Source organism: Diplotaxodon limnothrissa, linkage group LG7 (genome assembly GCF_057381915.1).
Source record: "Diplotaxodon limnothrissa isolate DT_005_m linkage group LG7, D_limnothrissa_male_GT1.1, whole genome shotgun sequence".
Classification (NCBI taxonomy): domain Eukaryota; kingdom Metazoa; phylum Chordata; class Actinopteri; order Cichliformes; family Cichlidae; genus Diplotaxodon; species Diplotaxodon limnothrissa.
This window is the reverse complement of record NC_140602.1, coordinates 59535088-59823445: the sequence shown is the minus strand read 5'-3', so window position 1 is coordinate 59823445 and position 288358 is coordinate 59535088. Positions and strand designations below refer to the sequence as shown.

Below are 288358 nucleotides of genomic sequence, written 5' to 3'. Positions count from 1 at the left end.
AATAAGAAATCAGTGGCTAATTACCCGGCCTAGCTTTCACAGATTTCAGTCTTTCAAAAAAGACCACAAAATGGCTTAATGGCCCAAATTCACTAAAACAGAAAACCAAACCAAAGACTTTTCACCGGTAACCCTCCCACAAACAATAAAAAAATAACTTAAATACAAAGTAAATTCTGTTACTGAAATTTAAAATGTGGTTTTACACCAAAAATAAAATTCAATTTACAACAAATAAAACTTACCAAGAATTGCACAAGGGCAGGGTTTTTCAAAAATAATCTCTTGTGATGTTTGTTATAGTGGTCTAAAATGATGTCCTCGAATCCTCAGAATGTTAAAATCCAAAGCTCTCCTCTTCTCGTTTGCTAAAAGCAAAGTGGCTTACAAACCAGTGGCACAGGTATTTATTGAAATCATGAGGGACATTCAAAAAACTTCAAATGATCCAATCACAGAAGCCAACAGGGGAGGGACTGTCACAAAGTAACCAGTGAAGTTACAATGCAATAAACAGTACTCAACACCTTTTTTCCCTTGAGTAGTTAAAACCTTTATTCAGCAGTACACTAATTTCCATAGCTGTTGTCCACACCCTTGGCCTTGCCAAAAGACACAATCCAATCTTTTGTCTCAGACTCAGTCTCACCTTCGTTTCACAGCCTTACAACTTATTCATTTCAACAGTGTGACCTCAAGTTTGCCCCCCGCTTCCCCTTCACACATGAAAACAAAAGACAGCCATTGATAGTCTCTACCACTAACTGTCTCACCACACCTATTTCTGAATTAAAAATTACCCAAAGTGACCTAAAACATGCCACTTTGGGTCAAATGTGAAAAAATATATTAATCTAAGAAAACTTAGCATTATTATAAAACATCTGTCACAAGTCTTCGTCTGTCTGAGTGGTGGCCTCTGTCACATCTGAACAAAACAAAAACAAAGGGGGAAAGGTGAGGGGTTATACTTTTCTACATCACTGGTTGTTTGTTGTTGGCTTTAAACAAAATAACCAATAATTATTACAACAATTAAGCAGCATTACTCAATTTCTTCCTATTATATAAAAATGAAGCCAATATCTGGATGAGCTCTAATTACATGAATTAGCCGTGATATATGCCAATATGTCAATATGTATGAGAAATACAATATGTCAACATAATTTAAAAAACACAATCAATGAAGATTATTCCAGAGTCTCGGGCATGCCAGGGCATGTCAGGGTAAACTTCATTCAACTACAGAGGATACTTGCAGTCAAACTAAAAGAAGCTGTCAAAATGGACAGCAAAGTTGCTTTCATGTTTTAATTAAAAACAGTCTGGAAACACAACAAACAGTAGTCAAGACCTTTTTTCCCCTTTAGTAGTTAAAAGCTTTAATCGGCAGGGCACTAATTTCCACATCTGTAGTCCACATCTTGACCTTCTCAATAGACAGTTTTAACAGCTTCTCCCCCCCCCCCGCTTCCCCTTCACACATGAAAACAAAAGACAGCCATTGATAGTCTCTACCACTAACTGTCTCACCACACCTATTTCTGAATTAAAAATTACCCAAAGTGACCTAAAACATGCCACTTTGGGTCAAATGTGAAAAAATATATTAATCTAAGAAAACTTAGCATTATTATAAAACATCTGTCACAAGTCTTCGTCTGTCTGAGTGGTGGCCTCTGTCACATCTGAACAAAACAAAAACAAATAATATTTTTTGACAGTTAGTATTTATAAACAACTTTAACAAATATACATGGGTAAAACAGACATTTGCCTATATCTAATCCTTATAAAATCACAAATGAAGAAAACAAAACATGATACTAATCATGGATTTAATATTTTCTCCAAATGATTTATCATAAACTAAAATAAATAATTCGCATTCATGTTTATTTGTATGTAGACAGTCGTTCAATAGTAATTCATAGAGTATTTTTTCTAAGTCCCATTTCTTAAAATAAGACACTGAAGCCAACATTCACTGTTTATACCATCCAAACAATACATTAAGACTTACCATCACGTGCGAATGTAATCGAAGCTTGCAATGCATCCAGCTCCTGGGCAGTGTTATTCAGCATTTCTTTTTCAGCATCCAGCTGTTCTTTTAAAACAGAAATCTTTCTTTCGGCTGCACGCCTGAGCCGCACCTGCCGAACCAAGAGGTCCATTGCCTTGGCATGAAGTTGCAAGCACCTTGTATATAGATCCTCTCTGCTGACCCCTGGGTCCAAGCAGGCATACTGAAATTACAAAATATTTTGGATCATAACAAAATTAGAAAACAGTTATTCGCTTCAATCTATGCTGCCGCTACAATGTAATGTTTGTAGTGCCAGATCACAACAACAGCTGTATAAAAGTCTCAGCTTAACCTTGTGCCATCCTTTAAAAAACTTACGTTGATCACCCTGGGGACCCAAAAAGGCCCCAGTATGGCACAAGGGTTAACAGTGACTTATATGAAAGAGCGAGCAAACAAACAAACAAACACAAGAAACACTAAACACAGCATCCTGCCCAGCTCTGTAACAGGTAATGTAGCGTAAAAACAAATTTTTCTACACTATAAATAAAATTTAAGAAATATTTGTTACTTACAGTTGATAGTTGAAATTCTTGACGCAATGATTCAACTTCAGGATCATTAATCCCAGCAAACTTCGTTGGGGAAGCATATGCCATTCTCTATTTATGATAAAGTATGAGGTTAATTAGTTACATTTTACACAACATTCAAACAATATACAAACATGAGAGCATCAAAGAGACTTTACTTACACATAAACATGTAGTTAGTTCACAATAATGATCAGTAATGCAATTACATTCATTCAAAAAACACAAAACATATATATAAATGGTAAATGGCCTGTATTTGTATAGCGCTTTACTAGTCCCTAAGGACCCCAAAGCGCTTTACACATCCAGAATGAAGGTGTAAATTAGTCAATGTATGACATTAAGATAATGCTCACCAACTCTTGCTGTCTGCTGCTCAAATTTGCTTAAAGAAAAGGATTGAACGCACAACAAATCACAGCTATGTGAAAAATTACAATTATCCTCTTACGCTCTATAGCCACCAGTACTGTGGCTCAAGAGGTATTTATTGAAATCATGAGGGACATTCAAAAAACTTCAAATGATCCAATCACAGAAGCCAACAGGGGAGGGACTGTCACAAAGTAACCAGTGAAGTTACAATGCAATAAACAGTACTCAACACCTTTTTTCCCTTGAGTAGTTAAAACCTTTATTCAGCAGTACACTAATTTCCATAGCTGTTGTCCACACCCTTGGCTTTGCCAAAAGACACAATTCAATCTTTTGTCTCAAACTCAGTCTCACCTTCGTTTCACAGCCTTACAACTTATTCATTTCAACAGTGTGACCTCAAGTTTGCCCCCCGCTTCCCCTTCACACATGAAAACAAAAGACAGCCATTGATAGTCTCTACCACTAACTGTCTCACCACACCTATTTCTGAATTAAAAATTACCCAAAGTGACCTAAAACATGCCACTTTGGGTCAAATGTGAAAAAATATATTAATCTAAGAAAACTTAGCATTATTATAAAACATCTGTCACAAGTCTTCGTCTGTCTGAGTGGTGGCCTCTGTCACATCTGAACAACACAAAAACAAAGGGGGAAAGGTGAGGGGTTATACTTTTCTACATCACTGGTTGTTTGTTGTTGGCTTTAAACAAAATAACCAATAATTATTACAACAATTAAGCAGCATTACTCAATTTCTTCCTATTATATAAAAATGAAGCCAATATCTGGATGAGCTCTAATTACATGAATTAGCCGTGATATATGCCAATATGTCAATATGTATGAGAAATACAATATGTCAACATAATTTAAAAAACACAATCAATGAAGATTATTCCAGAGTCTCGGGCATGCCAGGGCATGTCAGGGTAAACTTCATTCAACTACAGAGGATACTTGCAGTCAAACTAAAAGAAGCTGTCAAAATGGACAGCAAAGTTGCTTTCATGTTTTAATTAAAAACAGTCTGGAAACACAACAAACAGTAGTCAAGACCTTTTTTCCCCTTTAGTAGTTAAAAGCTTTAATCGGCAGGGCACTAATTTCCACATCTGTAGTCCACATCTTGACCTTCTCAATAGACAGTTTTAACAGCTTCTCCCCCCCCCCCCCCCGCTTCCCCTTCACACATGAAAACAAAAGACAGCCATTGATAGTCTCTACCACTAACTGTCTCACCACACCTATTTCTGAATTAAAAATTACCCAAAGTGACCTAAAACATGCCACTTTGGGTCAAATGTGAAAAAATATATTAATCTAAGAAAACTTAGCATTATTATAAAACATCTGTCACAAGTCTTCGTCTGTCTGAGTGGTGGCCTCTGTCACATCTGAACAAAACAAAAACAAATAATATTTTTTGACAGTTAGTATTTATAAACAACTTTAACAAATATACATGGGTAAAACAGACATTTGCATATATCTAATCCTTATAAAATCACAAATGAAGAAAACAAAACATGATACTAATCATGGATTTAATATTTTCTCCAAATGATTTATCATAAACTAAAATAAATAATTCGCATTTATGTTTATTTGTATGTAGACAGTCGTTCAATAGTAATTCATAGAGTATTTTTTCTAAGTCCCATTTCTTAAAATAAGACACTGAAGCCAACATTCACTGTTTATACCATCCAAACAATACATTAAGACTTACCATCACGTGCGAATGTAATCGAAGCTTGCAATGCATCCAGCTCCTGGGCAGTGTTATTCAGCATTTCTTTTTCAGCATCCAGCTGTTCTTTTAAAACAGAAATCTTTCTTTCGGCTGCACGCCTGAGCCGCACCTGCCGAACCAAGAGGTCCATTGCCTTGGCATGAAGTTGCAAGCACCTTGTATATAGATCCTCTCTGCTGACCCCTGGGTCCAAGCAGGCATACTGAAATTACAAAATATTTTGGATCATAACAAAATTAGAAAACAGTTATTCGCTTCAATCTATGCTGCCGCTACAATGTAATGTTTGTAGTGCCAGATCACAACAACAGCTGTATAAAAGTCTCAGCTTAACCTTGTGCCATCCTTTAAAAAACTTACGTTGATCACCCTGGGGACCCAAAAAGGCCCCAGTATGGCACAAGGGTTAACAGTGACTTATATGAAAGAGCAAACAAACAAACAAACAAACACAAGAAACACTAAACACAGCATCCTGCCCAGCTCTGTAACAGGTAATGTAGCGTAAAAACAAATTTTTCTACACTATAAATAAAATTTAAGAAATATTTGTTACTTACAGTTGATAGTTGAAATTCTTGACGCAATGATTCAACTTCAGGATCATTAATCCCAGCAAACTTCGTTAGGGAAGCATATGCCATTCTCTATTTATGATAAAGTATGAGGTTAATTAGTTACATTTTACACAACATTCAAACAATATACAAACATGAGAGCATCAAAGAGACTTTACTTACACATAAACATGTAGTTAGTTCACAATAATGATCAGTAATGCAATTACATTCATTCAAAAAACACAAAACATATATATAAATGGTAAATGGCCTGTATTTCTATATCGCTTTACTAGTCCCTAAGGACCCCAAAGCGCTTTACACATCCAGAATGAAGGTGTAAATTAGTCAATGTATGACATTAAGATAATGCTCACCAACTCTTGCTGTCTGCTGCTCAAATTTGCTTAAAGAAAAGGATTGAACGCACAACAAATCACAGCTATGTGAAAAATTACAATTATCCTCTTACGCTCTATAGCCACCAGTACTGTGGCTCAAGAGTTATGCAAAAACCTCCATGCAAATATCACGTAGTATCCACAGAAGCCTTATAATTTTAGCTAAATGGTCATATAAACCATTTCTAAAACTACCAAAGACAGCAGAAACAAGCATGATTGAAATAGCAGTTACTAAACTGCTTAAAATCTGCTAAACACACATAAACCAGCCAAAAATGTTCCACACTTCATGTATTTCATTATATTCATGTTGTGCTTTACTTGTAATAAGAAATCAGTGGCTAATTACCCGGCCTAGCTTTCACAGATTTCAGTCTTTCAAAAAAGACCACAAAATGGCTTAATGGCCCAAATTCACTAAAACAGAAAACCAAACCAAAGACTTTTCACCGGTACCCCTCCCACAAACAATAAAAAAATAACTTAAATACAAAGTAAATTCTGTTACTGAAATTTAAAATGTGGTTTTACACCAAAAATAAAATTCAATTTACAACAAATAAAACTTACCAAGAATTGCACAAGGGCAGGGTTTTTCAAAAATAATCTCTTGTGATGTTTGTTATAGTGGTCTAAAATAATGTCCTCGAATCCTCAGAATGTTAAAATCCAAAGCTCTCCTCTTCTCGTTTGCTAAAAGCAAAGTGGCTTAAAAACCAGTGGCACAGGTATTTATTGAAATCATGAGGGACATTCAAAAAACTTCAAATGATCTTTTGTCTCAGTCTAACCTTTTCAACAGTGTCACTTGCCCCCCCTTGCTTGCCCTTCACACATGAAAACAAAAGACAGCCATTGATAGTCTCTGCCACCAACTGTCTCACCACACCTAATTCTGAATTAACAATTACCCAAAGTGACCTAAAACATGCCACTTTTGGGTCACTTTAGGTCACAGTCCCAGTGGGTGACAGCATATAAAAGTAAGAAAGCTTAGCAAGTACCTGATGCTGTCAAATCATAAGAAATTAGCAGAAATATCGTAAAACCAAAACAGTCAAATGAAAAAGCAGCATAAGCCAAAGTTCCTTCAGAAGTACAGTATCAGAGAATGGTGAAAGACTGTTGGAATAATTGGCAGTGGATTTTATCGTGTGGTCTCTGTGTTTTTCTGTCAGTTAATCAGGCTGAATCTGCCAAACTGCGAGATCATTGAAAGGCCCACAACGAATAGACACAACGAAGGTTAAATCAATTTGGTAGCAAAAGACTGTTATTTAGCATCTTCATTGATGTCAATGACAAACAAAGAAGAATAGTTCATTCTGGTGAAAAACCAGCACGAGTTATCTACACAAATCTTCCATAGCTCTAAGGATTAACGGCAAGTCTTGTTCCTTACTGTTCATATTGAGCTTCTGTTTAATACATTGGCAGTGCAATAGCATAGTGTTTAGGTTTATATCAACAAAATACAGGAATCTTAATAGAACAACTAGAGAATGAGAAGAATACATAAATATGAAAAAATATATTTCAGCTTCTCCTCTCTGTTGTGTTGCAACATAGCCATTCGACATGGAAAATGAAGTAGCTTTCAAGAAAGAGAAAGCTTGAAAAACTTACAAACACTGACAATCAACTAGTGTACAGCTTTCAAGTGTAATTTATACATTTTAATAGTAATGTCTTTAAAACTATCAGTGACATTGAAAGGAGTTATTAGTTATTATCAAAACATCAAATTGTTCATAAAACATAAGTTCGCTTTTTTTTATTTTAAAGCCAAAATGACACCAGTGACACCACTAGTGTTTTATAAATCTTGATTCATAAACAATTATGTTAGAAACTTATTTCCTATTCACAATACTTGTTATTATTAAACATTTAATGTGAAAAAGTTTCATCCTCCTCTTAGTCTTCATACATCTCTTTTTTTAAACTTGTAGAGTTGTAGAATTTAAACTAATAACACATATACCATAAGGATGAATAAACAGTCAAAGAAAACCAAAATTTAAAACAGGAACATTTATTATAAAATATTTACACATCTGTCACAACTCTTTGTCTGTCTGACTGGAGTCCTCTGTCACATATGTACAAAACAAACCAAAACAATATTTTTCACAGTTGAGTATTCACAGTATTTATAAAGCAATTGTAAAAAAATTGAGTAGTTAAAATCTTTATTCAGCAGTACACTAATTTCCATAGCTGTTGTCACCTTGGTTTCACAGCCTTACAACTTATTCATTTCAACAGTGTGACCTCAAGTTTGCCCCCCGCTTCCCCTTCACACATGAAAACAAAAGACAGCCATTGATAGTCTCTACCACTAACTGTCTCACCACACCTATTTCTGAATTAAAAATTACCCAAAGTGACCTAAAACATGCCACTTTGGGTCAAATGTGAAAAAATATATTAATCTAAGAAAACTTAGCATTATTATAAAACATCTGTCACAAGTCTTCGTCTGTCTGAGTGGTGGCCTCTGTCACATCTGAACAAAACAAAAACAAATAATATTTTTTGACAGTTAGTATTTATAAACAACTTTAACAAATATACATGGGTAAAACAGACATTTGCCTATATCTAATCCTTATAAAATCACAAATGAAGAAAACAAAACATGATACTAATCATGGATTTAATATTTTCTCCAAATGATTTATCATAAACTAAAATAAATAATTCGCATTTATGTTTATTTGTATGTAGACAGTCGTTCAATAGTAATTCATAGAGTATTTTTTCTAAGTCCCATTTCTTAAAATAAGACACTGAAGCCAACATTCACTGTTTATACCATCCAAACAATACATTAAGACTTACCATCACGTGCGAATGTAATCGAAGCTTGCAATGCATCCAGCTCCTGGGCAGTGTTATTCAGCATTTCTTTTTCAGCATCCAGCTGTTCTTTTAAAACAGAAATCTTTCTTTCGGCTGCACGCCTGAGCCGCACCTGCCGAACCAAGAGGTCCATTGCCTTGGCATGAAGTTGCAAGCACCTTGTATATAGATCCTCTCTGCTGACCCCTGGGTCCAAGCAGGCATACTGAAATTACAAAATATTTTGGATCATAACAAAATTAGAAAACAGTTATTCGCTTCAATCTATGCTGCCGCTACAATGTAATGTTTGTAGTGCCAGATCACAACAACAGCTGTATAAAAGTCTCAGCTTAACCTTGTGCCATCCTTTAAAAAACTTACGTTGATCACCCTGGGGACCCAAAAAGGCCCCAGTATGGCACAAGGGTTAACAGTGACTTATATGAAAGAGCAAACAAACAAACAAACAAACACAAGAAACACTAAACACAGCATCCTGCCCAGCTCTGTAACAGGTAATGTAGCGTAAAAACAAATTTTTCTACACTATAAATAAAATTTAAGAAATATTTGTTACTTACAGTTGATAGTTGAAATTCTTGACGCAATGATTCAACTTCAGGATCATTAATCCCAGCAAACTTCGTTGGGGAAGCATATGCCATTCTCTATTTATGATAAAGTATGAGGTTAATTAGTTACATTTTACACAACATTCAAACAATATACAAACATGAGAGCATCAAAGAGACTTTACTTACACATAAACATGTAGTTAGTTCACAATAATGATCAGTAATGCAATTACATTCATTCAAAAAACACAAAACATATATATAAATGGTAAATGGCCTGTATTTCTATATCGCTTTACTAGTCCCTAAGGACCCCAAAGCGCTTTACACATCCAGAATGAAGGTGTAAATTAGTCAATGTATGACATTAAGATAATGCTCACCAACTCTTGCTGTCTGCTGCTCAAATTTGCTTAAAGAAAAGGATTGAACGCACAACAAATCACAGCTATGTGAAAAATTACAATTATCCTCTTACGCTCTATAGCCACCAGTACTGTGGCTCAAGAGTTATGCAAAAACCTCCATGCAAATATCACGTAGTATCCACAGAAGCCTTATAATTTTAGCTAAATGGTCATATAAACCATTTCTAAAACTACCAAAGACAGCAGAAACAAGCATGATTGAAATAGCAGTTACTAAACTGCTTAAAATCTGCTAAACACACATAAACCAGCCAAAAATGTTCCACACTTCATGTATTTCATTATATTCATGTTGTGCTTTACTTGTAATAAGAAATCAGTGGCTAATTACCCGGCCTAGCTTTCACAGATTTCAGTCTTTCAAAAAAGACCACAAAATGGCTTAATGGCCCAAATTCACTAAAACAGAAAACCAAACCAAAGACTTTTCACCGGTACCCCTCCCACAAACAATAAAAAAAATAACTTAAATACAAAGTAAATTCTGTTACTGAAATTTAAAATGTGGTTTTACACCAAAAATAAAATTCAATTTACAACAAATAAAACTTACCAAGAATTGCACAAGGGCAGGGTTTTTCAAAAATAATCTCTTGTGATGTTTGTTATAGTGGTCTAAAATAATGTCCTCGAATCCTCAGAATGTTAAAATCCAAAGCTCTCCTCTTCTCGTTTGCTAAAAGCAAAGTGGCTTACAAACCAGTGGCACAGGTATTTATTGAAATCATGAGGGACATTCAAAAAACTTCAAATGATCTTTTGTCTCAGTCTAACCTTTTCAACAGTGTCACTTGCCCCCCCCGTTCAGGGAAACGGGGTTGTCATGGTGGCACGTGGAGTTTCAATCACTCGCCAAAAAGCAGTAATCTGCTGTCACTCAAAATCAAAATGTCCAATATGTCCCAAAGGTCGCAGGCGTGATGAGACTCGAGCTCGGAAATGTTTGTTATGCCATTTGTCAGTAATGGTTAGAGTGCCACCTAGTGGAACGACTATAATCATGATTGAATGAGATGAAATGTTAGCTGGTGGTTGAATGCATGAATTCCATCAATGTGACATGAGATCGGAGGTGCTGGTTGTAGGTGTTGGGCGTAGCTCGACGCGATGGGGTGCGAGGGCCCTCATAACGCTGCTTGCAGCTTTAATTATTATTATTATTCACCCCAAACAAGGGCCTTTTTGAGGGCCTAAACATGCTCAAAAACTCATGAAATTTTGCACACATGCCAGGTCTGGTGAAAAATTTTGTATTTTAATGGTTTTACATATGAGCACTGGGAAATGGCTCTACAGCGCCACCTATGCCTTGTAAAATGCAGCCCTACGACCACATCGTTTGGGCTACATGTATGAAATTTGGCACACATGTGTATCATGCCAAGACGAACAAAAAAGTCAGTGGGCCCATTGACGCAAACCCAACAGGAAGTCCGCCATTTGGACGTGAAGGTGACATTTTGGCTCTAATTTTGTGGTTTCCATGCCTCGAACTTTTTCGAACTCCTCCTTGGGATTTGGTCGTATAAGCTTCATCTTTGGTCAGTGTCAACTACACACTTGTGCCATGTTAAATTGCGGAGCTTTTGAGTTTTCACAATACCATGAGGCCGTGGCGCCACGGCGAATTTCGATGACTCGCCATGAAAATCTTATTGCCTCTCATTTTGTCATACATTTTCTGACCTTGACCAAAGTGAACACATATGATAAGGCTCCACCCCTGAACATATTTCAACTGCCATATTTGACACCAGGGACAGCGCCACCTAGTGGGAACAGGAAATGTCATGTTTTACACTTTGGGGTACAGTATTGTGATGGGTGACATCTGCAGCCTCAAATTTCTCCAGGAAAGCCTTAAGGAGTTGGTCTTGGGTTACAGTGAAAACTGTGACTTTTCGCGAAAGGGTGTGACCCCAGCAGCATGGCGAACTTTGATGTCACGCCATGAAGAAACAAATTAGTATAACTCAATGAAATCCAGTCTGATCAGTACCAGACTTTACAGGCATGATGTCAGACCCGCCCTGAACAGATTGATGTGCCCATTGTCGGAAATACGCACAGCGCCACCTACTGGCAACAGGAAATGTCATGGCTTTAATTTTGTTGTACTGATTTTTACAGGTTCATCGTGGCCACCTCAAAAGCGGTGAATATCACCATCAGTCCCTCGTGATGCTTCAGTGCAAAAATTGTGAGTTTAAACTGAACGGCGCACCCTGGTGGCAACGCGGTCCACCATGAAAGATGAAGTGGCTTTTGAGGGGCTTGGAAAGTTTATAGAGGCTTGAAAGTTGGCACACACCTCCAAATGTATGAAGGCTTTGTTGTTATGTGATCATTTTCATTGAATAGCGCAAAATGGCTCCACAGCGCCCCCTACAAAATTTCAAAACATCAGCCCCAGCTCTGTGTTTTATGTATGAGTCTTAAACCTGGTAAGCTTATAGGAGATATCAAGATGTACAAAAAAGTCTCTTGGAGCAATATCCCAAATCCAACAGGAAGTCAGCCATTTTAAAATTAATGTGCAATTTTGGCAACATTTTCCCCTCTTTTCAGGCACCGTGCTTTGACGTACTCCTCCAAGGGATTTCATCATATTGAACCAATCTTCTGTGTGTGGAATCTAAAGACCTTTGTGATGTTAAATTGCGAAGGTTTTTACGTTCAGGGAAACGGGGTGGTCATGGCGGCACGTGGCGTTTCAATCACTCGCCAAAAAGCAGTAATCTGCTGTCACTCAAAATCAAAATGTCCAATCTCTCCCAAAAGTCGCAGGCGTGATGAGACTCGAGCTCGGAAATGTTTGTTATGCCATTTGTACATAATGGTTAGAGCGCCACCTAGTGGGACGACTATAATCATGATTGAATGAGATGAAATGTTAGCTGGTGGTTGAATGCATGAATTTCATCAATGTGACATCAGATCGGAGGTGTTGGTTTTAGGTGTTGGCCGTGGCTCGACGCGCCGGGGGTGCGAGGGCCCTCATAACGCTGCTTGCAGCTTTAATTAGGGCCCGAGCACTGAGAGTGCGAAGGCCCTATTGTATCTGCTCCGTTTCTTATTATTATTAGGGCCCGAGCACCGAGAGTGCGAAGGCCCTATTGTATCTGCTCCGTTTCTTATTATTATTATTATTATTATTATTATTATTATTATTATTATTATTATTATTATTATTATTATTATTATTATTCACCCCAAACAAGGGCCTTTTTGAGGGCCTAAACATGCTCAAAAACTCATGAAATTTTGCACACATGCCAGGTCTGGTGAAAAATTTTGTATTTTAATGGTTTTACTTATGAGCACTGGGAAATGGCTCTAGAGCGCCACCTATGCCTTGTTAAATGCAGCCCTACGACCACATGGTTTGAGCTACATGTATGAAATTTGGCACACATGTGTATCATTCCAAGACGAACAAAAAAGTCTGTGGGCCCATTGACGCAAACCCAACAGGAAGTCCGCCATTTGGAAGAGAAGGTGACATTTTGGCTCTAATTTTGCCATTTCCATGCCTCGAACTTTAACGAACTCCTCCTTGGGATTTGGTCCTATAAACTTCAAATTTGGACAGTGTCAACTACACCCTTGTGCCATGTTAAATTGCGGAGCTTTTGAGTTTTCACAATACCATGAGGCCGTGGCACCATGGCGAATTTCGATGACTCGCCAAGAAAATCTTATTGCCTCTCATTTTGTCATACATTTTCTGACCTTGACCAAAGAGCACACATATGATAAGGCTCCACCCCTGAACATATTTCAAGTGCCATATTTGACATAAGGGCCAGCGCCACCTAGTGGGAACAGGAAATGTCATGTTTTACACTTTGGGGTACAGTATTGTGATGGGTGACAACTGCAGCCTCATATTTCTCCAGGAAAGCCTTAAGGAGTTGGTCTTGGGGTACAGTGAAAACTGTGAGTTTTCGCGAAAGGGTGTGACCCCAGCAGCATGGCGAACTTTGATGTCTCGCCATGAAGAAACAAATTAGTATAACTCAATGAAATCCAGTCTGATCAGTACCAGACTTTACAGGCATGATGTCAGACCCACCCTGAACAGATTGATGTGCCCATTGTCGGAAATACGGACAGCGCCACCTAGTGGCAACAGGACATGTCATGTCTTACACTTTGTTGTACTGATTTTCACAGGTTCATCGTGGCCACCTCAAAAGCGGTGAATATCACCATCAGTCCCTCGTGATGCTTCAGTGCAAAAATTGTGACTTTAAACTGAACGGCGCACCCTGGTGGCAACGCGGTCCACCATGAAAGATGAAGTGGCTTTTGAGGGGCTTGGAAAGTCTATAGAGGCTTGAAATTTGGCCCACACCTCCAATGTGCTTAAGGCTTTGTTGTTATGTGATCATTTTCATTGAATATCCCAAAATGGCTCCACAGCGCCCCCTACAATATTTCAAAACATCAGCCCTTGCTCTGTGTTTTATCTATGAGTCTGAAACCTGGTAAGCTTATGGAAGACCTTAAGATGTACAAAAAAGTCTCTTGGAGCAATATCCCAAATCCAACAGGAAGTCAGCCATTTTAAAGTTAATGTGTAATTTTGGCGACATTTTCCCATCTTTTCAGGCACCGTACTTTGACGAACTCCTCCAAGGGATTTCATCAGATTGGACCGATCTGCAGTTTGTGGAATCTAAAGACCTTTGTGATGTTAAATTGCGAAGCTTTTTACGTCCAGGGAAACGGGGTGGTTATGGCGGCACTTAGAGTTTGAATCACTCGCCAAAAAGCAGTAATCTGCTGTCACTCAAAAACACAATGTCCAATCTCTCCCAAACGTCTCAGGTGTGATGAGTCTCGAGCTTGGAAGTGTTTGTTATGCCATTTGTACATAATGGTTAGAGCGCCACCTAGTGGAACGACTAACTAATCATGAATGAATGAGTTGAAATGTTAGCTGGTGGTTAAATGCATGAATTCCATCAATGTGACATCAGATCGGACGTGCTGGTTTTAGGTGTTGGGCGTGGCTCGACGCGCCGGGGGTGCGAGGGCCCTCATAACGCTGCTTGCAGCTTTAATTATTATTATTATTCACCCCAAACAAGGGCCTTTTTGAGGGCCTAAACATGCTCAAAAACTCATGAAATTTTGCACACATGCCAGGTCTGGTGAAAAATTTTGTATTTTAATGGTTTTACATATGAGCACTGGGAAATGGCTCTACAGCGCCACCTATGCCTTGTTAAATGCAGCCCTACGACCACATCGTTTGAGCTACATGTATGAAATTTGGCACACATGTGTATCATGCCAAGACGAACAAAAAAGTCTGTGGGCCCATTGACGCAAACCCAACAGGAAGTCCGCCATTTGGAAGAGAAGGTGACATTTTGGCTCTAATTTTGCCATTTCCATGCCTCGAACTTTTGCGAACTCCTCCTTGGGGTTTCATTTCATAACCTTCATATTTGGTCAGTGTCAACTACACCCTTGTGCCATGTTAAATTGCGGAGCTTTTGAGTTTTCACAATACTATGAGGCCGTGGCGCCATGGCGAATTTCGATGACTCGCCATGAAAATCTTATTGCCTCTCATTTTGTCATACATTTTCTGACCTTGACCAAAGTGAAGACATATGATAAGGCTCCACCCCTGAACATATTTCAACTGCCATATTTGACATCAAGGACAGCGCCACCTAGTGGGAACAGGAAATGTCATGTTTTACACTTTGGGGTACAGTATAGTGATGGGTGACATCTGCAGCCTCAAATTTCTCCAGAAAAGCCTTAAGGAGTTGGTCTTGGGTTACAGTGAAAACTGTGACTTTTCGCAAAAGGGTGTGACCCCAGCAGCATGGCGAACTTTGATGTCACGCCATGAAGAAACAAATTAGTATAACTCAATGAAATCCAGTCTGATCAGTACCAGACTTTACAGGCATGATGTCAGACCCGCCCTGAACAGATTGATGTGCCCATTGTCGGAAATACGGACAGCGCCACCTAGTGGCAACAGGAAATGTCATGGCTTTAACTTTGTTGTACTGATTTTCACAGGTTGATCGTGGCCACCTCAAAAGCGGTGAATATCACCATCAGTCCCTCGTGATGCTTCAGTGCAAAAATTGTGACTTTAAACTGAACGGCGCACCCTGGTGGCAACGCTGTTCATCATGAAAGATGAAGTGGCTTTTGAGGGGCTTGGAAAGTTTATAGAGGCTTGAAATTTGGCACACACCTCCAAATGGATGAAGGCATTGTTGTTATGTAACCATTTTCCTTGAATAGCGCAAAATGGCTCCACAGCGCCCCCTACAATATTTCAAAACATCAGCCCCTGCTCTGTGTTTCATCTATGAGTCTGACACTTGGTAAGCTTGTGTAAGATATCAAGATGTACAAAAAAGTCTCTTGGAGCAATATCCCAAATCCAACAGGAAGTCAGCCATTTTAAAATTAATGTGTAATTTTGATGACATTTTCCCCCCTTTTCAGGCCTCATACTTTGACGAACTCCTCCAAGGGATTTCATCATATTGAAGCATTCTTCAGTGTGTAGAATCTAAAGACCTTTGTGATGTTAAATTGCGAAGCTTTTTCCGTTCAGGGAAACGGGGTGGTCATGGCGGCACGTAGAGTTTCAATCACTCGCAAAAAGCAGTAATCTGCTGTCACTAAAAAACACAATGTCCAATCTCTCCCAAAGGTCGCAGGTGTGATGAGACTCGAGCTTGGAAATGTTTGTTATGCTATTTGTCAATAATGGTTAGAGCGCCACCTAGTGGCATGACTATAATCCTGGTTGAATAAGATGAAATGTTAGCTGGTGATTAAAAGCATGAAATCCATCAATGTGACATCACATCGGACGTGCCGGTTTGAGGTGTTGGCAGTGGCTCGACGTGCCGGGGGTGCGAGGGCCCTCATAACGCTGCTTGCAGCTTTAATTAGGGCCCGAGCACTGACAGTGCGAAGGCCCTATTGTAATTGCTCTGTTTATTATTATTATTATTATTATTATTATTATTATTATTATTCCGGCAAATGAATTGGCCGTTTGAGGGCCTAAACATGCTCGAAAACTCATGAAATTTTGCACACGCGTCAGGTCTGGTGAAAATTTACGTATTTTAATGTTCTCAGATATGGCCAGGGAAAATTAGCTCAGTAGCGCCACCTAGAAAAATGAAAAACGCGAGCCCCCGGTATGGGTATGACCTACATGTTTGAAAGTCGGTACACCTATATAACGTTCAGAGTCGAACAAAAAAGTCTATTATGGCAATGTCCTAAACCCAACAGGAAGTCCGCCATTTTGGATTGAAGGTGACATTTTGGCTCTGATTTTACCGTTTCCATGCCTCGAACTTTAACGAACTCCTCCTTGGGGTTTGATTTCATAACCTTCATATTTGGTCAGTGCCAACTACACCCTTGTGCCATGTTAAATTGCGGAGCTTTTGAGTTTTCACAATACTATGAGGCCGTGGCGCCATGGCGAATTTCGATGACTCGCCATGAAAATCTTATTGCCTCTCATTCTGTCATACATGTTCCGATCTGGACCAAAGAGCACACATATGATAAGGCTCCACCCCTGAACATATTTCAACTGCCATATTTGACATCAAGGACAGCGCCACCTAGTGGGAACAGGAAATGTCATGTTTTACACTTTGGGGTACAGTATAGTGATGGGTGACATCTGCAGCCTCAAATTTCTCCAGGAAAGCCTTAAGGAGTTGGTCTTGGGTTACAGTGAAAACTGTGAGTTTTCGCGAAAGGGTGTGACCCCAGCAGCATGGCGAACTTTGATGTCACGCCATGAAGAAACAAATTAGTATAACTCAATGAAATCCAGTCTGATCAGTACCAGACTTTACAGGCATGATGTCAGACCCGCCCTGAACAGATTGATGTGCCCATTGTCGGAAATACGGACAGCGCCACCTAGTGGCAACAGGAAATGTCATGGCTTTAATTTTGTTGTACTGATTTTCACAGGTTCATCTTGGCCACCTCAAAAGCGGTGAATATCACCATCAGTCCCTCATGATGCTTCAGTGCAAAAATTGTGACTTTAAACTGAACGGCGCACCCTGGTGGCAACGCTGTTCAACATGAAAGATGAAGTGGCTTTTGAGGGTCTTGGCAAGTTTATAGAGGCTTGAAATTTGGCACACACCTCCAAATGGATGAAGGCTTTGTTGGCATGTGATCATTTTCATTGAATAGCGCGAAATTGCTCCACAGCGCCCCCTACAAAATTTCAAAATCACAGCCCCTGCTCTGTGTTTTATGTATGAGTCTGAAACCTGGTAAGCTTATAGGAGATATCAAGATGTACAAAAAAGTCTCTTGGAGCAATATCCCAAATCCAACAGGAAGTCAGCCATTTTAAAATTAATGTGCAATTTTGGCAACATTTTCCCCTCTTTTCAGGCATCGTTCTTTGACGAACTCCTCCAAGGGATTTCATCAGATTGGACCGATTTGCAGTTTGTGGAATCTAAAGACCTTTGTGATGTTAAATTGCGAAGCTTTTTACGTCCAGGGAAACGGGGTGGTTATGGCGGCACGTGGAGTTTCAATCACTCGCCAAAAAGCAGTAATCTGCTGTCACTCAAAAACACAATGTCCAATCTCTCCCAAACGTCTCAGGTGTGATGAGACTCGAGCTTGGAAGTGTTTGTTATGCCATTTGTACATAATGGTTAGAGTGCCACCTAGTGGAACGACTAACTAATCATGAATGAATGAGTTGAAATGTTAGCTGGTGGTTAAATGCATGAATTCCATCAATGTGACATCAGATCGGAGGTGCTGGTTTTAGGTGTTGGGCGTGGCTCGACGCGCCGGGGGTGCGAGGGCCCTCATAACGCTGCTTGCAGCTTTAATTAGGGCCCGAGCACTGAGAGTGCGAAGGCCCTATTGTATCTGCTCCGTTTCTTATTATTATTATTATTATTATTATTATTATTATTATTATTATTATTATTATTATTATTATTCACCCCAAACAAGGGCCTTTTTGAGGGCCTAAACATGCTCAAAAACTCATGAAATTTTGCACACATGCCAGGTCTGGTGAAAAATTTTGTATTTTAATGGTTTTACTTATGAGCACTGGGAAATGGCTCTAGAGCGCCACCTATGCCTTGCTAAATGCAGCCCTACGACCACATGGTTTGAGCTACATGTATGAAATTTGGCACACATGTGTATCATTCCAAGACGAACAAAAAAGTCTGTGGGCCCATTGACGCAAACCCAACAGGAAGTCCGCCATTTGGAAGAGAAGGTGACATTTTGGCTCTAATTTTGCCATTTCCATGCCTCGAACTTTAACGAACTCCTCCTTGGGATTTGGTCCTATAAGCTTCAAATTTGGACAGTGTCAACTACACCCTTGTGCCATGTTAAATTGCGGAGCTTTTGAGTTTTCACAATACTATGAGGCCGTGGCGCCATGGCGAATTTCGATGACTCGCCATGAAAATCTTATTGCCTCTCATTTTGTCATACATTTTCTGACCTTGACCAAAGTGAACACATATGATAAGGCTCCACCCCTGAACATATTTCAACTGCCATATTTGACATCAAGGACAGCGCCACCTAGTGGGAACAGGAAATGTCATGTTTTACACTTTGGGGTACAGTATAGTGATGGGTGACATCTGCAGCCTCAAATTTCTCCAGAAAAGCCTTAAGGAGTTGGTCTTGGGTTACAGTGAAAACTGTGAGTTTTCGCAAAAGGGTGTGACCCCAGCAGCATGGCGAACTTTGATGTCACGCCATGAAGAAACAAATTAGTATAACTCAATGAAATCCAGTCTGATCAGTACCAGACTTTACAGGCATGATGTCAGACCCGCCCTGAACAGATTGATGTGCCCATTGTCGGAAATACGGACAGCGCCACCTAGTGGCAACAGGAAATGTCATGGCTTTAATTTTGTTGTACTGATTTTCACAGGTTCATCGTGGCCACCTCAAAAGCGGTGAATATCACCATCAGTCCCTCGTGATGCTTCAGTGCAAAAATTGTGACTTTAAACTGAACGGCGCACCCTGGTGGCAACACGGTTCAACATGAAAGATGAAGTGGCTTTTGAGGGGCTTGGAAAGTTTATAGAGTCTTGGAATTTGGCACACACCTCCAAATGGAGGAAAGCTTTGTTGTCATGTGATCATTTTCATTGAATAGCGCGAAATTGCTCCACAGCGCCCCCTACAAAATTTCAAAACCACAGCCCCAGCTCTGTGTTTTATGTATGAGTCTGAAACCTGGTAAGCTTATAGGAGATATCAAGATGTACAAAAAAGTCTCTTGGAGCAATATCCCAAATCCAACAGGAAGTCAGCCATTTTAAAATTAATGTGCAATTTTGGCAACATTTTCCCCTCTTTCCAGGCACCGTTCTTTGACGAACTCCTCCAAGGGATTTCATCATATTGAACCAATCTCCTGTGTGTGGAATCTAAAGACCTTTGTGATGTTAAATTGCGAAGCTTTTTACATTCAGGGAAACGGGGTGGTCATGGCGGCACGTGGAGTTTCAATCACTCGCCAAAAAGCAGTAATCTGCTGTCACTCAAAAACACAATGTCCAATCTCTCCCAAAGCTCATAGGCGTGATGAGACTCGAGCTCGGAAATGTTTGTTATGCCATTTGTACATAATGGTTAGAGCGCCACCTAGTGGAACGACTAACTAATCATAAATGAATGAGTTGAAATGTTAGCTGGTGGTTAAATGCATGAATTCCATCAATGTGACATCAGATCGGAGGTGCTGGTTTTAGGTGTTGGGCGTGGCTCGACGTGCCGGGGGTGCGAGGGCCCTCATAACGCTGCTTGCAGCTTTAATTATTATTATTATTATTATTATTTCGGCAAATGAATTGGCCGTTTGAGGGCCTAAACATGCTCGAAAACTCATGAAATTTTGCACACGCGTCAGGTCTGGTGAAAATTTACGTATTTTAATGTTCTCAGACATGGCCAGGGAAAATTAGCTCAGTAGCGCCACCTAGAAAAATGAAAAACGCGAGCCCCCGGTATGGGTATGACCTACATGTTTGAAAGTCGGTACACCTATATAATGTTCAGAGTCGAACAAAAAAGTCTATTATGGCAATGTCCTAAACCCAACAGGAAGTCCGCCATTTTGGATTGAAGGTGACATTTTGGCTCTGATTTTACCATTTCCATGCCTCGAACTTTGACGAACTCCTCCTTGGGGTTTCATTTCATAACCTTCAAATTTGGACAGTGTCAACTACACCCTTGTGCCATGTTAAATTGCGGAGCTTTTGAGTTTTCACAATACTATGAGGCCGTGGCGCCATGGCGAATTTCGATGACTCGCCATGAAAATCTTATTGCCTCTCATTTTGTCATACATTTTCTGACCTTGACCAAAGTGAAGACATATGATAAGGCTCCACCCCTGAACATATTTCAACTGCCATATTTGACATCAAGGACAGCGCCACCTAGTGGGAACAGGAAATGTCATGTTTTACACTTTGGGGTACAGTATTGTGATGGGTGACATCTGCAGCCTCAAATTTCTCAAGGAAAGCCTTAAGGAGTTGGTCTTGGGTTACAGTGAAAACTGTGACTTTTCGCAAAAGGGTGTGACCCCAGCAGCATGGCGAACTTTGATGTCACGCCATGAAGAAAGAAATTAGTATAACTCAATGAAATCCAGTCTGATCAGTACCAGACTTTACAGGCATGATGTCAGACCCGCCCTGAACAGATTGATGTGCCCATTGTCGGGAATACGGACAGCGCCACCTAGTGGCAACAGGAAATGTCATGGCTTTAATTTTGTTGTACTGATTTTCACAGGTTGATCGTGGCCACCTCAAAAGCGGTGAATATTACCATCAGTCCCTCGTGATGCTTCAGTGCAAAAATTGTGACTTTAAACTGAACGGCGCACCCTGGTGGCAACACTTTTCACCATGAAAGATGAAGTGGCTTTTGAGGGTCTTGGCAAGTTTATAGAGGCTTGAAATTTGGCACACACCTCCAAATCGATGAAGGCTTTGTTGGCATGTGATCATTTTCATTGAATAGTGCGAAATGGCTCCACAGCGCCCCCTACAAAATTTCAAAACCACAGCCCCAGCTCTGTGTTTTATGTATGAGTCTGAAACCTGGTAAGCTTATAGGAGATATCAAGATGTACAAAAAAGTCTCTTGGAGCAATATCCCAAATACAACAGGAAGTCAGCCATTTTAAAATTAATGTGCAATTTTGGCAACATTTTCCCCTCTTTCCAGGCACCGTTCTTTGACGAACTCCTCCAAGGGATTTCATCATATTGAACCAATCTCCAGTGTGTGGAATCTAAAGACCTTTGTGATGTTAAATTGCGAAGCTTTTTACGTTCAGGGAAACGGGGTTGTCATGGCGGCACGTGGAGTTTCAATCACTCGCCAAAAAGCAGTAATCTGCTGTCACTCAAAATCAAAATGTCCAAACTCTCCCAAAGGTCGCAGGCGTGATGAGACTCGAGCTAGGAAATGTTTGTTATGCCATTTGTCAGTAATGGTTAGAGCGCCACCTAGTGGGACGACTATAATGATGATTGAATGAGATGAAATGTTAGCTGGTGGTTAAATGCATGAATTCCATCAATGTGACATCAGATCGGAGGTGCTGGTTGTAGGTGTTGGGCGTGGCTCGACGCGATGGGGTGCGAGGGCCCTCATAACGCTGCTTGCAGCTTTAATTAGGGCCCGAGCACTGACAGTGCGAAGGCCCTATTGTAATTGCTCTGTTTATTAGGGCCCGAGCACTGACAGTGCGAAGGCCCTATTGTAATTGCTCTGTTTATTAGGGCCCGAGCACTGACAGTGCGAAGGCCCTATTGTAATTGCTCTGTTTATTAGGGCCCGAGCACCGAGAGTGCGAAGGCCCTATTGTATCTGCTCCGTTTCTTATTATTATTATTATTATTATTATTATTATTATTATTATTATTATTATTATTCACCCCAAACAAGGGCCTTTTTGAGGGCCTAAACATGCTCAAAAACTCATGAAATTTTGCACACATGCCAGGTTTGGTGAAAAATTTTGTATTTTAATGGTTTTACATATGAGCACTGGGAAATGGCTCTACAGCGCCACCTATGCCTTGTTAAATGCAGCCCTACGACCACATCGTTTGAGCTACATGTATGAAATTTGGCACACATGTGTATCATGCCAAGACGAACAAAAAAGTCTGTGGGCCCATTGACGCAAACCCAACAGGAAGTCCGCCATTTGGAAGAGAAGGTGACATTTTGGCTCTAATTTTGCCATTTCCATGCCTCGAACTTTAACGAACTCCTCCTTGGGATTTGGTCCTATAAACTTCAAATTTGGACAGTGTCAACTACACCCTTGTGCCATGTTAAATTGCGGAGCTTTTGAGTTTTCACAATAGTATGAGGCCGTGGCGCCATGGCGAATTTTGATGACTCGCCATGAAAATCTTATTGGCTCTCATTCTGTCATACATGTTCCGATCTGGACCAAAGAGCACACATATGATAAGGCTCCACCCCTGAACATATTTCAACTGCCATATTTGACATCAAGGACAGCACCACCTAGTGGGAACAGGAAATGTCATGTTTTACACTTTGGGGTACAGTATAGTGATGGGTGACATCTGCAGCCTCAAATTTCTCCAGGAAAGCCTTAAGGAGTTGGTCTTGGGTTACAGTGAAAACTGTGACTTTTCGCAAAAGGGTGTGACCCCAGCGGCGTGGCGAACTTTGATGTCACGCCATGAAGAAACAAATTAGTATAACTCAATGAAATCCAGTCTGATCAGTACCAGACTTTACACGCATGATGTCAGACCCGCCCTGAACAGATTGATGTGCCCATTGTCGGAAATACGGACAGCGCCACCTAGTGGCAACAGGAAATGTCATGGCTTTAATTTTGTTGTACTGATTTTCACAGGTTCATCTTGGCCACCTCAAAAGCGGTGAATATCACCATCAGTCCCTCGTGATGCTTCAGTGCAAAAATTGTGAGTTTAAACTGAACGGCGCACCCTGGTGGCAACGCTGTTCAACATGAAAGATGAAGTGGCTTTTGAGGGTCTTGGCAAGTTTATAGAGGCTTGAAATTTGGCACACACCTCCAAATGGATGAAGGCTTTGTTGTCATGTGATCATTTTCATTGAATAGCGCGAAATTGCTCCACAGCGCCCCCTACAAAATTTCAAAACCACAGCCCCTGCTCTGTGTTCTATGTATGATTCTGAAACCTGGTAAGCTTATAGGAGATATCAAGATGTACAAAAAAGTCTCTTGGTGCAATATCCCAAATCCAACAGGAAGTCAGCCATTTTAAAATTAATGTGTAATTTTGGCAACATTTTCCCCTCTTTCCAGGCACCGTTCTTTGACGAACTCCTCCAAGGGATTTCATCATATTGAACCAATCTCCAGTGTGTGGAATCTAAAGACCTTTGTGATGTTAAATTGCGAAGCTTTTTACGTTCAGTGAAACGGGGTGGTTATGGTGGCACTTAGAGTTTGAATCACTCGCCAAAAAGCAGTAATCTGCTGTCACTCAAAAACACAATGTCCAATCTCTCCCAAACGTCTCAGGTGTGATAAGACTCGAGCTCGGAAGTGTTTGTTATGCCATTTGTACATAATGGTTAGAGCGCCACCTAGTGGAACGACTAACTAATCATGAATGAATGAGTTGAAATGTTAGCTGGTGGTTAAATGCATGAATTCCATCAATGTGACATCAGATCGGAGGTGCTGGTTTTAGGTGTTGGGCTTGGCTCGACGCGCCGGGGGTGCGAGGGCCCTCGTAACGCTGCTTGCAGCTTTAATTATTATTATTATTATTTCGGCAAATGAATTGGCCTTTTGAGGGCCTAAACATGCTCGAAAACTCATGAAATTTTGCACACGCGTCAGGTCTGGTGAAAATTTACGTATTTTAATGTTCTCAGACATGGCCAGGGAAAATTAGCTCAGTAGCGCCACCTAGAAAAATGAAAAACGCGAGCCCCCGGTATGGGTATGATCTACATGTTTGAAAGTCGGTACACCTATATAACTTTCAGAGTCGAACAAAAAAGTCTATTATGGCAATGTCCTAAACCCAACAGGAAGTCTGCCATTTTGGATTGAAGGTGACATTTTGGCTCTGATTTTACCGTTTCCATGCCTCGAACTTTAACGAACTCCTCCTTGGGATTTGGTCCTATAAGCTTCAAATTTGGACAGTGTCAACTACACCCTTGTGCCATGTTAAATTGCGGAGCTTTTGAGTTTTCACAATACTATGAGGCCGTGGCGCCATGGCGAATTTCGATGACTCGCCATCAAAATCTTATTGCCTCTCATTTTGTCATACATTTTCTGACCTTGACCAAAGTGAACACATATGATAAGGCTCCACCCCTGAACATATTTCAACTGCCATATTTGACACCAGGGACAGCGCCACCTAGTGGGAACAGGAAATGTCATGTTTTACACTTTGGGGTACAGTATTGTGATGGGTGACATCTGCAGCCTCAAATTTCTCCAGGAAAGCCTTAAGGAGTTGGTCTTGGGTTACAGTGAAAACTGTGACTTTTCACGAAAGGGTGTGACCCCAGCAGCATGGCGAACTTTGATGTCACGCCATGAAGAAACAAATTAGTATAACTCAATGAAATCCAGTCTGATCAGTACCAGACTTTACAGGCATGATGTCACACCCGCCCTGAACAGATTGATATGCCCATTGTCGGAAATACGGACAGCGCCACCTAGTGGCAACAGGAAATGTCATGGCTTTAACTTTGTTGTACTGATTTTCACAGGTTGATCGTGGCCACCTCAAAAGCGGTGAATATCACCATCAGTCCCTCGTGATGCTTCAGTGCAAAAATTGTGACTTTAAACTGAACGGCGCACCCTGGTGGCAACGCGGTTCATCATGAAAGATGAAGTGGCTTTTGAGGGGCTTGGAAAGTTTATAGAGGCTTGAAATTTGGCCCACACCTCCAAATGGATGAAGGCATTGTTGTTATGTAACCATTTTCCTTGAATAGCGCAAAATGGCTCCACAGCGCCCCCTACAATATTTCAAAACATCAGCCCCTGCTCTGTGTTTCATCTATGAGTCTGACACTTGGTAAGCTTGTGTAAGATATCAAGATGTACAAAAAAGTCTCTTGGAGCAATATCCCAAATCCAACAGGAAGTCAGCCATTTTAAAATTAATGTGTAATTTTGATGACATTTTCCCCCCTTTTCAGGCCTCATACTTTGACGAACTCCTCCAAGGGATTTCATCATATTGAAGCATTCTTCAGTGTGTAGAATCTAAAGACCTTTGTGATGTTAAATTGCGAAGCTTTTTCCGTTCAGGGAAACGGGGTGGTCATGGCGGCACGTAGAGTTTCAATCACTCGCAAAAAGCAGTAATCTGCTGTCACTAAAAAACACAATGTCCAATCTCTCCCAAAGGTCGCAGGTGTGATGAGACTCGAGCTTGGAAATGTTTGTTATGCTATTTGTCAATAATGGTTAGAGCACCACCTAGTGGCATGACTATAATCCTGGTTGAATAAAATGAAATGTTAGCTGGTGATTAAAAGCATGAAATCCATCAATGTGACATCACATCGGACGTGCCGGTTTGAGGTGTTGGCAGTGGCTCGACGTGCCGGGGGTGCGAGGGCCCTCATAACGCTGCTTGCAGCTTTAATTATTATTATTAGGGCCCGAGCACTGACAGTGCGAAGGCCCTATTGTAATTGCTCTGTTTATTAGGGCCCGAGCACTGAGAGTGCGAAGGCCCTATTGTATCTGCTCCGTTTCTTATTATTATTATTATTATTATTATTATTATTATTATTCAGGCAAAACAAGGGCCTTTTTGAGGGCCTAAACATGCTCAAAAACTCATGAAATTTTGCACACATGCCAGGTCTGGTGAAAAATTTTGTATTTTAATGGTTTTACTTATGAGCACTGGGAAATGGCTCTAGAGCGCCACCTATGCCTTGTTAAATGCAGCCCTACGACCACATGGTTTGAGCTACATGTATGAAATTTGGCACACATGTGTATCATTCCAAGACGAACAAAAAAGTCTGTGGGCCCATTGACGCAAACCCAACAGGAAGTCTGCCATTTGGAAGAGAAGGTGACATTTTGGCTCTAATTTTGCCATTTCCATGCCTCGAACTTTAACGAACTCCTCCTTGGGATTTGGTCCTATAAACTTCAAATTTGGACAGTGTCAACTACACCCTTGTGCCATGTTAAATTGCGGAGCTTTTGAGTTTTCACAATACTATGAGGCCGTGGCGCCACGGCGAATTTCGATGACTCGCCATGAAAATCTTATTGCCTCTCATTTTGTCATACATTTTCTGACCTTGACCAAAGAGCACACATATGATAAGGCTCCACCCCTGAACATATTTCAAGTGCCATATTTGACATAAGGGCCAGCGCCACCTAGTGGGAACAGGAAATGTCATGTTTTACACTTTGGGGTACAGTATTGTGATGGGTGACATCTGCAGCCTCATATTTCTCCAGGAAAGCCTTAAGGAGTTGGTCTTGGGGTACAGTGAAAACTGTGAGTTTTCGCGAAAGGGTGTGACCCCAGCAGCATGGCGAACTTTGATGTCACGCCATGAAGAAAGAAATTAGTATAACTCAATGAAATCCAGTCTGATCAGTACCAGACTTTACAGGCATGATGTCAGACCCGCCCTGAACAGATTGATGTGCCCATTGTCGGAAATACGGACAGCGCCACCTAGTGGCAACAGTAAATGTCATGGCTTTAATTTTGTTGTACTGATTTTCACAGGCTCATCGTGGCCACCTCAAAAGCGGTGAATATCATCATCAGTCCCTCGTGATGCTTCAGTGCAAACATTGTGACTTTAAACTGAACGGCGCACCCTGGTGGCAACGCTGTTCACCATGAAAGATGAAGTGGCTTTTGAGGGTCTTGGCAAGTTTATAGAGGCTTGAAATTTGGCACACACCTCCAATGTGATGAAGGCTTTGTTGTCATGTGATCATTTTCATTGAATATCCCAAAATGGCTCCACAGCGCCCCCTACAAAATTTCAAAACCACAGCCCCAGCTCTGTGTTTTATGTATGAATCTGAAACCTGGTAGGCTTATAGGAGATATCAAGATGTACAAAAAAGTCTCTTGGAGCAATATCCCAAATCCAACAGGAAGTCAGCCATTTTAAAATTAATGTGCAATTTTGGCGACATTTTCCCCTCTTTTCAGGCTTCATACTTTGACGAACTCCTCCAAGGGATTTCATCAGATTGAACCAATCTCCAGTGTGAGGAATCTAAAGACCTTTGTGATGTTAAATTGCGAAGCTTTTTACATTAAGGGAAATGGGGTGGTCATGGCGGCACGTGGCATTTCAATCACTCGCCAAAAAGCAGTAATCTGCTGTCACTCAAAATCAAAATGTTCAATCTCTCCCAAAGGTCACAGGCGTGATGAGACTCGAGCTAGGAAATGTTTGTTATGCCATTTGTCGGTAATAGTTAGAGCGCCACCTAGTGGGACAACTATAATCATGATTGAATGAGATGAATTGTTAGCTGGTGGTTAAATGCATGAATTCCATCAATGTGACATCAGATCGGAGGTGCTGGTTTTAGGTGTTGGGCGTGGCTCGACGTGCTGGGGGTGCGAGGGCCCTCATAACGCTGCTTGCAGCTTTAATTATTATTATTATTATTATTATTCCGGCAAATGAATTGGCCGTTTGAGGGCCTAAACATGCTCGAAAACTCATGAAATTTTGCACACGCGTCAGGTCTGGTGAAAATTTACGTATTTTAATGTTCTCAGACATGGCCAGGGAAAATTAGCTCAGTAGCGCCACCTAGAAAAATGAAAAACGCGAGCCCCCGATATGGGTATGACCTACATGTTTGAAAGTCGGTACACCTATATAACGTTCAGAGTCGAACAAAAAAGTCTATTATGGCAATGTCCTAAACCTAACAGGAAGTCCGCCATTTTGGATTGAATGTGACATTTTGGCTCTGATTTTACCGTTTCCATGCCTCGAACTTTAACGAACTCCTCCTTGGGGTTTGATTTCATAACCTTCATATTTGGTCAGTGCCAACTACACCCTTGTGCCATGTTAAATTGCGGAGCTTTTGAGTTTTCACAATACCATGAGGCCGTGGCGCCACGGCGAATTTCGATGACTCGCCATGAAAATCTTATTGCCTCTCATTCTGTCATACATTTTCTGACCTTGACCAAAGTGAAGACATATGATAAGGCTCCAGCCCTGAACATATTTCAACTGCCATATTTGACATCAAGGACAGCGCCACCTAGTGGGAACAGGAAATGTCATGTTTTACACTTTGGGGTACAGTATAGTGATGGGTGACATCTGCAGCCTCAAATTTCTCCAGGAAAGGCGTAAGGAGTTGGTCTTGGGGTACAGTGAAAACTGTAGCTTTTCACGAAAGGGTGTGACCTCAGCAGCATGGCGAACTTTGATATCTCGCCATGAAGAAACAAATTAGTATAACTCCATGAAATCCAGTCTGATTAGTACCAGACTTTACAGGCATGATGTCACACCCGCCCTGAACAGATTGATGTGCCCATTGTCAGGAATATGAAGAGCGCCACCTAGTGAGAACAGGAAATGTCATGTCTTACACTTTGTTGTACTGATTTTCACAGGTTCATAGTGGCCACCTCAAAAGCGGTGAATATCACCATCAGTCCTTGATGATGCTTTAGTGCAAAAATTGTGACTTTAAACTGAACGGCGCACCCTGGTGGCAACGCTGTTCACCATGAAAAATGAAGTGGCTTTTGAGGGGCTTGGAAAGTTTATAGAGGCTTGAAATTTGGCGCACACCTCCATTGTGCTTAAGGCTTTGTTGTTATGTGATCATTTTCATTGAATAGCGCAAAATGGCTCCACAGCGCCCCCTACAAAATTTCAAAACATCAGCCCCAGCTCTGTGTTTTATGTATGAGTCTGAAACCTGGTAAGCTTATAGGAGATATCAAGATGTACAAAAAAGTCTCTTGGAGCAATATCCCAAATCTAACAGGAAGTCAGCCATTTTAAAATTAATGTGTAATTTTTGTGACATTTTCCCCTCTTTCCAGGCACCGTTCTTTGACGAACTCCTCCAAGGGATTTCATCATATTGAACCAATCTCCAGTGTGAGGAATCTAAAGACCTTTGTGATGTTAAATTGCGAAGGTTTTTACGTTCAGGAAACGGGGTGGTCATGGCGGCATGTGGAGTTTCAGTCACTCGCCAAAAAGCAGTAATCTGCTGTCACTCAAAATCAAAATGTCCAATATGTCCCAAAGGTCGCAGGCGTGATGAGACTCGAGCTCGGAAATGTTTGTTATGCCATTTGTCAGTAATGGTTAGAGCACCACCTAGTGGGACGACTATAATCATGATTGAATGAGATGAAATGTTAGCTGGTGGTTGAATGCATGAATTCCATCAATGTGACATCAGATCGGAGGTGCTGGTTGTAGGTGTTGGGCGTAGCTCGACGCGATGGGGTGCGAGGGCCCTCATAACGCTGCTTGCAGCTTTAATTAGGGCCCGAGCACTGAGAGTGCGAAGGCCCTATTGTATCTGCTCCGTTTCTTATTATTATTATTAGGGCCCGAGCACCGAGAGTGCGAAGGCCCTATTGTATCTGCTCCGTTTCTTATTATTATTATTATTATTATTATTATTCACCCCAAACAAGGGCCTTTTTGAGGGCCTAAACATGCTCAAAAACTCATGAAATTTTGCACACATGCCAGGTCTGGTGAAAAATTTTGTATTTTAATGGTTTTACATATGAGCACTGGGAAATGGCTCTACAGCGCCACCTATGCCTTGTTAAATGCAGCCCTACGACCACATCGTTTCAGCTACATGTATGAAATTTGGCACACATGTGTATCATGCCGAGTCGAACAAAAAAGTCTGTGGGCCCATTGATGCAAACCCAACAGGAAGTCCGCCATTTGGAAGAGAAGGTGACATTTTGGCTCTAATTTTGCCATTTCCATGCCTCGAACTTTTGCGAACTCCTCCTTGGGATTTGGTTGTATAAGCTTCATCTTTGGTCAGTGTCAACTACACACCTGGGCCATGTTAAATTGCGGAGCTTTTGAGTTTTCACAATACTATGAGGCCGTGGCGCCATGGCGAATTTCGATGACTCGCCATGAAAATCTTATTGCCTCTCATTTTGTCATACATTTTCTGACCTTGACCAAAGTGAACACATATGATAAGGCTCCACCCCTGAACATATTTCAACTGCCATATTTGACACCAGGGACAGCGCCACCTAGTGGAAACAGGAAATGTCATGTTTTACACTTTGGGGTACAGTATAGTGATGGGTGACACCTGCAGCCTCAAATTTCTCCAGGAAAGCCTTAAGGAGTTGGTCTTGGGTTACAGTGAAAACTGTGACTTTTCGCAAAAGGGTGTGACCCCAGCAGCATGGCGAACTTTGATGTCACGCCATGAAGAAACAAATTAGTATAACTCAATGAAATCCAGTCTGTTCAGTACCAGACTTTACAGGCATGATGTCAGACCCGCCCTGAACAGATTGATGTGCCCATTGTCGGGAATACGTACAGCGCCACCTAGTGGCAACAGGAAATGTCATGGCTTTAATTTTGTTGTACTGATTTTCACAGGTTCATCGTGGCCACCTCAAAAGCGGTGAATATCAACATCAGTCCCTCGTGATGCTTCAGTGCAAAAATTGTGACTTTAAACTGAACGGCGCACCCTGGTGGAAACGCTGTTCAACATGAAAGATGAAGTGGCTTTTGAGGGGCTTGCAAGTTTATAGAGGCTTGAAATTTGGCCCACACCTCCAAATGGATGAAGGCTTTGTTGTCATGTGATCATTTTCATTGAATAGCGCGAAATTGCTCCACAGCGCCCCCTACAAAATTTCAAAACAACAGCCCCTGCTCTGTGTTTCATCTATGAGTCTGAAACCTGGTAAGCTTATGGAAAATATCAAGATGTACAAAAAAGTCTCTTGGAGCAATATCCCAAATCCAACAGGAAGTCAGCCATTTTAAAATTAATGTGCAATTTTGGCGACCTTTTCCCCTCTTTTCAGGCTTCATACTTTGACGAACTCCTCCAAGGGATTTCATCATATTGAACCATTCTCCAGTGTGTGGAATCTAAAGACCTTTGTGATGTTAAATTGCGAAGCTTTTTACGTTCAAGGAAACGGGGTGGTCATGGCGGCACGTGGAGTTTCAATCACTGGCCAAAAAGCAGTAATATGCTGTCACTCAAAGACACAAAGTCCAATCTCTCCCAAAGGTCGCAGGCGTGATGAGACTCGAGCTCGGAAATGTTTGTTATGCCCTTTGTCTATAATGGTTAGATCGCCACCTAGTGGGACGACTATACTCATGGTTGAACCAAATGAAATGTTAGCTGGTGGTTAAATGCATGAATTCCATCAATGTGACATCACATCGGACGTGCTGGTTTTAGGTGTTGGGCGTGGCTCGACACGCCAGGGTGCGAGGGCCCTCATAACGCTGCTTGCAGCTTTAATTATTATTATTATTATTATTCACCCCAAACAAGGGCCTTTTTGAGGGCCTAAACATGCTCAAAAACTCATGAAATTTTGCACACATGCCAGGTCTGGTGAAAAATTTTGTATTTTAATGGTTTTACATATGAGCACTGGGAAATGGCTCTAGAGCGCCACCTATGCCTTGTTAAATGCAGCCCTACGACCACATCGTTTGAGCTACATGTATGAAATTTGGCACACATGTGTATCATGCCAAGACGAACAAAAAGGTCTGTGGGCCCATTGACGCAAACCCAACAGGAAGTCCACCATTTGGAAGAGAAGGTGACATTTTGGCTCTAATTTTGCCATTTCCATGCCTCGAACTTTTGCGAACTCCTCCTTGGGGTTTCATTTCATAACCTTCAAATTTGGACAGTGTCAACTACACCCTTGTGCCATGTTAAATTGCGGAGCTTTTGAGTTTTCACAATACTATGAGGCCGTGGTGCCATGGCGAATTTCGATGACTCGCCATGAAAATCTTATTGCCTCTCATTTTGTCATACATTTTCTGACCTTGACCAAAGTGAACACATATGATAAGGCTCCACCCCGGAACATATTTCAACTGCCATATTTGACACCAGGGACAGCGCCACCTAGTGGGAACAGGAAATGTCATGTTTTACACTTTGGGGTACAGTATAGTGATGGGTGACACCTGCAGCCTCAAATTTCTCCAGGAAAGCCTTAAGGAGTTGGTCTTGGGTTACAGTGAAAACTGTGACTTTTCGCAAAAGGGTGTGACCCCAGCAGCATGGCGAACTTTGATGTCACGCCATGAAGAAACAAATTAGTATAACTCAATGAAATCCAGTCTGTTCAGTACCAGACATTACAGGCATGATGTCAGACCCGCCCTGAACAGATTGATGTGCCCATTGTCGGGAATACGTACAGCGCCACCTAGTGGCAACAGGAAATGTCATGGCTTTAATTTTGTTGTACTGATTTTCACAGGTTCATCGTGGCCACCTCAAAAGCGGTGAATATCAACATCAGTCCCTCGTGATGCTTCAGTGCAAAAATTGTGACTTTAAACTGAACGGCGCACCCTGGTGGCAACGCTGTTCAACATGAAAGATGAAGTGGCTTTTGAGGGGCTTGCAAGTTTATAGAGGCTTGAAATTTGGCCCACACCTCTAAATGGATGAAGGCTTTGTTGTCATGTGATCATTTTCATTGAATAGCGCGAAATTGCTCCACAGCGCCCCCTACAAAATTTCAAAACAACAGCCCCTGCTCTGTGTTTCATCTATGAGTCTGAAACCTGGTAAGCTTATGGAAAAATATCAAGATGTACAAAAAAGTCTCTTGGAGCAATATCCCAAATCCAACAGGAAGTCAGCCATTTTAAAATTAATGTGCAATTTTGGCGACATTTTCCCCTCTTTTCAGGCTTCATACTTTGACGAACTCCTCCAAGGGATTTCATCATATTGAACCATTCTCCAGTGTGTGGAATCTAAAGACCTTTGTGATGTTAAATTGCGAAGCTTTTTACGTTCAAGGAAACGGGGTGGTCATGGCGGCACGTGGAGTTTCAATCACTGGCCAAAAAGCAGTAATATGCTGTCACTCAAAGACACAAAGTCCAATCTCTCCCAAAGGTCGCAGGCGTGATGAGACTCGAGCTCGGAAATGTTTGTTATGCCCTTTGTCTATAATGGTTAGAGCGCCACCTAGTGGGACGACTATACTCATGGTTGAACCAAATGAAATGTTAGCTGGTGGTTAAATGCATGAATTCCATCAATGTGACATCACATCGGACGTGCTGGTTTTAGGTGTTGGACGTGGCTCGACACGCCAGGGTGCGAGGGCCCTCATAACGCTGCTTGCAGCTTTAATTATTATTATTATTATTATTTCGGCAAATGAATTGGCCGATTGAGGGCCTAAACATGCTCGAAAACTCATGAAATTTTGCACACGCGTCAGGTCTGGTGAAAATTTACGTATTTTAATGTTCTCAGACATGGCCAGGGAAAATTAGCTCAGTAGCGCCACCTAGAAAAATGAAAAACGCGAGCCCCCGGTATGGGTATGACCTACATGTTTGAAAGTCGGTACACCTATATAACGTTCAGAGTCGAACAAAAAAGTCTATTATGGCAATGTCCTAAACCCAAAAGGAAGTCCGCCATTTTGGATTGAAGGTGACATTTTGGGTCTGATTTTACCGTTTCCATGCCTTGTACTTTAACGAACTCCTCCTTGGGATTTGGTCCTATAAACTTCAAATTTGGACAGTGTCAACTACACCCTTGTGCCATGTTAAATTGCGGAGCTTTTGAGTTTTCACAATACTATGAGGCCGTGGCGCCATGGCGAATTTCGATGACTCGCCATGAAAATCTTATTGCCTCTCATTCTGTCATACATGTTCCGATCTGGACCAAAGAGCACACATATGATAAGGCTCCACCCCTGAACATATTTCAACTGCCATATTTGACATCAAGGACAGCGCCACCTAGTGGGAACAGGAAATGTCATGTTTTACACTTTGGGGTACAGTATAGTGATGGGTGACATCTGCAGCCTCAAATTTCTCCAGGAAAGCCTTAAGGAGTTGGTCTTGGGTTACAGTGAAAACTGTGACTTTTCGCAAAAGGGTGTGACCCCAGCGGCGTGGCGAACTTTGATGTCACGCCATGAAGAAACAAATTAGTATAACTCAATGAAATCCAGTCTGATCAGTACCAGACTTTACAGGCATGATGTCAGACCCGCCCTGAACAGATTGATGTGCCCATTGTCGGAAATACGGACAGCGCCACCTAGTGGCAACAGGAAATGTCATGGCTTTAATTTTGTTGTACTGATTTTCACAGGTTCATCTTGGCCACCTCAAAAGCGGTGAATATCACCATCAGTCCCTCGTGATGCTTCAGTGCAAAAATTGTGACTTTAAACTGAACGGCGCACCCTGGTGGCAACGCTGTTCAACATGAAAGATGAAGTGGCTTTTGAGGGTCTTGGCAAGTTTATAGAGGCTTGAAATTTGGCACACACCTCCAAATGGATGAAGGCTTTGTTGTTATGTGACCATTTTCCTTGAATAGCGCAAAATGGCTCCACAGCGCCCCCTACAAAATTTCAAAACCACAGCCCCTGCTCTGTGTTCTATGTATGATTCTGAAACCTGGTAAGCTTATAGGAGATATCAAGATGTACAAAAAAGTCTCTTGGAGCAATATCCCAAATCCAACAGGAAGTCAGCCATTTTAAAGTTAATGTGTAATTTTGGCGACATTTTCCCATCTTTTCAGGCACCGTACTTTGACGAACTCCTCCAAGGGATTTCATCAGATTGGACCGATCTGCAGTTTGTGGAATCTAAAGACCTTTGTGATGTTAAATTGCGAAGCTTTTTACGTCCAGGGAAACGGGGTGGTTATGGCGGCACTTAGAGTTTGAATCACTCGCCAAAAAGCAGTAATCTGCTGTCACTCAAAAACACAATGTCCAATCTCTCCCAAACGTCTCAGGTGTGATGAGACTCGAGCTTGGAAGTGTTTGTTATGCCATTTGTACATAATGGTTAGAGCGCCACCTAGTGGAACGACTAACTAATCATGAATGAATGAGTTGAAATGTTAGCTGGTGGTTAAATGCATGAATTCCATCAATGTGACATCAGATCGGACGTGCTGGTTTTAGGTGTTGGGCGTGGCTCGACGCGCCGGGGGTGCGAGGGCCCTCATAACGCTGCTTGCAGCTTTAATTTGATTTGTTTTTCTGTATGTGCTGTGATAACTTTTCAAGAGTTATTAGAAGAAGCTGGTGCTTGAGCCGGTGCTTTTTTACCTGGACTTGTAGAATTCAAGTTTGATAAATAATGGGGCCCTGAACTCAAACACCTCAATAAAGGTGTATGTTTGACACCTCACCTGAGAGTTTTGTGCCACTGTAATGTGTCTGGGGTTGGAGTTCTTGGCATGGAACACCAATGAGTCAGTCTTCTGTCCAGGGACACGGCAGGATGACAGTGCCCGGAAGTATTGCATCATACAGAGGGGCTCTCCTCGCATATATTGTACTGGTAGTGTCTCACTGCAAAATTAAGAGGGTGTGTCCTAACATACATTCGTGGTTAAATTAAAAAAAAAAAAAAAAAAAAAAAAAAAAAAAAAAGACAAGACAAGCAATAACTTTAAAACCTCTATTCAAATATTCTGGTTCATAGAGTTCACTGACTATTTTACATTATTATAAAGTAAACCCAGAGTTTGTCAAACATGCTTCCTGGAATACAACCCTGGTCCCCAACCAGGCATCTTTCAGTGTTTCACATTGTGTCCATGGTCCACTACACCATCTTTGCCATGTTTGTGATTGCAAGAATTTTTAAGTGATCTGATGGTACTCACTCCTCAATCATTGTCTTGAAGTCCAGAACAGCTTTTATCACTTTGGCAGCACACCTGGTCAGAAAAAACAGTTATAAAACAATACAACATAAAAGTTTTCAATGCAATATGACTCACTAAAAGCAAAGTGGCCAAGATACCTAATGTGGGTCAAACTCCTAAAACCAAAGATCCTTATAATTTATACCGTACAATTTATCTGTAACTGCCCATGGACAAAATATGTTCAGCTATTTTCACACAGAGCAGTTGATCCTGCATGAATTATTGAAGTTATACACAAAACCAAATTCAGAAAAAGCTGGGACACTAAAATTAAAGTTCGACCCACAATCTCGATCCGGTGGTCGGGGTGAGTGACTGATGTACCAGCACAAATGCAGAATAAATGAGAAGTGATCTGAAGTGATCAGAAGAAATCCTGGATTACACAAGAACTTGATGGAAAACTGAGGGGAAGTGACATAGTTGGACTCTGTGAGTGTGAACAGGCTCTGACGATGAAGCATGCTAGGATTTTTGAAGCTGGAGTTAATGTACCGATAGGTTGTAAATTCTTAGGGTGTAGTTCATCTTGAAATAGAATATGGAAAGTCGTTGGCAGGTTTGCTTCATTTGAGTAAGATTTCCCAAATGAACAAAGGTGATGGCAAGCAGTTTTGGAGTATTAGTTGTACTGGTTGAAGGACAGTTAGAAGAGAACCACCTTCTACGATGATAACCCCTAAAACCAGCTGAATGTCATCAAGCTGATCATCATTGTAGGACTTTTCTCATCTCCACATATACATTAAAAAACACAGAATATTTCCCCTAAGCTAGTTAACTCACTGTTAGCCTATTGGATGGGATATTGCCACATGTTTACTTAGTTTAATCTTTTGGAAGATTTAAAAAAAAAACAAAACAACAAAACCACTTGCTGGGTCTGTGTTTACATTTAAAAAAAATCCTGCAATAGTAGGGTCCAAGTGCAGGTCCAAGCTGAGCAAGTTGGATAAGACAGTGGGCCAGTGCACATCTTTGTATTTTCTAATGTACAAAATTACAAATGCATGGTAGTATATTTTCCTTTTCTGATGTCCATAAAGTCAGATGCTCAGCTAACTAAAACAGACCTTAAGTCCTTCCATGTCATTTGTTTGATGTGTGTGCACATGTGCTTACCTTATTTGTCCCTGTTTATCAGTGAAGTCCATTTTGGGAAGAACAAATCCACCGTTAGAAATCAGCAAAGATTCCCTCGAGTCCAAATAATTAATCTGTATCCCATAATCTGCAAGCTGCAAAGAGAAAACACATAAACAGTCTGTCTGAAAAGTCTTTGATTACTTTTAATGTTTAGTAGTTCAATTCAATTTTATTTATACAGTGCCAGATCCCAACAACAAATGGCTCAAGGTGTTTTATATTGTAAAAAAAAATAATTATAATACAAAGAAAACAAACACCCCAACAATCATATGACCCCCTATGAGCAAACGTCTTGGGAACAATGGGAAGGAAAAACTCCCTTTTAACAGGAAGAAAACTCCAGCAGAACCAGGCTCAGGGAGGGCTGACTATCTGCTGCAACTGGTTGGAGATAGACAGGAAAAAGACATGATGTGGAAGAGAGCCAGAGATTAATAATAACAAATAATTAAATGCAGAGAAGTATATAAATGCCATCCATCAATCCATCCATTCGCTTCCGCTTATCCTGTTCAGGGTCGCGGGGGGCACTGGAGCCTATCCCAACTGTCATAGGGCGAGAGGCGGGGTACACCCTGGACAGGTCGCCAGTCTGTCGCAGGGCCAACACACAGGGACAGACAACCATTCACACTCAGTCATTCGCACATTCACACCTAGTGACAAGTTGGATTATCCAATTAACCTATCCCCACAAGCTGCATGTCTTTGGACGGTGGGAGGAAGCCGGAGTACCCGGAGGGAACCCACGCAAACACGGGGAGAACATGCAAACTCCACACAGAAAGACCCCGGCCTGATGTTGGAATTGAACTCAGGACCTTCTTGCTGTGCGGCAACAGTGCTAACCACCGTGCCACCGTGCTGCCGTATATAAATACGTGATTGAAAAAGGCGACGAAAGGAGAAATACACAATGAATTATGGCAGCCTAGACCTATTGTTTCCTAAGGGAGGATTCAGGATCACCAGCTCCAACTTATAATAAAACAACCCAACAATAAGCCACTGACAATGTTTCTGAAAAAGCTGTGAATGGAGACACATCAGGACAAAAACCATTATGCTGCCCATGATTTCTCACCACAGTCCCTCCTAAACTGCACCTATCAGCTCTCCTGTCCGACCACTAACATGGACAGTTAAGGACATTTAATCCATGTTTTGCACTCACCCAGTTGTCAGTAGTGCACGCTTTCCTCTCCAGGCTTCTCTGCAGTTTCTCTCCATCACCTCCTTCTTTGAGGAACTCCATCAGCCGTTTTATGTGCTTCAGCTCATCCTCTGTTACAAGGGGCTCCAGACAACTCAGATAGCGTTCACAGGTCTCCCGCAGAGGGGGCACAGGCAGACGGGGCAGTCCTTTCTGATGGTTCAGATACCTGCCACCCATCAGAGTGTCCGATGCAGAATTTACCAGCCGACAGGATTTCACCAAGCCATAAGAATTCATCATTCCAACATTCACCTGACAGATGCAAAAATGTTTTAGTTACTACATTAAATTCTGTGAGCGAAATAAAAATAAGATCATTAATAATGATACAATAAAAAAAAGAGCCAGGGAAATGATTTACACTATTACATTAACAAAAGGCTAAGTTAACTGAGAGCGTGTTACTTACTATAATTCTGTTCAGAATTCTCAACATTTTTCTTTCAGTAAACTTCCACACTTGGAGTTAATTGTTAAACCCGTTTAACTGTCAGGTCACAGTGCTGTTGAGAAAATATTTGAAAAAGAAAATCCTCTGGTTAAAGGAAATGATAAATGCTCCCCTCCCCCAACAAGACAATTAACTTAAGTAAACCAGATAAAAAGGGACATGAAAGCCTTTCTTTTTCTCTGCAGCAGTTAATAAAGCAAATAGAACGGTTTAATAGTTAATAATAATTAATATATTTTTGATAGTATTAAAATAACATCGTTACCACTTTTAACTTACAGTCACCAATAAATTGGTAAATTATTCTGTTGTGTGTTTATGTTTAAATTTGGTGCACAGTTTGCTAATAGTTTTGCCTTTTTTGCCTTTGGAGTTACCTGTCAGCAGCTACAGCTCTTCCTGGTTTAGCAAAAGATGAAGGTAATGGTGAAGTTGATTGAAATATAAAGACCAACCAAACAGAACAATCTATCTTCTTCTACTTCTTTGGGGTAGATTGACTAGATGCATCAATGGTATATTGCTGCCATCTACTGTTTATTGTTACCCGAGTAAATCTTCTGCTGATTAAGCACTGAACCGTCTGCTGTCACAGCTTGGGTTTAGTTATGGTTTTCTGAGACACAGGTGGGAACTCTGATGGAAGCAATTAAGGTGGAGTAGACAATCAGAGCCCTATTCAATAAAGCAAGTTCAGCGTATCCAGGTTATCTTTACATTATCTGAATTCAGTTACACTACATTGGTAATCGGAGCTTCATTGGTAAGCTACACCCATCCTCCATCTTCATTTTCACCAATGCCAGCATCTAGAATGTGGGGGATCCTATCCTAATTCGTGTCATTCCTGGGTCTCCATTCTGCCATATTGGTTCATCTGAGTTTAAGCACTAAATAGCTTTTATTTGAATTTTCTATAAATCATGTTGATTGGATGAGCTATCCTTATTTGCATTTAGAAAACAGGCAGTGAAAAATCAGCTCAAAGCAAAAAATGTAAGTTCATGTTAAAGTTTTTGTCAAATTAGGATATTGTCAGGTACATTCTCCAGTGTGTCACTTGTAATCTCTTGCAGGTTTTCTGCACGTCTGGCAAACCAAGCATGTAAAAAGTAGTTTGAGTTCCCCAATTATTATAACTTTGGTGCTAAAACATGAAAAAGTCTGATGGCAATACTAGTTTTACTGTTTCTAGTCTTACCATCACTTTCAATTGGCATAAGACTTGTCTGAGCAGGATGCGTGACCATAAAGACACAAGTGCATCTCACATGACAGAAGTAACCCTGTTCAGGGATTTTGGCCTTGCAGTTCTGCAAAGTGTTTTTTCTTTCCCTCAAAAGCGTATCTTTTAGATCTTCAATAAACATCAGATGAGCTGTGTCTATATTTACTCTGTTTTCTAGATAAGAGCCTGCAGGGCCTGCCTCAAGTGACCCGCTCCCTCATCCCTTCCTCTTTAACAGTACAAAAGAGTCGAGTCATTGTTAACCCTGAATAATCCATTTGCTTCTAATAATCTTTTATAGTTGTTTTTATATGTGGAACATGCAGGGAAAGAAGGCTTCAGTAAAAGTTGCAGCTTGGGTAAATCAGCATAAATCCCCATGGTAAATTATTCTACGAACCTAACCTGCTCTGAGAGATTTTCTAGGAATGGCGACACTATTTTCTGGAAAACTAATTGTCAGTGGAGCCTAGCCTGTAGCTTAATCAGCAGAAAGAAATCTGCATACTGACCAATCAATTCTCCAGAAAACAGCATCACCATTTCAGGAAAATCTCTCAGACCTCTGCAGGGAGACTAAGGATCTGAAGATTTTTAGTAGCATCTGAACTGGTTGTTTCCCTGATGAGCATTGGTAATGTTTCAAACATATTAGAGATTCTCTGCTGGGGATTACAGTTTATATAAGCAAGGCACACCATCACAGAACACACACCAAGAATTCCTTTTTAAAGAATAAAATTATTGATTCACTTTGATCTGTTGACAACCAAAGTGATTTCCATGTCTCCTTTATTAGGCTGTAGGGGAGTAAGTTTTAATCCACTGCAAATGGATCCAATTTAAATAAACAGCAACACCGAGAGCAAACTGAGAGATAAAATCATTAACTTAAATGAAAATGTTGATTTTAATGCTATTTGCGCTAAATAACCAGATTAATGATTTTCTGCATTATTGACTGTGCCCTTTTGGCAACAGTGTTGCATTTTCCAGTTATCTTTTTTATGTTCTTTATAGATCCTATACAATTTTATCATCATGTCATAATGTCTGTGACGAGAATAGGTGTCATTCATAGGGATCATTTAGTGTGGAATAAAAGTCACATGATCCATGAAACGCCCCTCTTAGATAGGCCAGATGCTGCTAAAACCATCCATTTCATGTGGGTTACCTTACTGAGTTAACTTAACCAGCTCGTGGAAGTTTGCTATTGGTGTAAACCCCACAAGTGGAAAATTCCTATTGGTGGAACATCGCTAAGAAGAGCCATTAGTTCTAGGGCCTGTTTAACTCTGACTATTTAAGTCCCTGCTCTTCTCTCTTGGCTTGTACTGCAAGGCGTCTTAAAGTAAGTTAAAAAAAACAAAACAAAACCAACAACTATATATTAATTTAATTTTGGCTGTACCTGTTCTTCTGTTTAAACACTTGCTGTTTCACCCACGGGGCAGTACAATATGACATCATCCCCACCCATGTCGGTAACAAACTGATAGATTCTCAGATGCACGCAAGTAAGGGAACAGTCTCTTCAAGAATTGAAGAATTTTGAAGCTTGTCCACCACCAGATGGGGCATGCTAAATCTGAATATAGCATTGCTTTATGTATCTCAGTAACATTAGAAACTTGCATTAAAAAAACAAAACAAAAAAACATTAAATCCGGAGAACCTGTCACACTCGTATTTGTCCTGTTTATTTAGGTAAAGCATTCGTGTGAGTGTTGGGAGCAAAGTTCTTCGTTTGCGAACACCTCATCGTCTTATTTTACGCTGGTGAATACCGTCCAGCGTCATTCTGTGGAAATATGATACTGAGATTCTGCACCAGAACTGTGGTAAGAAATATCCTTTCATTTAACTCCGTGGTTCCCAAACTTTTTTTTGCTGGGCCCCCCTTTGTTTTACAAGAAAAATGTTCGCGCGCCCCCCGCGTGCACGCGTACGCACACATCCTCCAACCACACACACCCATATTTTGCTCCATTGCGGTTTATTTCACACCTCAAACATTTAGTAAACAATTAAGCAAATACAAGTAATCTGCGATAAATTACAGGTAGTAAGAAAATAAACTAACTCTTTTACGCTGCGTCTGCACCTACACGGGTATTTTTGAAAACGCAGCTGTTTCATCCACACGTAAACGGCGTTTCGAATCACCGAAAACTGAGATTTTTTTTAAAAAACTCCTTTTTTATGTTTACGTGTGGACGAGGAATACAGAGCTGGTCACGCAACGTCAAAGGTATGTGCCTTTTTTCATGTCAGCTGTGCGCCACGTTATTGTTTACATGAGATGAATTGCAGAATGGCAGAGAGAGACAAAATACTGTTAATCTGACTATCTGCAGGTTTTACACGCTTACATGGGGGAGACCGGGGATAGTTGTAACATTTTTGACATTTCTGTCTGTAAATTGGAGCTCTTTTAAGGTAGTGGATTCAAAATGTAATGCAAAGTATTTACATGTCTCTGCTATTAAATAGTTCAGCACAATTACCCATTGCATGGTATGGCCTCAAACACAAAGAGTGAAATGTTACAATTAACCCCATAGTCTGGGTTAGTTGTAAACATATCCTGGGGTGAAATGTAACACAATGAAATAAGGGTACTAACAAAACATTAACATGCAATCTTTGTTTATTCAACGTGTGTGTGTGTGTGTGTGTGTGTGTGTGTGAGAGAGAGAGACAGAATGCAGAAATCTAGCTTTGCAACATATTCCAACCCCCCAAAAAAGACAAGTTATGGAATTTTCTGCAACTGAATATTTCATTAATTTTGGTTGGTCTTCCTTGAGTTTGGCCTCATTGGCTCAGTGGGCATTATAACCTGCAACTCTTGCACCAATTTTGAAAATAACAATGAAGCTGAAAAAATGTAGTTGTTCACCAGCATCGCAATTCCATTACTTTTTATCATGGCTTACCTTGGTGTGGTTTGCAGAGTGCTTCAGAAAGATGAGGAAATCTGTTTCTTGCACCCATCCTGATTTATTTCCACTACCAGTACTTCCTACTGTTCCATCTCTGACACAGAGGTCTGCATAATGTATGTGTGGGAACACAAACAGTGGAGGAATTGTGTTGCCAATGGCATTAACCGCATATACAAATGCGACCAGTGAACCTCTCTCTGCTGATGTCGTTGCCCCAACTTGTTTAATATAAGTTAAAGTAATAGTGTGGTAAGTTGCAACATCTGCATTATTGTTACAACTAACCCAGACTGTTGCTGTTACAACTGACCCAGAACTCCTATAGCCATGAACTAGCTAACATTACAGCCAACGGCTAAAACATTAGCACTAAAGACCTACACAGAATATATCCCCATAGACATACAAATAACATAATTTAAGTTTGATGAGTTTAACTGCAAAGCAGATAATGTTATTACAAATTGAAATAAAGTAGAAAAACTTACTTTTGGCATACAAATTACTTTTTTCATGTTAAATTGTCTGTGTTTGACAAAATGTGCTGATTTTTCACATGTAATAGCGGAACTGAATTGGGCATGTATAGGATGAGTCACATCATTTGAAACTTAGCCCTGATTGGAGAAATTGGAAGTGTTTCAACTGACCCACGTTACAACTATCCCCGGTCTCCCCTATACTATGTGTATCTCCAAAATGACAGGAGTAGTTAGGCATTACAAGAAGTGTTTGTGAACTAAAAATCAAGAATGTGGGATACTGTTTGTCCGTGATTTAAACAGCCCAGCGCTGCTCCCTACGAAGGGAAAACAAATTCTGCAGGGGAGACCTACCTCGGCACTTGTGCAGGTGAAGCCAAAGGGAAGATATGCTTCACCATATTTTCTAGTCTTTGGCTTAGAATGAAGTTGGTTTGGAAACATATTCAGCTATGCTTCATCTCCTGCTTTGCATTTGTGTAGGCTCCAGTGCTAGCAGTGTCCAAGCGTTTTGCCCCCCCCCTTTCATCCCATCATTTCCCAGCTCATCACATCTGGATCTGTTCATAGCACCTTATTTTACATTTTTGATCTGTATTCCTTATTTAAAATGTCTCATCTTCCAAAAATATACTGAAATACCCAAAATGAAAGGTTAGTTAAATGTGAAACGTTGGCTGTGAGGAAGCCATCATCGATCAGTAAAGGCTGATATTAGATAAACAAACATAATGAATGGTCATAAACCTTAGCAAAGAGTTTTTATTATTATTCTTAAATAAAAAGGGCAGATCCACTCTTGAGTCTGTTACTATATGGGTGACTAATATCAGAGGTCCATCAGTAAATTGTCTGATTTGTACCAGAATCTTTTTCATACGTTTTGTCTCTCTCAGGTTACAGATGAATAATTAGATTTAAAATCATAATAAAAGTGCTCATTTGAAGTACGCAAAAGCTGGAGACAATCCCAGCTGTACTTTTCTGCATAAGTAATAAATGGGTACAGGCCACCAGTCTGTCACAGACTGACAGCCATTCCAACCTATGACCAATTTAGAATCTCCAGTTAACCTAACCCTAACAACTGCATGTCTTTGGGATGTGGGAGGAAGCCACAGTACCCAAAGAAATCCCACACAGACATGAGGAGAACATGCTAACTCCACACAGAAAGCCGCTAGCTAGATGTTGGATTTAAACCCAGAACCTTATCGCTATAAATGGTAAATGGACTGATTCTTATATAGCACTTTTCCGTTCTACTTCAGCACTCAAAGTGCTTTATACAACATCACCCATTTGCACCCATTCCAACAGTACTTTTTTTTTTCTAAATTTAAATATACACCAAAGTGCTTTGTATCCAACATTTGCACACATTTATACTCATCATTTCTTCTTCAAATTAATGACTAATCTTTAAAGTCTGGTCTCTTTTCCCCATTGGATATGAATATTGTATCAGTACCTCAGCAAATGAATAATCAATCATGTTTCATCATACTTTATCTACTCTTTGGAGATTAAGGAAGTTAGATGATGTTTTAGATCATTTATGCAGAAAAGTACAAAACTTTAAAGTGTTAGTTTTTCTTTCTTTCTCAGCACTCTCAGTTAATGCTAGCATAATGCTCATTTTACTGTCTTTTTTTTTTTTTTTTTAAGTCTTAGTTTTATTTCAATCCATATATTGTTTCACTGGCTGTTGACCAGCCAGACTGTTCTCTTATTACTCATGTTGTTCTTCACCTCAGTAGTTCTTGTAATTATCAGGTAAAGATGGGCATGGTGAAACCCTGTGCCTTAGTCAGTTCCTGCCATTTGATGAAGCCTGTATCAAGGACTTGGGTTAATGGCAGATGCCTGACCTACCAACAAGCCCTGCCAACTCAGCCAGTGCCCACACTTCAGCATACCTGTGAGCGCTACCTCATACTCCTGGAGCCCTTTGTGGAGGTGGATGAGCTGAAGAGAACAAAACAGCTGGTTCAAGAATTCCTGAAACCAGGAGGCGTTGGAGAAAAACTGCAGAAAGGCCTAGAAAAGAAGGCTCTCAATACTGACAACTGGGTAAGCCTAACAGCAGCACTGAAGGGGAGCTTATAGGTGCGATTGTTATGAAAGCTCACAGGGAGCTCTGAGCCTCTTATTCCTTTAGCTTTAAGTAGTGACTTAATTAATTTATCCACATCTTCAAAACTTGACTTGTTTGTTTTTTTGAAATTTGATCATTGTTAACAAGCTTTCAAGCTGGTAAAATTAAACTCTTACTGAAAAAGCCCTTACCTGGTCCTATCTTAGCTAAATGTACACAAATTTCTAATCTTTTTCATTTAATAATTCTCGGTTCTTATCAAGACTGCTGAGGAGTGATAAACTAAGTTTTCATTGGTTCTCACAATGAACTTGTCTTTGTGTTTGTCCTACTAGACCTGAGTGCAACATTAAACAACGCTGACCATAGCATTTTACTAGAGAGAGCAGAAGCCTTCATTGGTATTAAAGTAATGCACTGATTTAACAGTGGACCACTGTGACTGTTAGGGTACCTGGGTTGTTGACCCAGTGGTTTCAGTTTTGTACCTTTTTTATTGGTGTTCTTATCTTAGTTTGTTTTTGTGAAGGTTTTAGTTTCTGTTTTGCATTTCCAATTTTTCCCCAGTTCTTCTTGATGTTTGATTATGTAGTTCTCAGGTGTGGGTTTCCATGCTCCCTCTATTCTGTGTCCAGTCAGTGTCTGTGTCTGCCCTGTTCCCACATCTCTGTTACAGTGCCTGCTTGTGAGTCTGTGTCTATAAGTTCAGTCTGTTTCCTGTTTTATTTTGAAGGTCCATGTCTTATGTTAATGTATCTGGTTTTGCTTCCCCTGTTTCATTAGGCCTGATTTGCCCCTGATTTGCCCCAGCTGTGTTTCCCTCCTGTTACTCATTCCCTGATTGCTCCCTCTGTGCCCTGTGTTTCTCTGTCTCTGTGTCGTGATCTACCCTTATCTAGCTGTGTGGTCTGTCTGCATAAGTTTACCTTGGAGTCTCAGTTTTGTTACTTTTTGGAGTTCAGCATTAAATGGTAAATGGCCTGCATTTGTATAGTGCTTTACTAGTCTCCAAGGACCTCAAAGCGCTTTACACATTCAGTCATCCACCCATTCACACACTGGTGATGGCACTGACATTAAAGCTGTATTTAAGTTCACCCTTTGTCTCTGACTGTCTGCACTTTGGGTCCTTTTCCTACCTGCACACAGCCTTCACATAACAGTCACTCTGTCTCCTGTCTGTTAGTCAACCTGGCTATATACATTTAAGTACCTCAAGTTGTATTCTCAAAATTCACAATACTCACTATAGAACCCTCCTTTTTTTTTTTTTTTTTTAATTATTATAAATTATGACTTGATGTCAGTGATATAGATCTTCATAAATTGCAGCATAAATAGATCAACAGATACACTAGTTGAGTATTAGCAAGTTCTCAATAAAAGTGCAGATGTTATCAACTACATTTAACTTATTGTTGCACAAACACAATCCTGAATTTTCTGGATGGACTGTAATACATTCTTGCACTTATCTGTGTTTAGTTAGCAGACTATATGGTGCAGACTGACTATCTTGACAACCGTCTGCCTGTGGTGGCTTATTCAAATATCAGTGGTTCCTTTCCCCGAATGGACTTCAGGGATAAGCAGGGACAAATAAGGTGAACTATATAACTGTATACTGCATTGTGAAGGGGGGGACAATAGATTCTGAAGGTCTGAATCTTGGCCGTTTCTGATTGCTATATTAGGGACGTTGTATTATGTCAATGCCATGCAAATGTTTAACTAAATAATCATGTTCTCTGCCTAGGTGTGCTGCCAAAGTGATAAGAGCTATTTTGGACTTCAAGACTATGATTGACAAGTGAGTATTATCAGCTCAAGTAAAAAAAAAAAATGTAAAAGCTTAGAAAGTGGCAGGTATAGACAGTTATTATTTAAAATTCAATATTCTGTGATTACCTCCTGTCAAGAGAATGGTGCTAACGGGATCTGGGTTTACTGTATCACTACAGTATAGTCATTTGGGTTTCCAACCTCCAACCAGGACTGATAACATTTGAAATGTCCATTGTTTTCCTTGTGTGGGGAAATGCACATTACATGGTCAAAACTTTTTTTTTCTTCTTCTTTTCTTAGCTTAGCTACCTTGCTATTAATTCCTAATCACATTTTAATTTGTTTTCTCAAAGTTGGTGTGAAATATCAAAAGCTGTGGAAAGCAAACTTGCAAACAAAACAAATACACATACACCATGCTAATGTACTTGTACTTGCACTTGTTATTTGAAATGGCTTTGAGGGTTGTGTATCTGTCTGTCTGTCTGTCTGGAAATGAGTAATTGTGAGTTCCAGGTATACCATAAACACATCATGTGATCATATCCTGGAAGTTTCAGGTCATTGCAGTATAAAATTGTTGGCATTTCCCTTATAAGGCTGATACTGATTTTTACTGTTTAGTATTATTCCCACACATAAAAATAAGTCCTTGTTTCTTATGTGGCTGAGGTTTAACTTTAATCAAAGTGCCATAGCTTCAGACATGAACAGTAAGAAATTGTTGACACAGGCATCATGTTTAACAGTGAGACGATACCAGTTGATTACCTGAGAGGAAAACCCCTGTGTATGAACCAGTATTCCCAATTGCTATCATCATGCCGTATTCCGGGCCTGGAGATGGACTCTGTGTTCCATGGCAAGACTTCTTACCCTTCCAGATACATTACATTGGCTTATAACAGTCAGGTGAGGAGCACATCATCACACACTTGTCTGACATTCTGGGACTGTATTCATCCATTTACAAAGAATGGTGTTATAATGCATCTTAGTAGAAAAAGTGAAGGTGAAGATCAAATTATCAAGCAGTTTAAAAGGTGTAGAATGCACAGTTTTCACTGTGCTAACTGCAACTGCATCTTCCACAATCCACAAATCATACTTCTCCAATATTGTTGAGATTCAGCCCTCAACATAAACGGTAATATGTATATCACAGGCACTAGAGACAAGGATTTTCAGGAACTCTGCCAATTCATTTATATTATAAATCATTTTATGGGGGAAGTCAATTCTGGAGCCTTTCACAGCTGACTTTGGGTGTGCGGTAGGAACATCAGTCCACAGTGTGCACCAGTGTTCACATTTGCACAAAAACTTCCACAGGCTCCTGGTAAGGGCATTATACTATGAACGAGTGGAGATTTAATTTTATTTTTTTTGTATTAACAACAGTTCTTATAGCACAAAATTACAAATAAAGTTGGGCTAAAAACAAAAACATCAGACTGACATCATGTAGATGAGAAGTTCAAATTGCTTTAATAAATAATGTTATTATACAGCTTTACAGAAATCGATAGGAAAAAATTCCTGAATAATCCTTTATGGCAGCGAGGCTGAATCCATCAGAGGGTGAAGGAGCTCTGCTGCCTCAGAAGTGTGGACTTGAGTGGGAGTAATGTCCATGCTGTAGAGCAGTTTGTCTGTACCTCATTTCTGACCAATGATGCTTCCAGCCTTGAGGATCAGTTTGATCCTTCTGGCACTGATGCTGCAGATTAGCAAAAGCCCCAGACTGCATGGGATGGTGATCATGGCAAAAGGTTTCTTTGCTCACACTGGTAATAAGTGTAAATAAAAATTAAACTCTGTGCTAAATGGATCTATGTCAGATGATGCACATCCAAATTTCTGAAGGAATGTTTTACAACCAGTTATTTAATTCTCTTATGGTGAGAAAGTTCACTCTCTCATACACTCCAATAAGGAGCCTTGCTTTTGTGTGTGTCCTTGCTTCAGTTCTTTATGGTGGATGTCTACAATAGTGATGGGACTCCTTTGACTGTGCACCAGCTTTGTGTTCAGCTGGAGAGAATATGCAGCTCTTCGCTGGAGACCAGCACAGAGCCTGTTGGCATCCTCACCTCCTTAAATCGTGACTCCTGGAGCAAATGCTATGACAGATTGATCCAAGGTGAGCACAATTATGCTTTTGTACAGTTGTAAAGAAGCTAATGTATATGTAAGGGGGATTAACTGGGAAATGCTGTAATGCAAGCGCTAAACTGATGTTAAAACTAAACAACGTAATACTTGATCATAAGAGGCCAGGTAAAATTGGAATTTCTCCATGTAAGAAAGTTATATTAAGTAGTCAGTGAAAATCAAACTGCTTTATTGAATCTCTGGAAAAACCCTGTTCATCTCATAGCATAGCTTTATTTTATTTTTATTTATTTTTTTCATTTAAAAAATAAAAGGTAGAAAAGAGCATGTGGAATAAGAGTTGCCACTATGAGTGTTCATTAATTTGACGAAGGGTGATGTTTTCATAATAAGGGTATAATGGGCACCAGTGGATTCCACTAAACTGAGCTCAGTAAACTCTGTCCTGCTTTTCTGAGTGTTTACAGCCAAACCTCACACATTGCCGTTCTGTAATAATACTAGGAATTTATTGAAACAGAGCAGAACTGGACTTAACGGAGCATAGGAATGTTTATATAAATTGGCCAAAATGCAGCTGTTAATGGGACTGTGCTACTACTAAACGGTATGTTGTGTTAGTCATATGCACAGTATTCCCACTCTTATGCTTTCCTCCTTAGACATTTGAGATCATTTATTCCATCAACTGTTTTTGTATTGTTACAATTGATTTCAAGGTGTAATGCAAAGAGTAGAGGGGATGTTTTTAAACCTACTTTGAACACTAAAAAGTAATTTAGCAGACGTGGGGGAAATTGGACAGAGGCAGGAAAATCAACCTCCTCCTCCCCAGCAAATAGAACCTTGAGTTTCACACACTGCAAAAAACCCCAAAGTGATGCATGCATTTATGAAACTGGCATTGTAACACTATCTTGTCACACAGACTGCTTAGTATCTGATGGTTAATGCAAACAAATGGCATTTAAGTGACCCCTTACAATCAACTGACTCAATCTTTTATTTATTTTATCCTAGTTTTATCACCATCTTGACACACCCAAAGTCCGTTTGAAGATGCGAGTGGTCCTTGCGGCCTGGTCCTTGTAATCAAAACGACTGTTTTAGAGGAAAAGGGATCAAAAGTTTATTCCATATGGTTGTAATTCTTTTGGTCACTCAATTGTCTCGGTATTAAATACTAGTGAATAAAAGTAAAGTCAGCATTATCACAGGGGAAATGGCGGTGATAATCTGGGTGACAGACACCAAGAATCCCCTGAAAAGCAGAAGTGCTGGGACAGGGGGACAGAGACAAGGTAACAGTGCATTTGAGAGGACCCTTGTATTAAAATGGCGTTTCCCTATATGAACAACATAATAAAGCTCTGGTTAATTCAGTTTCTATTGACTAGCATATACTGCAACATTTGGTCAACAACAATGAATTATTTTTTTTATTATTATTATCAATGGTAATATACAAGTTATGCAATAACTTCTAAACGTGTAAGTAGGCATAAGTATTTGACTGAATATGAATGGGTATCATGTATGCTTTGTCTGTTGCATTTGTGTCCAGATAAGCCCAACAAAGAAGCGCTGTCAGCTATCCAGAGGAGCATCTGTGTAGTATGTCTGGATAAAGCCATGCCTCAAGTGCCCGATGACATGTACTCCAGAGGTAATGTCCTCCAGATGATGCATGGAGGAGGCAGCCAGTGGAACAGTGCCAATCGCTGGTTTGATAAATCAGTACAGGTGATTTGAATCATAGTAGATAAACTTCATTTGTATAAAAATGGTTTGGTGTTGTGATGGACCGAGTTGAAGAACAGGAGGAGCCCAGGAATTATTAGAAAAATATAGTTTCCATTTATTTAACCCCCAAAAATTATATTTACAAGACTAATAAATGTTGAGCTCATAAAAGAGGTCAAAGAAACAAAACTGAACTCAGGCAAAGACTGCAACCTTAACAAACCAAATGACTGCCCAAACGTACATAATTGACCTAAACATGAAATGACATACAAGGGTGTATATATAATGGCTGATCAGACCATTGTGACACATGAGGGGTAACAAACAAAACACAATCATAAATCACAAACAGCAGTACAATCTAGTTTGTTAATAAACTAAACACTAAAGAAGAAAATCAAAAAACCCCATTAAACCCTAAACTCAAATATTTAATTAAATACAAATACTTTGTTTTTAAAGTAAAGAAAACACACATTCCCCCTTCAGCAGGAAGTGGTGGTGTGGTCCAATTATCTTCCTTCATATTTAATGGTTTCAAACCCTGGCTACCATCTTTTGTCCGGCAACTCCCAGGGATGATGGCAGGTAAGAAATAAAAAGACAAAGGTTAGTCAGAAAGCAAAGAAATGAAGTAGTATGAATACATAAGTAAACTTAATGTGCGCGCTTACAAATAGAACAAATGTATCCAAACCAATCAATAAAGTTATTGGAAACTAAAATGTATTAATATGTTCAAATGAAGAATGAAAATACAAAAGTTACCGACTTTAGAGTGTGGCCATGGGTTTGGCCATCACACACCCCCCCACTTCTGGATCTTCCATCAGGCAGCGAGAGAGGTAATCAGCAATGGTGTTGTCTTTACCAGGGATATAGTGAACCTTAAACCGGTATGGCTGCATAGCCAGATACCACCTAGTGATTCTCCCATTAGTGTCTTTCATTCTCTCCAGCCACTGCAGGGCTTTGTGGTCAGTTTGAAGGATGAATTCTCTTCCCAGCAAATAATATTTGAAAGAGTCAAGTGCCCATTTAATGGCCAAGGCTTCCTTCTCAACCGTTGCGTAGCGGCTCTCCCTTGGTAGCAGCTTACGGCTGATGTAGGCGACAGGATGTCGATCCTCTGGTGGTCCCTGCAGAAGCACTGCTCCCAAACCCTTTTCAGAAGCATCAGTCTGCAATGTAAAGTCTTTTGTGAAATCTGATGAGTGCAGAACGGGGTCCTTACTCAGGGACTGGCGAAGGTCTTTGAAAGCTGCAACAGCTTCAGCTGTCCACCGAATCTTATTGGGACATCTTGAGCCAATCCTGTCCGTCAGTGGGGCTGCTCTAGCTGAGAAGTTGGGAATGAATCTGTTGTAGAATGCAGCCATGCCGAGGAAGGATCGCAGCTGTTTCCTGGTTTGTGGAAGAGGACATGATGCAATTGCATTAATTTTGTCAACCTGTGGTTTAATTGTCCCACCTCCAACAGTAAACCCGAGGTACTGGACTTCAGTCCTAGCAAGAGCACACTTTGCTGGATTGATGGTAAGGCCTGCGGAACACAGCCGATCCAGCACGATCCTTAGGTGATCCACATGCTCTTCCCAAGTTCCACTGAAAACAACAACATCATCAAGGTACGCACAGGTGAATGCTGAGAGCCCACAGAGTACCTTATCCATTAGCCTTTGAAATGTTGCTGGGGCCCCATGCAAACCAAATGGCAAGACTGTGAACTCGAACAATCCCCACGGAGTACGGAATGCTGTCAACTCTTGAGACTGCTTAGTGAGAGGTACTTGCCAGTATCCCTTGGAGAGATCAATGGTTGTTAGATATTTTGCCTTCCCCAAACGCTCAATGAGATCGTCAATGCGTGGCATTGGGTAAGAGTCAAATTTTGATATGGAATTGAGATACCTGAAGTCGATGCAGAAACGTATCGTGCTATCCTTTTTCGGAGCCAACACAACAGGGTTGCACCACTCACTTGTTGAAGGTTGGATGATTCCAAGAGACAGCATGAGGTCCACCTCCTCCTTTAACTCCACCAGGAAGCGTTCCGGTATCCTGTAACTCATACGCTTCACAGCTGCATCAGGTTTTAAAACAATGTCATGCTCCACCAGACTCGTGCGACCTGGGTACTTTTGAAATATGTCTGAATTAATCAGAGGCGTTACCTGAGACTGTTGCTCACTGGTGAGATGGCTCAGGTCCAGGACAGAGACTGTTACTGAAGGCAAGTAGTCATTAACTTCTTCCTCCTCATCCACGCTGTGAATAAGCAAACCCTCTGTTTTATTCTCAGTGCGTGGAATCCATTCCTTAAGAAGGTTAACATGGAGCACTCTACTCCCTCGCTGGAGACCTGGTGTAGAAACTTTGTAGGTAGTAGGTCCAAGTTTCTTCTGTACTTCAAAGGGTCCCTGCCACTTTGCCAGCAACTTGCTGTCAGAAGTTGGCAACATTACCAAAACCTTCTGGCCAGGGACAAAACTCCTGTGGCGAGCTTTTTTTATCAAACAAAGTCTTTTGTTGCCTCTGAGCAGCTGCCATATGGCTCTGAGCCAGTTCACTCATCTGCTGAAGCTTTTCTCTCATATGAATAACATATGAAATAACATTGACTGATTCCTCTTTACCTTGCTCTCCCTCCCATGAGTCCTTTAGCAGGGTCAATGGGCCTCTCACCTCATGGCCATAAAGAAGCTCAAATGGGGAGAAGCCAGTGGAAGCTTGAGGAACTTCCCTGTAGGCAAAAAGGAGGTATGGCAGCCACTGGTCCCAATCAGACCCTGTATCATTGACAAACTTTCGGAGCATTTGTTTGAGAGTTTGGTTGAAGCGCTCCGTCAGTCCATCTGTCTGTGGGTGATAAGGGGTTGTCCGCACACTCCTGATGCCTAACAGCTTATAGACCTCTTTCAACAGTGTGGACATAAAATTAGTGCCCTGGTCAGTTAAAATCTCCTGTGGGAATCCAACCCTTGAGAACAGTTGAATCAATGAGGAAGCTACAGTTTTTGCTTTAACAGTTTTTAATGGAAAGACTTCAGGATACCTCGTAGCATAGTCTGTAATGACTAGCATAAAGCGATTTCCAGATTTACTTTTTTCTACCGGACCAACTACGTCCATGCCAAGACGCTGAAATGGTATACCGATGATTGGGAGAGGTTGGAGTGGTGCTTTGGTGGGGACCCTAATTGAAGTCTTCTGACATTGAGGACAACTCCTGCAAAACATAGCAACATCTGAGCGCAAGCCAGGCCAGAAAAAGTATCGCTTGATGCGAGCGGTGGTCTTATGCTTCCCCAGGTGGCCAGCCCAGGGAATGGAGTGCCCCAAAGTAAGCACTGTTTCACAGGCTACTTTAGGTACCACTAACTGTTTAACCTGGCCGTGCTGGTGGTATAAAATGCCATCTTGCAGAATGTACAGCTCTTTATTTGTGTCAGATTCAACAGAGTCCTTTTCCTTAGCCCTCAGCAACATGGCAGACAAAGTTGGATCAACCTGCTGCATTTGTCTGATGTTCGTAGGTACTGAAAAACCTAAAGGCATATCTGGAGCAGCCTGAACTGATGTCTTTCCAACAGTGTGTTGAAATTTTTCACGTCTTCTTTGACTGCGTGGCTTCCGAGACTTCCCGGGATCTGTCTCTAGTTCAGCCTCAAAGAAGGGTAAAGCACTGAGGGTTGCATAATGCTCATCCTGATTTTTAGTTTGAGCCCTTGTTATAGCAACATTGCACTCTTGCACTTCTCTCAACAAATCATAGATGACTGGCAGATCCTCCCCAAGAACTACAGGATAGGGCAGATTATCAGCTACACCAACCTTTAACAGATAGGGTGTCCCCTGCACTTCAATAAACAGATCAGCAGTAGGGTATGGTCTTTCATCACCATGTATACAGCAAACTGATATGGTTTCAGAGGGGCATGTGTAATCGTTTGACACATATTTCCTGTGTACCAGAGTCTGTGTGCTGCCAGTATCTATTAAAGCATTAATTTCTTGTCCATTAATCTTAACTGTGGTGATTTTATTTGACTGCTTTCTCTCAGATTTAATATCCACATTCTGATGAGGCACGAAACACATCTGAGATAATTTTCTTTGATTATTAGGACACATGGGCTTAGTGTGACCTTCCTGTCCACAAAGGTAGCACACTGGTGGCCTTTTACCTGGCTTCGAGGTATTCAGGGGCTGCTTTTCCCTTGTAAAGGGCTTACCCACACCCGTCGCTGACCTCTGAGGATGCTGAGGGGGTTGCGACGGACGTGAATCTCTGGCAGCCTTCCATGCACTGTTGCTCCATGGCTGACTCTTACTTCGGGCAGCTACAAACACATCAGCCAGGGTGGCAGCCTCTGCAGCAGACTTTGGATTATGCTCCTTAATCCAGACCTGAAGCTCAGGACACAGCATTCTTAAAAACTGCTCCAAGATAATAATTTCACCAACTTCTTTTACAGTTCTGTTTTTCGGCTGAATCCATTTTTCATAAAGTTCTTTCAGTCTTGCATACAGTTCCTTGGGACTCTCATCAAAAACTTCAAGACAACGAAATCTTTGCCTGTATGTTTCTGGGTTTATATCATATTTTTGCAAAATGGCAGCTTTTACCTTGTCATATTGCAGTGAATCGTCCACATCCATATTAACATAGGCACTTCGAGCCTTACCAGTAAGAAGAGGAATGAGGTGAAAAATCCAGTCTGACTCTGGCCAACGACAAGCAGCTGCAATTCTCTCAAAAGTGGTCAGAAAATGTTCAACATCATCTTCAACAGCTAGTTTCTCCAGTTTAGGATGATGAATATGCACAGACTGACCTGTTAATATGGAGGCTGAGCCAGAACCCTCATGCTGAGATGTTGCTTGTGTCTGATAATCAGCTGGAGTTTCAACAGACTCTGGATCAGTTGATGTGGGCTCTGGAAGTGGGGTGGTTCTGGCCTGCACTTCCATTTGCAAAAGCCGAAACTGGTGTTGCAAACTCTTAAAACGCTGTTCTTGCAGTATAGCATCCTCTCTCTGCTTTTTATCTCGAACTTCCTGTTGTCCCATGAAAGCCTGAAGAATCCCAGCAATATCAAGGAGAGTTGGCTCCCTGGTAGCCTCTCCTTCAGTGTCTCCAGCCACAACTGAAATTCCTTCTTCCATCTCCTTCTCCCGCTCTGGCTGCTGCAAGGCCTCTCTGGCCTCCATTTTATTTCCTCTCTTTGGGCGCACAGCATTCTGCATGGCTCAAAAAGTTTGTCAGGGGAGGAAAAAGGGCAGAAAAATGCAAAAAAAAAAAATCCTGTCTCCTCAACTGAAGGATCCCACTTCTGACACCACATGTGATGGACAGAGTTGAAGAACAGGAGGAGCCCAGGAATTATTAGAAAAATATAGTTTCCATTTATTTAACCCCCAAAAATTATATTTACAAGACTAATAAATGTTGAGCTCATAAAAGAGGTCAAAGAAACAAAACTGAACTCAGGCAAAGACTGCAACCTTAACAAACCAAATGACTGCCCAAACGTACATAATTGACCTAAACATGAAATGACATACAAGGGTGTATATATAATGGCTGATCAGACCATTGTGACACATGAGGGGTAACAAACAAAACACAATCATAAATCACAAACAGCAGTACAATCTAGTTTGTTAATAAACTAAACACTAAAGAAGAAAATCAAAAAACCCCATTAAACCCTAAACTCAAATATTTAATTAAATACAAATACTTTGTTTTTAAAGTAAAGAAAACACACATTCCCCCTTCAGCAGGAAGTGGTGGTGTGGTCCAATTATCTTCCTTCATATTTAATGGTTTCAAACCCTGGCTACCATCTTTTGTCCGGCAACTCCCAGGGATGATGGCAGGTAAGAAATAAAAAGACAAAGGTTAGTCAGAAAGCAAAGAAATGAAGTAGTATGAATACATAAGTAAACTAAATGTGCGCGCTTACAAATAGAACAAATGTATCCAAACCAATCAATAAAGTTATTGGAAACTAAAATGTATTAATATGTTCAAATGAAGAATGAAAATACAAAAGTTACCGACTTTAGAGTGTGGCCATGGGTTTGGCCATCACAGGTGTAAAAAAATAAATAAATAAATAAAATAAAATTTAATTAATTAAAAAAAAATTCTAGAATCACTTATAAAGTATTTTAAAAATGTATATATAATTGGATACAAAATCACAGAAGTGAGTACAAAGAATATTCTAACAAATCATAAATTTTAACTTTAAAACCTTAGGTGCAACTAGGTTGAACGGTTAGTTGGTTTGTTGTTGTAATTGTCCTAAGTGCCGCATTCAGTACTGTGGACAATGATGTATTATTACAGTGACTAGAGCATGCAATAGGTATTGTTGAGAAATCAGTTTTACCCCGGTTCTTTTATTCGTCAAAACTTCCAGAGACGGCACCGGAACTCAGTAGCCATTTCACAAAACCTTTATTCATCTTTATTCATCTTCATTTAAGCATGCATCTTCTAGAAGGGAAGACGAGGCCGGTGTCCCTCTCCAAAATCTTCACCCCTTTGTTAGTTACAGCCAGATTTATAGAAGTGACCCCATCATAAAAAACCCCTACGGTGTGCTGCAAACTCTGTCTGTGTCTATGTGCACGAGCACATGAATGCCTACATGTGCACGTTCCCGCGTGTCTATGTGAGTGCTCGTGTGTGACTGTGTACGCATACCTGTGTGTATGTGTGAGTGCACATGAGTGAGTGTGCGTGTGGATGTGTGTGCGTGACAGTTAAAACACTGTGGGTGTTGTTAAGGTTCAAAATTGAGGAGGGAGAGTACAAACCACCATTGGTCCAGAGGATCTTGGTCAAACAATGATTTTTAATGAATACACACGTGTGGGAAGACAACTCTGTACGCCGACAGCAAGTAGTCTTCGACTTAATCAAAGCATGAACAGATATTTTATAGCATCAGGGTTTGATTTACTGACGCCCCTTCATGCGTCACAGATACATTTTATACATAGATCAGATCAACACCACAATGACTTTTAACCCAGAAGATCATCTTCTATTTTCATGGCTGGTACTTTCCGTTCTTGTCTTAAAGTGAATTGTTCCTCTTTCTTGCCGAGACAACAAGGACGGTTCCTCTTTTACCGAGACATGACTAATCTCTCCTCTAAATAAATCTAACTCATGTGTGTGTGTCACGACCTCACATGCTCTTTGTGTCACCTCTTCACCTACTAACTGTCTGACCTTTCACTAGACCAGAGGCTCACTGAGACTATGTGTATGTCTTCTACTAAATAAATGTTTTAACCAAGAACCTCTACTAAAACCTTAATATGAAATGACCTGATATAAGTGTTTTGTAAGCATGTATTGCAATTCCTTCTATGGCTCCAAATCACTTGCACAATAGATTGTCCGGACATCGCGCCGAACAAAGCTTCCAACCCCCAATTAATTGACCGAGCTCCAACTCTTTAATAAGCACAGATATGCATTGTGTACACAATAGTTATAACTGCATCTGAAATACAAAATTAACATCATCATAAACATCTTAAGGCCATCTTAAAGCTATCTGTTACATTGTTAAAGCCTCGTCTTAGCCTGCTGCTCAAAATAACTTCCTGCTTCTGCAAACTCTCTGCAAGCCTGTTTCCTGTCAGCCTGTGACTTTTAGCCTTTCTGAAAGACACACACTGTTCAACCCCTGAATGCAATATAAACTCCAGATTATATTATTAATGCAATGGTAATAATGATGATTATTTAACAATAGCAGTAAAATAATTTCCCTGCTCCACAGTGTAGGTAACTCCCTAGAGGTCATAAAACCCCTCTGGGGAATTTCCACTCAGTGGGGGAGGTCTCCTACACTCTACTCCTAAGTTCACGACACAGTCAGCCTTTATTACTTTAAGGGCAGTGTCTCTACAATAGTTCTACATTATATTTTAACTCATTTCTAAACTCTAAAATCAGCTAAACATTCTACAGTATCTAATAGACTTGTAGTCAAGACCGCCTAAACCAAGACAACACCAAGACTGGAGGGTATCGAGACCAAGACAAAGTTGAGATGAGACCAAGGCCGAGACAAAAGTCTTTGAACTACAGCCAGATGCTGCTTCGTTTACGGGTGTCAGGCATATTTATGTGTTTTTGCGATGCACTCTCACAGCCCTCCTCACTGCTGTCTACTGTCTCACTCACTGAGAGGACAGACGCACGCTCCACTTGACTGTCGCGTCTCTCATCCTCTGTTTTTCACATAATGATATTATCCTATATCCTCGCATGTGATTGGCCACAATATGGAGGGATTGGAGCATAACTGAGCCACTGCGTGAGAGCTGAGCAGCTAAAGGAAATTAAGTGAGGAGCCGGCTCTCATTCAGTGGGAGTCGACTCTTCTGATTGACTACAAAGCACTCTCTAAGCACGGCTCTTAGAGCTGATGCTTTTGCACATGACCGAACGTTACGTTGTGTGTCAAGGATACTGTTGACTCCAAATCTATTACTATTACTATAGTAATACTATAGTACTATTGCAAAAACTGTAATTAGATTACCGTTACTTTCCCGTAGGAATGCTGCGTTACTGCATTACTAAAACCGTGATTTATTTATTTATTTATTTTTTGCGAGAATGTCTCATGACAGTGACGTAAGCAAGTGCAACGTTCGTGACAACAGCTGTGTGCAGATCAACAATGGATAATATATGGAGTGCGGGAGAGAGTATGAGCATGCAGCGTTTAAAGCGTGGAAGTACTGACCTTTAAGTTTGATTCCATAAAAAGTGACAAAAACATTAGCGTCCGTTGTGCGTGGGAAGAAAACTTCTTTTTACAGCGAAAAAACCCCTAAACTTCCAAGCAAGCACCGAGTGTGCTACGACGTAATGGGAAACTCACAGAGAAACTCGCGGATTCTTCAACTGACCGCAGCACACCTGCACCAGAGGAAACCTCCGCCTACCCTACTCCTGCTTTACAGGTGAAAATAGAGCAAAAGGACCGCTGAGTCTTTGACTTTATTTATTTTCTGCTGTGTTTTACTTGCATCTATTTGAAAGAGTGAGTGTAAACACAAAAACTATTTTATTTTATGTGCTGGAATGTGCAGAAAATAGGTTTAAATGTTAAACTAATTTATTCAAGTCAGAGAATGTTGCATATAATTAAATTTTTGCTTGATGCATAAAGTTAAAAGATTAAAACTGATAAAACAAGTTTAAAAAAAGATACTTTTCCATTTGATTACATTTTGTATGATGGATTATGCAGAAAAAGTAGAATTGGGCTGAAAGCTCTATCGCTTTATCACCTCTTCAGGTTGTAAATCGTGTTTTTAAAAAGTAACTAAGTAATTAATTACTTTTGAAAATAAGTAATCAGTAAAGTAACGGGATTACTTTTGGGGGGAAGTAATCAGTAATTAGTTACTGATTACTTTTTTCAAGTAACTTGACCAACACTGGTGAGGAATCTTGGAGACCTTGTAAACCAGGATATGTCCTTTGGTGGGCATGTTAAACGAATATGTAGAACTGATTTTCCTCCATTTGCATAAGCATAAAATGAGAAATATCCTGTCTCATAGTGATGCAGAAAAACTAATTCCTGCATTTATTACTTCTAGGTGGAACTACTGTAATTATTAGTTCTTCTTCTTTGAGCAGATTTCTCCTATACTGGCTTCTCTTCATTGGCTCCCTGTTAAATCCACAATCTAATTTAAAATACTTTCACAACATACAAGGTCCTGAATAAACACTTCATCTTACTAAGACTTTAAAGTACCATATGACCCAATTGGAACATGTGATTGTTAGTCTTTTCTCTGGATTATTGTAGGTTCTTTACATTAAAATATAAAGCAACTTGGGGCAACTGCTATGATTTGGCCTTACAGTGGGGCAAAAAAGTATTTAGTCAGCCACCGATTGTGCAAGTTCTCCCACCTAAAATAATGACAGAGGTCAGTAATTTGCACCAGAGGTACACTTCAACTGTGAGAGACAGAATGTGAAAAAAATAACAAAAATGCAACTCAATACTTTGTAACATAACCTTTGTTGGCAATAACAGAGGTCAAACGTTTACTATAGGTCTTTACCAGGTTTGCACACACAGTAGCTGGTATTTTGGCCCATTCCTCCATGCAGATCTTCTCGAGAGCAGTGATGTTTTGGGGCTGTCGCCGAGCAACACGGACTTTCAACTCCCGCCACAGATTTTCTATGGGGTTGAGGTCTGGAGACTGGCTAGGCCACTCCAGGACTTTCAAATGCTTCTTACGGAGCCACTCCTTTGTTGCCCGGGCGGTGTGTTTTGGATCATTGTCATGTTGGAAGACCCAGCCTCGTTTCATCTTCAAAGTTCTCACTGATGGAAGGAGGTTTTGGCTCAAAAGCTCACGATACATGGCCCCATTCATTCTGTCCTTAACACGGATCAGCCGTCCTGTCCCCTTGGCAGAAAAACAGCCCCATAGCATGATGTTTCCACCCCCATGCTTCACAGTAGGTATGGTGTTCTTGGGATGCAACTCAGTATTCTTCTTCCTCCAAACACGACGAGTTGAGTTTATACCAAAAAGTTCTACTTTGGTTTCATCTGACCACATGACATTCTCCCAATCCTCTGCTGTATCATCCATGTGCTCTCTGGCAAACTTCAGACGGGCCTGGACATGCACTGGCTTCAGCAGCGGAACACGTCTGGCACTGCGGGATTTGATTCCCTGCCGTTGTAGTGTGTTACTGATGGTGACCTTTGTTACTTTGGTCCCAGCTCTCTGCAGGTCATTCACCAGGTCCCCCCCCCGTGTGGTTCTGTGATCTTTGCTTGATGAGATCTTGGGTGGAGCCCCAGATCGAGGGAGATTATCAGTGGTCTTGTATGTCTTCCATTTTCTTATGATTGCTCCCACAGTTGATTTTTTTCACACCAAGCTGCTTGCCTATTGTAGATTCACTCTTCCCAGTCTGGTGCAGGTCTACAATACTTTTCCTGGTGTCCTTCGAAAGCTCTTTGGTCTTGGCCATGGCGGAGTTTGGAGTCTGACTGTTTGAGGCTGTGGACAGGTGTCTTTTATACAGATGATGAGTTCAAACAGGTGCCATTCATACAGGTAACGAGTGGGGGACAGAAAAGCTTCTTACAGAAGACGTTACAGGTCTGTGAGAGCCAGAGATTTTCCATGTTTGAGGTGACCAAATACTTATTTTCCACCCTAATTTACGAATAAATTCTTTACAAATCCTACCATGTGAATTCATGGATTTTTTTTCACATTCTGTCTCTCACAGTTGAAGTGTACCTCTGGTGCAAATTACTGACCTCTGTCATCATTTTTAGTGGGGGAACTTGCACAATCGGTGGCTGACTAAATACTTTTTTGCCCCACTGTATATGATATATTGAATTAAAATGTATTCTTGCGTCACAATTTGCAGACAGTCTAAAGATCTACAGAGCAAAACTAAAACTGAAGCACAATGTCTTAATTACTGAAAGATATAGACTAATCCAGCTTGAAATGTAATGCTAATGGCTGTTTTGCCTTCTTTGTTTCAGTTCATTATTGGAGAAGATGGGGCATTTGGTAACAACGTCTCGCATAGTTGTGCAGATGGTACAATTGGTATGACCTTGACTGATTATGTTTCAGCATCCATGTAAGTATACATTTAAAATGCAGTGTTCTATAGTTTAGTTTTGTTGTTTGGTCTGTTAACAAAAGCTCAAATATGAGGCAAGGTGACTTCTAAAAATACATTATTCTTACCCTAACACAGACAAGTGTATTTCTTTTCCATTAAATTTATAAGACACAAGGATAGACTGATCCTTGTGCTTGGGGCTTGGACATGGAGGCAACAGCCTAAGGAGAGAACTTTCAGAGAAAGCTCATTTCCACTGCTTGTAAAGGCAAACTCATTCTTTCCGCCAATTCATTGACCATAAGAGAGCATGGGGACGTAGCTTGATCAACAACTTAATCAACAGCTTCCCTTTTACCCTCAGCTAACTTCACCACAATGTAGTGGTACAACATCCACATCATTACAGAGCCGGCAAAAGTCCCATGAACAGCTCACTCCTGAACAGGATATTGAGATGAGTTCTACGTAAGCTTTTCCGGTTGAGTGAACGCTGGCGCGACTGGCTGCCGCTACTCACCGGCCGCCACTCACCACTATCGCTAACGTTAACGCTACTGGACTCTGGACTTCTGGACTTTTGTCCTACTCCTGTTTCTAAGGCCCACCGGTGTCCCTACCCGGCTGTTCCTGTCCATGATGTGGCCTTTCAGGATCTATGTACTCTCAGTGTGGGTCTGGATCCTTTATGTCATCGATCTACCGACTCGGCACTGGACTTCATCAATATACAGCTGATGAGCTCCTCTGCCTCCGCTTCTCTTTAGCTGCTCCGCCGTTGGCTGCTCTTCATTTCCACACGGACATTGCCTTCCTCCCTCGTCGAAAGTATGTACATCGAGGCTCCCGTCGGTATTTCCATCAGGATAATTCCAAACCAATTCAGTCCTTCTGGTCCACCTCTGGTCGCTCTCAACGGAACCCCTGCAGGTCTATTGACCGCAATGTTCTGACTGGTCTGCCTAGGTCGGCTAACACTCTCATCCAGTCCGACAGTATTTCTGTCAACTTCGGCCTGCTTAATATCCGTTCGCTTACGAACAAAGGACATCTCATCCAGGATCTCCTAACAGACCGTAAGTTTGACTTTTTCTGCTTGACTGAGACATGGCAACAGCCCAATGACTTTTCGCAACTCAACGACTCCACCCCCCCGGGGTTTGTTTACACCTGCCAACCTCGCGAGTCCGGCCGTGGTGGTGGCCTCGCGATAATCTATCGCGAGAACTGGAAAGTCTCGCCGCTGTCCGCCCCTACGTACAGTTCCTTTGAATCTGTTGTTTGTCAACTTTCAGGACCTACCCCAACTGTAATAGCTGTCATCTACCGCCCCCCAAAATTTAATTCTGTTTTTATCAGTGACTTTGGCGATCTGCTGACCAATCTAGCTACTGTCTCCCCTAATATAATATTGCTGGGTGACTTTAACGTTCACGTGGATAACTGCGACCATCCTCTTACCAAGGACCTTCTATCCTGCCTTGATAGCTTCAGCCTTAAACAATACATAAACTTCCCTACCCACATTAAGGGCCACACTTTGGACCTAGTCTGCTGTTCTGGACTTACCCCCTCCATCTGTACAGCTGACGAACTGCTAATTTCGGACCATCTACTTCTCTCCTTTAATGTTCACATGACCCTCTCTGTAATTAACAATCCCCGTATTATCTCTTTCCGGAATATCAAGAATATAAATCTTGATATCCTTTCCTCTGCTTTTTCTAGCTGCTTGTCTTCTAACAACTTAGCTATTCAAGAGGACCTGGTACTTTTTTATAATCATAGCCTTAGTAGTATTTTAAATTCCCTGGCTCCACAAAAAACCAGAACTGTACTTTTTTCTCGCTCTGCACCCTGGTACACCCCTGAACTCCGGCTACTGAAAGCTAAAGGCCGACAGCTTGAACGTCTCTATAAGAAAACTGGCCTTACTATTCATAAGGATATGTTTAATAACCACGTTCTGTTTTACCAGGAATGTATTAGTCAAACCAAATCTGCTTATTACTCTGCTATTGTCTGCTCAAGTGAGAACTCTACCAAGACCCTTTTCTCACTATTCAACTCTTTTAACAGGCCACCTGATTCTCTCCCTGCTCATCTCTATTCATCTAACTTCTGTGATGCTCTAATGCTATTCTTTATTGATAAAATTCATAAAATACACTTAGACCTGGACCCTAATGCTCAATGTAGCTTCTCTGTCCTAACTTCTCCCCCTTCTCACTTCCTCTCTGTTTTTCAACTTCCATCCTTAGCTGATATTGCTGATCTCATCCATAAATCAAAGCCTTCTACCTGCCAGCTCGATCCTATCCCCACTGTCCTCGTCAAAGCCTGCTTACTCCTTCTCCTTCCCCTCATATCTGCTATTATTCACTCTTCACTCACCACTGGAACTGTTCCTGCTTCCTTCAAAGTTGCTGCTATTACCCCAATTCTGAAAAAAACTGGTCTAGATCCCAACAACTTTAATAATTTTCGTCCTATCTCCAATCTACCATTTCTCTCAAAAATCCTTGAAAAAATAGTTGCTTCACAAGTCCATCTTCACCTAACTGATAATAACCTTTACGAACAGTTCCAGTCTGGCTTTCGTCCTCTACATAGCACTGAAACTGCTCTTATAAAAATAACAAACGACCTTCTTATAGCAGCTGATTCTGGTCTCCTCTCCATCCTTATCCTTCTTGATCTGAGTGCAGCTTTTGACACCATCTCTCATCCCATTCTCCTTAGCAGATTAGCTTCTATTGGTCTCTCTCACACTCCACTAGCCTGGTTTAAATCATACCTATCTGACCGCACTCAGTTCATTCAATTAAAATCCTTCACTTCTCAGCTTTCTCCTTTATCCACTGGGGTGCCCCAGGGATCTGTCCTCGGGCCCCTTCTTTTCATCATCTACCTTCTTCCACTCGGACATATTTTTCGTAAATATAATATTCAGTTCCACTGCTACGCCGATGACACCCAGCTCTATCTCTCTACCAAACCTGACTCTACTCTTCCTCCACCCTCCCTCATCCTCTGTCTAGCTGAACTTAATTCTTGGTTCTCCTCCAACTCTCTTAAACTCAACAGCAATAAATCGGAACTTCTTCTGGTTGGCACTAAACGACTGCTATCCAGAATTAACAATTTCTCTCTCACCATCAATAACTCGCTGGTCCCTATCTCTCCCTCTGTGAAAAGCTTGGGTGTCATTCTCGATAGCACATTATCCTTTAACTCACATATCAATAATATTACACGTGCAGCATATTTCCAACTCCGTAACATTAATCGCCTCCGCCCCTTCCTCACACCTCACGCCACTGCCATTCTCATCCATAATCTTGTTATCTCTAGAATTGACTACTGCAACTCATTATTTGGCCTTACACAAAAATCTATCAACAAGCTCCAACGTTGGAGCTTGTTGATAGAACTCTGCTGCCCGTATTATTACTAGGACTTCTTCTACCCACCACATCTCCCCAATCCTGAAGCAACTTCACTGGCTCCCGGTCAAATTTCGCATCCATTTTAAAATAATTCTGTATACATTCAAGGCTATTCATTCTCTCTCTCCACCGTACCTCTCTGACTTATTACAGATGAAGCTCCCATCCCGCTGCCTCAGATCTTCATCTTCTCTTTCTCTCTCTGTTCCCTCTGCTCGTCTGATCACAATGGGAGGGAGGGCCTTTAGCTGCTCTGCCCCTCGACTTTGGAATTCCCTACCCCCGGACCTCAGAAATATTAGTTCATTCTCTCTTTTTAAGTCCACCCTCAAAACTCATCTGTTTAAAATTGCCTATTCTTAAATTTCTGTATGTTTTAACTTTTATCTTCTATTTTTACCATTGTGTATATTTCCAGTTTTTATCTGTTGTACAGTGTCCTTGGGTGCTTTGAAAGGCGCTATTTAAATAAAATGTATTATTATTATTATTATTATTATTATTATTATTATTATTACTGGAGGTAGGAATTAAAGATCTCCTGGACCAGGGGGGCTTCTCCCAGATCATCCCAGTGGACCTTTACACATTTAGGCATGCCAACCCTGTTCAGCATCCTCCCCACCACCTCATCAACTCACCACAAGGTGATGCTTAGTTGACCGCTCAGCCCGAGTGTCCAGACCATACAGCCACAGACAGGGCTGGACTGGGACAAAAAATCAGCCCGGGTATTTTGACTAGAGACCGGCCCACCAGGTATTATAGGAAAAACCATAAAGCCTTTGAATGAAAACAAACGTCGTTGTGACAGTGATGTACACTGTCTTGTTGGTACATATGTATCAATCTAATAAACTTAAACCTACACCATCCTCCCTATTCTGGTATTCTAAACAGTACTTAGCCGAAACCCAAAGACTGCTTGGTTGAGTTAACTTCCTGAACTATCTACAACATATGGTGGAAACCTGAAATTAAGACAGAGAAGACTAGAAGTAAGACATGACTATTACTGAATATTAAAAATAATAAATGACAGATTTAGCGATATTTTCATAAACTATTTATTTACCACATCAATAAACGGCATGGCAGGGCAAAATATTTTTTCTAACATGGCAACCTTTTAAAAGTGAAAGGAGACAGAAAGACAGGTGAGAAAGAATAAAACTAAACTGACTTTTTGAAGGCATTTTACACAAAGTACTAGTACAGTATCTAGAAAATGTGGGGAAAATACTGGCATCATGTACAGTAATTTCTTCTGAAGAAATTATGTTGGGACCCTGAAAAGAACTTACTATGTACAATAATGGATTTCTATAAATTTGACATCAGATGAAAACATTGGTTGTAAGATTCAGATAATTATTTGTTAAAAGCTAGAAATTTTAAATGAGAATAAGAAAGAAAAGTATTTCTTTGTGCCCCCCTTTCCCTGTTAATGCCCTACCTGGCCCCCTGGCAAAACTTTGCTAGACCCGCCCCTGCACAGTTACCAGCTGTCAGCTACATAGAAAAGGTGTAAGTTGTCTCTCAGAATCAGTTCATAGCTTCCCTTCAACCCATTCATGTCACCTAAAAGGTAAACCTGTTTCTCCATCACCTGTTCAGCTCTGATGATTCAGTAAGGACCTCTCCTGGTTTCATCTTCATGTTTCCCTCTCACCAGATAACCAAACCGATATCATGACCAGCACTTTTTACAGCTGTAGCTCCAGCAAACCTCAGCTGATACTAGAAAGTAATATTAAATAAATTCTAACAACAGCTGATCAAGTTTAAAGGCGCTTCTGCTGTTGAACACGACCTCAGCTAGTTTCCTCTTTCTGGCGCAAAGCAGGAGATAAACAAGCAAGAGAGACGGGACTTGCGGCAGAAACGCCGATCAGCTGATCATTGATCAGTTTTGTGATTGAAGTAGCAACAGGGGGGGATGAGAGAAGAGGCAGCTGACAGCGTAAAGACACAGAATAACTCCAGCTTTTTGTCTTTTTTTTTTTTCTTTTTATTGTAACTGAAGTACGGGACAAATCGCGTTTATTTTCAGCTCAATACGAAACGTGTAATATTAACTCTGAATACCAGAGGATTCTGTTTTTTACGGGTTGGTAGGCAACTCTACTAACTAACCATATGAATAAAATAAAGTTCACCAGTAACATAATAGCACCCACCCAACTCTATAGAAAGTCCGTCATGCTAGCTAGTACACAGTACCAGTTATTGTAACTGACTGTAAAAAGTTAACAGAACGAAAATAAACTCCACCTAAACTTGGTTTATATCTGACCCAGATAGACTGCAGGTCATAACTTCTTACCTGAAGCTCATCTCACCAGACAGTCGGATTGGCGGCTGCTTTGGGTCTCGCCACCTCCGCCTCCCCTTTCCCCCATCCACCTGCTGGCCTCCATCACTTGCTAATTTTACTGAATCTGTGAAAGCTCCACCATAGCCACTACCAAACAATTGCGTTATTTTTACACGTCTGCCAGCATCTGTCCAATCCGCCACCTTTCATCACCCTGCGATGTCTTGGTGCCACATTTTCTCATGAAGACCCTTATGTTTGAACATGTTATGGACAGACTGATCTTAATCTGAGTGTGGTCAGATTCAGATCAGGCAGGCCATTCCTCTAATCACACCCCTCCAGGTCTTGCTGTCATTGCCCACATTATTATTGAAGTCTCCCCATAGGACAAAGTTGCTTGGTGGTGTACTCTCTAGCACCCCACCTAACAACTTCGACAATGCTGGCTACTCTGAACTGTCTTTTGGCACATAAGGACAGACAACAGTCTGTTTTCTGGCCCAGAAGTGCAGGGAAGCAACAATCTATGAAACCCATGCCAAAGGATGGATTCACCAGCTACTTCAGTCTGCATGTCAAATTATCCATGTACAACTATTGGAATTTGATTGTGTGCACAAATTTTAGACAAAAAGCTTAGGCGTTGTCAATTTGTGGAACCAGAACCTCAATCCAAGAAGGCTTGCCCAGTTTTGAATGCCACTTTCCGGAAGCTCTTCTACCAGCCACTCCTGTTCTGGCAGCTCCCTTCTAGATCACTGCTCTTGGACTATGACTGGGTTTGGTTTTGTAGCCTAGACATTAAGCCCTAGGGATCTGTTACTATAAAAATGGTGGTCTAACCTGTTAGAGCTATTTATACTAATGTGGATTAATACTCAGGTTTTTATCTTTAATGTTTAACAAAGGGTTTAAAAAAAGTGTTCTTGGGGATGGGATCTCTTTCAATGCTGGCTTTCTTGACATTATAAAAAAAAGTGTCTTTGGAGATGCTTGAGGCTTTGAGTGCTCAGGGTAACAAAGCGCTATGAAAGTAAAAGTCCAGTTACTGTGGTTTCAATCTGGAGTTGCCCAATCTAGAGACAGCACTAACTCCAGCTTTCCCACCAGAGAGGTGACATTCAATGTGCCAATAGCCAACTTAAAGAGCCTGCCAGGGCCTGTGCCTCTGACTGCCACCCAAAACACACTAGAATGCTTCCTGTGGGTGGAAAGCCCATCTGTGACTTCATACTTTTTTCTTTTTTTTTTTCTCCTTAAGCTTTCAACACACTTGCAAAAAGTCTCTTGATAGAAATGTCCATTGACATAAGAGATTGTTTTACCTGTGCTGGCTTTTTTCTGCCCCTCAGTAGCATTCCCTGTTTGTCATTTGTTTTGTTTTTTTCTCCTTTTTGGAAACAGCAAGAAACTAGAGATCATAGAGTCTCCCACGGTGCCTTTGCCCACACCTCAGAAACTACACTTCAACATCACAGCTGACATCAAAAAAGCAATTGAGGAGGCCAAACAAAGCATTGATAAGTGAGTACAAAAGCTACTGCTCAAGTTTTAGTTGCATAGCCCCACTGAAAACAAAAATCCATCCCCAGAGGAAAAACCCAAATAAACACGACTAAGGGTGTTTTCACACCTATAGTTCATTTAGTTCAAATCAGTAAATGAGTTTGTAAACTCTCGTGGTTTGGGTTGTTTTCATACAGAGAATAATCAAAGTATACTTCAAGCGCAGCAAAATGCGTCGCGTTCAGTTCATTGGCCAGATGTGTCTGGGGCAGAAGCAACAAAAGTAAACATCTGAAGAAGGTGCTGTAATCCTGGACTATTGGAGAACAGAGAATTTCCATTCATTTCACAGCTAGTTGTAAGCCCCTGCAGACCTTTGCACATCCATAGTACTTTGCTACAATGAGAATGCAAATTGTATGTTGCTATGGGAAGTTTTTAGCTCAAACTTGAAATGTACACCTTTTAAAGTTTAGATTGGTCGGATCCACACCAGAGTGTGATCAAATGTTCACACATGCACAAATGAGTTTGATTTTAAATGGACTAAACAGACTAAACTTTGCTTCAAAGTAACTATCAATGGAGCACAACTTTAAAACTAAAAGGTTTATAAATGAGCCCCCAGCTATAGACAGAGGCTCATTGAAATGGAAAACCCTCTGTGGGCCATAATGTCATGAGGCCTCTGAGGAGGAAGAAAATAACCCCAGGTTTCTTTTCAACACTGTAGCTAGGCTGAGAGAGTCTGAAAAGAAATTTTTGATTCATATAATTTTAACCATTTAAAATAAATAAATAACCATCCCTCAGATGTTACTTTATGTATAGGGTTCATTACTTTTTTTTTTCTCTATCCAAGCAACAAACATGACTGAGAGTGGACTCTCCTCTGTGCCTGTCCTGCTACACTCAAAAAAATGAATGAGGTGGATTGTTCAGTGTATATTAATTATTTATTTTCATTTTACTTAAAATATATGTTTTTGTTAAGTTAACATATGTTTTTCTAATCAAGTCTACGTAATTGTGTCTATTATTCAACGTACATAATACTAATGTGTTACTTGATCGCATAACATTTAAGTCAATTAGGATCGATATACCTTGTATATCCACAAGGTGGCAGTAATGCAAAAACAGTTGTAATGAAACCGCGCAGAACAAGAAGGTTTCACGGCTTGTGCCTGCTCATGCGCAAGACTTCAAATTTAACTGAAAAAGGCTGTTTTGGCGCCAAGCTGCTGTTTCTTTGAGAGGTAAGACCACTTTTTTCTTTGACTATGTTGTGTAGTATCTATATGTCCAGCATGGTTATATTTTGCGTTTGTCTTACAAGACATGTTATATCGTTTGCGTGTGCTTGTTTTACATTAGTTTTACTGGGTCCTGGACATGCTTATTTTGTGGACTGTGTAAGAAACATTTTTATTGTTTTTTGTTTTATTAAGGGATTAGCTACAGGGGTTCATGGGGTTATTCTTTCAAGGGGTTATTTTTCCATTTGCTTTCTTGGGATTCCTTTTCTGTAATCCGAGAGTCGGAAATATCGAATAGGATAGCAAGGATAGCATAAAGTGACATTTAAAATCCAAAAAGTCAAGGGCGAAAGCCACTGTGACACCATTGTTCTGCTCTATCAGTAATCTGTATTATGTAAAAATTGTCTGTAAATACAGCATGTTTCCTAGCGGAGTTATACATATCAATGTAGTTATAAATTACAGTTTGTGAAAGTACACACTTAATTTTTTTAATAAAATTATTCAAGACATATGAGTGGACAGACAATGGAGGTCGACAGACCTGGTGATAATTGCTTCTATAGAAAGTTAGCACATGGCAGTGTCAATCTCTTGCTTTTCTTCTGAGTAGTATTTTATTTAGTTGTAATTCAAACAATAATTTGCTTCTTGAAATTAAGGAATTAATTATTTTTTTTCTTTATAAATCTCAGATCCTGCCTTTACCTGCTCCCTCCTATACTGATGTGGTGTATGTGGTATTGCTGAGCTTGTATGTGGTATGTGAACTGTTATACTTTTAAAAACAAAACTGTTTTATAAGTTAAGTTTTCTTTTGTGACCCATCCCATGCCCCTGTTATTTCTTCTCCACATCTGAACCATGGTAAAGGTTGCAGTTCAAGGGCCTGAGGCATGAAATTCTTTTCAGATCAGCTGTGATCAATATTTTTTGGAACTTGATAAATAACAATAAAAGCTGTAATGGCTCCATTAGCATTTTGTGTAAATGTTTGTGTTAAAATTATAGCTTTAATGAGGTCTTACTACATTAGTTTTAGTTTGTATATGTGTACATATAGTATGTATATTTACAGTACAGTATGTTGTGTTTGTTGACATATTTTCAGGTGGAAGCAGAATATGTGAGGATTACTACTGCTGCACATGTTCCAAGGCTTTTTACACAACTTGACCAATACACTGACCAGCTCATAAAAGTCTTCAAGAAAAAAGGAGGCGTTGCAGGGAAGAAAATTAGACAAACTTTGGCCCCAGCCACACAGGTGCGTTATTCTGTTGGTAGCAAAATATTATGGCTAATAAGATCATTTTCAAATTTAAACAGCTAGTGTATGGTAGCTGCACAGTGCACTTACATTTATATTAAGCAAGACAAAGTTTGGTACTCAAAACGTTGGAAAATTTAAATTACCTAAACATATGTAAAATCTGATCCCTTGATTTAGGTTAAACCAGAAGTGAATGTTTTTATGTTATGTTTTGAATGCAAAAAAGATGATGTATTAGTTTGTCTTTACCTCCATTATGGACATATATAATGTGGTGGAAACCCTGCCCAACAGGTTAACTATTCATGTCCATGTGATGATTAGTTGGTCTTGTGTACATGTCTATCTGTGCAGTGGATATGTCATTCATTTTGCGTATAATGTGAGTTTCTGTCATCCTAAAGTATATCTGTTTTCTCTTCCTGTATCTCTGCCACTCTCTACAGAAGGAAACCATTGAAAAGGGGAGGGAGTGTGTCCTCAGGGCACTACCTTTTTACCTGAATGAAGACCCAAGCATCCTCTTCAAAGAATAATTGGTTGGTAATTTTAGTTTAGTTTTTTATCTGTATTAAACCAAATTTTGACTAACTAATGTTGTTGCATGTTGTAATGTTGTTGTTGTTGTTGTAATTTGCATGGAACCTGTTTAAATGTTTTGGGAAATCTTCTTGTATACCCAAACTATTTATATTTATCGTTGAATCTGTAGTCTAAAATAGTGGCGCACTGGGGTGCATGTTCCTAATATTGTGTTTACGTCATTAAAGGGTAGCTTTGGCCCTTTTTCTTTCTTTTTTTAAAACTGGATGCCATTTTTCTATGTTTTTGTGTCTAAGCTACAGCTGTTCAGAGGGAGCTGGAACAAATTACCCTTGCTATCTTTACCATCGAAAGAGCTGATGCCAGCACTCCTCCAGCCGATGTGGGTGTAAGCGCCAGACGTCTGCTTTATATTTTTATTTACGATTGAGTTCATGTTTGTTTTATAATTCATAGATTCATTACATAAGTCATCTTTTCAGGATTAATAAATGTGAAAATATATGTGTTTACATAAAGTAATTTTAAGTCACTGTTTTGGGATTGGAACCTAAAAGGGGGTACCTCTCACTTTAATTATGTAAGTGCAATAGTAGCATGAAACCCTGTGTGAGAGGGAAGGGGAGGAGCATGGACAGAGAGGTTAGGAGTCTCACGGTTTTCTGACCGTGTGCACAGCTAGTTCTGGATAACTGCTATTTTTTGGAACTTTCATGCTTTTTAGGAAGGAGTTCATTGTTACATCTTCCGTTTGTAATAAATAAACAGTCTTCAAATCATAATGCAACTGGAAGCATTTCTTTTGGAAACCAGGAACACGCGTCAGCCATAGACTCTTCTTTTTTGAACTTGGTTTATTGGAAATTACCCTACAGTGGGTATAACCATCTAGTGTGTCCTGCATGACCTGGAAGACCTGGCCTCTGCATGTGCACTCTTAATGGGTGGGATATATGCACTGAATCTCAGTTAACCTCAAGACTGAAAGCTAAGAGACAATCAAAAGTATTGAGATTTAAAGGATTTAATTGAGAGATGATACTGCACCAGAAATGTTGAAGGGTGGTGTGTATATTAGCGTTCAAGGCATATTGTTATGAGGTGGAAATATGTTCATATTCAGTTTGTGTTACATTGTGTGCATTGTAAAGGTAATTGCAATACATACCAAAATTAAGGGTAAGTTAGGAGGTTGATCTGATATCCTCGTGTTGGTGTTGTTCCCAGATCATCATACTAAATGTTGTTCCAGGATCAACATTGCAAGTGACCAATCAGAATGTTGTGACGTCATACTTTTGCGACTTCGGGAAAAACCGGCGTAAAACAAAAAACTGTACTTAAGCTGCGTGAAACCGCCTCTGTCCACCGATCAACTGACCCTAACCCTAACCGTAACCCTTTAATAAACAGTAAGCAGAATTGATATTGTCCTTGCAACATTGGAATTTCATAAATGCACGAATAGCTTGGAATAGAATAACGTCACAACAATGTGATTGGTCACTTGCAATGTTGAACCTGGAACAACATTTTCATGATGGTCTGGGAACAACACCAACACGAGGATATCAGATCATCCAAGTTGGGAATGCAGGATGAATGTATATTTTGTGGACTTTTAAAGACGAACAATTGTTTCCATGTTAAAATGTTTCCATCTGAATTTTTTTGCCCAAACACTGGTAAAATAAATGTTGACAGTGGCGAGTGTTAAATGGTTACTGCTGTGCTGTTGCAAAAAAACTGAACGCTGACAAGCTGTTTTATTGTTAGACCATAATGTTGGCATGTTTTGTTAAAGTTTTATTTGGGATGGTGATGTAATTTTCTTTGATTGCTAATATCAGTGGACTATTTATTATTATTATTATTATTGTTATTGTTGTTGTTACATTTTTTTTTTTTTTTTTTAAATTGTGGCTGTTGAGGTGGACACTTCACTTTGCATTGTTAAAGGAAAGCACTTCATTGGCATTGTGTTACTGGACTGACCCTAAGCAATCATTGCAAATAGCAACTTTGCTATCCATTTTAGACACTAAAAGAAAAAAACACTCACAGACCTTACTAGCATCACATGTGCATAACTCAAGTGTCATCTTATCAATGTGTTATGTGATCTTCAATGCGTTTTTTTTCTTCTATTTCTGGTAGATACAGACATTTAATTTAAAGTCTTGATGTTGCATCTGTCTACATACTGTTAATTACTAACCCTAATGAGCTGTTGTGTTTTATTTTGGACTGGGTTTACACAAATGCTCACTGAATGTGTTGGCAATAAAATAAATTTAAAAAAATAAGTTGGATGTACTTAATTCATTTGTGTGGAACCTGTTGACAAAATAGATTTATGTAAAACTAATTAATAAAGCACAAGGTGGCTGAAAATATAATATTTGAATTAATCTAACTTAAATTTAACATTTTACTGCCACAAATAAGAAATGTGTTGAAGTAACTAATCTAAACTATCTAACCTGAAAATATATCATCTATGTTCATACAACATAACTTGATTTAGTTAGTCTTAAATATGTCTTGTTAATCTTAAGTAGTTTTTTTAAATTAGATGAACTAAAGATTTTTGCTTTAAACTAACATAATTCAATTTCGTGGAACCTGTTGACAAAATAATTTTAAAGTCAACGTTTCATTTTTTTGAGTGTAGACCTCCGTGCAGCATTCGATATTACTGTAACATTTTATTACAGAGTTGAGCATGCCGTAGGAATTAAAGATGATGCACTGCAGTGGTTAGAACCATATCTGATGTCCATGTAAATGGGGAGTCTTCCTTACACACTAAGGTTAATTTATAGTGTTCCAGATAAATCTGTTCTGGGACCGCTTCTGTTTCACATTATACATGCTGTCCTTAGGCAGTGACATAAAAAAAAAAAACGGCATATTGGCTTATCTTTAGCTCTGTTAAATCCAGTATCCAAGTTAAAATCCTGCTCATACAAGTTCTTGAATATTCAGGCTCCATCTTAATCTTAATGACCTTATGGTACTGTATCACCCCATTAGCACTTGTTACTCTCAGAGTGCAGACTTACTCGTTTTCTAGGATATTTAAAAGTAGAATGTGAGGCAGAGCCTTTAGCTTTCAGGCCCCCTTTCTGTGGAACCGGCTTCCAGTTTGTATTCAGGAGACAGAAACCATCTTTACTTTTAAGATTAAGATTAGGCTTAAAGCTTTCCTGTTTGATAAAGCATACAGGTAGGACTAGATCAGGTGACCCTGAATCTTTCTTTAGTTACACTGAAATAGGTGTAGGTTACTGGGGCTTCCCATGATGCACTGATGTGAGTAAGGAAGACACTTTTCATTCTGCATTTGATCATTAGTTACTGTTTTATACATTGTGTGTTGTCCTGCCTCCCTTCATTGGTGCCACCTCTCCCAGTGTCCTGATTCTGAAAAGAGAAATTGCAGTGCAAAACTCCATAGTTCATTACCTCCATTCTCCATACTTAACAAGGCATATATACATATTTTAATAGCAATACTTATAACAGGAGCATGCAATACACAAACACATCTGTTATCCTATCCTCTTCACAACAGAATCGTCCAAGACCTGGATTTCAGTATTCTCTCATTCAGCCACTATGGGAAAAACTTTCTAAAAGCAAACAAGATGAGTCCTGATCCTTTCATACAGATGGCTATACAGCTGGCCTACTACAGGTGAGTAATCTAAACCTTATGGAGATGTTTCTGTAGGCTGACTTTTTCTTGACCAAGTTAAGATGGAACAGACAATCCTAAACTCATTAACCGTAACAACCTGGGTTCACACTCATACAAAATGCTGTAGTGACAGATTTAACAAATTTTTTTTCCTGCATAGACCTAATTGAGAGCAAAGCTTATTTAACATTCACATAAAATGTTGATCCTTATCAAAAGCACATGTATTTCTTTGTTAATCTATATGCCTAAACTTTATAGCCTGCTTAGTAATTAGATTGTTGCCAGCTGACCCTTCTGAAGGGCCTGACACAAGATTTTCATTACAACTGTTAAGCTGTAATGAAGTCATTTGTATGAGACTGGTGATGGTTGCAATTCTCAATTTAGAGAAGGTTTGGGCTGCACCAACAAAATGTTGAAGTTTTAAACTTGTCTGTTTATTAACCATGCATTGTAAAGATAAAGAATAAAAAAACAAATATTGTAGTGTGACTAGAACATAGCTTTGACTTGCACATCATTGACTTCTCTTATATTTTGTTTTTACACAGTATCCCAACATTTTTGGAATTGGGGTTTCATTTTGGAACACAGGTTGTTTAAAATATTTTTCTCCAATCTCTTGGCAGGGTGCACCGGCAGCACTGTGCATCTTATGAAGCTGCCTCAATGCGACTGTTCAGGCAGGGACGTGTAGGTGAAATCCCCTCAACTTCAAGTGCCTCAGTTGCCTTTGTCGTGGCTTTTAATGACCCAAACAAGAAGGTATGGGGAGGGTGTGTGTGCAGGTATTTCACTCTAGGATTGTGGGTAGAGTTATTTTTCTTTGACACTGACATAATTTTCTGTGGCACTGAGTTTTATATTCAGAGTTCACAATACATCTGCTGTGGATGATTGCATTATGACTAATCAAATCAATCCCCATGAAGAATCTGAATGGGATTTTTTTTTTTTTTACCTGCAGAACACTCTGTTCTGTTGCCTACTTTTCTTTGGTGTCACTTCAGTATTTGAAGTAAGCTGACAGTTTCACTTATTTGCATGTTGCTGGTATGTAATGCTTTAGATTACAAACTTCTGTCATAAACACTACCTTGTTACAAGTGATGAATTGTAACTTGTAATCTTGTTGTACAGAACACAGAGAAAGTGGATCTTTTGAGGAAAGCTATAGAAGTGCACAAGTGGAACACTAGCATGGTGAGTTTTAATGACAAAACTGCTCAGTGCTTCAGTTTAGTGGCAGTCTGTTCCTGTTAAATGGGACAACAAAATGTTAACATTAACACGCACCACACTACAGTAAAAATCAGCTTACAAACTTTGCACCTCTAAATCCAGGCTGGGTAAACACAACGCCACTAACAAGCTCTGTATTTACATATCTTTCAGCTGTATTTAAAAATAACAACATTGTTGAGAGTGATGGAAGTCACACTGTTAGTCTGTATGAGCAGCTGTGTAGACTACAGAATGAGCAGTGCTGTTCCTATTGGCTGTTCCCATCACTCAGATCCTTTCCTGAAAGGGGCAGTGCAGCAGCCAGGTTGATTTAAAGCGACAGACACTGAAACAGATGATTGTTGCAGACATGGTACAAAAAATGCTGTCTGATATTTCTGGGAAACTTCAAATATGCTATAAATGTAAATTATGGGGACATGTGACACTCACATTAATATGACATCAATTGGCAATGAATAAAAGTGTAAAGTTTAAGACTCCTGTAAAGATACTGAACTCTACTCCACACTGATACCAACAAGGTAATAAATGCAGGAAAGAACGGCAAAGATGAGGGAAGAGAGGACATACTGTCATACTGATAGGCAGCAACAACTGCTCTTCTAAAATTATTTGATGGCCTTTCTCTTTAGTGCTGAATGCTCCAAGAGCAGAAAACTGACATTTTAAAAAAATAAAACACCTTAAAAATCCCCACACTGCTTCTTTGTTTTGGCTTAGTTTTTCTGTAGTTTGTTAGGTAAATACAATCTCTGATAATCTAGAATTATGACTAGATTGTAGTCTTCTCTATACAGCCATGGTAAAAACAAAGGATGGGTAACCTAAATAAATGGAGACTGTATAATTACAGAAAGTCTACGTTATCCCTTGTGTATCTGTAAGTCTGCTTGCATCTACTTGAATCTGAGACCAGATGACCTTTTTCTTCAAAATGAAACTTTTCATCAAAATGTACCACCTGCATATGGGCCTAGGCAATGGACTTCAAAGAGGTATATCAGGAATGGCTACTTAGCTCTACATGTCCATGTTAGTATAATCTAGGCTTAAGAAGATGACCATAGGATATAAAACTATGGGGTACAAAAAACCCATGCAAACATGGATAAAAGAATTGGACTTTTTTGTTGCTGTTGTGCTGAAACTGTCTGAAAAATGCTGTGTAAGCACTCTACAGGTCATGTTTAGTCCTGTGCAAACATTGTGAGTTGTCTTCTTTGTAATAGGAAATTAGTGGACAGACAGTCTTTGGGCACTTCCTGGGTCTACAGCACCAAGCAACTGAGAAAAATATTCCCATGCCGGACATCTTCACAGACGCCTCCTTTGATAGAGTTTTTGACTATCGACTTGCTACAAGTCAGGTGAGGAGCACAGCTGAAATTGAGCTGACAAAGTCTTAATAGTATTATATTACTAGAGACATAATCAAACTTCTGTCTGCCGCAAAAAATGGTTAATGTTTCTCCAATTGGTATCTTTCCAAACTGATGAGGAAGGGACTCATTTATATTCTTTTGTTTAAATATTATTTTTGTTTTCAGCCTCAACTGATAGTTATGATGAACACAACACATCTATTAAGATCAAGGACACTCTTAGGCTATATGACATGGTATTAGCTGTGTTGCTAATGAGGTTTCAATCATTCTCACAAAGTGCATATCAAACAACTATATTGTTTAACACAATAATTAACCACTATGTCAAACTTTGTTCTACTTCACAAGGTGCAGTCCAAATCTGGTTGTCTCCCATGTGCTTGCCCTTATCAACGTAAAACGTATGATATATGCTATACTCTTTTGAAGGATGACATGGCTTTTGTGTTGTCAGCCTTCAAAACAAACACAGAAAATAATTCAGAAGAGCTGAAAAAAGCTGTGGAGGATGCACTGCTGGACATGAGGACCATACTGTGAAAACAAAGACATGAATAAAGTGGTGGCTTTTCACTTTTGTTGAATGCAACATTTGCTTGACCAACACTGTTGGTCAAGCAAATGTTTATGCTGGTAAAAAGAAATGATCAGTTGTAGTCAATTGTAATCACTAATGAGAAGTTTATACAAGTTTGTACAACTTATTAAAAGATTTAAGTGAGTTATATATTTGAACCTGTATACATTTGATGCCAAGTGTTAGAGAAAATCTAAAATGAATTCAAACTTGTCCAGGCAATTCTGTTTTTGAAGTCAATTTGACGCCTATTTTTGTGTTAAAAAAGAAGTACAGGTGGCTAAAAAGATATTTAATTATTGTGAAGCAAAAAGGTCTCCATCCATTCTGTTTTAAGGCTCATATATATGACCATAATGTCAAGGCTTAATAGCAAGTACAATGTGTCCAACTAAGTACCTAATTAAAAAAACAAACTGAAATGTATGATTTTACACAGAATATTTGAAAAAACTGTCCAGGAGATTTTCTATGATAAAATATGCAATTTGTCTGTCAACACAGAAGAACTGATGGCATGTGGAAGGTCCCCACACTTTTACCTTTTCCACAACTCAGAGGATATCACCAGGCCGATCAGCTCTCTAGAGATTTTTTTGTTTTGTCTCTGTAATTCGTGGTTTTGTATTTTGGTATTTTAATTCTGAGCCTTCAGTTGGTTATGGTGTACGGGGGGGGAAAGGGTTTTCCGGTACTATGTAAGTTAGGATGTAGATTTCCTGCAGAAGCCTAAATCAAGTCTTAATGTTAGAAGGATATTTAGTGCAGAATTTACTCTTTTTTTTTTTTTTTTTTTTTTTTACTATCTATCCTGCTATTTCAGACCCATGCTGTATTCCAAAGCCAAGTTAACTCAATGTCTGACTGAACGTGTGGTAGTTATGACAACAGCAGCAAAAACTCATGTTTGTGTGTGTATTACCATGACATTTCCAGACCTATAAAATAAAGCATTACAATTACAAAACCAACATGTCTATAATATTGGCTTTTATTGAGGGATCAGTATTCATATCTCCATATAAAGAACAAAGCATGAAAAGTAACAACGGCAAAATGAAGAGGTGAAACCTAAAATGTCATCCATGGCAAGAAATAAAAGTAAAAATACTTAAAACCTTCTTTTATCACATAGCTGGGTTTCTTTTTAAAACAATTTTAATCTTACTATCCTTTAATAACGGTGACAATGCACATACTGTATGTCTTGTGATACATAAATGTCTGTTTTTTAATATAGCCGTTTCCATGATTGATGTTCTAGTTTAATTTCAGTTTAATAATGATTGAAGTTTTGACAATATCTAAGATATTTTGAAGTTTCACATTCACTGCAAAAGGCGTTTTTCTTGCTCCTGCTTTTAGAATTATGTGAATAGCAAACCCTCATATTTCCTTTATTTATTTTAGAGATGCAGCCTGGGAGTATTATGAAAGATGAATCTGGTTTTTCCTCCTGCTTTCATTCAGGCTGTCGTTCACTGATATCTGTAAAGGTCACTATAGATTGTTGAGTTCCAAAAGGGTTTGGTCCAATACCTGGTGCATGTCCAGATTTTCTTCTTTGGCGTGGGCCAGTTTCTCTAGAGTTGGAAACAAAGACACAAGTTACCTTCCAAGTTAATGTTCTGTCTATGATGAATATCTAAAAAATCGAATTGCTCTCAAATGCAAAGTTGTTATGCATAGTCTTTGTGTAAAAGGTAAATGGACTGGTTCTTATATAGCGCTTTTCTACTCTGTCTGAGCACTCAAAGCACTTTGGGTGAATGAATTACTTGTATAATCACACAAGCACTTCTAAGCTTAAGTGCTAAGTATCTAACATTCATACACACTCCGATGGATGCATCGGAGAGCAACATGGGGTTAGTATCTTGCCCAAGGATATTTGGCATGCAGACTGGAGCAGCCTGGGATCAAACCACCGACCTTCTGGTTAGTGGCTGATCCGCTCTGCCACCTGAGCTACAGCCAGTGTGAGTTTTACAATAGAATAGTTGAGTCAAACAGGTGTTCAAGGATCAAATGAAATGAAAGGAAATGCTCCTGATAAATAAATGTTTTAATTTATAGCCTACTATAGTAAAATAAAGCCTGCTGTACAGCCTACAGGTTATATACAGTAGGCTACGGTATGAAATACAGATTGTTCAATATGAAATATAGATTCTTAGAAGCAACTCAGTACATGCAAAAATAGGACTAAAGTAGTCCTACACACATTGAAATAACACACTAATTTAATGAAAAAGACGGCTAGAATTGCTTTGTATGTAATATTGTCTCCTTTTTGAATGACTTCAATATTCTTCCCCTCTGCAATTCTCTACCTTATCATGGTGGAGGGGTTTGTGTGTCCCAGGGACTACAGTGGCTTGCAAAAGTATTCGGCCCCCTTGAACTTTCCCCACATTTTGTCACATTACAGCCACAAACATGAATCAATTTTATTAGAATTCCACGTGAAAGACCAACACAAAGTGGTGTACACGTGAGAAGTGGAACGAAAATCATACATGAGTCCAAACATTTTTTTACAAATAAATAACTGCAAAGTGGGGTATGCGTAATTATTCAGCCCCCTTTGGTATGAGTGCAGTCAGTTGCCCATAGACATTGCCTGATGAGTGCTAATGACTAAATAGAGTGCACCTGTGTGTAATCTAATGTCAGTACAAATACAGCTGCTCTGTGACGGTGTGATGGACCGAGCAGTGAAGGAAACTTAGGCACAGGTTAAAGTCCAAAAAAATGATTTTTTTTATTTAACCCAAAAAACATAATTGGTTAACTCATGCAAAAAGACTCAAAATCTTGGGCCCATAAAAGAGGTCAAAATAACAAAACTCTACTCAAAGTTGACAACACAACTGATAACTCAAACAAACTGACCTAACTTAATGAGACAAAGGGAAAACTTTAATAGTGGCTGATCAGCCCACAAAAACAGGAGAAGGGGTAAAACACACAAAACCAAACAAACCAAACATAATGAACTCCAATTCCCCCCCATGGTCCTGAGTTATGGCGTGAACCAATTTGTATTCTTCCTTTAAAGCTCGCTCCGCCCCTTTTCCACCTCTTGGCTCCTTAATCAAGGGACTGGAACAGCTGCAACTAAGGTAACTCAGAAAACAAAAAATGAATCATACATAACAGTGTAAACTAAAATGTGCGCACTTATTTTAGAATGCAGTGTTATGTGGATATGTGAATTAACTCTAAACCAAAACCAGTTATTTATTGTCCTGTAAATTAGGGCTGCTCGATTATGGCAAAAATGATAATCACGATTATTTTCACTGAAATTGAGATCACGATTATTTGACGATATTTATTTAACCCTTTAAGACCTACTATAGAACCAAGTCCACCAGAGCTTATATTATTTTTTTTACATGCTGTAGTGCCATTTGTGGGAGCATTTCAAGTTGCTATACATCAATACAACTGTTATAGCCCATATTTTAATAATATGTATGCATTAAGTGCATAGTAATTACATAAATTGCAAAAAAGTGCAATAAACTACAAAAAAAATTGAAAATCGCTTTTGTTTTGTTTACATATATTTCTACTTGGAGAAATTTAAGAGGCTTATCCCTCAAAACTTTAAATACAATAAAGTTGCAAAAAATAGTTTCCCACCACAGGAAATTTATTTTGAGTGTCTTCATAGTTTTATTTTGGAGATACACCAATTTTTATATACTGCAGGAAAAACAAAAAACAATCCTATGATGCAAATTTGCAAAGAAAACAGCATGTGCATCATTTCACTGTGGGAAGTGATAGGAACGGCAAAGCGTGTTTCTGGAATATTATGTTTTTGTTCCTGCAAGCGCTTTTTATGCAATTTTTGCAAAGCTATATGTGGAACGAAACCGTGACCGAGGACAAGCTGATGGCATCAGATGTAAGTACAACTCCTCCGGTTTCATATGCAAAACAAATTATTGCGCTAGCTTACACGGTTCAGATTCTACAGGGATTTAAAAATAGTTACGCAAAACGGAGCGTGCTGCTCTGACCGGCTTTAAAGGGTTAACAATGACTTTAAAAAAATAATATAAAATAGTGTGCAACACCACTGAAGTTTTTTTTTTTTTTTAAACTCTCTTTTCAACCAACGGCAGTCACTCTCCAAATAACTTCTGCTTAGCTTTCCGAGCTTCCCTCGGGTCCTCTTAATCAGCGGTCTCCAACCTTTTTTGCGCCACGGACCAGTTTATGCCCGACAATATTTTCACGGACCGGCCTTTAAGGTGTCGCGGATAAATTAGGGAGGGGCTAATAATCGGCTCAGTCATTTTTAATGATCGCTGAAAGCCCAGATTGTAATCGTGATTAAAATTCGATTAATTGAGCAGCCCTACTGTAAATTAATTCCTATATTTAAAGAAAGAAATGTGAATGCAATGTTACTTATAAGCCTCTACACTAACATGGTGGGTATTACCACTGTGTGGCTGTAAGTGCAGCCATCACAGACGGCCTCAGAGGTTGTCTAAGAGAAAATTGGGAGCAACAAAACCATGAAGTCCAAAGAACACACCCAGACAGGTCAGGGATAAAGTTATTGAGAAATTTAAAGCAGGCTTAGGCTACAAAAAGATTTCCCAAGCCTTGAACATCCCATGGAGCACTGTTCAAGCGATCATTCAGAAATGGAAGGAGTATGGCACAACTGTAAACCTACCAAGACAAGGCCGTCCACCTAAACTCATAGGCCGAACAAGGAGAGCGCTGATTAGAAATGCAGCCAAGAGGCCCATGGTGACTCTGGACGAGCTGCAGAGATCTACAGCTCAGGTGGGGGAATCTGTCCATAGGACAACTATTAGTCGTGCACTGCACAAAGTTGGCCTTTATGGAAGAGTGGCAAGAAGAAAGCCAGAAAACAGAAAACCATAAGAAGTCCCATTTGCAGTTTGCCACAAGCCATGTGGGGGACACAGCAAACATGTGGAAGAAAGTGCTCTGGTCAAAATGGAACTGCACAGTTACCAGCTGTCAGCTACCTAAAAAAGGATCCTGGGGTTATTTGTCTCTCAGAAACTGTTCATAACTTCCCTTCAACTCATTCATGTCACCTAAAAGGTAAACCTGTTTCTCCATCACAGCTCTGATGATCCAGTTTCAACATTATGCACTCCACACTGTATATAAATGCCACTTGTTTTGCACATATTCAACTCTGTATATTTTATATATTTTATTATTATTATTATTATTATTATTATTTTATTTTATTTTTTTACTATTTAATTTGTAAAAATGTGTATACACACACACACACACACACACACACACACACACAGGAAAATATTTAGTATACACATCCAGAAATGCATACACTATTATATATTGTACATATATTTATTAGTTTCAGGTTGGCCATTCTTGTATTTTGCTCGTTTGTGTTGTTGTGTTTGCACATCTCTGTTGCTTGTGGGGCTCGCACACAAGAATTTCACTCGCATGTGCTGTGCCAGTGTGCCTGCACATGTGATGTGACAATAAAAAGTGATTTGATTTGATTTGATTTGAGTAAGGACATCTCCTGGTTTCATCTTCATGTTTCCCTCTCACCAGATAACCAAACCGACATCATGACCAGCAGCTTTACAGCTGTGGCTCCAGCAAACATCAGCTGATACTAGAAATTAATATTAAATAAATTCTAACAACAGCTGATCAAGCTTAAATGTGCTGCTGTTGTTTAGCGCGACATCCGCTGGTTTCCTCTTTCGGCGCAAAGTGAGCGATAAACAAACAAGAGAGCCGATCAGCTGATCATTGATCAGTTTCATGATTGAAGTAGAAACGGGAGAGGGAGGGGGGAGAATGAGAGGAGAAGAGGCAGCTGTGCAGCGTAAAGACAGAATAACTGCAGCTTTGTGCCTTTTCCATTGTAACTGAATTACGGGACAAACTGTTTCTTTTCACCTCAATAAGAAACGCGTAATATTTTCTCTGAATACCAGACGGGACGGTTGGCAACTCTAATAACTTATGAACAAAATAAAGTTCAACATCATTAACTTCATAGCACCACCCAGCTGTATAGAAACTCCGTCATGCTAGCTAGCACGCAGTACGGAAAAAGTCAGAATAACGAAAATAAACTCCACCTAAACTTGGTTTATATCTGACCCAGAGAGACTGCAGGTCATAACTTCTTACCTGAAGTTCAGTTCACACTTGGACCAGCGGCCGCCTCAGGTCTCTTTTCCTTCTGCGTCCCTTTCCATCCTCCACCTGCTGGCCTCCAACACTTGCTAATGTTACTGAATCTGTGGAAGCTCCGCGATAGCCACCACACGAAGTAACGAGTAACGACCCTATCTAAATCCCAGTAACGAGTAACGCGTTCCTGATTTTGGCATAATAACTAGTTACCGTGCTCGTTACCACAATAATAACGTAGTTACTGTAACGCGTTACTTAATAATGCGTTAGTCCCAACAGTGCCTAACGCACACACCCCACTTTGCAGTTATTTATTTGTAAAAAATGTTTGGAATCATGTATGATTTTCGTTACACTTCTCATGTACACTACTTTGTATTGGTCTTTCACATGGAATTCCAATAAAATTGATTCATGTTTGTGGCTGTAATGTGACAAAATGTGGAAAAGTTCAAGGGGGCCAAATACTTTTGCAAGCCACTGTATGTTGTCTGGGGGCTTTTACCCCCTGGTAGGGACTCTCATGGCTCTTTGTCTGGTCCCTGACCAGACAAAGAGCAATTCAGAAGATGGCTCAGAGTAAAGCTGCTGCTCCTCCACATTGAAAGGAGCCAGTTGAGGTGGTTCGGGCATCTGATAAGGATGCCTCCTGGGTGAGGTGTTCTGGGCATGTCCCACCGGGAGGAGGCCCTGGGGCAGCCCCAGGACACACTGGAGAGATTATACCTCTCGGCTGGCCTAGGAACTCCTTGGTGTTCCCCCGGATAAGCTGGAGGTGGTCGCCGGGGAGAGGGAGCCCCCATGAACCGGCCTAGATAAGCGGAAGATGGATGGATGCAATATTCTTGATCATTACCAAAGCTTTATTAACTTACACAGTCTCGATTTTCAGCTTTCCTTTCTGGCTTAAAAAAGCATTTAATTTAATTCAGTTTATTTATATAGTGCCAAATCACAACAACAATCTCTATATGCTGTTAAAGACCCTACAATCATACACAAAACCCCAACAATCATATGACCTCCCATGAGCAAGCACTTGGCAACAGTGGGAAGGAAAAACTCATTATAATTATTGATGAAGTTTCTGAAGTGCAGGTAGGCCAGTTCAGCACCCAGACTTTTCGACTACAACGCTATGCTTTTGTAATAGATGTAGTATTGCACTGGTTTAGCATTCTCTTGCTAAAATATGCAAGGCCGTCCCTAAAAACGACATTGTTTGGATGGGACCACATGGTGGGCTAAACTCTGTATTTATGCTGTATACAATATTGTACGATAGATACAACAGTGATGGTGCATTTTCAGATGTACCGCTGCCAGTTCCATAGACAACAATAATACCCTGATACAGTCAGAAATGTATGTTTGAATTGAGCCATGATAACAAGTCAGATGGTCCCTTTTCTTTAGTCCAGAGGACACAGCGTCCATGTTTTCCAAAAAAGAATTCACAAATTTGATATGTCTGACTATAGAACACTTTTCCACTTTACCTCAGTCCATTTTAAATGGCCTTTGGTGCACAGAAGATGATGAAGTTTCTTTGCATGGTAGAGTTTTAACATACATCTGATGGTACAGTGAACTGTGTTCACAGGCAGTGATTTCTGGAAGTATTTCTTAGTGCAATTCAGTGATTTCCACAACAGAATCACACCCGCTTTTAATGCCATGCCACCTTAAAGCTCAAAGACCACTGTAATCCAATACTGATTGATGGCGGCACATGGCGGAAAAAGCATGGCAGCGATGGAGAATGAGAAGGGCGAAAGCGGATCGTTGAATGAAACGGATGAACCAGAATTGGTTTGTAAAAATGCTGCAACTTCAGTGGTGTGGAACTGGTTTAGCTTTCGTCCGTCAGATACACAACAAAGCACTATTTTTGGTAGAGTATGCTAGTGGGCCGTCGTTATTACTGTGTTTTTTGGAAAATACGGCACACTTAAAATCAATCCTTTGATTTTTCTGAAAATCGACAGTGCCCCTTATAATCCCGTGTGCCTTATGTATGAATTCTGGTTGTGTTTACTGACCTGGAAACGATTTTATGTGGTACACGGCGCTCGAAAATCTGTCAAATGTTTTAGTACGACTTTAATAAGCTACAAACTCGCACCGCTTGATGGATTGTCGGAGCATTACGGCTATCGTAGGCAGGAGGCTCGCGGAATGATACGTACTGTGCTTCAACATAATATTACCGTATTGTGTGTATAACCTCTTTTTAAGTTTTGTGGATATTATACATGGTTATGCTGAGGATATGTTGGCCAATTTCCACTGGAAATGCCTTTTGGTTAAACTGTCAGCAAGGAATTTGCATTTGCACTGTTACATTTTTATATAGCTTTAATCCACATAAAAAACAGCTGCTTGTTTAAGTGAAAATACATTGGGGGGTTTTTCCACTAATAAAGTTGTGGAGTTGTAAAGTATTTTGTCTAGTGTCAATTATATCGTCAGTTATATTGTTATCGCAAATTTTCAAATGTATATCGTGATAAATATTTTTGGTCATATCGCCCTGCTCTAATTCCAATTCCATTATCGATGGCGTAATGGAGCAATCAATACCCTACAACACCGGGCAGAAAACGTTCTATCTAAGCCAGAAGGGAAAAAGAAGAACACACACATATAAAGAAAGCTCTTAAAACACATGTGGTTATCCTAATTGGGCTTTCATCAAATCAGCAAAGATGCACAGAAAAGAATGTCAGACACCAACTAGGGAGAATCAGAAACACAAATGGAACATCCCCTATGTAGCCGGTTTGGGAGTTTTGTCTTTGGGATGAACCAGTTTTTGTCGGAGTGTATGCCTGGGTCTGAAGGACACTGGGATGTTATGCTTGGAGAAGACTCTCCTGAGTTTCTCTGATAAACCCTGTATGCTGTACAGTGCAGCGAGGAATGCTCAGACCTCTACATTGGAGAGGCACAATATAGAAGAGCCACCTTGGACTGAGAAGACAGATTGTTTGAAAGAGGAGTGAAAGAAGCCATCTTTGTCCACTGTGAATGGCAATCTTTGAACAGAGGTGGTGGCTTACAACACCAACTGTCTGCCATCTATAATCCAGCCTCTCGGCTCACTGGCTCCACTTTGAGAGTCACCACCATCTCTAAGCAGCATATCAAAGACATTACATCCATACAAATTAATTATATGCTGCGTGATCAAATATTTGTGCATGTTGGAGGTATTTCCCCTGTTGTGATCAGTATTGCTAAAAAAGTTATTACGCATATTACACAGAACACTTTTCTTAAAAGTAATGCAGTACCTTGCTTAATTACACCCAGGAGAAAGACATGATATACTACTCATTACTTTCATGTTACTCTGGGTTCAGCATTTACTCAACTTCAATGTCACTCTGGTTTCTTGGCCAGCTTAGCCTTAGCATGCTGTTTGTGAAGGTGCTTGCAAAGAGCCAAACTTGTGTTAACAGTATAAGTTTTTGTCCCTGAGCAGTCTCCACTTTACAATTGTATTCCCATCCTTTCTTCTATAAAAAACAGTCCATATGCTGTAAACTACATCACTATTTTCCTCTGACACACAAACTGAAATCAGTTGATCATAGCAAGAGTGCAAGAAACGATAAGCAGGACTGATAGGGCAGGCAGGCAGACGAATTGGACAACTGTGAACAGGTTCTTTACACATCCTGTCACATCATAACTTCCTTTTCTCCATCATATCAGCCAGCTCACATACTCCTGCCTTTCTTTCTTTCTCACTGCTTCCTAACATGCTTTTCCCCTCTCTTCTTCTTCTCATTACAGGGGTGGCTGTAGCTCAGGGGGTAAAGCAGGTCATCTGCTGATCTGAAGGTTGGTGGTTTGAACTCTGGCTCTCCCAGCCTGCATGCCAAATATTCTTGGGCAAGATACAGATGCATCCATTGATAGAAATGCCCCATCCATAGAAAGCACTTGAAAGCATAGAAAACAGAAAGTGCTTGGGTGAATGTGGCGTGTGAACGAATGTGAACGCATCATTCAATCAGAGCTCCCTGACCTGCTGTCCATCTACACCAAGCGGTGCAAGTCCAAAGCTAGGAAGATTATGATGGACCTCTCCCATCCCAACAATGGACTCTTCTCACTGTTGAGGTCTGGGAAGCGCTTCCGCTCCCTTAAGGCCAAAACAGAGAGAATGAAGAGGAGCTTCTTCCCCCAGGCTATTCGGGGCCTGAACCAGGTGTAGGACTGGACTCTCCCAAACACGTCACTATAAGACTGGACTCTCACACACGTCACCACACGCACCACCACACATTTCCTATAATCCTATAATTCCTATAATTTATAATCCTTATCTTTATAATCTCTTCTGCTATTTGCACATTCTTTACTGTAAATTCCTAAGTTAATTTGTAAATTTTTGTAGTAAATTGTAAATATTGTAAAACTTTTCTTCTGTCATTTAATGGTCGGGCATTGTACAGCTACAAGCATTTCACCCCCATGTCATACTGTGTATGGTTGTGTGTGTGTGACAAATAAAATTTGAATTTGAGTTGTTTAAAGCACTTCGAATGCTCCGGGAGAGTAGAAAAGTTCTATCAATCACATTACATTTAGCATTTACAAATTCCACCAGCAAACCGTTGGCCAAGTGCAGAGGAAGCAGTCAGTGTTAATGAGGACTGATGATCCACATATTTGATTTGGCCAAGGTTTTATGATGTATGCCCTTCCTGATGGAACCATCCCCATTTAGTGCTTGGGAGAAGCACTAGGAATTCACTGATGTGGCCATCCCATGACTGGGTAAAATACACACACAATTACGAACTGACAAACTGACGAATTACGAGAGTGACAAGGAAAACTGAGAGAAAGTTGTGAAGTGAAGACAGCTTTATTACAGGGGAAAGACAAAACAGAATTGCTTAACTAATATTTTGCTAAAGAGAAGACAGCAACATAGTAGCTCAACCTTCTTCTTTAAAAAAGACCAGTCCTGTGAAATAGCTTACTCTTTTACCACACAGTAGCACTGTGGAGTGGAGAAAAAGAACAGCAAACAGGCAGTAGAGTTCAGACAGGAAAGAGGGGCAGCGAAGAAGTAAGACAACTTCTACAGTGTAGTCATATCGTTGAGGGCCAGGTCCAGCTCCTCACTGAGAGCCTTGCCCTTCAGCTTCTGAGCATATACTTCATCTAAAGGAGGACATTGAGACACGGAAACAATTAATCACATAGAGAGACAGAGATCGGATAGAGGTAGGAAGACAGGAAAAAGAAAAGAAAATAGTTTAAACTGTAAATCTTCATACCGATTCACAAGTGTTAATGCCATCACATCAGCTTGTTACTTCAGCTCACCAAGACAACAGACAGCCAAACCTGAGCTTAGTCAAGCAAATGCCAACATCCCTGACTTTGATTAGTAAGGAAAAGATACAAATTGAACAAATAACTGGAATTATTGGTTGGTACAATTTAGCCTTGATACCACAGACACCAGGATAAGTATCAATGTAAGCACTTCAAACCAAGTTCAAACTATTTTCATTCAACAACTGTTATGAAAATAATTAATGAATTCACATATCAGAACTACAACCACAAAACACCATGTTAAAAGTCTACATCATTCAACAACAATGTTTTCACTGTTGTGTTTATGTACAAAGACAAATATTGACAAACACACTGTTATCTGTTTCTAGATCCACAAAGATGTGTGGATATGTTTTTCTATCACTATTAGGGTAAGAGAAATCTTAGGAAACCGTCAAACCGATATCTGAATGTTTAGGTGTGGGTGCATACCACCATGAATGGCATAAAGGCAAAAATGCCCAAAAGAAAAAAAATTAATTAATATAGCAGCAACATCAAGTTTTACAACTAGTCATTTTGCTAGCTAACTACCTTCATTGTGGCATATTGTGCTATGAAAAAGTATTTGTTTGTTTGGTCTGAAACATGTAAGTGTGTGAAAGATGCAAGAAACAAAGTCAACCTGGGTAAATACCTGGGTGTGATGATGTCTGTGTATTCTTTTTCTCCTGGATTACCCTTTTGCGTTACACATTTCACTGTTTTTCCTTTTGCTACCTAGCCTGACCTGTCTCCCCAATGTGATGTTTGTTTATTGTATGTACGGTCCGCAAGGTCTGTCATCTCGGTTGTGGGCAACCGCAACTAACAAATAAACGCTATCTCATCATCTAAAGATAAAATATTCAGCTTTTAAATGATGATTTAAATTATTAAGGGAAAGAAAGATTATTAAACCTACAAAAGAGGAGTAGGGCCACTGAAAAGAGAAAAAACAGTGGGGACATCTCCAAAATTCAGATTAAACTCAGAATTCTGAGAAATAAAGTGTATTGTTTCTACAATAAAGTATTGTATATGTTTGCCTAAATAGGGCTTTTAGTCCCTAAAACTAGGAAAGAACTATATATGAAGTCCATTTCTATTAAGGTGTCATAAAATAAAAAATATTCTTGCTTTTTGTCTTAGTGGCATTTCTCATAGTTGCTGTATTACTATAAATGTTGTAGGTAAGAACATGCAGAATGACGGCCAAGTGCATTAACTCTAAGTATTAAAATTAAGCAATTAAAATTAAGCAAAGACACCATAACTGGATTAGAGGAATTTGGTCCTTCCACTTATCATTGGCTTTATTCAGGAAATTGTAACTGCAGAGAACAGCTGTCCAACAAAGTGCCAGTTCAGTTACAACACCCCATAAGTGAAACTGTGTGTGATTTTAATGTTCACTGAGGGACACTGAGCAGACATGTTAGTGGAAGTACTGGCAGAGATAAGAGGTGTGTGTGGACTACCTTCTAAATCATCAATGGTCTTCTCCAGCTTGGCCACAGACCTCTCAGCAAACTCTGCACGGGTCTCAGCCTGGAATCCAAACCACAGCAAAGCATCAGCTTACTCCATAAATCATAAGTATACAACAAAAATAATAATAATAAAACTAGACTGGAAAAACTTTACCTCCTTCAGTTTGTCAGTAAGAACTTTTATTTCTTCTTCATATTTGTCCTCCTTTTGAGAGTACTGAAATATAAACAAATAACATACAAACTTTCACAAAGTGTGTTTAAACAACATTTCCATTTCATGAGTGCAGTTGGCCTGAGTACCTTATGTAAGTATTTTCCATCTGTTTTCCCAGGCTTTATCTCTAACTTTTAACCATGTGGATAAAATTATAGCTGATTCTAATTTTCAGTGGTGTGTTTCAATCAAAAAGATGCTGGAAATGTGGAAACCTATTTAGTTTAACCTTAAATTTAAAACTAAAAATGGAAATGGACACAAATCAAATAATTATCATCATGACAATTTCCATTATGTCATTTAAGTTAATTTTGCTGTATGCCGCTGAACTTGAAACAAAGTTTCATTTATTTATGGACTGTTTATGTGTCTGTATCCTCATAGCAAATTATAAATGCGTTTTGTTGAATGGATATAGGGTTTCTATTGATGTCTTTAGATTTGTTTGAGGTGAGGCCGAATGACTGGTCCCTCTTTTTTACAGGTTATATTTTTACAGGTATTTTACAGTATTTTTACGGGTTATATTTCATATATATACAATCTGACTGGCCACTCTTCAGGCTAAATACCCCTCAGCTCCTACTGTACCTTTTCAGCCTGTGCTTCCAGTGACTTCAAGTTGTTGGTGACATTTTTCAGCTCTTCCTCAAGGTCACCTGATTTACTGACCAATGTAAGAAAGATGAAAAGCAAAAGAAGAGAAAGTAGTGACTTGAAAGGTAGAATAGCAGAAGAGACTAAACTCAGACATTGACTAATAAAAGACTACATGACTTATAACAAAAACCGCCAGGCTCTTGGTTAGAATCTGTTTTTGGAGGGAGCGTGCATGGTCTTTGATCAGTTTCTTCCAGGTATTCCTTCCACAGCTCAAAGACATGCACGTTAGCTTAACTGGTGAATCTAAATTGGTCGCAAGCATGGATGCAATGTATATAAAGTCCCTAACTGCGTAGAATAAAGAAAGAGAAATTTAAAAATATAAAAAATCTACTTTTTAATGTGCCTATAAACCTACTAACAGACAGATACCAATAATGTCTTCATCCGTCTCTCGGTGCTTTGTCTTTATTACCCAATGAGTGACAAGGCCATAAGGCTACTGTCTCTACTAACAAATATTTTAATTCAATAAAATAAATGTATTTTTTCATTTTAAAACACTTGACTAATTTCCTTAAAGAAATATTAATAGATGACAAACAATACACTGATGTGAGGGAACACAATTCAGTGTTATTTATATAATTGTGTTTATTTTTATTCTGAAATATAAAAAAAAAATACTTTAAGTACCACTGTATAGATGGATGGATGGATTCTTGCTGGTCTTATTAATTTTAAAGAAAAAAAGTAGAATATCAGCAGTACTTAAGTGCAGTATAAGAGGGAAATGTAGAAAACATAGATGGAAAAGTAAAGAGGCTGCAGGTCAAAGGAGCACAAGACAGCAGGTCACAATTAGACCTCAGTGGTGTTCATACAGTAAGTACCTCTTCTTCTGAGCACATCATGGACTTGAAATTTTGGTCCATTAGTTTGAGCTCCTCCTCCAGCTCCCTCATTCTCCTGCACGAGTTAGTCCAAAATGTTTGGGGGTGAGGAGGATTGGTGGTTGCCAAAGAGACAGTGGTTGTGCAAACATGCATTCATTCACAAAAACACAGAAAGAAAGAACAACACACAGCCAGAGAGGTATACTATGTAGGCAGGACTATCTTTGCATTAGCTGGCTCTACGGCTCTAAAATCCCAATCTAACAGGTTTGTGTACATTACATAATCCCACAGTTAAAAATCTGAATTATTCTAAGAAAACAGGGTGCTTAAACTGATATTAATTTAAAGCTCTGACTATGACCTCCTCTGGATGAGGTTTAAGTATACAGCATAAGCTGCCATGATGATGTAGCCAGGTTAAAAAAAGAGCCAGCTTAATAAGCCTGCAGCCATTACGTTTGCTTCATAGTACAACCTCACGTCTCTGTGTCATTAGTTTTATGTCCTACTTGATGACAGCACACAATAACACTTTGCATTTGTGATGAAATTGTTAAGTAAGCATTCAAGTCGTGCATCACAAGAAAATTAAACAATTACAATAATATTTGTAATTTAGATCACTTATAGAGCTAAAATTCCAAAATAAGTTAAATCTTCACAAATAATTGCAAATCATGGCTTTGCAATTTAAGCAGAGATAAAAACAGAATAAGTAGATTAAACAGCAGTGATCATTAGTCGCAGTTGTTAAGAGAATTCTTATGACATGCAACACTTAGAGATCCCACTACTATTTAATCTAGACATACGGGTATGAATTATATTATTTAAAACAACAAATGAGCAAGATTATTTTGTGATGGTAGGAGTCACATGATCTCTACCATGACAACATGTATGTATGTAAGTGACACTTGCTAGTGTTTTTGGAGTGCAGGTATTGACTTACGCCTCAGCTACTTCAGCACGCTCCTCTGAGCGCTCCAATTCACCCTCCAGGATCACCAGTTTGCGTGCAACCTGCAGATATTCACACACTTAAGTCATCCCAAATAACATAACAAGTCTGTTAACTCATTTTGCTTAGTAAAAATATTGTATTTATGTGAACTTCTGGTATTTATCTTTGTTGACCCTATTACTGACCAATTATATACTGTGAGTCTGCACTATGTTCAGTCAAGTCATTATAGTGCTGTAAAAAAGTATTTGCTCATCTTCCTTCAAATGCATACAAACCAACATCCCATTCTTAATACATAGGGTTTAATATAATGTCAGTAAGCCTTTGGGGTAGATGTAGCTCACATGGCAGAGCAGGTCATCTGCTAATTGGAAGGTTGGTGGTTCAATCCCTCCAGTCTGTATGCCAAATATCCTTTGGCGTACTCAATAATTTAAGAATGTGTGTGCATGTTAGATAGAAAGCACTTACATAGAAAGAAGTGCTTGTATGAATGGGTGAACAAGGCAAGTTGTGTAAAACACTGAATTAGAACTTGGAAATCATTTTATCTTCATACATGCTCAATCATCCAGGTAAGGAATTCCTAAAAAGTTGACTCTGTTCATCTGGACGTTGCGTTTCAGTGGAAGAAACGTTTCGTCACTCATCCAAGTGACTTCTTCAGTCTCAGCTAACTGCAGGTTTCCCCAACCTTAGCTTTGCAAGATTACTGAAAAAAGCACCACTGAATGAACAGTGGGCTGTTAGGTCAGTTCCTTGATCTTTTGACAAAACTTTTTGTCAACTTTTTGCCATATAATCATTTTTCTTTTTTAAGGTAACCTACTGAGAACCTACTTAGAATTTGTGTAGAGTATTAGTTGTTGTTGTTTTTTCTCCAACTGGGACATCATGCAATAACCATGAAAAAAACAGCAATACAACACCTCTTCATATTTGCGGTCAGCCTCCTCAGCGATGTGTTTGGCTTCCTTCAGCTGCATCTCCTGGATCTCCATTTTCTCTTCATCTTTTGATGCTCTGTTCTCTATGACTTTCATTCCTCTGAATAACAGGAAATGTGACGGAATAAGCAGTGTATACAGCAGTGGAATTTATATTTTTATATATATATATATATATATATATATATATATATATATATATATATATATATATATATATATATATATATAGAGAGAGAGAGAGAGAGAGAGAGAGAGAGAGAGATTGTGTGTGTCTGTGTAATTTTTTTGTCTCTGTATTAAATATGCCACTCTCCATGCTCTCAATTGTCCCCATGGGAATAGATAGAGTAACTGTCAGATGTACAGTAACTACACTAAAGTCATGAAAGACTATGACAGAGCTGAATCATGGTTCAAAATGTAATGCTGATAGTCATAGTAAATACAATACTGGGTTGTATAGTACAGGATTGGATAGCTGAAAACTCAAATTAAAGTGAAGAAGTGCCTTATAAAAAAGGCTGGATGTATTTGCCATGTCCCACGCTTAAAAGAGTAACAGTAATAGTTTAACAAAAACAACTGTACCTTCAATAACACACTAGCATTCATAAAGAGGAGCATAAAGAATAGCAAACAGCATCTTAACTCTACAGACAGAGAGTTCAAATTTTAGATGGATGGACATGAAGCTCATCACCTCTCACTCTCATCTGCAGCTTTCTCAGCCTCCTCCAGCTTCTGCAAAGCAGTAGCCAGTCTCTCCTGAGCTCTATCCAACTCCTCCTCAACCAACTGGATACGTCTGTTTAAGGATGCCACTTCTGCCTCAGCCTGCGGGGACACACACACACAATTATTTTTTGTCTTTTTTGTGTTTTTTCCCCCCCTGTTCTTCTCTCCTGGCTCCAAGTAGTCATTAATTTGCACATCTAGACTGAATCCACACGTCTATTATCTTGAGGGTAAAAGAAAAAAAAAAGTTGTTTTTGATTGCTAAGCGGAGTCCTAAGATATGTTCCTTACAGTTTGTTTGTTTTTTCTAATTGGGTTACTATTAAAAGAAACAAGGATGTGATATTTGACCAAAAAAAATGCAGGACTTTTTAAATGACATTAAATGAGCAAAGACGGTGGTAGAAGCATATAAAGTCAACAATGTTTTGAAGCTTTTTTTTAAGTCGCCGAAAGAGTTTCAAGATGGCTACCGAGTGGCAAGACTTTCATTTAATGTTTTATTTTAGAATATAATGCCATTAAATTGCTTTAATTCTTTTATTTGTCAGTTATTTTTTATAGTTATATTTCCTCTTTTACAAACAAAGGGGAAACAGCCGTTCATTGACGACTGCAGTTTCCGGTGTAGCGGTCTTAAGACGGTGTTTCTGAGTATTACCCTTTCCCTGGCCTGCCTCTCCATGTCAGCTTCTTCCCGCAGCAGCTCTGCTTGTTCTTCGGCCTCATGCGTCGCTTGCTGCAGTGTCTGTATTTTCCGTCTGACAGAGTCTATGGACGTCAAAGTCGCCATGCTGCGATTATTCAACTTCGAGCTTTTCGCAGGCGTCACGGCGTTGCCTTGGCAACTGTAAGTCGGAATCAATGCAAGAGTTTTCTGGTTACTGTTTCAAAATAAAAGTTGGCGTTCCAGGTGAAGTCGGAAGTCACTCTTTTCAAATGGAACGCCCGCTTAACTCGGATTTCCAACTCGGGCTTCCATCTTCGAGTTAAGAATTGAAGATGGAGGTTTTGCACATAAACATTAGCAACACTGTAAAAATGGTAATATATACATGTTCTATAAATAGAGAGTTGAACAGGCTCTACCAATGAATGTGCTCCATAGTGGTTTTAAAATAAATAAATAAATAAATAAGCAGTTTTGTTTTGCTACTGAACCATCTACCTTGCAGGAACAAAATAAATCCTGTTTTTCCAGGCTTCTCAGAGTTCACTAGCCTCATCCTCAGAGGTAAATGGAACACAGCTTAGCAATGACACAAGTTATTTGGACAGATAATTTTTCTAATATTCCTTCATAGGTAATAAAGTAAGATTTTAGATAGATTATAGATTATAATAATGCATATTTTTATATAACAGTATACTCGATTAGGTTCATTTTTCACCCTTATGCTAACAGTACAGCAATACAACATGGAATATGACTGCTCATATTTTTTTTGCACAGCTCCAGATAATGTAAGTAAGAAATTGGCTACAGTGTCAATAAGAAGGACAATTTGTAAAGGCACTAATGATGGTAAAAAGTCAAACTTTTCAAATTATTTATTTCAAATTATTTTCAAAGTACATATATATGCACAACATAAATGTGTTTGAGAATAGAACTTGATGTCCCAAGGCAAAGGTATTTATGTTAGAGTGAACATCAGTTACAAGCAGAGGAAGCATAAACAAATGAATGCATTGCTCTGATGCTTTTCCATCTTTGGAAACCTCACAGTGACTCTGCAGACAAGACAAAGTTCCACTCCTTTTAGGACCAATGCATGTGGTCTCACTCTTTCCTGCATTGCTCATTTTGACTCAGAACTTTTAAAGAAAACTAGACCACAAAAATGACTGTGACTCTCATAAAAGGCATTGTGGCCCCATTTTCACTACTAATCCTGTTCCATAAGTCAAACATAATACATCCAACAAAACTATTATAGTTGTAGGAATAGAAAGTTAAATATATACTCATTAAATATAGTAGTAATTCAAGTACCTGTACAGATATTGAAGATTGTTACACCAGTAAGCTCCAAATAGTTAACCATAGTATTAACCACTGCACCACCATGCTGCCCAAAATAAAATCTTGCCTAATAAACTGTTAAGACTTGATAGATTAGTTGTAATTGTCCTCAGTGTGCTAATAATCATTTTTCTCAAGTAGCTGAAAATGAGTTCACTGCAAATGATGATAGTGATTTGGAGGATTCAGCACAAATAGCTTTTACATCATATGAATTGGTGATGATTTTTGGATATGTATAAGTTGATGGAATGTAAAGTTTGACTTACTGTAAAAGTAGCTTGTGCATATTTCAGACATAGTAGAAGCTAAGACTTGCTACTAGTTTTATAGCATTAGTGATGGCCTACATGACCTTAATTTCAGTTACAACCCAGTGCTAAACACCTGAAGTGACTGGATTGAATAGTGACAGAACATTTAAGAATGACAGTACACATAAGGTAACAACCATCACTGTGACCAGACACAGTAAGCTAATGTGATCTCGACAATGTCGCCCTCTAGTAATACTGTCATTTATGCTCACTTACATCTGCTGCCTTTTTTTCAGCTTGCTCCAGCTTCTCCTGGGCATCCTTCAGTGATTCCGAGTATTTGTCGAGCTCATCTTCTACTCCTTTCAGCTTCTTTTGCAGGGCAAGCAACTCCTCTTCAAGCTAAAGCCGAAATATACCAAGACACAAAACACAAAATTATTTTATTTTAGAAGCATTGGGGAAAATTGAACAAAACAAAAAAGAATTTTTATTTTATTTAATTGCTCATAATCGATTTGCCAAAAAACATTCAGTTTACAATAATGTGACAAATGAAAAGAAACCTTGCATTATTTCATTATTTTTGAAATGATTAAGCACCTATCAAAAAATTACAAAAAAATATCTCACTATTTATTTTAGCTTAGTGTTTTTAACCCCAGCAGTAATAGATTTGTATTAAAATATTCTGACAATGTTGAAAATGTAGTTCTTTTGACCTGCAGTGAGAATGTAGAGGCAGCAACAACTCTGCAAATAAATGTACTTGATTAGGCCTAAGTTCATTATTATGCAACAAATTATAACATGAGCTGTATTCAGTAAAAATCCAAATACTCAAAATCTAACTGGCATATGTGAGAAATGTTGCTTTACAACCTCCTGATGATGTTGTATTAGTTATAAAATTCTGATATTAACGTAACAGACATGGATCTTTGAGCATATCCATGCTCCCAAAAGGAACACTGTGTTCACTTATAACAGACAAAAGAAATTCTTTGTTATCCAGTGTCTCAAATATATTTTTACCAAGTTGCTGTGTGCAGTAACAGCATATAAACAGTGACAGTAGCCACCAACCCCAGATGCCTATCAAATCCAACACAAATCTAGTGTCATTTGTAACACTCTATTAATGATCTAGTTAGATGATTGGTGTAAAATCTGTGTGCATATTCTTCAGAGAAGAAAACACTTTTTTCTTAACCCCCAACGGTAAATCTGAATCTAACAACCAGATTCCCTTTTCCAACAGAAGCTTTCAGGACTATAAAAAGCCAGTTGCAAATGACAGTGATGTGGCCTGACAACAGTGTTCCTAGTACAAATGTGCTTTAAATATCTCTTCTGACAGCCTCTCACAGCCATCTAAGGCCTGATACTCACATATAGCATTTGGCAGTCCTATAGTTCCTGTCATAGTGGTAACCAAGACAACGGCCTTGACAGACTCTTAAAAACTGTGACAATTCAAAGGTGAGTTACTTAGATGTAGAAATATAAATGGAAATGTTCATTGGTTCTAGGTAGAGCTGATGGTGATAGCAAGCTGGTATCCCCTGGGAATAATTTCTATGATAGCTGGTGCATAGTTGAATGTTAACAGATTGCTATGTGATCTTGAGAAAATACACAATAGAACTACACCAGAGAGACTATAAGCCATACAGGAATTTCACTGCGTTGTCAGATGTTTCTCAAAACAATAAATTATGAATATTTTCTCATGTGTTCAAGAGTTAGAAAAAGCAGTCAGTTTTGAATAGAAAATAGTGGAATCACATGTAGACTGAGTAAACTGATTTTTTGTGAGCTACTGGCTTACTCGTGTATTCTGAAAGGGAAATAAGAAGCAGAGCATTCAGGTATCAGGCCCCTCTCCTGTGGAACCACCTCTGTACTTTTAAGATTACTTCAGAGTTTCCTTTTTGATAAAGCATATAGTTAGGGATGAATTAGGTGATAGTGAATCATTCTTTAGTTATGCAATAAGTACTTCTTTGCCTCCCATAGTTATTTTTCTCTTCTCCTTTCTTTCATCCCCCAAAAGCTCATGGAAGATGGCAGAACCTGAGTTTGGTTCTGCTGGAGATTTCTTTCTGTTTAAAAGGAGTTTTTCCTTCCCACTCTCAATTGTTTGGTAATAAGGGATTGTCTGATTGCTGGGGTTTGGTTTTCAATACACCAACAATCTATGTCCACTGTGAACGACCATCCTTGAACAGAGGTGGTGGCTTGTGACACCCACTGTCTGTCACCTATAATCCAGTTTTTCCCTTCCCAGGTGCCTTAACGCCCACTCACATCTTGTGTCAGTTGATCTTAACTGGGACCACAGAATGGGATCTTAAATATTGGTGGTGGTGCTTAAATACTGGTGTGGTATATTATTTTGGTTTTAAACATTCTGTAGTCTAAAAATGTTTTGTACAATGTACATAGAGAACATAATCATGTTATCCAACAAACATTCCTTTTCAGACATTTAAAATGAACAGTATTCTGATTCTTATGAAATTATAGCAGGTTGCAGGTACATAAGTCAGTTTTCAAATTTTAAGATGAAAATCAATTGATATATTTATTGTTTAGACATAATTTTGACATAGATGGGTCAGATCTAAATCTGGCTGATAGCATAATTCATAATCATAATTGTTGATGTGTATATCGCTTCAACGTTGCAGCTGTTGATTTCCAGAAAGCCAGACTGCTTTTGGTGCATTTCAGTCACTTTCAGTTCAGTCCTTGTAAATGACCATTTTCAATGACTTTTCTTTGTTGTTGTTGTTTTTAAGCCACTTATGACTAAGTGTTCCGTCTACACATAACAGACAACTTATCAAAGAACCAGTTTACATGTATATCTTTAGGAACTTTGCTACTAGCAGGCTGTCAGAAAAACATCATCTGTTCTCCTTGCTTTAATTGAATCTACAAAAGAAGAAGAAGAAGAAAGAAATAGAATGGACACTGATGGGCCTTAATGCTCTGTCACTGAAGCTTGACAGTTAAATTCCAGTTTGGTGTTAAAGCTATGCCTTAAATATTACTACTGCAAACACTTCTGATACACTGTGCTAACTTATGCCATAATTTGATGTGCCCTTCTCAAGAAAAAATAACTATTTCATTCAGTTCATTTCAGCACAACAGTCTCAAAGATATCAATGGAAAGTTGTCAGGTATGGAAAAGTGTGGTAGGAAAAAGTCATGAGCAAGAGGTATGACTTCAATCTCAAGAAGATTTTCAAGAAAAGTTGATTCAAGAACTTGGGAGAGCATCAGAAGCGTTTAACTTGGGATAAAGAGGGGGGAAATGGACTTTTGCTTAATGGTCCAAAGTTCTCTTTTTCAGATGCAAATAAATGTTGCATTGAGAGTAGAGAGGCACATAACCCAAGGTCTTAAAGTCTAGTGCGAAGTTGCGATTGTAATGATTGGTCCACTTTGTTGTAGTCCAGAGTCAACTCAGAAGTCCACCAGGAGATTTTAGAAAACCTTGTGCTTCTATCTGTTGGCAAGCATTACGAAAATACTGATTTCCTTATTAACACATGTCCACAATGCCAAAACTCCTACAAGATGGTTTGCTGTCCATGTTATTATAGTACTGAAATAGCTGCCAACCAACCTGACCTGAACCTCATAAACAATTTGTGGGGTATTGTCAACAGGAAGAGATGAGTAACACAAAAGCTAAAAACACAGACAAGCTAAAGGCCACCATCAAATCTATCAAAGCTGATTGCCTCTATGTACTGCACTCATACAGTAACTTGTTGTGAAGAAGTCCCAACCAGGAACATACATTTCAGAAGCTGAATGTTTCTGTATTGATTTAAAATAATACTCTAATAATTTGATGCTGGATTTCTGATTTTCCTAAACCTTAATCATCAGATTAAAAATTTAAAAAAAAGTCTGAAACATATCAAAGTATTTCACTATACTTTTTTGAACAAAAAAAGAGAGACATTTTGTATTTGCTTTTGTAGTTACTTGTCATGTTTAGTTTTGTAGTTATATATAAATACATTTAACTGCATATCATATTATATAATCGTCTTTTCAAACCTGAGAGATTGATCTTGTCACTGACTGAGCTGAACTGTATATGATCAGGTTAAATTACAGAACAAGCAGCTTTTGTCAGTGATATCCGATATAAGCAGAGACCCTTTAAAAGTATCCATCACGGAATAATTTTAGCATATAAGAAATACTCTCACTTTGGAAATTTAAAATGCATTTTGGTTATAATATTTGTGCACTTTTCCCCGATTTTAAATAAACATAAAGTATACCTATGTAAATATCAAGTTTCAAGTGAAAATAAAGATAATACAGGATATACTTTAACTATCTCTACATTTGGAAAATTATTGTGTCACAGCAGCCGAAACATTAAACAGAACCTATATCAAATTGAAATACAAGAGCTCAATAAAATAAATACAATACTGGAAAACAAAATCACTCAAAAAAGTAAAAGAAAAGAAAGGGGAGCACAACTAAATAGAAAAAAAGTGAAATAAAAGAGCAAAAAGTGTCTTAGACTCGTTTTTTTATGGACAGTGCCAAACATTGACGTTAAATGCCAAAACATAAAGCCACAAGCAAAGAATATCCTGAATGAGAAGTGTCAGCAGTATACATCAAACAGTGATAATAAAAATCAACTTTAGCAGCCAAAAGCTACAGTACATTTTACATATTGAATTATGTATGTGCGGTGCGGGTAAATGATAACAGGACGATATCAACATCAACTGGTATGGAGGTGCATTTCACGTCAGACCTTTCGCCCATTTACAACTTAGTCGGGTTTTGCTTTTCAGCACTTCTTCTAAATTATTTTATATAGTTCTGTGTGTATTTTAAGGTATTTATTTCATAACTTTTCCTTCATTATGTTTACGTTGAAACGTTTAAACGTGTTCAACGAGTTGCCTGTGAGGTGCAGCGTAGCTCCTTCCTTTACCTGTTTGCATTTGTCCTCTGCTCCTTTTTTGTCTATTTCAGACTGTTCTGCCCGGTCTATAGCGTTCTCCTTATCCAGCTTCAGCATCTGCATTTTCTTCTTGATGGCCTCCATGTTTCTTCAGTGTCTGTGAGCTAAACAGAAAGAGAACTGCACCCAGCTTTCGGGACAGACACAGGCAACGGTCCGTGACAGGAGAACAGGAGGGTCTCTGTGAAGCTGTTCAAGAGAGCAAGAGAGGATGGCATGACAGCAGTACGAGCCCACGCACTCCTCTTTTTCTCCCACTTTGGATCCGTACGATTCGTTGACCATGTTTAGGCACTGAAAGCTGTGCAGGCTGTCTGACGTGTGTGTTCAGTATGTGAGAATAAATCAAGACTATCCCCGACCACTGGGACATCAGCAAAGGTAACAGAGCAAATCACTGATCTAAAACGTTTAGAGATGAAAAAAGTAGTACCAATCCGAAAATTACCAATTAAAATATTAAAGGCGTTGAATTAAAACAAACAAACAAACAAAAACCCACAACTGACTGGGTCATATGTGAAGATGTACATACTGAAAACATAAAAATCCAAAATTGAAAGTTAAAACACAAAGAGAGAAAGTCTATACCGCGTAAACAGAAGGACACAGTTATAGTGTAAGACATAACATACCTATAATCTGGGAAAACTGGTAGCTAAACCAAAGCATTTATTTTTATTGAGTCTCCATTTCTACTTATCTGTATAAATGAGGAGGTCCTACTTTCAAATCAGAGTTGAGAAAGTCCCCACAAGGGCTTTGTAGTGCAGTGGGGTGTGATGATTTCAGTTAAAGTGAGACGATTTAACAATGTGTTAGTCTCTACAAGATACAGGTTTGCGAGCTATACAATCACTACTGCTATTTAGAGGCAATAAGGTAACTAGTGAGACATGTGGCTAATATCCATTTAGTTCAGCTTTATTTACTTTGTAGTTTCAGTTCACGACAATTGTCTAAAGGTGTTTTGTATTGTAATGTAAAGAAGCCCTTTAAACAAGCACTGGGCAATGGTAGGGAGGATGAAGGGAAGAAGTTTTAACAGGAAAAGCAGATGTAGCATAAGCAGTCTCTGACTGGTTGAGGGCGAGGGGAAAGAATAAATAGAGAATATAGTTCCAAACACATTTTGTTTAAATATATTTATTGAAAATAATGCAAGCTGTGTTATAGATTCTCCACTGTGTAACACTGAGTTTTCACCTTTTAGGGACATGATATCTATGTTGGGACAAACAAACTGTTAAACAACAGATGTCAACATCTCTTTAAACACTGTCTTTATTGAATATAAATCACAGTTACAGTGTCCATCATCGGTACTATTGTGAATGAGCATTATAATTAGTCAAAATGTGCACAAAATTTTAAAAAGCCTTTGTATGTTATACTGCATACTGCTCTAGCTATCCTAAAAATAATATGCAAATAATATGCAAAAGAAAAAAAGGCCAACGTAAGGGCAGATTTTAATCATTATCTTATAATCTATTTTTGTGTTCATCCATATAAAATGCCAATATATACCTCAGATCATTTCCTTTTCAGTTGTAGGAATTCTTTAGAAAAATCCCACAAATAACATATCATAGGAGCAAGTCAATAACCACTAAGAATCCAAATACAGTCAATTTAATGTCAAATATTCCTGTTGCAAATACACTTTCACTGTGTAATTGCAAAAATATATTCATAATTTTTCTCTACTAGACCCTCATCAAGCACAAGTCATGTTACATAGAAAGTACTAAAAACTTAGGATACAAGTATAAACTTACAGCTTATCCCATGTCCCTGGTACATAATACATAAAGGTATAAATTTAAAACACTTTATTTGTTTAAAGAAATCCTGACAGTGCTGGACTCTTTGCAACAATCTCAAATATTTAAAAATTAAATATATGGCTTCATTATTTGAACACAAATGAGTCCTCTAGTCTGATTTCTGGCTAAATACTGAAGATGGTTAAATCCAAAAACCCACACAGAAAAACATAGCAATGTACTGGAGGATATCCTTTTAACATATTCTGAAGGTTGTAAAAAAACACTATGATTTTTTCCACTGTATAATTATTTTATCCCAATTTAGATTTAAAATGTGTAATTTTATATATTAAGTTTAACCAGTACGTCAATTAACATATTGAATATCATTACTGTCATACAACCACAGATCTCTTTTTCACAATGAACTCCTATACATCAAGGCACTTTGTGTCTGTAAACACACACACACGCATACCAGCACACACACGCACGCACACACGGCATATAAAATTTGCATAGATTCTGCATAATTGTCATGGAAGCATTAATTCTGCTTGCCTATATAAGATATCTATATCTAGGACAGTTAAGGCAAGTATAATTTAATGGCGTGACTGCCATTTTACACAGCATGTACACACAAAGATGAAAAAAAAAGAATTCAAAATAGAGAAAAATATACTGATAGGTGTGTAACCATATAATCAAAAGTACAGATACCTTAATCAGCGTTACGGACGTCATTGTTAACTTTTGAAACTAAATGTGAAACAGTTTGCTGTGGAATTGAAGTCAGATTGTTTAATGTTACAGTTATAGTTATATGTTATAGTTTTCTCCACTTAAAGATGAGCTGAGAACAGGTCCTTATCATTCCAAAGATGACTTCTGCTGACGACACTGCATGCTGCTACAGACGCACACTTATTCTCTCACTGTTCCTGGCCATCTTCCCGCAGTTCTGACGGGAGGAATTTGTACTGCTGTTGTCTGATCATGGCCAACTTCTTCCTGGCTTCCTCCAATTCCCTTTCTTTCCGTAGCATCTCCTCCTGAGCGGCAATGATCTACAACACAACACAATTGGTCACCATGTCACCACACTTAAGAAACACTTGTTTCACAATCACACACATGAAACTGAACTTAAGTCAGATGAACAGATCCCAATCCAGACCTCCGCACACTTAAGTCCTAACCTATACAAAAGATGTGAACTTGACCTTTCTTCCTATAAAACAGCGGTGCGTACAGCTGAGCCACATGCCCATCCTGGGTCAGTACTTCCAGTTTCCCTTTTTCTAATTCAGTCCTATCCTGCTGAGCTACCCAGCTGTTACACTTCACAGTCACACATACACATGAGACAGTGCTTTATCACGATTATAGAAATGTAACACAAATGAGTTTACAACACACAATGAGACTGAAGGCGAAGTTACATGTAGAACATGTGCTTCGGATCTCTAACTTACCTGAGCAATACCTCCCACCATCTTACTCTTGACCACCACAGCCTGGTCGTCTTGTTCTTCAAATGCTGCTTTTTGTGCTGCTTTCACCAGATTATCAGAGGCTCTTTTCACAGCATTTCCAGCAGCCTGCAGAAACGCACACAAGATTTCAAGTCAAATCACAACTTAAAGGCTTTAAACTTGAGTAAAGATGGAAAACATTACAAAAGGAATGTATAAAAGACACTCAGTATGTCTAACCAATGGTCTATGATTTGAGTCTTTGAGGTGCATGTAGAACACAGTCATCAACCTTTCTCTACTAAACAGCAACTCCTGGAAAGGCAGTAATGAGTCCAACTGGGCTCTGACAGAAAACCATAACAGTTGTTTTGTTCTTGACACAGGAGGAAAGCTATAAAAGGCAACAAGGATCAGTCCCAAACATCAGTCAAAGCCAAACAATTCTTATTGGGCAACTTGGCTCAATGAAGACAAGGTTTCTCCTTTTGAGGCTCAGTGGGCTGAATCAGCCAGTGGGCTGAGACGAGAAAAAATAATTAAATAACAACACAGTAAATCTGTTTGAATCCAGGAACATCCACTTCCACACAGACAGAAAATTTCTCTTGGAGCCCTTTTCCCTCCCTGATTGTCTAAATATCATATATCATCATGTAGGCACAATGCATGAAGCAAAATATTATGTCTATGAATTCTGTTACCTTAAGGAGAAGAATGAGGTGCAACACATGTCACTCCCAAACCTTAGCCTTAAAGACATGAAGATAAATCTCGAAAGCTTTAAGGTACGTGGCCTGTGGCCTTGGCTAATGAGTTTGGTTGGAGGCATGCAGTTACAATTTCCACTGCACTGATGCACTTTCAGTACCTTCACACAGAGCCCACCTTTTGAAATTACATCCTCCCAAATGGGGAGCATAAGCATAGTAAGAAAACCAAAAAAAAAGAAAAAAGATTCTGTTCATCTGGACGTAACGTTTTCAGTGGGAGAAATGTTTCGGAATCATCCAAGTGACTTCTTCAGTCTCAGCTGACTGCAGGTTTCCCCAACCTTATAAACAGTACCTTTGCACAATAAATGAAACTAGCCCACTTGATGAACAATGGATTGTGAGGTCAGTTCCTTGATCATTAATATGCAAATTATCATGACCAATTGAGCAATTATTGTATGCCTCCTCTGCAGGTGATGTAGTGCAAATGGACAATGGAAACGAGTGCTGTGGTGAAATGTTCGCAACTTTAACAGCCTGAGTGGCACTACAACAACAACACAAGCCAATAGAACAACGTCTCTCAATGTTACAGCCGTAAGCTATATTTGCTAGTGTAAAAACATGGCTACATTAGGCAGTTCCAAGTGCTTGATGTGCAGTTTACATTGTGCTGATGTCCAAATGACAGAAAAACAAAGGTAAATTAAAAAGCACAACATTTAAGCCTAGTAACTATAGTACCTGAAACTAAAAATATATTTTTATTATTAACACAGCTCATTTTTGTTCATCTAATTCTGAGGTGGTCAAGTTGGAACTTGCTTTAAAATTACAGAATCATTAGACACCTCTACATGGACTCACTGATCCATACTGCTAGGATCTACAGCAATGACATCGGAATGTCATTCGGACAGGAGAAGTGCTCTGTGATGCCAGAGGTAAAGCAGTCAAAACTGAGAAGACTGAACTACAAGAAGGCAACATTGCAGACAGCATCAATGGACATTATGTTGTGTGACTTTTTATTCGTTTGCTAACAGAAAATGTTATTGTGGCATATGATTGCGAGGATTCTTCTTATAAATTAATTAATATGAAATATTAGATTTTTGTAGGTGGTATAACATAAAATATTAACTGTGTTATCCACAAACTACTGGCTGCAATAAAAAAAAGAGTTCAAAAATCCTTCTTTCCAGAAATATTCAAACATTTAATAGAGGAACCATTAATACAGAATATAGCTAAGAGCAAATGGTTCTAGTGTAATCATAGATCAAGGCTAATATTTCCAGTTCTTAGTGCTATGTGTGGACTGGGTAGATTGTTTCCAGAGCTCTTGTAGACATAAATGTATGAGAATTACTGTGGTGGCAGCTGCAGGTCCAAAAGAGGAGGAGATAAGCCACTGCTGATTGGATCAGAGAATATGAGTTGGGCTGGCAGGCCGATGTGCTCACAGCTACACTCAAAGATAGTAATTTTGGGTGGATGAAGTGACAGGAAATACTTGTACTTTCTGTTATGTCTTGCAACTGCCGAGCATCAGTTACACCTAAAAGGTCATAACAACTCTTTTGAGCAGAGTTTGAGCAAGAAGAAAAAGGTTTTACATCTTTTTAAAGAGTCACTAATTTGTTATACCAAACCTGTGAAAATGCTTTACTATCATTATATAACCAATTTCTGAGCCTTAAACACCGACTCTGCAGGAGCTTTGCCCATTCTGAAATTATATACCCAATGATGTCACAGAAAGAAATACATCTCTGAGCAGCATTTAATAAATACTGAAAGAAAGCAATATGCAAAGGGCATTCTTACTTGTGCCAAATATAGAGCATGCTAATCCTTGTTAGCAGCTGTACAAATCACGCAGCTCACCTGTAACCCTAAACTTTGAAATTCCAGCCTATTAATACACTATAATATACTGTGTGCTCTCTAAAAGCCTCAGCTGTTGCAGAATGACTAATGTTATTGTCCCTTCAGTAGAACTGTAGTGTTGGAATCATAAGTAGAGATGACGAGCACACATCTCACGGTGAATTTGCCCATGTCAGATCTAATTTTGGACCTAACTCTTTGCTTTTCAGTCTTGAGAAAATGGCTCAAGCTAAAACAAACTCAATACAAACAATTCAGTGATATCATTTACAAGGGCGATCGTGGCTCAAGAGTTGGGCGTTCGCCTTGTAATCGGAAGGTTGCCGGTTCGAGCCCCGGCTTGGACAGTCTCGGTCGTTGTGTCCTTGGGCAAGACACTTCACCCGTTGCCTACTGGTGGTGGTCAGAGGGCCCGGTGGCGCCAGTGTCCGGCAGCCTCGCCTCTGTCAGTGCGCCCCAGGGTGGCTGTGGCTACAAAGTAGCTTGCCATCACCAGTGTGTGAATGGGTGGATGACTGGATATGTAAAGCGCTTTGGGGTCCTTAGGGACTAGTAAAGCGCTATATAAATACAGGCCATTTACCATTTACCACTACATAGCTATTTCTCTTAAAATGCTACCACAGCTACATCTATTTTAATATGACAGTCACTTAGCTTTGCAATGCATCTGTTAGGGGTCTGGCTAAATGGGTCATTTCACACATGGTTCAAAGGCTGCACAGCTTTAAGGAACTGCCACGATTGAAACATCTTTTCACCATTGTGCACCACTTTTGTCTGGGTTCCCGCTTCCTGAGTTACTGTCCATAATAACCCATGACGTCATGTTTACCTCTCCAGTTGTGTTAAGTGTGTTATAAATAATGTTTTTTTTTTTCATGCAGAACAAACAAAATGTGAAACTGACCTTGGACAGTATTAAATACTACCGCCAGTCTTTTGCCATCTTTCCTTGTCCTTTTGTTTATGTTCATTTATCGGGCTGGCTACACACTCTGTCTCTTCTTGACAGTTGTGACTTTGACCTCAGCATCTAGCCAAATAAGGCCTTTTAAAGTGGCACAGTAACAGAAGTAATAGTAGCTCTCCTGTGTTTTTGCGCCTTGAGCAAAATTAACATGCAGTGCTGACCTGGAGCCTCTTCATGGTCTGTGAGTCCTGGTCAGCCTTGACCTTGCAGGCTACCAGCAGCTGAGCAGTGGAGGCTGCCACCTGCTTTGCTGATGAGATGAGCTTCTCTTCACTGGCATGTCCCTGTACTGCAGAGTTTGCTGCCTCACACAGGTTGTTGGTTGCTGCAGCGACCATTCGAGCCTATGGAGTCAAAGTTCTCAGTGGTTAGATGTTTTAGGAATACCTTTAAAAAAATTACAAAATTATAACAGGAGACTTACAGCTGAAATGAGCCCCTGAGACCACTGTCCATCATCTACAGCATTAGCTGGGATTGCCCCCACCTGAAAATCCAGGATAATTATTTTTGACGGACATCAAAATGACATTTATGAATGAATGTTACTAAACTCCTTGATAGAAATGATTATTAGCTTTATTTGTGGGATTTCGCTTATGTTTAAATGCACATATCAGTTCTTTTGTTGGTTCTCACATACCTTCCCTTGAGCCACCAGCTCCCTCTGTGCTGCTGAAGCAGCTTTTACCAGAGCACTGGTGGCAGCTGCAATAGACTTGGCTGCCTCCAGAATCTGCTCCTCAAAGTTCAAGCTCTCATCGGCCTCCTGTTTTAGAGAACAAACCAATAGTAAAGAAAAATGCTGCACTATGATTAACTGTAGAATAGAACAGACTAGCTCTTTATTGTCATTGTACATGCACAATGAAACTATGGATTCCCCACGCTAGCTGTGCAGGAATTAAATATAAATAGTAAGACAGCAAGAATAAATAAAAAGAGGCTGAGACAAAAATATTCAGACAAAAAATGAATAGGGCTTGTCTACAGGAAATATTGGTTTGGAGAATAAATTAATAAGTATGAAAAGTATTAAGAGCGTCAAGAATAAGCTTTGTGGTGCTGCCATTATCTGTGTTGTGAGTAGTTGTCAGCACATAAGAGATGTGACACACAAAATGACTGTGACCTGGTGTTGAGGTTAACAGGATCAGTGTGAATACTTGTGCTCTGTAAAAAACCCTCTGACCTTGGGCTTAGTCCTCGGCCTCAGCTGCTCCAGTTTCTTGGCAGCAGCTTCAATAGCTGCTGCTGCTCCCAGCAGTTCATTCTCTGCAATGACAGTGGGATCCTCAGGGTCCACCCACTCTGTGCCTAAAAGACACGGGGGGAAAAAAAGAGTACTGTCACTCTGTGCTCAAAAACACATTTTAAACTCTTCCATCAACCCCAACCTAGAATCCTATGGGCAAAAAGGGGTTTACCTAGTTAGTAGCAGTGTTTACCTAGGTGGCATGTAGCAAATTGAGGCTATAGGATGCCACACAGGTTTCCTATTTGACACTCCCTATTGACACAGACAGTGACTAAATCAATACTACCTGATCTTATACCATCTAGTGTCTAATAATGATGATGATGATAATAATAATAATAATGACAATTAAAAACTTGGATTTGTATAGCGCTTTACAGAACAGTAGAAAAAAAACAGTGCTATATATTAATCCTTTAACTTCAGGCAAAGTTGTTAAAGATCAAAGATTTAGATACCTTTCATGGCCTCAGCAGCCTGGATAAGCTCAGTGACGGAGCCTGCCACCTGCTTGGAGTAGCTGGCCAACTGCTGCTTCAGATCATGAGATGGCTTCATGATGATCTGTGTATAAAGGAAGAAAGTCACAAACTTTATTACTGCATGTACTTGAATTAATCAAATCCCAGCCTGTACTAAACTAATGCTAAGATAATCAAAGTAGATGATATTACATTGCACCGTACGCCACTCTCCTTTGAGTCAAATATCTAAGCTTTACTATCTAGTAAGGCAGTAATGAGCCTGTATCATATCACCTTTTAGTAAAGTTCAACTACAAATCTGGATGAACATCAAGTACAGGGGCAATAAGAGCAGAGCGGATAGATGAAAACATGCATAAAATTAAAACAAAAAAAAGTGTAAAATTACAATTCTGTGCTCTTTATTCAAATTCAAGATGCGACTTTATTTCTGTATGTTTACATTTTTTCAGTTATACTGTGTTGTGTAGCAAGACTAGACTAACTTCCCGATATACTCAGGGATCTATGTTGTGCCATCCTAGATAGTGGTTCTGACACTCAAGTCATGAGCCTCCTTCCTTCCCCTTAGCGTACAGTGTCAGGTTGCAGGACTTGGGATAAACCCTATACGCATGGAGGGTTTTGTCTTGATGTCAGTGGCTTCTATCTACTCCTTTGGCCATATTATAATTCCAGCAGGGTATCTGACAACCAGCAGGGCATAGGTGTCGATTGCTCAGATTTTGTTCTTCCTATTCAGCTGACTCCTCAGGGCTTGCCTTACTCTTTGCAGGTATTTGGTGGTTGCAGCTTTCCTAGCAGCCTCTTCGTGGTTCCCATTTGCCTGTGGGATACCCAGGTTCTATCTGAAGCTGTGGACTAGTTTTTATATAGCTCTTTTCTACTCTACCTGAGCACTCAAATTGCTTTATACAACTTGCCTCATTTACCCATTCACATCCATTTATATAAGTATGTTTTTCTCTTTTTTTCCTGAGAAAATGCTTTCTATCCAAAATTCACACGCATATTTACTTTGATGGATTCATGGATTCACCAGAGAGTGTCTTGCCAAAGGATATTTGGCATGCAGACTGCAGCAGCCAAGGACCAAAGCACGAACCTTCCGATCAGAAGATTTCTCTCCTGAGGTACAGCTGTCCTCAATGTCTGAAAAGTCTCCTTCTGGTAGTGCAATCCGCTTAGTTCTGACTACATTCCTTCTCCTTGTTACCATCCAATTGCACTTGTCCAGTCCAAATGACATTCCAATGTCATTGCTGTAAATCCTAGCAGTAAGTGGATGTCTCATTCACTTTGGCATACAGCTTCATGTCATCCATGTAGAAGTGATGAGTCATAATTGCGCCATTCTGTAGTTGGCATCCATAGCCAGTCCCATGAATGATCTCATTCAGGGGGTTTAGGCTTATGCAGAACAGCAGTGGGGACAGAGCAACTCCTCAGTAAATACCATACTTGTGTTATTGGCATGAAGTTGGTCTCTAGTGCTGTTCACCTCATCCCCATTGAATTTATGATAAAACCTCTTCATTTAGTTAGTTAGCCATTCTCGTGCCTCATCCATTAGCGCTCTCTCCGAGATTGGAGGGTTGGAATGATGAAATCTCCCCCCTAACCTGATGTCTTGGCTCCCTCTTGCTGTAGAATTTGTTTTGTACCTCATCAATCTCTAGTTGTGATAGCAGTTGCTTCTTCTGGATGTTGGAACACTGATCTACTAGTTATTTCATCTTTAGTCTAGATGTTGCTTTTTTTTTAATGTAATTTTATATTCTTTCAGACTGAATTTCTGAAAAAGGTGCTTGTTATGCATTTCTCCTTGCTGAAGGTACTAGTGATTGTGGTGTAAATGCTGTCATGACAGAGGCTTAAAATTCCTGTTATTCACTGCTCTCCATATCATCTTACCACCAATACATGCTCCAGCAATCCCAGATATCCAGAAGCACATTCTTTGCCATAGCGCAGAGCTCTCATTTGCACGTCTTTGCTGACCTCTGGGTGGTAGGCAGCTTGCTGCAAGGCAAACAGTAAGAAAAGTCAGTCAGTGATAGCAAGGGCAGAAAGATATCTTATTCATATTAAAAGGTAATTCTGGCTAGAGCTGCATGTGATTATAAGTAGTCCCATGTAATCTGAATATTGGAAATGCCAATATTATAGTGTCTAAGTTGTATGTATATATTTTTTGTCATTATGACAAAAATACCTACCAAACTATTCTCTGAGACCTCATTAATTACTGCACATTGAACTTTGTTTGGCAGCCCATGAACAAACACTATTTAGTAGTTCATGGTCTGCCGTACCTTGCAGGAATGCAGCATCTCAGCAATGGCCCTTCTGCTAAGGTTAGCTGTGGCAATGATGTCTTCCTGACGACAAGAGTTCCCAGCAGCCACTGCCTTTGCTGTTGCCATTGTAATTCCTTTAGTCATGCGGATGAACTCTTCTGGTGTGGTGGTCTTTGCTGGAGGATCAGCACTGTTGAATACCTGTGTGATAAAACCAGGTTGAATGTTAGTGAGTTTTCCTTGTGCATTAATTTACTTACCTCATGGTAGGACACGTGGTCCCAAAAGCTATTTTATGTAACACCAAGGCCTTTAGTCAAAACTCTCTTCTTGCTGCCATAAGACATCTTTGAGATGGCAGTTGCCTCAAAAGTTTTGAACTGGAAGATATTAATATTATGCAGATGAGGGTTCTTATTCTAAAAGCTTTTCACTGGCTTGTGAAACAGGGGTTAGGAAATGGCCATGGCCCCTGTGGAGGAATCTCCTGTGTTTTAACTGAATCCTTGGCAGGGTATTTCCAACTGGCTTAAACTGTAAAGAAACATTTATCCCACACTCACAGCCAATTCCTGTTTGATGTGTTCAATAGTGGCCTCCAAAGCTCTCGTCCCCTTGGTGGCTTCATCCTCCACAGCCTTCACAGTCTTCAGAAGCGATGTTACATTGGTCACCATCACCTAGAGGAGTCAGGTCAAATTATGTGGTAATACATTAGAGTGATGAAAATATCTTAAATATTTGATACATTATTTTTAAACTAGATGTCACTAGCATATTTTAATTAGATTTTTAGAATACGTAGCACTTAACAGAAATATTTAAATATATATACACTATATAATAAAAAGTATTTTATATATTATATTTGTTACATATTAGAAAATATTTTTGTCTCTCCTTCTCTTCATATGCTGTCTGTTTTCTATTGTAGTGGACAGCATTTTGGGGGTTTTTCATCCAGAAGATGTTGCTTTTAGGTTTTTGACATTTAAAAAGGTCATGAAGGGGTGTTTTTTTCTGGATACAGACCAAGTACAAAGTGCTCTGGATTTGGTGAAGGCTCTTTTTAAATAATCCTAACAACTGAAAAGATTTATGTGTTAATCTTAAACGTGTATTCATTGTACTGGTAAGAATTTCACTGCAACATAATTACAAATCCTCTCTTGATACTTCAATTTTCCAATTTTGGTTCCATGCAATTAGACTAGAATAAAACTGCATGTACACATAAAACTGTTTTTAAAAGTTTGTATTTGTCATTATATCATCATGTGTTTTCAGGATCTAGAATTAATTTTATTTTTTGTGTGCTTTTATAAAACTTAAACCAAAACAAAATGTATATGTGTATATCACTACCTGTTCAATATCAGCATCTGGACATGTATTTAGATCCTGAATGTTTTGAAGTCCTTAGAAGCATAAACTTTAAACTTTAAATATTTTCTCAAATTGTAAAAAGAAAAATCAATGACTTGCTTGCCAATAAATATGTGGGAAACAGTAGCTTTAGACCATAATTTCATGTGTGGACAATGATAAATATAATTTCCTGAAAAATAAAACATTACAAATCTGTCAATGCACAGATAGAACTGCACATTTATAAAAACTTCTGGTCATTCAGTGTAAAATCGCTAAGTGCTTCCCACCAGATCCTTTCAGAATCAGCTATTTTTTTTTGTATACTTTTAGCAGATTTAATGTAGCCATGTAAAATTGTACCTTTATACCACAGACCTGCACATTATAAGGCAATTTCAAGTTGCCTTATTTTTTCAAATGGTGTCAAGCCCTTGTAACTACTCCTTGTAAAGTATAGGAGGTAGCTAAATGAAATGTTCAAGCCAGAAAAACATATTTAAGCTTTGTTAAAAATTACAACCACGTAAAAGTCAAGGTGTCTATTGTTGTAAAGTGTCAGCAAATAAAACTGACTTGAACTGATTGCTAGTTTTGTATCTTACCTTAGCAGAATTTTTAAGCTGCAGCATGCTGGGGTCATCGTGAGGCTTGCCTGCAGCTGCCTTTGTGGCGCTGATGAGGTTTCCTAGGGCTTTGGCCACATCTTTCACTGCATTGATCAACACCACCTGTACTCAGCAGGGCACAGAGCTTAAATTGTTATCTGATACAGTGCTTAACAAATTATTTGATCACCACCCAATGTAAGGTTTATGCCCTAGCTGCCTTAAATTAACAGTATCGGTAATTACAATAATTATTTTTGTTTCCATAATGGTTCATCTACTAGGATGCACAAGCTCTTTAATAAAAACATTTCTTTTTCTCATTAAGAAGCCAAATTACAGCTATTTATTTGCATTCCTAAACAGTAAAATGAGTTTTAGTTGTTAAATGTTTGATTAACTTCTGACTTCTCAGAAAAGTCAGTACGCTGGCTCAAATTTGGCCATAAAAAATTCACTTTAATATTTTTCTAATGAATAATAACACAATCCTTAGTTTTAAGCAAGTTTTTGACAGATTTCTAAAATGCTTTTCTTGTTATTATGGCAGGCGGTCTAATATATTTGTACCTTTTCATAAGAAGCAAACATACATATTTGCCAGTATAGAAGCAGACAAAAATGCATCCATACCTGGGTCTCTGGGTCTTCGGAACCCAAGCTGGCTGCCCCCAGTTTTACCACATCTGCCAGTTTGGTAATGGTGGACACTGAGGACTGGGCCGCCTGGGCCAGCCTTTCCTGACTGGCCCCAGCACCAGCCACCAGCAACTTGGTGTCCTCCACCAGAGCCTTGGCTGTCTTTAGGATGCATTCCCTGTAAAAACAGCAAAGATGAACATTATATGACTTCGACTCAAAAATGACCTTATCTTTCTTTCTGGTACAGAAACCATCATTCCGGGGTTTACAAATTTTGAATTTTCACTAAACATGCTTCCTAGAACAGGGCCATAGTTCCTTCCACTACTACTTACTTACTCCAGTTGTAGTTTTTACTTTCTCAAAATAAGGCTAAGGTAATTTGCTGGTTTCTGAAGCCAGAATAAGATGTTTGCATGTTTAAAATGCATTGCTGATGTTCACAAAGCCTGATCATATCATGACACTAGACTGCAAATCAACTTGTCAAATCAACAAATCATCTGTAATATAGCCTACAGAGGGTCTCTAATTAGTACCTGTGGTCAGCGAAGGTTTCTGCATTTTCACGGTTCAAAGTTCCAGCAGTTGCAAACATAATGGTGGTGTCAAGGTCTGCAATAATTCCAGACACTGCACTGGCAGCAGTGATGCAGGCCTGGGTGCCACGGTTACCTGCCTGCAGAGATGCTAACACATGGGAGACCTGCAAGAAAATCAATAAGTCTTATAAGTTTTATAAATGGAAAGGTAAATTAAGAATAAAAACCACAGAGTAGGAGAAAATGTCTAATTTTTTTCACTGCTGATCTAATAAAGACAAACTGACCAAAAAAGAATTCAAAAGACAAGTTATGTGTTAGCCTGTGTTCTGACCTTCTCAGAGACTTTCCGTGCGCTTTCAATCAGCTCTTTCTTAGTAAAGGTGTCATTAGGGCTGCACTGAAGAGCTCCAGCTTTTGTCACCAGACTTGTGCAGGTGAAACCCAACTCACCCACTTGCTTCTTAATATGAGAACCAATCTGGAAACAAAGACATGACAACATGAAAACTGTGGAAAGGACACTTTCCAAGTATAGACACTCCACACATTAGACACATTCGTTTGATTTACTTCATGATTCTCTGCAGTAACGGCTGCATATTTGGCTTCGTTCGCAAGATTTCCAAACTCATTGGTCAGCTCGTTAGCTAATCCTCCAAGGTCATCTGGGTTGGTGTTAGACTTGGTCACCTGAAGACAAATAAGAGGATGCTAGTTACCGAGTTTGTTCCACACATGTTTCAACATGAATTAAGTATTGATGCAAATTTACTAACATGAGTTTCATACGATCATTTAATGAGTGTGTCAATAATAAAGAAATCAAGAGGCTTTTGTGGAAATTATGTGTGTTTGCACATGGCTTTGTATGCGTTTTTGTCTTCATAATATCCTTATCACAATGAATGCTATTAAAGTGCAAGAAAAGAATGATAAGTAACAGAAATAATATTACGGTTGGAGAAAAAAGATACATTTTTCAATAACATACATCTATCTGGTAGAAGTCTGATTCTATTGGTGAAATGTGAGGTTGTCCCAAGGCTTGCATGTAAATCTACGCTACGCCTAGGGTGGTACTGTGTCTTTGTTACCTGTGTGCATGATCCTCTGTTTACAGCCTATGCGTTCCAGTTTTGTTGGTTCCATTTAGTTTTCCTGACTTGTGTCAGGATTTTTTAGTAGAGCCACCTGTGTTATCATTTTGAAACTCCTACATCACCTTGGTCTCTAGTTTTTTGCATTCACAGCGTGTCCACGCTGCTCGCCCACCTACCCGGTGGTGTGATGACAATACCCCATCAGTCTTTTACAGCTGAGGAGTAAAAACTGGAGGACTACCCAGCTTAGGTTCTGCCAAAATACTAATTACCAGATTTTAGGGCCTGAACCACTGAAAGGATGCAGTAATAGTAATAGTATGTTCAATCGATACTCTTGCTGTTTTTGCATATGACAGCCTTTGTGGTGTGATTTGTTTTATTCCATTCATAACTGTTTAGTGGCAATGACAGGAAATCCCACAGCTGTCTCCTAATATGGTACTTTTTCATGCTCAATCCTCACTAAGAGGGAGCATGCTTTATTCATTTAGAATTTCTAACTGAGCTCAACTTTTAAATGGAAAAATTAATGACTAACAACAAACCAAAAACTATCCCCCATGCATTATTATCATAATATGTTACCATCTCTTGCACAGTCACAGCGATGGCCTTGGCTGTCTTAACCATGGTAGTCTGGTAGTCCACAAAGGTGCCTTCAGGTTCTTGCATTGGTGTATCTTCCATTTTATTGATGGAATCATTGATGGAGTCCACCATACCACCTACTGCACCAGCTGCACTGGCTGCTTCAGACAGTGTGGCACCCAAGTCATCCACTGCTTCTTTCATCATCTGCACGGACTCCTCCAAGGCCTCGTGCATGTGGGCTGCCTAGATAAAGGAAGCACATTGGTGTGAGCAGTGCAAAAATGCTCAGTGTGTTCAGTGGTACTTAATCACATAGAGTACAATCAAGTACACATATCCAGAAGACATTATATTTCAACTTTCATTACCTTTGGATTGCCTCCAGCCTCCTTAGCAGTGTAGAGCATCTGCAGGGCCGACTCAGTCAGGGTTTTGGTTTGGTCTAAAACAGCCATCTGTTGTTGACTATTGAGAATCTTGGATGCTGTGCCAATGGCTCCCATGATCAGGGGCTCAAAGTAACTGGCCATCTGAGAGACCTGTGTGGGCAACAAATAATTTTATTTAAGTACAAAACTGATTCCAAAATAAAAGGAACATGTCAGACTTCAGCCTGTAGCTGGACCATCACATCGTCCAAATTGTGTTGCCTGTAAAAAGTTGCTGTCTTAAGGTTTACCTTGTGTCCCAGCTGGGAGGCCTCAGATCGAGCAGCTACAGCCACGGGATCAATCAAGTTACTAATCTCATGGACTGAGGCAGCCATCTGCTCATGGAGAGTCTAAAACATACACATATGAACTGTCAGTCAAACTCAGATACTTTAAATTAGCCCCAAATTCAGCTTCATTTACTATGTCTACCAACAGACTTATTACACATCAGGTCAAGGAACAATGCATGCTGAAGTACACTACATCACAGTGGCTTCCTGAACCGTTTGTCCCTCAAAACACTTTTGTGTTTCCTCACAATAACTTTTCACTTTCCTTCTTGTAAAATGGTCATTCTAACTAGCATGGACCAATGCACAGGCTGTTCAGGGGATTGGCAGGAAGAAATATTCTGTGGGGGCAGTAACATCCATACCATGATTTTTCAGGGGTTTAGTAGGTGAAATTAGATACATATAGACACATACATATATATTCAACGTAGAATAAACAACAAACAATCAAGTGTAATGCTTTTATTTTGTATAGGATACAGCAATTCAATTTTCTTGCTGCATTCATACAGAGTCAGTGAAAAACTAATAGTGGAGTGTGCATGTTTACCTCCATTGAGATGTCCTCTCGTGGTGTTAGGTGCTGGCTTATGGCTGCCAGAGAGGCCTGATCAACTTCACGGATGCAGCCATTTAGCGCTTCAATAGCATCATCACATTCTCTCTGGCCAGGAGCTTTTTCTCTGCACACATGAGATGAAGGGTGTAATTACTACACACTCTTATAACCTGCTTGACTCAATCTAAGCAGAGAACCAATTCTTACTTTTATAGTTTTTTACATTTTGACTTGTTTGGGCTTTTTTTTTTTTAGATTATTTTAATTTTCATTCCAGGTCAGTGTTCCCTTCATCTTTTCCCTTTCATTTTTGGCCATAGTTTGCAACTATTTGACTGTATGTGTCTATGTTGGAGTGAATGTCTGCCGGTGTAGCTGATTATGTGTCTGTATGTTTGTGTGGCTTTTATTTGAACTGTGAAGCACTTTTTTAACTCTGTGTTAAGTGCTATACAGTTATTATTATAATAATTATAATAAACTAAACAACCCCCCTTATATGTTATATATGTCATTCAAAAGTCTGATACAAATCTATTCCAAAGTTTGGGTTAAATAACACGTTACTCATAAAAATGATGCAAGACTTAATGGCCAATAATAATTTTGTGATCATTACAAAATAACACAAAATATTGTGTAAATCTATGCATTATTTATATTATGCATGGTCATTTACATAATATACTGTTACACTGTTTTCTAGGTGTGATGGTTGAGAGGGAGCCCAGACAGTAGTAGTAGTGGAAGAGGCCAGTGTGCAGAGCAGGGTCTACCTCATGTTGGTGATGAGTTTCTTGATGGAGTCAGACACAGTTCTGGAGTGTCCAGCAAGCACGGACCACTTGGGCGGGTCTTTGGGGTTGACAGCCAAAGAACGGGCAGTCTGGATCAGGCCAGTGGAGCTTTCCAGCATTGTCTTAGCTGCTGCCACAATGGGCTCCATAGCTGCAAGACCCTGAACCAGAGAATAACAAATCAGGATCTATCTGAGAATATGAAAATCTCCTGATGTTAGATTCTGTAACTTGTAATGATATGACAGGGCACATTAGTGTCATAGCAATGCTGTAATGGCAGCTCTTGGAAATACCTCAGGGCTGATCTGAGCAGGAATGCTGGCGAATTCAGGATTGGAGGCAAAAGCAGTCAGGTTGTCCACAGCTTCTATTAGAGGGCCAGTGGCAGCTTTACACTTTTCTCTGTTCGCCTGGTTAAAGGCTCCATCCAAAGCCTATGCAGGGGACACAGACATGACTTCCATAAGAATTTTTCAGCACTATTTAGTTCTAGAAGACTAGCTGTTTACCTCCTAGAGCAGTGTAATGTAGCAAGGAAGAAGAGGTTTAAATAATATAGCTGTCAAAAGTGAGCTAATGAGCTCTTGTTTAATCCTTTTTTATGAGTTTTATTAGTTTTCTTTTATTATAGAAAACATGGATTCGACTGTTCCATTTTTACACACTTTCAGATGTATACTGGATAAAGGCCGGAAGACATGTCTCAGTAAACATATGTCCGACAACCCTAATATGTCTGACCGAGAACTAAAAGTAAAGACATTTCTTACATGTTTTTATTACTTTTCTTACATTTTTTTGAAAATCCTATTCTTAAATGATAGTTAAACATAATTGACTGTAGTTCAGTTTGTAAATTAATACTTGTCACTACATCATAATTAACCTTTTCACTCAAGCTGTGGGTGTGTGTGTATGAATGATACTGATGTGTGTTTGATATGGCTTTTATTACAAACCTTTATGGATTTGACCAAGTTGGCAGTGGTGTTGGCCACTTCTTTGGCTGACTGGACAAATTGCCTCTTGGCAATAGGGTTAGGAGTTTTAGAGGAGGCCAATCTGCAGGCATTACAGAGCGCAGAGGTGTGCTTGGCCACTATGGTTGCTGCGGAGAGCACCTGCATGGGGAGAGTAATAGTCATCACATTCAGACTCAATAATCAGTCAAAGAAATCTGATAAAACTGACAATTACTTGCAGTGAGGCAAGCATTTACCTGGGATTGAGTACAAGCTGGGTCCACCAGGTTCTGACAGGCCATCTGAATAGACTGATTGGCTCGTGCAAACTGAGCAGGGTCTACCAGGCCCTTCTGACCTGCTGTGCTGTTGGGGTCTGATACACCCAGTAAATAGGCAGCCTAGAGACATAAAATCACCTATAAGTTCATTGTATGAGATGATGACGAGATGAGATAGCCTTTATTTGTCAGTTGCAGGTCTTTTGCCCACAACTGAGATGACAGACCTTGCCGACCGTACATACAATACACAAACATCACATTGGGGAGACAGGTCAGGCTAGGTAGCGAGGAAAAAAAACATCGAAATGTGTAACACAGAAGGATAATACAGGAATGCACAGATATCAACACACCATAGCACAATAAACACAGACAATAACATGGGAACGTTTTCCAGTGCGTACATCTGATCTGGGACCGCTGCAATCTTCGACTGCGCCTCCAGCTGACCCAATGTCCACATCAGAGGGGAGGTAAGCGTTGGAGGTGGCGTTGGATCCGGGGTAGGGAGGGTGATGCGTCAGTATCAGTATATGTATGTGTGTGCGTGTCCATAGTTCAGCTGAGATAGTGTCCTTCGCCCTGCCTGGCTAAGTAAACAGTCTTCCAGCCAACCCAGGTGGCCTTGTAGGGAATGGGAAGGAACAGACTCAACACAGTCGTTATCAGGGAGTTGTTGTTCGGCTCCAGCCTTGAGCCCACAGGTGGCGCCGAAGGGGTAGCCGGATTATGATGGTAATTTTTCTTTTGCAACAACTCATGAGAATTTCAAGCTGTTCTTTCACACTGCGACACTGGTCTCTCAATCTCCCGTTGGAGAACCGCGAGTTTCTCCATGATGTTATTAACCTTCAGTTCCGTGGTCTTGTCATTCTTTTGCTCAAAGCGCATATTCTGAGACCTCACGACCACAGTCAGCAGTATGTAAATACTTCTAGTGTGTAGCAAGCCAAAATAGACATGTTACCAGCATACTTTACTTGCCTCTGAGCTGCTGTCTTAAGGCAATAATACAGTAATCTACAGTATGGATTTTACCTGTGCAGCTGCTTCAGTGAGACCACAAAGAGCTCTGGAGCCAGTACTGACTGAGTCACCAAACTCGGGCAGGTTGGAGTTTTTGGCATTATGAGAAATACCAGCCATGGACTCACCGAGGACCTATTGACAAATAACAAGAGAATCAGAAATCAAAGAGTGGAGCATCACACATTTAATGATGATATTGAGTAAAGCTAAAGCACTGACAAAGCACTGACTGAACCATAACATTGTAGTCTACATCCAAGCTTTGTAGTTTGTTGCCGACGAAACAAATTGCTTAAATACTTAAATAGTTTAAGGTGTTGAAAAACAAGAAGAAATTAAAACTTGTATCACGTTTGCTTTGGCTCATTATGTTGTTTATTTCATCTTTTATCATTACCAAGAAATTTTCTTTTAGTTACTGTCTAACCGATGGAGCTCACAGCAAAAAAAAAAAAAAACATGACACTTTCATAGGCATAATGTATATGTGCATAATTTCCTTAGGGATTAATAAAGCATTCTGATTCTGATGACATTGTCTAAACTGATGCAATAAGACGGAGAATATGTGATCTGATAGAATCACGTCCTCTTTTTTTCTGTGGGAGAAACAGCCCGCGCTTCTACTGTTTCCAGTCTATTACCTATTCCAAATTAGACAGGAACTGCCAATGTTGAAAATCCTAAAAAAATAGAACTAAAACCATAAAAGAAAGGCATTAATGATGTGTATTCTACAGTACCTTGGAGTTCTCCATGACACTGTCAATGCAGTCAAAGTATGACAGCTCAGTGATTGCTTCTGTCGGGTTCTCCAGCATCCCCTTCACTGACTGCACACAAACACAGCATACATTCCTGACAAACTCACACTGTTAAACTGTACAACTCAGCTGAGTGTCACACAACCTCTATGACTGAAATGTATTGATTGTTTATGGTTTTCTTTATTATTATTATTATACAGTTTTAGAGATTTTTATGATGCGTCCGGGACATGGGAAGCTAAAGAAAAGATAAAAAAGAGAAACTGTTTGATGGTGGCTGTTACCTCGAGCTCTCTGAGAGCATTATCACACTCCTTCTGACCTGGAGCCTGCTGAGTGCACATGGTGATGAGCTGGTTAATAGTGTCTGTAACAGCCCTGCAAAGACAAATGATAAGACAGATAAGTGGTTAAAACCAAAGCTGCAGAAAATTGATTTTTTTATTTTGGTTTGGGGTTTTTTTTGTGGGGGGGTTTTACCGGGCAGCTGCTGCCAGCTGGTTCTTGAGGTTGGGGGAGCTAGGATCAGTGGACAGAGCTTTAGCTGCTAAAAGCAGCTTGCTTGATGACATTGAGATTGTCTTCAGGTTAGACACCACCTGGGTCTGGTCCTCCTTAGACTAGAGGAAAGGAAGAAGTGTGAAGACACTGAAAACTCTATGGCTTTTGCAATTAATATTTTTTCACCTAAATCATGTGTCATGATGACCCAGCTTCTTGGAATATGAACCTGTGTCTGCTCTTTGCGTGGTACACCACAACGATACAAAGGACAGTACATTTTTGAGGATATAAAACTCATAAATACATGTTTTAAAAAATTGGACGACAGTTTGCCTGGTGGTAACTCATTCAAACTGACCTGAGATGTTCCAGCCATGTCAACACCAGCCTCTAGGAAGTTGCTAAATTCCTGTCCAAATTTGCTAGTGGCCCTGGCCAGGTCCTGGGTAGTTCCTCTGGATGACTGGACCACTTCATTGGCTGATTGATTTAGACCAGCTGCAACCTCGTTGAGATGAGCTTGAACCTCCTGGAAGCTCTTTCCACTAGACGGGAACTATGTTGGGAAGAAAAAAATTCTAATACTGCAAGTAGCAATATAGAAAAGAATATTGGCTACAACTGGTTATAACTTTGGTTATAACTGTAAGCAACTAGGCCTGACTCATAAATTATGTTTTCATCCTCAAGCATCCACAATTAACTTGTCTCCAAAGACTGTCTTCCAGGGTTCCATGATATGTACAATTTTGGAGAAGAAAGACTAGTTTTGCTGTGCAACTGTGTTTCACAGGTAAAAAAAAAAAGAAGAGAAAAAAAGAGAGATCAGGAAAATTATGAAAAACAGTAGGTGATGGAACTTGATTGATTAATAGAATAGCTTCAGGGTGAAATACTATTCACCTGAGATCTTTTTATCAGTAACTACAATCTACATTTGTTAAAAACTGTTAATTTTGTACTAACGGAATCAGCCAGGAGAGACTTGCTAGCTTCGCCCACAGTGCGGATGGCATTGTCTACATCCCTCTGGCCAGGAAGGCAATTCACACATCTGTTCAAGGCCTGGGAAACCGCCTTAGCCACCTTCACACAGAAACACATGCACATGATGATTGTCATTATTATATGAAAGACATATAAACATTCAGAAATAAACTACTGTAGCTACCAAACAAAAGCATTTGTAATCTCTCGGTCTGGCTCTAACCTGGGCCAATCTCTGCTGACTCTCTGCAGCTCCTGGTTTAGCAATGGCCCTCTTGGTCTCTTCAATAAGGTTGGATGACTTGTCCATGACATCCCCAGCACAGTCCAGTATGGCACTACGTGCTGCTGAGTCATCTGTGGTAGCAGCGACTCCTCTGGCAGCCGAAGCTAGTGACTTTAGAGCCTGAGCCACATCTCTGGCTGCCATACCTGGATCCAACAGGACAGAGGAGAGAAACTTTGGTGCGTAGAAAGACATAATACAAAATTTACAGTCTGGGAATGCCTAAGGTCTAATTTGTTTAAATTAATAAAAAAGATATTTTGAAATGTAGTATAATGCAAAATTCTTGAGTCACTCGTCATTTCTTTTGCATCACTCATCTTTAGTCCAGACATTCTACTTGACCATTTTCAAGATTGTCTTGTTGTTTTTTTGTTGAACCACTTCAGTCTAAACAGGGACCTAACGCAAGGATTGAATGAGTGAAACAAAACTGGTTCCTATTTCTTCTGTTGATTCCATGAGAAATGTTACAAATTGTCCATCTTGTCCTGTCTCAGAGCAACGCTGAAAAACTAGTTAATGCATTTATTACTTCTAGGCTGGACTACTGTAATTCATTATTATCAGGATGTCCTAAAAACTCCATGAAAAGCCTTCCGTTAATCAAAAAATGCTGCCGTGAGAGTACTGACAGGGACTAGAAAGAGAGAGCATATTTCTCTTATATTGGATTCCCTTCATTGGCTCCCTGTTAAATCCAGAATTGAATTCAAATTCCTGCTCCTCACATTATTCAAGTCTTGAATAATCAGGCCCCATCTGATCTTAATATCCTTATAGCACTTCGCTCTCGCTCTGCAGGCGTACTTGTTGTTCCTAGAGTATTTAAAAGTAGAATGGGAGGGAGAGCCTTCAGTTTTCAGGCCCCTCTTCTGTGGAACCAGCTTCCAGTTTGTATTCAGGAGACAGACACTATCTCTACTTTTAAGATTAGGTTTAAAACTTTCCTTTTTGCTAAAGCATATAGTTAGGGCTGGATCAGGTGAGCCTGAATCCTCCTTTAGTTATGCTGCAACAGGTGTAGGCTGCTGGGAGATTCCCATGATGCATTGACTATTTCTTCTTCAGTCACCTTTCTCACTCACTATGTGTTAATAGACCTCTCTGCATTGAATCATACTTGTTATTAATCTCTGACTCTCTTCCACAGCATGTCTTTTATCCTGTCTTCCTTCTCTCACCCAAACCAGTTGCAGCAGATGGCCGCCCCTCCCTGAGCCTGGGTCTGTTGGAGGTTTCTTCCTTTTAAAGGGGAGTTTTTCCTTCCCACTGTCGCCAAAGTGCTTGCTCATAGCATGTATTATTGTAGGGTCTGCCTTACAATATAAAGTGGCTTGAGGTGACTGCTGTTGTGATTTGGTTTCCCAGAAGAGTTGAAGCTGTTATAGCGGCAAAGCATGGGATGACACCATACTAAAGCCTATGCCCTAAGAATGGTATATCACTCAACACCAAATCACAACAAAAGATGCCACATGTGCTTTATACTGTAAGGCAGCGGTCCCCAACCTTTTTTGCGCCACGGACCGGTTTATGCCCGACAATATTTTCACGGACCGGCCTTTAAGGTGTCGCGGATAAATACAACAAAATAAAACCAGTACCGGTACCGAAAAAAAGAAGATTTATTCATAACACACGTGAAAAGACCCAGGGAAACCAAGTTAACGATAAAAACGATAACAAAATAACGCTGAAAACCGATAAAAACCCTGAAAACCATACATTTCACACCTGATCCTCAACTCTCACGGCCCGGTACCAAACGACTCACGGACCGGTACCGGTCCGAGGCCCGGGGGTTGGGGACCGCTGCTGTAAGGTAAAGGCCCTACTATAAAAATTTGACTGGGATCAGAAACAAACCCATTTTTAAAGTGACAGACTCGTATTGCCGTTTCATCCTGTCACATCTCATTGCAAGTAAAGCTTTATTGTACTATTTTTCCTCTTGAACAAAAAATATACTTAATAGCTGACATTCTGGTTATGTTAAACTCACCAGTGTAGTTCTCATTTCCCTGGGTGGCTTCACTCAGCAGCTGGGCTATGGCTGAGCTCACAGCCTTGGTGCTGTTACCCAGATCCTGGGAGCATTTCTCAAGCTGAACAACACAGCAGAAGACATGGAAAGAAACATTATCAACCATTCCTACCTTTTGAAAATAACTCACCAATTATTATTATTAAAAAAATGTTATGTTTATGCTTCGTTCATGGTGTTGTCCAGTGAACCAAAACTATTTCAGTGTTCCTTACCGTCTCTCCTGGTAGTGGTTTAAGTTTGCCTTCTTCTGCTGATGCCTTGGCCTCTTGAATCTCCTTTTCCAAATCTCTCACCGTTGATAGAGCATTGTCTATTTCCAGTGGTCCACAAGCTTCCTGAGCCTAAGATACACAAAAATATCTGTGATTAGTTAAATAAAACATAGTTATATCTTGCATGAATTAGATATCAGTCAAAAAAAATCAGAAAAAAGTTCTACACCATAATTGCTTCACTTGATTCATTGACCAAAAAAATAGGCCATCTGTTAGAAATCTGGAAATTCATGTATTTCTTAATCTAAAACAGTAAAAAGAAATCTGGAGAATTAGATCATTCCTGTATGATATCATTTCACAAAAGTTCAAACATGCATGAGTGTTTCTTAGGTCTTTCACTCACTTTGCTGACTCCAGCTAGCACAGTACAATGAACGCTGAAATCTTTCTCAGAATCAAACTGATGAATATATATAATTAGTACTACCTTTTGTGAGGCAGTGCGGAGCTCTGCCAAGGCACTGGCCAGGTTTTTAGCACACTGGCTGAGCTGCATAGCTGAAGCCTGGTCACTGATGGTGGGAACAGCAGCTTTGGAGGCTGTAACCATCTTAGCACCGGGCTGGTAGAGGGAAGAGAGACATGTTGCATTGGTTTTGATTTAAAGCAATTCATTCTAAAAAAGAAAGGGACTATAAAGTGTTTGCTTTTCCTAAAACTTTTGCTAGAAGTGCGTTTACATCTCCTCATTCTTATCTCTAGTTAATAATGGTGTAAATAAACATATAATCAATAAAAAAAACTCAATGAAAATATAGACAGTGCCAAGCCATATTGTTTTCAGGTTTCTGACTATTCTTTTTCATCTCCCCCTAACCTACTGAGACCCAGCCTATTCATTTATGTCCTCTATAATGGAAATTAGTTTTTGGTCTATATCTTTTGACTTATTTGAGCTACCCTACTAAGTTACTACTAAATGTGTTCAATAGACAACATCTTGACTTTCCAATGATATCTCATGTGTTTGGGTGGTCTCCTTTAGTTCCAAAGAGGCAAGAAATCACAAAAAAGGTTAAACTGAAAGATGCAACCAGGTTACATGCATGGCATAAGTTATCAGTGATTTAGCTACCTAAAAAAGACACATTGGTGACACAGAAAATTCCCAGGTTGCAGTAAAATCATCAGAAAAGATTTCTAACCCAGTGACAGACAACAGTGTTACTCTGTCTGTGTTTTAAGATTTGTTGCTCAAAACAATGAGGCCACAATCTGTTTGTGGCTGTTTATTATGACTGTAACACAGTTACATAGCTATACTCTTCTGTTGTTTTGTTAGTCTGCTGTCACTCAGTGAAGTTGGTGGTGTGACAGTCACCTGCAGGAAGTTCTGGCTGGCACTAATGAGAGCCAGCTGTGCACTTGGGCTGTCAGGCTGAGACTGGCTGCCTCTGACTCCCTGAACCAGCTGAGGGATCTGCTCTGCGACAGCCTGGAGACACACACACACACAATACAGTTTTTAAAAATATCTTAACACAACAAGCATAACTTTGCTAAGGTGGACAGTCGCATTCAGATCCTTCAGTTTGAAGGGTTTAGAAACCTCTGTACACTCCAGTCTGTCCCTCCTTTAAAAGGTTCTAGTCATCATACCTGGTGTGGATCGTCTGATTCTCACAGATTTGAAAGATAATAGATAAAGGCATGTACTTACTATTAGTGGGAATACTCTGGGTTTTTTTTTTACATTGTTTTAATTATGAGAAAATGTAATTTTTATTTATCATTTCTTTGAGTATATCAAGTTTATTAATAGGAGTGTGGCAGAGGTGTGGCTCAGCTGCAGGGGAGGAGTGGGAGAGTGAGCTCAAGTGATACTCCTCAAAGTGATACAGTGTGTCGGGTCAATCACTACAAGACGATATTAGGTTGTCCATATATCTTTTTTTAAAAAAGACCCAAAACCTCCATGAAATTTACTGTTTGTACCACTGATTGTTGATTCTACATAGCAAGCTTAGTTCCATATATGTTTATATAAACCAAAGCAAGTACTGAGTTTTTACCTTGCAGCCCACAACAAGCTGCTGCTGGGCAGCCTGGTTCTTGTTGGTTGAGGCTGCATGTTGTGCAGCAGCAATGGTCTGAGTGGCTGCTGCTGCTGCTTGTTTGGCTGCGTTCTGCCAGAAAAAAGGAACACGACAAGTCAAAAAAAACAGCAAAGAGCACAAGACTAGCAATAATCAGGGAAATGACTCAGACAGAACTAATAATAAGATGCAAATGTTAAACTTTTAAAGTTAAAACAGGAAGTTACTGAAGCCAGTATTATAATTAAGCATCATGTCAGACAGGCCACAAAGTTAAACTTAGTTATATTCCCAAAAGAGACGCTGTACTAAAGTGTTTAAGAAATATTCAGAGTTCCACCGATCGTGGTTGGGTGTGAAATAGCTGCATCAGCATCAGACATCATTTTAAAAGCATTTTTGTGGTAAATCAATTCAATGCTATTTATATGGTGCCAAATCAAAGTAACAGTTGTCTCAAGGTGCATTATATTGCAAGGTAAAGACCCTCCAATAATACAGAGAAAACCCCAACAATCAGATGACGGTGACAGTAGGAAGGAAAATTTCCCTTTTAACAGGAAGAAAACTCCAGCGCAACCAAGTTCAGGGAGAGGCAGCTATCTTCCAAACCGGTTGGGGGTGTTACCTCCAGTTTGTTGACTAGGCGTTTCTTGATAGCATTCTGCGCCGCAGCGTTGGTGGCCATGCGGAGACCTTCAGCCGCCTCTCGTAATTTCTGCTGCTGTTCCTCACTGTCGGGATTTGCTGCTGCACCCTGGGATAAAATATTCACATTATATATTAAACCAACAAATCAACAAAATGATAACACAGTCTTATCCACAGAGTTTAAAAAAAAGAAAAAGACAAAGGCAGACCTTAGCGGCCTCCACCATCTTGGCTGTGGCATCAGCCAGCAGCTTGGCAGCAGAAAGAAGCTTGCGTGAGTTCTCTAGGTCAGACTCTCCTTCTGCATCCATCTTGATAGCATTGACCAGATCAGAGGTGGCTTGAGCAAGGATACGAGCCTGACGGACCATCTCACCTAGTGTAGCAAAAAAGAAAGATGGAGAAAAATGTGATGATTAAAAAAACAATAAAGAAAATTTCGTCCTTCCAACAGTTGTGTGAGAAGAATATAAATTGATCTTTAGAAGGCAGAAAGCTAAAGAAGAAATATTATTTTAATATTCTGAGCAAGCATAGTATAAAAACTCTTTCTAAATAATCAACTCCTTAACCATGTCCCACAAAACAGAAGGTTCTAAGAATGTAGAAAAGGTAACGTAATATAATTAGCATGAAAAGTGGAGGTTAAACTAAACGATAACAGACAAGAAGAATATTATATTTCAAAAAACTTAAATGATTTAGGATTTTTAAGACTGATGCTTTTTTTCACAAAACATAAATGGATCTCCCTAACATTAGTTATGTGTAGCTGTTTATGAGTGCTTACTAACATAATCCCATAAAGCAGTTCGAAAATAATCCTATTTTATTTTCACAAATAAATGTGGATCAGTTGTTTGCTGTGCTTCAAATATTTGTTCCTAGGAAAGAAGTTATAGACTGCCATCTGGTGGACAAACTATATAGCAAACACAAATTATTCAAGTGTGTTTTTCCCAAGGATGCCTCCCGGGTGAAGTTCTGGCCATGTCCCACCGGAAGGAGGCATGCTGGGGAGATTATCATCATCATCATCATCATTTATTTATTTATATAGCACCTGGTAGACCAAAGTGCTGTACAATACTAATATGCACATAGTAATAGATTATATCTCTTGGCTGGCCTCGGTGTTCCCTCAGACAAAGCTCTCTGCTTAGGCTGCTGTCCTGGAGACCCAGCCCCAGAAAAATTCATGGATGGATTTATCTTCAGTTATGAATCCAGATAGTGGTGTATCGCAAATAGCTAATATCACCTGTCCCACTGGTCCCACTGATTTCTCAATGGGAGTCTGGTTAAAAACAGAAAAGTCTGGAAGCAAGCTGCTGATTATAGACAACATCAAGAGGCACAAGCTCAAGGTTTTGAGGCATCAACAGTCACAAACATGAACCAAAGATTACTGAAAAATTACAGATAGTTAGAGGAGCAGCTGATGCGAGACAGGCCAAGAATCTCACAGAAGTAGATGTCCTTGTCATAAGCCTCCAAACAGAAACATACATAGAAGTACGCAAGGATCACAGTATATGTAAAACTTTTGTAAAACCTTCTTTTCCTTTTTTGTTATTTTCAAGCTGTAAAACTTATAATAATAAGGTAATAATGCATTTTCAAGATCATCTCAGATTTTAATCACTTAGCTTACCATTACGAAATTACTTTTACATGATTTTACATACTGTTTTCTAGCACTAGCCTCTTAAAAAGAAGTCTGAGAATATTTTTTTAACTAGACTAATGTAGATATGATCAGGTAACATGCTGGTGGAGCGGTTAGTGTCACCTGACAGAAAGAAGAACTCCGGCTGGGCCTCACTGTGAGTTTAAATGTGCCCACTGAATCACTATGGGTTTCCTGTGAGTACTTCAGCTTCTCCCACAGTCCAAGGAGATGCATTTTAGGTTAACTGGTGATTCAAAAATTGCCATGCACATAAGGTGGAGGATGAGTTTGAAGTGTATAATATGAAGCACTGTATGAATGCATGGTGAAAATGTTACTTGTAGTCTAAAGCGCTTTCAGTGGTCAGAAAACTGCTATATTACATTGCCAGTACATTACATCTTAAAAAATAAATAAAAAGATTTTGAACAGTGACAAGTGAAAAAAATGCTGACTTTTCTAATATATAGATATTATATATGGAATATCCTGTGTGTCAGCTTTTCTTCAACTATGCTACTCCGTATTTGGGGTAAACCAGTGGTGCTCCTGGAAACCAAGATTCTTCACAACACATTTTAGAGAATGTAATTTTATGGGTATAAAAAAAGCCTATAAAGATTTCAAATTACAAAAGGATCCAAAGCCATCCTGTGGAAACAGTTTTAGCTTCCTTCACTTACCAGCATCTCCCATAGAGCTAAAGATGTTCTCAGTGACATCCAAAATGCGGTCAGTGGCTTCTCCATGACGTCCAATGGGATGGCCTCCACTGGCATATTGTTTGATGTGTTGAAGGAGCTCATTAAGAGCCTGTGTGACACCTGTGGCAGCCATGCCCACCTGTTTCAGGAGACCATCATCATTGGTCGCTCCCTGTGATGCCTCAACACAGCCCTCTACTGACTTAGCCACCAGCTTGCCCGCCTCAATTAGCTGCTCCTGGCACACTGGAGAGCTGATTGTTGGAGCCACCACCTTGAAGAGGGATAGGATTATTGGTGGGACAGAAAAGTAGAAAGACCTTAGGCTTGGCTCAAATGCAAAAAGAACATTTCAGTTTCAGTCAACAGTTGTCCCTATCAGACGGTGAACACTGTATTAAAGTCGAGTTCTCACTCTTGTGCAAGCCACTAGCTGAGATGTGGACAAAGCGCATTGAGTTGCTGCTGCGATGACCCGGTTCTGCTGGGCTGAGTCTTCTGTCTTCTGGGCCACATTCTTTGCTTTGAGCACCAGAGCTGCTGCAGCATTAGCCACAGCTTTAGCCAATTGCATCAGCATGTCCTGCCAAAAGCAAACAGCAGTTAGCATACCTTATCATTGGTGAAAATAAAGTCTTGTCAATTGAATGTGAATAGTATCTAATGTGTGATACTTTGTCTTGCATATACAATAGTAGTTCCTATGGCTACACAGCAAAATCAAAGAACTACCAAAACAGCAAAACACTACAATAATAAATGTTATGATGAGCACACCTGGAACTGTTGATCAGTGTCTGCCTCGCCTATGTGAGAAAGCAGCTCTCCGCTGGCTTGGCCCACATTTCCAGCAGCCTGCAGCAGATTCTGACGAGGCTGGAACCAAAAGATATTACTGATCTCAAACAAGAAAGAGTAGAAAAACACAATGTATCTCTGTCTTCCTTTTAGTTTGGCTGTGTACCTCTGTGTTTGCAGGTTGGGCAGTCTTTAGCATTTCAGAGACAGCACAGGCCAGGTTCTTGGCAGCACCAAGCAGATGCTGTCCATTTCCTCCTTCATCCTCCATAAGTGCTGCCAGAAGTTTAACACCCTTTGACATCTCTGTTAGGTTGGAGGAGATTGTAGTAACAGCACAGCCTACTGCTGTGTAATCTGTCTCTGCTGGATCACCTAAAGACAGAGAAGGGCAGAGATTTGTGCTTTATCTCCTACAGGACGCTTGTTATATTTGCATAAGAAACAAATTCAGAAAGTACTCAGAAAACAGATCAGATATCAATGGAAAAAATAACACTGGATATCTGCTGGGATGAAAGGATGCTACATCATTTGAAGTAAATGAAAATTATCCTACTACAGGGGAATTCAAAGAAACCCAAAAAATCTAAGTGAAAAAAAACAATGCAGCCGGGTAATTTGTATGGCCTCCATGTGCTTGTATGCATGGCTGACAACGTTGGGTCATAGTCCTAGTAAGACTATGAATGGTGTCATCGGGGAATCTCCTCCCAGATCTAGACCAGGACATCACTGAGCTCCTGGACAGTCTGAGGTGAAACCTTACGACGTCGGATAGATAAAAAGAAACATAATGTCCCAAAAAATGTTCTGACAGGTTTAGGTCTGGCAAATGTGGGGGCCATCCTCCAGGAACTGCCTGCATGCCAATGCACCTGCTGGTGCATTGGCAATAGGGTCTGACAAGGGGTCAGAGAATTTAATCCTGATTCTTAATGGCAGTCATGGTGCTGCTGCCCATGTTACAGAAAGCATAACTTTCGTAACAGCTTCTTGAGACTCTTTCACATCTTCCACATGCTCAGGGTGAGGCACAGAACCCCAGTGGTCCACCTGCCAGTTCTGGTATTCTATGGAAAATGGTAATCAGGTCCTCAATGCTGGGCAGTGAACACAGGGCCTATCCAAATGCAAAACTAGTGAATGCTTTGCATAGCAAAGTAGGGAACATGTTAGCATTAAAACTCAAAAACTGCAAAGTGAGCAGTGAAATTTATACTAAGAGAGCTGATGCTGAAGGACAACCAGTCTTCCAAATTCGTATTATCATTACTGCAAATGAACCTGACCAACAGGAAACTTAATGTTTAATAGTTGTATTTTCGGTTTGATAAGAAATTATGAATAAAATGCCTCAATGTATTTTAAGAGTCACATTGTCAGTGCAGATAATACACATTGTATGAGGAAAGAACAGTTAAGAGAACAGTTCTCTTAATCTTTGAATTCAGGTGTTTTCCAGTTGTATAAAACAAAGCATGTAGCCACGCAGTCTTCCTTCACAAGCATTTGTGAAAACTGTAAAGACCTTGCTGTAATAGGTAGTGTAATAGAATGACACCATTGCAACAAATGGTAAATGGACTGGTTCTTATATAGTGCTTTTATCCTTACTTTAGAACTCAAAACACTTTATACAGCATGTCTCATTCACCCATTCACACACACATTCTTACAAGGACTCTTTTCTACATCTGTGCTTTTTAGCTAGCATTCAGACACACATTCACTCTCTAACTGCATTGGGAGCAACTCGAGGTTCAACATCTTGACCACTCCAGCTAAAGTGAGATGGAGGCTGGAGCAAACAGGATTCAAACCACCAAACTTCCAATTAGTAGACAATTGATTCTTCCTTCCTAGCTATTTAATGACCAGTTGTAAGTGGTGTTATTGCAAAGAGGAAACATTTAGCAACCAAGTCACAGACTCAATGTTGAGGTGCATAGTGCATTAAAGTCAACAATGCTGCGTTTACTCAATAACTTCCAGAGTTCTGTGATTAATATCAGCAGACAAAACGTGCACCGGGAGCATACATACAGTTTCCATAGAGTTTTTTTTGTTGTTGAAAAAAGCATGATTACAAGAACAGAGAGATGCTCCACTATTCCTACCCGCAGTGAGGTTGACCATGGAGGCTGTGCCTGCTGTAATGGCATCCACCTGTGAATGGATTTCATGTTTGGACTCATCCATCTTGTTTTTGCGCCAAGCTTGAGATGCCTTAAAAGAAAACAAAAAAACAATCCATTTAGAATGGAGTCTTCACTATACATCATCAATACAATCAGCACTTAAATCAGTCCAAGCAAATGAAGTGAAATCTCACTGCATCTGTTCCTAATGGAGGCAGAGTATCAAAATCATCCAGTGAAGCTTGGGCAGCCTGGACAGCATGCATACTGGAGTTAATGGTTCCAGTCAGGGCTTGCTGTGCTGAAGTCTGTTGATAAAAAAGTGAATGTATTAAATTAAAAGAAATTGTGAATATAATTCTGTGTTTGAAACAACAAAATAACAGAAATTGCTCCTATAACTAAAAACATAATGAATGCATTTTTTAAAACTGTACTTGGCTGTTTGGATTTCTGTAAAACAAATTCACAAATATGCAATTCCTAATTTTTATAAAAGCGTCACTTCAGTGCTACAGATCAACATTGGCTGCTCAGTAAGGATTCTGGCATTTGCACGTTCACGTGGGTTTATGAGGATGTTAGCCTGCTATATTTAAGTTTTAAGGAAAGAGAAAATAAAGCCTACTGTTACAGTTTAATTTCCAATTTCTGTTTCATGTCTTATCATTCTGTCATACCAGTGGAGGCATATGTCCTCTGTGCATCTGTCCACTGGTTATGTGCTGCTTAGCTTGAGGCATGGAGCCCATCTGGAAGCTCTCTGGTCCACCAGCTCCTGAGCGCATGATGGCTGGCAGGGCCACTGAGCCTGTCTCCACTTTGCCGACCCTGTTGAACTGTTGCTGCAACACCGTGGACCTGGAGTGGCATGAGAAAGAACCTAGTTCTGAAAGCCCTGAGGTGCAGGTCAATGATCCGGTTTGTAATAATGTAGTTGTCTCTTCAGCTGCAACTCTTGAACGCTAAGCTGAAGAGAGGAGCTACACTGTCAACAAATAACTACCTGGTGGCGACTTAGGAAAGCTGAATACTCCATGGATGGATGGAGTATTGTTGGAATACCATTCAGTGAAACTTGTACGTGTCAAGTACAGAAAACTATTCAGTGGTAACACTCATACACTTACTTTTTGGGTGACACAGAGTCTTCTAGCATGGTTGACTCTTCATCTCCCTCCAAGCCAAAGTGGTCTTTGCTCTTTTTCTGTCAAGAGAAAGAAATGTGGTGACACACTGGATTATATCAAATTCAGTTTTAAAGGATTTATATTTTCTTTTGTTTCAAAATAAAGAAAAGATTAAAAACATGAGTTTCAGTACAGACAGCTGCCTAGTAAGATGTTTTTCTATCACTTTTATGCAACTTTGAACAGTTGGTCAGGAAGCACTGCTCTTCTTGACACTACCATAGTGTCTAGCAAAATGAGTAGGCATTAACAGTGTGACTGGAAAAGCCAATGATGACATGAAAAACGACACTGTGATCAAAAGTACACCAGACTCACTGACGAGCACACTGAGTCCACAGTCCTGTGTGAAAGTGCCATGAGTGGTAATCCAGTTGTCAAGCAAAAGGCACATATTTTAAAGAACTAAATAATACATTTTAACAGAGCACAGAGAAGATAAACAGTGTTGTGCTGCAGTAAGAGCAGCCACTTTCAAGCTTGGGCTTGTAAAACACCTGAAAAGACGCAGGACTTCGTGTTTCATATCTTCTTTGTGAAATGTCAGCACAGAACTTGAGATCACCTTATGGTATGATGATAAATACACACCAGCACATATGTAACATATGTAGTATGTAAAGAAATTCTATTGCGTTGAATACTTACAGAGTGACATGGAAAGAGTGACATGTCAAAAGAAATCTCACTAGACAAAATGGTGTTGTAGTATTTTTTGACATTTTTTTAGGAAATAAATTCTTCATCCCCCATCAAAGCATCCATGTTGTCAATGAAATGTATAATGCTGCTGACCTTTTTAAGGATGATGTCGATGTAACCAGCAATAAGCTGAGCTATCTGCTCTCCCTCAGTGGTCTGCACAGAATAGTAACCGTCCTGGTAATCTCCAAAGTCCTAAAGGCAGAGCAAACAACCAGAAGTTAAAATACCTTACAGATTATACTGGAAAATGAATAGCTTCTTGAATAGGTGAACTATTCCATTAGGTTAGGTGAAGAACAGAGGATGTAGTGAGAAATTACCAAAGAATCAATTGAAGGCTCAACTGAACGTATGCAATCTGAACAAAGGTGAAATTTTTCTGCAAATGATTTGTATACAAATTTAAAATAAAACTTTTAATACCACTGATGGAACATTTTCTAGAAGCGCTTTTGCTTGAGAGCCTTCCATAATTTGAATTACTTTCCCCTGGAAGTAATTATGCAACGTACTGCATTACTTTTAAGAGGATTGTTCTGTTTACTAAGTACTTTTTTCGAGTAATGAGCCCAACACTGATTACAGCAAAGTGGGGATATACCTCTGACATGCACAAACATTTGACCACACAGCATGCAAATCATTTTCATGAATGTAATATGTCTTTGATATCCTACTTAGCGATGGTGGTGACTCTTAACGCACCCATGAGAAAAGAGAAGTGATATCAGTAATTGCCATCCATCTCTAGGTCTCACTAAAGTATTTTGCTAGAAAAATGCATGGAACGAATATTTGGAAATTGACGTTTTAGGAGAGGATTAGAAATCAGCAAGTGGTCCATCGAGGTTTAAATACATAGGGATTAATATGACTCGTTCTCTATCTGGCCTTAAATCAACTAATTTGACTCCCCTTATATCAAGGATTACATCTGATATTCAAAGATAGGGTAATCTCCCCCTTTCTTTAACCCTCTCAGGCTCAAATTAAACTTTTTGTTGCTAATGCACAACCAAGTCCTGCAGTGGTACTTCTGAGTAAAAAAAATCATAAAATATGTATGTGGGGTAATCAGGTTGTTAGTTTTTAACTGTTGCAAATCAGCAACGCCTGCCTTGAGAGGGTTAATCGGTAAGATTAGTGTTGTTAAAATGTTTTAGAGTTTGTTTTTGTTTAGTTGGTTTTTTTATATATATAAATATATTTACTTAGGAAAATGAAGAAAGGTTAATTGTATTTTGGTAAGTGCAAGTACTGTGTTGTTTTATTTTTTCAATAAAAATATTTGCAAAAAATAAAAATAAAAATCAGCAAGTGAAGCAATTCAAACACCGTGAATGCATGCTTCATATTAACTCACTATGACTGAGTGCACAGAGGCAATAGAACTGTTTTGGGAAGAAGTCAGATGCAATGTTACACAGTGACAAAAACCCAAACAATCTTATGGTGTTGCACTGGCCTGGTGGAAATAGTAAAATGAGAAAAAAGGCAGTTTGATAATGTGTTAAAAGTCATTTCAGGTGTTCAAATCAGAAAAAGAGAGCAAGAGAGCGAGGGAGGGAGAGAGAGAGAGAGAGAGAGAGAGAGAGAGAGAGAGAGATCTGGTTAAGATATTTCTGAACCAGGCTCAACAATGCTCTTATCTTGTCTCTACTTAAGAACTCACCAGGGTGAAGCTCTTTGGTGAGGCAGCCCAACGTTTAATGTTGGTCAGGTTCCACTCCTGGATCACCTCCTTGGTCTTCTCATCAACCCTCATCACGCATTCTTTGGTTATACCCAGAAGTCGAGGCACCAATTTGTTCTTACCCTTCATTTTCTCCTGCATGAAGGGAAATGAAATGACTGTGAAGTAAACATAAATTAAACTGGGCAAATATTAATGACTCAATCCATGAAGATCCACAATCAACAAATTAACTCAGCCATCATCCAGCTAGCACTGCAGAATGAGAGAAAGCATATAAAGTATTTAAACATTTTCAGATGAATCTTGCCCTATTTGTGAATTTTTCTTCTCTGACTCTTATTCATACCCTCCTCTTCCCCTAGCCCTTTTTCAGAAATGTAGTAGCAAACTGGCTAGTTTGGAGAACAGTTTCCACTAATGCAACATGCTGGACTGGTTGGTAGAAATTGCAAGTTTCTATCTTTGTGCTGATCGTATTATTGTAAATAATATTATTTAATTATGTAAATGAATATTATTTGTAAAGTGAGTCTCAAGTCTCAAATCAAAAGCAACCTCCACTTTGGTAATCCATTGTTCTTCTCACCTTGACCAGAAAGAATGACACACCATACGTTTTCAGGGACCTGGCCAGCTTCACATAGTTGACTTTAGCCTCAATCTCTGTCATGTTTTGACAGTTTTTGTGTGCCTGCAGAAACACAGTCAGAGGATTAGAAGAACTCACTGTGGTATTATGTACCAGCCTCCAAGTATAAGTCATCTTGATAAAATTTGTGTTTGACCTGATCTTTATACATCAAAAATATTAAACAGAACAGCACAGTCAGAACTGACATTTAGTTCAAAACTGCCACAGAATCCACTTCTTACCTGGAAGATCTTCTTCTCCCCTTTGTTCTTGATGTATTCTTTGGGAAGGAACTCTTTCAAACTGAAGAGGAAAAAGGTCAAATCAAAAAAAAATTTAACAGGCAGCTCATTACAGTTTGAAGACAAAACAACAATACAACCAAAATACCAGTGCTTACTCTAAAAAGCCAGACTTGTGTTTGGACTCGTTGTGATCCCCAAATTGAATCTGACACTGATAGCCTGCAAACTCACAGGCCTTATCAAAGGAGACTGGATGAGATCCATTCAGGATGTCATCGCGAGCCTGTCCCAACACACACACACACACACACACACACACACACACACACACACACACACACACACACACACAAAATCATTATAGTTTTTTAGAGCAAAAATTTACAGTGTAAAACAGCATATAACATTTGAGCCACTCTTCATTTTCTTCACTAGGAAAATTTAAAATAGGTGCAATAATTTATTGAGCCAGTTCAAAAATATATTTAAAATGATATATAAGAAAAGAGTCGGTTCCATCAGTTCTTGTGTAACTTGGTATGCTTTAGCCTTTCCTCCCAATTTCCCTTCCTATAGAACGGCCTCTTGACAGCCAGCTGAGCCACAGAAACCATTTCTGGTGAGGCTTCCAAGAACATGGATCAACTGAAGGGCATCTCTCAGGTCCTGTGTCAGGTCTTTGCAGAAGACCTTTTTTTAAGGACACGACTTTCAGATACTATCTATCTGCTGCAGATTGTTTTTAAGCCTGTCTCGTCTTCTTTTGTCCCCCACTTGTCCAGTTTTATCCACAATGTTTTAAAGACACTGCACACCATGCCAAGATATGCCAAGTTTTTAGCTAATAACTCTTCAGGAATCTACTTGTTTGTCTATTATTTTATTCCTGTCAATCTGTGTTACCTTTGGTGTTTTTTATAGATTCAACTAAAATAACAGGAGTAAATTCTGTGTTTTTGTGATGAGCTGCCAGTAGCAAAGTTCCTAAAAACAATTTAAAATGGGTTCTTTGCAAAGTTGACACAACACAGATTCATCCCTTGAATTAGGTGCCTTTTTTATGCTTAAATGATTAATAGATAAATATTAAGTGGCTCATCAAACAACACAAAATGAGTTCAAAGGCAGCCAATAGCCAAAGAAAAAGAAAATCTGGCTCCTTGGAACAAAATATTAGGAAATGAGGGGTGGCTCAAGACTGCATAATGTCTATCCAAGACAACAGGAGAAAAATAAATTATTATTATTATTATTATTATTATTATTATTATTATTATTATTATTATTAATAATAATAATAATAATAATAATAATAATAATAATAATAATAATAATAAAAATAATGTCAATGAGAAAGTCAATGTCAATGTTTTTCTGTACCTGCACATAAAGCAGGTTGAGCTGGACGGGATCTCTGGAATCCACATTTTGGTCTGAGTAGAAGAATTTTCTTCGCAGCAGCAACATCTCTGTCTCCTCCACGCCCTGTTCCCTCAGTGTCCGTCCATGGTCCAACCAGTTCACTACGGAAAGCCCAAACCAAACGGGATGCCATAAAGACCAATATTAGAAATATATTAGCCAGTCAAAATGTTTTAGCATCAAGGTGAATTTTTTCAGTCATATTTTCATTGTAATCTGTAACCATATTTTGATTCAGATAAAGCACTTTGCTTACTCTCTGGAAAAAATGTTTCTCATTCCTGTTTCATGACACCATAATATTTAAGCAGAACACTTTGTTATAATCTCCTCTCCCATGAACGTCGTATGGGACAGGAGTTTCAGAAGCAGACATACCCGTTTGGAAAGCAGACATTGAATTTACTCAGAAAAATTGGTTAAAGTCTTTTTTTCTTTTGAATAAAGCTCAGCATAAGGATTGGCTAATGTGTTTCCAGACAGAAAAAAGACTAGTCTTTCCAATTTCTTTCAGAGTTACAGAGTTAAAGAATGTGGCAGTGAAGATTTGGTAGATTAGTTTAATTATTTACTATTAAATATTTATCCCTTGGGACTTCCAGATCCCGACGGACAAGATAGTGATGGCTAACTAACCAGAGATAGTAGTGGTGGACAAGCAGAGAAGAAGATTGTAGTGATAGAGGTAGTAATACACTCAACAAAAATATAAACGCAACACCTTTGTTACTGCTCCCATTCCCCATGGGATGGACGTAGAGACCTAAAATTCATTCCAGATACACAATATAACCGTCCCTCCCAAACAGTGGTCACAAATCAGTCCAAATGTGTGGTAGTGGGCACATCTGCTATATTTAGATAATCCATCCCACCTCACAGGTGTGCCACATCAGGATGCTGATCTGACATCATGAGTAGTGCACAGGTGTACCTCAGACTGCCCACAACAAAAGGCCACCCTGGAATGTGCAGTTTTGTCTCACAGCAAAATGCCACAGATGCCACAAGCAATGAGGGAGCGTGCAATTGGCATGCTGACAGCAGGAATGTCAACCAGATCTGTCGCCCGTGCATTGAATGTTCATTTCTCAACCATAAGCTGTCTCCACAGGCGTTTCAGAGAATATGGCAGCACATCCAACCGGCCTCACAACCGCAGACCTCGTGTAACCAGCCCAGGACCTCCACATCCAGCAGGTTCACCTCCAAGATCGTCTGAGACCAGCCACCCAGACAGCTGCTGGAACAATTGGTTTGCACAACCAAACAATTTCTGCACAAACTGTCAGAAACCATCTCAGGGACGCTCAACTGCATGCCCGTCGTCCTCATCGGGGTCTTGACCTGACTCCAGCTCGTCGCCGTAACAGACTTGTGTGGGCAAATGCTCACATTCGATGGCGTCTGGCACGTTGGAGAGGTGTGCGCTTCACGGATGAATCATGGTTCACATTGTTCAGGGCAGATGGCAGCTGAGAATGTCCCAGTTCTTGCATGGCCAGCATACTCACCGGACATGTCACCCATTGAGCATGTTCGGGATGTGCTTGACCGGCGTATACGACAGCGTGTACCAGTTCCCACGAATATCCAACAACCTCGCACAGCCATTGAAGTGGAGTGGACCAACATTCCACAGGCCACAATTGACAATCTGATAGACTCCATGCGACAATGTGTTGCACTGCATGAGGCAAATGGTGGTCACACCAGATGCTGACCGGTTCTGGGTCCCCAGACCCCCAATAGCGCAAAAAACTGCACATTCCAGGGTGGCCTTTTGTTGTGGGCAGTCTGAGGTACACCTGTGCACTACTCATGATGTCAGATCAGCATCCTGATGTGGCACACCTGTGAGGTGGGATGGATTATCTCAATATAGCAGATGTGCCCACTACCACACATTTGGACTGATTTGTGACCACTGTTTGGGAGGGACGGTTATATTGTGTATCTGGAATGAATTTTAGGTCTCTACGTCCATCCCATGGGGAATGGGAGCAGTAACAAAGGTGTTGCGTTTATATTTTTGTTGAGTGTACCAAGCGATAGCAACAACAGGAAGATGGAACACAAGAAGCTGAGAGAGGAGCTAGAGAAGATGTGGAAGGTGACCCGGGACACACACTTTGGTTAAGCAAGTCTGTTATAGAGCATTAGAATGGAGGCTTGTATTTCTCATACACTCATCGTCTGTGTGGAGTTTCTGCTTCAGCTTTTCCATTTTCTTGTCATCTCTTAAAAGAGTTTTGTCTCTTTTCAGGGTTCCTGTGGTTTCCTCCTTCTTCTCTTCACCAATGTCTCGCACCAGTGAATATTCATCATAGTTTGTAATACCTGACATACAAACAGATTGAAATTACTACATTTATTTTACATTTTACAACAACATTATATATACACAAGAATCTCATGGTAAGTGGGGGGGAAAGCAATAAACCTGTAACAACACACAACATCTTGTTCTGGAAATTAAATGTGAGCTGTGTGTGGCTTATAGCTGACCTATTCTAGCACATATGGTCATCAGCATGTCACTGACAATCTTGGAGTCATCCACCATTACAGTCTTCACTGTCCCATCCAACATGCGGATCTTCAGTGGCCTCTGCTTCTTCTTGTATTCCAGAGTGTCCTGTCAGACAGAGGCAACAGACCAGCTGCTGATATTTTGTTGGAAACTTTGAAATAGATTTAAACTAGATCCTGCTATTTCTCACAATACTCACATCACACTGCTTTTCTTCCTAGAGACAGCATCATTTTTTACAGAAGCATTAAACAAAAACAACCTGACTCAGCTAATTTAGAGCAAAGAAACCAGTGATGTCCCTTGGTGAAAGTGTATTTAGTACTCACAAATCATCACAAATGCATCCTAATTCATAAATTTAACAGTTAGTCATAGCTGAATGTGTGATATACTTCCTTACCCCATTCCTTAACATGTAGTAGTCCAGAGCCTTTCCAGCCTCCAACCAGATGCCTTTCTTTGGATCTTCATCAGACAAAAACAGTCCGTAGTCATTTGCTGTAGAAGAAACACAAACGCTGATTAAGTCGCTGGATTTCTATTTCTTGCCATACCTGTGGATCTCCAGACAGTAGACTAGAAGGACTTGTGCTAGTCCCCTGTTCATGTAAATCACATTAGTGGATTAGTCTTTCAAACAAACATGTTTTAACAGGTTCACATCAGCTTGCCAAAGTCAAAATGTGACCATTCTAGTCTAATCTGTTGACTGACACAATATTAGGCAGGTGGTTACAATGTCATGCCTGATCAGTCTATGTGCAATATGCAGCATACAATTTCTCCATGTCAACAATCCAACAATCAGTTCTGATGAAGTAAGAAGTAAAAAAAAAGAAAGAGAACTTACGCTGGCCAAGCTGTGCCTCTGGGACTCTCTCCCTGATGATGCGACAGGCATCGTAGACCATGGTGGAGGGCTCAAACTGCATAGTTTTCACTACATTCCCCACACTAATCTTTAATGACAGGGTCACCATGATTGCTGCTCTGCACCTCCACCCAACTCACACCTGCATGAGGATCCATAAAGTAGTTAGTCATAACATGTCAACTGTACCATTACAGTGAAATAGCATATTTAATTCACAGTCACAATACCAATAGTACAACTCAATCTGAAAGACATATAAAGTCTATTGAAAAAAAAAAAAGACTTTTTGATAAACACACACACACACACCTTATTTCCTGTTAAAAGGAGGTTTTAACTGCAAGTGAAGAACAGCTGTAACTGTATACTCTAAATAATGTCAAAGCTGCCTCCTCTCACAAGTAGCACACAGCAGGAAGTTCTCTACATCAGAGGTATTCTCATTGCACATAGCTATGACAAGAACTGCTATATTCATAAATATATTTTATTTTGGTACTCCTTTACATGACATTCCGCTAAAGAACTTCACATTAGTAGGAAGTGAAAACTAATCTCTCAGCCCCATGTCTTAAGCTGAGGTTAAAGTGAGAAACACCACCTCTAGCTTTTTTTACATGTGTCACATATAAAAAAATGTTTTTAACTGAAAATCCAGTTTTCCGGTTCCTGAATAAAAAGAAATTGTCTCTTAACTGTTTAAATGCCAGTAAAGGTATGTTTTTTTTGGAAAACAACTCTCTGTGGTTTTGTCATTGTGAGAGATTCTTTGTCATTTCTTCATGCAAGATCCTGAGGTTGTATAGCAATGAGAGGTGAAGGAAATAAAGAGTAGGGGATTTTCTTTTTCAGCTTTTTTGAAATGACATTTTACTTATCACTGTAAAACTGTCAGACTCGCATCCTGATAACACTCTTTCACCATCTTGCTCCCTGTGTAGTATAAAGGGGATTCAACCTAAAAAGTACAGCTAGCAACATGAATGCTGGTTACTGCAGAAACAAATAAAATTAAAAAAACCAATGCCAAATGTACTGGTTATATAATACTCTACAACTCTGAGTACTCAAGCACTGCTTTTTACTACAAGTCATATTCATCTATTCTCACACAACCCAGGGATGGAACCACTGTCTGCTAGGGATGGGTATCGTTTAGGTTTTATCCGATACCAAATACGGTGCATTTCTCAGCTTTTAAAAAACGCTATGCGTTGCCAGGTGTTTCATCAGATTCGAGGTGTTACCTCCTTTGCACAGTATCACCTTGAAGCACTTGTTGCAGGCTGCTGAGTTTGCATCTTTTGCTGTGAAGTACAGTCAGACTTTTGACCGCTTTGCCTTGGGCACTTTTAATCTGTAGCTCTGCTCTAAAAGAACGTACGTACCTGGGCAAGCCTACTATCCTCGGAAAGGTAAGATGATTGGCTAGAATCCAAAGTGTATGACATCTCAGGAAAAAGAAACACCGAAATGTGCGCTGCTTTTCGGTCTGGTTACTACCGGTGCCATCCCTACTGTCTACTTGCTCAATCAAATGACAATCAAACTGTTTTCTGACTAAAATCCAGTGTGACAACAGGCTGAGTGAGATGAGCCACTGTCTGGAGCATTCATATATTGTTATCATATATCAGTGAGTACTTCTCACTATATGTTAAAAGATTGTTTTGTTGGAGAAAATGTTTTCATACTATACTTCAGAAAAATATGCTATAAGAAGATGGATGGATGGCTAACATGTAAATATGCTTCTCATTGTTAGGGCTCCTGATTATGATTTTACTATTTGACATGATCATGAAGAAGATGAATAAAATACTTACCTGACTTGAACCAATTTTTTGTAACAGCCACTCAGATGATCAGCTCTGTGTTTCTTCTACCTAGCTGAGGAAAATCAAATATAAACAGATACACGATTTTTTTTATTTTATTGATCCAACATTTTCAATGACATAATGATATGCTTTTACATTATAACGATCTTACAAAACACAGTTCCACAGCATTTTGTACGCTTGCAATTCCACATCATAATAATGTTGTCCTATTTGAAATATAAAGCTGCAGATAAACTCACTTTTTGACACAACATATGACATGTAATTTAAATGTTCTATTCCAAAAGCTAACTGTGAATACGGTACACAAGCTTTAGACAGTGCTCAGTCCCTGTTCGCACACATACATGTTCCAATAAATCCCACAAATGGAATCTAGTAGAGTTCAAGAATTTTATCTGACAATAAAGCAGAAACTGCTGCTCAACTGAAAGAATACACAAAGCGATTTGGAATGTGTTTGTATATTAGAGATTGATTTCTTTGGGGTTTTTTTGATAACATTGCAGACACTTTTTAAAAAAATGTTATAAAATAAAATATTAGTTTAATCCATTTTAGTGAAATTAATGTCAGAATTAAGCGTGTAACTAGTGAGAAGGTCCACATAACTGGTGTGTTTCTGTTTGGTGAAGTGTGGCAAGGTGTGGCGTGCTTTGCAAAATAAGACAGGACAAGACAAGGCAAGAAAAATAAGAGTTGGGACATCCTCCATTACGTCAGTTAAAAATTGTTAAATACAGCTGAAGTATAAACTAATCTGATAAATACAGTAAAACAAGCATAAATGTAAACAATATATAGAAAGAAATATTTGAAATATAATCATATGAAAATCAACAAGCAAAAACAGAATTTAAATTTTAAATATAATCAGCAGTACTACATGCACTGAAACAGACTAGCAAATATCAGAGTACATCAAAGTGGCTCAGCAGAACAGCGCAAGTTGTAGTGGACGCTGCAATAAATTGGTGTGGTATTTACGTGAGCGTGAGTGCAGGGTTAAAGTAAACTTAACATGAGAGAACAGATTACTCTTTGCTAGACAGATGTGTTGCATTGCAGACAGTTATTGTATGATATGAATAATTTCTTCTGATGTAAAAGATTTTTACATGTTATTAATAGCTATTTTAGGTGTGTGTGTGTGTGTGCGTGCATGCATTGGAGGAGGAGTGCAGCTGTCGGTCAAGTGAGTGGGTTCATCTCTAGAAATGAACCCACTCCTCTTCCTCTGCTGTGGAATGACAGCATTCTTTCAAGTTCCTAATCAGCTGTCTACATGTCATTTCCTGTTTTTAAAAGACATTCAACGCCATATATGGGCATCTCTAACATCCACACATGCCCAGCAGTGACTTAGCTGGAAGTCTGCAGTGAGTATTGGGTCAGTTTGTTGACAAAGCTTACTAATCTAAAGCTCATCCTAGTCCTTCAAGTTTCAAAGTTACAATGTTCACGTTTAGTCAGTGTTAGTCCTCAATATTATTCAATGTAGAAACTTTAAAGCTCTAAATGCTCAAAGACCATTATCGAGCAAAAGCTACTTCAACATTCAAATCTTCCTGTTTATTTAACACCAGCTCGAAATCTGAAAGATAATCTTGTTTAAAAACATTGCAAGTCTACAGACTTCAGAAATTGTACAGTAAATGCTTCCCACTCCACCCTGACTGAAAGAGGAAGTGCGAGGTCACAACAGTAATTACTGCAGTTGCTAAAAATGAGAAATAGCACAGTAAAGGTCTTAGTGTACTCTAAAAACACTGTAAAACAATATCACAAATGAAAACACAATTCTTTAATGGTACAGATATAAAAAATGTCCAGCTGTTGCAAAAGGGATTCCAAGTTTGGGCTTTTAAAGTATAAAATTAGTTATGCCGTTGAAGGTACTTTCTCCTTTTAGTGCTTAAAATATATCTTTGCAATAACTCTGAATTAATGCCTCTTTCCAGAAAACATGACTTGGTTCTTACAAGAAAAAAAATGTGTGGCTAACTTGACTTCCTGTTAGTCAAAGCCAGACTTCCTCTGCAAAGTGACAGCGGCCAGCTGTCATCCTAAAGCCAAGTATCCAAGCTATCAATGGAATTCAGATACTCTATACCTCAGTCTTTATCTAGTGTACTACAGGCCTGACCATTTTTTTAACGTGTCTGTAAAACTGTCCACTAACAACAAGAGGATTATTTCAAAAACTTATCTTTTCAGGCCAGAATGAAACATTTCACTTAACTAGTCTTCAGGGCTGATAAGTACGTTGTGTACATCCTCACTATAGTTCTGGCTACAGTCATTTCTGCCAGTATCAGCCATTTCCAAAAATGTCTAGCTGACTCTTTTTTTTTAAACTGTGTGGTGTGCAAGTTTGAAAAAAATGAAAATGTACTAATTTAGTTGCAATGAAACACATCACAGATATGAAGAAAATATTATGTTGAGGGACAATCAGAAATTGTGCAAAGTTTAAAATAAATTTTCAAACGACTAAACAAGGACTAGGTCTAGTTGTTTTGTTTTTCTGTTTTCCTGTTGTTCTCCAGCCCTATGTGCGCTAGATGTGATTTTTGTTTGGCATATCCCGATGTCCAGGGTGGGCCATTTATATGGATACACCGTAATAACATGGGAATGGTTGGTGATATTAAAGTCGTGTTTGTGGCACATTAGTATATGTGTGGTAACCATGGTGGCCATTTAGAAGTCGGCCATCTTGGATACAACTTTTGTTTTTTTAATAGGAAGAGGGCCATGTGACACATCAAACTTATTGGTAATGTCACAAGAAAAACAATAGTACTTGTATTATACAAGTAAAACATTTTTCTCTTTTTCTATGTAAGAACAAGAAAAAAGTGAAATAACAGATTTAATTTGTTTTGGTTGTGTAACCTCAGGACATCTGTGGACATTAGGAAAGAGGTCATCTGGGTGGACATATATTATTGCTCAAGTAAAACCACTTATGGTGAAGAATAGTTTATCAGGAGTTCACAGTGCTGCAATACAAGTCTTTGCAACCACTGAGTGTAGCTTCGTATACAGATGGTAGAGTTTTAAACTTCCTGTGATCGTGGCCTTCAACAGTCTCTGCTGCCTGCTGTGCTGCAATGTGGGCAACCAGCTTAAAGTCACTGCAGAACCTTCATCAGGCTCAAAATAAGACAACCTGTTTTAGAGAAGTTACCGGCTCTTATAAGAATCTTAAATTTAATAAAACATGTTTTGAATTTTTGTTTTATAATTCAATAAGTCATTTTTTGTCATATTTGTTATTTGTCACAGAAATTGCTTAACTATTATCAACACAAACATCATGAGAAACACTTTTCCAGTTTAAGGTTGCTGCTTATATCACATTTGATCATCACTATTGGCATTGGCACCACTCTGATACTAATAGAAGAGTTCTTGAGTCCAAGAAATGTAGACACAGCTGTAGCTCCAGAGCACATAACACAATAACAAAGTCATTGCAGTGTCCTTATTACAGAGCTGAGGTAACTAGTACACTTGTATCCAACTGTAGTATGATTTGTTTTACTGGTAGTTTTTCACAACAACTTTCACTCTGCTAATGCACATTTGCTGTACTATTGTAAATTGAAGCTGTGTTTACCCTGATGTGACACTGTGAAAATAACCCAGTGGCATTGTTACAGTCTATCTTAAACAAGTAACCACAACGACCGCATTTGAACTTTTGCATCTCATCTCCCATTCTTACATTTCCTCTCGACTCTATAGTCTACACATGCTCATATACAGTAATTATACCATTCCCCAACTAGAAAAAATCTCCAATTCTCTTGTTTTTTTAGCATTTCATACATTTTTTTTTAATCTGACCATTCAGTGCACTAAAAGGTTTTGTCAAAACAATACCCTAGAGTAAACAGGAAATCTATAAGGGAATTTATAAAAGGGGGAAAAAGGAAACGAGGCTAATTATTTCTGTTCTGGTCTGTACTGTACAGATCAGATTTCACTTGTTTGAGGGAAATTTATACGGGTGAAGGAAAGTTAAAATAGCAGCATTTGCCTTTAGTATAAGGCAACACAATTACAACATTATGAGCTATTTGAAAACCAAAAAATGTCAAAATGTCTATTTTGACAATAACTTCAGTCTATGTTTCAGAGACAATCACACTCTCACAAAGAACTTGTTCTGTTGAACACAGAAGATGAACGGTAAAAATACTACACTACTCCCACTATCCAAGTGGCCAATATTTTTTTTAAATAGATTAGTTTCATTATGTAGGAGTCTCTCTCTGCCCTACGTACACTTATGGATTAATTCTTATATAGCGCTTTTCAACTCTCCCAGAGTACTCAAAGAGCTCTATACAACATGCCACATTCACCCGATCACACCCATTCACACAAGCACTGTCTTCTAAGTTTCTTAGTGCTTCCTAACTACAATTCATACACATTTATACTCCAATGAACGCATCGGAGAGCAATTTAGGGTTAGTGTCTTGACCAAATTAGAGAAAAAAAATTGAAATTGGTTGAATTTTGAATTGAGTGTTGAACTTGCATTTGATAAATGAAACCCAAAGAGATATCGATGTATGTGAAGAAATATTCTTTAGGCTTAAAGACCTCCAAAATAAAGCAATCAGAGACAGCAAAAAAGTAAGATTAGTATGGGAAAATTGAGCAGCTCAGCGACACCAACGGCCTGAAAAACCACAAAACATGGAACACTAAGTTGTGAGCAACTTCTTGAATTCAAATTTAGATGGTGTACAACAACGCAGATTACACTTTGAAAGGAAGCATCTACAAGGGCCTGTCCAAAAAAAAAAACATCTTTGGAAAGATGAAACCAAGATGAACCTTAATGATTGCAAGAGAAAAGTATGGAAAAGGGAAGGCATAGTTCATGATTAGAAAAACACCACATCATATATCAGATATGATGGAGACAATGTTATGCAGCAGGTAACTAGTTTTTAGCATTTGATATATGATATATGAATGTGAGATGGCTGACCACAAGCCTCACAATGATTTGACACGAAATGACCCAAAACCGAAAGCAGAAAACCCTCGAAACTAACAGCAACTGAAGGTGGCTGCAGTAAAGGCCTGCTAAAGCATCACAAGGAAGGAAACAGTATTTGGTGATGTTTGACAATGTACTTAAAAGCTTAAAGTCTGCTCTTAATCACATTTTGTGTGATTTAAAATCCACTGTGACAGTGTGCAGAGGCAAAATTAAAAAAAAATGTTTACTGTCCAGGAGCTTACAAACAAAACTGTAAATTATTGGCCTTGGAAACCCAGAAAAACTGTCAGGTAACCACTTGAATCCTCAAAATACAAGATTGATGATGGACCAGCTTGGTTGCTCGACTGGTAAATCAGCAAGTGGTACTAGTAATTTTCTGCAGAGGCAGTAGCAGCAGAAGAAGAGGAAGAAGAAACAGAAAAAAACAGAAGTAGCAACAAAAGCAGAAGCACAAGAAAAAGCATAAGCAATAGCCCAGTCGCAATGTAAGGTTCAACACAAATAACTAATAACACAAAGAATGATTTAAAAAATAGCAGCTACATTAAAGCAATGAAGAGGTGCAGGAGAAGATAATCTTAAATGGGAGACTAGCCAAATTTAATACTCTCTAAATTCTTTGTACATGTTGTCAGGTATATTTATTGCCCTTCGTATATAACCATTGTGTAACACAACTATATATTTGCATTTTTGAAGAGTTTCAGAGCCCATCACAGCACAGAAACAGCTTTAGTGAAGGTTACAAATGATCTTCTTATGGCCTCTGACAGTGGACTCATCTCTGTGTTATTGTCCTGCTAGACCTCAGCGCAGCGTTCAATACTGTTCGACCATAATATCCTATTAGAACAATTGTAGCATACTGTATGTAATACAGGTACTGCGCTGCAGTGGTTTGTATCATATCTATCTAATAGGCTCCAATTTGTTCATGTAAATGGAAAGTCCTCTTCACACACTAAGGTTAATTATGGAGTTCCACAGGGTTCAGTGCTAGGACCAATTCTGTTTGCATTATACATGCTTTCCTTAGGCAGTAGGGCTGTGCGATATGACCAAAATCTCACATCCCGATATTAAGACATCTATCGTCCGATAATGATATAAATCACAAAAATGTAACATTTTCTGTAAATTCTGTGAATCTCGGGCAGCTCGACTTGCTTGAAGTGTTTCCAGCTGGGCGTCGCGTACCTGGAGTTGAGTGTTTTAACTGATGCATGAAACTATACATTTTTAGACATAGGTTGTAACGGCCGCCGTTTTCTTTATGAGTATTTATTACACAGCGTGCTGCGGGGAAAAGCCTGTTCTAATGTTTGAGTCTAAGGTTTATTTTTTAGCACCTGACGGCTCTTTTTTGCTTCTCATCCATAAATACTCTGCATCTTTCGCGTGATTCGGTTTATTTTGAAAAGTCTCAACAGGATCTTGAGCTTTTTTGTGAAAGGTTTATGTGGAAAATAAACAAGCGGACATGCGATGGTTTTACTGTTGTTGTTGCTAAAGACAATGCATAAAAACAAGTGCTTGTTTGTCTGTAGTGTGGTTATATTAAATATAAGAGAAAGAGAGAACTTTAAGAAATTAATATAGCCACTACAGTGACCATCAAAATAATGAAAAAATATTGCCATAAACAGTTTATTTTGCGACACCACGAAACAAACGATAGCGTAAAATGCAACGATAGACGTTTTTATATCGTCATCCGATATATATTGTTATATCGATCAGCCCTATTAGGCAGTATCATCAGAAGACATAGTATACATTTTCACTGCTATGCAGATGGCAAAAAACTCTATCCATGGAGCCAGATAACACACACCAATTAGTTAAACTGCAGGAATGTCTTCAAGACATAAAGACCTAATTTTCTGCTTCTTAATTCAGATAAAGCTGAGGTTATTTTACTCGGCCCTGAAAATCTTAGAAATATGGTATCTAACCAGATTCTTACTCTGGATGGCATTACCTTGGCCTCCAGTAACACTGTGAGGAATCTTGGAGTCATTTTTGACCAGGACATGTCCTTCAATGCACATATTAAACAAATATGTAAGACTGCTTTCTTCCATTTGCACAACATCTCTAAAATTAGAAATTTCCTGTCTCAGAGTGATGCTGAAAAATTAGTTCATGCATATTTCTAGGCTGGACCACTGTAATTCATTATTATCAGGACGTCCTAAAAACTCTCTGAAATACCTTCAGCTAATCCAAAATGCTGCAGCAAAAGTGCTGACAGGGACTAGAAAGAGAGAGCATATTTCTCCTATATTGGCTTCCTGTTAAATCCAGAATTGAGTTCAAAATCCTGCCCCTCACATACAATGTCTTAAATAATCAGGCCCCATCTTATCTTATGGGGCAGGGATAGCTCAGTAGGTAGAGTGGTTGCCCCATGATCGGAAGGTCGGGGGTTCGATTCCCCTTAACAGCTACCCTGAGGTACCCCTGAGCAAGGTACCGTCCCTACACACTGCTCCCCGGGCGCCCAATGGCTGCCCACTGCTTCACTGAGTGAATGGGTTAAATGCAGAGAGCAATTTCCCCACGGGGCTCAATAAAGTACAATAATGTACACACCTTCTCTTCTTCTTAATGACCTTGTAGTACCATATCACCCCATTAGAGCACTTCACTCTCACACTGCAGGCGTACTTGTTGATCCTAGAGTATTTAAAAGTAGAATGTGAGGGAGAGCCTTTGGTTTTCAGGCCCCTCTTCTGTGGAACCAGCTTCCAGTTTGGATTTGGGAGACAGACACTATCTCTACTTTTAAGATTAGGCTTAAAACTTTCCTTTTTGCTAAAGCATATAATTAGGGCTGGACCAGGTGACCCTGAATCCTCCCTTAGTTATGCTGCAATAGACATAGGCTGCTGTAGGCAGACTCATACCCCTCCTAGGTGACTGAAAAGGAAAATGCATCATGGACACCCATGATGCATTTTCCTTTTCAGTCACCTTTTTCACTCACTATGTGTTAATACACCTCTCTGCATTAAATCGCACTTGTTATTAATCTGTCTCTTCCACAGCATGTCTTCTATCCTGTCTTCCTTCTCTTACCCCAACCGATGGCCGCCCCTCCCTGAGCCTGGTTCTGCCGGAGGCTTCTTCCTGTTAAAAGGGAGTTTTTTCTCATAGGGGGTCATCTGATTGTTGGGTTTTTCTCTGTATGTATTATTGTAAGGTCTACCTTACAATATAAAGCGTCTTCAACGTTATATGGCGTTATATTAATAAAATTGAATTGAACTTGAATTTTAAAATCACATAAATCATTTTGAGTTGCATAAAGGTCTTGGAGAAACAACATTTTGTTAAAATGTATAGTTGTCATTTAGAAGAATGACAATAAAACCCACTTTATACACAAGTTTTATTTGCTGCAGTTCTTAAAGTTTTGCCTAAAGAATTTACCTAAAGTTTATATTACAACTGCAATGATTAATTAAGTAACTCAAATAAGTCAATTACAAAAAATTCTCGACACAAATTCTTTGCTTCGATGCTTCATTTAATCCACGGCTCTGTAGCGTGCAGATGTGTTAAACAATGTATACCTAAGTTTTTCACCCACATTTGTTATATTTCTAAAAACTGACCAGAAAATACAAACGTATTTAGGAGCAGCGAATAAAAAGTGTAAATAACAAGTATGACAACATTAAGCCCACAGCCCCCAGTTTTAAACAGAAACACTGATAACACAACAGCAGCAGTGTTGATGACGCTGGCAAAGTTTAATGTGAAAACTTCCAGATTAGACGGTGTGGCATAATGTTTGTGATCAAACAGATTAAAGATGCACTTCATGGCCCACGCTGAACAATGCCAGGTGTAAGAATTATGCCTTATGCCTGTTAGCAATTTTAAACATATAACAAAGGCTCCTAAAACTATAGAGAACTTTAAAAATGAAATAAAGAATAGGAGAAATATTATAAGCTAATAACAATTCACCAGTTCAACTAATATCTGTCCACTTGTGAATACCAACTGCACCTTACTTGTAAACCGCATGTGTTTGTTATTTTCCTGTGTACATCATAAATCGTTGTCAATTTTACTTCCTGCATTAGTTTTCCATCCTTGATTGTATGCTGATTAATCTCACCAACTGTATATCTGGTTACTTCCTGATTTATTTTGAAATTTCTGTATGTCTTAGACCTCACTTAGTTAATCAAATCAAATCAAATCAAATCACTTTTTATTGTCACATCACATGTGCAGGCACACTGGCACAGCACATGCGAGTGAAATTCTTGTGTGCGAGCCCCACAAGCAACAGAGATGTGCAAACACAACAACACAAACGAGCAAAATACAAGAATGTTACACTTCCAGCCTTTGCTTTGTTGCCCTACCATGCCTGTTTTCAGTTAGCCACTGGTCTTAGTATATACAGCTCCAGCTTTGCGCTAACCACTTGTCATCTGGTAAACTTGCTTAGTCAAGCTCCCCAGCATTCCTCATGATTTTGTTATTTTCCCTTGTGAACTTCTCATTTCCTTTTGGACAGCTCTATGGACTTTGCCTTTTGACTACACCCTCCCAAACTGGATTTTACTCTGCCCATGTGTATCCTGCATTGGGTTCTCTTCCTGATTTTTACACTACGATCTGGCCAGTATGAACCCAGATGCTACTTTGTTTGCTGGGGAATTTTATGATTTTATCATTTACTCTAATCTGTCTTCATGGTGAATCGAAGAGAGCTCTTAATTGGTATCTTAAAAAGACTATACAGAGAGTAGTGTCTTTTTTGGCTGGTTATGTGGTCTTATGGTCCTAACCATCAAATGCTCTAGCCTTTCCAAGATGATAAGGTAAAACACTGGGTGGCTGAAATGACTGAAGCTTCCCTGCTCCAAAGCTCCATGGAAACTCAGCTGCCCAGCACTGCAAGTGGATAGACTGACTCGACTTGTACCTCTCCTGTTTCCACATCTGTCACTGGAAGTCTGTTCAGAAGGCAATCAATGGTTCCCATGCTCTTGTGTCATAGCCAGCTACTCATTCTTGAGTAAGTGAGGTGTCCCAACTGGCTTTCCTGTATTTAGGCAGCTCATTTGAACTCACCTAGTCATGATCTGATCTGATCCCCTGGCTAGGGCAAAGTTTCTTTTTTTGCATCAAAATTGGGATTTGTTCTAGAAAGTTATAAGCAAACTAACCCCTCTGAAAGGATTCTCAAAAATGTGGTTTTGGACAGCATCTTGTATGTCCTGTATCAATCAAGAACCCTATCACTGCAATGAAAAGTGATCCCTTCCTAATAATATGCCAAAAACACTTTAGAAACTCCCATCTGAAACTTAATTTTAGGTTACTTTGATATCAAAATGCCCAGCATCCACAATGACCAAGACACATCAACATTCATAGAAATAAGCTTCTATGACAGGGATGTCCAACTCCAAGCCTCAAGAGCCGGTTTCCTGCAGGTTTTAGATATCACCTTGGGTCAACAAACCTGAATCAAATGATTAGTTCATTACCAGGCCTCTGGAGAACTTCAAGACATGTTGAGGAGGCAATTTAGCCATTTAAATCAGCGGTGCTGGATAAAGGACACATGTAAAACCTGCAGGACACCGGCTCTTGAGGCCTGTAGTTGGACAGCCCAGTTCTATGGGAATTGTACTGGCATCAGCCCAATCTACTTCTATCAGGATAATGCTATTTTTAAACAAATATCCAACACTAGCAATGACAGATGTGTCTCACCAGAACAGATGTTTTCAGAACTTAACACAGCTCTTCTCACTATTACGACTAAAGGCATCATATAAACTATTCAGACTGTGTATGCCACTGCAGCGATCCTGAAGACATGTAGAGACATGTGGGTAGATCACACTTGCAGGTTGCACTATTTTTTTTCCCTTGCTTAGTTGACTAAGAAATTAGTTCCAAGGAATATCCCTAATTCTGAGAATGAGGATACGCTCACTTTTCTTAATTGCAGCAACCACATACTCACTCATTGCACATTTAAACACACAGGCTGTGTCCAAATTCAGGGGCCACATCCTTCAGAGGACCAAGCCTATGTAGACCAGGTCCTTACACATGAACACACACCACACACACTCCTCTTAATGTTTCACCAGTCTGATGAAGGGCTAACATTAAAAACATTGTAATTTCTAAAAGGGAAACCAATGAGTAGTTAATTTTAAAACACGTGTGTTTTTTCTTTTTTGAATATGAATGTGAGGTGGCCAGGTGTTGTGGCTGGAAAACAAGCTCAAACCATCACCCCCCTCTACCACGCTTAACAGTTGGTATGAGTATTGTATTTGTATTTGGTTTTCTCCAAAAGTGGTGCTGTTCATTGTGGACAGACATCTCAATTTTGGTTTTGTCTGTCAGAATGACATTGTTCCAAAAGTCTTGTGGCTGGATGAGATGCAAACCTAAGCCATGCTGTCATATTCCTTTTTGAGAGAAAAGGTTTTCATTTGGCAGCCCTTCCAAACAAGCCATACATGTTCAATTTCCTTCTTATTTTAACATACTGAGGCCTGTAGAGACTGAGATGTAGCTCCTGTGTTTTTTGCATTTTCTCAAAACAGTGCACACTCTACCCATGAGTTGAATTCACTAGGACACTGACTCTTGGGAAGATTGGTAGCTGTCTTGAATGTTTTCCACATGGGAATAGTCTTTCTAAAAATGGTTTTAAAACCCTTCCCAGATTGGTGGTGAGCAACAGTTTCTCTAAGACCACTGATGATGTATTAGCATTGTGTTACACACCTATTTTTGCTTAGTTTTTTTCCAAAATAAATAATGACATTGTATGTCATGTGTTCAAGTTTTATTTACATAATTTCAGCACCTGGTAAGCACCAAATGAATTTTTTTATTATGTTCTCATATGTAAGACCCTAGAATTCACCTGGAGGTTGTTCTCCATACATGGATTAATGTTTCTGATGGATGAAATTATTGACAATTTGGCATAATACCAGCCAGTATTACAGTTAGTGTGATGCCATCACAAGGTAAGCTCTGTTTCTTTTTATTCTTTATACATGTTTCATTTAATCATAAACAACCCAACAACATTAAGGTTTTGTGTGATTTTTAAATTAAGTAAGAGCTGTATTTTCTTCCAGTCTCCTCATTGGTGTGACTGAACTCCCCAGGCATCTCACACAGCCATGGGAATTGGCTTATGTCTAAAACAAATGATTTCTTGTGGACTAGTGGCTGCACATGTTGTCTTGACCAAATATGGCTGAGTTAAAACACTACACTCCAACCACGGCAACACATTGGAATGGAAGCAGGTTTCCTTAACTGGTGTGAGAATAGTCCACGATACAACTTCCAAAATGGGATTTTACTCTGTTACCTGAATTCTGTATGGCTGGTAGATTAGCTCAGATTACTACACAGCATGGCCTGAACCTTGAATACTGGAGGCCTTTCTTCATTTCTTTACAGCCCAGATCACAGTGTTTCACCAGTGTATAGTGGCTTGGCAGTTAAAAGTTAGCTTCTGCTACACATGTGAAGCTGGTTAATGAAAAAAATCCACACACACAAGACATATAAGACTACATCAACTAACAAATAATCTGTTCAACTAAAAACAAACACAACACTCAGGAAGGCAAAGACAACAAGTCACAATAAGCTGAGTGATTGGATTTCTGTTTAGTTCCAGTTTACGTTTTGTTCTTACTTTTGTAAGACCTCATGATTCTCTATCTTTATCTCTTGCTCACTCGCCTCCACTTAAAATAGTTAGATTTTTACTTATTTATTTTTGCTGTGGTTGTGGTCGAAAATGTGCAGTGCACTGAGAGCATGCCATCTTGTGCATATATTAACTGTTCCCTTATATGTGTTCTGGTGTCAGATAGTTATTTATATTTTTTTTCTTTGCACTTCTTTTTTGAAAGGTAAGCATTGAATAAGCAACCTAACATGTAACAAAACTCCTTATTTAATGAACACAGGCTGATCTTTACAAGTTCAAAAAAGAAGGTGAAGCATTTACTGAAGACATTACTTTTCAGTGAATGATAAGCGTTTATTTATCCCAAAATTTGGGAAATTGTGTTACAGCAGCATGATATAAAAAAAAAATGTAAAGATGTAAAAATCTAATGAGATACAAGTTTAAATACAAAATGAAGCAGTTATTAATTGTTATAACATTCTTTTAATCAATTAATGTAATAAGCAATTTCACAGAGACAAAAATGCTTTTGTTTGGTTTTTAGTTTATTTATTTACTTATTTTAGGTGAGCCTGCCTAAAAATGTACAGCTCCTAATTCTTCCAGGCTAGTTTCTACAGGCCGTCCTTCAGCCTGTAGAAAGTACCCTTTGTTTTTTCCTTTATTGCTCGGTGGTTAGTAGACATATCTGCATCCAAATTCCTTCATTGTGTTGCACAACACATCACAGCGGTGTAAGAATTTACACCCAGAGGCGATATTTTTTCTTGTTCTAACAGCTGCACAACACGCCCAGGACACTTATGAGCGGCCTACAAAATGACTGTGATGAACTGAACTTGCATGCTGTAGGTCAAAAGGGGAACAATACAGCTGTTAACTCCTTTTAACTTTGACATTCAAACTATTTCATAGTATAAAGGTAACTTATATATATATCTCATCAAAATGCGCGTATTGTAGGGAAGCATGAGAGGACAGTGACACGGCGCACAGAAAATTCAGATGTGTGTGCGTGTGTGTGTGAGAGGTGGTCTCTTTTGGCGCTTGATACTTTCGATTCGTCTCCCATTTGTGTGATTTAACTTCTGGGTTATCATATACACTACCGTTTATGCGCTCTCTACATTAGAAGGCCCAAATCTGCATACGTTTACTAATCTGTCTCGCTTCCATGTCGAGTCTGTGGTGACGTCAGGGACTTCGCGTTTTAAAAAAACGAAGAAAAAAGCTAGAAACTTTTCAAAGTTAGAAACATTCAGTCTGACCTGGGCGCGTTAATCCACTCTCGTCGACGGCCACTCAAACACGGAAAACAGAGCTGATTTAACGATCCTTAAATTAACTCCCGACAACAAATAAAGTTTTCCACCAGGGGAAAGGCCAGAAGACGACTTTTTCTCAGTTCCTCTCCCTATCCCTCGGCAGCGGCTTGCGAAAAACTCCACCCTGGCTCAGCGCGTCGACGCACAGAGGGGCGGTGTAGAGTTCGGGTACTGTTCTGCTGCAGGCGAATAACACTGAGGGTGTTTTCATACTTTTCTATTTTGTTTCCAAACTCTGTCTTGTTTTCAACACTAAACCAACTCAATTTGACTCTTAATGGCACGGACTGTGCTGGAGGAGACCGCGGAGACGTTCAGATCTGCTTTGTTAGGGTTTCCGGGTAGACAGACATGTTTCCTTCAAACGTTGGCCAGCTGCATTTGAAGTTGCCCAGGATGGTTCGGTGGGTGTGTCAAAAGTGTCAACATCGTCGTATTATAAAGCTGGTGTGCGCACGCAACGCTGGGGCCACATAACCGTAAAAGTGTCAGCTCCTCGAAACTTCAACCTATCTTACTTTTTCTTTGGCCTGAACACTGCTCGCATCCGGCTGTCATCACTGACAGTGACGGGACTGAAACCCAGTGTTTCTCTTTTGTAGCCCTCTTTTTAATGTTCTCTTTGATTAGTAATTTTTTAAAAAGTTTTTAAAAAGCTACTATCTGCAATAAAAACAATAATAACAAATTAACATTCAAAAGAAGAAGAAAGGTGGAGAGGTACATATATTTTTAAAATTCTGTTGAAGTCTTGGGTGGCTTTCTGACTTGTCATTCCTTGTCTTACAAAGCTCTTGAACCTGCGACTTACTTTCTCACCATCTGCAAGGATATAAATATAAATTTTCAGATAAAAAAACAAAGATTATTTTTCATTAAATAAATCTTAATCACATATTAAACACAGTTCGTTTGTCTCTTTATTATTATTATGTTATTATAGTATTATAATATTATATTATGTTATATTATTCAGTCAGTGTCAATAGTCACTCAGTATTAATTTGCTGTTTTTAGGGCAAGGTATATTTTCTGTGATTATTGCAAGACCTGTCTAATGTTCAAGCTTAATACAAATGTTCTGCAAATTAATATTAATTAAAAAAGATGAGAACTGTAAAAACAGATTCTGTATACATACTAAATGCTTCAGTATGCAACTCTGCAAGTTGCAAGTACTAGTGGTGAATTAAGTTTAGTGAAATGTTATTTAAAATCAGTGAAGGAAAATGGATAGATGGCTATTTCTTCTGTCAAATAAGCAACTTACTAAAACAAATTAGTCATCTATTTTGCCACCTAAACAGACATTTTGTGTTCTTTTATGGCAAATTATTTTGGATAGATGTACAGAAATAACAGAAAATTACCATTGTGTAAAAACATAGACATTTTCCATCATTTTAAAGCAGTTTTACTGCTTTAAGTAACCCGAGATCTTGTATATTTCTGCATATGTTTTATTTTAATTCAAAGCTATTTACACATGTAAAAACAATTACATTAGCATTGTTACCATGCACACTCAACATCATGGGTGAGTAGAGTTAGTTTAACAGCTTAATAATTAGCTGACAATTCTGTTAACTACAGTGTTGCAGTTAGTAGTTAGAGGATTTAAAATATAATAACTCTCCTTATTATTTGAAAAAAAAAAATATCCAGGAAATATTGGCAATTTAGAATCTAATCAAAAACTAGATTCTTGAAAGCCTCTAATAGACAACAGCATTGTTGTATCTATTCTAAATTTAATGCCACATAAATGATGCACAATAAATCCCACATCCCGTTTAGTTGTGATCCTTGCAAAATCATAATCACAAATTCCTTAATCTATTAAAGAGGGAGACACATTGTTTTCCGCAGTGTGAAGTATATATGAGGCGGGAAAACATTAGGTGTTTCCACCTATTAGAACAGGATAACAGTATGTTTGCATTTTAATCTGAACTTAACTTAAGATGTTTTTAGTCTTTAGTTAATCAGTCTATCCCAGCCTCTCCTAGGGCAAAAGGTGGGCTATACCCTGGACAGGTCGCCTGCACATCACAGGGCTAACAGAGACTGAGAACCATTCACACCCATCACTGCAAGCCTTTGGACTGTGGGAGGAAGCTGGAGCACCCAGAGAGAACTGACGCAAACACAGGGATGGGCCTAAGGTGAGGCAACAGTGCTAACCACAGCACCACTATGCTGCCCACAACAATCCAATTCTGATAACTAACCTAATTATGAGAAATTTAATGGTGTGTGTTCATTACATTTCCAAAGCATTTCAAAAACAAAAAATCATACCACCAGTAAAATATGGTGGAGGTAGTGTGATGGTGCCATGTTGAAACTGTATTTTCTGTTTCCTTGTGTTATCTTTGTCTAATATTTAAATGTGTTTGATTTGAAACATTTAAGTGTAACAAACAATTGAAAAAGAGGAAATCAGAAAGGCAACCCCCTTTTTTATATCACTTTATGTTCAATTTCTCAAGCACTTTGATATATAAATAGTCAAATGATGACAAATATGAGGATGATGGTAGATTTATCAACTCAATTTATGCCAATCTAATGTATGTATGTGTAAGGCAGTGACTGGAATAAATATGTAGTCACCCTCATTCTACAGGAATAATAAAGGATTCTTCCATGTTTTGTATAAGTATGACAAGCAGCTACAGGAAATTTCTGATGGAAGTTCCTGCTTCTACGAGGTTGTCAAACTACAAGTTACTGAAATGAAATTGTTTGGCTGCTTTCTGCTTGCACTGTTTGCAACAGAAACCTAAAAGTACACATGTAAATTTGTGTAAATTTAACAACTAAATTTAATTAGAAGATCAGACTGCACTTTCAAGAATGATAGGATAAATTACTCAAATTCAAGAAGGTTTACAAAGGATTTCTAGCAGTTGTTTGTACAGTACCTATATTTTTCCCCCCTGAAACACTGATTAGATTGGATGAATGTAAATTTCAGATTTCTTAAAAAGGGCCACATCACAAGAAGAAAACCTTGCAGGCACTGGCTATAATGTTTCCATGACATTTTTAAATAATCTTCTTTCCCCTTTTTGTTTCCTGTAATAAAGTGAACTGTTTCTGTACACATAGAGGCAATAAATAACTTGCTTGCTATTTACTTCTGTAAGTGAACAGAACAGGTTTAGAAAATAACAATGAATGACAATGCAACCAATGACCTTACCCAGTTTAATGAATTAGACTGCAAATATGAAGTTTCAGCTAAAGTTCCCTCTGTCCAAGAACATGTCTTTTCTTGTCTGACCAGTTTCTCAAATTCACACAAAGTTCTTTTAAAAATGGGAAATTAGAAGCCATAGACAGTTTGATATATTTGATTTATTTATCAGTGAAATGTTTAACACTATTAAACATTTTCTTACAATAACCCCTCAATAAATTGATTGGTGTCTCAACAAAATAAAACCAGGTATGTGTTACAAAGTATACAGTATGCTACAGTGCATATTTTCTTTTTTTTTTTCTTTTTACAGATTTACATTGGGTTTTAGATATTTGGCTCCCGGAATCAGAAGTTTAAAGATAACGCACCATTTGCCTACTGGAAAAAGCTCCTCTTTATATAGCATCATTTTGCCTCTTGTGTTGAACTGTTCTGGTTTATGATGACCAAGTGACATTGTAAAGTCAGCACCTCCATCATATGCTGTGACAGCAGTACAATTTTAAATCATAAAAACAGGTGACACATACTCTTCGTTCTGTTTCATTAGAGGAAAACCTGAAGTCACATCATCACTGGTTGGCAGCTGTCAGAATCAATCATGCTATGTCTATGTCTGTTTATGGTTCTCCCAAATATAGCTGTTCATGAAATATAAAAGTTGAAATAAAGGATAACTAAAATAAAATATTGTGGTAACAGACTCTGCTCAGGTTTACTGTCCTGCAGTAACACATGAAGACAAGGGGACTCCAGCTGTTTGTAGTCCTCCACTAATGGAGATTTAATCATAATTTTGCACGGCACAGCACTTTCTGTTGCTATTCATCTGATCTCTATTGTCTCGCATAGTTTCCAAACTGCTGGAACTTAATAATTCTCCAAGTAAGTGCAGAGTACTTTCAGTTGCTGACGGCTCTTTCAGAGCCAGCCGTGGCTGCAGGCATACGAGGCATCTTCTTTACTGGACTTGGGATGTGCTGAAAGAAGAAAAAATAATCAACATCATGAAACAATTCATTACTGTCCATATATTGCATTTTGACAAGTTAGAGCCCTCTGATTATATGGGAGAAGCAATGCTGCATGTGCAGGGGGATTCTTTCGTAGATGGGGAAAAGGGCTTCAGTATCTTGTCTAGGTACACCAAGACATGCAGAGAGAGAATGCTGACAAGCTTTCTCTTCTGAATCACAGGTTCCTCCACATTTATGTTTTACATAAACCGTCATCCATCCAAGTGCCCAGGAACACTTTTCAGGAAGCCAAATGGTTCCTTCAGACCACTGCTTGTTTGCATTTCCACTGAGAAAAAGAACCATCTGACCAGTTTAAATCTGAGATGACAAGTGTGGTAGTGTGATAGAATGCCACCAGTGGAATTTCTTTCCCATTCCACAGTACTCTCTTAGTTGTATTAAAACAAAGTGGAAGTGATTAGGAATGACAGCCACCAAGCGGTACGCCGTGTAAAAATCTGAGGATGCTGAGGTGCAGAGTTTGCAACATTCTGCAGAATCAACACCTCCAAACTTCCTGTGGAAATTAGCTCAAGGACAATGTGCAAAGAGCTTCGTGGAACGCATATCCCTGGATGAAAACTTATCCAACCCTTTCACCACCAAGTGCAATGCAAAGCAGATCATTTGTTAGAGCAGCTGAGACATGTTCTCTCCAGTTACAAATCACGACTCTCTGTTTGGCAATTCAATGGACAAGTCTGGGTTTGGCTGTTGCCAAAAGAACTTTTAATGTATTGGGGATTATGGTGTGGGGTTGTTTTTCAGGAAGGGCTCAGCTCCTTAGTTCTAATGAGAGGAACTCTTAATGATTCAGCATCCAAGACATTTTGGACAATTTGATGCTCCCAACTTTTAGAGACCAGTTTGGGGAGCCCCTCTTCCTGTTCCGACATGACTGCACACCAGTGTACAAAGCCATGTCCATAAAGACATGGATGAGGGAATTTGGTGTCAAAGAACTTGACTGAGTCCTGATCTCAAACCTATAGAACACCTTTGGGATGAATTAAAGAGGTGACCATGAGCCAGGCCTTCTCACCCAACAGCAATGTCTGACCTCAAGAATGCAATTCTGGAAAGGGAAGTGTCTAATGGAGGCTCCTGCCACAAATAGTGGACTGACATTACATTAAACTAGATGGATTAAGGAAGGGATGTCATTTAAATTCATATGCATGTGAAGGCAGACAAACAAATGCCTTTGGCAATATAGCGTATAGGAATGTGCATGACTAGAAAACTACAGGAGTAATCGTCACTACTGTCACTAGTCGGTACCAGATGTACTAGTTGTTTAATGTAATTGTTTTCAATTGATGCCAAATATCAGTAAATTGTTGTCTTCTAAATGCTATCTACCACCAGGTGGAGCTGCTGCTCTGAGATTGTTGTTGACAAACCCCATAAATCTCTTAATCTCACCTGATCTTTTTGTTGACAAGCTTATTGTGTGCTTTGTAAAGCATTCACACTACTGAGTTCCTGTTTCTCTTTATTCTTTACTATTCTTCTTCTTCTAGTTGTTAGTTCTTTTTCTAAATGTAAAAGAATGAGATTGCTGATACCAGCTGTGGAAACGAGCTGTCTCTGCAAGGTGGATGGGCTTTCCCTTAGAACAGGCTGAGGAGTTCAGTCATTCAGGAAAGGTTTAGAGCACAGCAGCTACAAAAGAAGACAGTTGAGGTGGTCGCCTCCTGAATAAAGTGTTGCAACACCAGCTGGGCTTGTCATACTGAGGAGGAAGGCTCAGCCTCAGAACACGTTGGAGAGATGACCTCTACCGACTGGCCTGGGAATGCTACAGTGTTCCCCCAGATAAGCTGGAAGAGGTGGTTCTCTGTTTAGCCTGCAGCCCCCACAACCCGAATATAACTAAATCATATAAAATAGCTGGGTGATTTCATCCATTCATCCATCCACGCTCTTCCACTTATCCATATCAGAGTCGTAGGGAGGTTGGAGCCTATTCCAGCTACCATAGGGCAAGAGGTTGGGTACACCCTGGATGGATCGCCAGGGATGACAGACATTCGTACTCGCATTCACACCTATGGCCAATTTAGATTCACCAATTAAAGGTTTTATACTCTTACTAAGCATGTGGACTCTTACATGCCCACCATGTCATTTGTTTCTATAAGGGACTGCTCATATAGTCATTTACAGATTAAAAAAAAAATACTGTTACAGAATTCATTTTGTCTATATGAAAGATAGAAAACTGCCCAAATATTTATTCCTCCTGTACCTCTGTGGCACTGCTTGAGCGAACCCGTTCTGATTCTGCTGGCAGGTCATCATCCAGAGGTCTGCGGGCATATTCCCTGCGGTGTTTGTCATCCACTCGCGTCAAGTACCATGTACCTGGGAACAGATCCTCAACAGAGCCTTGTGGGACATAGTTGGCTGTATGGAAGAAAAAAAAAAGTGATCAGTGTAAACAAGCCATTATTCCAAATACCAGTCTAGTTGTGTGTGTGAATAACTCAGTGAGCGTTTTAGCCAAACCAGCCTATTTTACTGAGGCAAGACTCTGACAAGTTAAAGACTTTCCATTGAAGTACTCTTCAGATGTGTGAATTTGAAATCAAAGTCAGGGTACACTGTCTTACATTTACCTGGGGTGTGAATCTTCTATTTTTGTTTTTGACTTAAATCAGTCAATCAAGATTTGTTAATCATGTTTCTTTGTGCAGAATAATATATAAATAACCAAGTAACATTTTATATTAGGGCACAGCAAAAGCCGTTGTGAAGCTCTTTAATTATATTAGAACAAGAATCACATACTTGTCATTACTGTAAACATCACAATTAACATTTTCTATTTGTGCTTACATGAACGCTATTTTGTGCGTTTGTGACAGCTCTTAGTGTCCTTGCTGTCAGAAATATGGAAAAATAATAACCAAGCAACAAAAGCGAGGTCATACCCAAGTGGTGTGTGTCTTCTCGCAGCTTCATATTCTCAGAGAAAAGAGCTGGCGAAACTTTCTTCCTCGAGTCCAGTCTTGTCTTCAGGTCGCTTAGGCTCAATACAAGTTTGTCCAGACTAGATCCTGACACAGACAACCAACCAGAAATGAACTACAGTTTCTTTCTACTGTTTTTAATGGCAAAAGTTTGCAATTTTACTTATGTCACACAAGTCAATTGTAAAATATATGACTTACCAGGGATATGGTCCTGTGTCACTCTGAGAGAATACAGTGTAGCAGCAAATCCTGAACCATAGGAGAAAACTCCAATCCTTTGTCCTGCCATTTGTGATGGTGTGTGTCTACAACAGAGGCAACAAATATATATATATATATTTTTAATATACATACTGGATGAGTAAAACTAGTCCCAAATAAATAGTAATCTTAGCAGGACAAGCATTTCAAATCAAGGACAAGGATCCAAAGAGACTCTTGATGTTAGTGTTGTGGAATCAGTATGGATTCAGGACTTCTATGTGATCTGTTCAGCCTTTATTATTCAGGCAGTTGAGAAGTGAACTATAACATGGATTTTTAAAAAAAGAAAAAGAAAAGAAAAGAAAGGAAAATTGTGCGCTCCCGCTCACTCACGCACACGCACACACACACACACACACACACACACACACACACACACACACACACACACACACACACAAAGCCTAACACAAAATTTGGAGCACATCCCACAGAATTTTAATTATGCCTCAAGTCTGAGTGGATTTTGTCTTTTTTGCCTTGACTAGATAGTGCAGTGAAGAGCAGACAGGAAGGTGGGGAAAGACATGCAGCAAAGAGCTCAGACTGGAGTTGAACCCAGGACATTACTTTAAGACTTGCAGCATATGTTCATCTGCTCCAGCAGACAGCTAAACTATTGCACCCATGTGTTGCTGCCTTTAATTTATTTATTATAGGTTAATCCAGGCTTTGACTTCAACCTTCTTAAGCACGTGATTCAAACTAATGTTTGACCTCAGTGGACAAATAAATGCAAAAGGAAGAAAAGACAATGAGACATACTGTGCAATAAGTGATGCCAGGCAGCCATAGACAGAGGGGGTGTACATGTTTCCATTCTGGTTGGAGATTAGCAGGGATGCCTTGGTCTTCCTCTCAAACATATCTGTACTGGCCTTCATGAATGCCTTCTCCACATCCCGGTCAAAGTAGGTATCCTCTGGCTGTACATCTCTGCAACACACAATGAGTAAGAAAACTACTACAAGTGCTTTTCCCCCCTTTGTGTTTGTATAAAAGTACAAATGATGAAAATGTCTAAATATGTCCAAAACTAGCAATTACACTTGAGCTCACGACTTTAAAACAAACTATCTGGCCAGGTGCTTTACTTTGAGAGTACCTGAAGGCTTCGAGGCCTGTGAAGGGTCCGGTCTCAGTGTTTGGGCTGGGGTGGTTCAGAAAGTCATTCAGCATCAGTCTTGCCAATGACTTCTGTACCAGCTTGCAATAAGGAGAGTGGAAGACTAAAAAGCCAAAGTCCTCCAGGCTGAAGCTCTTATCTGAACCCTCTGTTAGAAAATATAATGATTAAAGACCATGTGAAAAAATTAATTTACTGAATGACACAATGGTTATTCTTGTGTGTAGCTCAAGCAGTACTACCACACTAGGCTACATACGGCACAGGTGTAAATGACAGTTTGAAATGATAGATAAGAGTTTCACTCAAACCAACACTTCTCTTGAACATGTTTTTTCTACATACAACTCAAATCTTGTTGCACTTCTTCCTAGCTCAGCATAAATTCCTGCTAGTTTTTAGGGCTTGATTTAGATTCTTTGTGACTTCGGTTCAAAATCAAAACACATTGTTCAATAAAAAGAAAGGGGCAGCTAAGAGCTTTTGGCTCATACTCCAATTTACAGACCCCATACCACAGAGCAGTTTATACCAAACCGCTGACCTTGAGAGAAAACCGAAGAAGTAATTTTTCTGGCCAAGGTGTGTGTGTGTACTGGTTTTTCCTATTTGGGGGGGTCCAAAATACGAAATTTACTATTCTTTGGGACCAACAGGCCTGATGGGGACCAAAATCCATGTCCCCATGAGTTTGAAGACTCAAAATGTGGTTTTAGTGTCATGGTTACAATTGCGTTATGGTTAAGGTTTAGGGTAAGGATTAGGCATTCATTTTTGATGGTTAGGGTTAGGGTTAGGGTAAGCGGCTAGGGAAAGCATAATGTCAATGAGATGTCCTCACGAGGATAGCAAACCAGACATGTGTGTGTCTTTCTATATACTACCAACCTCGTTGCCACTGTGCATGGATTTTGTTGCGGTACACAGAGTAGCAGCGGTCCAAGGCACTCAGGTAGCACTGTATCGACAGCTTGCCATCTACAACAGGATACTCTGACACCATGTCTGGCTTATAGAAGTCATATGCATGCTGCATGTGGGTTCCCCGTAGGCCTGTATATTAAAAACAACAACTTCAGTCATTCCCTCATTTTACCACAAATGTCAAAAGACATATGTTCAGACACATTTTGTGCGATGCTCATTTAAAACGTTGCACGACTGAGGTCATTTCTGGATACATTTTATCTACTAACAGATTTAACACAGTCCTACTGGTGTATCCATTACAAGTGCTTATATCATAACTCATCTGAGCAGAAATAAACTTTTTTCCAAAAATGTATAATTTCTTTCTCAAAAGCTCTGTCTCAGAGACTGAGCATAAGAAACAAAGCTATCAATTAACTGACCTCGCTCAAAGGCCAGAGGAGCATTAGGCCCAATCAGGATGGCCACAGCACCAGCCCCCCCTGTAGGCCGGGCGCTTCCTGTGGCATAGACAGCAATGTCCCCTGCTACCACCAAAGCATAACGTCCTGCAGAGAAGAAACACAAGGAGCAGGAAATCACTAAGGCATTCTTTTTAGAAAAACAGAAGCTGCTTCAGGTACACTCAACACAGACTACACCAAAAAGACACACACATAAGATAAGATAAGATAACCTTTATTAGTCCCACACGTGGGAAATTTGTTTTGTCACAGCAGGAAGTGGACATTGCAAAAGTTATGAAGCAAAAATTAGAATACAATAAGAATAAATACAGTACACAACTGTACAGAATAGAATAAAATACTATATACAGTAGAATAAAATAGAATAAAATATACAATAAGATAAAAATAGAATACAAATGCTATATACAACTGAGTAAAAATACCTACATACCCCACATACTGCATATACAAGTCTATCTACTTAAGTTTTCATGCATAATATAATGTTTTAACTTTATTTAAACTTTATTTATACAGGTAATCCCGCTGAGACTTAGTGTCTCATTTACAAGAGAGATATGTTTGAGTCAGCATGTCACTAAACACTGGTGAAGAGATTTAAAAAAAAAGCCACTGTGGCTTTTCAAAAAGCTTACATGTGTTATATTTTGGGCGCTATGACTGCACACAGAGTCGATTCTAGACCTTTGTTCTCAAGTTGAGAACCCAGAGCGTTCATTCAGCACTTTTGTCTAACAGTCACATGATCGCACGACGGACACATCTGAGGAAACTGTTCAATTCACCAAGCTTCTGATTGGTAGACGCCCTGCTCACTCACCTAAGCCACAGCTCACTAACACACAATGATTTGTGAAATATGAAGAACTTGTAACACTAATAAGTGAACATTCATGAAATTACATTGCTGCATGACTTGCTGGGTAATGCTGAGTAATTATGCTTAACTGAAAGACTTTTTTTAAGTGGACTGGGATGATAACTATAGCAGTGCAATGCACTTTGGAGACTACTTAAGTTATTAAACAAAAAATGGAAACCACTCTGGAGCTCCAGCATCTCAAATGTTTACATTTTGTGGATTTCTTTGGTTTATCTAATTGTAAAATTTTACCTTTTGGGGTTTAGAGAGGTCAGCTTTGACTGGAAAACATGAGATATTTCTGGTAATTTTTGATATAAACAAAAGCAGCTTAACATTAACAAAAGCTTACTCACCATCCCATGAGCTGGATTCCACCCAGTTGACAGCGTTGAAGAGTGCAGCTGTACCACCATAGCAAGCATTTGTGGTGTCAATTCCCTCCACATCTGTATTGCCAGAGTTCTCAAATAGCTGCATGAGGGCTGTCTTGACAGACTTGGACTTGTCAATGATGGTTTCAGTACCAACTTCCAGTCGACCAATGCTGTTGTAGGATAGAGCATTCTTCTCCATCAACCTCTGGACCACAGTCAGGCAGAGAGAATTTATATCCTCACGGTCTGAACAAAAGCCCATGCGAGCTTGGCCCAAGCCCACGGTGTATTTACCAGCGGGCACACCATCAAACTCCTCCAACTCAGTCTGGTCCACATATTGGGATGGGAAGTACAGTTCTAAGGCAATGATACCCACATCTTTAGGCCATGGTCCCAGGTAACTAACTGGGGCTGAGCCAGGCATCCTGAACAAATTAGGGGACAAGAAGGGGTTTTATATTAAACATTATATTAATAACACACAGATAACACATAAAAACAGATATGCTCTTAGTTTCCAAGCACACCAGTTTTAAAAATGTCAATAAACAGGGTGGATGGATACATACAGGAGTTAATTTATACTGATAATTTGTTAAACAAAATAAGGATTTGATCATATATGTTAAGTAGCTATATGCAGCAGTTCCAGTATCTACATCTGTGAGTATGCAGTTTTGGATTCACTCTCTGATGGTGAAATCTGAATCACTCTAACACAAGTTAAATCAGTAGGTTAGTAAATGGCACAATTTTAATGTTTTTATAGAAAATATGGAAAAATCCATATGTTAAGTATCACCATTCAGCCTTAAAATACTGGCATATGACCAGCCCCATTGACAGGTAAGTACTTGGTTATATCTCATTCAAATCAGTTTTATTTATATAGCACCAAATTACAGCAACATTTACCTCAACAGGCTTCAGACTAAAATACCCTACACTAACAGATGCTGATGATGAAAAGGGATAAAATTGGTTGTATAAGGGTTGAAAATGTACAGCCAAAATAAACTAATATAACAATATTACTTATGCACAGGCATCAGCACCGAAACCTTTACAGCTGCATAATTATGGGGGTACATTTTATTTAATTACAACAACGTCGCAGAGCACGAGTCATTACAGGCTAATAATCATAAACAATAAAATCCAACTCTCAAACTGTATGCTAGTTTGAGACTTATTAGAAAGTATTTAGAAAGCACAAAAAGTAATACTAGAAAAGAACAGTGTACTGATATTAGTCTATTTACTGATGATCTCTTTACCAATAATCTGACAGATAACGTTAGCCGACTTGCTGCGATTACGGGTGGCATTGCTAGCAACCACGTTAGCTAAGAGAACAGCAAATGTGATATACTTGCTACAGCTGTACTGATTCTATGACCTTCTTTCTTTCCTTGACTTTTACATAAATATCATCAAATGTTGACATATACTGTCACTCCACATGCATATTAAGCCGGTAAGATTAGCTAGTCAAAAGGTCGGCCCAGCAGATTTTCAGAACCAAATCTTAAATCTTAGCTTAAAGTGGAGGACACGTTTCTGGAGCTGCCCATAACTATATATTTGCTTTCATACCATTCAGAATACGTACCTAAACGGCTACATAGAACTAGACGGGGACCAGATAAGTACAGTGGGCAACAAAATTGGGTGAAAGGGCAACGGCAACTGGATTTCCTGGAACTTAAGCAGTGCATGCCTGGGAGCCAAAGTATAGTCTACCACACTGAGTTAACGGGACACTTGCGTATGAAAATATGTTGTTTTCATTAAAAAAAAATGAAATTAAAAAAAATTAAAAAGTAACTAGTTTGATGACATTCTTATGCAGGGCACATACTTTGATAGATCACAGTACGGACTACAAGCGTTTCTTCGGACAGTTTGCTAGTCGGAAGAATACAGCTGACGGACCAACTGAGGTGTATATATTTATATATGCACTCACTGTCATAAACCTGTACTAAAGGGTCTGACTCGCCATGTCTGCTTCAGTGTTAACATTCTTACATTAACTAAAACATCTATTTATATGTGTGTGTGTGTGTGTGTGTGTGCTCACACAAGAACGATTCTTTATTCTCATGTGAAAATCAGATTAACAGCAACGCACAATAAATTTCTCTTGTGTTTTCTTCATAACTGAACATGTGTAGCTGCAGGATATTCGTAGCGATTCTCACCTGTATGTAGTCAACTTCAGCGATGAAGGTTATTCTCTTCGGCGTTTCTTATATCCAGCTCAGCAACCTCTAGTAGTCAAGTAGAGGTGTATTTATATCAGACAGTGACGAGGCAGCGTAACTTCAGTACTACAGCACCTGGCTTCCTGTCCAATCACAGCTCACAGGCACGATGCGGCGCTACGAACCCCCTGAAAGCTTCCAACCAATCGGAGAATACCAATCACAACCACGCATCACGGCCGTATTTGCTGTCCAATAGTATGACATGCATGATGTCTGGTGAGAAAGAAAGAGCCAATCAGGTTGCCCAAATAATTCCTGGCGCGGTAGTGTGTAGCACTTGTAGTACAGAGCACCATGGTTATGAAAAATTGTAGCGGTCATAATTTCTGGTGAGTATCAATAGTTGCCAGGTGTTTTATACTGCAAAAACAATGTGAATTACAATAACATTATATACACATTACTTGTGCTAAAACTATATTAATCACTAATCAATAGGCTTCTAGACTACCTTTATATATTTTAACCTCCTAAGACGCGAACTCTTCCACGGCATACATTTTTAATTACTCTTTGATATTTGGGCTGATTGGGACCTTATGAATGTAAAAACAAAGAATTACCAGATTTATTTATTTTTTAACCAAATTTTTGTTTATAAGAAAAATGAGAGCCACATATGAGGATATTCGTTTAAAATTTTGATAGTATAATGTCCTCGTAATTAGATATAAGGCCCCTGTAGAGCAAAATTGAGTATTTTGGTCTAAATAACCCAAAATATGATGTCCACATATGTGGATGCCAGGTCCTAGGAGGTTAATGATGACAGGAAAATAATCAAAAGATGAAAGATAAAAGTAACCCCCTAATTGCAGAATTGACTAGAGTTAGTGGTCTGTACAAGTCATATGCGTTTTACATGCATATATACATGGAGATGTGTATAATTATATGATGAAATAATCTTCCAAGCAACATTTTAACACTGCAGCTAAGCCATAACGTGCTTAATAGCTATATGTTAAATCTGCTTGCCAACTACAGGTTTCCAAATGATAACCAGAGTGACTGTTATTTACTTTATTTTACCATTTTTCTGTGAAAAAACGAATAAACAAGCAAAATTAATTCGGTAAAAACACCACCACTTTAAGACGAGAATGAACACCATTACACTTCAATTGTGAATCTGGGTTGTATTATTATTCCAAAGCATAAAGATTTAGAAAAAAAAAAACAAAACTTCAAAATTATAGGTTATAAGGTAAATAACAGGTCAATACTACTGAGTCAGCAACCCCACTAAGAGTTGCTTAGTAGAGAGGAACAATTAAATGTAGTCTCTATCAAGAGCTACACAATGAATAAAAATGCATCAGCAAAAATCATGGGACAGATTAGGTATAAAATAGATTGATAAGAAGAGCACAAAATGTGGCAGGAGAAACCTGTGTGTGTGTGTGTGTGTGTGTGTGTGTGTGTGTGTGTGTGTGTGTGTGTGTGTGTGTGTGTGTGTACACATATATATTCCTTTAACAAAAGAGAACGTACTGATTTTGCTGATGGGTTAAAGACCTGATGATACCAAGTATGAGGCACTACAGCAAGTTGGCAACAAGAAATAATCACTGTTTATTTGCTATAAATGGGACACAGTGTAAACATTTGACCCTGTCAAAACTCTGTAATTCAAACTAACTGAACATCACAATTTCACAATAAAATGTATGATGAAAACAGTAACGTACATACATATTACAAACATAGTACAAGCATTTTTCTTTCATTCATTTTCTTGTCAGACATTTAAAAACCCTGTTTAGTAAGTTTTTTAAAGCATCAGATATTTTATTCTGAACAAACAGTTCATTAACACAACACTGTACCCTTTTGAATACATTCTAAAACTGAACTTGTGTATTAACAAGGGAAAAAAATTACAATTAGTCAGCCCTTCTTCCATGCTCCTGCTACGTAGCCTTAGCTAGTAGAACAGTGTACCACTGAAGGTAAAACAGAAATAATGCGAGTAATAAGTAAAAGATTTAATTTATGCAGATATAACAACAGGTATGAGGAGATATAAAAACAAAACTTAATGAGTGTGGAGTATGGAGAGAGGTTTTTGGCTGCTACCTCTCATTTAACTTGACTCCCAGAATTAATTCTCCCATAACAACAGCAGCTGGCTTCCAGCTTGTGGCTCCAATTCCTACATTAGAAAAAAAAATGGCAGAAAAGTTCAAAACAAATCAAATGCATAATCAAATTATTATATATTTATGAAAAATGTGTCTAATAATAACAATAATTAAAAAAAGGATCAGCTTTCAGTCCCAGTTTGTAACAATATGTATAGCAGAACATTTTAATCTTTTGTGTGAGGTTATTAAAATGTATTTTGATTGTTGCCTGGTTGAGGAATATACCTTACACCAGTGATTTTTAACCATCGGTGAGCCATGCCTTGAGGGGCGCAAAACACCTTTTTTGTTTTACACCTGTGGGCCGTGGGACATCATTAGTTATTAATTGAAGACACCAGGGACTACTGTTATCCATGAAAATCTCAGTTACAATACAGCTTCTCCCGGCTTGGTGAGAGTTGTTTAATCAGCCTCAATAAGCAAGCAGAAGAAGACACCCTGCCTGCCGTCAGCAAAATATATGGAGTAGTTCTTAAAATGCAAAAATGAAGATAAAAGTGACAACCCCCCCCCCCCCCCCCCGCAAAAATTTTGTGCAAGTACAACCCTGACTTCCTGAATATGGGTTTGTGAACGGAAAAGAAAAGAAGCAGACCCAAGAGCCCAATGTGTGGAGTGTGGACTAATGCTATCCAACGAAGCACTAAAGCCTTTGAAATTAAAACGGCATCTCGAAACCAAACATCCCACACTCGCAAGAAAACCAGCGGAATATTTCAAGGGAAAAGAAAAATGGACAGCAGATGCAGGAACTGTCTGTTGTGTCACTGACTGGTAACTCTAAATGTGCTTTAAAATCTAGCTACCTTGTATCCAGACTTGTGTCACAGAGTAAAAAGTCTTTCACTATAGTGGAAGAGTTGATTTTGCCTGCCCCTGTACATATGTTTCATGAAATGATCGGAGAGGCTGCTGCAAAAAAGGTACTGACCATCCTACTCTCAAACAACACTGCAAGCCACCATATCATGGACATGGCCTTAGACATACAGCATCAGCTTCTAGAAAGAATAAAAAGTAGTTCACTGATGTCACGAATGGTGCATTATTGCTGGTTTCAGTTTGTTATCGCTGGGACAGCAGAAGACATGCTGTTTTGTGGAGAGCTACCAACACGAGCCACGGCTCAGGAATGTTTCCGCTGCATTGACAACTACTTCACTGAGAACGATCTGAACTGGCAGAACTGTGTTGGGGTGTGCACTAATGATGAAGCTTCAAAGACTGGCAGGCATCATTAGGCAGATCTTTGATTGTGCACCAGAAGCGAAATGGACCCACTGTTTTCTCTACTGTGAAATCCTTGTAGCAAAAAAGATGTCACTTGAGTTCCACGAGGTGATGGATGTAAACTATCAAATTCATTAAAAATAACTACAGATGTTTTACCAAGCTTTGTGAGGACATGGAAGCAGGTCAGGTCCAGCTGCTCTACCAGAGTGAGGTAAGCTGGCTTTCAAGAGGACTGGTCCTCAAGCATTTATTTGAACTGAGGAACGAGGTCTTCTCTTTTCTCACAGAGAAAGAAAATCTGCTCTTGCACATTATTAAGCCAAGCTTGCCTACCTCTGTGACATTTTTTCACTGCTGAACCAGCTGAACATCTCACTTCAAGGGAGAAACAGCAACATGTTTTTTGTTGCAGACAAAGTTGAAGCTTTCAAGGGGAAAATTGCTTTATTGACTAAGAGGGCCCAGGAAAAGAGGATGGACATGTTTTCACTTTTATCTCTCATCTTGGAAAACTCCCCTCAAGTGAAGATCAGTGATTCTGTCTGTAACACCTTTCACAACTGACAGAGAAATTTGATGAATATTTCCTATTTTCTGCAGATCCCACTCAAAGTGATGTCGCTTTGCCCTCACATCTCTAATCCCATCTTCTGGAAGTTTCCACCGATAGCACTTTAAAGTTGCAGTGGGGCAAACTGGACCTGGGCTCCTTTTGGATTGCTGTCTCAAAGGATGTCTGGCACTGAGAGCTGTGAAATTCCTCCCATTCACAACTACATATCTGTGTGAATCCGGATTTTCCACTGTGACCACAACCAAGACCAAAGCCTGAAACAAACTCAGAGAGCGAGTCTTTCTCTCTGCCTTGTTGACAACAGTCTACAAAACTGTCAATAATAATATGCATAACAGTATTTCAAAAACTGCTCATCTACTGGGATTTCTCTAGGGTTTGCAGAGAATGGTCTGAAAAAGACAAAAAAAATTTTTTCCAGTATATCCAGTATCCATTTTTTCTGGGGAAGAAAGTTTTATAATAGGGTCAGGATTTGGGATAAATATGAAAGCACAGATTTATCATGGGCTTGGCTTGGCGCTTTGCCTTTTTTATTCCAACAACACTGTGGCCCGGTGCTGAAGGTCAAATTCATACGTTTGGTATTGGAAGTACTAACCTACTAACCTCAACCCCATCAAGAACTAGAATGAATATAATCCACCCACTGTTATCATCTTCAATGCCCTGTACCAACACAGAGCAGAGCAGCTACCTGAATGCTACTCCAACAGAGGTCGATTATCTTGTTAATAATTTTACCTCCTCACTACGTATGACTCTGGATACTGTAGCTCTGGTGAAAACATAAGGCCTCAAATAAGAAGTACCTGATTCTGTGGTATAATTCTCAAACACGTAGCCTAAAGCAGATGACTCGTAATCTGGAGAGGAAATGGCGTGTCACAAATTTAGAAGATCATCATTTAGCCTGGAGAAATAGTTTGTTGCTTTATAAAAAAAGCCCTCTGCAAAGCCAGAACATCTTACTATTCATCACTGATTGAAGAAAATTAGAACAACCCCAGATTTCTCTTCAGCACTGTAGCCAGGCTGACAAAGTCAGAGCTCTATTGAGCCAACCATCCCTTTAACGTTAACTAGTAATGACTTCATGAACTTCTTCACAAATAAAATTTTTATCATTAGAGAAAAAATTACCAATAATCATCTCACAGATGTAATATTATCTACAGCTACTTTTAGAAAACTGGCATGATTCTATCATGGAAATAACTGCATGGGATCAGGAACACTACCACAAATCACCATCTATAAATGCATTTCACCATGCCATCCACAAATCAAGTTCAAGTTCTCTGATACAAAGAAGAAGCCGGAGGCTATATGTAAATATGATACAAAAACGCCACCACAGTCTCTTTTAACCAACGTAAAATATTTGGTGCATCATAAAACTGTATATAGAAAGGACCACAACTGCTGAAAAGCTAAGATCCTCTATTAGACAAGAAGGGGACTAGAGTTCTCTCCCAAAAGATCTGCAAGTTTTAATGGGTGTTAAAAGAGGGGATAGCACACAGTAGGAAACATGGCTATGTCCCAAGTTTTCTGAGAAGTGTTGCTACCATCACCTTTTTCATCTTTAAAAGGGGATATTTGCTCAGTTTAAGCATTCGGTATGCTTTCTGTGTTTTTTGTGGATACAAAAATGGTTTAATGAGATCAGATTTTATTCACATTTTACACAACATTAAAACTCTTTGGAGTTTGTGTTTAGTTCTAATTTAGTGTTTGCAAATGATCCGTTTATTAACTGTTCACTGCATTCTCTGCTGGAGCAGTATGCCACTACCATTCGTGCTGGCAGTCACATTAACTGCTTGTACCAATATGTGAAAGAGCTTCTGTGCTGTGATGCACCCTGTATATGTACCTGCCCATCCCTGCTAATCTGGACCTTCTTGTTGTCATTCCATGGGTTGAGGATATGCTGGGTGCACTGGAAGGGAATATTTTCTTTGTGTATCCATTCTACACTGAAAGCCCCTCCTAGTTCCATGAGGCCCCAGTCATGACAGCTCTCCTCCTGACTGACGACAGACGTCATGCGAGCATAGCCCTGTGAAAAAGAAAACAAAAACACAAGTTTGGTCTTTCAAAACCGATTTTCTTTTTACTGTTGCAATTTCACAGTCAGCATCATGACTCTGGCACACATGATCATGCATACAGAGTGTCACCTGGAAGTGTCCAGAGCCCTGAACAGAGAAGATAAGGATGATGGCGCTATTCTCCAAAAAGGCCTTGGTGAGTTTGGTCTCATTACTTGGTGTAGTAGACCAGATGCCTTTTTGCTGAGAAATTTCCAAGTTCCTGATGTTGCTGCTTTTCATAATAAAGTATCGGACTAATGTCTGATGGCAGGCCAGCTGAGTGCACACAGGCTTCACAACCTGCTGCAAAAGTGGAGAGAGAAACATTAGCAAGCATTACCATCCAACCTCAATAACCCATCATTTAGTTAGTATGACTGTAACGTGCGCCAAGCTCACCTGTTTGTGTTTAAAAAAAAACCCAAAAGGAAGCAGACACTTAGAGACTCATTAGTTCATTTTGTTTGTGCTCTGTGTGTGTTTCCAAATCATATCAGATGCACTGTACTGAAAAATTATTTTAAAGTTGTTAACATACTGAACTGAGTTGAAATATTTGTTACTGGCAACACAAAAGAACCGGACTAAGATTGTCTAAGATATTAAATAAGATGAAAAACGAAAACATAGGAGTCTCAAATACATCTCAAATAAAAAAAATAAATACATACATACATACATAAATAAATAAATGATCCAAAAAGTAGCTATATTAATACTGAAACAAACAAGAAGGTAAAATATTCCCTCCAAACAAAACATACAGATTCTAAATGAGCAAATCAGTCCATGCATGATTACATTGATCAGCCCATGGAAAAGTCTATTAATGCTTATTGGACTGACAATTGTTGGTTGGAAAATTTTTACATATCACCCAACCTTAAAGGTTTCTGTCAGTTTATTACAGAGTATCTTGTAGTAATATTTAATAGAGATGGCACGATACCACTTTTTTATGTCCGATACCGATACCGATATCATAAATTTGGATATCTGCCGATACCGATATGAATCCGATATAGTGTTTTTTAATCAACAAAACTGTTTTTTAAATATCTTGCTGCATTTTGTATAAGTTCATACTCAAGTTTAAAACAACAACTACACTAAAGCTATTCTGTTATACCTGTATGCAAAAAAAAAATATTTCATAGTTCAGCAATACTGATCAATCTAATAAACTTAAACCTAAACCATCCTCCCTATTCTGGTATTTTAAAGAGTACTTAGCATAAATATTAAGCAACCTAACTAATAGGGTTCCAACTCCCAGCAACAACAAAAATAAAAAAATAAAAAATAGGGAACCACCCCTCACGCTCCACCTCATGATGCTTAATCGACGTAATCAACCTTAATTTGATGCAGTGTGAAAAAAAATGCACAGAAATCAATTATTTTTCAAGAAATATTAAATAGATTCAACATCTTTCTTCAACAAAATTGCAGACTGCACAGATGGTACCTTCCCAAAGGGAAAAAGTACTATAGCTTACTAGGGTATATATATTAGACTTAATAGTTACTATATACAGTAATTGACTTCTATTCATTTTACATCAAATTAAAACTTTGGGTGTCAGATAATTATTTATTAAAAGCTAGACATTTTAAATGAGAATAAGAAAGAAAAGTATGTCTTTGTGCCCCCTTTTCCCTGTTAATGCCCTATCGGCCCCCCTGGCTAAACTTTGCTAGATCCGCCCCTGCACAGTTACCAGCGTCAGCTACGTAGAAAAAGATCCTGGAGTAGAAAGTAATATTAAATACATTCTAACAATAGCTGATCAAGCTTAAACGTGCTGCTGTTGTTCAGCCGCTGGTTTACTCTTTCTGGTGCAAAGTGGGCCAAAAACAAACTAGAGAGACGGACTCGTGACAGAAAAGCCGATCAGCTGATCGTTAAGCAGTTTCATGATTGAAGTAGCAGCAAGAGAGGCAGTCGCTCCATATATCGCTTGTTAAGCTTAACGCAGGAATGCTTTACATTCAGAGATGGACTTACACACTTGCTTTACTTCTCTCGGGATAACTTTGTCGGAGATGAAATGCTGGGTTGCTAGCGAAGCTCCAAATGCTATCCAGACCACCGACAGGTCCCGCATGCCACAGCCGCTCTATCACGTGATGCATACTGCTCTGACGTGCTAACGTTCTGAGGTGAGTTACGGCGTGTTGCAAGTTTTGTGAGGTGCTTTCGTGATATTTAATGGATCGGATTACATTTTTTATTTTTCTCCGATATCCGATCCAGTAATTTAGGTCAGTATCGGACCGATACCGATACGTAATATCGGATCGGTCCATCTCTAATATTTAAATCTTGGAAAACTGAAGAATAGAATAGAACATGACTGACAAGAGAAATGACTGCAAAGAAATAACAAAACAAAAAAACCCAAAACTCGTCAGTTTGTGAATTCAAGATAAAAAAAAAGTACACTAATGGAGATCTTAAATACATTTTATGAACAGAGAATTACAAAAGTAGACTTTTAAAGTCTAGGACAGGGGTGTCAAATGTACGTCCCACATCCGGCCTGCGATACAATTATATCAAGCCCACAAGATAATTTCATATTCAGTCATTAATGGCCCGTCAGTACGTCGGAGCCGAAAAAGACAGCAAGTGTAGTGGTACAGGCCAGGTATACAGAAAGTTGGGTAGCCGGATTTTAATTAAGCATGTTGGAAAAAAAGTGAAGGAAGGAGCAAAAATGTGAATAAGCAGCATCTGGAAAGCTGAGTGTAGAATTGTGGAGGATGAAAAGATTCAAACTTGTACCTTAAAACTTGTGTGTTTTGTCTAGTAGTAGCAGATGCATATAAGGCATATAAGGCACAGAAATGTGTGCATGTAGCACAGAGCCATGGCTCGGTGTCGTGAGTGTCTAAATGAGTCTCACAGGCTTAAATGTGGTTCAAGCTATTTATACCTCTTAACTTGTTTGATCTGCTGCTCACCACAAACAAGCACAAGCAGAAATGTTGGACTTTTAGCTGTATTTTCATAAGTTTACCAGGTTTTCCTACAGATAAAAACCTCCCTTGTGGCCATTCATACTACACAAAGTAATAAAGCAATAAACAATTAAACTGTTGAACCCCAACACCTCCGGTACAGGGGCAGAACATCTGGTTTAGCAAGATGTACCGCCAGATGCTCAAAGAGTCATTTCAACAACCACCAAACAGCTAAAACAGCAAACAATTAACAAGAAGGTACATAGAGTCCACAAATAGATATGGACATACTGTCAGGAGCTGAAAGCAGAAATCTCGCAGATTCTGCAGGTTTCGTCACTCTGACAGCACTGTACACAAAACTTCTTTTTGCTGCTGGTTCAATAAAGTTTGGTCAGCCACTTTTTCTTTAGCCCAAAAATTACTTCTAACAAAAAAGCCAAATTTTTGCTACTTAATACCGAAGAAATTTCAGCTTTCACAAATTATGCCAAATTGCTAAATGCTTAGCTATGTCTCTAATAAATACTCTGTGACTTTGTGAAAAACAGAAGAGTAGCTGTTTTTCACTTTGTCTTGGTCCGCGGCTCGGTGTCTGAGGAGCGATTGGGATGCCCAGGTGGCCACGCCAGTCCATCAGTCACCATTCAGTGGTAACTACGGTTGATGTGGAATTTCTGGTTTCTATGAACTGTGTTAATCCTGTCACTGTTTGCTCAGGTTATTGTCCGCCGCGTTCAAGCCTTCACCTGCCTGTCCTCCTGGAGTTCAGAAAAACCGCCTATCATCCTCTCAGTCTTCCTGGAATCCTCTCCCGCGGACACTCACCCCTCCCTCCGGTTCCCACGGTCCGACCCCAATTGTAAGATAAATAGTTCTACCCCTGTTGTATGCCGTTATCTCCCTGCTCTCCAGTAACTCTCTCCCCTTACTGTTGCAGCCTCCCACGGTCCTGATTGCAGCATCCCCAAATCATTTATCTCCCGGTCTCTTCTGTTCTAACATTAAAACAGCGTGTTCCCTTTGGTTATTCCGGGTCACCTTTAGTTAAGAAATAAAGTTAATTTGCATGCATTCCCGCGTATTGTGTTTGCTTCTGGGTCCAGCTTGCGTGTTAGAACTACGGTTCTTGACACACTTATTACAAAACTTTTTCTGTAATTTTACACATTTATTTCTTACAATTTAAGTCCAAAGAGTTGTGCTGACCTATTTCTTTCACTTCATCATGAACAGTTAAATAGTAGTAGGGAAGTTTCACTGGTCTAGCCAGCTTAAGATCAATGTAAAATGAGTTTGACACCCCTGGTCTAGGATATGCATTGGGTATCCATCAGTAGAGTTTGAAAGGTGTTAGGAAAACATGATGTGTAGAAATAAACACTGCTTGGCAGACTGTTCATACCTTTCTTGAGAAGAAATGATCAACGGTATCTGACTGACAGTCCAACGTCGCAGAGCAGGAAGAAATACTGGAAGACGGATGATCAGAGAACTGATATCTGGACAGGGAGGGCTCATCTTGGCCGTGGGGTTGAATTTGATGTAGGTCTGAAGCTGTTGTTAGACAAAACCTAAAAGAAAATGATTAAATGGTGGAACAGTATGACCAACTATGTTACTCACTGTGACTAACATATAAAAGGTGTATCGAAAAGAATAATGTGGCTACACTGCAGGCGAAAGCGCATCAAATCTGACTTTTTTGACCCTATGCGACCCATATCCGATCATGGTATGACAGTGTGAACAGCACAAATCCGATATTTTCAAATCCGACCTGGGTCACTTTCGTATGTGGTACTAAATCCAACACATATCTAATGTTTTAGAAAATGACTGCTGTTTGAATGGTCATGTCGCATTAAATCTGTCTTTTACTTCACTGACACAAGACGGACGGCAATTATCAGCGCTGGAGAAGCGCTCGAAGACATCGTGAAAGCTTCCTGGCCATCCCGTGTAGATGTTAGTGAAACTGTTGGGAAGACAACGTTGGAGAAACGTGAACATTTTATTTGTACTGTATAATCTGCAGATTCTGACAGAAATTTCCAACTATCCTTTGAAGCACTGCTCCTCTCTAAAACAGCAATAAGGATCATTATTAGGCCATATGTAAATAACAAAATAACTTTATAACTTAAAGCAAAATTGGGAAACATAAAGTCCGAAACAAGTCTTTATATTAAGGGCCATCAGTCAAACAATACTGTTTGGACTGGGTCTAAACAGAGCGCGTTTTGTGTGACATCTTCTTTTGCGCATGCGGGCCGCTTTGAGGGTTCACACTAGAGCGCGTTTGCTGTCACATTTTATGTTGGGTCTGCACTTCCACAGGCCAGGCTAGTTTAGAAACTTCTCGTTACATACAACAGAGGTAGAGCTATCTTGTTAACGACAAAAACAAGACAAACATCTTTTACTTGCTAGCAAGGGAAGGCTTGGTTGGAACCAGGCTCTTGGAGCTCAACGCTCCTCACCTGTCTCCAACCCAACTTGTTCATCAAGCCGGCCTCCTCGCAGGGTCATAAAAGCAGGAAGCTTACCACACAAGAAACAGATCTTTCAGATAGGATGTGCCTAATAAAGCCTCCCCCAGCACCTGAGTAGCTGGGGAGGTGGTCAGAGACAAAGGAATGTCTTTGATCCTACAGTTTGAACTAAGACTTACAAATTTAAGAAACACAATGACAACATTTAAAAATTTGACTCCAACATTTATTTGTAGTGTGAACAAGCAGACAAAAAAAAAAAAAAAAAAAAAAAAATCGGATTTGATCAAAAAATTGGAATTGAGCATTAAGACCTGCAGTGAACGTAGCCTATGATTTCAAATTTTTTACAGTCTGCATCATTTCACTGGTAACAATTGAAACATGTACAATTAGAAAGAGGGGATTGGTGAGTTTCACATGGTTGCTGGGGAGTATTTTAACAACGCAGTGGTTGCATGGATCGCAGACATGCTCGCAAAAGTATGGAAGGAGTATAAACTATTGTACAGACATATCCCATATGGAAAAGAAATAGTAAAAACTTATATGTGATTACTCATGAAAGTGGCCACTTTCGCATTACTTTCATATATTGTTTTAGTAAGTATCCAAAACATACAAGTTTCATTATATAATTTTTCAAGGGATCTTATATCTGTTTTCACTCTTATATGCTTTTCATACAAATTTCACACAAGACAGATACAAACTTTATGATATATATATATATATATATATATATATATATATATATATATATATATATATATATATATATATATATATATATATATATATATATATATCTCTTTTCCATATGGGTATGTCATGCACCCAGAAGGGGACTCACTGAGTACTTGGGAACACTATAAGCTTTGTATATAAAAAGCGGCTGCTGAGACACTATGCACCTCAGCATCCGCTGATCCACTCTGTAATCTAATGGTTGAATGTGGAACATTTAGGTGCTTGATTTTATACACCTGTGGCCATGGAAGTAACCAGAACATCTGAAATCAATGATATGAGCGAGTGAATACTTTTGGCTACATAGTATACATGTTAATATTAACTAAAATCTCAAATCCACAACCACACAGCTGTAACAGCAATTTTATATTATTCATCCACTGTCTATACTCACAGTAGAATTACAGTGATTTGATTCTTGTTTTGTTTTTATTATTATTTGATTCAGCTTTTCCTTTGCTCCTGCTAAATCGCTTTAATAAAATATCCTGCTTTCAAAAAGTCTAAATTGTGGAAATCTTTACCATTTGATTTATTCCTTTTTAACTAGAAAGTAAAAAACATTTCCCCTTGAATTCTTGAATAAAATATTTAGTTTCTTAATATATCAGCTGTTATCGAGATGGCAAAATAATAACATATCTACTGTCGATATCTACTCTTTTGTCCTTTTGATTGATTTCGGATTGACAGGACATAATAACAACAATAGCATTAATTACACTGCGGTGTAAAAGCTATTGAACTCTAACCTTTCATTGGTGGTGGAGGTGGTGGGAAGTCGGGGAGTATTTTTGGGGTTTTTCACAGAGGTCCTTGTTCCTTCTTCTAATGGCATGGGCCTAGGCCGCTGACCAATGCCAGTGGGCTGCTGCAGGCCTGCTGCCTGCTCCTCTGCTCCAAGCACCTGAGGAAAGTTAGTTAAAAATGGCAGTCACTGAGAAAATATAGTGTATCCAAATAAGTGAAACGTAAATGGAAAGCAGAAGAATAAGACATACAGAAACCAGAGTCTGAATGACAGCCTCATCCTGTTGTGACCAGGGCTTTGAAGGACAACGGATCCTCTTGATAAATAGGCTTTGCCACTTCTGCCTCAGTTCAGACAGCAATCCTGCAGCCTGACCACAAGATACAACTTTATTCAGAAATGTATGTAATAGTTTATACCAAAATATTAATGTGACAAAATTCAAACAACACCAGAGAATATAGAAAACATAATTACAAAGTAAATAAAATGTATAAAGCTCTTTTATAGACAAGCAGTCAGTGCTTGGGAACAAAACAGGATAAAATAAGAATATAAAGTGCCACAACAGAAATACAAAATTAATTTAAGACAGAATAAAGTTAGCTGGTAATTTAAAAACAGTTTCATCAATAAAAAAATCTGGTTAAACAAAACAGTTTTAGCTGCTTGTTAAAATAACCCACAGAGTCATTTATAAGTAGGTAGAGTGGAAGGCTGTTCTAAAGCCTTTGTGCCACCAACTGAAATGCTCCGTCTGCTAAACTACATTCTGAGCCTTTGATCAAAGACTGCAAGCAGCAGTATGTTTAGTAAGAAGCTGGGATAAATAGTCTGGCAACTGTCTTTGTATGCATGTAAACAAATACAGCCACGAAGACCACATGTCACAGCTTAGAACTGTTCATTAAATGAAAGAAACAGGAATGAGATTTTACATGTAAAGGCCCAGAGAGGAATAAAACACTACACCGCCATTTCAAACACTGGACTTGGCAGCTGAACAAAAAGAAGCAGAGTTGGCAATTTTACGCCAGATAGGTTTCCTAATGCAATATCCAAAGGGATTTGTGTCTCGGAGGGAATAATTTATTAGTTTGCCAACTTAATGTGTAAACCACGGCCTTGCCTCAGAGAACTGTTAATCATAGATGGCAACCATAGACCAATGCTAGTTGGAGTCTCAAATAGGATGGAAGGAGGTAATATCTCTAATAAGGCATGATGAGGGTCTTCTCTAGACTATTACTTTAATTTAGTCATTAAGTGTAATTGGCCAAAAAGAACTAAATGACTCAGGACACTGAGAACCATCTTCACAAAGGGTTTAACTTGAGTAGATTTTGGAATTCAATTATTTACAAAGTGACTGAGAAATGCAAAGCAATTAAAATCCTCCTCCTTATTATGATTTATGAGATTAAACAAGAGGATTTTTAATCACTGGCAGACAACAGCCCAGATGTTTTCATATAGGGAAAATAACAAAGGACTCCAAAAGGTAAAAAGTTGGCATTGGAAGCAATGTTCCCTTTGTTCCCACCTCTCTGTCCATTTCAAAGCCGAGCCAGTCATCTATCCTTATCTCGGATAGATCCTCTGTCTCACTGTCACTGATGTCATCCAGTGGATTTTCTAAAAGAAAGAAAATTAAGACATTGACTCTGTGATTCTGCACAGTGTGGGCTTATAAAGTGTGGCATTTAAAAGATTTAATGTGTCTACATTTTAGGTTTTTTTGTTTTTTTAAATTAACAATGGTCAAGAAGACCATGTCTCTAGGAAATTCAACTCAGGAGTCAGGTCGTGAAAGAATAACCCAAGAACTGAACCATGACCTATCTCAAAGTGAAACTAAAGCGCTTGAAATGAATGATTGAGAGTATCGTTCCTTGTAATAGTCTCTGAAGATGTATGCAATTTTTTTTGGTTCGTTATTGGGCTGGTTTGTTTTCGAATCATCCATTTCATTAAAAGTTATGTGTGCTTATTGGCTTCTTAAGTCTTCTTGTCCGTAATTTTATGGCCTGACTCAAGATAATTTTTCTTTAAATACTTTGCTTTTGACTCTGCTCATATAAGAATAACTCATAATTTCCTTTCTTATTGTGTTTATTTGTTGTTGTGTTCATTGGTCAGCTTTTCTGTTGTGTTTCTGTTCTAAGTATCCAGAAGTGATTAGTTTAGCCAATAATTAAGATATATTGTTGTCAGTAAACAGTGAGGTCTAACAAGCAGGCATTGCCATATTTTTCCCATGTTGCATGTCAGCACAATAATCACATGCACGTTGTGGACAATCTTAATCTTTGAATTCAGGTGCTTTTAGTCTCTTTGTCAAAGGTATAAAATAAAGTACCTAGATATATTACAATGCACTGTAAGTAATATTGCAAAGTGGGAAGCATTCAGAAATTCAGCCACAGAGTGGGAGACCACATAAAGTTAAAGAGTGGTGCAACTAAGTGCTGAGGCCAGAGTATTTTTGTTCATATTATGCATGTATTGTACACAAAACTTATATTAACATTACCAAGCTGAGCTATGTAGTATTATGACTTGCTTACCATTAGTTTTCTGTACAGCAGGTTCATGGAGGGCAGAGCTGTGTAATCTGGAACAACCTCCAAATATGGCAACAGTGATAGAAGTCACAAGGGTGCAACAGCGGACAGTGACCATCCTGTGGCCTCGGCTCATCTCGTCATAAATCATCCAATCTGTGGGAAGGGCCTGGGCCATTCTGGTTTGGTTCTTCTAAACAGGAGAAACACACATTCACACGACTAAAACCCTTTCCTTGCACTGATTTAAAACATTTTTAAATGTTATGTAAGAGGGAAAACAGTACGGAAATAATGAGCCAAGTGTGGTAAAAGAAGAATTAGATGATACCCAAGCACCTGCAATGACACATGGATCCAATGAGCTGAGAATAAATAACATGTTCTAGGTACCCCAGGTGGAAGGGAACAACTGCACGCACTCAAAGCTGAGACTAAGTAACATTAAAAAAACGAGTGCTAGAAAACTGAGAAGTAACAGGGCTTGATCGAACATCTATAGCAAATGTGCAAAATACAATCCAAAGTGATCAGAGAGGTAAAAGGAGCATTAAGAGCAATAATTGTACAAATGGCAGAGCAGCTCCAGCATATTCTAGGTGAAACCTCAAGAGGTTTCTGTCCAAAAGAGTGCAATCCCTTTTTAGATTAACTACTGGGCTTTCATCAGATTTGAAATTATCTTGTAGGAGAAGAATTAGAAAAGTGGAGAGAAAGTAAGAAACAGCTCATATTCCGAATATCACATCTGTCAAACATAGTGGAGGGAATGTTTTAGCATGGGCATGTAGGACATCCAATAACATCAGGTCACCAGTGCTTATAGATGATCTGACTGAGTGCACACACTGAGTGTAATTAAGTGATGTACTGCATTACTTTTAAGAAAAGTGTTCTGTGTAATACGTCTTCTAATTACTTTGTTGAGTAATGACCCCAACACTGATCACAAAATAGAGGAGACATATACGTCTAACATGCAACAACATGCATGGATGTAATGTCTTTAATATGCTGCTTAGAGATTGTTGCGACTCTCAAAGTTGAGGCAATAAGAAGCGATAAGAGAATCAAAAGGAAATCGAGAACATGGGAATAAGTACTTCACAATTAATAGAATACTTTTGTGAAACTGCTTGAATTAAGGCTGAAAGTTTACACCTTGAATAACATTTTGGCTTTGTTATATAAAATCCACTTTGGTGGTATACATAGGAAAAATGACAAAACTTAGGTCATTCTCCAAATACCCATAAAGCTAACTGCATGTATGCATAAGACTGTGTGTGCGTGTGTGTGTGTGTGCATCTCCTACCTCCTTAAACTGAAACTGGCTTAGGACAGATGTGGGATGAAAGTGAAGCTTCTTCAGGGAAGACTCTTTGTTGAAATTAACCATATTTGGGTACATGCCAGCTACCAGGGCTGCCTTCACCATGGCCCAGTTTTCCGAGTTTAGATTCACATCACGGATGTCACAGCCCCCACGGGCTCGCACAAAACCTGGGGGACAAACAGACTGCTTACCTTAACTAATCCCTAACCCTTCCTTGTTATTCAAATTTCATAGTAAGGTCTAAATCAGTTTTAACCTTGGCCAAAAACCACAGGAATGTTTAAAAACACTGGCGGCTGCCATTGCGACCCCTCAGCCTCCTAGTAAATACACCTATAGTATCAATTTACACCACCGTTTACTCAAGTTATCGCAGTTACACGATTTTCCAAAAACCTGACCTCTGACCTTGAGGTCAAGGTCACCAGGATTCAAACTCATCTGAGATTTGATTTGAAAATCCTAGGTCACTTAGATATTTCAAATTTTTCTTTAGTTATTGGTTTCACAAAATTTTCAGAAAACTTTACCTCTGATCTGGTCGAGGTCACTAACATTAGAATTTATCCAAGATTTTTAGGAAATACACCTACAGCATTGAAACTGGCACCAACTTGCATGTATGCATGCACTCATTAACCCCCTGTGCTACTTGACTGAGCAGATCAATTTTCCATAAGTTTAACTGACTTGATGCTATACTCTTGTTTAAAAAGCATTACTTAAATTTTTTGAGTTGGGTAGTAATAATCCCTGTAACAGTCATAAGATATATCTAATACTTTATGTAAATTACAGTGTTCACAGATATTCTGTCAAATTCAAGCATTTTCATCAACTTTGCGTTTACATGCTGGTACTTTACACTGATTAATCTGGCACTGACACACCAGAATTCCTATTGTAAGACTTTAGCCACTTCTAGTAGCATATCAAATAGAGGACAGTACAGAAAAACACACCGCAGTGAAGGAAGAAACTCATTGAGGAAAAAAAATGGGGGGCACACAACGTGCAAGTAAATTAGAGGCCCTATTAAGTGAACTGATATACAACTTTAAATGATAATTTTTTTTACAATCCACACAATGCTGTCCAACCCAATTATGTTAAATATCTGATTTTCATGATAAACTGAGGAGGATTAAATAAAAGAAACATTGAGAATTTCCCTGCTCAATGCTCTCAGGGACAGGAAATACCTAGGGCTTTGCCCTAAACACTGAGAGCCAGTTTCTAGAGAGCAACCTGAAGGACTGACTCAAATCATTGGCACTACAATCAGTGGTGTGAGCTATCACCACACAGTGATCATGTTATTGTTCCAATAAAAAGTAACCATGTTAAATGCAAATGAGCTAAAACATGCTTCAACAGAATGTAACATAATAAAACCAATATAAGGTAAAAAGGAATTTAAAGAAATTTGACATCAGACTTGATAAAATTAAGCAAAGAAGAATAGGTTTAAATAAAATATATTGATAACATAACAAATGATTTCAAAACCCAAAAAGCAAAAGCAGAATTTAAAATGGCCATTTAAGACTTATCCAATAATGCCAGCAGCAGGGTTTGGGGTCAGCGAATCTAACCTTTAGTGAGTTATGTATGGAATATCACAGAAAAAAGTAGAACTGACCAATTGCACGGAGTTGTCCTAGCAGTTGTGTCCTCATGCCAAGTATCATGTCCATGGTAGCCTGGGACAAGAAGTTCTTCTCACAGAAGGCTCTCTCCCAACCTTCACTGCGAGCCTTTTGCCATGCCTGGCACCACAGAAGACAAAGATGTCAGAGAAATGTTTAACAATAACTTTTAATCACAAGGGACTGACCTCAAATTTGTAATCCAAAACATGTATAAAAATAAATTTTTATAGATCATCCCAATTAATGAGTCAATATTTTTTTAAATCACTGATCATGCATTTTTGGTAGATATCTGTTAAAAGTTGTCTTCTTAGTGTCGTTAAGAAATTATGAGATTTACTTTTGAAAGGGAGATAGGAATAAATCAACGCAAGCGTCGTAAAACCCATCATTACAACATTGTTAAAATCAAGCACTCAACCTAAAACACTCTTCGTATGGGTTTCTGCCTACCTGGAAAGCTCTAAGTAAGGCCATGTGATCACTAAAGGTGTTGGAAGTGAAGCGTTTTCTGCAGCTTAGAGCAGCTCTCTTCTGTGAGCTTTGGGTGGGAAGAATGAAAGGGTCACGATATGCCAGGGTACAGGCAATGGTTAGAATGGGGTCCAGACACTTAAGAACAACAGCACACAGCACCATCTTCCCCAGATTGGGCTCCACAGGTAGATCAGCCAGGTGGTAGCCCAGATCAGTCAGGTCTTCAAACTGGTTCATAGCATCTATTTTCTAAAAGTGAATAGAAAGAGAAGAGTGGTGAGAGTCAATATGGACACAAAGGCTTATTGCCAGATTGTTTCAAATATTACCTTCAGCATTTGCACAGCGTTTCGGACAGCATGTGTGGGAGGTGGCTGGGGAGCCTTGGCCAAGAATTCAGCTACTGGACAGGAGGAGGGAGCCAGCAGTTTGGTCTGCAGACACAGTTCCTTACACACACAACATGATCTAGTGTTTAGAATTATTGGGATAAACAACCTACTGTACTGTAACACAGGTAACACACATCTATGTTACATGTGGAATTTTAAAAGGTGAAATAAAGCATCCTGCTCTTTAAGTAAGCCATAGTCAAATTTTATATCATGTAGCCATCATGATACAAGTTTTACAAATACTTTATTATTGCACAGTAGCGTTTTCTGCTCAGTGGCGCTTGATAAACTGCAGATTTAAAGTTTATGTGTAATGGCATCATTTTAATCACATATTGAATTTGTATGTCAAAAACACATCACATACAGATGCATTTTCATTTAGTAATGGTAGGTTAATTCAGGATAAATAGGTTAGTTTGCAGTGATGAGTTGACAGTAAAGCTCTGTGTTGAACTGGTGCACAATGGCAGTGGTGCTCATGGTTAATGTTAGGTTACACAAGTGTAGCAGAGATGAATTTGCATCTAAACTGATGATGCTTAGAGTCCTTCACTGAATTCCAACTTCAAACCAACTGTATCCTGTCTAGTTTAAAGATGGTATAAACAGTACAGTGTCAGTGTAGGGGATGGAAATCAGCCAGGATAGCTGTGAAACATCTGCTGATATCTTGTTGAATTCAGCTGTGTAAATCCACAAAGAGCAACAAGTCAGCTGATCACAGCACATAAACTAAGAAAACCAACTGGAGCTCACATTAGAAATTATTGAAAGTTATTGAAAGATTCTTTCCCTATGCTGAGCCACTACACAGATCTTAGAGTTTCACCACCTGTTGAATTCCACTGTAATCCCTGACTGTACTCATTTTACTGCTCAGGCGTGGAGAAAATATAGAATTATCTTTCACTGCTTGTGGCCTACATAAGAGATTCAAGCTGAGTACATTCCTTAGAATTTGAATTTAGATTCAAATAAAATTTGTATTCTTATGTACTAATATTATTTTATCATTATATTAATATAGCACAAGGTTCAGTTACCTCTGTACAAAAATGGACAATAGAATTGTCCCTCAAGGAGCTACTTTTTGCTTTTTTAGTTTGAGTACATTTCAAAACCTGTACTTTTTTTACTTTTACTTGAGTAAAGAAGTTTCTTCAGTACTTTAACTTTTAACAGAGTATTTTTTAACTCAAGTATCTGTACCTCTACTTCAGTACAGAAAGTCTGTACTTTTACCAGTTCTGTAGATAACCATCAGTTCAACATAAGTGTTATGACTCTGCATGTTCGCTATAAAACTAATAGTAATGTTTTTGCACTATAGCCAGAAGTTGTAAGCATAGCTATAGGCTTTGATAAAGGAATATATATTTTACATATCATTCTGCAGGTGCAGAACAGCAACCAACTCCTGCACAACTGCAGGAATAGATTTAGACTTGAAACATGAACATGTAGTATGTTTCTACCTGTAGAGGCATCCGGAGGAGCTGTGGAACTTGGAATTCCAGCATATTGTTGAACCTGAGTCGACTAAAGAGATGGAAGCAAACCCCTGGCCTGCAGCGCCCAGCTCTGTAGACATGTCATTTGTTTAACAGCAATGGAGTAGTATTTGGTTGTAAGAGTAAAACCCATAAGCCAACAATGTAAGTTTTAGCATAGTTTTTTTTTGATACTTATAATAAAAATATGAACACTACAATACCTTCCTTTCCTTTGCAGAGCACTGGCTTTTGAGATCCACACAGTCTTTAGCATGGACACATTGCTGAGAGTATCAAAAGACTTCTGCAACAGGCAACGTTTCAGTTAAATACTAACACCTTTATGAAATCCATAGAGTCATAATTTAAATCCAACTTTCTGAAGTGTTAGTGTACCTCTTTGACCTTTCCAGAATCAATGACGAAAACAACATCATTGATGGTGATGCTCGTCTCAGCTATGTTAGTAGAAAGAATCTGAAATGAAAAACTGACCAGTTACAATCTAGTTTCATAAGCACATTTCCTTCAAATATAATTTTGCGTTATATTAAATGAATAAAATACTCCTGAGCGATGGCACAAATCACTAGATTACGGCTTCTTTTGTGAAATGATGTTGAAACTTCCAAACTTCATAAAAGAAAGCAGACAATGCTGAATTAAATTAATGTCGGACATACCATTTTCCTTTAGGATACATTCTTCTGGGTAGGAGAATGAGGTTGTTTTTTTTTTATATATACACTTCACAGGTTGGTTGTTCCAAGTATCCTATTCTTCTTGTTCATTATTATAGGTCAAACATGTCTCGTGTTAGTTTTGGGGGTTTTGTACTACTGTGGAATAAAGTTCTAATCCAAACATTCAAATATGAACCAGATCTGAAGGCTGCACTGCACTGTATAAAGTTAGTATGAATACAGCCTATGCAATTAAACAGTCAACAAAATGGCTCAGTAATGGTAATAATCCCTAAATACCGTAATTGTCGGGCTATAAGCCGCTACTTTTTGCACAAGCTTTGAACCCTGCGGCTTTTAGTCAGGTGCGGCTTTTCTATGGATTCTCCATGATTTTTGTCATATCATAAGACGATTTGTTTTGTTTGTTCCGCTGTTGTACGCCACTACGTTGCCTGGCGGAAGGGCACTCCAGCAGTGGATTCTGACAGCGTGGAAAAGTGTGAAAACATCCATGATCACCAACGGATTTCGAAGTGCTGGACTGCTGCATGATGGAGAGGAGGACACCGCCACGGCCCTTCAGAGGGTGTTTGACTCTGACACTGACAACGAGGATTTGTTTGGTTTTGAAAGTGACAACGAATGAAAGAAGCTGAGAGTGGATGACGAAGCCACCCTGAACCTGTTCGTTCCGACACTGGAGAAGAGGACTTTGGTGGTTTTAGTGCGCAGGAAGATGGTGGTGAATGACTGACTTTTCTTCTTGTTGAAGCCGTGTCACTGCACCTGAGCCTAAAAGGTAGTCCGAATCTATTTTTCTGGTGTGCTGTAGGTTATTGTTATGTACTACATTTGTTACTCATTTATGAAGCACAGTACATGTTTCGTACTTGTAATTACCAGTACTTGTACATATACCTAAAAAGTTATGCAAATATGTACCCGTAACTTGTTTTTCAAAATATTAATAAAATATTAATGTCTCCAAACAGCCATCTCTTTCCTGACAATTCCCTTTGTGCATATTCTCTTACATATGATAAGTCAACATTGAAACACCTGCGGCTTTTAGTCAGGTGTGGCTAATGTATGTACAAAACAGGATTTTCCCCTGATTTTAGCTTGTGCGGCTAATATTCAGGTGCACTTTGTAGTCCGGGAAATACGGTAGTTCAGTTCTGCTAAACTATTTGAATTAACTCCAAATTAAGAATTTGGTCCAGACTTAATTTGGAGTTAATTCGCATACACATGCACGCATACACACACAATACACCATTATACATCATCTGAAACACCAGTGACTCACTATCTTCCTGACACCAGGAGGAGAGGTCTTTAAGGCTTTTTTCTGATCCTGAGTCTGCATGTCTGAATGTAGAGTAAACACATGGTACCTAAGAAACAACACACCTCTATCAGAAAGCATGCACTTTTCTGCAAGCTTTTGTCTTCTCAGCACAACTTAATAATGAAACAAGCTAAGCAATGAAAATTAAGGACATATTTGCATTACATTACATTACATAATTTCCTATCAGCAACTAAATTGACCATGTGGTTACATTCCCAAATGCTTACAGACTTTTAGAAAAAGGTGCTCCAACGTGACCTGATACATGCCCCAACTTTTCTGAAATGTTTTACTGGTATATCAAATATGTTATTATATAAAACAAAGACAAAAAAACTCATTTCAACTTTGGGCTTAACATAATACCAGAATCATTGGATTGTGTTTTTCTTGACATTTTGAACTGTATCCCAACAGAAACCATTTTACCTTTCACTTTGGCCAGAGAATCTCTTATCATCATGGAGAATGCGGTCCCTGAGTTCCACTATTTCATCATATCCAGGAAGAAAAATTAGGATGGCACCTAAAGACCAAAAAAAGGCTCACTTTCTAGCACAGCTGGTGATATCTGTTAGATATACTAAACTAAGTAAGGGCATTGTGAATTAGAAAAGATTAAGACACTGCTATAAATCACAGGTTCACACCAATCTGCATTTTATGTTGATATTCATGTGCTACCAGATTTCCCATTGCTTTCTATGCTGTTTCATGTTACAGCAGAGCCTGTTGTAACCAGACTTAAGAGTATTGCACTGGCTAGCACCCAAAAACTTTGGCAGCCATCCTTTCATTAAGACCCTTTTTGATGAGGTGTCAGTGAACAGTACATGAATTCAAGAGCTCCTTGAATTCAGCTCCTGTGTCAGGTCTTTGCTAAATGTTTTCCTATTTCTTAAGGACATCTCTTTCAGATTTTCAGATACTATTCATCTACTGCCGACAGTTTTGCTAGGCCTGCCACTTGTCTAGTTTCCTTAAGAACAGCCTGCACGCTAAGCAGAGATGTGCCATATTTTTGGCTAATAGCGCTTTGGAAATAACTTTGTTGATTCAAAAAAATGCTATTTTTGTGTCTTACATTTGACATTTTCCTCATATCAAGAAATGGAAACAAATCATGGCTGACAGTAACATAGCACCTAAGGATAGAATTTAAAATTGGTTCTTTGCCAAATTCTTGCAGTATGTGTTATGTGCCTTTTTATGATTAAATGGTTCACAGTTCAGTATTAAATGGCTTGACAAACAAAAAGCCTTCCTTTGAAAATCATCAGGTGCCATGAGTGAACTTAAAATCAATGTAAAAGCAGACAATGTCCACAGAAAAAAAGACCTTCAGAAAGTCTGGAGAATTATTGCTCAAAACCCCTTTAAAAGGACAAAATAGAGTCTGTCTCCCAAAGTAAATATATAAGGGGTGGCTTTATCGTCCTGATACTTACCATCACTGGTATTGGAGCAGATGTTGTGCAGCAGATTCATGATGAGCTCCAGGTCTACCCACTGATCATCAAAGCTATGATGGTACAGCCTGAGAAGTTCTTGGTCTTCTAAGCTCATCTCAGGGTCACACTGCACCAGAGCTGACTCATTGAGGTTGCTCACCTCTCCCAAAGGACTGCACAGTAACAAAAATATTCAGTTGCTTCACAAAGAATTCATAAACCTTAAAGTTTTTCACAAGACTCAAGTGTTGTAAACATAAATTACAATGAATAAAATTAACATCTGAACAACTAAAAAGCTTTTAATTTATGTATCTGGTATTTATTACATTTCAAAAAATTATAATCAGAAACTGACACTTCCCACACTTCATGATGCATGCTCAATCAGCCACGTAAGAAAATCCCAAAATGTTGATTCTGTTCATCTGGACATAGAGTTTTCAGTGGGAGAAACATTAAGTGACCCATCCAAGTGACTTACTCAGTCTCAGCTGACTGCAGGTTTCCCCTAACCTCATAAATAGTAAATTTGCATAATGACTGACACTAAATGGTAAATGGACTGATTCTTATATAATGCTTTTCTACTCTCCTGGAGTACTCAAAGCACTCTATACAACATACCACATTCACCCAATCACACCCAAGCACTGTTTCTATGCTTTGAAGTGCTAACTACAATTCACTACAATTCAGACACATTCCTGCTCTGATGGATTGGAGAGGAACTTGGGGTTAATATCTTGCCCAAGGATACTTCACATGCAGACTAGGGGGAGCCAGGGACTGAACCACAAACCTTACGATCAGTAGATGACCTGCTCTACCTCCTGAGCTACAGCCCCCCCCCCCCCCCACTGGCACCACTAACGAAAAATGGGCTGTGAGGTCAGTTTCTTTCATTAATACGCAAATTGTCATGACCATTTGCATATTACTGATCAAGAATCACGCTACGTCCAGATGAACAGAATCAACTTTTTGGAATTCCCACACTTCAATGGGGGAGTTTGAGTTTGTGTTGCCAGAGTGGGGACCACATCTGAGGAGGTAGAGATTTACCTGGAGTAGTGTCTATCTGTGTGTCTATTATTTTACTATTTCCATATCATTATATATTCAGTACCAGTGTGTGTTTTGAGTTATGAGTGCACTTATTGCAAAATGCAGTGATTTGATTGGTCAAATCTGTTTATTCCGATCCAAAAACTAGAAATAAATAAACAGGACAATGACCCCAAACACACATCAAAAGTGGTAAAGGAATGGCTAAATCAGGCTAGAATAAGGGTTTTAGAATGGCCTTCCCAAAGTCCTGACTTAAACCCCATTGAAAACATGTGGACAATGCTGAAGAACCAAGTCCATGTCAGAAAGCCATCAAATTTAACTGAACTGCACCAATTCTGTCAAAAGGAGTGGTCAAAGTTTCAATCAGAAGCTTGCCAGAAGCTTGTGGATGGCTACCAAAAGCGGCTAATTGAAGTGAAAATGGCTAAGGGACATGTAACCAAATATTAGCACTGCTGTATGTATATTTTTGACCCAGCAGATGTGATCACTTTTTTTTTCTGTTAACCCATAATATAGTCATAAAAGAACCAAATTTCATGAATTTCTTTTGTGACAAAGAAGTATCTGTTCCATGTACTCTATCAGAGGAAAATCAGAGTTGTAGAAATAAGGCTGTGTGATGAGCCCTTTCCTCTACTCCCTCTTCACCCACGACTGCAGACCTGCTGATTGTTCCAACACCATCATTAAGTTTGCAGATGACACCACAGTGATTGGCCTCATCAGTGACAACGATGAGGCCGCCTACAGGGAGGAGGTGGATCGTCTGGCTGAGTGGTGCGACAGAAACAACCTGCTGCTTAACACCGAGAAGACTAAGGAGCTCATCGTGGACTACAGGAGGAATGCTGACCCACATCGACCCATCCACATTAAGGGGACGGCTGTGGAGTGTGTGACCAGCTTCAAGTTCCTGGGAGTCCACATCTCCGAAGCGCTCATCTGGACGACCAACTGCTCCAAGCTGGTCAAGAAGGCTCACCAGCGCCTCTTCTTCTTGAGGACTGAGGAAGAGCCACCTGTCCTCCGACATCCTAGTGAACTTCTATCGCTGCACCATCGAGAGCATCCTGACCAACTGTATAACAGTCTGGTGCGGGAACTGCTCTGCCTCGGACCGGAAGGCGTTGCAGAGGGTCGTGAAAACTGCCCAGCGCATCGCCGGAGCACCACTTCCTGCCATAAAAGACATCTACAGGAAGCGGTGTCTGAAAAGGGCTGGGAAAATCATCAAAGACCCCAGTCACCCATCACATGGACTCTTCACCCTCCTGCCCTCTGGGAGGTGCTACAGGAGCCTCCGGACTAAGACCACCAGGTACCGGAACAGCTTCTTCCCCACAGCTGTCAGACTCCTGAACTCTGCCTCCTGACATCTGACCCACGTTAAACTCATGGACTGAACATACACACACCCACAACCACCTACACACACACACACACACACACACACACACACACACACACACACACACAATGGACAACTGTACCCTCAAACACACAATAATAAAATGGACTGAACCACCACTCACAACCACTAGCACTTTATATAGGCTCTGTAGAAATTATCCACATATCTTGCTTATCTTAACTGCACTACTGTATAGCTCTGTGTAAATAATCATTCTGTACATACGATAATTTTTAATCCTACAACTGTTTATAACTTGCATAGTTCCCATTTCTGTATAACTGTATATCTCAGATTTCTGTATAGTTTTTTATTTCATATTTATATCCTGTTCATAGCCTGTACATAGCTTGTACTCACTACAGCCTGTACATACTTATAGTTATAGAATATTCATAACATACTTCATACCGTGTACATTATAACACACCATAATAGACCCATTTCTGTAATATACTTGCATATCTATATTATTGCTAATATATATTGTAATATATCTATATCATGGCTAAAGAAACTGCATTTCGTTGCCCTGTACCTGTGCAATGACAATAAAGTTGAATTCTATTCTATTCTAAATAACGGGAAACTCAAGAGAGCCGTAATATTTTGTTCTTTACAAGTGTATGTAAACTTTTGACCATAACTGTACATAGCTATGACCAACAGATGCCATATGTAAAAGGGAAAAACTCATTTAGAATTACAACTATAAGACATTAACACGTGTACATGTCTGAATACTTTCCAAAGGACAACATTTCAAAAAACACTCACATGGATGATTTCAATAGATCCACAGTATCAGTCTGCTGGAAGTGCTCGGCAAAGTCTAAGGCAGTCCTGAAAACAGAATAATAAAAAACAGAGTCACGTGTATGAAATTTTGCAGTTTATGCAACTACATTTTTGATTATTTTATTTATTTTGATTTCTTTCTTTCTTTATTTTTATTTTTATTTTACAGGAAGACTGTAGTAAACTGTAGTTACTGTTAAAGATTACATTACTTAATAACTACTACTACATGCTTTAATAAATTATAAGATATGCCTTGTCTATTTCTATGGATGATGAAAGAAAACCAAACAACAGGGCTGTGAATCACAGACTGGTCACTGTCGATTAATAAACCGGATTGTGACTGTGTTTTCTTACCATCCATTGGATGCCTTGATGGTAATGTCAGCACCCAGACTGAGGAGTTGCTCCAGCTGTGTAATAAATCCTCGACCTGCTGCTGCCATCAGTGGTGTGGTCCCTGTTTCACTGTGCATGTAGTCCACTACATAAAAAGATTTGGGAAATCAATCCAAATCAAACTGAACTGGAATATCATGTAATGTAAATAAAACTATTTCTCATCATTATTTTTTTTTGTAGTTTTATGATAGTATCTCCAGCTTTACATCAACTTAACACTGTTAGTGTTAAATGTTATTTTGTTAACAACGACACTTAAGATAACCCATCAGATTCATACCATTAACACTTTCACTGAGGATCAGATTGAAGAGCTGAATGAAAGAATCTTGGTCCTCATTTAGGAAAATGCTAGAAATGCATGAGTCCATCTCCCTCCTCAGCCATGGTTCCATCTGTTCAGTGTCCTTCTCATTCTGTAACAAAACAATATAAAGCATAACTTGTCTGGATAAAACAATTTGCTGACATATAAACAGACGTCTGTTTATATGTTGCCAAAAATCAAAGTTTGTGTTTTTGTGTTTACACCCATTTCCATTATCTGGTTCAAGGGTGTCAAGATTTCTATATGACAAAATGTAACCATAAAACGCTTCATAATTCTTCAAATTGCTATGGAAATAAGTATAAAGGCATCCAAACTGTAACTTGCTCTATAGAATTAACTCATGCTCCACCTCTGCTAAGAAACGGGCACGTATTAGATTCATTCAGGATAATAAACATCTTAATATCATTTTAAAAGAAAGTCCACGGAACACAAGCCTGTGTGCTCTTGTTTACTGGTACAAATGTCAAGTCTCTCCACATGCTTTTCCAAGTCACATCTGCGTCCAATCACTAAACCTGCAGCCTCTCATTCAGCCACCGCTCTGCAGCTTCATCTCCTAGGCTCTCCTGCTCAGGCCTGACACCCGATTGGCTGCTGTGCTCTGGATTTTTATTGGCTTGGATTAGTTCTCCACACTCTGGACTCTCAGTTCAGTTCAGCACTGCTCCTCAGAACAGCCGGCAACCACCCACTTTCCCTATGGGTTTGGTCACATACTCCCTCACTCTGATCTGCTCAGTTCCAACTCAAAATATCATCCTCAACACAGCAGTAATTATTCATCTTTATAAGCTCATTTTAGGTAGAGTCATAAAGTATGAGATGATGGGATTTTATTTAACAGTTTTACAAATGTCAAAATGCACTCTTGGCGGTCAGTATTATTTAAAAGCTACTTTCTCATAGTAGCAAACCAAAGTGCGAGCAATGTGAATATAGAACTATAATATTGTTCTGATGTGTGTCTATACCAGGGGTCGGCAACAATAAAAGGCAGCAGGGCTGCCAGAGTCCAGAGTTAAAAGAATATCATTAAAAATCCTTCAAAGTGCTGTGTCAGTGATATGTAGTGATTTAAAACCAGATTGAAATTTTTCAGAGATCTTGTTAAAATCAAGGTGGGCCTGCAACTGTAAGTAGACCACTTTCTCCAAAACTTTAGAGAGAAAAGGAAGCTTTGAGATTGGCCTGTAATTGGACAGAAAAGTTGGGTCCAGGTTACGTTTTTTAAGAAGAGGCTGAACTATAGCTTGTTTAAAGCATGATGGGACATACATGCTTAACATAACATAATATAATTTACAAAACACCTAAACCCTATATTTAACTGAAAACAACATCTAATGTTAGAACCTGCCAATATTAATTTAATACAATCTTTCTTGAATATATGCTCATTATAAATTTATTGTAACACTTTTCAAAACTGTCGAATCAGTGAAATGCATGAAACTTCTACACAACGCAAGGCTCGCAAAATTTCAAAATCTCTGGTAGCCCTTTGAGTCGGCACAATTCAGTTTTTGGTAGCCCAAAATAAATTTAAGTAGCCCGAATAAAAAAGAGAGCATTTTTATTTATGTTTTTGTTTCCGTGGGCAATAATGCATTTCTTGCATTTCTCATGGGTTCTGATGGGGTCTTTCTTAAAATGACTGGTCCCAGTAACAAAGGCACTTGTTGACTCACAAATCGAATGAAACTCACAACACACCTGGGAGAACATCATGTTATTTAGCTCGTCATATTCCAGCTACAGAAATTCTTTTGTCCATGAAACCAAAAAAGCTGCGCTTTTTTTTTTTTTTTGCCTCATTGTCTGATTTGTCATAACTTTTCCGTTTTGTGATCGGCTTTTCTTTGGCTGTCCCTTCTTCACCCTGACCTGTCTTATTTGGCTGAGCAGAACTAAAATACCGGCTTAAATCTTGCTGCTTTTACACACGTACTTACATAACGGTCAGCGATTCTCTGCGCGATCAACTTCTCACATGTTTAAGCTTGCTGCGAGAGATTTCACTTGTCATGTTTGAATAGTAAGCTAATGAGTGATAAGACTATGTCAGAGGAATTGGTGCGCAATTAATCGTCACTCACCAATCAGTGCTGCTGCTCTCTACACACCGTTCACGCGATCGCAAAGTGACAGTGAAAGCAAAAAACAAGCGCAAATTCAAACGCGATTTCAATATGTCACATATTGACAGTGGCTCATCAATGCCAATGACATAATTACCCAGCTACATTTTCGAAAGAATGCAAAAGCATTGACATATATTTTTCCTTCCTATGATAGCCCGACGGGCAGGGCAGAGATAGATTTTGGTAGCCCGACTGGAAAAATTGCTAGCCCTGGGACGTTGTGCTAGCAATTTTGCGAGCCCTGCAACGAACATTGGCTTTCAGTCCATCTGTGTCTTTTGTTAATGCACTAGAATTACAATAGTTTAAGATGCTGTTAGAAAACTTCAAGAAGTAAGCAGAAATCAAAACAAAAGTCAACTTCAGATATCAGTCTAAATGGTCAGTAAAGGGCTCCAACATTGGCATGGGTAATTGAAAACATCTGAAAACATTAGACACCCCTGTCTAACAGCCCTATCCCTCTCCTTAGTTTGTACATGTAACCTTTCTTTGCAGAAAACACAAAAATAATATTTTTTATTATTCTAGGTGTAACAGAGAACATGGTGTATTTTGGTGGTGGTGGTGGTTTACCTGCTTAAAGCCGCTAGTCCCACAGTCACTGTCAGGGAGGAAGCCTGTGGCATGGGTGCTCTGTTTCTGCCCAACAGAACTGGTCTGTACTGCTTGACACCACTCTGTTAAATATTTCTGTTCTCTGTCCTCTGAGAACCAGAATGTGTGATACACAAAAGAGATTAAGACAAGACCAAACAAACGCTGTGTATATGTGTGTGTGTGTGTGTGTGTGTGTGTGTGTGTGTGTGTGTGTGTGTGCGTGCGCAGTCATACTTTTTTCTGTCTCTTCCTTGTATTTCCTCATGTCCTTTCTGGTGAAACCTGTCAGCCTCAGAATATCCTCTAGAAAGAACTCCTTCACCTCAAAGTGTCTTCCTTTGACTACAGGAAAAAAAGGAACATTTTTGAACCCCTCAAGTTATATCAAATAAAATGAAAACATGACTTTTCAACACATATAGACAATCCACAAACCTTGGAGAAGCACACTCATTTTTTTATTTCCCAAACATATGAACTTATTTTTGAATATGGAAATGAACTGTTCCTGAAGGGAATCCATGAAAGCATGTCCATTTATCTTATCTGTATTAAAAAATAAATGCCTTAATGTGATCTGTAGCTGCTGTACAGATTTATGTTCAACATCGACATGAATAAATTTCCTTCCATGTAACTTTGCTCAAATTACAAATGAATATAATTTGAAATTAATTTTGCATTTTAATTTCATCTGGATTGATTTAAATCCACTGTTGACTGTAGAGCTGCAAAATTACAAAAGAAGTATCATTATTTAAATAATTATGGACTATATTTTGGGCAATGGCTACTGTTAATCTAGAAGCTTTTGTCATGTGTTTCTTTGTTTATATAACGAAAATATTTATACTATATCAAGTATATATAACTGTTGCTCCATTGGTGAAAATAGTAGTCATTTCATTATTTGTAAGTGTTTCAGGACCTTGCTCTAAACCGCAATCTTTAATCTATTATCTCAGTTGTTCAGCTGTGACTCAGACTATGCAACCTTGTTTCCACTAGTACAAAAAAAAGAAAGGAGCTGTCATAATGAGCAAGCTTGCTATACTTATGACTTTAGATCATTATTATGACTTCTCATAATTACAAGATTTTTTTTTTTTTTTACTACACAGGGTTATTTTTTTAACCTCTACTTGTCGCCATTATCCCAGATTTTGCTCTTATTGTAAAGCATTTCCTCTCATTGTAGTAAAAACAAAGGTAACTAATAAAGTAAGCAAAGTGCTAAAGCATCACCAGCTGGTATTAATTTTGATTTCACTAACACTTTGTAGACAGGTTTGTAGACTTACGGTGAATAACTGGGCAGGAGCCAAAGTATTGACGGAACAGGTCTATATCCAGAGCTGCACTAGACAGGATCAGTTTTATTGTGGGAATCTTCTGAAGCACATCCCGCATCTTCGTGAGGAGGAAGTCAGTCAGACCATCACGCTCATGCACCTCATCCTGTTGAGAGTCAGTTTTATTTTCTTTTAACTATCTCCATTGGTTTAATGTTGCTTTCTGTGACATGTTGTACTACATCTTGCCTACTATGTGAGAAGAGGTAACTTCTTGAAAAAGCAAAGAAGGCAGCAAAAACACTACATTCCACTAGGACAGTTTTCATTTATTTACTATTTATTTTATATACCAGAAACATAACCAAGTATAGCCAAAAATCTAAATCAATTGGACTGCAACTGTCAGCACCAACTTGGATGCCGCTGCTTGGCCATGGAAACCCATTCCATGAACCTCTCTATGTCCTATTCTTGAGCTAATCTGAAGGTTATGTGGAATTTGGAGGTCTGTAGCTATGGACTCTGCAATAGAACCTCACTAGTAGGGATGGGTATCGTTTAGGTTTTATCCGATACCAATACCAAACCAGTACTTCTGAAACGGTGCCAGTGCTTAAACGGTGCTCGAACCAGTGCTTAAAGAATGGAGAACACACAATTTGTCCAAAAACCTCTTATGTTCAGCTGTTTTTTTGTGAAAAGATAACAATGTTAGCCTTTTCTGCAGCTATAGGGCATATATGGTATCACTCTTGGCTGGAAGCAGTGCTTAATAATTTGAAGAAAAAAAAAAAAAAAAAAACTTTGTCCAAAAACCTCTCATGTTTAGCTGTTTCCCACTTTTTCTTTTGTCATTTTAGCCTTTTTGGCCAGGGTGAAGGGAGTATCTGCCATCAAACAAGAAGACAGCCGCATGTAACTACGACTGTGTTTGCTAGTTCACCTTACATGCATTAATGTAATAACGTGATTAGCCTACTCAACGTAAATTACACACGAACAACATTAAGCTACTCCCTCAGAGAAGAACGGCTGCTGCTGCCGTCATCATCCATCATCATTTCTGCTACACTGGCAGGGCTAGGGGCCAGGACTCTACTCCTCGGGTTCTTGGGGGATGTTGCTAACTCCGCGTCCGATAACAGGCACCACACCCGCAGTAGATGTGCTCGGTGTGTGGTTCGCAGCAAGCTATCAAATACGGCGCATTTCTCAGCTTTTAACAAAATGCACAGAAATAAAGCACCGAAATGTGCGCTGCTTTTTGGTCTGGTTACTACAGTTTATGTCAGAACCAGTGCCTTAATAGCACTGGATACCGGTACCCATCCCTACTCACTAGGTACACTGCTCAGTGATTTTACATGGCATCCTAAACTCCTAATTGCTTTCACTTTGTTTTAATATCACTAACAGTTTAATAGATGGCTTCCTATCACGGTATTATGCTATTATCACTGAGCTCCTGAGAGAGACCCATTCTTTCACACATTTGGAGAAGCAGTCTGCGTGCCTAGGTGCTTGATGTTACCTTGATTTACACAAGTGGCCCTGGAAGTGATTGGAAAAGCTGACCTCGATTATTTGTATGAGTGAATAATGTGTGAATACTTTAGGCAATATAATGTAGATGAAAATTTTTTTAAGACTATATGCTGTCTGCTTGTATAATCCTCATACCCACCACAATGACGTGTGTGACAGTTGTCAGGCTTGCATCTCCAGTCATCAGTGTTCTGAGGAGTACTCCACTGGTGCAAAAAGTCAGCAATGTCTTGGGAGATACCCTGAGAAATGCAAAGTATTCATATTTATAATTCCATTTTAAGAAACATGTAACTTCCAAACATAAATCACTCTTCAAAAAGTGCGAAGCATGTATTTTAAAATGAATTTCGTATTTAAAAAGCTCAGGTTTTTCATTGGCTCTGTCATGCTTCTGACATCACTTACATGTCAGTACTGTCAATGCTTCAGCTGAAAGTTCACACTTGTAAAACAAGCTGAGAGGACCTCAATGCAGGCGACTGCAATATCAGGATGAAAATGTTTGCTATTAGACTTGCATTGAAGCCAGATTGATTTTATAATTATTTGGGAATAAAAACACTGTTAATTTGAGATCTTTAAAAGGCAAAAGAATGAGATCACGGATCCCCTAGTGACAGGATGAGGAGTTCAGTCAATCAGCTTAGAGTAGGGCTGTGTTCATAACATTGACATTGTTGGCATTGTCCATTAAACAGTTCAAATTTAACGTAATATCTGAGTGTTTCTTAGTTTTAGACTGTTCAGTCAAATTTTCTTTTTTGCTAGTTTAGTCAACTGAGAAATTAATCGCTAGGAGCTTCCTTACAGCAAACACTCTCAAGCAGACAGGAAAGGAATTGCGATAAAACGAAAACTCTATTTTATAAACACTGGCTGATTACAACATGTTAGAAATCTCTCAGTGTGCACCATTAAGCTCATCTCGTCTATTCCGCACTGAAACAAACAAACCTGAGTTACTATGGTTTTTGTGTTTCAGTGTGGTGCCAGGCCATTTACTGTAAATTAAGCTAATTTTAACACCAGTAAGCATGACTTATTTTGTGTCAGTAGCTAACTGGAGTGTGCATTGATTTACAATGACAGGGGAAGATATCAGAAGACGTGCGTAACTGGCACAACAGGATGTCTCAACACTATGAGCACAATGCTCAAACTTTCCAAGAGCCAAGCCTCACTATTCCACAACAACACAGGGATGAGGAGGACAACCCTAATGCAAGGGTTTTCAAAAGCAGAATGAAAGGCAGAGCCTTTAGCTATAAGGCCCATTTACTATGGAATCAGCTCCCAGATTAGATTTGGGAGAGAGAAACTTTATCTAATTTTAAGATTAGGCTTAACATTTTCTTTTTTGATAAAGGTTATAGTTATGGCTGCCATAGTGTTAGGCTGCTGGAAGGCTTCCCATGATGCACTGAGCGTTTCTTCTTCGCTCATCTTTTTTTTTTTTTTTTTTTTTTAAACTATCTGTGTGTTTATACACCACTACTGTATTTAATCACTAGCATTATACTCTGGCTCTTTCTCTTATCGTTTGCCTTTTCTCCTGTCTTTCTCTGTTCTCTTCCCATTCCCCTCACCATCACAGCAAATGGCTGCTCCTCCCTGAGCCTGGTTCTGTCACAGAGTGCTTTTTTCTATGGGATTATCTAATTGTTGGATGTTCTTTCTAACATTGTAGGATCTTTACCTTACAATATAAAGTGCCTTGAGGTGACTGCTGTTGTGAACTGGCCCTATATAAATAAAATTAAATTCAACTATACTGTTGCTTTATATCCACAGTACATTATTTACAAAGGGACAGGTCTGCTTTTATATTTCGGTTTTGCCTCTAATGGTTTTTTTGGATATGAATTTTTTTTTAGGTTTAACTCTGATTATTTTATCAGTTTAAAAATTATTTACAGTTGCATGTGTACTGTGAACATGTTACAAGTCCTTTGCTTAACTGAAACCTAAATATAATTTGGTCATTTTTCGCTTTGGTCTTATCTACCTGCTCTCAAGTCTGATGTGATAGCCGACAGTCTGGCCCACACCTTCCCCCCTCTCAGCTGCCACTCTATCAGCCACAGCAATGGCAGCCAGGCGTCTGGGCTGAGTGCAGAAGATCCTGCAGGACTCTCCTTTCTTGCTGCAGTCATCCAGAAGGAACTGTGGGATCTGGATAAAATATATCAATATGTATAACCACATTGAAAATGGAAAACCCCAACACAGTAAATTTTAAGATCTATTTTTCCCAGACACAATATATAATTATGACTTTATTTTTTTTAAAACATGCATTAAATATTTTATCAACTATACTTTTGAAAAGAAACCCATTCTAAAAAGATATTCTTTGGATATTTTTAACATATTATAATATTAACATAACATATAGGTACAGGTTGAGTATCTAAATATTTTACTTGTTATAAGCAGAGGTACCGGAGGTAAGGTTACCAAGTAACCTCCACATCCTAAGAGCAATTACAGCCAGAGGCTACTGGTGCGTTGTCTACGTTTTCAGTGTGTATCTTAGGATAAACATCTTAATAAATAAAAAAATGTAGAAAGCAAACATGACTAAGATGTCAGAACCGAGTGTTGGAATATCTATTTGTCCACAGACACACCTGTGTTGTTTTTCCAGAGCCAGTCTCTCCCAACACGAGCACGACCCTGTTTTTTTTGATAATTTGGATGATCTCCTCCTGGTGTTCATGCACAGGCAGGGAGCATCGAAAACTGTCCAGCTCTGATGGACTTCTCCTCCGAGGAACCATAGGAATCCCATTGTTTAAACGTCCGCTCGCTCGGTTCTTGTCATAACTGTTGTCTGAAAGAACACAACAAAGACAGGCTAAGAAGAATGCAGCTGCTGACTGAGCTATATCCAAAGACGAAAGGTGTCAAAAGATATTTCTGTTTCACTTTGTGTGTGTGTTTGTTATTATTTTACAATTACTGTTACAGAAGCACAATATGGGAGATTTGGTCCACATCAAAAAGCGTTTCAAACCCATATGACTAGTGCCGTCAGGCTTGGAAACACACACACACAAAAAAAAAAAGACAGCTGAAAGTGTGCACAGTCTTTAAAGCAATTTGGGTCTTTATTTTGAAATGTCCAAACTGGAATAATAAGCAAAGTTGACTTTATTTCTGTCTGTGACTTTGTACCTTTATATTTTAAGACATAAAGTTATAGCCAATGTATATCTACCAATGTTCTCCCCGTGCAGCCCAGTAAGCTAAGAGTCAACATTTTGCTTTAACATCAGTTTGGTCCTTTTTTTGTTGTTTTCTCTCCAGTTCATAGAGAATATTAGCAGTCATCAGTAAAACACAGCTGTATTTTATGCACACACAATGACAGTCACCAGGTTCTGCAGGCACAGATATGCCACTTTTTTCATTGGGTTGTATATCTATTCGTTCCTTCTTGCTGACGGGAAACCTCTGTAGCAGACTGCGGATGAAATAGAAGGTATTCTGGGAGAGTGTCATGGGTATGGTTGGCTGAGGATTATCAGTTTCATTCTTCTTCCTGATGGTGACAAAGCGATTTGGTCCCTTTCTGAAAGACAAGGAAAACGTTCTCCATTACCATACTTATTAAAACTTGTTTTGGTCTATTGCTCTGGGGGTTTCTGTAATTGTAAGTTAGGCTTGACAGCTCCTCAGTCCCAGTCTAGCTTGTGGGGATGTGTGGTTGGTCTTCAGTGAAGAAGTGATGTATTTGAAACCCCTGTTGTTAGGTTCACTAATGACCTTCCCTTTGCGTGTAGCAGTAAAGTGAGGCATAAGTGATAAAAGAGGATTTTGAAGGAACTGGAAAGAGAGCTGTTAAGGACAGAAATGACATAAAAAGCATAATTTAATAAATGTGTGCCAGGAACTGGTCATGCTGCAAAAACTGAATTGCAGTATTGTGAAAAACAAGACACTGTTCCTTGTATTAAGTGGGACTCACAGACAGAAACGTCTTGTATTTCTTGTTACACTGCTGTCAAGTTTTTGGGTTTTTTTGTGAATTCAACATTGGTTATTCAATATAATTAAATTTCTTCTTTTAATTACCCACCAGTTTACCAGCTGACAGTAAGATCTGACAAGTCTGACGAGAGGTATGGTGGTGATATGTCTAACTTAGTTGCACATACCTGTTTAGTTACCTCTAATGAATGTGGCTTAATTAATTTTAGATAAAATGTATAATCTTTAAATGCTAGCGTCTCAATCACCTCAGAGAATTTTATAGTTCCTGAAATAATCTAGAATAATTAACATTTATTAAAATTTAACCAATACTACTTTACTAGTCTTGCAGTAAATCACATAAAAATGTTTCAAGGATTAATTGAAATCTTTGATGAAATGTTCTTTTTAAATATTCAAACCCTGTTCATATCACATTGTGATTATACTTAAACACAAATTTGCAAATTGATTATAATTCAGTGTCTCTACAAATGCAAAATCTACAAGGTGTGATCAAAAGCTATTTACTGATATAATTACAATGGACTATGTCTGTACTCCTGTAATTGGAATTAAATTAGATAACTTTAATTAATCCTTGTGTAAGTGCTGAATAGGAAGCAGAGCAGTTATTCAAGCATGCATAGTTGTTTCTGAAAAGAAGGCTTTTGTCAACTTTTGGCATCTCTGAGGTAAATTGACCTCAGAGATGCCAAGTGCAAAGTTGCAGGAGAAAACACAAACAGCACAATTTGTAATGACCACTGGCATCTATGTGTAACGCGGTTAAAGGACCAGGGCGCCTGACTGCAGCCTCATAGACAATGAGCTATCAGAATAAGATTCGACTATGGAGCCTGAGGGTGTGAATAAAACACAGGAAACAAAAGTAGAGCTCAAATATATATATATATTATGTTTGTTATGAGAAGTGTATAGACGGATGTACAAAAGAAATAAAAACATATGCATATATATCACAAACAAAAATAATGTTGACAATACAAAACAGCTTAGTAGGTTCCAAAAGGAGGTGGGATGAGGTGTAGTCCAGTATGTGATTTAGTTTAGTTCCATGGACCTGTGATAGGTCATGTGTCAACAATTTGTGATTCAGTCCATAGGTTCACAATTCCTACCGCAACGTAGCGGTGGTCGGGTGGCTCGCCATCTCGCGCTGATCAGGGCTGATCGCGGGAGAACAAAAAAAAACCTGACCGTTGAGTCGAGTGTGAGGTAGTGTAAAGATGAATGAATCGGCCGGGTTATTGCACGCTGTCAACTGGCCTGTAGTGCAAAATTTGTCGTGATCTGACAAGTACACCAACCACAGGGACAACAGCAGCCAGAGGAGCAGGGACATGCAGCTGATTGACCCGGAACTTATACAGGATTCATTCCCGCCACAATAAAGGGACTGGCGGAAGTGGGGTCAGAGGTTACCGTGGTTACATATGTATTCACCCTAACACTAATAATTCCTAAGTATTATATTTCTTTTTATTAAGGAAGTCCAGATCAGCAATAAGGTATGGCTATAGACATTATATGCAATTGCAAAGTCACCATTAAAATCACTTAAATCAAAACTACAAACCAACTTTACTGCAGATTAATGCTCTGTCTCCCTTTTAAGAAAGAGGGTACATTCATTTTTAAATTACTCAGCTCATTTTCAGTGCTAATTACTTACATTTAGCACAAGGTGTAATGACTGAGATACTGATGAGCAACAATCCTGGAGGAAGAACTTACCCTTTGCTCTTAGAAATGTAACCCAGAGACTGGGCCATTCGATGAATGAAAGCCCTCTCTGTACTGGTCAAGGAGGAAGGAAATTCCGTCTCTGTTTAGTCAGGGAAAGAAAAATAATAAATAGTAGCAAATTATTGAGTGACAACCATAATTATTTTCTGCTCATTCTGGGAGATGTAATGAATATGACACTGGCAAAATGATGTCAGATACTATAAGAATGAATGTTTTTCATTTTCTTATATAGACCAATAAAAACAGCTTATACCTTTCTGGTCACTGTACTGAAACCTCTCAAAAGCCAAGGTCACTGCTATCTTGACTTCTTCATCAATATGAATTTCTTTAAAGTTGCTGACACTGGAACCATGTTGTGGTGCATTATGATTCATGGATGGTTTTTGTGTAGCTGCACCAATTTTTGACATATTGCACTGCAAGAAAACAACAGAAAAAGTGTTGTGAAAACATACATGCATGCATCATTTCCTGCAGCCTATTTGTTGTTAACCTCTAAACAAACCAACATAAAAAGAGAATCTATAGACTTGCATATCTCCTGAATGTTATTTTTTCCCCCCCTGAGACTGTGACTCTGTTCAGCATCCCCACAACCACTGGCATGACAACAGCTGAAGCTAAGTAAGCAAGAAACTTCAGACAATCTTGCCTAATTCAATGGTAGAGGAATGTCTGAATGCACTAGTGATGCTCTAGCTAAAAAGAACTTTTAAAAATCAAATATTGTAGTTAATTTTTTTAATGCGTGATTCAAAATGTTCTACTGTCTTTTAAGCCACTTAAATCAATCAATGTCAACTCACCACTATGTTATTGATTCATTTGTTTATTGTATTTCCATCTAGCTGTGTGAGGTGGTATTGCTATTGGGTGCTTCAAAAAGGAAAGATATCAGAAAAGATAAGGTGTTAAGTACATTAAGCTAGCTGTTAATTTACTAACAAATACAAAACATGACTAAAATGAATGAAATAAAAATCAATAGAGTCCGAAGTTTCATATATATGCATTTATGTGACATAAATCGCAAGCACACGTTTTTCCCACGAGTCCACAGGTCAGCCACATCTTGCTCCCTCTGTGAGCTGTATAATACCTGTTACTGATTTATGAAACACACCCATGTTAACTGGTGATCGTCACAGCTTTACAAAGTCAGGTGCCTGCTCAACATAATGCACCATCATACTATTATTTTGTTCAAAATAAAGACACGATTCATTTTCATCGGTTCAGTTATGCTGCTGGATTTCTTAAGTTTATGCGCGCGCTGTTGTGAGTATCAGTATCAGAAAAAAGTCAAATGGCAATATAACCAACAGATGATTTTTGTGGTGAGTGGAACTGCAGTACGATTGTATTGGACCTTATGGAAATCGTTCATCCTGATCTGTACTTTGGCGTAGATGAACCTTCAAACTTTAACCAGACACATGATCCCTTGTGCTTCCCGAGTGGCGCCAGCCCTACCTAGTTATGGTTTGGTCTGTTTCAGCCACTCACAGTCATAGAATGCTTCGAGACTCTTCTTTGGAGATACATGTCGTTTTCGAACAATTTTCTTTCCCGCCAATTACAAAACCGTAAAGGTAGCATCCACAACTAATGAGTTTAAACATTTTCAATCATAACCGAGAGAACTACAGAACTACAGTTCTCGGCATAGGGTAGTGCTTGTGGATCACAGTGTTGGTAGGCTAAGATTATACCTGTTTTGACCAGAAGTTGGAATACATTTTAGACGACTTTTACTCTTGCTTTCTACTTATATCATAGCTGCGACTTGAAACCTTTGGACACGTTGACATGCTGCCAAAACATCACCAAAAAGCATAAAAACAGTGAAGTTGGGACATCAATACTAATCTACTTTTGATTTATTTTTGAAAAGTTATCCAAAGAGTGCAACTTGTGTAAGCCGTGTAACTTCTAGCATAAAGGTTACCACTACATTACTAGCATGCTATATAACTACGAAACAGGTGCAGTTCTCGGCGAGAAGCATCTTACAACTTTAGACAAAGCAGTCTTTCGGTTAGCTACGTTTGCTTTAAAGAGCCCTCTTAACAAGTGGCTTAAGTGTTTCATTGTTTTGGTGGCCAAATACAGAAATAATTTAGCTAAGAGGAAAGGAATATCGTCATAAAATGTAGCTGACTGTAGGTCCAAACCTGACAGAAAACGAATTTAGAAATTATATCGTACCTTGATTAGTGAAGACGTTCGACTGTAGTCTCAACAATTCACATAGTAGGATGATTCACATGAATACGCAAGAAGCCAAAGCTGAATTGAGTTTCCTTTTTATGTAAACCTTAGACCACCGCTAATCTGATCCATTTAAACCCGTGTTTTTGTGTCTTCTTCTTCTTTTGAGTTTATTAGCATTACCGCCGCCTACTGGACTGGAGCATGGCTCCGAAGGCTGAAAATTCAAGTAAACCGTTTGTTTCAAGAATATAGGTGTTATGTATATGTTACATAGATGTGTATTTTTCACCAAGAAATTTTTCTGATGTTACCTTCAAGTTATTTCTCATGCGTGCTTTATAGATAGATAAATGTATGAAAGAAGTGATTTAATGAATCTATAAATCAAAGAAACATAGCTGCACGAAGGTATAATACAAATTATGTTTAGAATCCTATGTCTAACATGTGTATTCACCAGTCACAGAATGAAGAATTACCACAGAGCTTTATAGAGAACGGCAAGAATGATTTTCTGAAGCGTTCTTCATGGCGGCGAATCGGTCTGAGGGTGAAGGAGAAGTGTGGAGTTGAGTGGGAGTGATGTCCATGATGTAGAGCAGTTTATTCAGTGACCTCCTGTCCATCACTGACTCAAACACCTCCAAATTCTGACCAGTGATGCAGGGTTGCAGATGAGTTTGTTGATCCTGCTGGCATCTCTGGCACTGATGCTGTCCCCTTCCCTCCACGCCAGCAGCAAGCTATTTCCTCCTGAAGTCAACCACTATCTCTTTTGTCTTGCTGACACTCAGAAGGAGGTGATTTCTTTGAACTCAACAAAGTTCCTTAACAGCTTCCTGTACTCTCACTCTTGTCCACCCTTAATACACCCAACTACTGCAGTGTCATGTTTAACTGTTGTAACGGAAATCTGAGGTGTACAAGGTAAACAAGAATGCCAATAGGACCATTCCTTGTGGTTCCCCAGTATTACTAACCACCACATCAGACTGGGAGCCCCCCAGGCTTACAAACTGAGCCATCTCACAGGGTCAAAAGTATATACACAGGTTCAAATATAACACCCCCATGAATTTTTTATTAAATGTCTCTTAGGTACAGTAGTTGCACCTCAACCAGATGCTTTTGGTAGCCATCAAAAAGTTTCTCTGGTGGTTCTTGGCAGAACTGATTTTAATTGGTTGGTTCCCCAGCACAGACCCAGCTTTAAAGTCAAATTTTTAATAGGGTTGAAATTGGGATTTTTGGGGATGCCATTTTTCACAACTCAAATCAAGTTAAAAGTTATATTCCAATTCACACACAGTAAAGGTTTGAGCTGTCAGAAATATTCAAATTCAAAGCCACACAGAACAAGCCTGGAAAAAGTAGGAAGTGAGTGCTGTTACCACTCAAGAGTGGTAACAGCAGCATTAGAAGTTAAAACTCCAAATCTAGAAGAGTGGTTCCAGCAGATTGCAGGCACAACATTAGAGGTCTCTGTGCAGAAGAGTGTAGTTTTAAGAGCAGCTAAGACACTGTACAGACTGTTCAAACTCCCAGGCCTCTGGGTCGAGGACCCAAACTTGAGGATCACACACATATCAAACCCAGAGGATTAAATGGAGTAGATAGTAGTAGTGGTAGGCAAGATTTTTCAGATTGATGGGAAGTACAGCTGTACTACTTAGGGCAAACACCTAATACAGTAGAAAGGACTACTGGGATGCTATATGCATGGTGAAAGGAGGGGTGACAGACTTAAAGTACAAGGCTTTCACTGAGTTGCATGTAAGGGTGGACACTGAGGAACAGAAAAATGACTTGTATTGATTGGCTGAGCAGAGAGACTGAGCTAGAAAGGACATGTAGCAGGTTAGGTGGTTAAGAACAGAGATGGAAATGTGCTAAGTGTGCTAAGTGAAGAGAGTGTTGAAAAGATGAGAGAGCGAGGACAGATGGAGGACAGATGACGAATTGGAAAATGCAGAGAAATTTTTAAGGAGCAGCTATGAAGAGAATGATAAAAGGCAGTTGGCCCAGATGACATACAGCATGGGGAGGTACAGGAGGTATGGAGATATTTAGGAGAGAGGGCAGTGGACTTTTGGACCACATTGAAGGGAATTTCTTGATGTATGATTTTATTTTAAGTAAGTTAAATTCTGAGACTGAAAAAAAGTTTTTATTAACATTCTCATTTAAAGTCAAAACACCCCAAAATGAATTACAGTCAATGGTAAAAGTAAGTCCCAGGGATTCACTTTACTAGAAAATACATCAAATGCAATGAAATCATCTGCAAGTGCATAATCCCTCCAAGGAAAATGAGAACTGCTTGAGATGTGGTTTGAAAACAGTTACTCTCAGTGAAACTATAATCTATAAAACTGCCCTTGCTTTTGTTTTCTGATCTAGTGGCTCAATGGTGCCATCCTCCATCAAAGTAAATAACCCAAACTTTTCCAGTTTTCATGCCAACAGAATACCATAGCAGTCAGATAGTGTTGCTATGACTGAGAACTTTTACAGTTAAGAAATATCACAGGAAACATGGTAAAACATGGTAGATGTGGTAAAAGGCTATAATTAAGACTGTTCGAAATAGACTGAGAAACACAGGTCTAAAGCAGATCGCAAATCAGTCAGATTGAGCTTTAATGATATATGAAAAAATCATCTTTGTACATTTGTACATATTTGATGGTGAAAATGCAAACATGACACCAAAATTAAAACTATTGTGTATAAGTGCTGCACTACCATGATGCTAATTAAACTGAATGTGAAATTCACTTATAATTTCGTATTTAAACTGGAAGATATTTGTGCAGTCCTCCATGTTTTTCATTTGAATTGTCTTCGATTCAGCTAACTCTAATCAAAAATAAAAGAAATATCCTGCTTCATGGTCATTCTCATAATGGCAGACCTTTTCACTTCTTGGATCTGCAATCATCAGCTTTATATAGTGATTTTAATATTGGCAGTCATAGAGTGATACAGTGACAGAGTAACATGAATTTAATGGCATTCAATCTAAAGACAACTTTATTTCTTTCCCAAGTCATTATTCAAAGATGTTATACAAAGTTCTATATTTCTGCATAAAATCTAAAGTTTCTTGAGAGGAAAAAAACTGAAGAACACTGTAATATCATTAAGCCAGTTTCACTGTTAAAAGACACCGTGCAGAAAATGTTTGCTACTTAACTGAATGACTGGAGGAAGCTATTATCTGAATATATTATAGCTTAAAACCAAAATATAACATGACAAATTCAAAAAAAGATTCGCTGGCCAAATGCACTAAGGATTAATTTCCCACTTTTTACTGTCATCATAAATGTACTTAAAAGTTCAAAGTAAATGTTTTCAAAACATCATTTACCTGTAAAAAGTTACTGATTTACCTGCGTAGTCCTCTACTATGGTTTACCTCTTTCAGGAAAACTTACTCTGAAGTGAGAAAGGCAACACACATGCACATAAAAAGCAAGTCAAGATGAGAAGGAGATGGTTTAGTTACATCCTTAATATCCCTTGTTTACTCATATCCTTAATTTAGAATGTCTCTTGAGTTCAAGGTTTGACGTTACAGAGGAGGCACAGATCAGCATCAACGATATCAGTAATCGAAACTCTTCATGATGGCGTCTCTGTCAAATCTGAAATGTAGGAAAGCCTTAGAGGACAGCATTGGCTCATAATCTCTACTCTCTTGATGACCGCAGGAGCTGCTTGGAGCTGCATCTGTTAAAAAAAAAAAGCCGTTTAACTGTGTGATGTGGCAATTGGAGGCTATCAGTGGTCATCATCTATGAAATTAAATTAAATTAAATTAAATTAAATTAAATTAATCTTTATATGCATAAAATGGAAAGCACAGAAATTAAAAATCATTTGTCACACCAAATAAAATTATTGCTCCATACGTAACTTGATGCATTAGAGTGAATGGTCAACCATTCAGGTCAAAGGGATGACTACATAACTACTGTTTGCCTTTGAGAACCACATCACCATTATTTCAATAGATTCAGATGAAATTTACTTATAAGCAGTTAGATTTATTGCACACACTCCTATTGTGAGTATTACTCCATTAGATAATGATATATTACATGCATTTTATTAACAGTGTTAATAACATGTGATATGAAGGATGCAAGGAGCATTTGCCATTGCTGACTGTCCAGAAGGCTCTTAGATAAATTGCAGTGAAAGGAATATCTTGTCTTTTTAAGTGCTCCTTTGGTCAAATGAGTAGAAATAAACCCTCGATCTATGTAAAGGCTTTCGACCAAATAGAATGTCAGAGTGCTGAAAAATCATACCTCTTTCAAAACTGTCTTGTAGTCTTCGCGGTTGAAGTCTTTTATCTTCCTTCTGTAGAATCGGTTAAAGAGTGTGATGCTGGTAATTCATTAACTATTTACATGATGCCAAATTTAAATGCTTACTAATATTATATATTCAATAAAAACAGCATCTGAAACCCTTAATATTAGCTAAGTTGCACCAGCAGAAAGTGCATGTGCTGTTTTTGACTGATGATCTTGAGACTTTTTCTGGTTTAAATGTCAGCATAATGTCTGAGGCTTCTCTGGTTACTAAAAACCGCTATCTGGACCAAAAATTTTTGGCACTTACTAATATGGTTTTCACCTGCTGGTTGCTGGCTCCATTGTCACAAGAGCCTTTCTTCATATAAGGCAAGTCTTGAAATTTCTTCCCATTGCCTTTCACATTTGGTTTCTACAGAGTAAAGAACAGATTTTATGAGATGACTGTGGTTATAATAACAAATGACAGATTCTACTTCCATCTTATACCTATATAGTAATTAATAATATATTTAAATCAGACGTATTTAATAAAGCCTTGGCAAAGTCTGGACCTGAATCACATTGAGTACTCCACATGCAACTAGAACATAACAAATGCCTGTTCATACATGTTTATCTTTCTCATTTGGACTTGCTGAGACATACATTTTCTATGAGGACATAGGCTGAAAGAATCATTACACTTACTGATAGATTCTTTCCCTCATTTTTAATTATCTGCCTGCTGTTATCACATGGTGACTGACTGTAGTCTTTTTCTAACCTGGTTCAGTTCAAACTGGCCCAAAGTTTTCTGCTGCTTGTGTTTTGTCCAGCTCTCTCCTGGAAAGGCATCGCTACCTGGGAGGTGACGAGATTTTGACCTATGAGACAGAAGGAAGAACAAAAAGAAATTGGATTTTTGAAATTGCGGCAATCTATGAAAGTGTGGGAATTTCACTGAATTTCATTTCATGTTTTGATTTGCTTATGTTTATACATAAACATAACAATGCTTTTAAAAGCATTGAGAGCCCACATGGAGTACTCTCAGTGCTCTATGTGCACATGATGGTAAATTGCTTAGTCTGCCCATCTCAGAGAGACAGAAAAATTCCCAAATATTTCCAAAAACTAAGAGTGTCAACATTATCGTTATTATGCAACCTCACAGTCCATTCCTATGCAGAGTTCTAGTGATTGTCTACTTTGAGTGTGTGGCTTTCCGTGAATTTCTTGATGATGTTTCTCACTCCAGCTTTTTTACTCTAAGTCCTGTGATAACTGCACATCTTTTATGGGGTTGTTCTGTGGCTCAGGGAGGGGTGTGCAGTGGGTTCCAGGGGCAGTACCAGGGAAGGCTATTCCAGTTGCACGCCAGAGAGTTGGAGAGTCAAGGACATCAGAGCTGGCTGGTCTGTGAACTGTCGCATTGTAAATAAAGTAAAATCTGCATTGTGAGCCCAAATAGTCTGTGAGTCTGTTTGGGGCTAAGATTACACAAAGCCTGTTACAAAATCCATGTCCTTCTTTGTGAGCATCAACAGTTGTTTTTACTTGACTTCACAAGGTTTGAGCATCACAAGGCTAAAGCACATCATTGCACAGTAGAGCAAAGAATAAAGAATAAACCTGCTCTGTTAAAAAAGCACTTTAGGTGAAAACTTTCAATTTCATAGGGGGGCTTTTGTGGATGCATGTCTCTAGATTTTTTAAGGACACCAAAGAACCTGGAGACAAAAAAACCCAAACATTATTTAAGAAACGGAATAATGTTCTGCATAAATGGGTCAAAATGCCTTTTAGTCTTTCATGCTTTGAATGGTAAATGGTAAAACTAGAAAAGCCTGCTGCTAGGACTGAGGCGAATGTGTCGAGCTCCCAGAAGGTATAAATCTCGGTAGAGCTGACGGGAATGGCAGAGTTGGTGATACCTGACATGAGAGATGGCTGCCCCTCCCTGAACCTGCTTGTGCCAGAGGTTTACTGTTAAAAGGGAATTCCTACTGTCGTCAAGTGCTTGGTAATAGGGGATTGGCTGATTGTTGGAGTTTCTCTCTAAAGCCTGGTGCGGACATGAACACAGACGGGTGGAGATCCGACAGCTGAGTAGTCATTCCTGTCATACTTCTTTGAAGTCCACTGCCTGGGCGTGTTTGTAGCTGGGGGATTGTGATGTAAATTTTCTACAGACGAGTCTGTGCAATCAAAAAACCAAGTAGTTGACCCTTGCTGTCACTATCGCATAACAAAATTAACCTAACAGGGACCCAAGCAGACCCTACCAGACTCATAGATTTAAAAATTATAAAACCTGCTTAACCCTCCGAGGGTTAATATTGCAGGGTCTTTATCCTATAAAATAATGCGCCTTAAGGTAAAAAATTTTGTAATTAGGCCTTATATAAATACAATTGACTTGAACTGACTACCGTGTGGGATTTCTGTTGCAGAATTGTTTGTTTTTTTACCGAATGTTGCTGATGTTTGCAAAGTCCTCATCACTGTCTGTTGACTCGCCTTTCCTCCGGCTAATCCAGTCTCGCAGTGGTCTACACAAGTAAAGCAGAAGATCTGCCATTAGACATAAAATCAAAAACATGACAAACAAGACGCAAAATTTTATTTAGACAGTTCAGAGGTTTGACAGACTTCATGGATGCACAACTGGTTGATCAATATGCATTAACTGGACCAAATTACAAAAAGAAGGCTAACTTATATGGGTAAGGATCATTAGTTCTATTTTCAGATCTGATGGCCCTGAAGAGCAGATCGTCTCTGACATCCATACTGATTTCAGAGCAGCTGCTACTTTTGATCCATTTCTCCCTCCATGAACTTGTTCATTTACTATTATGGATTTCATGCCAATTTCACTGAATATTTAAACTCAGTACATGAAACCACATCTTCACACTGACATTCTGACCCTGGGGAGTACCCAAACCCATGGATGTGTTAAAGGAGATGAGCTGAGATGAGAAATACTTTATTCGTCCATCGTATATTGATATTTGAAATTACTTTGCTACAATAATAACTGTATTACAAAGAGTAATGGTGATCATCTTAGTGTGACAAAGAAATTGACATTTCTTCTCTTCACAATTCCATGGTGAGACTAAAGAGAGCACATTAGCACGCAACTTCTAGGAAGTGCTGGTAGAAGTAGAAGTATTATATGGTATAAGTACTAAAATCGGCCCAGTGTCAGTGCAACCTTTTTTTTCAAGTCTTTACAATAAGCTGGGCTCAACACATTTCACCTGAATTTCAGACAGACACAAGAGTGACATTTATTTGCTCATCTTATTACCAGAAAGAAAACAAACGTATACCTTGCTATAACTGAAAACTATCAATGGACAATAAAAATGATTAGATGTTGTTTTCTAGAAACACACCTTATAAATGGAATGGCCATGAAAAACCTGTTTGGGGCAAGTCCAAGTTTAGACTTTGGTGTCATGTCATTCCTGTGACAGGGAAGCTTCTCGATAGGAAACCATTCAATGTTCTACAAGAAAAGCAAAAAAACAAAACAAAAAGCAAAAACAAAGTGAAAGTGTAAACATTTCTGTCAGCTACAGACAGTACAGATCAAGGACCAGAAAACTTCTGCTTCACTGCAACACCGAATAATCTTCACAAACATTAACAGATGACTGACTACAGCTGAAGCGAGTTGACAGTAGGGTGAATTAGCAAAATGCCACAAATGCAAATAGTCTAAGCCATTGAGAGTAAGGTTTTTTCAATTTTTCAATAAACACAGTCATGATCATTGCAATCTGTTAAGACTAGTGCATATAGTGTGACAGACATGATAAGGGTGTTTGCAGGAGCAGTGGACAAAAACAATACAGCCTCTTTTGTTCACTATCTACAGCTTGTGACAATAGGTGAGGGTTGTAGATATATCAACTGGTAAATGGACAATTTCTCGCTCAGTTCTATTTTCATCACAACAAACCATTTCAGTGTATTTATAACTGCACAAGCGGGCCAATTTTCTCTGCCATTTCCCTGCTCCCCTCTTCCCTCACTCGTGAACAAGACTCCAAGATACTTAAACTCCTCCACTTGGGGCAGTGACTTGTCACTTACCTGGAGATGGCACACTACCATTTTTCTGGCTGAGAACCATGCCTCAGACATGGAGGTGCTAATTCTCATTCCTGCCGCTTCACACCTAGCTTAGCTTTAGCATGCTGTCTTGGCAGATGCTTGCAAAGAACCAAAATTGTGTTAGCAGCATAATGCAGTTGTTTCTGTCCTGGATGCAGTTTTCCACTTTACCATTTATCTTGTCCTTTTGTGTAATAAAAATAAATATCCATATGTCTCTTTATTTTCCTCCTCTGACACATAAACTGAAATCTGCTGATTGTAGTGCAAGTGCAAGAAACGATAAGCGGAATAGATATGCAGGCAGACTAACAATTCCAAGGAACTGGACAACTGGGACCCAGTTTTCTAGAAGAATGGGTGCTCGATTCCTCTCCCCACCTTTATTGATAAAGTGAGGAATTCAGTCATCCAGAAAGGAGTCAAAGTAGAGCCACTACTCGTCCTCATCAAAAAGAACTAGCTGAAGTGGTTTGAGGATAGGACTACGATCCCTAAACCACCTTATATGAACATCCCTGGTAAGGTGTTCTGAGTGTGTCCTACTAGAAAAAGACCCAGGGATAGACCCAGGACATACTGGAGAGATTACACCTGTTAGCTGGCCTAAAAAGGTGTCAGCTAAGAGCTGGAGGAGGTGGATAAGGAGAGAGCTCTGGGCTTCTCTGTTCCCTCCTTTTTATTCAGTGCATTTTAATTCATTTTCATCCAGAAAGTGACAAAAGAGGCTTTGCACAAGCTCAAGACATTAATAAATCTGGACCGAAAGGTAGAAAAACTGTTGGTTTTTTTTACCCTTATCTCTTTTCTAGTTTTGGGGTTGAATTTTGTATCCTTGGACACTCCTGGTATGATGTAGAGCCGCACTAGTTGGTCAGTGATTTTCTGCTCTATGTAAACATCTTTGCAGATACGGTTCTTGATGTCAAAACCCGTCTCCTCCAACACCTGGAAAGCAACCATCATTATCAAATAAGAACTAAAGCCATTTTAAGATATGTGACTTTTATTTCTTTAAATTGATATAAGAACTGCCTGACTTACTTCACGAACTGCACAGTCATTTGGCGCTTCATCCTCATTAACCTTCCCCTTTGGAAAGCCCCAACCAGATTTTGCAAGGTAGCCCTGAACAAGCAGTACCTGAAATTGAAATAAAACAAAAGACCAGTAAGTTGAAACACACAGAATTCTTTTCATTCACCAAACACATGCACGAGTGTTCACAGGCCTCATACACTTGATAATTTACAAAAGAGGCAGCCCCTCTCCCCAAAATATCAGTGTCTCCCTGGCAGAAAACCTAAATCAGTTCTTTGCCAGGTGTGAGGAAAAAAGACCCAGCCGGAACACACTGATTCCATCTGACAACAGCATGAAACCCCTCGCTGTATAACAGCACAAAGTGCGACAGGTGCTTAGTGCAGTGAACCAGAGGAAAGCTGCCGGCCTTGATGGTGTGCCGGGTAGGCTACTCAAGGCATGTTCTGACCAACTTACAGAAGTCTACACAAAGATCTTCAACACATTCTTAGCACAAGCCAACATCCCACCCTTCCTGAAGTCTGCAATCATCCTCCCCCTGCCCAAGAAATCCACCCCTGACAGCCTGACTGACTACAAACAGGTTGCACTGTTGCTATGAAGTGTTTTGAGAGGCTGGTATTAAGACGCATTAAAGCCAGAAGCCAGCCAAAGCCTTATCCTGAGACCCACACCAGTTCACTCACAGGCAAAATCAAATGGAGAAACCATGTGCGAATGCTCTTTAATACACTAATCACAGACATACTCATAAACAAACTGTCTGCCTTTGATCTCCCCCTTCATACCTGCATCTGGATTAAACAAAATTCCCCCCAGATTGCCAACAAACAGTAAAGCTCGGCCCCCACCTCTCCTTCACTCTCAACTAATTTCTGTGTGTTACACTCACACCTATCACCAGCTCCCCACAGGCTGCGCCCTGAGCCCGGTTCTATACTCACTATACACTCATGACTCACACCAATCCACGCCACTAACTTCATAATAGATTTCACAGATGACACCAACATAGTTGGACTCATCCAGAGGCTGTCCACCTGGTGCTCTGTGAACAGCCTCACCTTCAACACAAAGAAAAAGAAGGAAGTCATCAATGATTTCAGGGAGTACAGAGCAGACCATCTCCCTTTATACATCAACGGAGACTGTAGAAAGGGTCCAGGATTTCCGACTCCTAGGAACCCACCTAGCAGAGAACATCTCCTGGACTGCTCACACCACTGCCACAGTGAAGAAAGCTCAGCAGTGCTGGCACTTCCCTAGAGCCTGAAGAGAAACAAGTTGCAGCCGGAGCTACTGGTGAGAGCCTGCTATCATACTGCATCACAGTGTGGTATGCAAGCTCCTCATCCACAGACAAAAAAAAAGAAAAAAAGAAGACTACAGCACATCATAAACACAGCACACAAAAAAAGTCACTGGCTGCCACCTCTCATCCTTTCGGCAAATTGCAGTTAAACACTACATCAGCAGGGGCATAAAAATCGTCACTGGCTCTTCACATCCAGGCCATAACCTGTTCCAAATGTTGCCCTCGGGTCTCTGAAGACGAGAACCAGTAGGCTCAAAAGTTTATTCCCACAGGCAATAACCCTGAACAAAAACAACTACACAAAAACAGTTCAAGTGCAATAACTACAGTCAGTGTAATTACTTTACTGTGTCAAATCTGTTCTCAATATGAATAAAGTGGAGATTTTTTAAATATTCATTTTTAGTATTTATTACAATGCACATTTAAATGAATCTTTTTCCTACTTTTTGTTTATTTATTTGTTCACACTGCTTACATGTGAGACACATATCTGGGTGTGTTTGGTTGCCAACCGGGTGATGTGATTCAAATGTCATTGTGTTTTCAAATGCAGTGACAATAAAGGCTTTGAAATGAATTGATACATATCCCTGAACAGGGTCCATTATCCATATCACAGTGGGAGACATCCAAGAAAGAGTCAAGCATGAAGAGTTGGATAGCACCAGGTGCAGATATGATCCACACCTACAGGCTTAAGAAGCTAACTGTGCTTCATGAGTGCCTGGCAGCATAAATGAACCAGCTGCTAATGGATGAGACACAAACAGAATGGCTAACTGAAGGCCGGAAAGTCCCGACACTCAAGGATTCCCAGAATGGACTGGCCCTATCCAACTACCAGCCATGAACCTACCTCATCGAACATCTCAGACATCATAGCAGCGTTGCATGTGCGTTGCATTACTGCAGACACAGTAATCCAACAACATTTCTATACTACATATTGTTATAGCATCCCAATTATAGCATGGCATCTAGGTTTTGTATGAAAAACATAGCACAGCAGGCCTGTAGCAATTTTGATGTAGAAGCCAAACCACATTACTACGCATCTATAGTCATTGTGTGATGCATGCTAACCTAAAAAGAGGATTTTAATTCCTCAAACAAAAAGCACCTGCCAAATATTCAATACATTTTTCTGCCCACTACAAACCCAGGAACATTATTTACCATTTAAATTATAAGAATCTGTTGCAGTCAATACCATTTTTTATACTGGAAGTTTAGAAAACGTTTTCAAATAAACTAAGACCCATCCTAGAATCTACTATCCAGATTTCCTTAAGAATCAAGTACCAAAACGATAGGGTCCACAGAATAAAAATATTCCACTTCCACACTAATTACCACACCACTTGCTGAGATTTTTTGCCATATTGAGGAGTTGTTTTCTCTAAGTGCTACCAGATCTCAACATACAAATACAATACTGTCACTAATTAACACGGTGGCTAAAACAGAGGAAAAGAATTCACAGCCATTGCAGTGCATGAGTATACAACAACTCACATTTTCAAGGGATTCATCTAGAATGATTGCACCATAAGTGGGTACACCCATTTTGTACTCCTTCCACTGCTCAAGAACTTTCTGCACATCCTCTCCGTGAGGCAACAGAAACGGACAGTGATGGAACAGTTTGCAGCAGTCAAGAAAAATTATCTCTGCTAAAATGAAGTAACATAAACAGCAACTACACCTCATTTGATCATCTGAAGAGGTGCTGGACAACTACACTGCCTATTGTCATTATAAAAAATGCCTTCAAAAGTAATACACATTATAAAAAACAGATTTTTTTTTTTTAAATCACAAGTTATTTAAAATCTCTGTAACATGTAAGGATATCAGCTTTGGCAAAGTCTCTTATCCCGCAGTGAGGAATTCCTGGAGTGTTTTGCATGCAGAAGTCCAGGTAGAACCAGTGGGCTAGCTCAATCTGGAAGCAAACTCGGATAGCATTGTCCCTTTCCTCACTGGGGATGTGCAGGATGAACCGGCTGGGGAAGCACAAATAAAGAAATGGGATTAGGACCAGAAACTGTATGTAGAGCTTCTCCTTTCACAGTACTGTCATTATACTTTGTGTTGCTCTGCAACTCAATGTTTGTACTGTGTCTTGTTACTTCATGTTGCGTTTTTTCCATTTTAAAGCTTAAAGGAAGGACATTAACCAGATTCTAACAAATTAACTGCAGACAAACAGTTTGCATGGGAAAATGAGAAAAACTTTGCTAATGCTGAGAGGTGCTTTCTTTGTGATTCTTGTAAACAACACTGAACATATATTACCAAAACCTTCCTTGACAAAGGGCTATTTAATTCTAATGCTGTTTTTGTTTGTTGAGCATCTGGTTATATTTAGGGAGTTAGGCATTCAAGTGTGATATGACTGGAGTCCATCTTAAGACATATGTATCCATATTTGGCTGTATAATCAACCAAATATACTTAACAGCTTTGCTTTGCTGTTAAGTAAATGTGTTTCAGTCTGTGTATCTACTGGATCAGTGCTAGTAGCAATGTTCCTCCAGTTAACAGTTAAAAGCTTCTTGGCGAACAATAGGAACATGTACTCTTTTCTTACAGCATTTTACTCTAAGCACCAACACCGTTGGGTCTGTAGAATAATAAGATTCTCCCCTTTCATATCCTGCCAATACCCCAGGCCCTCTCCTCAGTCATCAGATTTAATTCAAGCTCCCACTTTTTTTTTTATACTGAGTTTAGTGCCATGTCATTTACTAGTGTCCTATAGATGTGTGAGATACGAATCCAAGTCGTCAGATGTTTTTCAGTTACCGTAATAACATATTAGTCAATACTCGTTCATCTTTTCAAGCTTTCCCACTCACAGTGGGAAAGGGTGTAGTGCCTTAGATATAGGTAGCAAATCAAAACTTATGGGAGACGTGCAAATTGGTATTGTAATTGAGCAAATGACATTATTACCACGAAGTCAAAGTTATTGTATTCAAGCCTTTATTGTTTGAATCCATTACCCTACGACGATAGGTTGAAACTGATGTTACCAGCCACTGGATTAACTCGTGATACAGTGCTTCGCCCACGCTCCTTCTAAAAGGGTGGATTTCGGTTTGATGTAGTGGTCATCCTACGGATAAATAATATTCAGTGCACCCTTTACTATGTTCACAGTACACATACTGACTGAGCTACGGAGAGCTACAAAGATAATACCATGCGCCATAGACGCCACTGCTCTTGATCTTGTACTTCTGTTCATCGTGATACCACTTAATCGGTTTTTGTGATAACAATTAAATTAAAGTAAATAACAGTGTTAGATGTCCCCAGGAAACATCAAGTTACCTGCAGAGATCGTCCAATACGCTGGAGGGTATCTCCACTCTTTTTGTTTCCATGTTGGTGCCAGACATCCCGATTCCTTCTCACCATCCAAGTACAAAAGCCATTAGAGTCGCACACTAGTCCATGGTTTTTAGTTTACGTTCTATTTCTAGCGCGATAAATCTCCAGCTTCAAACAAACTAGGAACGAGCAGCTTTCACTAACTACGAATTCGCCGTGCTCCTCCGGAATATGATGTTGAGGTTGCGTTCAAGTCATGTAGGATAGATGAAAATACATTGAAAGATAGTGGTTTGGAGAAGTGACGGGTACTAATTCAGCTGTGTGACTGTGGGTGTAAGAAAAACAAGTTTTTGTTTGTAGATGAAAACACTACACATTAATATTATACACCAACACAATGCCCGCTGAATGTGAGTTTATTTACACAGAATAGTGGACCTTTCCTGATTTGTGGTATTTCGAATGTTATATAAAAAAAATTTGACTCTCACAGGAAACTCGGACTCTCCCGTGATGCCAACGCGAACGCCATGTACAAATTAGAAGTTTATTATTACAACACCTTGAAATAAAATGAACGCCACGTTAGTTCACAACCGGATGTTCGTCATTTGGCTTCCCTTTCGGTCACATGATGAGCTCAGTCTGACGCATTTTTTTTCTTTCAATGAACTTTATGTGTCAACAACAATATAAACATATAAGGCACCGTTATTAATGCATCTATTCGGTTGAGCATTACAATAAGAGAAAAAGAAACACCAAAAAAAAGAGAGAAAAAACAAAAGAAAGAAACAAGACAAAATTGAGAGCATAGGTACAAAAAGTGTTAACAAAAAGGGAAATCATGATCAATATCTCAGATAGGGAGGCCTCCTTTTAACATAAACTGAACTTACTGAATAATACAACAACTTGCGGGCTTTTTTGTCATTTACAAGTTTCAGCGACTTACTCCAAAGTTCTGCAGCATGGGTTAGTTAGTGATGGGGTTCTTGTGGCACAACTCCAAAAGAAGAGCTGGCTCTTTTGGGTCCCAAATGGCTCTAAATTAAAAAAAAAAAAAAAACCATCTGTAGCCTCATATTTTATCTTTAATTGGCAAATATGAATGCTTTGTGTTTTGATAAACCCTTTTGCATTAAAATCAAATGCCTCAGCTTAGATGGGCTGATTCGGTTTCTCCTCTTAGTTAGTATCTGCTTCTTCTTTAAACTGCAGCCAGATGCTGCTTCATTTACAGTTGTCAGTCATATGAGTTTTTGCGATGCACTTGCACCGTCTCACTCACTGACTAAGGGGTAATGACATGAGAAGCAACCCTGAACCACAACACTTTTTCCAGTTTAAAAAAATGAAATATAAAGTTCACAGATTAAAAAAAACAAAACTGTAAAAATTTATACTTCATTTCATGTTGCAGGATCAAATATGAAAATATCAATATCTGATTGGATTAAATTGGTTTTCTCACTCATAGTCTTAGAGAGACCAAGACTAGTCTTCCCTGCACCTTCTTCACATATGATGGGAGGCCAACTGTGTAGATAGTTGTTAAGCTCTGAGGTTGTTTACCATAACACCAGGATCTTGTCCTGCTTCAGACAGGCTGTAAATACACTGGGGTCAGCATCCACTGACCCCACTCTGTGATGTTATATGGCCTACCACTTTGGGAATGACAGCAAAATAATTCAGGATCACAGACCACTGTTTAGCACAGTCCTCAATAATAATTATATAATTACTATATAACATCTGTCTTTCTTTTAGACCAATGACTGTCCAATAACTCCAGGGGTAACAGAAAATGAAAAGAGAAAATATTCAATAAGTGATCCTTGCTTATATCCAAGATCAAAGAAGACAGCCAGATTGCTTTGAGAGGTGAAAGCACAACTGAGAAAACCTCGTGGGTTTTTGTTTCCATTGTATGTTAAAATAAAATAATACATTTTGTCCAAATCAAATAGATGAGGCACATGTAATAGAAAAAAAGAATATAAGTTTAATACAACGTGCAACAATATATACACATTAACAGCATATCAAATATTACAAAAAGAACAGTGATCACACGAACACATTAAATGTATTCTGCAAAGTAAAACCCCTCACTAATGTTTACAAAAAAAGCGGGGGGAATGAAAAAGCTTCTGGTTTCATTGGATGCCGTTTGTTTTAAGTCAACGTGTGAAAAGGAACCAAACCTCAACTCTCCACATTGTAGCATACAATTAGAAAACCTTTAATATAACAGTTGTAATTTAAACTAAATCAAAATGAAACAAATGTATTTCTGTTATAGGATTAAGAATTACAGATTATCCACCCCACGGATCCTCCGGGCTAGCTGAATGTCACGAGGGAATACAGTGACTCTCTTGGCGTGGATGGCACACAGGTTGGCATCTGAAAATATCAAGACGAGAAAAGCCTCTGCAGCCTGGGAGGACAAGAATGTAGAAAAGTTTGATTGGCAAGCTTTACTATGGCTTAATAGGAATATGTAATAATTACACAATATACACAATAAATAATTACATTATTTAGTTAACAAAAAGAAAGCCAAACAACACCAGCGACAAACTTGGAGAGCAATTGTTGCTGTTCAGAAGTGGGTTTATAAAAAGAGTTGTAAGGCCATTTCTAAAACAAGTCCATCAATGTACAGTGAAAAATATTATTCAGAAATGGGAAACATTCAAGGCAGTCACTAATCTTACCAGGAAATTTAACCCAAGGTCAGACTATGTAATGCTTCGAGAAACTATAAAAAACCCAGAGAGCTACATTTCACTCTTAAAAAAAGCTCCTAAAATCCTCAGTTACAGTTAGCACGTTACGTTTGAAAAAGACTGGACAACCGCATATCAGGACAAACACCTTATACCAAACAAAAGTATAACATGTAACTTTTTGCCAAAAGTATTGAACAAAGGCTGTGAATACTTATGTACATGTTTTGGTTTTTATTTTTAATAAATTTGCAAGAATTCTAAGCAAAAATTGTTCACTTTTTCATTATGAGATGTTGTGTATAATATTTTGAGGTAAAAAATGAATTCAATCCATTTTGGAATCAGGCTCAAACATGATAAAACTGTAACAAGTGAAGCACTGTGAATACTTTTCTGTCACAGTCACCTGTGTGAAAAGGGTACATAAGCTATCAACTGATCCCCACCTAATGGCAGTATGGCGATCTAAATGGCCTTATTTAAGGCAAAAAAACCCCAAAAAAAACAAAAAAAACAAACAAACACTGCACACCATCACACTTGTAATTCTAGGTAAATGTATCAAATAGACAAGTGAACATTACAAGTGTCCACAATTCATCAAAAGGCTAATGGAGATGGCGTCTTACCTCTTGGAGGGCCAGAAGAGCATAAACCTGCCATCGAAGCCTTTCTCTAGAAAAGCTTTGGCACACCTCATGAACCTAAATCAAAAGGAAGAACCAACATCTTTTTAAGAAACAGAGGCTTCAGTCACATAGAAACCCCCCCCACACACACACACAACAAACACACAAAAAACCCTCTAGACAGTGATGCTTTTTCAACACCAACTATATGAGTATGTAACTGATTTGTTTAAAAAAACAAAAAAAAACAAAAACAAAAAAACAACTGCACATGAACTCAGAAATGTTGGCACATGTCTGCCGTAGCAGTATCCCCTGAATGAGATGGTGGCCACCAGAGGTGATTACAGCTGTCAAGCTGAAGAAGGAGCACTGTTCGGACTTTGTTTGCCTGCCGGACTCCAGAGACAGCTGACAGGTCCTGACATCCCAAGCAGAGTCCAGCTCTGGTAGTAGCTGAAGCAAAAACTTGGGTGTGAGAGAAGTTCCCTGCCTGATCTTTGTGTTAACACTATTATTGCTAGCTCTTTAAAGGTGAAAAATTAGATTGCAGACACAAGCGGCAAATATGATCTTTTTTCAAAATGTGGCTGGGTTTTCAGGCTTTAGAGTTCAGTAATTTGGTTTGGTTCAGAGTAGAGCCGCTGATCCTCCACGACGAAAGAAGCCAGCTGACGCAAGCGCCTCCCAGATAAAGTATTCTTACTGGGCAGCCCAAAACCTCTGCTTTCATAGAGGCGCTCACATTTCCTACTGATCAGTAAATCAAGTGCATTTGATTAGTAACACCTGGCTGTTACTTTGTGCATAGGCCAACAATACTGGACCTGGTGAAATGTGGCTGGTATTGGACAGCACCACAGGCCCTGGTGTAATGTGGATTGCCTTAACAGGGAAAGTAAGTTCACCATTACTTCTTCCAGTTTTTTCGCAGGACTCTATGCGGTCCTGCATCATATGTACAGTCCTTCATTTGACTGTATGTATTATGCAGTTAATTTATTTTTTATTTAATAACTATTTTTTGTGCCTGCAGGTCATTGAGAGAATCGACTCTGATGGCACCAAATGCCCGAATCCTAGTCCTAGATCAGCCCCAAAGAGGACAAGACTAAAATTCCCTCGTGTCCTTCAAAGAGATTATAGACATTGAATTGTACAAAAGAATCAGCTCCTTTTATCTTGGTTCTTTTTGCTGCCAGTTTCAGCCTCAATTCTGTGAACACAGTAAAGATTATTTACATGCTATCATCGTGAGGATGGAGACATAGATTTTGTACCGGACAAGTAGATATCTATAATGGTTATTAACATTAAGACCCGAGTTAAGAGACAGAATATATGAGCATATTTGTAATTACTGTAGTTTCTCTTTCTCGTACTTCCAACAATTAAAAGGCATTGAAAAAAAAGAACACTTCTATTGATTCAACTATAAAAATAAATAAATAAATAAATGAATAAATAAATAAGGACTCCCAGTGGGTAAAAAGTGACTTTATCTGTGTCTGGTCTGCTGTTGTCAGACTCACCAAACGGGCAAAGGGCGCCTTTCTAAGGAGGAGATCTGTGCTTTTCTGGTACTTGCGGATCTCCATCAAAGCTCTGGTTCCTGGTCGAAATTTCCTCTTCTTGGGGGAAACAGGAGGCTGTCCTAAATCCACAAATACATTTTGTTAGCAAGACAATTAAGTAAAATCTTTGATAATCAAATAAGCCTTTGATTTTAAGTGCTGAAAAGTGTGTGTGTGTGGGGGGGGGGAGCGGTCTTGCTCTCACACACACACACACACAAAATAGATTAAAAGTTACTCTAACCTGGAACTCCACTGCGACTTGGGGATGTTACACTGGAGGTCCTTTGGGCTGGCACTTGGGGGCGCCGTTGAGGGGTTTTACCCTTCCGACGGCTGGCAGATAAATTATGACGCATTGCTACAAATGTACAGGCACAATTACAAAGGGAATAACACCAAGGTCACAATTTAACTATATCAGATTAGGGACATTACTAGAGGCAGAAAAAAACAAAAAACAAAGAACAAACTTTCAAGTTTCCTTTTCAGTCAGTAACTGTACTTATTATTTTATCAGACAAGGTAAGCAGTTATTTTGTTTTCATTTTATTTAAACTTTATTTATCCAGGTAAATAAAGGTATAGAGGGAGGTATAGATTCACCCTCTCTTCTGATAAAACAGCTTAAAAGGCCTAGAAAAGATCATCAGATTACAGAAGAAAATGCTCGGTAGATTGATTTTGTCTCAAATGCATTCAAAGTAAAAGGGGAAGTGTGGCTTACTTCAAATCACAGATCATTAGAAACATCAAGCTACCTTGACACATGAGAAGCAGCTCTTGTTTGCAAAGGTACTCATGCCAGTGGAATACGTCATTTTATACAGTGGAGCAAAAAAGTATTTAGTCAGCCACCGATTGTGCAAGTTCCCCCACTTAAAATGATGACAGAGGTCAGTAATTTGCACCAGAGGTACACTTCAACTGTGAGAGACAGAATGTGAAAAAAAAATCCATGAATCCACATGGTAGGATTTGTAAAGAATTTATTCGTAAATCAGGGTGGAAAATAAGTATTTGGTCAATAACAAAAATACAACTCAATACTTTGTAACATAACCTTTGTTGGCAATAACAGAGGTCAAATGTTTACTATAGGTCTTTACCAGGTTTGCACACACAGTAGCTGGTATTTTGGCCCATTCCTCCATGCAGATCTTCTCGAGAGCAGTGATGTTTTGGGGCTGTCGCCGAGCAACACGGACTTTCAACTCCCGCCACAGATTTTCTATGGGGTTGAGGTCTGGAGACTGGCTAGGCCACTCCAGGACTTTCAAATGCTTCTTACGGAGCCACTCCTTTGTTGCCCGGGCGGTGTGTTTTGGATCATTGTCATGTTGGAAGACCCAGCCTCGTTTCATCTTCAAAGTTCTCACTGATGGAAGGAGGTTTTGGCTCAAAATCTCACGATACATGGCCCCATTCATTCTGTCCTTAACACGGATCAGTCGTCCTGTCCCCTTGGCAGAAAAACAGCCCCATAGCATGATGTTTCCACCCCCATGCTTCACAGTAGGTATGGTGTTCTTGGGATGCAACTCAGTATTCTTCTTCCTCCAAACACGACGAGTTGAGTTTATACCAAAAAGTTCTACTTTGGTTTCATCTGACCACATGACATTCTCCCAATCCTCTGCTGTATCATCCATGTGCTCTCTGGCAAACTTCAGACGGGCCTGGACATGCACTGGCTTCAGCAGCGGAACACGTCTGGCACTGCGGGATTTGATTCCCTGCCGTTGTAGTGTGTTACTGATGGTGACCTTTGTTACTTTGGTCCCAGCTCTCTGCAGGTCATTCACCAGGTCCCCCCGTGTGGTTCTGGGATCTTTGCTCACCGTTCTCATGATCATTTTGACCCCACGGGATGAGATCTTGCGTGGAGCCCCAGATCGAGGGAGATTATCAGTGGTCTTGTATGTCTTCCATTTTCTGATGATTGCTCCCACAGTTGATTTTTTCACACCAAGCTGCTTGCCTATTGTAGATTCACTCTTCCCAGTCTGGTGCAGGTCTACAATACTTTTCCTGGTGTCCTTCGAAAGCTCTTTGGTCTTGGCCATGGCAGAGTTTGGAGTCTGACTGTTTGAGGCTGTGGACAGGTGTCTTTTATACAGATGATGAGTTCAAACAGGTGCCATTCATACAGGTAACGAGTGGGGGACAGAAAAGCTTTTTACAGAAGACGTTACAGGTCTGTGAGAGCCAGAGATTTTCCTTGTTTGAGGTGACCAAATACTTATTTTCCACCCTAATTTACGAATAAATTCTTTACAAATCCTACCATGTGAATTCATGGATTTTTTTTTCACATTCTGTCTCTCACAGTTGAAGTGTACCTCTGGTGCAAATTACTGACCTCTGTCATCATTTTAAGTGGGGGAACTTGCACAATCGGTGGCTGACTAAATACTTTTTTGCCCCACTGTAACTGCTTGAATGAGAAGGGAAAGCAGGACATGTGCCAATCTTATCCAAGTGTGTCAAGTCTTTTTTCCCCCCAGACACTAACTACTTCAGCTCCATCTTCAAAAATTACTTTCTCAAGAATACACCAACAGTCAAAAGTCATTTAATGTTTTTTGTTCCTAGGATCTGCTGGAGCCATTTGCCTAGCCTAGCCTGGAGTTCACTGCTCAGATTACCACTGTTACCCTCATCGTCCACATCTTCTCGAGTTCTTCTCTCAGCCCTCAGTACCTCTCCAGCAAGTTCCTTCTTCCTGATGTTGCTGTCATTCAGTATAGCTACATCTATCACTATGGCTGTCTTCCTCTGCTATGTACAGTTGGTTAGCCATCACTAGTTTGTCCGTCTGTATCTGGAAATCCCATGGGATCTTAGCTTGGTCATTCTCGACCACACTAGGGTGGTCATTTTAACCTCGGGACTTGAGTTTAAAAGATGTTCCTGTATAATATGGGTGCCTGCTAGCATTTGCACCCTGCTGTTATGTGCTGAATTGTCTCAGGGGTATCTTTACACAGCCTAAACATGGGTTCTTGCCTGGTGTGACAGACCCCTGCCTCTATGGATCTTGTACTCAAAATTAAAAGCCTTGGTAATGTTCACTTCACAGCTAGTTGCTAGCCCATACAGACCTTTGCACATCAGTGGTTCCTTCCTACATTGAGAATCCAAAGCATACATAACTAAAGGACATCTTATAGCTTAAACGTGTACTGCACACCTGGCAGTTGGCTTGAATCCTGGTCAGATCACATTCACACCATAAACAAACCAGGAGTTCATTTGGAAACGTACAGAGACCACCTTCTCCAAAGGGTCTCTGTGGGATTACTGTGTTCACACTTGCACAAATGAACTGCAACAATTGGGAAAACAAAACAGAGTTCCATTTAAATGGACTGAATAACCCATCTGTGAAAGTACCCTAACAAATTAGTCACAAAGAATATCCTTAGAATGCATCACAAACCAAATTTTAAAAAATGGATATAATCCATTTTGGAGAAAAAGCTGTTATACCATAAAATGAGGACAAAGTTATAGTTTTAAGTGGCATTGTTGTCATGCTCTGCACTGTGTCCCTTTTCTAATCTGACACAATTTCTTGTTTCTTATACAGTCTACAACATGCAATTCTGAGATCTTCTCTGGTACCTTCATTCAAGCAACTGTTTCAAATTACATTTTAGAAAAACAGAAAATTATGACACGGGCATTATAAATAAAGCCTAATATAACTATGCTGGGATGCTATGTCATATTCCTGCGAAGAATCACAGCGTTTTAAAACTACTGTATACAAGGAAATTGACAAGTTGCAGTCGCTAAAATACAAGCTACGCTATATAGCTAATACATAGTGTTGCTATAATATGAGCAAACAAATTTTATTAAAATATAGAGAAAGCTAGAGATAAGACCACCTTGATATAAAATATTCGATCTATTCGATCGAACCATTGGGTCCTGTTGCAAAAACTCGTTCGGAAATGGCAATAAAAAGGTAGTGAGGATTAACAATTTCAAATGGGTGACTAACTGACATCAAATTATCCACAAGAAATTGCACGGGGAAAAAGTATGAATGCCTTGTACAATATTTAGAGCAACATTACTCGGTTTCCACAGAGACGTCTGCTAAGGTCACACATGAAGCTTAAAAATAATAACGTGTTTAGTTTTTATTATTATTATAATTATTATTTCCCCACAAAATAAAGGTTTCATGCACGACTCGTACGGCCAAATGGAACAGAAGGTCCTTGCTTTGCAGATTGTTTATCTAAATGACATGTTCTAGGAGCTATTACACGTGAACAACAACACATTCACCCTTGAAAATGTTTCATTAGAAAAGTAAAATAATAGTACACGTACCTGTTGGGTTCAACACCACTTCTCAACTTGAAATACTCGAAGCCGATATAACTACCCGAAAAGCTACAAACGCCACACACTCCAGACTGAAATTCAAATAACGCCCCCCGCTGGCTCAGCCAATCAGCTTTGATCCAGCTTGCGGGCCAGATTCTTCTTCGTCTTTTTCCGTTTCACGTATGGCTCACAACTTGCGACACACGCCTGCTGGCCTCTACTGTTTATATCCAAGTTCCGTTTGAAACTTACTGAAATGTTACCACTATAAAGCTATTCGGTAATTTTTGTTCATTGCCATTTTAGGCTAGTTAATCCAAGATGAGCAAGGTTTTGAAATTGTTGTCCAGCCGCTCACAAGTCTTTAATCAGTCTCTAAACTCTTCTGGTGTGCATAATACCAGTAAAAGAGATGTATATCTTTTATTAAAATAAAGGTAAAAATAAAATAAAATTCTTGCAGTGGTAAAGATTGAGTCGTCATACTGGTTTTGAGCTGTCCCTCTTATACTTGCCTACCAGATGTTTTCCATACAGGACAAGCCCTGTCTTAACTATTTGATACTCAAAAATTAAAGAAAACCTTTATTCTTCTTTTATAAACTATGCTCTTAGAATCAGAAAGTATGTACACAGTTTCTGCATTTAGATTTTGTTCCTTTAATTTTTGTACTGGAATCAATTTTCCAAGTATTCTGCTCAGTTTCTTTACCTAAATTATTCATTACAGAAGTGTAATCTGAAAGTGGGTGTTGTTGGGCAATTTGTATTCTTTTCTCATGACACAGCATTTGTTGCCAAGTGATCTACAAACTTGTCCCCCTGTAAACTGCATGTGGTGATGCATAAAAAAGCCATCTCACTACCTGCTTAGTAATATCTGTGTGATAAAGCTCTAAAATTGTATCCGTTTGGGACTTGGATTTTATTTCTCTTAAAATAGTTAAAGCTATTGTCGACCACTAAAATAATAATTCCTGTGTGTTTGCTGTGAATACCCTTACTGTGATCTGATCTTCCATGTACTTTTTCAGGATTCATTAAATGTTGCTCACCCACTTTTTGGATCCTTTGGTGGATATGTGTAAATCAGTGAGTGTGCATTGTCTGGAGCTCTTTAGAGATAACCCTTTGGAAGCTATTGTTAAAAGACAGAGAAGTGTGTGACATAATACTCTTCAAATTATTCAATAAATAATCAAATATATACTATAAAGCATAATGCTGTGACATTATAAAGCTCAGCAATTAGCAATGCATGAAAATAAGATTTTATTGTGTTTTCACAGACCAGTAGGTCACCAAAAGTGATTTTTAATAAATTCCTTAATAATTCTTTAGACAACGGATCATGTTCTGCTATATATAGTTTTTTTTAGTAAGAAAAAGAAATAGTTACCATCTTCCAGTATTTTTCAGCAGTAGTCACTAAATAAATTTGCGAACACTAATCATTTAACAAGGTTTTTTTTATTCATCCTATTCTACTGAATACATTTTATTCTAGCTGAAAAATGCTGCTGAATTTCATTCAGTGTCCATAATCTGAACAGATTCATTGACCACATCCAGGGACAGGGGTGTCACAGTTTTGGTCAGGACAGCGGTGGTCCCAGTCTTATACCTGTACTGCCCTTCTCTGAAAAGAAAAGACAGAGAGAGAGAGAAAATGTAACGCATTAGATTTATCTAATTGGATTTGGATTAGATATTTCCTAAAGAAGAAAAACTGTCAGGTCAGTTTCAGATTTATCCACACATTCTATTTTATTTAGGACAAAAGTTAAATAAAAAGTTAAGCTGAAAAGAAGCCGTTTACTGTGCTCCTCTGAGTACAAGCAAAGTAGGAATAATTCTGGTTTGAGTGACACTTCTTTTGGGATAATCTTGAGGAGTTTTACATGTTTGATGTTAAGGAGATATGTTTGTAGTGACTGTCAAATGTCAAGAAAATCTGACCAAACTAATAACGGCCTCAATGCCCAACTTCTTCCAGTGATTCAGGAAAAGTTTTCTGCATAGCATCTACAGTTTTGCTTTTCTATGAAAAGCAGGTGGACAAGCAGAAGTTTAAAAATTGTGATTAACTTTAAACTTTGGTGTTAAATCGCATTGGTTTAACTGCTTTGTTACTCTTGCTGCTATTGTTGATGCCTATATTAAGCAGAATTTAGTGATCATATTAGTCTTTTTGTCCTTTATGAAAATGCCCATGTGAGTGCTCTGATTATGTGACCAGCAGATTAACAAACGAAAAAACACAAATTAACAGTGTAATAGAATAATGGCTCACCTTTTTCCCTTCGTTGTGGGCTTGTCATAGCCACGCAAATATTCCACTCCAGCTTCAGTGATGACACACAAGTCGACGTTACTGCCTGAACCCAGGTCACAGAAAATCCCTGCAGCGATGGCATCTCGTACTAGCTGCTTCGCCTCTTCCAACTGAAGACATGTTATTAAATTTCATTCAATTTATATGTCTTTCCGATTCTGTGGACATTATTACTTCAATTTGTTTATTCTTAAAGATTTGACTCTTTATTTAATTACCTACAGTATGTCATAAGAGGGAACATGACAATGCCTTACCTCCATATTTGGTTTGAACCTGTCCTCAAATACAGAGACAGCAGCTGCTGCTCCAGATCCTAAAATCAGAGCCAAACATTGTTATTATTACTATTACTGTCACTGTCTGTTGCTAGGCAAAAGTATTTTCATGTTAATAATGATAATTTATGACTGAAAGTTGGAATGCTGTATGAAGTATTAAAAAAACAGGATGCAACGAGCTGAAAAAATGATTTGTATAAACTAAGAACATGTATAATTTTAAGAAATATATTATAATTTTTAATGGAGCAACACATCACAAAATGATAGATTCAGAATGCAGTTTAGCATCGTCTTGCTGAAATATGCAAGACCTTTAAAAAACATCATCTGGATGGCGCTTTCCAGATGTACAAACTACCAATCCCATCAGAGATGCAGCCTTTATAAACGAGATAGATAGAATAATGTTTTTCAAACATGTAAATATATGTAAAATAACAAGAGATAAGAAAAACTTAAAAACATCAAGTTTTCATGAATATCTCTATGTCTACACAATGTTTATGCTCATAAAGGAGTAGGGTGAAGTTTACACTTTTTCTGTTCCTTCCGCCTTATTTCAAATTCCATTATTTACAAATCAATATTCACAATTCGACATTATATGATCCACACATGTTTGACTGTATACAAGTCTAGACTCATATACAACACATAAACATACACACACACAAAAATTTCAGCTTGTAAACCAAAACACTCTTGCCTCAGTCTATGAATTTGAGGACAAGGCTTCAACAGAACACAATGAGAGGAAATTTCCTATATTCACGCAATTTATCATTTATTAAACAATCACATGAATTTTTGTATTGATGTCTTTTTCTTAACTTCATTTGTACAGGAGTTCCACACACTAACTGTTGTGACTGTAATGCTGTGACATTTTACATTAGTCCTAACTGGCTTGCTGAACATAAGGATTCTTCCCAGGTTATGAGTATTTGGTCTTATCTGGAAAAAGTTCTGAATGTTGTGTGGCAAAGTTTACTTGCTGCTTTGTACATTGTACGGTTCTGAGGTCACCCAAATCCTTAAATCTGAGAATATTCAGTTTAATAAAAAGTGGATTTGATGGTTCTCTTGAGGTGGTTTTATTTATTATCCTTATTGCTCTTTTTTGCAGAATTGGATGGGTGTGTGCTTTATGCGTGTTTCCCCACACGTCCACACAATATGTCATGTACGGGAGTATCATAGAACAATAAAGAGTATATAATGCATTTGATTTATACGATCCTTAACCTTGTAGAGAATTGCCAGAGAATTGCCATGTTATTTATTGTCAGTTTACTATTGGTAGAATATGTGTGATTCCCAAATATTATGAATTTTGTTCTACTCAGGTTCAATATTAATTTATTATAGTCAAACCAGGTCTTCAGATTATTTAGTTCATTTTCTAGTTCATTCAGAAGTTGTTCCAAGTTACTTCCACGGCACAGTAATTTTGTATCGTCTGCAAATAATATTATTTTCAAAGACTTTGAAATTGCACACATCTCATTAATGTACAATATGAAAAGCAGTGGCCCCAAAACTGACAGCATATTCTTTGATTTCAATAGCAGTTGTTACTGTATCTATAAACTTCATTAACGTATGTGTTGTGGTGCTTTTGCATCTAATCTGCTATTCATTGTTTTTTGTGATAAACTCATACAATCTATTTTAAAAAATATTTTTCCAGTATCTTAGAGAACTGTGGTATTAAAGAGATGGGCTGATGGTTTGCGAGAATATGTTTATCTCCAGCTTTATATATTGGAACTAACTTTGCAATTTTCATCTCAGGGAATACACCATTCTGTTATGACAGATTACAAATGTAGGTAAATGGTTTCACAATACATCCAATAATACCTTTATTTCAATTCATAACAATGCCATCACAGTCAGTTAGTTAATTTTTTGGAGTTAAAGGATGTAGCTACATAAATAATTTCCTCTTCATCTACTCCCCTTATAAACATTGAGTTTGCTACATTAATAGTTTTAGTTTTAGGAGCATGTCCAGCTTTTACAATTCCTTAAGCCAAGACAAGATCAAAATCAAGAAAAAAGTCATTAAAACCATTTGCAATTTCTTTTATGTCACTGATCATTGTATTTTGTATTTGCAAGTTATTTTGATATTCTAATCCCTTAGTTCCTTTATTTACAATGTTATTTAGTATTGTCCACATGTTTTTCATGTTATTCTTATTTTCATCTAAAACTTTACTGTAGTCATTTCTTTTGCTGCTTCTTATAATTTTTATCAATTTATTCTTATACCTCTTATAAGTTTGTTCAGCTTCTATTGTTCTTTAAAAAAATAAAATTATACAACAGAGTTTTCAAATGCCACGTCAACATCTTGAACATAGATGTTACTCCAGTCTTGGCTGTTGAGGCGGCAAATTGCTTCTTGTGTTTTATGTCTAATTAATTTCTTATTAGGTTCACATCTGTTAATCCTGGCATAGTTCTGTAATGTTGCAAAAACTGGTAGATGGTAACATATGTCATTTATTATTAATCCACTTAAAACATTCCTGTCAACAGCATTAGTGAAAATATTATCGATAAGTGTAGAAGTTATCGGTTATTCAGGCTATTCTTGTTGGACGGGAGATTGAGGGATAAAGACATAATGCTAGACATTGTATGTGTGATGGCTGCACTTACAGCCACACAGTGGTAATGGCCACCATATTAGCGTAAAGGCTTATACATAACACTGCATTCACATTTGTCTTTAAATATAGGAATTAATTTACAGGACAATGAATAACTGGTTTTGGTTTAGAATTAATTAACATATCCACATAACACTGCATTCTAAAATAAGTGCGCACATTTTAGTTTTAGTTAAGTATGATTAATCTTTGATTTTTGAGTTACCTTAGTTGCAGCTGCTCCAGTCCCTTGATTGAGGAGCCAAGAGGTGGAAAAGGGGCGGAGCAAGCCTTGATGGAAAACTGCAAATTTGCTCATTCCATAACTCGGGACCATGGGGGGGAATTGGAGTTCGTTATGTTAGTTTCAGTTAGGTTTTTTGTGTGTTTTACCCCTTGTGTTTTTTGTGGACTGATCAGCCACTATTTAAGTTTCCCCTTTGTCTTGTTAAGTTAGGTCAGTTTGTTTGAGTTATCAGTATTGTTTGTTAACTTTGAGCAGAGTTCTGCAATTTTGACCTCTTTTATGGGCCCAAGACTTTGATTCTTTTTGAATGATTTCCTTCGCTGCTGGGCCATCACAGTATGAATGAAATTAGTGATGGTGCTGTTCGCAGTTCGATTCAACAAATCTATATTGAAATCAACACAAATAAATGTCATTTTCTTGCTGTTAACAGGATTATACTTGTTCATCTAAACTGTAATTCTAATGAATGTACTCAGCTTGAATCTGTATGACGCAAGCAGGGAGAGAGGAATAACAAATATTTGTGTAAAAATGTAGGGTGCAAATGTAAAAAAATAGATAATAAAGTACAAATATGTTTGTTACTTCCTACCTCTGGAAGACAGTCATTTCTGGAAGTCTTCCTGTGCATATGTAGTGTATAAACATGTAGTTTATACTGTGATGAGCTATTCAAGGTCTTCACAGTTTTATGAGGAACAAACACTGACCTGACTCATTTAAACATTAAAGAGGAACCTAAAGGGATGAATCTGTTTTATGTCTATACATATAAAAGACAGAAAACATACCAAAGAACCTATTTTAAATTGTATCATTAAGAACTTTGTTACTACCAGCCTGCAGTTTATACAGGATCACCCCAAGCAAGTCACCCCAAGGCTGTTTTTTATTGTGAGGTAAAGACCCTACAGTATTAGAAAGAAAGGAATTGGTGAGGAGTTTTAAAAATATATATATATATATATATATTTAACAGGAACAGGAACAAAAGCCCAGCAGAACCAGGCTCAAGGAGGTGCAGTTATGTGCTGAGGTCATTTGAGGTAAGGGGGAAAGGAAGAGAACAGAGAGAGGAAGAACACAAAAGGCAAACTACAGGAGAAGCCAGAGTTTATTAATTGCTAATGATTAAATACAGTGGTGGTGTATAAATACACAAGAGAGTGAAAGGAGATGAGTGAAGAAGAAATGCTTAAGCCTATTGCAGCATTACTAAAGGAGGATTTAGGGTCACCTGATCGAGCTCTAATATTAGGTTTTGTCGAAAATGAGAGTTTTGAACCTAATCTTAAAAGTAAAGAGGGTTACTGTCTCACGAATCCAAAATGGGAGCTACTCCATTCATACTGGCAGCTCCTCAAATGAGCCCTCCCAGCAAGTAAAATTATTAAATTTGGAATGAAGAGAATGAATTGGTGCTTCAGGACTGCTTTGATGCTACAAACTGGAGTGTGTTTAAGACTGCTGCCCTGAGAGAGCACAGTTCTGTGAATTTAGAGGAATAGCCAGTATGCATCAGTGGTTACCACTGATGCATACTGGCTTCCCTGGTTACCATCAGAGAAGCCAAGAGCCAGTACAGACTGAAGCTGGAAGGATATTACAACAACTCAGATTCCAGATTCATGTGGCAGGGCCTGCAACACATCATTGATTTCCAGCAGAGGAAAAGCAGGGTCACAGTCAGCTGCAACACATTACCAGACGAGCCGAATGAGCTCTACGCTGGCTTCGACACCTTCAACACCAACCAACACGGAGGCATTCTATCAGCAGAGGCGGCACAGAGCTCTTTGAGGGTCTGCTCTTCAGAGCTGGCTGATGTTTTTACAGACATTTTCAATTTGTCCGTCACCCAGTCAGCTGTGCCTACATGCTTCAAGTCCGCCACCATAGTGCCCTTTCCCCAAGAGAAACAACATAACCTGCTTGAATGACTATTGCCCCATCGCACTCACTTCAGTTGTGCTTTGAGAGGATAGTCATGACCCATATCAAAGAAGCCATCCCAGACACATTACACCCTCTGCAATTTGCATATCAGAAGAATCGTTCTACTGAAGACACTGTTAATGCAGTCATCCACACAGCCCTCTCACACCTCAAAAATAAGGACACCTATGTTTGAATGCTGTTTATAGACCTTAGTTTAGCATTGAACACTGTCATCCCAAACAGACTGGTGTGAAAGCTCTCTACTTTTCGACTGACACCCCCCCTCTGAAGCTGGGTCCTGGACTTCCTCACAGGCAGACATCAGACACAAACCAAGTACTCCCCAAGGCTGTGTTCTCAGTGTTCTCTGTGTTCTCAGTTCACTCCTGTACACCCTCTTCACCTACGACTGTGTCCTCTCCCAGCAACACCTAAGTTCGCTGACAGCACAACCTTCATCAGGCTCACTGGTGAAGAGGAGACTGCTGGTATTCTCAGCTGGTATTCTGGTGCCTGGAAAATAGTCTCTCCTTAAATGCTGAGAAGGGTATGATGATTATTATTACAATTATTATTGTTGTCTGGGTCTACTTTGCTAGCGAGAGACAGAGAGTTGTTGAAAGGCTGCTCCAACAGAAATTATTGTTTCGGAGAAAAACACGAACACAGTGTACAGTCGAGTCTTAATGGCTTACTTACAACTGGGCTACACTGCCCATGAGGCTACATTCTTTAGAGCTATGCCTGTAACATTCTGCCTATTGCCTTCATATTAAATAATTTTTTGAACAATAATTTTTAAAAATATTTCTTCACGTCATTATGCGGCCGCAAGTAGAGGTGACATGGGCCGCAATTTTGAGACCCAGGCATTAGAGCCTCTTAATGCGTGTTTTCTTTAGGGTTCCACCGGCGTGGAATTACCAAAAATAGAGAGGGCATAGCCTAACATATGAAACAGGAAAAGACCGCCGTGTAATCCCGTTATTTCAACAATGTAACTGTATTCTGAATACCACCTTTTTAAATGGTAACTGTAACGGAATACAGTTACTCATATTTTGTATTTTAAATTCAAACATGTATTCCGTTACTCCCCAACTCTGTTGACTGATTATTGACCCGAGGATGAGGAGAGGCCAGCACACCGCACTATACATCAACGGGACTCAGGTGGAGAGGGTGAAGACCTTCTAATTCCTCTACAGGTGCACAGTGGAGAGTATCCCGACAAACTCCATCATAGTATGGGAACAGCACCACTCAGGACAGGAAAGCTCTCCAGCGTGTCATTAAACGGCACAATTCATCTGTGGAGTACCCTTCCCACCACTACAGGACATTTACAACACTTGGGTCAGGAAAAGGGCACACAACATCATCAAGCACCGCACCACCCCACAGCACACATTGTTCTCACTCCTGCCATCTGGCAAATGCTACAGGAGTGTGAAAGCAAGGACAACCAGACTAACAAACAGTTTCAATCCAAAGGCTATCAGGCTACTGAATTACTGACTTATGACCTGTAATTTGCAATTTTGTACAGTTGTATACAACATAACACAACTTCAGACACTATCAACATTTTAATACCACATACTCTGTATATATTTACCACTGTGACAGTGTTGCAACTACTTGCAATTTAAATTCTGACTACACCTACACATAAGCTACAAGTGCTACAAACTTGTACTTGTTTTACTTTATTTATTATTTTCAATGCTATATTCTATGCTCAGAGTTAAGTTTAGTCTTTATTTTTATTTTTATTTTATGTTTGTTTTTATTTAGTTGTGTGAAGGGAACCTGCAAAGTAAGAATTCCATTGCTCTGCTTAACCACTTGAATCTCTTGAATCTTTCACAGGAGTTGGGCCTAGAAGCTGAAGGCTCTGTTACCCATTCTATTTTTGAAAACTATAGAATATGGCAAAATGGTAAATTGTTATTGTACATGTACAACGAAATTGTGTACAGTGAGGAACTACACTAAGCCTACAGTATAAGTGTTGTGTTGGGATAGTAAGGTAGTATCAAGTCTCTAAGATATGAGTTTTGGAATATACTTCCAGAAGCTTGGAGAGCATGAAAGCTACTTAAAGACATTACAAGAAAGCTTGCCTAAGAGAGGTCAGATTGTGTTGTAAAATAAAGGTGGTCATCCCAAATATTAACTTTAAGCTTGTTAGACTTGTGCAGGGGCAGCATTGTTGCCGTACAACAAGAAGGTCCACGGCAACTCCAGCATCTGGGCCTTTCTGTCTGGAGTTTGCATGCAGTTTGAATCAATGCGAGTTCTCTCTGGGTAATATCTCCCACAGTGCAAACACATGCAGTTAGTGGGGTTAGGTTAATTGGTAATTCTAAATCGCCTGTAGGTGTGTATGGTATATGAGTGTGAATGGTTGTCTGTCTCTGCCTGTAAGCACTGCAAAAGACTAGCAACCTGTCCACGGTGTACCCAGCCTCTTGTACTATGGCGGCTGAGATAAATTCCAGCCCCGCAAGATAGATAGATGGATGGGTGGAATTGTCCAAACTCTACATTTCCCTTATATACTGTACTTGCATATGTGTTTGCACATTTCAAAATTACCGTTTCTATTTGCTACTTTCATAGCAAAATAAAAAGCAATAACAGGTGCCTCAAGACTTTTGCACAGTACTGTTTTTATCATAAAGTAGTAAAACATCTCAGTTTAGGCATTTGGTATGTTTATAATATGTTATATGGTCAATAAAATATTAATTTATGAGATTTGCAAACTGCTGGATTCTGTCTGTGAAGGTTCTCAGTCATCCAGGTCATCATAGTCTAAAGAACTTGGAAAGAAAAGCATCTGGACTTGTTTAAGTTGCTTGAAGACGTTTCACCTCTGTCTGCCATCTATAATCCAGTTTTGAGAACCCTTCCTAGATGCCTTAACGCCCACTCACATCCTGGGCCATCTAACCTCAGGAAATCACATGATAGGATGGGGCCAGGTTTCACAATGAGCTCACCCGAAACTCTGGCTGATTGTGACCCACACCTGTTTTCACACCTCGGCTCATATGATTAGGTAGAGGATCATCAGGGGGTCCTTTGTCCCTCTTTGGGGGGGAAACTCCCACTGGGTTTATATCTGGGACTCTCCACCATTTGACCCTTAGAACCGAAGAAGCTTCTCAGATGAGAGGTGAAACGTCTTCAAGCAACTTAAACAAGTCCAGAGGCTTTTCTTTCCAAGCTCCGTAGACTGGTGGATTCTGTTTTTTTATTGATGTTTTAAACCAAGTTCCAACTTTTAAAATTATTTGATTTTTCTTCTAGAAAACTCTTAGACACCTGCCACAGCATTCTGCACATATAGTAGACAGTACCCTAAACATATACATACCCATGGTGAGAAAAGGCAGTTTGTCATAAGAGCCATGAGGGTAAACACTGTACAGGTGAGCTCCAGTCACATCAACTCCTCCAACAATCAGAGATGACCCCACGTGACCCTGGTACCTGACAAATCAAACAGATGGCATTACCACAACATCCAGCTTTTTTTGTTAGAGGAATACGGAGCACATCCTCCAAAATGTGCACATGTGAATAAGCAACAAAACAAAAACAATAGAGTACAGAGACAATGAGGGTACACGAATGCTTATCGCTCCAGCAAGCCCTAGTTCAGAAGCTAATGATAGAAAATTATCCAATTTAAATTTTAGTAAAATAATAGTGTGTAACCCTTGTTTATTTTCCCATAATAAGTTAGCTTTACCCAACCATAGCAGCTCTATGCCCGACAATTTGAATATTGCTTGTTTAGCATCCAACTATTAGTTACTTATGCTCTATTGCTCTCACCTGAACAGCATTTGTTTGAGCTGTCTGGTAACCATAGCAACAAGTGGGGGTCGCCCAGTGTTGAGCATGTGAAGTTCCACATTGGATGACATGATTTGTGTAGTTATCTCTGCATCTGCAGCAACACCAGCTCCACAGCAGCTACAAAACATACAAAAAAATTGTTAGACAAGTCAAACAATAACCCGTTTGACGAACATGGCATAAGTATCTCTGCTTAGCCTTTGACGCATAAAGAAAAAAAGCCACATTTTTGTACTTTTGTACATTTTTATGCATTTTTTAATTTCTTTTGTTTTGGAGATACATGGCAGAACGGTATACCATGTATTGCCTCAAGTCTTATTATCCCTCTCTGTTTTTATTCTTCTTTGTCTCTTTGTTTTTTGTGTTTTTAAGAGAGAAGGAGAGAGATCTGAAGAAAGTAAATAAGCCATATAGTTGCTGAATCTGTCCTCATTTTGAAAATTAAGTCTGTCCTCCGAAGTAGACCCTTGCCTCAGCAAGTATAAGTGTCAGTATAACAATGCATCCATAGTGTCTATAGCTGTCCATGTGTATGACACCCAGGAAGGTGCCAGTTTGCTCTGATGATGTGTGGTGCATCTCCTGCCCTGGAACTGGAGAAGCATCAGACAAGGGGCACCAGGAGACAAGGAGGAGGAGACATGAGAACTAAGGAGGCATTGGCCAAGTCAGGAACTGAAAAGTCATCAGCAATTTTGAAGAAAAAAATTAAATGTTAGCAATAGTATTTGCATTCTAGCTATTGGAATGTTTTTCTCTGAAGAGAGAATGATGGCAGAATCAGCACTAGACGAGCAGATAGGGGCCACAAGAGGTAGACTTTGGAATGTGACCATTTAGTTTGTAAGCTGATTCAGGCAGATGGCTGGCTGATGGGCCATACTGGTTTAAATCTTGACATCAGGAAAGAAATCAAGAAACTGAATAAAATGAAGCTGGCATGCTAGGAGCCTTGCCGCCATCGGGGGTCTTGTTTTCTAGTGAGAGCTATCTTCAAAGTGAGTGAGGAGTCAATTCGACTTGTCCTGTAAAATTAATGAGTAAACTTACTAGATTTTTGGAGCAATGTAGTGAATTTTCATGCAGTTTTTGTCAGCCACAACCATGTCATCTGTAGCTCTGGTATCTGCTCCCAAGATGACTCCATCCTAACACCACAAAAAGGAAATATAAAAGTTAACACACTTTAAATGATAATTCAGCTTCCTAGTGTATTACTAGTGTTGTCCAACCACTGATGATTAATCCAAACCTTGTATACAATTCCAGCAATGGTGGTGCCTGTCTTCCTGGCATTAGGAGCTTTGTAACCAGCCTGAGACAAATTAGACTCCAGCACGGCATTCCTGGTAATGACACGGCAGAGAAAAGGGAAGACAGAGAGCCTCATATTAGTGTGAAATCGCTAATCTTTTTTTTTTTTTTTGTTCCGCCATTAATGTCGTAAAGCCGTTTTTGTAAACGCTGTTAAATCCAGTTTGTGTACCTGCGGCTGTTCTCAAAAGAGAAACCTCCCGGCTGAAGCGCAAAGGAATTCAGACTGTGCAGCATATTAGGTGCTGATTCTAAAGTAAAAGACTAAAAATCAAAGAAAACCCTTGTCGCGGTGCGTCAGTTTGTGTAGGTGCTTCTCAGAAGTTTTCGCTTTTACTTTCACTTCTCAGAACAAGTCCCGCCTTACCCGCTGTAAAAAAATATCCACATCCGTCTGACATTTGCTCTTTTCTCTTATCTGTTCTCGTTGTTTATTGTTATTCGTTCTAAACAATTATTCATTTCCATGAAAAATGTGTTCAAAGAATAGTAAAGATATATGAGTTTTGTTAATTTGTTAACACGAATAATCTCATAAACCACTAAAATTAACTTCTGAATTACATTGGTAATGTTTCTTTGCAGTGTATTAAACGTTACCTGCAAAGATGGAACCTGCTCCCGGAGGCTTAAACTGGCTTAAAGTGGCAGTTTAAGTGAGGCATCAGGATGAAACCTTTAGTCTGGGTTTAGTCTTTTTCTCCTCGCTTTTTTTTTTTTTTTTTTTTTAAATGTTAAGGCCTAGACATCTATTGTAGACTATCTTTTCACCATTAGTGGTCAAGAACTGAACTGGAATTCAAAAAATAAAATAGCGTTATGGCACCTTCAGTAGGTTATTAAATCTGTCAGTTTAACTGTCTAAGATATTTTTTAATGTACTGCAGGCTGGCGACAATAACAAACGGACATCAGTCTCCTTACACCCTAAACATATCCCTTTTTTTCTCCTCGTGTCATGGCGCAGATGTTTACGTTGGGCTTGTAACATAGTTAAAAAGGTTCAAGTAGCCTTTTTGTTTGTACTGATACATAAAGAAAGTTCTGCCAACAAAATAAAAATAAATAAATAAATAAATAAATACAGCTAAATAGGACAATGTCACCATCTAGTGTCAAAAGTCATCCCGCACTGACTAGAAATGGCAAATGACTGTGGATAATCCTCAGCGTGATGAAGGATTAACGTTAGTGGTGTGATACGATGTTGGTATTCGCCCTAAACCAGGGCCAGGGTCATTACTGCCAATGCCAATACTGATATAGATACTTTTAAATTCAATTCAATTCACTTTTATTTATACTGGTTGATTGGTGCTGTGGCACTGATGCGGATGCTGTACCAGTATGTTGTGGTGAAGAAAAAGCGCTTATGTATGGAAAGATTTTCACGGACACAATACATACTCAACTCTACTGCTCCAGCCACAGATGCATTTTCCTTACAAATGTGGGGCCATTTAAGGAGACATAAACAGGCTTTAAACAGTGTGAGATTTACTGGGAACAAGCATTGTTACAACAAGGAAATCATCAACCAAACATAAGTGTCTAAAATTTTTGTACTAAGTTTATTTGGCCAATCTGCACAGCTTTATGTTGTGTCACATATATCATTTCAGAAAGGGCTCTGTAATACACTTGAAATGGGCCACACGTTGGAACAGAGAGTAGCAATGTGGCTCTGAAACAAGTATTAGTAGAGAAATACTTAAATATATCTTTTGATATATGTACAGCGGTGCCACTGAAGCAGATAAGGATGCTCAGCTCACAGCTGACTCACAGTTCAAGATGAAGGCAAACATAGAGAATCAAGGCTGAGATGGTTTGGACATGTACAGAGGATGTTGAAGGTTGAGCTGCAAGGTGCGAGTAGAAAAAGAAGACAGAAGAAGAGGAGGTTAGGGTGAGTGTGAGACCTAACAGGACCTAAAATTAATTAGTAAAAAAAAAATCTTGATCAGTCGGTTTATTTGTTTATTTATTTTTGCATGAAGAAATTAATGATAGTTTGCTACCTACTACAGACACATGGCTGTCTGTGATGACACCTCAAAGGAGATGTTTCTTTTTTGTCTGTTGTTTTTTTCCAGCCTTGTGTCTGTTGTGTTTGTTGGTGTCAATTTTGTCTGTCATATCATTGTTTTTCTGCTCAGTTTCTGTATGTTATTCTTTACAGAAGAAAATTGATGGTTTCTTACTCCACCTCTACCTTTGAAATGAAGTGATGGTTAAAGCTCTTCCTATTGTCTTTGTAAATTGGCAGCAGATTTGGCAGCTAATGCTTCCCAAATGATTAGGGAAGACTAGCTTCACTACCTAAAGAATTACAATTCTCTGAGAATGTATATGCCCCCTTCCTGATTTCTGACATTTTTGCCTTGTTTTGAGATCTTTTAGCCTAATGTTGTTCATGAGACTAAAATCATCTCACTGTGGTAATGTAAATATAATATGGCCAATATTATATGTATTGTCAGATTATCATGATATAACAGCAGTGAGCTTGAACTCTGGGTCAAAGATTCAAGTTGCAGTTATTTATATTTCCTATTACCGTAAATCTTCACTCAAAGACAAGTATCTGTGACAGTATAGATGTATTATATATAAGAGACAAATATTGTTTGTTTAATATGTTGGCATTACTAAATTTGGCTCAATGCTTACATACATGTGTAAAAAGAAAATGTACGAGCTGTGAAAACTGTTTCTGACAAAATGAAGAGTAGACTGATATATTAAATATTCCTTTATTGTGTGAGAAAATCAGACCATGTCATAACTGCTTTAAGTCATACAGAATAGATATCAGAGCCTTAAACAGGATGACTTCTGCTAAATCGCTGCAGGGCACTGAAGCTGGTTTTATGCATAAAACCGGAATAGTGTACGGGGAAGGCCAAGTTTGCGGCCTACAGGAAGCGGTGTCTGAAAAGGGCTGGGAAAATCATCAAAGACCCCAGTCACCCACCACATGGACTCTTCACCCTCCTGCCCTCTGGGAGGCGCTACAGGAGCCTCCGGACTAAGACCACCAGGTACCGGAACAGCTTCTTCCCCACAGCTGTCAGACTCCTGAACTCTGCCTCCTGACATCTGACCCACGTTAACACATGGACTGAACATACACACACCCACAATGGACAACCGTACCCTCAAACACACAATAATAACATGGACTGAACCACCACTCACAACCACTAGCACTTTATATAGCCTCTGTAGGAATTATATCTCACTTATCTTAACTGCACTACTGTATAGCTCTGTGTAAATAATCATTCTGTACATTCGATAATTTTTAACCCTACAACTGTTTACAACTTGCATAGTTCCCATTTCTGTATAGCTGTATATCTCAGATTTCTGTAAAGTTATTTATTTCATATTCTGTATAGTTTTTCATATTTATATCCTGTTCATATCCTGTACATAGCTTGTACTCACTACAGCCTGTACATACTTATAGTTATAGAATATTCACAACATACTTCATACCGTGTACATTATAACATACCATAATAGACCCATTTCTGTAATATACTCACATATCTATATTATTGCTAATATATATTGTAATATATCTATATCACTAAAGCACTTCTGGATGGATGCAAACTGCATTTCGTTGCCCTGTACCTGTGCATGTGCAATGACAATAAAGTTGAATTCTATTCTATTCTATTCTATTCTAAATGGGTCAAACTGGGCAGAAAGTACACAAACACATAACATCCTCATAGAATATGATGTAACATATAGATCAACTTACCTCAGAATATATAAAGCATATAAACAATTACAGCAATATGATGCAACAAACACAGCAGTGCTACTAATCCAAAATACTCAAAGCTTCATAGAACTGAAACAAACATTTGTTATTCTGCTGCTGATACATACTTTAGGTTTCTGAATATTAAACTTGTTTCTGCCTTTCATAGTGTGTAACTTGAAGGCCCTGAGTACTTTCTCCCACACTGAAAACACTGGAATGATAACATTATTTGAACATTACCTAATAAGACTGATTCAGGGCAGACAATTAGTTATGTTAAACTTTTCTAGTAGTCCTTCACAAACAGGGAACAGTCTGTCTATTCTCTCCATCTGTCAGCTGCTGCTGGCTCTTCCTCCTCCTCTTCCTCACACACTGCTGAGTTTGTCCTGGTGGATCATCAGGGGTGCGAAGCCTCACAGATGATGCGCAGCAGTGGGTCCCTCAGTCTGTCCTCACTCTGGACACTTGCAGTTGTCACACATGGAAATCAAATGTGTGATAAGCTGCAGGATTCAAACACAAGTGTAACTTATAAACACATGTTCATACTTTTATTCCACAATCAGAGAAAAAGAAACAGAGAGAGAGTGCAGGACAGACAGACAGGTGACAGTCTCGGGTGTACACACTGCTACAAAACAGCACAAGAGAAGGAGGATTTAGTGTTTGTGTTATTAGGAGTGCTAAACAAGAAGAGTTCCCAGATGGTACAGTGGACACATGTGTGACTCCTGTGATTAAAGCATCTTTCTTTCAGCTTAACGAGTGAACCGTCAGCTCGTTCAAACACAAGTTAAAATCCGTTTGGCTCGACACCACCGAACAGAGGCAGCAATATAACATAGCTAACATTAACAGTGCAGTGAATCCTGCTTGTGCAGTGATATTCAGGACTGCAAACCGAGCAGCATCACTCGGCTTGTTGTGTTTGTGAATATATGACTGACTTTAATTATCCATAAAATCATCACATTCTCTGTAAGATTAAGGTCGACTATTGGTCGTCGCGTGGCGGTGACATAATCGCACTTAAAATGCGTACTTCAAGCGTGCAGACCCTGAATTGGGACACAGCCAGTGTTTCTTAGTTCTTTCATGTCCCTGCACTAAGTCTTGCTTATAGTCGTCTCAGTGGTCATTGTCGTAGTTTTCGCTGTTCTTAGTTTCTCCAGTTTAGGTTTTAGTTTAGGTAGCCACAGTCCCTGCTGTTTTGTTATGCCTTTGTATCAGCCCACAATACAGGCTCGCCTTTTTTTTAAAGTTCAGTTCTGCCTCCTCGCCTGTGTCTGCTCCTGGGTCCTCCATTCTCTCTCCACTCGGTCTGCGGGGCAGACCGTGACAATGGGGTGGAGGATATCTAGAGGGCTGTGATAGAAAAGGATGTTAGCGGCAGATAGAGGCTGATGTGGCGACCTTTATAGGGAGCAGCTGAAAGAAGAATTAGAAAAAATGCACTCTGGGATTAACACACAAGTCACCACCTGATACACATTGAGACATCCTTTAGAATGGGCAGAGCAAGAACTCTTGCTCTTCGTCTAATAATACTCTGCTGCCCGTATTATTACTAGGACTTCTTCTACCCACCACATCTCCCCCAATCCTGAAGCAACTTCACTGGCTCCCGGTCAAATTTCGCATCCATTTTAAAATAATTCTGTATACATTCAAGGCTATTCATTCTCTCTCTCCACCGTACCTCTCTGACTTATTACAGATGAAGCTCCCATCCCGCTGCCTCAGATCTTCATCTTCTCTTTCTCTCTCTGTTCCCTCTGCTCGTCTGATCACAATGGGAGGGAGGGCCTTTAGCTGCTCTGCCCCTCGACTTTGGAATTCCCTACCCCCGGACCTCAGAAATATTAGTTCATTCTCTCTTTTTAAGTCCACCCTCAAAACTCATCTGTTTAAAATTGCCTATTCTTAAATTTCTGTATGTTTTAACTTTTATCTTCTATTTTTATCATTGTGTATATTTCCAGTTTTTATCTGTTGTACAGTGTCCTTGGGTGCTTTGAAAGGCGCTATTTAAATAAAATGTATTATTATTATTATTATTATTATTTGATTCGTACTTTGAAATATAACTACTTTTTTTCAACATTTCACAACTCCACAAGAACAAAAATACACACAAATACACATGGGGAAACAGTTTGTCTTGAAACAACAACTGCAATCTCTTAATTTCAACTTTATATTCAAAATGATCCATTGCAATTTTTTTCTTAAATTTCTCCCATTGCTCTTTTTTTTCTCATGGTCTGATTTTTGTTTGTTTTCTTTGTTGTCTGTCCAATGGCATATCAAGATGAAATAAATGTAGTACATTAACCTTAGTCACCATTGCCCCCTTCTCTGTTGCCCATACCCACTCAAACTGCAGGACCACCTTTTACCTGAAAATGTCCCTGTTGGGGCATTATAATTAAAACCACAGAAAAAATGCGTTTTATAACCACTAGTGAGATTTGGAAAATATTTAAGTTGTTTTTTTAAAACTTCTGTTGAGCACTAAAAATTGTGAGGATACTCATTTCTAATCTTTTCCCTCTCAGTCTCTTCAAGTAACACCACAAAAGACCCAGCCAATGCCCAGACAATACACGATCAAGCTGCTTTTATGGTCGAGCTCCCTGGAGTGATGTGGACAGCAAATGGGTTACCTGCTTAACCATAAATTCCGCTTCTGTCAGAAGTGTACGGGGACGGCCAAGTTTGCGGGATCATAAAACCAGCTTCAGTGCCCTGCAGCGATTTTGTAGAAAGGCAAGTAGAGACTTGTATCCTTTTTTATATCCTGAAAGCTTCGTCTATAGTTATCGTCTTCTAAATATTCATTTATTAAAACTATCGATAAAATCTATGAAAACGTCTTACTACATATAAAACTGTATCATTTGCATATATAATATTAAAAGTAAATGTAAATGATTCTGCAGCAAGCAGAAGGAGGCTCTTAACATATGATTATAAGCTTCTGCTTTTATTTACATTAGTGTACTTCCTTTTAGAAACTGTCCGTAGGCATGTTAATGTGCTGTTCCCACACTTCTCATCAATGCCTTGCACAGTATGTAAAGCCTGTTGTTTGACAAGGGTCTAACAAAGAGTGACTAATTCCAATTTCCAACGGATCAGGAATATCATGCTGCTTTGTCATGTAGCTAAAGTCAGTGCCAAGGGATTCCTGATGTTGTGTATTCTTGTTCTGAAGGCGAAAGGCGGAGACATACGGGAAATAAGAGCGCAAGTCCCACCAAACACACACAGCAAAAGTCTCCGATTCGTCAAGGTTGTTTAATTGACAGTTTGTCTGTAAAATCAGCAAACAGCATTTAGTCACGAGTGCACTTCACCAGATATCAAAACGCTTAGTCAATATGGCAGACACACAGCAGAAATGGTTTAGGGCCATCACGACGTTGTGAGATCGGCTAATGAGTAGCGCCGCTACGTAACCTATTGCGACACAGGCTTACCCTTGACGGGAAGTGGGTGGTCTTATACCAAGAACCAGACGCACGGTGAGCGAGAAATGGTATCTAAAAATTGTTTAAGTTGTCTAGACACTTGCTGGGTGTACATAAATATACTACGCGGCTAACCAGCATTGTACAAGGACAGTAACGGATAACTTTTACGTAAGTTATGACCGATTTCTTTTGATTGTTTTTGTGGAAACACTACAATTAGCAGGAATGACAATGTGAGTTCGTTGGCTAATGCGACGTGACTGCCGTGGACATGGGTTCCTAGCATCGACGCTAGCTGTTGTTTCGTAGCATCGTAATGAAATCCTAAATTTAAGTGTCTTTGCCACATTATTAGTATCACAGTTATTACTGTTATTACTGTGGTATTACAGTTATTACTAAACGTATGAAAAACTCAGTAAATGATTATTCAGTTTAATTAACTCAACGCTGTACGATACGATGATGCTAAAACAAGCTGCGAAGTTGTGTGTTTGAAACAAAACAGATACAATTCTTTCCTAACTGGTGTTATTTATTTATTTGTGTCTTTCTATATAGTCGTTGTCATCATGGTCTCTGCGGCTGTGCTCCATCTGTGGGTTTTAGCTTGGCTGGCTTCTGTTCTCGCTGCTGGTCAGTATCATCAACAGTACAATTCATCTTTAGTCACTGGGGAGTGTTATCTTTTAGTATACACGCAAGAATGAATCAAAATGGACACTCAGAATGTAGATTGTTTTTGACAACATTTTTAGTGTCATATTTCCTGCTGCCCCAGTGTGGGTATAATAACACACTTTCAGAAGGTTTTTTTAAGCATATTTTACCACGTTCAAGGTAAGGTAATTCAATTGTGAGTAAAAAATACTGGCTGAATTGATATCAGCTCAGTAATAAATACAAGTACTAGTAAACATTGCTGATTACATATTTGAGAAGTATTATCTGTCAAAGGGAAAACGGCGATGCAGCTTCATGTGAGATGTGGACCAAAGGGTTATTTTAGAGGTGATGCAGTTGTTACCTAATAAAAGCCTTTCTTTAGTGCTGCAAAGATGATGCACAAAATAGAGCTTTCTCATCTGATTCCTTGTGTCCTAGCATGTGTGTTTTGTGGCGGTGATAGAGCGAATAATCTTGATTCATTGCTTATTTCTTTATATTGTGGTTCTAGAGAACCAGATTTTGTACTCATTTTTATTGACATATCTTTAAGCATTAGTTCCCCTGGCTTTCTGATGGTCTTTTACAGTTTTCCCTAAGCACTGGCTGCTTCCCCCCCCACTCATTTCACTTTCATTTTCAGTCCAGTCTTTGTTCCTGGCCATTATCATAAGAAGGTTGTTTCTTTTCTTTGTTAAGACCCTTAACACTAAATCATTCAAATATAAAAAGGCACCTAACTTAGTGTTGTCTACACATAACAGACAACTTAGCAAAGAGCCTATTTTAAGTTGCCAGGTTGGTGGACAGTGGAGGACAAAAGAAGTGACAGTCCTAAAACACTATCTACAGTAATTGAAGAGTGTTTGAAAATTATTTCCTTAAAAATAGAAGAAACAAAATCCAGCAAAGACCTGATCAGGTGATCAATCTACTATTTGCTGAAACCTCATCAGTAATGGTCACAATCAATAAGCCACATTTAAGGAGGGAAACAGGACAGAAAGGCTGAGGCAAGCCAAATCATACAAAAAATAGACTCAGAATCAGTTCTGAGCAGTCGTGCTACATGTAACACTGGCTTTATTTGAATGAATTATCTAATTAGTCATCTAGACACTGGTTCTATCCAACTAATGTGAGAGTGGAAACAGTGTTTTGTCATTGACATTGTGTACCAGTTCAAAATGCAAATGAAGTGTTTTGTTTTAACTTTACCTCTGCAGGCCTTTTTTGTAAAGGCTGAGATAAACTGTACTTTTCAAAATTGGGGAATTGAGGTGATTTAAAGAAAAAAAAGAGCAGGCCTCTGGACAGAGAATTCTAATTAAAAAGTTAAAGTTGAAAATACAACACATATATAGTTTTACAAATTTTTTTTTATTACATATGGTTAGTAAGGACAAGTGAGAAAAAGCACATGCAGTTGATATTGAAACAGACAAGCTCAGGTAAGATGGGGAGCAGCATATGGAAAGGAGAGATAGACAGAAGAGCAGTGTGAGACCTAACAGGACCTAAAATTAATTAGTAAAAAAAAAATCTTGATCAGTCGGTTTATTTGTTTATTTATTTTTGCATGAAGAAATTAATGATAGTTTGCTACCTACTACAGACACATGGCTGTCTGTGATGACACCTCAAAAGAGATGTTTCTTTTTTGTCTGTTGTTTTTCTCCAGCCTTGTGTCTGTTGTGTTTGTTGGTGTCAATTTTTTCTGTCATATCATTGTTTTTCTGCTCAGTTTCTGTATGTTATTCTTTACAGAAGAAAATTGATGGTTTCTTACTCCACCTCTACCTTTGAAATGAAGTGATGGTTAAAGCTCTTCCTATTGTCTTTGTAAATTGGCAGCAGATTTGGCAGCTAATGCTTCCCAAATGATTAGGGAAGACTAGCTTCACTACCTAAAGAATTACAATTCTCTGAGAATGTATATGGCCCCTTCCTGATTTCTGACATTTTTGCTTTGTTTTGAGATCTTTTAGCCTGCCTCGCTCTGTCAAACAAGTTCTATTTTTGTTGGTTTTTATCGATCTGGGTGTGACCACCGAAATTAAACTCAGCTTTCTGAAACATATGATTAATCACAGTTAATTCATAATTTATCAAGAACTGAGATAGTGCAAACATTATATTGAAGTTCTTCCTCCCAATGGTGGCACAGGTAGCTATTAGGTTCGTAGGCAATTACCTTTTCACATAGGGCCTTGTTGGTTTTGATATCTTTATTTCCTTTATAATTCAAATAATTTACAAAATCAATTTTGTATTTACCTGGGTTTTCTTTGTTTAAAATACAGTTTGTTTGATGATTTCAAACGTAAGCGTGAATGATGCGCAAAAAAAATAAGCATTTATGGTAAAGGTTAAATAATTTTGTACTTCATATGTACAGATGTTTGGGGGCCATCAGAATCCCTCCAGCTTTCTCTGTTTCAGGGAAGCTAGTTACAAGCCAGCATGATGAGCACAACGTTTTAGCTATGCCCACCTCCACCTCAACCTTATATATCCCAAAAGTTGGGAAATTGTAACTGCAATGTTAATTATGTAATGACTGTAAAGACATTGTGCTGTACTGTAACTAGTGTAAAAGATGATTATTTTTCTGACTTGGTATAACCATGGACACCATGTGTGTCCATGTTGCCGTGACAGGCGGAGTTTAATGTTGCATTAAAAAGAGGAATGTGGTCACGTCTCATCACACTTAGCAGCAGATGTTCCTATTGTGGTTGTATTGCTTAGACTGTGACAGGAACTGTGGGTAATTTGATGGCTCAGACTCACAGAAATGTATTAATAATCTTGTTGCTGACACAAGCACAGTGCTCATCAGCTATATTTTTCTGAGTTTTACTCTGCATGTGGGTTTACTTTTTTTTTTTGTGTGTGTTTGGTTTTTTGTTTTGACCTTCAGAAGACGACTATCATTTGGTGATAGCCCCACAGTCTCCAGTGGTTCAGATTGGGTCTAACTTGACAGCTATCTGCATGATCAACAACACAACTGAAGTCACAGCAGATGATCTCTACTGGAAGCTTTCTGAAATTATACCCAAAGAACATTACATCAAGATCAACAGTTCAGCACTTAATGTCACTGTCACCATCAGAAGTGAAAAGTCTGAATGGTTATTTTGCAGCTGCAAGACAGAGTCACACTATGTTGTCCTAAACAGGGGCAAATTTACTCATGGGATTTGGCTGAGGAAAGGCTGTAAGTTCTTATTGTCATAACTTGAAAATCTATTGCTGTTTTTACCCAAATGCAGCTATAACTCTTTTTTTTTTTTCGATCGGTTGTGATAACAGTAGTTTGTTTTCCTTTCTGTGTTTCCAATAGTATATGATGACAGAATTATTAGCCCCCCTATGAAAATTTAATTTTCAAGTATTCAAGTATTTTCCAAGTGCTGTGAAACACAGCTTTTCCAAATATCTTGGTTTTATTTTGGATATCTATATTATTTTACTTTGCACACAGAAACAAAATTAGTTAAGACAAACTAATACCAGGGTTAAAATGATTAACCCTGATGCTATTAGTCAATTGTGTATCATTTTTTGGAGAAAACAGCCTGTAGTGTTGTCTTGATGTATGTTGAATCATACAGGCAAGGAAATGCCAAAAATGTTCATCTGGCTGTAGTGTTTAAAATGGGAGAAACGTTGATACCATAGATGTATCTGGAGGCTGAAGGGTACCACTGGCCGTTGCCAGTATTTATTTATTTTTGGGGGGTGAAATACTTCTTATTGTGGGCTAATATAAATACTTAATGCTGTTTTCTAAATAAAACTAGTCTGTTAAGAAATACTATGTTGAAAATCCCTTTCTCTGTTAAAAAGCAAACAGCAAAACTTTGATAAAAACTTTGAATTTCATAAAGGGGTAATTATTTTGTCCTCATTTGTAAGCTGAATTTAAATTTAATATATATATATATATAAACCACCTGATAATGATACAGAAAAAATGCACTGAAAATTGTAATTTTGTGGCATGCAGAGATAAACTTTGTGAGTTTAGTTTTTGTTTTGTTTAAATATCAGATCGCCCGGAGAAGCCAAAGAATCTGTCCTGTATAGCAGTTCAGGAGAGCGACACTATCTCATCAAACATCAAATGTCAGTGGGAAGCAGTAGGACATCAAACGGAAGCTGTCCCTACAAATTATACACTGTTTATTAGACAAACGGGGTGAGTACACGCTTCATGAATCATTACTTTTTTTGTTTACAATTCTGTTTTTCATTCATTATGGTGAAACTAAGTCAAGCTGTATGTTAAAGCCAGCTCATCACAGTAGTGTTGTATTACATTTTTATGTTCCTGGTATGGACAATTTAAACATGTAATGTCTGTCAGTGTCAAGTTGTATAGCCACACGGCCACAATCAAATATGAACACACGAAACATGGGCACCTTGACACATAGGGGGTAATTTATCCTGACCACTTAATCTAACATGCATGTGTTTGGACTGTGGGAGGAAGCTAGAGTACCTCAAGAGAACCCATGCAGGGGCAAAGAGACCATGCATACCCTGCTTGTGCAAATCTTTGCACCATTATGCCACCTAAATGTAATGTGACTTTTTAAACTAGTAATGAATACCAGTTGTCAAGCTTTGTGTAGGTTTTACTGTCAAGTAAATTGTCTTCTACTTCTTTTTTTAGTGATAAAATTTATACTGCATCAATATTAGGGCCAGTAAACAAAACCACAGTGGATCTGAATCTCTTTCCTCATCATATGGAACTGGAGATTTGGGTGGTGGCACAAAATGAACTTGGAAAAGAAGAGTCTGAACATCTGATAAAGCTTGCTAATTGCTTTGGTAAGTAAATAGTACATTTGATTATTATGTTTAACATATTTGCATGTTCTGAGCCAGTAGTCTAAAACGTATATTCAGATTAAGTGATGTTGATTGTCTTGAATTCTGTGTGTGTGTGTGTGTGTGTGTGTGTGTGTGTGTGTGTGTGTGTGTGTGTGTGTGTGTGTGACAGTAAAAACAAAGCCTCCATCCGTCGCAGTCATTTCAGAGGCAGTTTTTCCCACCTCCCTTGTGATGAGCTGGAATTCTTCTATTGATAAAAGTTATCTGGAAACGATATATGAAATTAGATTCTGCCCATTGGGATCTCAAAAGTGGTTTTATGTAAGTATGTTTGTATACCCTTCCATCAAAAATTGCCATTGTAAAAGACAATATTACCATATTTCTAAAAGATTCAAACTATTGTGTAAACCTGTAAATCAGTTAAGATTCCAGTGTTGTGTTATGTATTAATGAACAAATCTGCAGAAATTGTATTACTGACAATTTTAAGAAAATCTGATTTAGTTTCATGACATGTTGAATCTGTTCTCCACAAAGCTCTTGAGAGTGATTGAGAATGAAGGTTTACTTTAGCACAGTAATATGTTTTTTTGTGTTCTATACAACCTTCTACAGTGTCCCTGTACAGTGTGTACACCATTTTATCTTTGTAGCACTTGCTCAAGGTGCTCAAATGGTAACACAGTGGCTCTGTGGTTAGTACTGTTGCCTCAAAGCAAGAGGGTCCTGTATTTGCTGAAATCTTAGAGTCTTAATATTTTAAATGTGATTCTTCTCAGACTGGTACATATTAACTCTTGTTTTATTTTTAAGTGACATATGGTTTATGTTTTTAGGTACCTCTGGCAGACACTTCGAGGTATATACAGTCCTTTAGACTCCAGAACCTGCAACCAGACACAGTTTATGTCACTCAGGTACGGTGCAAATATAATAATAATAACAAGCACTGTGGTTACTGGAGTGACTGGAGTAGCAACGTTACCGAGAGAACACCAGAGGATTGTGAGTATTATGAATTCCAGTTCGGACTAGTTTCAGTAAAAGCATTTCATCAAATGAAATATTTTGCTACAGACAATTAGCACAGTTATGATTAATAAATTGTTCACTTAATACTATGTTATACACGATGAATAAACTATTCAGACTCTGAAGTCCTCAAGAGCTTTTTGTATCCAAAAGCATAAAGATTGAAAATAAAAACCTCTGGCAGTGAGAAGATTTACTGAACCTGTGAAACTGCATACATTGTCCACCCATGTGTTTACGGGTTCTTTTGTCCTTTTGATAAACTAAAAGATTTAATATTCTGTTCTTTTTCTTTTACCTAGTACCAAAAAGTAAACCAGATGTATGGATAATCACGTCGGAGGAAGGCCTAAATAAACGACAAATTGAGTTCATTTGTAAGGTAAATTTCCATCACATTCAATTTAACATTTAAAAACAGTTTTATCTAACAATACTCCTGTTGTCATAAGCACAAAGCATTAGAATTTATTTGACATGAAAGGTTTAACATAAATGATAGACATTCTACAGATGGACCAAAACATTTAGATACATTTTTAACTGAACTGAACCAGTTAAAAACACAAACAAAAGGAACTATTGCTGCCAACCCTAACTCACCACAGCCAACATGTTAGAACAGACTGTCATAGACTATTTTCATAGTCTTCAGTATAGTTAATTATAGTTAAAATATTTTATTCATTATAGCAAGCAGTTTGATGAATGGCTAGATCAATAAAATTTTAACAGAATAGAATGAATGAGTTGGACAGATTGCGATATAGTCCTGGATATAGTCAATGGTTTGAATAACAGATTTAAAAATTGGAATACGAGAGGTCATTTAATAATATTTGTTCTTTTCTTTCAGACACACTAAAGATTTCCTTAATTTTTATGTATAGCCTTATTCGGATAATATAACAATCCAGTTTAAAAATCATCTTATTTTATTGTCACACCAAGTTGTAGATTTGCACTTTGCACCAGTTGTTGTAATTGCATATGTTTGCTTTTCAAATATATGCTACTAACAGGCAAGTTACATATTGTAACATCAACAGTGTTAACATAGATAAAGGGTGTTTCTCTCATCTCTTGTTTATTTTTTAAGGCATAATTTGATATTTGTGGCTATACCAAAATTTTGGCAAGTAACTAATATCAGCCAATATATTGGCCCCACAGATTTATCTGTCGGGCTCTATTGAACACACTGTTCAGTGTGATAAATAACATAAATAATTTTGTTTCATAGACACACTGGCATTTTGGGGTTTTTTTTAGCATTTATGCTAGCCCTTCTTAGGCCCTGGGACCATTTTTGGTCCCTTTAGTTTTTCAGTTACAAGCCATTTGCACTGTGTTGAATGGAATATAGCCAAATTCTCTAAAAAAAAGTTTGGCATAATTTCATTTCAAAATTCAAGTCTGACTTCCTTAAATTAGCTTCAGTGGCTAAGCTAACAATACACATCCTCTTAGAGCCCTAGGGACCATTTTTGGCCCATTGACTTCCATTATAAACGCTATTTTTCACTGCAGAATTATTACCGTTAATGTCTTGGTGATTACTTATGTTTCCCTTTCGTTTTGGTCTATGAGCCTTAGAGTTGTAATTTTTTTATTTGTCCACCGGGTGGCGCCCTTGCTCCACATTTGATCCCTGCTGGAAAACAGCGGGCTGCTTGGACAGACCTGCCGGAAATGAAGCCTCATTTCCGGCGTGCAGCAGCGGCTTCGCCCGCTGATCGGGCGGGACCATTTTTTGGTCCCTAGTATTTAGTATTTATTTATTTATTGTCATTGTCAAGAACAATGAAATTGCGTTTGGGGCTTCCATACAACCCAAAAAAAAGAAGAAAATAATAAATACCCCTTAAAACCCAAGTGTACATATTTAACCCAGTGTGACTCCAATGCAATAAGACAATCCTTAGCAATAATGTTCGTAGAAATTCAGACAAAGACCTGAGAAACATGACAAAATACAACAATGCAACCCATTCAATATTATTGTACTGTGAGATATGATATCAGATATGATAGTTATCTATTTAAGAAAGGGGGGGGGGGGGGCAGGAGGGGGAAGAGAATAAAGATATGATGCACCAATGCAGACCAGTTCATTGCTATTAAGAAGTTGGATATGGTTATTGTCCGTGAGAGGGGGGCAGAGAGTTCAGGAGCCTCACAGCCTGTGGATACAGGCTGTTGGCCAGTCTGGATGTTCTGGCCTGTATAGACCTGTACCTTCTCCCTTAGAGCAGCAGATGGAAAAGGTGGCGCGCAGGGTGATGTTGGTCCCGCAGGATACTGTGCACCCTCCTCAGACAGCGAGTGGGGAAGATGTTACTGATCTCTGGCAGACTTGTTCCAATAATTCTGCCAGCTTCTTTCACCACCCGCTGGAGTGCTTGCTGATCGGCCTTGGTGCAGCTGGGGAACCACACTAGAAATCCATACGTCAGAACGCTGCTGATGGCACAGTTGTAGAAGTTCAACATCAGAGATCTGGGAATGTGTGCGCTCCGCAGTCTCCTCAGGTAGTAGAGGCGCTGTTGGGCCTTCCGTACAACTGAGGTGATATGGTTGCCCCAGGACAGGTCCTCGGTCACAGTTACCCCCAAGAATTTAAAACTGCTCACCCTCTCCACCGCCTCACTGCCAATGAAGAGAGGCAGATGGTTGTTATGACCCCTCTTCCGGAAATCTACAATGATCTCCTTGGTCTTTTTGGTGTTTAAGACCAAGTTATTGTCGTGGCACCATGACTCTAGTTGTTGCACCTCTGTCCTATAGTTTGTCTCATCATTGTTGGATATAAGTCCGAGCACTGTAGTGTCATCTGCAAACTTAACAATGAGATTGGACGCGCAGGAGGAAATACAGTCATGGGTGAAGAGAGTGTATAGCAGAGGGCTCAGAACACACCCCTGAGGGGCACCGGTGTTGACCACAAGGGTGGAAGAGGTGTTCTTACCCACTCTGACACTCTGTCTACGGTTAGTGAGGAAGTCCACAATCCAGTTGCACAGAGAGGAGTTAAGTCCCAGTTGGTGGAGTTTGGGACGGAGTTTGTATGGCCGGATGGTATTAAAAGCCGAGCTGTAGTCTACAAAGAGGAGCCGTGCATAGGTGTTCCTGTGTTCCAAGTGCTTCAGTAATGTGTGCAGCACTGTGGCGATCGCATCCTCGGTTGACCGGTTCTCCCTGTATGCAAACTGGTGCGAGTCCAGGGATGGTGGAAAAGCAGCTCTGATGTGTTTAATGACCAGTCTCTCCAGGCATTTGGCGGGAATGGGGGTGAGTGCCACAGGTCTGAAATCGTTCAGACATGTGACATTTGACTGTTTTGGGATGGGAACGATGGTTGCTGCTTTGAAACAGGATGGTACCAGTGAACAGGACAACGAGGTGTTATATATAGAGGTGAAGACGTCCGCCAGGTCCGCAGCACAGTCTTTTAGCACCCGGCCCAGCACTCCATCCGGCCCGGCCGCCTTCCTGGTGTTAATGCTCCGGAACACACGCCTCAGCTCATGAGTGCTCAGGACCGGAGCAGGGTCGGTTGAGGGGAGAGGGGACAGGACAGGGTCGGTGTTCTCCCTGTCAAAACGGGCATAAAAGAGATTTAGATCCTCAGCCAGAGTAGAACTGTCGGCTGAGGGTGATGGTGTTCTTCTTTTGTAGTCCGTGATAGCCCTGATGCCCTCCCAGACCTGCCTTGGGTTTGTGTTGTTCTCAAACCTGGCCTCGATACGCTCGATAGGACCATGAGAGGGTGCATTTTTTTTTAGTCATCAGGAAATGATGTATTTGTTGTCACGTGGTATCGGACGTGTGGGCTGGAAAAAGCAGTCCCCGGTGATCGTGCCCCGGTGATCGTCGCGACTTACCCCGGCAACATGCACTTATTTCGGCCTAGAGGAGGAGCATTTGCCGCCTGGAGACCATTTTCTGGTCCTGAAAAAAAAAAAAAAAAGGCGATCGAAATGAATGTTGGTGCCAATCTTTAGTCCATCTAAAGGCCTAATTATAATAACAATTGAATATTACCTCAAATGGTTTTTTTGGAAAATATTCAAGTTTTATGTTTTTTGGGGCAAAAAAAGCAGTGCGCTCATGTGACGAAACCGGGATATAAAGGGTTAAAATCCGCGAAATGTAATTAAAACTTGACATGAATATTTCAAGGAGAAGTAGGTCTAAAAGATTGGCTAATTTAAAGTGGAATAAAATATTAATATATAAATTTTTTATAGCACTTTTTTGGGCGTGGTCGATTAGGACCGATAGTGTGTGCATTTTATGAAATGCGCTCCTGCAAAAAAAATAAAAGTGGATCGAAATGAATGTTAGTGCCAATCTTTGGTCCATCTAAAGGCCTAATTATAATAACAAACAAATATTACTTCAAATGTTTTTTTTGGAAAATATTTAGTTTTTTGTTTTTTGGAGCTAAAAAAACAGGGCGCTCATGTAATAAAACTGGGATTTAAAGGGTTAAAACAACGAAAATATAATTAAAACTTTATATGAATATTTCAGGGAGAAGTAGTTTTAAAAGACTGACCAATTTAAAGTGGAAAAAAATATGAATATATAATCTTTTTATTGCACTTTTGGGGCGGGACCATTTTTGGTCCCCAGGGCTCTAAAGGGATGCATTTTTAAGGGCCAGCCAAGGGCTAGCAGTCATGTTGGTTGTTTTTGTGTAATAATGAGAACTGTCTGCATACTGTCTGCAACTTTGCTCATCCAGGATCCAGAGTTTTCCAATGGGAGGATAAGAAGATTTAACATAACGATTGAGAAACAAAAGGATAGTATCAGGAATGGAACTTGGGAGATTATTCCAGTGAACAGAAGTCTGACAGATGGCAGCTCAAGTAAAAAACAGATCACTCCACTAAAAACGATTACCTTGGATGATGAGGAGTCTGTGACCGTGTATGTCACAGCCATAAATTCTGTGGGGGCATCTCCTCAGGCAAAGTTGATCATTTCCCGCAAAACACGGGGTAAGTGTCCATGTTGAATTTACAGGCGTGACATTTAGACACAACTGTGACATATAATCTAAAGCAGTCCAGATAATATTTTCGGCATAAAATCACACACACAAATTAGAATGTTCTTGATTAATAAGTAACAGTAACAGAGACGTACGATGGTATCCAAAGGGACCCAGCAGCAACCATGAACCAGGATGCCATGTGGTTTATGATCATAATTTTTAACTCTCAGCTGTTTGCGAAGCCCCAGGTATAAAACTGCAGTTAACAGAATCAGTATAGTGGTGTGAGTAATGTATGATTATATGCCTAGTATACACATAGTAGATAATTTCAGAACTTTAACTCAAAGTTCTTAGCAGGTTTTAACTCGAGGTCAGATGAGTTTTATAATTTACTAAATGTAGTTTATTCACTAAGTCTGGTCCAAATCAAGACCCAATGTATGACAAATTGGGCTATGGTTATATTTGTTATTTCATGTGTGTGTGTGTCTGTTACAGAACCTCCTGCAGTGGAAAAAACGGAGGTACAGTCCCATAACGGTCAGCTGTTTCTTTCATGGAAACCCCCTAACAGAACAGTGTCCAAGTATGTGGTGGAATGGGACAGTGATGGTGAGAGAAACTGGCAGAGGGAAAATGGAAAAACAAACTACACTGCAATTAAAGGTATTTTTTCTGTTTTTCTGAGGGTTTAGGAAACAAAAAGTTGTTGTACAACCCTCTTGAAGAAATATGGAATAACCACGTTTGGAGAATGTTCATTTAGTTGTTTAAAGGCATATGGCACCCATCATAAAATCTCTCTCGTGTCATGGCTGTTGTTGAAGCTGTTGTTTAGTTTGAGCTGTCATAAAGAGGAGACTGACTGTACTGTGCAGATGGCACTTTAGGTAGATCTTTTTAAAAAGCGATAAAAAGGTGGAGTCAAAAAGCTAGTCTCTGATTTCATTGTTTAATGATAATGATATGGTGTTATAAAGAGTCAAGTTTCTTATTGATAAGCAACACAAATGATAAATATGTTATAGTGACTTTAATACAACCTTGTTAAAGCAAGAAAGTATTCTCTTGTAACAAGGAATTAATATATTTTGCATACACTGCAGCGGATCTTAAAGCAAAACCTTTAAGTTAACTTTTACTATGGCTGCTAATACTAATAGCTTCTGTTGCTTTACTCTAACTGCATGTTGTATAAGATTGCTATTAATTAAAGAGTGCTTTTCCCCCCTTTTTTAACCTTGATGTCAAATCTAGGGGACCTTAAGCAATTTGTTCTATACAGAATATCAGTGTACCCTATATATGGCGAACTGGTTGGGAAGCCAGTCCTTGAACGAGCCTATTTTGAACAAGGAGGTAAGAGATCATACTTGTCAATTAATCAATAGTAAACCATTGTATTTTGAATTGTTGTGGATATTATAATTTGAATAATGCTGTTAATCTCGTAAAATTGATGTTAACGCCATAACCGTTATAATGTCATTTTAACGAGATTGTATAGAATGCATTTGATGATTCTATGCAAAATTTTTATATTAATCATTTGACAAGTTATATATTGTCTATCAGTTATTTCCACAGAGATGTTCTTAAAGTCAGTTTGTTGTTATTTTTATTTTTTTGTACAGTTCCATCACAAGGCCCTATTGTTAACCTGAGTGGTGACCCAGGATGTTACACAGCCAAGCTGGAGTGGGATGAGATTCCTCTGATAAAACGACGCGGCTTCATCACAAACTACACAATATACTATCGAAGTGGGACTGAAACTCGTGGTATCTACTGGTTCCATGTTGTGCTGAACTGTTAGGTTAGCTTTTTAAAATGAAAACACTCAATTGCCAGGCTAACCTTTGATTTCTGTTGTTCTTTCTTGCAGGCATAACTGTGCCAGCTAACACCACCTCATACACTTTGACATCATTATCACGCAACACAAAGTATGACATTTGGATAAAGGCTTCAACTATCAGAGGCTCAGTCAATGGCTCTAACCACTCGTTCACTACTCTGAAATATGGTCAGTACATGATCCAACTAGTTGAGAAATGTCACAAAGTCAGTTTTACCTTTTCCAAAGTGTCTGTGTAGGGTCTCAGTCAATCGAGGTGTTGTAATCTTGAGAGATTGAAAAGAAGGCTACTGGAGCGTCTTGGATGAGAGGCTAATTGAAGTTTAGATTTTTACCATTGGTTTTTGAATTGCTGTTAACCCTTTGTCTTATCTATATATCTTTTTCACCTCACAGCACCAGGAGAAATTGAAGGCATTGTGGTAGGAGTGAGCCTTGGGTTTCTGTTTGTTGTTCTCATGACCATGCTGCTCTGTTTCTGCAAAAAAGATGTGTAAGTTACCCATAAATATCTCTTGGGATGTTTACCGCCTCTCAGTGAATGGCTGTAAACTGAACACGTACATCTAGGGTTTCCATTTACTCTTTGTTGCATCTTACCTTTTCCAAGACTGCAGGCATTTTAATGTGCCTTTGGGTGTACAGCACTTTAGTCATTGGATGAGGCACATAATACTAGTTTATTTTGAGCATACCAATCTTAAAAATTGTAAACATTCATTACTTCATACACAATATTCATCATAATAGCTCCACTGAAACTGTGATTTCAATATTTTTGGAGTTATTGTATTTTTCTATATAAGTATGTTTTGTTTTTTTCTTTTCTACAGGATCAAGGACAACTTTTGGCCTCAGATTCCAAATCCCGGAGATAGCACCATTGGAAACTGGTCTCCAGATTATCCTTTGAAAGTAAGAGTTTCACATTAGTGCATAGGTGTCAAACTCTGGCCCGCGGGCCAAATGTAATTAGGCTGCAGGCCAAATTTGGCGAAGCCATACCAAATTACTATTAGAGCTGGCCTACTGGTATTATACAGCTAATATATATATTGTTTAGTATTAAGCTTTGTTTGTTCCATATTCAGTTTTTCAGCAAAACGTGTTTGAGTCCATAAGAAAAGATTCATTCTTATATCTGGAGGAATAAATATCTTTCAATAAATATTAACGTTAGCCCGCGACTTTGTTCCAGTTTTGAATTTTGGCCCACTGTGTATTTGAGTTTGACACCCCTGCATTAGTGTGTCAGCATGACCAGAATAATGGTAATAAAAAAAATATTAAACCACCAGGACATAGCACAAATGATTGCTTGCATAAAGCAGATTGCTCATTCTCAACCCTGTTTGTCATCACTGCATAGACATTTCTGTTAGCTAATGACACTTGCCTCATACAACAAGGTCAGAGTACTGAGTGAAGAACTGTCTTCCATGTTTCGTGTCATGCATAAAATGTCAGCTGAAAGCATTGCAGGTACAGCTTTCAGAGAGGTCCAGTGACTAAAAGAATTACCCCATTAATAGTGTCCTAATTTACAAATCCCTTTCATAGGAGAGGAAGCACAGAGGTGTCAAACTAACAAGCTTTTTTTTATTGAAACATTTTTGCCTCTATTGGATAGTGGAGCAGTGCAGATAGAGAAGAAAGTGGTGAGGGAGGGGGAAAACTTGCAGCAAAGGGCCACGGTTTGAACTCGAACCTGGGCTGTACTTTGGCCAAGTGGCATGTGGATGCCTGCTGAAGCACTGAGTTACAGTGGCACGGCAAAATTAGGCTTTAAAACTGACTAATATGTCTTTATCTGTAGATAGCTTAATACTGTCCCGTTTTGTATTTAATCAGATGCATTTCTCTTTTGCTTTCTTTTTCTACAGGCAGAGGCACCAAGAGAGAACTGTCTATCTGGCATCAGTGTGCTTAATGTGGATGTTTGTGATGCAAAGTGTGTATTTGAGGAGGACAAGGCAAGTCTGCCTCTGAAAAAGGACAAGTATCTGTCTGAGGAGCACAGCAGTGGAATCGGTGGCTCCTCCTGCATGTCCTCACCTCGACAGAGTGTGTCTGACAGTGATGAGGGTGGTGATATGGCTGACACCACGGCCAGCACTATTCAGTACTCCTCTGTAGTCGCCTCCAGTGGTTACAAGGGCCAGAACCCAAGCTCTCTGCCCCAGCAGTCCATTTTTTCACGGTCTGAGTCCACACAGCCACTGCTGGACTGTGAAGAGAACCATGACACCATGGTGCAGGAGGGCAGCAGACAGTGTTTCCTGAGACAGCCCTGCTTTACTCACAATGCAGGGAATGAAAATGCCACCGACAGTAATGACTTCAACCCGTTGGAGATGGAGCAGCAAGAGGTGCTGGACTTCTGTCCCCTGGAAGAAGACACTGAACACACAGCACCTGCAGATTGCCAATCTGATGACTGGATACCAGCACCGGTCTCCAGCTACATGCCTCAGCTGGGTGGCTACAGGCCACAGTAAGAACTCAGATGGCTCGTCTGATACATGCATCACCTACATATGTGGTCTTGTGCCTTTGTTAGTCCTGGGTGTTTATTTAAAGTATTGAACAAATCCCAGTATATCTTTTGCACTTAATCAAATGTAAATAGTCCCATTATATTACACTGTAAAGAGTAATGTGAATTAGAGCTTGCGGTTGTCGTTTGCACGCTTTACTCTCACAAGGAAAAATTACATAGCCAGTTCTTTGTAAATAAAACAACATCTTCAACATAATGACGAAATACAATTTTATACTAACATAAACTGCTAATGGCATGCCAGACTGCTCAGTGCAGCCTAATGTCCTTAATCTCACTTGAATTTTAATTTTTAAGTGACAGTTTATAGCTGAATGTAAAGTCTTATGTTTTTATTGCATTTATTGAAGGCACCATGAAGCTCTTAAAATGTTGAAACTGTTGTTTTTCAGTTTTCCTAATGTTAATTCCAGATGTTGTTGGAAGATGTGTTTTCTCACCTAAGGCTGTGTCAAAGCAAGCATTATATCTTAATTTGTTGTATCACAATGTTAAAACAATTTGGAATACCGTGTGGTCATAAACAGCATTGCTTCAGCTCTGATCAATCACTGCTGATTGTATTTCTTTTTCAAATGTCACCATGCTAAAGCTTAACAATAAAACATGAAGGGAAGTCAGTAAGCTTCGTTTTTTTTATTTTTGCTAGACATTCCAATGAACTGCTTTGAGTCACACGTAAGTAACCTGGGAGATGCCTAATTGCTTGCTTATGGGGTACATTCTGAGATGAAGGAAACTGGATTCTCTCTTCCAGAGTTTCTTGCTGACTACTTGCCTCCTGCTGCACTGGAAGTAGAACATTGACAGCATATAGTGGAGCCAGTAATCTAACTTTACATTTATATCTACATTTTATAAATGTTGGAAGTCCCAGTGAGACAAGTTTGTGGACACCAGGACACTTCCTAATATGAGTGATCATCCTAGAAGGACCTTAGTCAAGGAGGTGACTAAAAACCTAATGGGCACTCTGACAGAATTTCAGCGTTGCTCTGTGGAGCAAGGAGAACCTTTCATTAACTATTTCTGCAGCACTCCAATAATCAGGTGTATATGGTATATGCAGTGTTGGTCAAGTTAGTTGAAAAAAGTAATCAGTAACTAATTACTGATTACTTCCCCAAAAAAGCAATCCAGTTTACTGATTACTTATTTTCAAAAGTAATTAGTTACTTAGTTACTTTTTAAAAACACGATTTACAACCTGAATAGGTGATAAAGCGAAAGGTCTTTCAGCCCAATTCTACTTTTTCTGTATAATCCATCATACAAAATGTAATCAAATGGCAAAGTCTCTTTTTTTAAACTTGTTTTATCAGTTTTAATCTTTTAACTTTACAGGGAGTGCAGAATTATTAGGCAAATGAGTATTTTGTCCACATCATCCTCTTCATGCATGTTGTCTTACTTTTCCTTTTCTTTGGCAAAATGGGTCAAAAGAAGGACTTGACAGGCTCAGAAAAGTCAAAAATAGTGAGATATCTTGCAGAGGGATGCAGCAGTCTCAAAACTGCAAAGCTTCTGAAGCGTGATCATCGAACAATCAAGCGTTTCATTCAAAATAGTCAACAGGGTCGCAAGAAGCGTGTGGAAAAACCAAGGTGCAAAATAACTGCCCATGAACTGAGAAAAGTCGAGCGTGCAGCTGCCAAGATGCCACTTGCCACCAGTTTGGCCATATTTCAGAGCTGCAACATCACTGGAGTGCCCAAAAGCACAAGGTGTGCAATACTCAGAGACATGGCCAAGGTAAGAAAGGCTGAAAGACGACCACCACTGAACAAGACACAAGCTGAAACGTCAAGACTGGGCCAAGAAATATCTCAAGACTGGTTTTTCTAAGGTTTTATGGACTGATGAAATGAGAGTGAGTCTTGATGGGCCAGATGGATGGGCCCGTGGCTGGATTGGTAAAGGGCAGAGAGCTCCAGTCCGACTCAGACGCCAGCAAGGTGGAGGTGGAGTACTGGTTAGGGCTGGTATCATCAAAGATGAGCTTGTGGGGCCTTTTCGGGTTGAGGATGGAGTCAAGCTCAACTCCCAGTCCTACTGCCAGTTTCTGGAAGACACCTTCTTCAAGCAGTGGTACAGGAAGAAGTCTGCATCCTTCAAGAAAAACATGATTTTCATGCAGGACAATGCTCCATCACACGCGTCCAAGTACTCCACAGCGTGGCTGGCAAGAAAGGGTATAAAAGAAGAAAAACTAATGACATGGCCACCTTGTTCACCTGATCTGATCCCCATTGAGAACCTGTGGTCCATCATCAAATGTGAGATTTACAAGGAGGGAAAACAGTACACCTCTCTGAACAGTGTCTGGGAGGCTGTGGTTGCTGCTGCACGCAATGTTGATAGTGAACAGATCAAAACACTGACAGAATCCATGGATGGCAGGCTTTTGAGTGTCCTTGCAAAGAAAGGTGGCTATATTGGTCGCCGATTTGTTTTTGTTTTGTTTTTGAATGTCAGAAATGTATATTTGTGAATGTGGAGATGTTATATTGGTTTCACTGGTAAAAATAAATAATTGAAATGGGTATATATTTGTTTTTTGTTAAGTTGCCTAATAATTATGCACAGTAATAGTCACCTGCACACACAGATATCCCCCTAAAATAGCTAAAACTAAAAACAAACTAAAAACTACTTCCAAAAACATTCAGCTTTGATATTAATGGGTTTTTTGGGTTCATTGAGAACATGGTTGTTGTTCAATAATAAAATTATTCCTCAAAAATACAACTTGCCTAATAATTCTGCACTCCCTATATGCATCAAGCAAAAATTTAATTATATGCAACATTCTCTGACTTAAATTAGTTTAACATTTAAACCTATTTTCTGCACATTCCAGCACATAAAATAAAATATTTGTGTTTACACTCAGTCTTTCAAATAGATGCAAGTAAAACACAGCAGAACATAAATAAAATCAAAGACTAGCTGTTCTGTTGCTCTATTTTCACCTGTAAAGCAGGAGTGGGGTAGGCGGAGGTGTGCTCTGGTGCAGGTGTGCTGCAGCAGTCAGTTGAAGAATCCGTGAGTTTCTCTGAATTTCCCATTACGTCGTTGTGCACTCGGTGCTTGTTTAGGGGGTTTTTTGCTGTAAAAAGAAGTTTTCTTCCCACGCACAACGGACGCTAATGTTTTTGTCACTTTTTATGGAATCAAACTCAAAGTAAGGTCAGTACTTCCACGCTTTAAACGCTAGTTAAAACGCTAGTTAAACGCTAGTTAAACTGCAGGAATATCTTTAAGATATTCCTGCAGTTTAACTAATTGGTGTGTGTTATCTGGCCTCATAGATAGATAAAGTTTTGTGTCATCTGCATTGCAGTGAAAATGTATGCCATCTTCTGATGATTCTGCCTAAGTGAAGCAGAAACAGAATTGGTCCTAACACTGAGCCCTGTGTAACTCCATAATTAACCTTAGTATGTGAAGAGTACTCTCCATTTACATGAAAAAATTTGGAGATTAGATAGATATGATACAAACCACTGCAGCGCAGTCCCTGTAATACCTACAGCATGCTCTATTCGTTCTAATAGAATATTCTGGTCAACAGTATTGCTGCACTGAGGTCTAGCAGGACAAGCACAGAGATGAGTCTACTGTCAGATGCCACAAGAAAAATAATTTGTGGGGGAGCTGCTACAATTGTGACAGGAGTGTTGCTCAGCTGAGGACTGATCAGGAGCATGAAAAAACCAAGGCTTGAGGCAGAGAAAAACACGATCCTAAACAGAACCATAAAAAACCTGAGATGAGACGAGATGAGACCTGACCTGACCTGACACAATACAAACAGAGCAAAGCAAACTCCAGCACCTGGCTGTGATGTCAGCAGAGAAAGAGATGCTTGAGAGACTTGACCACCAAAACGTGATAGACAGATTTACCAACCTCAAGGTGAGGCGACATAGGTTAAAAGAAAAGAAAAAAATCTGCAGAGCCATAGTAGTATCTGCAGTAAAGATCATTGTATACATTGTACCATAGGTCAAGGTGTCTCAATTTTTCAAATTTTTTAATAATATTTTGTACTCTTCTATTTTTGGAGTGTATTTTTATGTATCTGTATTATATTATACATACACATTAAAAGTGAATCTGTCCAAAAAAATGCGCTCAGTTTACTTTTTACTCACTGTTAGCATCATTCATTATTCTCCCGCAGTAATTAAGGTTAGGATATGTTTTTTTTTTTTTTTTAATTCCAATCCATTCTTCTTTGGCAGTAGTAGTCTTTAGCAGCATTTAAATAACCTTTATCAGATTTGATGGTTTTGTTACAGACTTTTCAAAAAAGTGTTTTGCTTTTCTTTCACAAATGTGGGGATTCAATTGTGTTAAAATGTACAAAACAGTGATGTCATGTTTTGTGACGAGGACCCAGGCACAGAGAGACTTGATGAATTTAAGAATCTTATGATTTAATAAAGAAATTTGCAGACTTGCACAGAGAGTGTAAAATTATTAACCTTGGACTAAATGAAGAAATGGATAGACTCAATACAGCAGGAACTCAGCGTAATTGGCAGTCCACAAATATAAACAAACAGTATATGAGCGACTTTGACCTTTGCGATGCATGGCGCTCCCTTCACCCCAACAGTAAGGAATATACTTTTTTTCTCACATGTCCAGCACTCCTACTCTCATCTGGATTATTTTTTGGTCAGCAGCTCACTGCTGAGTGACATTTCAGACACTAAGATTCACCCTATAGCTGTCAGCGATCATGCTCCTGTATCGTTAACACTAATGCACAAGAATAATACTACGCCAAGTAAAAACTGGAGATTTAATACATCACTGCTTAAAGATGAAGACTTTATTAAATATTTTAAAAAAGAATGGACTCTATATTTAGACTATAATGACATTCCCGGAACATCAGCTTCTGTTCTATGGCAAGCAGGGAAAGCTGTGATGAGAGGTAAAATAATTTCTTTCTCATCACATAAAAAGAAAGAAGAAAACAAAAATATTCCCTAGAAGAAGCCTATGTGTCCCACCAAGATCAGGAAACATTGAACAAAATACGCAAAACAAAACTAGAATTAAATGAGATAATTGTTTAAAAAAAAAAACCAAAATTCTTAGTACAAAGACTACGCTTACAAAATTATGAACATAGCAATAAATCCGGTCTAGCAAACCAGCTAAAAATAAATAAAGAAAAAACAACTACATGTGCTGTTCAAGATTCATCTGGGAACACAATATATGACCCGAAACAAATAAACAACATTTTCAGGGATTTCTATAAAAGGTTGTATTCACCACAAATAAACCCGTCTAAAAAGGAAATTTTTAGACAACATAACTCTTCCAAAATTATTGGACACTCAAGCAATGGCACTGGATTCACCACTGACACCAGGTGAACTCCAGGAAGCCCTGATAAGTATGCCCAATAATAAGGCTCCAGGTCCAGACGGCTTTCCTGCAGAATTCTACAAAGAATTCTGGTCGATTCTAGCACCAGTTTTTTACAGAACATTGTTGGAAATCAAAGAAAAGGGCAGACTTCCATCAAATATGAATTCTGCAAACATTAATCTCCTGCTAAAACCAGGCAAAGACCCTGTATATCCCTCAAGCTATCGTCCAATATCCCTTATAAATGTAGACCTTAAAATAATCTGCAAAGCTCTCTCAAAGAGACTGGAGAAAATAACCCCCCTCTTAATTCATCCTGACCAAACTGGTTTCATAAAAGGTAGGCACTCATCAACAAATACACGTAGATTACTTAATTTGATAGACTACTCATACAGTAAAAATCTTGAAACTACAATATTTTCTTTAGATGCAGAAAAAGCATTTGACAGAGTTAACTGGAAATTTCTAATTGCCACTTTACACAAATTTGGTTTTGGATCCTCTTTCATTAACTGGTTAAAAATATTATATAATTCCCCAACAGCTTGTGTCAGAACAAATGATCAGACATCCTCCAGCTTCTGTCTCCTGAGGGGCTCCAGGCAGGGATGCCCACTTTCCCCTTCACTGTTTGCAATTTTTATTGAACCACTAGCAGCAGCAATTAGACAGAATTCAGTAATTAAGGGCATAAAATGCAAGAACGTGGAACATAAAATCAGTCTTTATGCGGATGATGTGTTACTTTTTCTCCAAAACTCACAAACCAATATCTCTGGGGTGATTGAATTGATAAACTGTTTTGCAAGAATATCAGGTTACTCAATTAACTGGTCAAAATCTACAGTCCTTCCGATTAATTGCTCTGTCATAATTGTCATAATTCTTCTTCTACACCACTGCAATCGGGAAATATTAAATATTTGGGTATTAATGTTTCTCCCAAGCTTGCAGATCTAACTAAATTAAACCATATCCCACTTTTAAAGAAAGTAGAAGGTGATATGGCTAGATGGAAATGTCTACCCATATCACTCATGGGAAGGGTTGCCGCTATAAAAATGATGGTCTTACCAAAAATAAATTATTTATTCTCAATGATCCCAACTAAACCGCCACAAGATTGGTTCAGATCTCTAGATTCATGTATGTCCAAATTCCTTTGGAAAAATAAACCCCCACGTATAAGCTTAAAAACACTACAAAAGACCAAGGATAAAGGAGGACTAGAACTGCCTAACTTTCAGCACTACTTCTTAGCCAACAGGCTTCAGTTTATCTCAGGATGGCTAAAACATACCCTCTTAGACGAAACTTGGCTAGATGTAGAACAAGCACTTTGAAATAATCTAGAGATTTCAGATCTACCATTTATCACCTCAAACATCCAACGACATGAATGCTTCAAAAGCATCAGCATCAGCTCTTCTCTGACAGCATGGTGGGAGTTTCTAAAATTCACGGAGTCTTCATTAATCCTATGCAAACGTACCCTGACATATTACAAAACAATAATATGATAAACTTTTCAGATTGGAGTGGTAAAGGAATCAAATATTTAGAACATATATTAGAAGGAACAGAATTAATTTCATTTGACAGACTAGTTACACAATATGGGATCATATTATAAAACAGATGAATCAATATCACTTCCTATTGCAAAATGGGAAGCGGATTTATCAGTTAACTTAGACCAAAACTTCTGGTCTCAGATTTGCTTAAAAACCTTTCATCTAATTAGAAATCCCAGTCTTCAATTAATTCAATACAAAATACTGTCATGGTCTGCGGTGGGTGACTGGAATTTCCGTAAGGCTCCTGAACTTACCTGGGATCCGCCCCTGGGCAGGGCCAACTCCTCCAGCTCGTGCAAGCCTGGAGCCTATTGCAGGCAATCAAGTCAGAGGGATTTAAGCCACACGTTTGTCATCAACCCATGTTGGTAACAGGTCCTTATGCGTCAAGTTCTTGCTGTGATTTAGCTTGTTAACAAGACTTTCTTGTGCTGCAGTTGCTGGATTCACCTTGGCTCACGCTCCACCTCTGGACTCAGGATACCAAGCAATCATTTTGAAAATCTCTCTGTGCCTCACCTGCCTGCCCTCCTGCCATCACACTCCATCTGAAGCCCCGGATCTCAGGTCAGCCTTGCCATGCCACTCAGCCTCCCCTGGATTCTCATCACCCCCCTCTCAACACTCATGTCCCCTACTGCAAGTAAGAATTGCTACTCTTACAACTTGCCACTTCAGAGCTGCCTCCACTACCTCCCTAACTCCACTATCTTCTCTCTTCAGTGTGACTGTTCCCTGCTCAGCTCCACTCTGCATCTCAGGCCCCGTTCCCCTGCCCTAGCCACGTTTCCCAGGCCACGCCACGTCAAACTCCGTCTTATTGTGTTTTTGTCCTTGCTACGTTTCTTGCACTTAAGCCTAATAAATAATTGTTACATCATCTGCTGTCTCTGCTCTGGGTTTCTGCACCTGAGTCCTGTTCAGTACAGGCCACTCGGCCTCATGACAAACACTACATAGAGTGCACTATACAGGTCATCGGATGTTCAAGATGGGCTTTACGTCTACCAACAACCGCTCACACTGCCAAACCAATTCACCGGACAATTATATCCACGCTCTTTGGTTCTGTCCACCAGTTCAGAAGTTTTGGTGCGAGATATGTGAAGACTTATCGAAGTGTCTGAAATGTAACATTCTAACTTCCCCTTTAGTGTGTTTGTTGGGCAGCTTAGATAATGTCACTTCAGAAAAGAATATCGCCCATATGGTTTTCACTGCCCTATGCATAGCCAAGAAAACAGTCCTCATGAACTGGAAAAATAAAAATAATCTTAATTCTAACCAATATAGAAATTATCTATTAGATTACATTAGTCTTGATACAGCCTCTGCCACCACATCAGATCAATTGCTCTGGGCTCCTTTGATCAGCTCCATCACCTGGTGGGGGGTCATAGTTTGGTCCCACCTTCGCTGTTGTGATTGATGTGGGGGTAGGGACAGGCTTAGGGCGTCGGGGGGTTCTCCAGGAGCATCTTCCTTGGAGGGCTCAACCCGGGGTAGCGGTCATGGCCCATTAAGGGCTCTGTTGGCTCTTAGGTGACTGTTTCCTCGTGGCTGCGTGCAGCGTGGCTAGGGGAGGGGCGTGGGTTACTGACCTGGTAGCCTGGCTGCCCCTGGGTGGGTCCAGGACGGGCGTGAAGTTCTGGGGGTGCTCCGTCTCTGGGCTGGGGCCCTGGCTGGGCCTCGGGGGCTTGGGTCCTGGTTGGTGTGTTGCCGGGGTTGTGGGCGGGTGGGTGTATGGGGGCCCAGTCCTGGCGCAGGGTGCCGCCGGTGCATCAAGCCACCTGGGGGGCTCTTCAACTGGTGGGGGAGGTTGTTACATCTTGCAGGAACTCACTCTGCAGGAGGGGGAGATACAGGAGAGGTGGAGGAAGATCTCAGCCTGGGCGTCTATTGTCTTGTGTAGTGTGGAAGATGAGTGGATGATGGGGTGGGTGCAGTTTTCTTTGAGGTGGGGTTGGGTGGGCTGTCCCGGGCTCTGTGGGGCCGGGCGGCGCTGCTGTACTGGGCCCCGGTCCGGATGGGCCTGGGCCCCCTTTCCATGGCGGGTTGCAGAGTATGGGGGTGCCTACTGGGATCAGCGGGGGAGCTGGCCCTAGGGAGGGGTCACTTGCCCCTCCCTTCCTTCCTTCCCCATCTCCAGCTGCCTCCCTCTTCCCGCTCCACCACAATCACCCACACATGCAGGGCCTTGGGGTAAAGATGTGTCACCAGGGTGCAGGGGAGGCATCCCCCCCTCTGTCCCCTTCTGGCTGCCTGTGCCTCAATTTTATCTCACAACTTAAACATTCACATTACTCACACTCTCATTACACATACATATAGGATCTTGGGGGCTGGGCACGCTACATGGAATCCAAAAGACCATCAGGGTGTACACCTCACCCCTGGCATCGTTGCCCACCTCTCAATTTTAAATACACGTAGACATTGAGGGCTAGCAGGAGGGGCTATGCGCTTACCTGCTGCTCTCTGGCAGGTAGCTCCATGCCCTCCTGGGTTTTAAAGGCACCTTAGAACGCACATGCATCAACACTACATATGAGCGGGCGGAGGGAGGTTTGGAGGGGCAAGGGTACCTAGACCCAGGACTTAGAGTACGCTTGGGGAGTGTGATTGTGTGTAAAGTGTCTCTCTGTCTTTCTCCACGTTGGGTGAGTGTTGAGTAATTGCATATGAGAGCATGAGGGAGGGAATGGATGTTTGTATTTGTGTGTGCCTGCTTGTCTGTGTCCATATGTCAGGCCGGGTATCAGACGCCACCTCTCTGGGGATATCCCAGGTCCTCCAAGGTATGGAGGCCT

The 288358-nt window shown here is 39.1% G+C and overlaps 10 protein-coding genes and 1 long non-coding RNA gene across 23 annotated transcripts in view; 3 read left to right on the top strand and 8 right to left on the bottom strand.

Moving 5' to 3' along the window:
• LOC146629400 (carnitine O-acetyltransferase-like) overlaps positions 1–39462 on the bottom strand; it is a 150832-nt gene extending 111370 nt beyond the window's left edge. The window contains exons 1-5 of the mRNA XM_085358567.1: positions 39436–39462; positions 38985–39278; positions 37784–37899; positions 36617–36670; positions 36137–36299 (exon numbers count right to left, since the gene is read on the bottom strand). Of these exons, the coding sequence (XP_085214693.1) occupies positions 36137–36299; positions 36617–36670; positions 37784–37899; positions 38985–39278; positions 39436–39462 (654 nt within the window). The remainder of the gene's footprint in view (positions 1–36136; positions 36300–36616; positions 36671–37783; positions 37900–38984; positions 39279–39435) is intronic.
• Positions 39463–42513: 3051 nt separating this feature from the next.
• LOC146629398 (carnitine O-acetyltransferase-like) lies at positions 42514–80794 on the top strand. Its single transcript, XM_085360073.1, has 14 exons — positions 42514–42549; positions 45915–46211; positions 47722–47840; positions 47993–48046; positions 48771–48933; positions 49990–50164; positions 51701–51879; positions 63477–63577; positions 70736–70855; positions 77493–77615; positions 78251–78386; positions 78762–78824; positions 80099–80236; positions 80603–80794. Exons 1-14 carry the CDS (start codon positions 42520–42522, stop codon positions 80792–80794), a joined length of 1890 nt encoding a protein of 629 aa, XP_085216199.1. The 5' UTR covers positions 42514–42519.
• On the top strand, positions 71958–73905 carry LOC146629399 (uncharacterized). Its single transcript, XR_014906423.1, has 4 exons — positions 71958–72096; positions 72795–72860; positions 73211–73366; positions 73819–73905. It is a non-coding gene; the product is annotated as an uncharacterized LOC146629399 (long non-coding RNA).
• Positions 80795–82205: 1411 nt separating the features above from the next.
• On the bottom strand, positions 82206–105752 carry tpm2 (tropomyosin 2 (beta)). 4 transcript variants are annotated; one of them, XM_085360075.1, is made up of 9 exons: positions 105513–105752; positions 100799–100924; positions 98205–98338; positions 97484–97601; positions 96540–96610; positions 94677–94752; positions 94020–94082; positions 93854–93923; positions 82216–82414 (listed from the first exon to the last, which is right to left on the bottom strand). In XM_085360075.1, the coding sequence occupies exons 1-9, from the start codon at positions 105624–105626 to the stop codon at positions 82332–82334; spliced, it is 855 nt and encodes a 284-aa protein (XP_085216201.1). In that variant the 5' UTR covers positions 105627–105752; the 3' UTR covers positions 82216–82331. The 4 variants fall into 4 exon arrangements, with proteins under 4 accessions (XP_085216203.1, XP_085216201.1, XP_085216202.1 ...); XM_085360076.1 differs by lacking the exons at positions 82216–82414; positions 94677–94752 and adding exons at positions 91898–92210; positions 95582–95657; XM_085360074.1 differs by lacking the exon at positions 82216–82414 and adding an exon at positions 91898–92210.
• Positions 105753–107481: 1729 nt separating this feature from the next.
• tln1 (talin 1) lies at positions 107482–164118 on the bottom strand. 2 transcript variants are annotated; one of them, XM_085360071.1, is made up of 57 exons: positions 163670–164118; positions 149635–149698; positions 147785–147947; positions 147335–147432; positions 146907–147036; positions 146586–146738; positions 144357–144499; positions 143132–143259; positions 142974–143034; positions 142687–142791; positions 142077–142232; positions 140495–140596; positions 139640–139716; positions 139190–139370; positions 138704–138817; positions 138489–138597; positions 136535–136743; positions 136348–136446; positions 135986–136153; positions 135550–135844; positions 133404–133570; positions 133172–133300; positions 132520–132633; positions 131829–131942; positions 130935–131069; positions 130442–130570; positions 130185–130287; positions 128117–128325; positions 127873–127992; positions 127265–127462; positions 126883–127022; positions 126687–126780; positions 126379–126468; positions 125645–125767; positions 124580–124723; positions 124320–124481; positions 123654–123794; positions 123337–123518; positions 122552–122684; positions 121954–122055; positions 121643–121813; positions 121269–121517; positions 120151–120270; positions 119912–120058; positions 119575–119741; positions 119027–119210; positions 118391–118516; positions 116981–117097; positions 116433–116618; positions 116032–116139; positions 114091–114196; positions 113567–113691; positions 113018–113143; positions 112799–112861; positions 112536–112718; positions 108793–108918; positions 107482–108384 (listed from the first exon to the last, which is right to left on the bottom strand). In XM_085360071.1, exons 3-57 carry the CDS (start codon positions 147912–147914, stop codon positions 108250–108252), a joined length of 7626 nt encoding a protein of 2541 aa, XP_085216197.1. In that variant the 5' UTR covers positions 147915–147947; positions 149635–149698; positions 163670–164118; the 3' UTR covers positions 107482–108249. The 2 variants fall into 2 exon arrangements, with proteins under 2 accessions (XP_085216197.1, XP_085216198.1); XM_085360072.1 differs by having other exon boundaries at positions 149635–149694.
• A 3024-nt stretch (positions 164119–167142) lies between these two features.
• Positions 167143–177304, bottom strand: hmgcs1 (3-hydroxy-3-methylglutaryl-CoA synthase 1 (soluble)). 2 transcript variants are annotated; one of them, XM_085358566.1, is made up of 10 exons: positions 177168–177304; positions 174940–175388; positions 173674–173799; positions 173210–173374; positions 172301–172469; positions 171961–172131; positions 171130–171236; positions 170890–171015; positions 170205–170362; positions 167143–167914 (listed from the first exon to the last, which is right to left on the bottom strand). In XM_085358566.1, exons 2-10 carry the CDS (start codon positions 175385–175387, stop codon positions 167837–167839), a joined length of 1548 nt encoding a protein of 515 aa, XP_085214692.1. In that variant the 5' UTR covers position 175388; positions 177168–177304; the 3' UTR covers positions 167143–167836. The 2 variants fall into 2 exon arrangements, with proteins under 2 accessions (XP_085214692.1, XP_085214691.1); XM_085358565.1 differs by lacking the exon at positions 177168–177304 and adding an exon at positions 176576–176640.
• A 1811-nt stretch (positions 177305–179115) lies between these two features.
• ythdc2 (YTH domain containing 2) lies at positions 179116–219370 on the bottom strand. Its single transcript, XM_085360070.1, has 31 exons — positions 219235–219370; positions 217277–217442; positions 217009–217099; positions 214653–214849; positions 213906–214108; positions 213281–213447; positions 211412–211514; positions 209734–209890; positions 208667–208774; positions 208409–208539; positions 205638–205773; positions 205313–205439; positions 204932–204997; positions 201664–201839; positions 200645–200741; positions 200171–200258; positions 198572–198652; positions 198397–198479; positions 198158–198263; positions 196614–196733; positions 196261–196533; positions 195798–195924; positions 194135–194322; positions 192823–193012; positions 191799–191890; positions 190506–190625; positions 190257–190411; positions 187662–187830; positions 183377–183592; positions 183070–183255; positions 179116–179388 (listed from the first exon to the last, which is right to left on the bottom strand). The coding sequence occupies exons 2-31, from the start codon at positions 217434–217436 to the stop codon at positions 179338–179340; spliced, it is 4164 nt and encodes a 1387-aa protein (XP_085216196.1). The 5' UTR covers positions 217437–217442; positions 219235–219370; the 3' UTR covers positions 179116–179337.
• A 3153-nt stretch (positions 219371–222523) lies between these two features.
• On the bottom strand, positions 222524–233610 carry dcp2 (decapping mRNA 2). 2 transcript variants are annotated; one of them, XM_085358563.1, is made up of 11 exons: positions 233383–233610; positions 231898–232049; positions 231559–231686; positions 228726–228824; positions 228477–228629; positions 226958–227070; positions 226022–226102; positions 224335–224434; positions 223876–223980; positions 223560–223611; positions 222524–222975 (listed from the first exon to the last, which is right to left on the bottom strand). In XM_085358563.1, exons 1-11 carry the CDS (start codon positions 233448–233450, stop codon positions 222851–222853), a joined length of 1176 nt encoding a protein of 391 aa, XP_085214689.1. In that variant the 5' UTR covers positions 233451–233610; the 3' UTR covers positions 222524–222850. The 2 variants fall into 2 exon arrangements, with proteins under 2 accessions (XP_085214689.1, XP_085214690.1); XM_085358564.1 differs by having other exon boundaries at positions 223891–223980.
• Positions 233611–235702: 2092 nt separating this feature from the next.
• Positions 235703–238688, bottom strand: cenpa (histone H3-like centromeric protein A). Its single transcript, XM_085358562.1, has 4 exons — positions 238574–238688; positions 238288–238409; positions 236756–236830; positions 235703–235831 (listed from the first exon to the last, which is right to left on the bottom strand). The coding sequence occupies exons 1-4, from the start codon at positions 238686–238688 to the stop codon at positions 235703–235705; spliced, it is 441 nt and encodes a 146-aa protein (XP_085214688.1).
• A 5457-nt stretch (positions 238689–244145) lies between these two features.
• On the bottom strand, positions 244146–255651 carry psmb10 (proteasome 20S subunit beta 10). Its single transcript, XM_085358561.1, has 8 exons — positions 255506–255651; positions 255272–255365; positions 255070–255167; positions 253993–254133; positions 253529–253644; positions 245269–245327; positions 244970–245121; positions 244146–244315 (listed from the first exon to the last, which is right to left on the bottom strand). Exons 1-8 carry the CDS (start codon positions 255568–255570, stop codon positions 244204–244206), a joined length of 837 nt encoding a protein of 278 aa, XP_085214687.1. The 5' UTR covers positions 255571–255651; the 3' UTR covers positions 244146–244203.
• A 6957-nt stretch (positions 255652–262608) lies between these two features.
• Positions 262609–279184, top strand: il6st (interleukin 6 cytokine family signal transduce). 7 transcript variants are annotated; one of them, XM_085360068.1, is made up of 16 exons: positions 262609–262647; positions 263158–263232; positions 266189–266485; positions 267322–267469; positions 267950–268110; positions 268283–268434; positions 268953–269121; positions 269451–269530; positions 273899–274157; positions 274655–274822; positions 275414–275515; positions 275791–275937; positions 276042–276182; positions 276411–276507; positions 276848–276929; positions 277898–279184. In XM_085360068.1, exons 2-16 carry the CDS (start codon positions 263169–263171, stop codon positions 278510–278512), a joined length of 2682 nt encoding a protein of 893 aa, XP_085216194.1. In that variant the 5' UTR covers positions 262609–262647; positions 263158–263168; the 3' UTR covers positions 278513–279184. The 7 variants fall into 7 exon arrangements, with proteins under 7 accessions (XP_085216194.1, XP_085216188.1, XP_085216189.1 ...); XM_085360062.1 differs by having other exon boundaries at positions 266186–266485; XM_085360063.1 differs by having other exon boundaries at positions 262616–262661; positions 266186–266485.
• Positions 279185–288358: the final 9174 nt, after the last annotated feature.

What these genes read in the sequence shown, in the direction of transcription:
- LOC146629398 (XM_085360073.1), top strand. Translation starts at nt 42,520, where the DNA reads ATGATACTGAGATTCTGCACCAGAACTGTG. An exon ending in TTCAAGACTATGATTGACAA is followed by an intron (nt 48,047 to 48,770) that starts GTGAGTATTATC and finishes CATGTTTAACAG; the next exon opens with TGAGACGATACCAGTTGATT. An exon ending in GATTATGTTTCAGCATCCAT is followed by an intron (nt 63,578 to 70,735) that starts GTAAGTATACAT and finishes TTTTGGAAACAG; the next exon opens with CAAGAAACTAGAGATCATAG.
- tpm2 (XM_085360075.1), bottom strand. Translation starts at nt 105,626, where the DNA reads ATGGAGGCCATCAAGAAGAAAATGCAGATGCTGAAGCTGGATAAGGAG. An exon ending in GCTGCAGATGAGAGTGAGAG is followed by an intron (nt 97,602 to 98,204) that starts GTGATGAGCTTC and finishes CCTGTTATTCAG; the next exon opens with AGGAATGAAAGTCATAGAGA. An exon ending in GACCATTGATGATTTAGAAG is followed by an intron (nt 82,415 to 93,853) that starts GTAGTCCACACA and finishes TTCCAACTCTAG; the next exon opens with AGAAACTGGCCCACGCCAAA.
- tln1 (XM_085360071.1), bottom strand. Translation starts at nt 147,914, where the DNA reads ATGGTGACCCTGTCATTAAAGATTAGTGTGGGGAATGTAGTGAAAACT. An exon ending in GCCTAGTCAACAAACTGGAG is followed by an intron (nt 132,634 to 133,171) that starts GTAACACCCCCA and finishes TTTTTCTGGCAG; the next exon opens with AACGCAGCCAAACAAGCAGC. An exon ending in CCTCCCAGCTGGGACACAAG is followed by an intron (nt 121,814 to 121,953) that starts GTAAACCTTAAG and finishes TTGCCCACACAG; the next exon opens with GTCTCTCAGATGGCCAGTTA.
- hmgcs1 (XM_085358566.1), bottom strand. Translation starts at nt 175,387, where the DNA reads ATGCCTGGCTCAGCCCCAGTTAGTTACCTGGGACCATGGCCTAAAGAT. An exon ending in GACACAGGACCATATCCCTG is followed by an intron (nt 171,016 to 171,129) that starts GTAAGTCATATA and finishes TGTCTGTGTCAG; the next exon opens with GATCTAGTCTGGACAAACTT. An exon ending in AGAAGACACACACCACTTGG is followed by an intron (nt 170,363 to 170,889) that starts GTATGACCTCGC and finishes TCTTCCATACAG; the next exon opens with CCAACTATGTCCCACAAGGC.
- ythdc2 (XM_085360070.1), bottom strand. Translation starts at nt 217,436, where the DNA reads ATGTCAAAAATTGGTGCAGCTACACAAAAACCATCCATGAATCATAAT. An exon ending in CTCCTGGTGTCAGGAAGATA is followed by an intron (nt 198,653 to 200,170) that starts GTGAGTCACTGG and finishes TTTTCATTTCAG; the next exon opens with ATTCTTTCTACTAACATAGC. An exon ending in ACGCTGTGCAAATGCTGAAG is followed by an intron (nt 196,534 to 196,613) that starts GTAATATTTGAA and finishes ATTCACTTTTAG; the next exon opens with AAAATAGATGCTATGAACCA.
- dcp2 (XM_085358563.1), bottom strand. Translation starts at nt 233,450, where the DNA reads ATGTCTGGCACCAACATGGAAACAAAAAGAGTGGAGATACCCTCCAGC. An exon ending in AAGAGACTTTGCCAAAGCTG is followed by an intron (nt 231,687 to 231,897) that starts ATATCCTTACAT and finishes ACTGCTGCAAAC; the next exon opens with TGTTCCATCACTGTCCGTTT. An exon ending in GCCAGTTTGAACTGAACCAG is followed by an intron (nt 223,981 to 224,334) that starts GTTAGAAAAAGA and finishes TTTACTCTGTAG; the next exon opens with AAACCAAATGTGAAAGGCAA.
- cenpa (XM_085358562.1), bottom strand. Translation starts at nt 238,688, where the DNA reads ATGCGTCATAATTTATCTGCCAGCCGTCGGAAGGGTAAAACCCCTCAA. An exon ending in AGGCGCCCTTTGCCCGTTTG is followed by an intron (nt 236,831 to 238,287) that starts GTGAGTCTGACA and finishes CTTTTGATTTAG; the next exon opens with GTTCATGAGGTGTGCCAAAG. An exon ending in CTCTTCTGGCCCTCCAAGAG is followed by an intron (nt 235,832 to 236,755) that starts GTAAGACGCCAT and finishes TTGTCCTCCCAG; the next exon opens with GCTGCAGAGGCTTTTCTCGT.
- psmb10 (XM_085358561.1), bottom strand. Translation starts at nt 255,570, where the DNA reads ATGCTGCACAGTCTGAATTCCTTTGCGCTTCAGCCGGGAGGTTTCTCT. An exon ending in CTCAAACAAATGCTGTTCAG is followed by an intron (nt 253,645 to 253,992) that starts GTGAGAGCAATA and finishes TTGATTTGTCAG; the next exon opens with GTACCAGGGTCACGTGGGGT. An exon ending in ACTGCCTTTTCTCACCATGG is followed by an intron (nt 245,328 to 253,528) that starts GTATGTATATGT and finishes CTCTGATTTTAG; the next exon opens with GATCTGGAGCAGCAGCTGCT.
- il6st (XM_085360062.1), top strand. Translation starts at nt 263,169, where the DNA reads ATGGTCTCTGCGGCTGTGCTCCATCTGTGGGTTTTAGCTTGGCTGGCT. An exon ending in CATTTCCCGCAAAACACGGG is followed by an intron (nt 274,158 to 274,654) that starts GTAAGTGTCCAT and finishes TGTCTGTTACAG; the next exon opens with AACCTCCTGCAGTGGAAAAA. An exon ending in GTTCACTACTCTGAAATATG is followed by an intron (nt 276,183 to 276,410) that starts GTCAGTACATGA and finishes TTCACCTCACAG; the next exon opens with CACCAGGAGAAATTGAAGGC.